The following is a 288,358-nucleotide window of genomic DNA, read 5'->3' as shown; positions in this document are numbered from 1 at the left end:
GAGAGTTAAACAGAACAAAAATTTAACAAACATGCACTCTCATGGTCTATATTTATTCTCTTTCTATACAACATGCGATGATTACAAGGGAGATTTCTTTTGCAGATTGTGTGGTTTGGTTCTCTAGCTGATAGTCATTCTAAAGCCCCAGTGGAGGCAAGAGCCTATCAGCTCTGCAAGGAGCTCCCAACAGGAAAGGGAGGGTCAAAAGTAGATGCTGCTGCTGCTGCTAAGTCGCTTCAGTCATGTCCGACTCTGGGCAACCCCATAGACCGCAGCCACCAGGCTCCCCCGTGCCTGGGATTCTCCAGGCAAGAACACTGGAGTGGGTTGCCATTTCCTTCTCCAATGCATGAAAGTGAAAAGTGAAAGTGAAGTCGCTCAGTCGTGCCCGACTCTTAGCAACCTCATGGACTGCAGCCTACCAGGTTCCTCCGTCCATGGGATTTTCCAGGCAAGAGTACTGGAGTGGGGTGCCATTGCCTTCTCCCAAAAGTAGATGAGCTCAAAGTAAAAAGAGGAATACTTAGCCAGAAGGTTTAGAATGAAAATGATCACAGAAAATAATCATAGTGGTGCTATGCATCTTTCATTTAACACTTGTTAATGCACTTATGTTTTATTAAAGTGAAAACAATTAGAAGAGTAAAAAATATTATTATTGAGAAATAGAAAATCTTAGAGTTGAAAACATCTTAAAAGAACATCTAGTTCAAATCCAACTCATCCTTGAACAAGGCAGGGATTAAGGGATTGACCTTCCACACAACTGTTGAAAATCCACATGTAACTATAGTCTGCCCTCTGTATTGATGGTTCCACATAAGTGAATTCAACCAACCTCAAATCGTGTGGTACTGTGGTATGTATTTAGTGAAGAAAATCCATATATAAGTGGACCTGCACAGGTCAAGCCTGTGCTGTTCAAGGGTCATCTGTAGTCATTTTGATGACCAATATCCAGGGAAAGGGAAATGGATGAAGGAGGTCAAAAAGTACAAACTTCTACTTAAAAGAGAAGTAAGTTCTGGGGATGTAACATACAACATGGTGACTACAGTTAACAATACTGCACTGCATATATGAAAGCTCCCAAGAGAGTAGGTCTTAAAAGTTCTCAACACACACACACAAATGTAACTACATGAGGTGATAGACATTAGCTAAGCTTGTTATGGTAACCACTTCTCTCTCTCTCTCTATATATATATATATAAATATATATATAAAATCATTATGTTGTACACCTTAACTTATACGCCTTTAACTACACAATGTTACATGTCAATTATAGCTCAATAAAACTGAAAGAAAGAAAATGACTAATATACTAATGTCCAACAGCCTTTGTTATATTCTCTATAGAGAAGCAGGGAAGCCATTAGAAACATCTCTCCCAGTGGCAAGCCTCTCCAACGGATCTGAACTCCTTGGAAAGGCCAGCCATTCCACGCTTTTCCATCTAACACACAAGGCCACGAGAAACCCCCAGTAGGGACAGGGCCACACTCTGTGGTCTTTGTGTTGCCGTGCTCAGTAAGTGCTACTTGCAGAGGCCAGGCACGTCGGGCATTCTGCAACATTTTAGTGAGCAGCTTCTGCACAGGGAAGCTGTGCCATGAGACTTTTGAAGGTTTGTTATCTCAGCCTAGCCCCTATGTCTGTTCTACATATGAACACGAAATATTTTTTAACATGGTTATACATGAAAGAATTTTCTAAGAAGGGAACTTCCATGTAAATTATAGGAAGATCACACTTCATTTACTTCAGGTTTTTACCAAGAGGAGTTCACTTCTGAAAACCACATCACTGAGACAAATGCTAATATATCTGACAGTCCACATTTGTAGCAGTCTGCATTCTAGATGATTCTATATGTTGGTAAAAGCTTTTGATTACTTTTTTTTGGCCATGCCACGAGGTTTGTGGGATATTAGTTCCCCAACCAGGGATAGAACCTGTGCCCTGGCAGTGAAACAGCCAAGTCCTAACCACTGAGCCACAAGGGAATTCCCCTGATTACTCCTTTATGCCTTCCAGTATGGTCATATCCAAACATTCACAAATGAGAATAAATTTTCACACTTTAAAATGTCTACTTTAAATTACTATTAAGTCTTTTGTGTGCACACATATGTGTTTGTTTTACAACTACATAGTAAGGTTATATTATCTTTTGACTTTAAATTCAGGACAGTACATTACAAAATATGTATTATTAAAAGAGAGAGATGAATCTGATGGAGTAGAAAATCCTTGGCCTAAAGTCTCCCAGTCTTTGTTCAGAACCTGTGCTGAAAACTCCTTGTTCTCATTTTTGGAGGCATACATGCCGTCTCTTTGCCAGCCTTCTAGAATCTGTCCTGGAATCAATATGGACAGTTGACAGAACTCCTTTTTTGGAAGATTGTTTTAATGTTTCCAGGCTCTTAACGTCCTTCTTAACAGTCCTCTAACAGTCAGTTCTGTTCAGTTCAGTCGCTCAGTCATGTCCGACTCTTTGCGACCGCATGAATCGCAGCACGCCAGGCCTCCCTGTCCATCACCAACTCCCGGAGTTCACTCAGACTCACGTCCATCGACTCAGTGATGCCATCCAGCCATCTCATTCTCTGTCGTCCCCTTCTCCTCCTGCCCCCAATGCCTCCCAGCATCAGAGTCCTTTCCAATGAGTCAGCTCTTCGCATGAGGTGGCCAAAGTACTGGAGCTTCAGTTTTAGCACCATTCCTTCCAAAGAAATCCCAGGGCTGATCTCCTTTAGAATGGACTGGTTGGATCTCCTTGCAGTCCAAGGGACTCTCAGGAGTCTTCTCCAACACCATAGTTCAAAAGCATCAATTCTTCTGCGCTCAGCTTTTTTCACAGTCCAACTCTCACATCCATACATGACCACTGGAAAAACCATAGCCTTGACTAGACGGACCTTTGTTGGCAAAGTAATGTCTCTGCTTTTGAATATGCTATCTAGGTTGGTCATAACTTTTCTTCCAAGGAGTAAGCGTCTTTTAATTTCATGGCTGCAGTCACCATCTGCAGTGATTTTGGAGCCCAGAAAAACAAAAGTCTGACACTGTTTCCACTGTTTCCCCATCTATTTCCCATGAAGTGATGGGACCGGATGCCATGATCTTCGTATTCTGAATGTTGAGCTTTAAGCCAACTTTTTCACTCTCCACTTTTCTTTCATCAAGAGACTTTTTAGTTCCTCTTCACTTTCTGCCATAAGAGTGGTGTCATCTGCATATCTGAGGTTATTGATATTTCTCCCAGCAATCTTGATTCCAGCTTGTGCTTCTTCCAGCCCAGCGTTTCTCATGACGTACTCTGCATAGAAGTTAAATAAGCAGGGTGACAATATACAGCCTTGACATACTCCTTTTCCTATTTGGAACCAGTCTGTTGTGCCATGTCCAGTTCTAACTGTTGCTTCCTGACCTGCATATAGGTTTCTCAAGAGGCAGGTCAGGTGGTCTGGTATTCCCATCTCTTTGTTCTCCATAACAACTCAAAAATCAGTATCTAAGGAATTACATCTCCAAATATTCTCAGGGCCCTTGTATGTACCTCCTTTTAGTCAGGAAACTAGAATTCATTTCGAGCAGCATTTCCTTAAATCCTCCCACCCAAATAGGGCAGGGGCTTCTTGTTAACTTTTTGTTTTGTTTTAAATGAAAAATTAAGCCACTCAGTTTAGTTTAATATAGAGTATTAAAATGATTATATAGGGCTTCCCAGGTGACATTAGTGGTAAAGAACCCATCTACCAATGCAAGTTAGATGTAAGAGACCTGGGTTCGATCTCGTGGTCAGGAAAATCCCCTTGGAGGGCATGGCAATCCTCTCCAGTATTCTTGGCTGGAGAATCCCATGGACAGAGAAGCCTGGCAGGCTGCAGTCCATAGGGTTGGACAGTTGAATACGACTGAAGCGTGATTATATACAATTATAAATGATTATATAGTCCAGACCAAGGAAACAAAACATTTCTCCTAAGAAAGCAAGCCTAAGATTTGCCAAAGGAAAACAGATAATATGATATCAACAGATGGTGAAAGGACCAATTTGCAAGTGCAAAACTAAGCTGGTCCTAGGTAAATTAGTGAAGTTAGCCAGCTCCAGCATTTGTGAGGGTTTTCTTTTCACTGCCACAAGCACTTGTCTCCTCCCTTCTTTGCCCTGATAGAAGATGGCTTTGGTAAGAAAAAATAGAGATAGAAACTGTGTTATAATACCAAAATACTGAGAAGAGTTTCCTATTAGTAAGACAAATGCAATCATCTCTATACCCACAGTTCACATGTTAGGTCCTTCCTCTGCCTTTCAGAGAAAAATGGAGAAGGAAAGAGCAACCCACTCCAGTATTCATGCCTGGAAAATCCCATGGACTGAGGAGCCTGGTGGGCTACAGTCCATGGGGTTGCAAAGAGTTGGACACAACTGAGTGAATTCTGTGTGTGTTCAGAGAAAAAAACAAACTCTGGCAGAGGTAACAATGTTAACCCATTGAGGTACTGATTTGATTCCTTAGTGGAAGGCACTGATTCCACTAAGATATACATTCCTCCTATCTCTTGTTACCTTCTTAGACATTTCACACTGTGGTCTTTCAACTTTATTTTTCCTATCATGATATTTATTTATCTGAAATGTAAATGTCAGAATCAGAAGAAGCTGGGTAGGGGTCTTCTTGGAGTTATGATGAGGAACTTTCCTGTGAATGTGAAGATAAATGGAAAAGTCTTCAAAACTTATCTGAGTACCCAATGTAGTAAATGGCAACATGAGATGGAGTTGCTCAGATTTGACTACCCTCAGGACAACTGCCCTTTGCCTTTAACCTGTGGCTTGGCTATCACCAGAAACCTGTTCTTGTGACTGGACTTTAGAGATGACCAGGATGAAAAGGACAAGGGCTTTCAAACTTTTGCTATCTCATAACTTAAAAAAATTTCACTTCAGATACCTGAAAGTAGAGAATCTGATGGCCCTTCCAATCAGTGCAGTAATTTAAAAGAGTTATCTGAACTGTATCTCAGCAAACACAAGGCTCACTCTTTTCATGAGTCATTAGACCAGGACCCTCTAGTAGCAAAAACACAACTCTGGCTAGGGAAGCACATACACAAAATGACTTAGAAGAGGCCACTAGGGTTTGTTTGTTTAAGTATTTTTTAACACCAAAAGTATTTTATATTGGGGTACAGCTGATTAACAACGGTGTGGTAGTTTCAGGTAAAAAGCCATATATAGACATCTATCCATTCTCCTCCAAAACCCTCTCCCCTGCAGGCTGCCACATAACATTGAGCAAAGCTCCATATGCTATACAATAGGTCTTTGTTGGTTATCCATTTTAAATACAACAGTGTGTACATGACCATCCCAAAGTCCCTAGCTATCCCTTCCCCCACAGCAACCATAAGTTCGTTTTCTAAGTCTGTGAGTGTGTTTTGTAAGTAAGTTCATTTGTATCATTTCTTTTTAGATTCCACACACAAGGGGTATCATATGATATTTCTCCTTCTCTGTCTGATTACTTCACTCAGTATGACACTCTCTAGGTCCATCCATGTTGCTACAAATGGCCTTATTTCATTCTTTTTAATGGCTGAGTAATATTCCATTGTATATATGTACCACATCTTCTTTATCCATTCCTCTGTTGATGGACATTTAGGTTGCTTCCATGTCTTAGCTATTGTAAAGAGTGCTGCAATGAATGGGCCATGTTTTTCTCTGGATATATGCCCAGGAGTGGGATTGCAGGGTCATGTGATAGCTCCATTTTTAGTTTTTTAAGGAACTTCCAAGTGGCTGCACCAATTTATATTCCCACCAACAGTGCAGTAGGGTCCCCTTCTCACCACACCCTCTACAGCATTTGTTGCTTGTGGACTTTTTGATGATACCATTCTGACTGGAGTGAGGAGTTTCATTGTAGTTTTAATTTGCATTTCTCTAATAACTAGCGATGTGGAACATCTGTTCATGTGTCTATTGGCCATCTCTATGTCCTCTTTGGAGAAAATCTATTCATGTCTTCTGCCCATTTTTTAAGTGGGTTATTTTGTTTTGATGCTGTTAAGCATCATAAGCTGTTCATAAATTTTAGAGACTAATCCCTTATTGGGAACATCATTTGCAAATATTTTCTCCCAATCTGTGGGTTGTCTACACATTTTATTATTTCCTTTGCTGTGCAAAAACTTTTGAGCTTAAGTAGGTCCTGTATGTTTATTTTTGCTCTCATTTCCATTATTCGGGGAGATGGATCAAAAATGATGTTGCTGTGATTTATGTCAGAGAGTGGTCTGCCTTATGTTTTCCTCTAGGATTAAACTGTCCAATCTCACATTTATGTTCTTAATCCATTTTGAACTTATTTTTGTGCATGGAGTTAGGGACTGATCTAACTTCATTTTTTTATATGGGGCTGTCCAGTTTACCCAGCACCATTTGTTGAAGAGACTGTCTTTCCAACATTGTATAGTCTTGCCTACTTTGTCAGAGATTAATTGACCATAGGAGCACAGGCTTATTTATGGGTTTTCTATCCTGTTCCATTGATCTATATTTCTATTTTTGTGCCAGTACCATACTGTTTTGATGACTGTAACTTTGTAGTGTAGCCTGAAGTCAAAGAGCCTGATTCCTCCAGCTCTATTTTTCAAGACTTGCTTTGGCTGTTCGGGGTCTTTTGTGTCTCCATACAAATTCTTAGATTTTTTTTGTTCTCTATGAAAAATGCCATTGGTCATTTGATAGGGATTGCACTGAATCTGTAAACTGCCTTGGGTACTATAGTCATTTAGACAATACTCATTCTTCCAATCCATGAACATGGTATATCTTTCCATCTGTTTATGTCCTCTTCGATTTCTTTCATCAGCATCTTATAGTTTTCAGAGTATAGGTCTTTTGTCTCCTTAGATAGGTTTATTCCTAAGTATTTTTCTTTTTGATGCAATGGTAAATGGAACTTCTTGAATTTCTCTTTCTGATCTTTCATTGTTAGTGTATAGACATGCAACTGATTTCTGTGTATTAATTTTGTAACCTTAAACTTTACCAAATTCATTGATGAGTTCTAGTAGGATGAGTTCTAGTAGTTTTCTGGTAGCATTTTTAGGATCTTCTAAGTATAGTATCATGTCATTTGCAAACAGTGACAGTTTAACTTCTTTTCCAATTTGGATTCCCTTTACTTCTTTTTCTTCTCTGATTGCTATAGCTAGGACTTCTAAAACTATGTTGAATAAAAGTGCTGAGAGTGGACATTCTTGTCTTGTTCCTGATCTTAGAGGGAATGCTTTCAGCTTTTCACCACCGATTATGAAACTAGCTGTAGGTTTGTCACATATGGCCTTTATTGTGTTGAGGTATGTACCCTCTATACCCACTTTCTGGAGAGGTTTTATCATACATGGGCACTGAATTTTGTCAAAACCTTTTCCTGCATCTATTGAGATGATCATATGGCTTTTATTCTTCAATTTGTTGATATGGCGTATCACACTGATTTTTTGATGCTGAAACATCCTTGCATCTGTGGGATGAATCCCACTTGATCATGGTGTATTATCTTTTTAATGTATTATTGGATACAGATGGCTAGTATTTTGTTGAGGATTTCTGCATATATGTTCATCAGTGATACTGGCCTGTAATTTCTTCCTTTTGTGGTATCCTTGTCTGGTTTTGGTATTGGGGTGATGGTGGCCAGGAGAGGCCACAGGGGGTTTTATTCAATTTAAATCTTACCAACTGATTAGCTCTAAAATGGGTACTAATATCCTTATTTTGCAGATGAATAAACTGAGACTCAAAGAAAGATGAAGGTAGGACTCAGATTCTAAATCTTTCTAAACCACTCTGGTTATTGTCTACTTGGACACAATTTACCTTGAAGGATTAACCAGGAAGCTATATGGCTTAAAGCCAGATGTTCTACAGATAACTTACAACCTTTTTCCCTCCTGTTACTTACACCTAGGTTTGGTATCAAAACCTTAAAAAAAAAAATCAATTCTTCCAAACTTACAATTAATGTGGCTATGCTCTTTTGTTGTTGTTTAGTTGCTAAGTCATGTCTGACTCTTTTGTGACCCCAGGGACTGTAGTCTACCAGGCTCCTCTGTCCATGGGATTTCCCAGGCAAGAATACTGGAGAGGGTTGCCATTTTAATCTTCAGATCTTTCCAACTCAGGGATGGGTTCACATCTCCTGCATTGGCAGGTGGATTCTTTATCACTGAGCCATCAGGAAAACCCTGTGGCTATGCTCTACAATGCAGGAATTTAGAAACCTTGACTACTCTTTGCAACATCTGTTGAAGCATCTCACCTCATGAGGCTTCACAACTTTCATGCATGCATGCTAAGTAGCTTCAGTTGTTTCCAACTCTTTGTGACCCTATGGACGGTGCCCTTCTCCAGGGGATCTTCCTGACCCAGGTATGGAACCTGAGTCTCTTGTGTCTCCTGCACTGGCAGGTGGGTTCTTTACCACTAGCTCCACCTGGGAGAGGTTAATTTCTAAGTCAACTATTAAAGCATATGGACCTGTATCTGACCAGACACAGCCTATCTGCTCTCCATAACACTTACCAAAATCTAATTTGAGAGAATATTTATAGAGACTGTTCAGTCCATCCACAATGAATTCTTTTTAGTGCTGGCCTAAGTAGTACCTCTTGCCTCCTGCCTGGCTTCCCTGATGGCTGCTGCATTCATATCCTACACCACCATCTGACAGACTTCTTAGCAATGTGGATCCTCATCTGTAGCAAAAATAAATGTAACACATTTAGAAAAACTCAGTGGTGGATCTGTGAAGATTCACAGGACACCACGGTGGCACCACACATTAACTGAGAGCCATAATTTTAGTCTCTAAAATGTATTACTCCATTGAGCTGCTCCTCAGAGCAGTGTACTGAACCATCCCTATGTTCATCCTAGCCATAACCATCACTGCATTCCTCGCCCCACTGCATATCTATGTGTGTGTGCTCAGTCATGTTCGACTCTTTGCAACCCCATGGACTGTAGCCTACCAGGCACCTCGGTCCATGGAGTTTCCCAGGCAAGAATACTTGAGTGAGTTGCCACTTTCTCCTCCAAGGGATCTTCCATACCCAAGGATTGAACCTGTGTCTCCTGTGTTTCCTGCATCGGCAGGCAGATTCTTTACCACTACGCCACCTGGGAAGCTCATATACTCTTTACCAAATATTTCATTGGTTCTGTGTGGTTATTAACAAGGAATTTTATATGAAACAGCTCTCTACAGTTGTCAAAATGATCATTCTCTATTCTGCATGGTATCCTCTAGGACTCATGAGAAAAATCTCTTTTTGGTCTTAGTATTAGAACAGTTGCTTCTTCCAATCAACTCAGTATTATAAGTATGAATATGAATCATATAATTGATTATGATCTTTACTTTGGCACTAGAAAGCTCAGAATGAAATCTGTGGCCCAACCCTCAGATTTCTCTCTGCTTGAATTCGTCACTTATTTTTATATAATAAGGTATGTTGTGAAAGCTACCTTAAAATCATTTTGGAAAAGGATGGGGTATAAATTATAAACCACCCTCTTTTAGGCGGACATTTCAGTTGTTTGCAACTTTTTACTACTACACTACTAAGATAAAAATTAAGCAGATTTTACCTTTTATTTATTTTTTATATTTACAGAGTTCCATCGTTTGTGAAACAGAGACTCTGTTTCTTTAAGACTGATCTCACAGAAAGCAGTAGAAGAGCAGTCACTTGGATGGCGAGGAGGTTAGTGGACCTGTGACTCTCAGGAACTTTCCTGCAGTGGCCACAGCTGGGGAAGGGGTGGTGTCTACCCGTTGGTTCTGTCTCCACCCTGCTCAAGGACCACCCTCTTGTGGTTCTGACCTCTCTGACCTTGCCCCTCGGGGGACCTCTTGACTTGGCTGTTGTCATTCCCAATTCATGGATCATGCCTCTTCCTAGAGGAACCTGAGAATTCCTCAGACTGGAAGCTTCAGATGTTCCAAGAGCAAACCAGTTAGTGCTTTGAATTCACATGTTAACAAACAAGTTATTTAGCATCACTCCAAAAGAGTACATGAATTACCTCTAACAGGTAGGAATATGGATGGATAGTTGTTGTTGTTTAGTGGCTAAGTCGTGTTCAACTCTTTTGCGACCCCATGGACTACTGCCATCCTCTGTCCATGGAATTTTCCAGGCAAGAATACTGCAGTGGGTTGCCATTTCCTTCTCCAGATTTTTACCTTTTATACTGTTAATTTTTCTAACCAGTTATTGCTATATTAGGAAAGCTTTTCATTTTTGTATCCTTATTATGTATTTACCTATTTTACTGAACTCACTGATTTTAACACATTTTTAGGAATTTTGGGGGGGTTCTATAATCTCAATGAGAGCCTCTTTCTTAAAATGGTAACTTATTTCTCTCATCTTCCTATATTAGCTAGAACTGCCAGAATTACATGAAATAATATTAGAGTTGTCAAGCTTCTGTTCCCATTAGAAAATGCCTCTAGTTTTTCATCCTTGAACATGATGCTGATTGTTAGACTGAAATATTATATGCTTTGGGGCTTCCCAGGTGGCACTAGTGGTAAGGAACCCACCTGCCAATGCAGGAGACATAAGAGACACAAGTCCAATCCCTAGGTGGGGAAGATCCCCTGGAGAAGGGTATGGCTATGCACTCCAGTATTCTTGCCTGGAGAATCCCATGGACAGAGGAGCCTGGCAAGCTATAGTCCACAGGGTCACAAACAGTCGGACATGACTGACGTGACTTAACACGTACATTATATGCTTTGAATTCTGATTGTCTCTATATATTGAGTTTTATTTTTCTTATTTGACAGATTAATGAGATATAACACATTTTACAATTTTAAGCCATCTTTTTATTCCTAATATAGGCTCTATTTGGTGGTAGAAAATTGTTCTTTAAATGTTTTTTAAACTCTACTAAATTTGATTGGTTATATTAATTTTAGATGAAATAATCATTGCACATGCATGTAATATTTACATGCCCTACGCTAAGCACTGGAGTAGAGATAAAAGTGAAATGGTTAAGTGGTAAAACTATTCTGTATGATACTGTAATAAATGGCATTACACATTTGTCAAAATCCACAGAATTGCACAAAGAGTAAACCTTAATGTAAACTATGGACTTCAGTTAATAATAATACATCAATATTGGTTTATCAATTATAATACATAAACCACACTTGTGCAAGATGTTAATAATGGGGAAACTATACAGAAGGGAGAGGATGTACATGGGAATTCTCTGATTCCCATTTCCCATCAAAAATTATTTGATCAATTTTTCTGTAAGCCTCAACTTGCTCTTAAAAAATAGTCCAATAACAATAATAAAAGTGGTAATAATAATAATAAAGAATGATTGGGGGACTTCCCTGGTGGTCCAGTGCTTAAGAATCAGCCTGCCAATGCAGGGCACACGTTTTCAATCCCTGGTCCAGGAAGATCCCTCATGACTTAGGGCAACTACTGAGCACTCTAGAGCCTGTAAGCCACAACACAAGAAGCCACCACAATGAGAAGCCCTCATACCACAACCAGAAAGTGGCCCCTGTTGCAGCAACTAAAGAAAGTTGTGTGCAGCAGCTAAGACCAAAAAAAGCAAATAATGACTGAGGAAAAAGTGATTGAAAACAAATTAGGACTGGAGATCAAATTGAAACAGAGTGGCAGATCCTTTAAAAAAAAAAAAAACTTACAAATTATAATATTTTGGGGGGAAACAGTGATGCCCAAACACCTCAGGCTTCTACAGGACTCTGGTTGCCACTGACATCTTTGTATGATCTTTCCTCTCTCTGGTTCCAACACTCCTGATTTTTTAAGACAAGTATTTCCTGCCTTAATACTTAATACAGAAAAAAACAATGACTTACCACATGAAAATGCAAATGGTCTCATTCAGGAAGACTGTCTCTTCAGCTCTGCCTAGGAAATAGCTATACTACCTGAACTCACTGCAAACACTGTCCAGGATATACAATACTTACAAACTACAAGTTCCTTATCCAAATGTGGCTTCTAAGAAGAGACCAGATCTAAGTATAAATCGGGCAACACAGATCATGGCTAAAGTGACCTACAGTTCAGGCAAGCAGTTTGGAGCCAGACAATATAGTATTATAAGATAGCAAGATAATAAAGATTTATAAGCAGATGACATATCAATTTTTATTACAAAGATTTTCATTACAAAATATTTTAGATAAAAGGATAAAGAAATAATGTAGTAGACACTCTTATATCCACCCCCTAGATTTAGCAAATCTAACATTTTGCCATGTTTGTGTCTCATTAGTGTACCTGACAAAACACGGTCCGCTAGAGAAGGGGAATGGCAAACCACTTCAGTGTTCTTGCCTTGTGATCCACAGAGGCAAAGGCTTTGGCGTAGTCAATAAAGCAGAAGTAGATGTTTTTTTGGAACTCTCTTGCTTTTCCGATGACCCAACAGATACTGGCAATTTAACCTCTAGTTCCTCTGCCTTTTCTACACACAGTTAGTTTTCCACAACAAACTGTGGAAAATTCTTAAAGAGATGGGAATACCAAACCACCTGACCTGCCTCCTGAGAAATCAATATGCAGGTTAAGAAGCAACAGTTAGAACTGAATATGGAACAACAGACTGGTTCCAAATTGGGAAAGGAGTACATCAAGGCTGTATACTGTCACCCTGCTTATTTAACTTATATGCAGAGTACATCATGAGAAATGATGGGCTGGATGAAGCACAAGCTGGAGTCAAGATTGCCGGGAGAAATATTAGTAACCTCAAATATGCAGATGACACCACTGTTATGGCAGAAAGCGAAGAAAAACTAAAGACCCTCTTGATGAAAGTGAAAGAGCAGAGTGAAAAAGCTGGCTTAAAACAACATTCAGAAAACTAAGATCATGGCATCTGGTCGCATCACTTCATGGCAAATAGATGGGGAAACACTGGAAACACTGAGAGGTTTTATTTTGGGGGGAGCTCCAAAATCACTGCAGATGGTGACTGCAGCCATGAAATTAAAAGACGCTTGCTCCTTGGAAGAAAAGTTATGACCAACCTAGACAGCATATTAAAAAGCAGAGACATTACTTTGCCAACAAAGATCCATATAGTCAAAGCTATGGTTTTTCCAGCAGTCATATATGGATATGAGAGTTGGACTATAAAGAAAGTTGAACACTGAAAAACTGATGCTTTTGAATTGTGGTGTTGGAGAAGACTCCCTTGAGTCCCTTCTAAGAGTCCCTTGGACTGCAAGGAGATCCAACCAGTCAATCCTAAAGGAAATCAGTGCTGAATATTCATTGGCAGGAGTGATGCTGAAGCTGAAACTCCAATACTTTGGCCACTTCATGTGAAGAACTGACTCACTGGAAAAGACCCTGATGCTGGGAAAGATTGAAGGCGGGAGGAGAAGGGGATGACAGAGGATGGGATGGTTGAATGGCATCACCAACTGTATGGACATGAGTTGGAGTAAGCTCCGGGAGTTGGTGATGGACAGGGAAGCCTGGCGTGCTGCCGTCCATGGGGTCACAAAGAGTCAGACACGACTGAGCAACTGAACTAAACTGATTCTTACCTTGAGAACCCCCAGAATAGTATGAAAGGCAAAAAGATATAAAGACTGGAAGATGAGACCCACCCCCCAACCTTGGCTTGGCAGATGTCCAATATGCTACTGGGGAAGAGTGGTGAAAGAGCTGCAGAAAGAATGAAGAGGCTGAGCCAAAGCGGAAACAATGCCCAGTTGGGGATGTGCCTGGTGGTGAAAGTCAAGTCCAATGCTGCAAAGAACAATATTACATAGGAACCTGGAATGTTAGGTCCATGAATCAACGTAAATTGGATGTGGCCAAACAGGAGATGCAAGAGTGAACATTGACATTTCAGGAATCAGTGAAGTAAAATGGACAGGAATGGGAGGATTTAATTCAGATGACCATTATATCTACTACTGTGGGCAAGAATCCCTTAGGAAGAATGGAACAGCCCTCACAGTTAACAAAAGAGTCCAAAATGCAGTACCTGGGTGCAATCTAAAGAAAAAAAAACCTGACAGAATGATATCAGTTCACTTCCAGGGCAAACTATTCAACATCAAAGTAATCCAAGTCTATGCCCCAATCACTAAGGCTGAAGAAGCTGAAGTCAAACAGATCTATGAAGATCTACAAGACCTCTTAGAACTAACACCAAAAAAAGATGTTAGAACTATCATCTTTAGAACTAACACCAAGAAAAGATCCTTTTCATCATAGGGAGTGAAGTGAGTGAAAATCGCTCAGTCGTGTCTAAGTCTTTGCAATCCTATGGACTGCAGCCTGCCAGGGTCCTCTGTCCATGGAATTCTCCAGGCAAGAATACTAGAGTGGGTTGTCATTTCCTTCTCCAGCATCATCATAGGGAACTGAAATGCAAAAACAGGAAGTTGAAAGATACCTGGGATAACCAGCAAGTTTGGCTTTGAAGTACAGAATGAAGCAGGGCAAAGGCTGGAGTGGGTAGCTTCTCCAAGGGATCTTCCCAACCCAGGGATTGAACCCAAGTCTCCCGTATTGTAGGGGGATTTTTTTTTATCAATTGAGCTGCCAGAGAAGCCCAAGAATACTGGGCCTGTATTTTCTCCAGAGGATCTTCCCAACCCAGTAATTGAACCGGGGTCTCCTGCATTGCAGGCAGATTGTTTACCAGCTGAGCTACCAGGGAAGCCCAATGGCATAAAGTGAAGAGAAAAAGAGTCTTCTCATGAGGATGAAAGAGGAGAGTGAAAATGCTGGCTTAAAACTCAACATTTGGGACTTCCCTGGTGTCCAATGGTTAAGACTCTGTGCTTTCAATGCCAGGGGCACGGGTTCGATTCTGGTCAGAGAACTAAGATCCCACATGCTGCATGGCACAGACACTAAATAAATAATTTAAAAATAAAAAACTCAACTTTCAAAAAACTAAGATTATGGCATCCAGTCCCATCACTTCATGGCAAATAGACAGGGATAAAATGGAAACGGAGACAGACTTCATTTTCTTGGGATCCAAAATCACTGGATGGTGGCTGCAGCCATGAAATTATGTTCCTTGGAAGATAAGCTATGACAAATCTAGACGTCATATTAAAAAGCAGAGATATCATTTTGCCAACAAAGGTTCATACAGTCAAAGCTATGGTTTTCCAGTAGTCATGTACGGGTGTGAGAGTTGGAGCATAAGAAGGCTGAGTGCTGAAGAACTGATGCTTTCAAACTCTGGTGCTGGTAGACTCTTTGAGAATCCCCTTGACAGCAAGGAGATCAAACCAGTCAACCTTAAAGGAAATCAACCCTGAATAATCAATGGAAGGACTGCTGCTAAAGATGAAACTCCGATACTTTGGCCACCTGAAGAGAAGACCCTGGTGCTGGGAAAGACTGCAGGCAGGAGAAGAAGAGGGTGACAGAGGATCAGATGGTTAGGCATCACCGACTCAATGGCATGAGTTTGAGTAAACTCCTGGAGATGGTGAAGGACAGGGAAGCCTGGCATGTTGCAGTCCATGAGGTTGCAAAGAGTTGGACATGACTTAGCAACTGAACTGAACTGAATGTACATTACTGATAATTTACAGTGTATTACCTTGCAACTTGCTTTTCTATTAAACGTTATTATTTTAAGTTTTTCCATGTTAAAATGTGTATATCTAGTCTGTTCATTTTAACTTCTTCATAGTATTCAATTGTACGACTAAAAACAGAGTTTATTTCTCCACTGACCTATTACTTATATTCAAATTTTTTTAACTATGAAAAAAAAATCTGCAATATTCTCTATAAGTCTTTTTGTGAGGGAAAAAAAGATAAAAGGGTCCTGTTCTCAAGTCTTGAAGCATTACAAAATTCCTCCCAACAGTGATTATGGAATACAAAGGTTTGTAACAGCTGGTAATACAAAGGTTTTTCACAGATGACATTCAAAGTACGGAAGGATGGTCTAATCAATGTTTGTCAATTTGTTTTAAAATCAAGTTATAGGCTGAAGAAAAGAAATATGAACTAAAAGAGCAGGTAATACAAAAATGCACATAGTGCATTATATCATGAGACTTGTTTCAGTTTTATACAAATAACTGTAATATATACTATGTTCAATATAAAACATCCTGTGGCTTTTGATGAAAAAGACTGAAAACACCTGCCAACAGTCAGGGAAGAACTCACAGGAGTAACGTCTGAACTAGAGACAACTAAGGCACGTGGCTAAACTCATGGGCAACTTTGAAGAACAGACACCATCTACTAGTGATAAATATTAAAAATGCAATATATGCTCGACCATAGAAGTCAAGAGACAAGAATAGGAACAAAATGGGAAGGGCACTAGGAGAAGGACAGTAAAAGTCAAGGCACAGGAACGGGACAGTGTGAGGCCAGCCAGGAAATGCTGAATATGCCACTTAGCTGGGGGAGGAAGGGCTGGGAAGGGCCCCGAATGTCATGCCAATGGGCTTTAGACTACTTTACATGGAGGGATGAGGCAATATTTTTCCAAACTGTAGATCGAGAATCAAGAACTCAAATTACTGAGCTATAATCAGCATTTTAAAAAATTAAGTAAAAAGAAAGAAGTCAGAATATATCATATATGAGGGTGATCAGTGTTTCGTGAAACTTTAGTTTCAGATATATGTACATATGAAATTATATCTATTCTGGGTTTTGATGAAAAATGTATTTCTTACTAAGTGGTGTAGTAAAAGGATTTGAAAGCTACTGTTCAGATGAAAGTCATAGAAACCTTATAACTAGGGAGAGAAATGACACTAAATGAAAAGTCATCCATTAACCTCCTAGATGACACTAGCAATTTCGAACCACTTAGAGGCAATTGACCCTTCACAGGATTTCCTTTCCTCTGGTTGATGTGTTTGCACTATCCTTTTTGTACTACATGAGGGCCTATCTTCGCAAATGGCTTTCTGATGATATCAAAGAATATCAAAGGACAAACTCAGAAATAAACTAGCTGTCTCAGTTTTTCCCTTGACATTTTGTTTTTTCTAAAAAGAAAGGATTCTTTAAGAGCATGAAGGAGAAAAATGAACTATGTATAAGATATTACTGAATAAATATCTCACAAGGATTTCAAAGCTACCTTCTAAGAAATATTCTTTTTTAAAATTTTAATTAAACTTTTTAACGTCATTATAAATCCATGTGCATGGTTAAGAAATAATACAAAGAGATGTCTCATAACTTTAACCAGTTTCCTCAATGATAACATCTTACATAGTTATAGTACAACATTACTACCAGGAATGAACAATGATACAATCCACTAATTTTACTCAGATTTCACCAGTTTGACAAGGACTCATTTGTGTTTGTCTGTAGATTAAGTTCTATGCAAGTTTATTCTTTGCACAGATCTATGTAATCACTTTTTGTGTACCAAAGTCAAGATACGGGATCATTTCATCACAAGGATTCCGTGTACTGTCTTTTTATTTTATAAATCCACAGAAGTCTTAAAGTTCCTCACCCAGATATAAGCCCTTTAACTGAAGATTCCAGTTTAATTCCACTATCCACGCTATTGTCACTCGGCTTATTTAACTTATATGCAGAGTACATCATGTAAAATGCCAGGCTGGGTGAAGCACAAGCTGAAATCAAGATTGCTGGGAGAAATAGCAATAACCTCAGATACGAAGATGATACCACCCTAATGGCAGAAAGTGAAGAGGAACTAAAGAGGCTCTTGATGAAGGTGAAAGAGAAGAGTGAAAAAGCTGGCTTAAAACTCAACATGCAAAAAACTAAGATCATGGCATGTGGTCCCATCACTTCATGGCAAATAGATGGGGAAGCAAGGAAAACAGTGAGAGACTTTATTTTCTTGGGCTCCAAAATCACTGCAGATGGTGATTACAGCCATGAAATTAAAAGACGCTTGCTCCTTGGAAGAAAAGCTATGACTAACCTAGACAGCATATTAAAAAGCAGAGGTATTACTTTGCCAAAAAGGTCCATATAGTCAAAGCTATGGTTTTTCCAGTAGTCATGTATAGATGTGAGAGTTGGACCATAAAGAAAGTTGAGCGCCAAACAAGTGATGCTTTTGAACTGTGGTGTTTGAGAAGACTCTTGAGAATCCCTTGGACAGAAAGGAGATCAAACCAGTCAATCCTAAAGGAAATCAGTCCTGAATATTCACTGAAAGGACTGATGCTAAAAGTGAAGCTCCAATACTTGGGCCACCTGATGCAAAAAGCTGACTCATTAGAAAAGACCCTGATGCTGGGAAAGATTAAAGGCAGGAAGAGAAGGGGACGACAGAGGATGGGATGGTTGAATGGCATCACCAACTCAATGGACATGAGTTTGAGTAAACTCCAGGAGATGGTGAAGAACAGGGAAGTCTGGTGTGCTGCAGTCCATGAGGTTGCGAAGAGTTGGACACGACTGAGCGACTGAACAACAACCCACACTGTAAGAAACAAACTTGAAACAAACCAACATGCTTATTCTTGGTGTACCTGTCACTTAAGTAATAACTATGACTAAGCAGAAAAGTTTTCCTTTTGTATGTTTAGAGTTTTAAGTTGATAAAATAATGGGGCTGGGTTCCTGGGGTCACAGGATGATATAAGAAAGAATAAGGCTACAGATACATGCTCAGAGTATTTCTCGCAGCTAATAGCTGATACAGAACTGGATGTCCAAATGGTGAGAGGCATTTCTTCTCTGCCTCCCTATACTCAGGGTGAGGAAGGGAATGTACGAGAACAGTACTGAAAAGAGATCCAGAGGGAGGGTGACCAACCATATGGTCTATTCAGAAAGTGGAATTTTCAGTGCTAAAAACAGGAAAGTCCCAAGCAAACCGGGACAAACTGGTCATCTTATCTCAAAGGTTTCTGTCTGTGTTTCCTTAAAGCAGCCAAGCAAATCTTTTTGTTGCTGAAGACTCAGAACCTAGCAATAGGGAAGTGTGGAGGGATAATTTAGAAGAGAATAAGGTGACCATGACACTTTGTGAACACCTGTACATCCGTCTTCCTTTGGCTTACAAAAAAGTTGCCATAGCTGAGTTATACAAACTGATTTTTGAGTTTCATGAAAATGTAATGGAAAGTAATTCTGGCAGATACACATATTTTAAAGACTAGGCTCAAACAGGTTACAGAATTTAAAAAAAGAAAAGACTACCTGTCAAATAAGAGAAAAGCATTTAGCCTCAAAGAGTGGGTGGAATACCAATGCACTGAGCAATTTTATAAATTGGGCACTTCAGCCTTTAAAGAAGTATAATACTTGTTATAATTTCTAAATTGAGTTACTCGTCCATCTAAGTAAAAAATCTGACTTGTGTTCATTTCTCTTATAGCTAGTTAAAATAAAAGACAGCTGCCTCAGGCACAGGAAGGCCAGAACACAGGTGTAAGTCCAAAAAAGCTTGCAACGTTATGTACTTGGAGCAATCTTCAAGAGCTTAATATGTGCACAAGGTACACTGCTAGGCACAAGCGGACACAGTTTTTACTCTTAAAAAATTTGTAGGATCAAAACAAGGCACAGATGGGCAAAGGGTTCTAATACCATTTACTTAGCACCTTAATAGCAGTGTCAGAAAACTTATGTGGGAACCCAGGTAAGGCAGCCAAGCTCTTCTTGTACAAATCTGACCCTAACTCTGTCCCTCCCCTCCAGGGCCTTATTCCATCTGTTCTTGCCTCTCTCTTGAATCTTAAACTTATCTCTGACTATTGGATCCTTTCCTCAATATGCAAATAACATTGAAGTCTCTTCTGCCTCCATCAACCACCTCAAAAGAATCCAGCCTTGTCCTTCTTAAGGTTATTAATTTAGCAAATAAAAAATTTAAATGTCGACTTAAATATGAAATTTGGATAAATTTGGATAAAAATGGATTTTTTTGGTTGATAATTTGTTTAGTATAAGAATGTTCCATGTACTACTTGGGACATACTTACATTAAAAAATTATTTATTGCACATTCAGCAAACTATGAATAAAATTTCCTCAATACAGTAAAGGGCATTTATGAAAAATCCAAGGGGTCTAATATTATACTCTATGGTGAAAGACTGAAAGCATCCCCTCTAAGATCTGGAATAAAACAAGGATGCCTGCTTTCACCACTACAATTTAATTTTGTACTAGAAGTTCTAATTAGAGCAGTTAGGGAGAAAATGAAATTAAAAGGTATCCAAAGTAGAAAGGAACAAGTAAAACTAAATACACAGATGACAAGATCCCATATATAGAAAATCATAGAGAATATACACACACCCACTTAAAAGAGTTAATAAAAGAATTAAGTAAAGATGCAGGGTAAGTCAGTTGTATTTCTATACACTAGCAATCAGCAATTCATACAGGAACATAAGAAAATTCCATTCAGTATAGCATCAAAAATAATACTTGGGAATAAATTTAACTGAGAAGGTACAAAACTTGTACACTGAAAACTATTAATATAAAGTGTTGTTGAAACAAATTAAAGACCCAAGTAAACAGAAAGACATCCTGTATTCATGGGCTAGACGATTTGACATCATGATTGAAAAGATACTAAACATTATGAGTCCCTCAGATCAGATCAGATCAGTCGCTCAGTCGTGTCCGACTCTTTTCGACCCCATGAATCGCAGCATGCCAGGCCTCCCTGTCCATCACCAACTCCCTAGGGAAATGCAAATCAAAACCACAATAAGATATTACTTCACATCCACTAGGATGGCTATTTTTTCAAATAGCAAAGATGCAGAGAAACCGGAACCCTAGTACATTCTGAGGTACTAGGAATGTAAAATGGTATAGCCACCATGGAAGTCTGGAGGTTCCTCAACAAGTTACACACAGAATTAATATATGACTCAGCAATTCATTTCTATATACTTAAAAACATTGAAAACAGGTATTCAAACAAAAATTTATATGTGAATATTCACAACAGCTGATAGAGTTGTCCATCAGCATATGTGACAGACAAAGTGCCTGAAGAACTATGGCCATTGTACAGGAGGCATTGATCAAAACCATCCTCAAGAAAAAGAAATGCAAAAAGGCAAAATGGTTGTCTGAGGAGGCCTTACAAATAGCTGAGAAAAGAAGAGAAGAGAAAGGCAAAGGAGAAAAGGAAAGGTATACACATCTGAATGCAGAGTTCCAAACAATAGCAAGGAGAAGGAAGTAAGCCTTCTTCAGTGATCAATGCAAAGAAATAGAGGAAAACAACAGAATGGGAAAGACTAGAGATCTCTTCAAGAAAATCAGAATACCAAGGATACATTTCATGCAAAGTGAAAAGTGAAAGCTGTTCAGTCGTGTCTGACTCTTTGTGACCCCATGGACTATATAGTCCATGGAATTCTCTAAGCCAGAATACTGGACTACATAGCCTTTCCCTTCTCCGGGGATCTTCCCAACCCAGGGATTGAACCCAGGTCTCCTACATTGCAGGCAGATTCTTTACCAGCTGAGTCAATGGGCACAATAAAGGACAGAAACAGTATGGACCTAACAGAAGCAGAAGATATTAAGAGGTGGCAAGAATACACAGAAAATGAAAGTTGTTCATCATGTCCGACTCTCTGTGACCCCGTGGACTATATAATCTGTGGAATTCTCCAGGCCAGAATACTGGAGTGGATAGCCTTTTCCTTCTCCAGGGAATCTTCCCAACCCAGGGATTGAACCCAGGTCTCCCACATTGCAGGCAGATTCTTTACCAGCTGAGCCACAAGGGAAGTCCAAGAATACTGGAGTGGGTAGCCTGTCCCTTCTCTAGCAGATCTTCTTGACTCAGGAATCTAACCAGAGTCTCCTCCACTGCAGGTGGATTCTTTATCAACTGATCTATCAGGGAAGCCCAATACACAGAACTATATAAAAAAGATCTTAATGACCCAGATAACCATGATGGTGTGATTATTCACCTAGACCCAGACATCCTGATATGTGAAGTCAAGTGGGCCTTAGGAGGCATCACTATGAACAAAGCTAGTTGGAGGTGATGGAATTCCAGCTGAACTATTTCAAATTCTAAAAGATGATGCTGTGAAAGTTCTGTACTCAAATATGCCAGCAAATTTGGAAAACTCAGCCGTGGCCACAAGACTGGAAAAGATCAGTTTTCATTCCAATCCCAAAGAAAGGCAATGCCAAAGAATGTTCAAACAATCACACAGGTGCACTCATTTCACATGTTAGCAAAGTAATGCTCAAAATTTCTCCAAGCAAGGCTTGTACGTGAACCAAGAACTTCTGGATGTTCAAGCTGGATTTAGAAAAGGCAGAGGAACCAGAGATCAAACTGCCAACATCCATTGGATCGTAGAAAAAGCAAGAGAGTTCCAGAAAAATATCTACTTCAGCTTTACGGACTATGCCAAAGCCTTTGACTGTGTGGATCACAGCAAACTGTGGAAAATTCTTAAAGAGATGGGAATACCACTTGACCTGCCTCTTGAGAAATCTGTATGCAGGTCAAGAAGCAACAGTTAGAACCAGACATGGAACAATGGATTGGTTCCAAATTGGGAAAGGAGTACGTCAAGGCTGTATATTGTCACTCTGCTTATTTAACTTATATACAGAGTACATCATGTAAAATGCCAGGCTGGGTGAAGCACAAGCTGAAATCAAGACTGCTGAGAGAAATAGCAATAAACCTCAGATATGCAGATGACACCACCCTTATGGCAGAAAGTGAAGACGAGCTAAAGAGGCTCTTGATGAAAGTAAAAGAGGAGAGTGAAAAAGTTGGCTTAAAACTCAACATGTGAAAAACTAAGACCTTGGCATACAGTCCCATCACTTCATGGCAAATAGATGGGGAAACAATGGAAACAGTGAGAGATTTTATTTTCTTGGGCTCCAAAATCACTGCAGATGGTGACTACAGCCATGAAATTAAAAGACACTTGCTCCTTGGAAGAAAAGCTATGACCAAACTAGACAGCATATTAAAAAGCAGAGATATTACTTTGCCAAAAAAGGTCCATATAGTCAAAGCTATGGTTTTTCCAGTAGTCATGTACAGATGTGAGAGTTGGACCATAAAGAAGGCTGAGCGCCAAACAACTGATGCTTTTGAACTGTGGTGTTTGAGAAGACTCTTGAGAATCCCTGGGACAGGAAGGAGATCAAACCAGTCCATCCTAAAAGAAATCAGTCCTGAATATTCACTGGAAGGACTGATGCTGAAACTGAAGCTCCAATACTTTGGCCACCTGATGCGAAAAGCTGACTCATTAGAAACCTGACGCTGGGAAAGATTAAAGGCAGGAGGAGAAGGGGATGACAGAGGAGGAGATGGTTGGACGGCATCACTGACTCAATGGACACGAGTTTGAGCAAGCCCCGGGAGTTGGTGATAGACAGGGAAGCCTGGTATGATGCAGTCCATGGGGCCGTGAAGCTTTGGACACGCCTGAGCGACTGAACTGAACTGAACGGAACTGAACTAATTTACAGCAGCACTACTCACAACAACTAAAAGGGGTAGAAAACCCAATCCATCAACTGATGAAGAGATAAATCAGATATTGTATATCCATGCAATACAATACTATTCAGCCACAAAAAGGAATGAAGTACTAGTACATGCTATAATAAGCTTCCCAGGTGGCTCAGTGGTAATGAATTCAAGTCAGTGCAGGAAGACACAGGTTCGATATCTGGGTCAGGAAGATCCCTTGTAGAGGAAATGGCAACCCACTCCAGTATTCTTGCTTGGGAAATACCATGGACAGAGGAGCCTGATGGGCTACAGTCCATGGGGTTGCAAAGAGTCAAGCATAGCTTAACGACTAAACAACAACAACATGCTATAGTATCAATGAACCCTGAAAATATTACGCTAAGTAGAAGAAGTCAGACACAGAAAGCTGCATATTCCATTTATACAAAATACCCACCACGTATGCAAATCCAGAGGCAAAGATTAGTGGCTGTCAGGGTCTGAGAAAGGGGGAAATGTGAAGCGATTGATAAAAGGGTACAGAGTTTCCTTTGGGGGTGAAGAAAATGCTCTGGCATTAGATAGTGATGACAGGCTACACAATACTATCAAGGTACTAAATATCACTGAACTGTACAGTTTAAAATGGCCAATTTTATGTGCATTTTAGAAAATGTTATTCGTTGTTTATCTGAAATTCAAATTTAACTGGGCATACTGTAATTTATCTGGCAATTCTAGTCCCATTGTAAATCCTGCTCAAGTTTCCCCATCCCTTCAAGGTTCTCAACGTATTGCCTCATATTTGTAATCCATTCCTTCAACAGGCGTGCAATCTGGCTTTTTCCATGACAATGTAACTCAAATTGCTATAGTTGGGCTTCCCTAGTGGCTCAGGAGACAAGGGTTCAATCTCTAATCTGGGAAGATCCCACGTGCTGCGGAGCAACTAAGCCCGTGCATCACAGCTATTGAGCCTGTGCTCTAGAGCCTGGGGGCCATAACTACTGAAGCCCGAGAGCTCCAGAGCCTGTGCTGCACAATAAGAGAAGCCACGGCAGTGAGAAGCCTGAGCACCGCAACTAGAGAGTAGCCCCTGACTGCCACAACTAGAGAAAAGCCTGAGCACAACAAAGACCTAGCACAGTCAAAATAAATAAATAAAACAAATTGCTATAGTTATGGTCATCACTGATGGCCAATTTGCTAAACTGAAGATTTTCTAGTTCTTGCCTTCATTTTCTCTTCCGAGGAACTGAGGATACATACGCTTTACCCTTGGTTTCTGTGCAGTGAAAGGTTAACTCAGTAGGTTTGGAGTATTCAAGTCTTTCACTTTGCAAAGAAATGTCCTGAGAGATAATCTCTATGCCTTTGGAATACAGTGCTTGATAAGACTGTCTTATATGCACCTAAGACCTTGGGCCTTGAGGGCCCTGGTGGCTCAGGCGGTGAAGTGTCTGCCTACAATGTGGGAGACCTGGGTTTGATCCCTGGGTAGGGAAGATCCCCTGGAGAAGGAAATGGCAACCCACTCCAGTACTCTGGCCTGGAAAATCCCATGGACGGAGGATCCTGGTAGGCTACAATCCATGGAGTCGCACTTCACTTTCACTTACGACCCTGGGCCACACCCAAGGTAAACACCAGGTAGTTTACACTAACAATGTAACTTATGGTGGAATAAGCTGAAAATGTCTTTTGTCTTCTGCTGTAATAAGGTGAATGTCTCCAGGGGCTGGGGACTGAGTAACTAAGGTAAACTGTGTGGGCACTCATTTCACGTCTACATGACTGACCTGCACAAGATCGGAGCTTCCCTGACTGGCAATATCTGTACGTGTTGGCAAACATCATTGCTGGGATTAACTAAGGGCTGTCTGTATGTCTCTAATGGAAAAGACAACTAAAAACTTGTGACGTGTCTCTCCTAGATACTATACTATGTCCCTTTTTCTTTCACCATTTTTAATCTGCATCCTTTCACTATAATAAACTGTAAGTTTTTTCTCTAGTGAGTGGTCTTGGAGAGACCAGACTTACTTCTATGCCCCTATTTTTCCTGATTATCTGTCTTTATCACTGGATCTCTTTGCTTTGACCTTCCTTTAAGTCCTGGTATTCTACTCTTGGTCATCTTTTCCCTCCCTACCTGCAATAACCTACTTTCCACCTGTCCTAGGCAATTTTACTCATGGTTTTTGCCATCTGACCTCATGCCCAGTTGAGACTCCAGCCTAAACCCTTCTGCCCAGAGGCCCACCTCAGCATGACCAGGGCAGTCTCGGCATTAACTCTTTACCCAAACATGTGTCCTGCTTTTGTCTCAGTTTTAGTCGACGACTCTCTATCAGTCTAGGCACTAAAATCTTCATTTTCATTCCCCAAACGAATTAATTAGCAAGTTGTGGTCTTTTCCCCCTCCCAAACATCTCTGAAATTTAAACTTTCCATTCTCATAATTTTGGCCTTCATCATTTCTCATATGAGCTCTTGCACACATTTGTGAAATATTCTCCTTATCTCACACATCCCCACCCCTCAATCCAGTTCTGTCCTGCTTTTCCCCTAACATTTCTAAAACATGGATCTGTCCAAATACTCCCTGACTTAGGACCCTTCAGAGGCACTCCAGCCCCTGTAAACCCAGGCTCTTTAGCAAGGTCATAGGCTTTTGTTACCCAGATATTCTTTTTCTCTCTCTAGCCCCACCCTCTCCCTTCCTTCTACACCCAACTCTCCAGCAACGACCAACCATTCTTAATTCCCTGATCACTCACTGAACATTATTATGTACCAGGACCCACTGTCCTAGGCACTGGAGATAAATTATAGACAAAGTTAACTCAAGGGCCTACTTTCCAACAGGGAAATCAACAAATAAAGAAAGAATAATTTGTTAATGCTGAATGCAATGGGGAAAACACCTGAAGGTGACAAGGCATGATCAAAGGCCAGTGGGGTAGTTTTAGCTAGCATGGATGGGGAAGTGACCTTTGAGGGGAAACCTAAGTAACAGTGGGAGGAGTCCATTTTAAAAGTTTTCACAGACCGCATTTATAAAAATTATTTGTATTAAGTTTCTCACATATATCCATTCTTCTTATGTCTGTGGCTCTAATACAAACCTCAATCTCCCTAGACTTCCTATTATGGGAGTAATACATTTCCTTCTTGTTGGAGCTGCTTGCCATGAAAAACATTCTTCTACCTGGTCATCAGATTTGGGAACCACTGGCCCAAAAGGCACTCATATAATTCTACTCTCCTAGGTCCAATTTTAGGAAGAAAATATCCCTCGGAAAGGGGTTAGGGAGAATTATGCAAGAGAAGTAGAAATGCAGAAGAGGGAGCTAAGGGGAAGATATTAAGCTAATTCTGAAGTGGCTCTTTAAAACAGGAACCAACCAAATCTAAAGGAAAATGAAAAGGACTTTAATTCTAGGGGGTGTGAAGAAAACATGCGTGGGGGAAAAACGATGATGTACAAGATAACCTGTAGAAGATTCTTACTTTAAAACAAAACATAAGAAAACCATTTTTTAAGAATTAGCTTTAGACAATGCCTGACTATACTTTTATCCTAAAAATTCAAAGCAATCATGAGATGAGGCTAGTAAACAGAAAGGAAAATAAGGAGTTTTTTGATTTTAAGATGTTTATTATTTACTTGTACAAATTAGCAACTTACACAACTGGACTAAGTTATAATTAATTCACAGTAATGTACACTAGCTTCTGTCTGCCACAGACAGGGTACAACTTAATCTCAACAGATGATTTTATTACCAAATCTACATTCTGGCTTTTGCAACTGTTTCACAATACCTGGTACAGTGCATGTCTACAGCATTAATGAGTAGAAATGACCCTGAAGGCTCTCAGAGAGCAGAGGTGAACACCTTCTCATGGAGAAATGCCAGTTTTTCTAAGCGAGTTCGTTTCAGTAGTGGGAGCCATTCCCAGTGAGATAACTCCACCACTCGGTACCCAAGTTGATTCAGCTGCCGCCTCTTCATATTATGCAGTCCGAGCAGATCCCTGGAACCATAGCAATACTGGTTCCTGTTTGTCAACTGAATAGCCAGCTTCACTTGTGGGGCCTGCAAGCAGGTCGCGGGGGATAGGTCAGCCATCTCTATGGCCCCCAATCTGTCTACCTTATTGCAAAGGGAACTTCCCACAGGTTTAGCCGTCTCCTCTAACTTCAAGGGCTGCTGCCCATTGTCTGACTCAATTTCCCCCTGGGAATGCCCTTTTGCTTTCCCTTTTAGTAGCTGATTCATCAAATCATCGGTAAGGCTGACTCCCACATGCTTAAGCCTTAACTTGGCTACATCTTCAACTGGTATGGCTTCTCTGTTAAATGGTAATGGCTTCATGTTAACATCAAGCTGAACCTCTAAATCTGAAGATCGGGTATGAGGCAAAATCATATGGTGTTTGACATACTGGGGCCCACCCAACATGGTCTCAAGTAAAAAGAGAGCTTCTAGGAATTCAGGTTTTGAGTTCATATCCTTCCTTGCTAAATTCCATAGCATTTCTGACCCCTCTTGCTGAAGCTGAGAACTAAGACGATTGCCTCTGTAATCTGGACATTCAATGCCAACTGTACCATCAAGAGTATACAGCTCCTTGGTGACCTCAAACTTACTTCTCTCCTGAGCTAACCTGACAAACCCTGGACTCAAAGCGAAATCTATGAGCTCTACTGGAAAGTACTCAGAAAATGCCAGGCCCAGCAAGCACGTGAGCAGGTGTTCTGGGTATCGATTGAACTCAAGCATCTTTCTGTGAATCTCATTTATCAGGCTAGAATAAAACTCTTCTGCATTGGGTGGCTTATAATTCAGAGTTCCAAATGACCACAGAATCTTGGCAACATCTTTACTTCGACAGTATGCTACCCTAGGAGGCAAAGAAGCAGCCACAGCATTCATTACCCTTTCATCCAGGAAGCGTAATGCCGAGCAGGCAAGAGTCAGGTGCATGACACCCTGAACTCCCAGGGAAGGAATTCGCTGAGGAGCAATCTGTCCAAATTGCTTCATGAAATTTACGTGATCCACATGAGTGAAACGGAACATTTTAAGAATATTCACTAAGGCATAACTACTCAGATGCTGCATGTCAGCACAAGCCAGATCTCCAAATTTCCGCATGACAAATTCAGAGAGACTACTACTCGACTTAAAAAACCCCAAACAGATTGTACCAATCTCTTCTAAATTGATCAAATCTATATACTTGAGGATCAATGATTCTAGTTTTTGCATTAGATCCTGGGGTGCCTGACGACTTTCACCTATAATATAAATTAAGTGAATCAGCTGGGACAAGGATAGATCTTTCCAGTGCAAATTAAGATAACTAAAAAAGATCTTTAAAAACCGAGGTACTCTGTGTCCCAAGTACCGCCAGAGGTCAGCCACCAAGAGAAGTTGATCCAGACTCATTTCCCATACCTTATGGCAAAAGTGTGTTTCAAACACATCTAGCATTGAATGGGAATGAGGAATTCCTAAACTGACAAAACCTTTCAAAATATTGATCAGATCTGGGGCATCAAAGAGATGTATGTTTTTCACACTCAGCTGGCAGAGCAGAGCAAAGCTGGTACTGGACAGCAAAACAGGATGTTGCTCTGCAGGCAAAGAACTCAGCTTACAGAAATAGTCAACAATAATTTGAGGCTGGAGATTATCTTGATAAACGGTGACTTTGTGCAAAATTAGTTCACCTTCTGAAACTGACAGAGGTTGACAAGTCTCAGATCTGTTATAGCTGTGAAGCTGATATTCTGGTCTTAGCTGGAGGAAAACTCGAGGGTCTTCAAGGGAATCAAAAGTTTCTATATCCTCTTCATCAATTTTCATGGCCCTGGGTGAGTGCAGGTTCAATGTGCTGGCCTTAGAGGCAGAAGCCCTGCTGAATTCCAAACCTGGGAGGGTACTGCCGGTTGTCAGAAGCCTCCAAGAAGCAGAGGTGTTACAAATGTTAACTTTTCTGGCAAGACAGCAGAGGCTGTTTTCTGGAGAGTCCTGTCCTTTGTGCCACATGTAGCTTCTCATATTCCACCATGCCATACTTTGGGTTGCACTGTAGGTAAAAGGACTGCAAAATGTCCAATATCTTATAGGTTTTAACAGCTGGAGAATGGCTGCCATTCTGGTGTCAGTACTGATCATTCTAGCAGTCAGAGCACAGTCCTCACATGTCTGACCAAGTAATTTCTTGTTTATATGGTTCTTGATTAGAGCTGGTTGGGAAGGTGTTCCACACAAAGTGCCTGGAAATCTTCGGCATATCACAAGAGCCATGGATCACAAATGACTGGGCCAGAATTGGTGCCAGATACTGAAAAAAGGGTAGATGAAGAATAAGTGGCTTCCACCTATCTTAATACTAAAATTTACACACTATAAGACATGGATTAAAACTATACCACTGTCCACTCAAGTAAGTTCAATGTTAGTGAATGCCCAAACCACAAGACAGCATACATCAAGGAAAAACCCCATGTACCCTGCATAAAGGCACAGGAGAACCCCAAACCTAGGGTACCACTGAGCAGTTCTTTGGACTGCTCCTCAGTTTAAATTTCCTCTGTCCTCTGGCCAGACTTTCTTTACAGTTAGAGGCAGCTGTTGCACTAAAATCCAACAGGAATGAGGAAAGCAGATTTCCAAAAAGAAAGCTAAGAACAGAAATAAGCAATCTATTCCACCTCTTTGATATCAGCACAATTATACCCACAATAACCCCCCACCCCATTCCTCCTTTTGATTACAGAATTCAGTTGTTTTAATGCTACTTCTGTACCTTGTAGAAGATGCCTAATCTCCTCTCAAGGCCTACAAGAGTCTGAATCACTATCGCAGAGCAGTCACTGACTTGGGAAGTAAACTTGAAAACTCACTCACAAGGAATGAAATAGTACCATTTATAGAGATGTGGATAGACCTAGAGACAGTCCAGGTGAAGTCAGAAACAGAAAAACAAATGTCATGTACTATCACTTATATGTGAAATCCAGAAAAATGGTACATACAGATGGGCTTATTTGCAAAGGAAAAACAGAGATACAGACGTAGAAAAATTTATGGATACCAAGGTGGGGGGAGTGGGAGATGGAAAGAATTGGGGGACTGGGAGTGAAATATATACAATATTATGTATAAAATAGATAACTAATGAAAATCTACTGTATAGCACAGGGAACTCTACTCAATGCTCTGTGGTGACCTAAATAGGAAGGAAAACTAAAAAAGAGGGGATATATGTATACTGATTCACTTTGCTGTACAGCAGAAACTAACACAACATTGTAAAGCAACTATACTCCAATAAAAATCAAAAAGAAAAATTCAGCTACTCCAAATACCCCCCCACCCCTAAAAAAAAAGCAACCCCGAAAAACTCAAGCACTTTGGTGGGGGAGGGTAGAAGGCCTAGGCCCTGCTCACCATCAATTCATGGGTGAGACACAAAGAGCATTTCCAAGCTGGGCTCAGGGAACACCAATTCATGCAACTGCCCTGCTGACAACAAGGGGAACAGCAGAGCTTTCCTCTGGAGGAGGCATATTAGCAATGCTTCCAGTGAGTCAGGTGTTGATTATTCTGCCTGAGAGCAGCACAAGTTCTACTTTTCTTCTACAGCAGAAACCATGACAGGCTATGAAAATGACTCTGCCATACTCTTGCTTTCAATGCTTACTGTCTCTCCTTCTGCTTGAGAAATGCCAAGGCCTCACAAGCAAAACTCAGGGAGCCCTAAGATGCCAAGATAGGGACCAGACACAGCTCATGATGCAGAAAATCCCATGAAGGTTCTGAAGGTGCCAGAATGATTTTTTGAAATGCCTAAGCAACTCCCCTGTCAGTCCCTTCCTTCCGGAGCCCATAGCATAAGAAACAGAGGACTGCAGGGCAGGTTAGAGGCTTTTTTCAAGTAGCCCAGCCACACAGGCTTCTCTGGATGGCAGGAAGGTATGCTCCTAATTTCTTTGTGAACCAAAATAGAATTCTTTCACACCAAATCTTTATACACTTAGTTCCATACTGTGGCCTGTGAACCATTCTCCCACCAAGTTTCAATCTGTGGGTCCAGATGCTATAGATCCAGTGTTAGCAAACTATGGCCCGGAGCCCAAATCCAGCCCTCATCTGTTTTTGTAAGTAAAGTTTTAACATTGCCAGGCTATTTGTTAAATGCTTTAAATGCTGTCTATGGAGGCATTCTCACTACAAGAGCAGAGTTGAGTAATTCTAGCAGAGAATATATGGCTTGCAAAGCATAAAATATTTACTATCTGGCCCTTTACAGAAAAAGTTTGCTATAGACCATTAGCTTACTCCTATGAATGCAAATGGCCAACTTTTTAAAAATTAGAAGACATCAGGAAAATAGTACTGAAGTGATTTTTTTTTCTTTAACATTTGATACTTAAAGATGATACTTTTTTTCTTTAACAGATGATACTTAAAGATTTATGCCTCAAAACGGAATCTCAATTAACACTGCACCTCAGGTATGGTGGGAACAAAGGAGAAACCAAGTAATGGAACTCTTTAGTTGACAGAACAAGGCTTTTAAGAGTACCTGTTTTGGAACCTGTTGTGGACACGACTGAGCAACTGAACTGAAGTGAACTGAACTGAAACTAAATTTAGGTCAGCGCAACGTCCAACCAAAGCAATTGTTCAAAGTCCTCCTTCTCATCTTGAGAACTAGATCTGAAGAAATAACTTTCATAAAAAGACAAATTTTTTTTTTATAATAACAAAAAAACTGAAAATCCATGTCTTTTCAGAAGGAGTAACCTGGTTTACAGAATAAGCGTGTGTCAGGCATCAACACATGGAAAGATTTATACAAACAGTCGGTGGAACAAACAGAACAAGTGACATCACTTAAAATACACCTATATAAAAGGAAAGTATATAGCTGTTAGGAGACTTTCTGCTACACCTTTGACAAATTAACTTTTTCTCCTTTTTAGTAGGATTAAAACTGTTAAATAGAAGAATACATAGATTAATTTAACAAATACTTTTATAACTAATACAACTTTAAAAGCACATTATTTAAGTAACTTCAATTAATATCATCTAAGATTACTTAATGAGATTAGTGTATGTGGTCCTGAAATGAAGAACCATTTCTTGCATCATCAATGCTTGACTGGTATAGATCCAGTGTTTTGAATTATGTGGCTCTTTCTGATTTGCAAAAATACAGGTTAAGGGACTTTCCTGGTGGTCCAATGATTAAGACCCCATGCTTCCAATGCAGGAGTTGCATGTTGGATCCCTGGTCTGGGAACTAGGATCCCACAAGAACAAGAGCCACAACTGTTTTAGGGTCTCCACTGTGCCAAGCCCTGAATAAGCAGTTTCATCTGCATCAGTTCCAATTCTTACCTTTTTGCAAGGTAGGTTTTTATATCTCCATATTGTTGATAAGGAAAAAGAGTCTTCACAAGATTAAGAAACCTGATGAAGATTACACAGCTAAGGGACAAAATGGGGTTTGACATCAAAGATTATCTGATTCCAAATCCCACATTGTTAGTGTATTGGAGAGACAAAATGGGAGGTCAGATTTCAGACAGGAGGGTGGGGGCAGGGGGAGCAAATAATGTATAGGGTTTCCAGGTGCCAGGAAGCTGGAGTGTTAGAACTGGAGGGTTAGGTAAGCTCAAAAGCCCCTCATACCTTTAACAGTCTAAGATCCTAGCTATCACTAGTAATTACTACTTATAAAAAGAACAAAAAGAAGACATCAAAGACAAAAATCTACATGAAGGAATGAGTTTACAAGATGCCCCAGTATCAAGGTAAGGAGAACTATCATAATTGAAGATGTGAAAGTTGGCAAGAGAGATATGGAATCCGGAATTTACAGTTCAACATAGAAGGGAAGTAAAGAGAAACCCCAGGAATAATCATAAAGATTCCAGGACTACAGCTGTGAACAGACACAAAGAGCAACTAGTTTATGCTAGAAGAGATGAATATTACACAGGAGAGGAGACTGACATTTCTGATGGATAATCTGAGGATAAACAAGTAATTTGTTTAGTCACTAAGTTGTTGTGTCCGACTCTTTTGCAACCCCATGGACTGTAGCCAGCCAGACTCCTCTGTCCATGGGATTTCCCAGCTAAGAACATGGGAGTGGGTTGCCATTTCCTTCTCCAGGGGATCTTCCCAACCCAGGGATCGAACCCACGGCTCCTACATTGGCAGATGACTTCTTTACTGCTGAGCCAATAAGTAATAGGTAGATGGAAAACGAAGCCAATAAGAGCAACAAAAATTATTAACTCCAAACAATACAAAAAAGTTGTACAAGAATTGTTATATTATACTCCTTGCTCAGCTGTAAATAATATTTACATAATCTTACTAACATAAACCTTGAATATCCGTTTAAACAAAAATTTTGAGCAAACTATACTGGGAGGTTAAAGGGAGGGGAAAAAGAGGGAAACTGAACAGTAATACAAGAGACCTAGAGCATCCAAGTCCATAACAAAGAAGTCAAAAGATTTTATGGACATAGAGATGTTCTAGAAATCAAGAAATAGAAATACAAATGTTATTTATTTAGAGTACACCAATGAATACCAAAAGAAACAAACAAATAGTTGAAAAGTGTCTCTGGAGAACAAAAATGGAGTTAATACTTAGTGTTATAAGATCTGTCAAACTATTTGCCTTTTTTTTTTTTTTGCCACGCCATGCAGCTTATGAAATCTTAGTTCCTGAACCAGGGATTGAACCTGCGGTGTGGGCAGTGAAAGCTCCAGGTCCTAACCACAGTGCCACCAAGGAATTTAACTATATAAGCCATGCACACATATAACTTTGAAAAAATTAAATTTACAAAAAGGATGTTCTAACAAGAAACTGTTCTTCAAGAAGACAACCAGTGAATAGATAAAGTAACCTAAATACTCAAGAAAAAGGTTGAAAAGTTATTTTCAGTACAAGCACTTCCTACTGTCTGTAGAACTTCTCTATGGATGCCCAGTAATGAACAATGACAAACTAATCTTAGAGCCATGCAGACACAAACTGCAAATGGCAAACAGTTAGCTACTCACTTTTCTGCCATGCAACTTTTAGCAGAGACACTATATCTGCTGCTGCTAAGTCGCTTCAGTCATGTCCGACTCTGTGAGACCCCATTGATGGCAGCTCACGAGGCGCCCCCCCCCCGTCCCTGGGATTCTCCAGACAAGAACACTGGAGTGGGTTGCCATTTCCTTCTCCAATGCAGGAAAGTGAAAAGTGAAAGTGAAGTCGCTCAGTCGTGTCAGACTTTGCGACCCCATGGACTGCAGCCTACCAGGCTCCTCCGTCCATGGGATTTTCTAGGCAAGAGTACTGGAGTGGGGTCCCATCGCCTTCTCCTACACTATATCTGCGTATACAGAAATGAAATACAACCACTTTAGAAGATGAGTAATGAGTAGTGTAGAGAAGAAAAGGGAAGAAACACAAGGAAGATATAGAATGAATAAAGCAGAAGAGTGGGGAGAAAAGGCACTACAAAGAAAAAGAGGCCAGGATGTTTTGCCTAGAGACAAACACAGAGGAGAGTTAGTTCCTCCTTATTTAAGGGTTCCCAAAGAATCCATAAGAAAGCTGGAAAGAGAACACTAAGAGATGCCCAATTGGTTAACTCCTCATGTCTCCTCTAAAGGTTCAAATTTATGTGACATCATTTCACAAAGTCCCTTTCCTAGCGTAAATGCCCCAAGGATACTCCCCTCCCCATCTCCTCTTTAGGGGTCCTAAAGAACCAGAGTGGAGCCTTAGACACCACTGGACCAACCATGGCTGTTCTGAAAGACACTGCCCAAACCACCCTGAATGATGTGATTTCACAAGAGCGAGAAATCTTACCTTTCCACCTTCCAGGTACAGGTCTGAGCAAGGCCGAATAGCTTCGTTTTAAACTACAGTCCAGAAGTTAGAGGAGGGGAGCCAGGCGGAGGAAGGCAGCCATGCTAACTGTAGATTAAGTATATGACACCCTCAGCATATTCAATTTACCAGATACCAGATCTCAATTCTGATTTGATTCTTTTGCTAGAAAAACTTAACCCACTTATGTCCTGATAAAATTCTAAAATTACCACAAATAAAGGGATACTTCAAACTCCACTTTCGTCTTATCAAATAATGTGTTGAGTAGTCCTGAGAATTAAAAAAACAAAAAACTGATTTTCTCTCGGCGCTGGAGTCTACGAGAGGATTAACAAAATCCCAACAGGTAAAGTATCTGCATCCACAATCATGTGAAAACATTTCCAAACAAACAGTTCAAGTACCTATCACTTTTAGGACAACCAAATATTTGATTTTATCGGTTTTCCTATATTTGCAAGACTGCATAGTATGGTATTTCAGAAAAGTGAAGGGGAAACATCAGAATTCTTTGGTATCAAAGTTGACTTATTTGCATGCCGAACGATAAGGCCTTACTGGGGACCTGAAAATATAAACTTATGAATGGGGAAGAAAACCATACTGACAAATTAAATTAGGCCTGTATAACAGCCAAATGCCTTGCTTTTTCAGTTGTATTATGTAGCATGGAGTTTTTCAATTTTATTCTGGTCTACCAGGCAGTAGCAAATTCATCCCAGAGCTTGCCTAAGGCCATTCAGAGCACTGAGTCACAAAATCTAGGCGACTCACAGAATGTGAGTAAAGCACAGAAAACATAAATTCAGATTCCAGCAGCAACAAATGACTAAAGCACAGAGGTTATAGTGCTCCAACTCCACAGGATGAAGAACCTCCAGGAGTCTGCTCTAAGTGGGTAATGAAGCATCACCTGAGGAGGCCCATGAATATAACTGGTATGGAGAGGCCCCAAAGCTCCCAGAGTTAGCAGAGAAGAGCTGTGTCATGGTTTGTACAGAAAGAAAAATGGCAATTATTTTTCTTATCCCCAGACATAAAAAAACGGAGGGAGATACCCATAATATCCTTAGGCTTGTGTAACCAGAAACTATCTGTTTAAAAAAAAAAGGCGGGGGGAGGGTATATATCTTGTATTGCTATTTACTGAAGACTCAACCTGTCCCAGGTACTAAGCAAATACCGCAGGGCCTTGCTACTAAAAGTGCAGCCTGTGGAGGAACAGCATCAACCTCACCTGGAAAATGGTGAGAAACGCAGAATCTCGGGTCCCACCCCAGACTTACAGACTCCAAATCTCCAAATTTCGAGGTGAATCGCATACATTGAAGTGGGATAAGAGGAGCGGCAAAATATTTCATTACGTTCTCACAAAAGCCCTGTGAAACAAGTACTGTTATTCGTCTCACAGAGGAAAAATCAAGGTATAAGTAAGAAGTGGTAGTGGTAGTCGTTTAGACCTGTCCGACTCTTTGCGACCCCATGGACTGTAGCCTGCTAGGCTCCTCTGTCTATGTAATTCTCTAGGCAAAAATACTGAAGTGGGTTCAATCTCTTCTCCAGGGGATCTTCCAGACCCAGGGATTGAACCCGGATCTCCTACATTGCAGGCAGATTCTTTACCATCTGATCCATAAGCCGCTTACCAAAGGCCACAGGACTCCAGGTATCCGAGGTTCTCCCTAGAGCTGGGCCTGGGGAGCTCAGGCCTGGAAGCGCGGCCCAACTCGGCAGGGAGCGCCGCCACGGCCTCCTCCCCGGCCGCCGTCACTCACCTGAGCTTGGCGAGTGCGGGCGACGCAACAGCACTCGCCACTTTCGCAGGCTGCGGAACCACGAAGACTCCTCCGGCTTCACCCTGGCCTCACAGCCCCCACTTCCGGTGAGCTGCCCGCTACTTCCGGTTGCTGATCGAGTGACGGGTGCGGCCGAGGCTCAAAAGACTCTGTCAGCGTTTTCCAAGGACGTTTTTCCACGGGAAGACGTCACTGCGGAGCCAGGACCTGCGGAGGGAAAACCCCGCAGTGGACGGATCGCTGTGGAAGTCACTGAACAGCCTAGATACAGGTTCGAATCTCAAACCGCTACTCAGGGTTCTATGGCCTTGGCGAAGTCCTGTAAATTCTCTAAGCCAGATTTCTCGTCTGCACAGAGTGCTCTCAGGAGGAGAGTTAGTGATGGATAGACGAACCTGTTAGAAGAAATGGATTTGAAGAGCTGGTTGAGGCGGCCAGAGCTTTGGCAGATGAGCCAGGGTGATCTTCCACCTCCTCAAGTAGCGGGGCTCCCACCTGAGTGAGTATGGGCAATTAGGCAGGGAAGAGACTCTCGGGACTTCCAGGAGGACTTGGCAGCAGACGGCCCTTACTTTGAGGCACTGGAGACTGCTGATCAGGGTGGTCACACCTCGTCGGTGCCTTAAAGGGCTGTGAGGGGGACCTGAGGAATGGTGCTCCCTCCAGGGCACCATCTTGACAGGTAAACAAAATCAATGTAAGGAGGACACTTCACTGCGAGTGGCAAGCCTGGCATCCCAACTCCTGAGCTCTGTGGAGCGCACTGTTTGCCTCAGGGTGCGCATTTGAGGCCCTAGACCACTGACACCCCTTCTCAGAGAATGTTCTCTCACTGAAGCCAGATCACTGAGTTGCTGATTATGACCATCCTTGCCAGCAGAAACGAGAACGAGCCTAGGAGATGAAATAAACCGTAATTTCTCCTCAGCAGCTGTGACAACCCGTTCCTCTTTGCCAAATACTCAACTTCTCAGCCTCCCTTGAAGTGGGAAGAGCATCCGATTCAGTTCCAGCCCACAAAATTTAAAGGGATGAAAAAAAAATTTTAAGGGAAGGATGGTGGGAAGTTTCTGGGAAAGCATTTACTTTTTTGATAAAGTGCTGCTGCCTCAGTCAATTCACAGAACTGTGACTGCAGCCTTGTGGCATGGAGAGAACAACATGCAAAGGATGGGAGGAGGATGAAAAGTCTAGGTCCTTGATGAACCCAACATCTCTGACACTTAGAGCATACTTATGTCCAGACTGTATCAGGTGAAGAAAAATAAACCACTCTTTGGGGTCCTGTAAATCAGGTTGTGTTACTTGTGGCAGAGTACATTCTTAATTGAGGAGCTTTGTGAGCCTAACCAAAGGAATTATAAACATGCTTGAAGCACTTGAAGCACACGTGGGTCCCTTCTGTCTTTTGGAGCCACACTACTAATTACAAACTGATTTTTAGCCTTCATATCTATATGTTCTGCCCTCACACGTAGGCTAATCAGGATGCTCCAGACTGTCCTGCATCACCTTCCTTCTGACCAACAGTCTAGTATCCAAGTTCTGAGCTGGAACTAGCTGGAAACCCTTTTGGCAACAGTCTGAACTGAAGAGAAAGCCCCTTCAGGCAGAAAAGTGGGAGCACTACTCTTCCTGGACAACATGGAGGAGATTGGTCTTTGATCCAACCTCCTGGCATGGCCCAGTGAGCACCTCCGGTCTCACGTCTCCTCTGGAGTGTTTATTCCAGCTTTGCCCTCCACACTCCCCTCACCCAGCCTCACCTCCCACACCTGCAGACACAAGCATGCCAAAAAAGTGCCACTCAAGAGGCTTTCTCCATTTTATTTCTTTGGGAAAAGAAAACGAAGTCTTTCCATCACATATGGTAGAGATATATATTTATATATATTTATATATAATTTCTTTTGTGGTTGGAAATCCCAAAGCTGAGTCTGTTCATTTTTTTCTACTTTTTAATTTTTTTTTTCATACTAATGCCTCCTCTTCCTCCTGCCCCTCTGGCCCAGGCCCAGGTTCTGGGGCCGGTGCAATGAAGGGTGAGTGGAATGGGCAGTGATTGCCAGGACAGCCCCCCACCCAGCTCAGAGAACTGGTAAGGGGCACCAGAAGGGGCTGTGCAGAACAGAGGCCACAAGGGCACTCCTGTTTGTGTGTGGGGTGCACAGCTCGTTAAACAGTCACCAGTCATGAGAGGAGGCTGGTCAGGGGTCGGGGGATTGCTCACAGTAGTTGCCAGCTCCCTCCAGCCTGCCCCACAAACCCAGTCTTGGGGGTGGGAAGGAGAGAGTTAAAAGAAAAATACAAGGGCCGAGGGCCAAACCTCCTCCGATTTTTATTGCTGGTGTGTTAGAAATTTGCCTTTCCCTTCTTACTTTGGGAGATGGACTCTAAGAGGGCCCCCAGAGGAGGAAGTGACTGGCTGCCCCAACCCCCACTAATGGCCATGCCAGGACTACCCTGGGCAAACACTGGGCTACCTCAGGCCTCTTGGACCCAGGGGTCAGTGATTCTCTCAGTTCAGCCATGCTCTTCAAGAGCAATCATAGTTACCCCCCCACCCCCCAAAACAAGGGCCTTGGGCTCAGGCTTGGGCCCAAAGGAGCTAGGAAGTGGGCAGTGCACCAAAGATCAAGCAGAGTTTTCTACTGGAAGAAAAGGTGAGGTTTAGGGGAAGAGGTGGCCTAGGACAATGATGTTCTGAGCATGAAAGCAGTAGGCTGAGCACGAAAGCAGAAGGTGGCTGAGGGAATCAAGTGGGAAGACATAGGAGGACATCACAGACACTCATAGGACCTCAGAAACTCGATGAGGGGAGTGCCTGAGAGGCAGGTGGCACTTAATAACTGTAGTTAGAGCTGGATAGTGGCCCTGGGTATGGGGTCAGCCAAGCAAATGGGGCTGTTGTCCTACAGGATCCTGGTCAGAGGGGTGAGGGTAGAGCTAAGAAGCCTCCAGGTGACCCTTTCCAAGAACAGGACAGCAGATCTTCCCTGGGTACCAAGCCTCCAGCCTCAGCCCTTACCTCCTCCAACATACACATATAGACACACACTCAGGACTAGCCCAGGCTGTAGACCTTGGCAGGGAGGGGCTAGGCAGGTAGCCCTCTCAACAGCAGGCAGGCCATCTGCTCCCACATGTCCTGCCAATCTGCCCAGGGAGGGAGAAGAGTGCAGGAAAGAGAGAGGCCAGGAGCCCAGTGTCAGCTTTGGCAGACCCCACACAGTCCCCCTCAGGCTACATGGCCTAGGAGATTGGTACAGAGAGCATCTCTGGACACAGGGTGGCCGACAGTAGCAGCCCAGACCCACCAAGGGGCTGGGCACCTCATGGCTCTGCAAGGCCTGCCACCTCTCCAACAAGGGAGCGCCAAGAAAAGGAGCCCAAGTTCCCCTGCTGCCTGGACCCTCAGCCCGTCACTCTGCCCTCCCCCTATTTCCTCCTTGGGAGGAGGGTTGAGTGGGCTACCTAGTGGGGCAGTGGTAGAGCTGGGAGGCACCCAGTGAGGGGAGGGGAGGGGCCTGGTCACAGCTGCTTTGAGAACCTCTTTGGTCTGGGGATTCAGGGGACATGGGGAAAAGAGATGGCAGGGAAGAGGATACTGGGGACTCTGGCCTTTGACTGGGTATTTGTCAAAAGGCCACATGCCCAGGTAGGGGACTATATTTCTGTGGACTCGATGCGCTCAAGGCGGGAAGGGGTCCAGGCTTTCTTCTCCTCCCCATGTTGGGGTGTAGGTGTGCTGGCACCTCCCGCAGCCCCTCGCTCTCGCAGCCGGCGCTCCAGCTGCTGGTTCCGCTGGTACATCTCCACATAACTCAGCTGCAGCTGCTTCTGGTACTCGATGACCTTCTCCTTCTCCTCCAGCCACACTCGGCGCTCCTCTGCAAAGCTGGCACCCTGGCGCTCCCGGGCTCGCCGCTCAGCTGCCAGCTCAGCCTGCAGCCGCCCCACCTCCCGCCGCAGGGCCCTCGTCCCACTCTCCCCACCAGCATCCGCCTCCCCATCCAAGGAAACCAAGGAAGCGGCAGCAGCCACCCCAGCCTGACGGCGCATCTTAGCCTCATCGCTCTCGCAGGTGGCCAGTGCATCCTGTGGCTCAGCCGGGTCCACTGGGGTCAGCGCCGGCTTGAGGCAGGCAGAGGGCAGCTCTCCCTCACCCAGCTCCAGGCTGGCCTGTTTGCTGCTGAAGGAGTCCCTCAGGCTGAGCAGCTGCTCCTCCTTCTCCCGCAGGGAGGCCCGGCCCTCCCGCAGCTGTGAGCGCAACCCAACAATCTCACTCAGCTTCTGGGACACATCCGCCTGCGAGTCCTTCAGCTGCTGCTTCAGAAGGGAAATCTCCCCAGCCTTCTGGCATACCTGGCAGGGGCAGATGAGAAGAGAAGTCAGGGGGAAAGCAGAACTCTGCTTACCCCTACTCTAGCCCCCATATCCAGCCCCAGGGCATCAAGCTGCCCCAGGGCTCAGGGTCAGCTCATCACGGCAGAAATGACAATGCAGGGTCCCCTCCTCAGACTCGGGATGACATGGCTAATCTCACAGGGCCTGGGACTGCTCTGGTCCTCACAGACACTGCCAACTGATGTGGCCGCAATCTTCACTCCCCTTGTGATAATTGTGGGCTGCTACTCTGGTTTTCTCCAGAGAGACAGAAGAAGGGGACACAGGGAGATGCCCACGCCCCAGTCTGCACCTCCCACTTAGTTTCCTCCATCCGGGGCAGGAAGTCGGCCTGTTCCTTCTGGCAGGCGGCAACCTTGTCCTCAAGCTCTTCCCGCTGCCGCATCAGCCGGGCTGCCTCCTCCTGTAGCTGCTTCTTGTCCTGCTGCAGCCGCAGCACCTGTAGCTGCAGGCCTTGCTGGGCACGCTGGGCGCGCCGGGCCACCTGCTGCAGCTTGCCACTGCAGCCCTGCCGCAGCTCAGCCAGCTCACGCTCCCAGGCCTTCTGACGCTCCTCCAGCACCTGAGCCACCGCCGCCTCGCTCTGCTCCAGGCTACGCCGCAGAGCTGCCACCTCCTGCTCCTTCTCCCACAGCCGCTCCTCTAGCTCCTGGATCAGAGCACTGGGCGAAGGTGGTGAGCAGGCCGTAAATGGCAGGCCTCCTCCTCCACCCTCCCCTGATCCCAGGTGACCTGGTCGCCCCATGGATGAGGATGACCCACTCTTGCTGGAGGCCCGCCCACTGTCGGACGTTGCCAGGTCCTGGTAGCCCGACCCACCACCACTGCTGCCACCACCACTGCCACTACCATAGCTGGCAGTGCCAATGCGGTTGATGTGGCTGGTGGAGGCACTGAGGGGTGCCAGGTGCTGGCTATAGCTGGAACTGTAGGTGGGCAGGCTTGTGAGTGAGTTCCGGCCTGAGTCTGAGAGGCCGCTCCCACCCCCGCCCGCTGGGGTCATGGTCCGAGACTTGTCCAGTCCACCCTTGAGGCCACCAGGGCCCTGTCGTCCCTCAGGGGTCCCGTTGGTCTGTGGGGGACACAAGTTCTGCATGGAGTGGAAGTTCTTGGGTACAACAGGCTTGAAGGCCGAAGGCCGAACTAGCGGCTCTGAGCACTGCACAAAAGCAAGGAAGAGGGAGTAGGCATCAGGATGGGGCCTTAGCCTTGGCCCCAGTCTTTCCCTCTGATCTAGACTTGTCCAGCCCCACCTCCACCCCCACTGGACCTCCATCCTGGGAGTCTCTCATGGCTGGAGTCTTACCTTATGTTCACCACCTGCCCCCCTCACAGCCAATTCTCCACCCAAGGCCCACCAGCTGGACTTGACCCCCAAGGCTCCCCAATCCACCTTCTATCTCAGTCCCTAAAGCTCAAAAACATCCAAGAAGGCCCGCTTCACCCTCTTCTCTGTGTTGCCACCTATCCCCAGAAAATGGCCGTGAGGACTGACCTGGTCTAGCTTGCCAGAGGCGGCCAGGAGCTTGGGCGGGTGGCTGGGCTCACGATATTGTGGTGGGGCCTTATCACTGCCGCCACTGCTGCTGCTGCCGCCGCTGCTGCCCACCACATTGCCGCAGACATCCGTGTGGTCGCTGCCCCGTAGCTCGCCATTGAGGTAGAGTGAATTGGCGAGAGCCTTGTCCTCTGAGGGGTAGCGGCCTGGCCTCTCCCTGCTGACCCCACTGCTACGGGGACCAGGGAAACTGCCCTGGTTGCCCCCACCCCCCGTGCGGGTGCCCACACTTTTCATGGCAAACTCCTGGGTGTGGGCCACTCCACTGCCCACACTGCCCATGGCCAGGCGAGGGTCTGGGGGTCCGAGCTCAGAGGGCCGAGGGGCGAAGGCCAGGAGAGGATCTCGCCCTGGGTCAGCACGCACAGGCAGTGTCTCCAGCTTCGCCATGACTAAGCCAGGGGGGCACTGTGGGCACAAGTAGGAAAGCAGAGAGAGATCAGTCCCACCCCCACTCCCACCACCCCATCCAAGCCTGACCCAGCACCAGCTGAACCTGCCTTTCAGTGTCTCCTTCCTTATAGTGGGCCCAGGAGTCCCCAAACAGTCAAGGTAAAGGAATGGGGCTGGGGAAATAAGGACAACTTGGTAATAGGGGCTGCCCGTTGTACACCTGACAAAGCCCAACCCCTAGGGACCATACACCTACCCTCCTCCCTTTGCTATCTATACTCAGTATTCCACTCTTCAACTCCCACCTCAGACCCAGCTTCATCGTGGGTCTGCCCCCCAGACTCAGTGACCCACCGACCTCCAATTCTTCACTGCAACCTCAGAACTCAGCTATCCTTTACTCTGGGTCTGGACTCCTATATCCCAATCTCATGGGCTGGGAAGGGGACAGCAGTACCTGCATTCAATAGGGGACCTCAGAACTTAAGGGAGGGAAACCCACCCCTATCCAAAAATTGTGGATGGGAGTCCTTCCCGGTCCCCTAACCTAGGGTGTTGCAGTCAAGGACAGAAGTGGAGGCTCACTACCGGCGCAGGATCCTCTCCTTGCCTCTCCAAGGGGGTGGGGGGCCGATGGGGCCTCAAGCCTGGGACCCTCCGAGGCCCGGTCTGCAGGGGCCATGTGCCTCACTCTCGCAGCTCGGCACGAACCAGCTACGCGACTTTGGACCGGCCGACTGAGCCATCCCGGACTGCAGTTTTCTCCTCTGCGAAATGGGAGGAATGGAGGACCTACCTCGCAGAGCTGCCGCGTGCCAGGAACCCCAGGGCAGCGGGAGCGGGACAGGACGGAGGTATTGGGGGTAGGGTGGGCGGTAGCTGCCTGGGCGGCGCGCATCTGGGCCACCTAGGACATGCACCACCCCTCGCGGACGGCCGGGGACCGCGGTTGCAGCGTGTAGCAGGGGGCCCTTCCAGAGGTCTTCCCAACTTGCACGCATGGGGGTCTGGCACGAGAGGTTCCCCTCCCCATGGTCAGTACCTCGGCAGAGGCCCCGGGGCTGGTTGAAGCCGGGGCAGAGGACGCAGCGCTGGCTGCGGAGGACGCCTGCCGTACCTCCCTCCTGGCCTGCGGTTCCCACAGGTGGGCGGGGGCAGGGGCGGAGCCTCGGCGCCCAACGGCGCCCAGGATTCCGCGCCTGCAGAACCCCTCCAAGAATTCACTGCCTTCGGGAAGACTTCCTGGATTACTCCCCTCCCCCGCTCCTTGTGGACCTTGACCCTGCTCAGTTCACCGAGAATTCCTCGGAGCCCTTCAGTGGGCGTGCGTCCCCCTCCCCCAAGGCTGGCCCACAGCAGAGCCTCGGGTTACCTGTACTCTGGAAGGCCCTGTTTCCTGGTTCCTTTGTCTCAAGTCCGTACCAAAGGAACACCTGCCCCAGAAAGCCTCATATTCAGCCGGACAGGGGCTGCAGGCAGTGCCGGCCGCGAGCAGACGCTCATACAAGTGCCAAAAATGGCAGGGGGCGCCCTTCAGTCCTTTAAACCCTGTCTTCCTTGTCTGCTAAGATGAAGGGGTACAGGTGGCAGTCCTGGGCCCCTTGAGTGCTGTTTCAAACTGTCTTCTACCCAGATGCCCACTTCTAATGCTGTGTTGAGGCTATCGGGTCCCAGACCAGGGGAACCAAACAAAACTCTTTGCCTTTCAGGTGTCTTCTGGCCACGCCTGGAATTACAGCCCGAAGTCGTTGGAAAACTCCCACAAACCAGTCAGCACCACTTTTGTAAAATTCCATTCTATCAGCATCTCTGCGCCCCCCCCCCGCCCCCCCCCCCACCAGGTGTGGAGAACTGGTAAAAAGGCATTTACCACCTTCTTTCCTTAAGCTAACCGGTTCCACACGTCCCACAAAGCTGAAACATAGAGTAAGGCAAGAGAGGGTCCAATTGAAGTGCAAGTGCAGGTGAAAGTGAGTGCCTACTTTCATCTGGTGCCCTAGGTGCTGCTGCCAAAATCTTGATGCTCTGCTCACCGATAATGAACAGAAATATGGAGATATAATATCCCCCTCCCAGCCTAAACATGACTCCCTTCTCTTGCCATCTCTGGAAGGAGCAGCTGGGGAGTCAAAAGGGTGAAGGCCGGGTGTTCTGAGGCTTAGAAACAGTGGGACGATCTGGTCAGGGAGGAAGAACTGACTAAACATCATACAGATGGGGTCCGGGGGTGGGGCAAGGGAGGTGTCTGGACTGGGACACCAGGATGGGTATGACACCCTTAACATGACAGGAGAATGTGTGGGGAAAGGGGTGCTTTTTTGTTTTTGAAAATGGGTGCTTTGAGGAAGACCAGAGAAAGATATCTCTCAGGTATCAGATAGAAAGAGAGACTTAGATCATGAGCGTTCAAGCGTGATGTGGGTGGGGTCCAGCATGGAGCTCCAGTGGCAGAGCCCCTGAAGCCTGGGTGGAGAAGTGAGAGCAGGAAGAAGACCAGAAGGCAGGCCCTGAAGACCAAGATGGAGTATGCTTCAAGAAGGTAAGGGCACTCCTGGAGTTAACAAAGGGGCTTATTCGTAAAATTGGGATTGGAGAGGGTGCCCTGAATTTGGCAGATGGAAACATCACTGGTGCCTATGAGAGAATGATTTTGGGAAAGTGGTGCAAAGCAGAACCAGACTGCAGGAGTGGGGGGAGGTGGGGGTCTGGAGGGAAAGAGTTCCCTTCTCTTTTGAGAAGGCAGTAATTTAAGGTGGTTTGGAATCCAAGGGCTCTTTTCTAATTTTAGAATTTAACATGGTAGAAACCTGAGTGTGGTTATATGCTAAAAGAAGGTGTCAATAGTGAGATGAGAAAACTAGGCAAGGGGGTTCCACCCGAAGCCTGGGTGTGGGCAGGAGCAAACCTCAGGTCATGAAAGTGAGAGGATAATGTTTAGGAAGGTGCTTTGCAAACTGTAAGGTGCAGTACAAATATGCAATACTACCTTCCCTGAGATCCAGGAAAGGAGACTCTGACCATAGATTGGGGCTGATCATATGCCACCCTGCCCTATGGTTTCCCTGGATTGTGTGTGGTCCCCTGAAGGCCTGGGTGCCCAGAGTCCCGGATGGATGGAAATGAGGTCCCAAAACTGTTTCCTGAGCCTCCTATCCTTGTGGTCTTTCTCTGGGAATCATTGACCACCAACCCACTGCAACCCTCCTTGGAGCCTCACTCCTTGAAGAGCTTATTATAATTCTAACCTATTACTGTCAACCCCATGCAAGTGTTCTCTGCCCCTTGCCTCTCCCAAGCTCAGACTGCTGCAACTTCTTTCTACAAACCTCCAGCAGGGACTGGCAAGACAAGGAAGGGCATATATCTCCCTGATAGGCAGAAACTGAGTCCAGAGGAAGGGTTTGAGTTTCATTTGTGGGTCAGGGTCCTAAACTAGCCCAGGTAGCTGAGTATGGTCTGCAAAGACAACCTCATGGCATTAGCTCAACAACCTGGGATGACAGCCTGTTGCCTGAGTCTGCCTCTGTTTCTGTCCTATCCACCCTCAGTGCCTGGGACATTACACAAAGAATTAGTGGTCACGAAGGGGGCAAATAGACTATACCTGGGAGTTAGATGGGCAGGTCCTTCCATCCTATAGTGACCACCCAGCCTCTCCACATGTGTGTCCCTCCCAAAGCTAGTAAACTATACCTTTCCCTTGGGGTCTCAGAGCCCCAAGCTCAGCCCATTCACCCCCTAAAGATCTTAACAGCCCCTCCTGCCAGCATCCTTGCTGGGGGCTTCTCACTGCTCTTTCTTGTTCTGCACTCCCTCTCCTGTGCAGCTACTAAGAGACTCTTTATAAAGGACAAAGCCAATCTTGTCCATGCTTTGCCCAAATTTTTTTGCACCAGGTGCAATATAGACACTTACGGAGGTATCAGCTCCAAGTGGAAATCCCAGTTCAACTGATTAGGGGTGGAATTGCATGCAGGTTATTCCACTTTGAGTTCTCACACCTACCTTACAGGAATCTTAAGAAGTGAATGTATTATGGGTAGATGCCTGGCATTCCTCTCAGCCCTCAGAACCACAGCTTGCAACAGGGCCCCCAAGGACTCTCCTGCTGTTCATCCTATTTCCCTTGACCTGAGTCCCTCTCCACACTACACAAAATCTCTTCACAGCTCTCTGTGCCCATTCTGCACCCTTTAAGAACCAACCCAAATACTGCCTCCCAGGACAGCATCCCTGATCTACCCAGGGGGAGGGCTCCTGGAGCACTTGGTTCAGGCCACTCCAGGGAAATTTCATTCTGGGGCTGGCCTGTGGGTGCCCCCAGGAGGGGAACAGGCCACAGAATCTTGGGGTCTCTGTGCACTGATTCAGAGGAGATGCAGAGAGAACGCATGTGGGAGAATGCTAGTTATAAGCAATGCAAAGAGGCAATGAATCCCTTTAGGAAAATCAGGATGGGCTTCCAGGAAGGATTGAGGGAGAAAATGTATCAGGGGCACTATGGGGCTTTGGGGGAGGGGGTGCAGAGGTCTCCAGAACTTCTTGGTTGGGATGTGTGAGGGGAGATTCATCTTCTCTTGGCGACAAAGGGGGAAGGGGCTGATCCCCTAGATCCTGGCTCTGATAAATCCCGTGTTTCAGGACTGAGGGGGCTGACAGCGCCCCCCCGACACACACACCCCGATCACACACGCGCGCACACACGAGCCTCCCACACGGGAGTGGGGGGTGGTGGTAGGGGGCGGGTGTTCGCCCCCACGGCCCGCAGCGCCAAAAGATAGAGACCCCAGTCACAGGCCATCCCGAAGAGGTGTCCGGGGGATCTCTGCGGTGGGAGAAATCCCTCCTGCACCTCCTGGAGCTCCTCACCAACGCATGTGGCCCGGGGGGGCGGGGCGCAGAGGGAAGAGGTGACATAATCCGGGCCGCACCCCCTCCGGCCGCCACCTTCCCCCAGGCCCTGCGAAGCATCCATGACATCATCGGCCTCATCTCCACTCCCTTCATCCCTGGGATCCCAGCAGTGGGACGCTCCCCCTCCCCAGCTCCGGGTCCGACCGAAAGAGCCTCGCGGTGTAGCGGGCAAGGCGAAAGGTCGGAGTCGAGAGGGGCGCCGCGGTGGGTCTGCCTCACTTACTCGCTGCCTCAGGGTCCGGCGCGGGGTCTTCGGCGCTGGCGCCGCCGGCCCGGCTCGCTGGCGCGGCCAGAAGCCCGCCCGGCGGGGCGCGAGGCGCGGGCCCGGCTGCGCTCCGCGCCCCTCCCGCTCCCCGCCCGGGCCCCGCCCACCCGCGGCTGCGGCAAACGCAGGTCCGCCCTCCAGCCACGCCCCCCAAGCTCGCCAATCCCTGGGCTGAGGCGGGGCCCAGTGCCTTAACCCCTTTATCGCTGCGCCCAGGCCCGCGCGTGGGACACCTCTAGTTCACCCACCCGCCTTCGGGGCGCTCTGAGCCGGCCCCGAGCCCTCTGCACACTCCGTGTTAACCCTCTATACTCTTGGGCTCAGCCCCCGTCTCTCCTCTTAAATCCAATAGGACAGACCCTTCTTGAACCCCACATCTTTGGCTACAAGGAGCAACTCCTCTGACTTGGGGAAGGGGCTCTAGATGCCGAGCTCCGCGCCCTATTCCTCTCTCGCTCCGGCTCTTCGGGTCGCGGCTTCCCAGCCGACACCTAGAGACCTTACTACTAGTCTGCAAGGTGGGGGCGGGGCGAGCCATCAGGGGTGGATACGACACCGCCCTTGGAAGACCGGCTCAGGCGCGGGGAGAAGTGGGCGGGCATTTGTAAGGTTTTGAGGGTCCTTGACTCCTTCCATCAGCAATCGGAGCCGGTTTGAAACTTGATTCTCACGGAGGATCACCGTCATAGAGGGAAGGGAGGGCGACCAGGTAAAAGACGTACATTACAACTGAGCAGGGTTTGACTGTTTCATCCTGTGGCCCGAACCTGGCAAGATGCTTTGGCCCTTCATAGTGAGAGGGAAAAAGGCGGTTGTGTCTGATATGGAATACCAGCTTCGCACACGGTTGCCAGGTCTGTGAGAGAGGTGCTCATTCCGCCCCAGGTGGCCCAGGAGGATTGCCGGGAAGAAGTCCGTCTGGAACAGAGGCCTTCACCTTGAATAGGATAGACAAGCAAGCCAGGCCTAGGGTTCAGCATTAGCAAAATCTTTGAGGCACAAAGGATCTGACTTAAAAACTGCAGTTTCTCTGCTCTGTTGGCATTTAATCCATAGTACCTCTACTGTTACAGAGGATTTGTTTGGTCAGCTGTCATTCTATTTAAATAGTTTTTATTTCTGGCTATTTCCTGTTTTCTGAATTTTTCCATATTTGCTTTTATCTCCCATAGTGATTTGTAATGCAGAAAGCCTGTTTTTAATTCTTCTGGTTGTTGCCATTAAGTTTATCAAATAAAAATGCAGTTTATTTTCACAAATTATTAAAGTCAATGACAGAGCATTCATTTTTGTTCCTCTTCTGTAATGAGAAATTTCCATCTCTTGGCCTGCTGCCCTCACACTACTTATATTTGTCCACTTAATCCAGGATGACAGACTCCGTTTTTATTTACACTTTTAAGACACAAAATCCTTTTTCAATCGTTTTGGCTTTTGCCAATGATTTAATTGGTAACATCACCGACAGTTTCTTATGCACTAATTTTTCTACTCCTCCTTCAGACCCATCTCCCAACTTGACTAGTGATTTCAAAGTGAACTCCAGGATGTTACATTTTTCTAAGTCTTTGCCCTAGGTGACCGAGAAGGCAATGGCACCCCACTCCAGTACTCTTGCCTCGAAAATCCCATGGATGGAGGAGCCTGGTAGGCTGCAGTCCTAAGAGTCAGACACGACTGAGCGACTTCACTTTGACTTTTTCACTTTCATGCATTGGAGAAGGAAATGGCAACCCACTCCAGTGTTTTTGCCTGGAGAATCCCAGGGACAGGGGAGCCCGGTGGGCTGCGGTCTATGGGGTCGCACAGAGTCGGACACGACTGAAGTGACTTAGCAGCAGCAGCAGCAGCCCTAGGTGAGAATGCCTTTCTGCTGTCCTCACACACAGGGTGGCTTAACTAGTTATAGAATTCTTGAATCTCAAACTTTCCCCCTCAAAATTCTCTTGTCCATATCCCATTGTCTTCGGCTCTTAAAATAGTAGCAAGTACATCTGAAACTAATATTATATGTCAATTATATTGTAGCTCCAAAAAAAGGTAGCAAACCTCGGTTGGTCTCTTTTAGGCGAGCAAATTGCCTGGTGCTTGTTGGGACTTTTCTCTACTCTCAAAAGTCAAACATTTTGCCAGTATAAATCTTAGTATAGGCATTTTTCTATTAAATTTTCAGAAAGTCTTCCTTTCAACTGAGAAAAGGTCTCTTCTATTATGTTCTTGTCCATTCTATGAACAGATTGTTTTGGACTTTTTTTCTCCTCTAAAATTATCACATTGGATTACCACTGTCAATTAAATCTCTTTGTCCCTTTTCTCTAAATCCTGGGGACAGTATCTCAAGTTTTGGTTTTCACCATCACTGATTTAATTTTCACAGTTAAGGGTATTCTATTTTCTCTAATAAAACATTTAATTCTGTTCATTTTAGTTTCCTTTCGTTTTTCCATCTACCTCTGTCTTGATCTCAACTTAGTATCTTTTTATAGTTCTCTGTTCTTATGTCATTAAGAATGTGGTTTTGCATCTTAGGAACACCAGAAAAGTAAGAGAATACCATATCTGACTCTGTTCTAATGCATATGGAAACTCTGATATTTAATAATGTGGACCCTTTTCTGGGAAATAAAATTACAAAAACAAGAAAGATGTTGAAAATACTATCCAAGGAAGATGTCCGAAGCAGGTTCGAGGCCCAGATGGTTTAATGGAAGAATTCTTTCAAACTTTCAGTGATCAGATAATCCTCACCTTGGAAATTTCTATCAGAGCCCAGAAAAGTAAAAATGGTATTTCATTTTATGAAGCCACCATTCCCTTTATACCAATTCCCAATAAAGGAAGGACAGAAAAAGAACCAGTCATACTGATCAGTTTGAGGTGGGGGGGATCCTAAATACAAATCAAGGAAATAAAATTAGATATTATTGTATAAGAACTTAATCCATGACTGTCTTAAATGAGAAAAAACAATCATCAAAATAGATGCCAAAAAGTCATTCAAAAGTAAAATAAGAACTCTCATAATTAACTAGGAAAGATTGACATTAAGATTCAATATTTTGTGCTACCTTGACATCTGGTAAAATCCAGAAGGCCTCCAATGGCCTAAACCAAAAGTGGCCCTAGTCAAACAATCCTCCTTATCAAATGGATGAGGTACAGATTATTTCTGAGTACTGTAGTGGGTCTCAGTTCTCTATCAGCCCTCAGATTTATTTTAAAAAGCCAAGCATATCCCCTGCAGGAACCAGGGGCACTCACCCTCTTGCTGCTACAAAGCTGGCCTCCCATAGTCTCTGGTTGTTCACTCTGTTCCTTAGTGCAACACCTCTGTGGCCCTGTGTAGCTTGTGGTGTTCTCTCCTGAGCTGTGAGTATATGTGTTGTCAGTCTCACCTGCTCAGTCCCAGGTACTGTGTTTGGCTATCCCCATAATCCTAAAGTGAGAATCTCTGCCTCACCAATAGGGTGAAGAGCAAGTGATCAAAACAAGAGTATATCAGACTAGCAGGAAAATTCCCTGGCGGTCCAGTGATTAGGACTCCATTTTCACTGCCAAGGACCTGGGTTCAATTCCTGGTTGGGGAATCCTGCAGACCATGAGGAAGGCCAAAAAAAAGAGAGGGTGTATCAGACTAACAAAAATTAAAACTCCATGTTGGTGAGGCTGTAGGAAAATAGGAACTCATAAAATATTTTTGAGAGTATAAACTGGTACAGTCTTTTGGGAGGACAATTGGGTGATTTATTAAAATGAGAAATGCATTATATCCTTGAACCCAACAATTCCATTTCTGGAAGAAATACCATACCATCACAAATTATATGATAGATGTAAGAAGCCAGTCATTGACATAATGGTTGTAATAGTAAAAAAAAAAAAAAAAGTTTTTCTATTAGTAGAAGATTGATCAATAACAATGCAACAATGCAATGCAAGTCCAAAAAAGCAAGTGGCAGAATACCATGTATACACACTATACTCTTAATTTTTCTATTATTTTTAAGAGTAAATACGTACACGCATAGAAAAGCCTGAACAGATACACACCAAACTAATAACAGTGGCTACCTTGAGATGGTGGGATTTCTGGGAGCATAGCAGAAGAGAGGACTCTAGGCACTTTGGTAATGTTTGCATTTTTACAACAAGCATGTGTTACTTTTGTTTAAAAAAAAAAAACAAACCTTTATTTTAAGGTAAAGAGGTTTGCTTGGAAGAATAAACAGGTGAGTAAACTCTGAAAATTTAGAAAAACTATTAAAATATTACACATTTGCTCAAAAATCCCTGCCCTAATGGAGTTTGCACTCAAGTAGGAAGAGACAATAAGTAAAATACACAGTGAATTAGAAAGTGGTAAGTACTAAAGAGAAGTTGAGATTGCAGGGGATCCCAATTCAGAATAAGGTAGAAGGCCTTGCTGAAGAGGTGCACTCAAGATACAGACCTGGAGGGTCGGGAGCAAGCCTGAAGTAAAAAAAGAGATTTCTAGGATGAAATCATTTTATCTATAATAAAATGAGCTTTTCTTTTTCAATGTTTTTCTTTTTCTTTTCAAGCTTTTTTTCAATGTACTAATTAAAGCTTCCAGATAGAAAAATGGTTATTTAAATACTATTTTGATTGTAGTTTTTAATAAGATCAATAACTACAAATTGCATTGTTATAGATCTACCTTTTGGGGTGGGGGGGTCCATGCCAAGTGTCATGTAGGAACTTAGTTCCTTGACCAGGGATCAAACCCATTCCTTCTGCAGTGGAAGTGCAGAACCACTGGACCACCAGGAAAGTCCCAAATATCTACTCTTTTAAATGGCACTAGCTCTAGACTTCGGAGAAGGCAATGGCACCCCACTCCAGTACTCCTGCCTGGAAAATCCCATGGACGGAGGAGCCTGGTAGGCTGCAGTCCATGAGGTCGCTAAGAGTCGGACAGGACTGAGCAACTTCACTTTCACTTTTCACTTTCATGCATTGGAGAAGGAAATGGCAACCCACTCCAGTGTTCTTGCCTGGAGAATCCCAGGGACAGGGGAAGCCTGGTAGGCTGCTGTCTATGGGGTTGCACAGAGTCGGACATGACAGCAGCAGCTCTAGACTGAGTTCTACCAACCTATATAACAGGTCATTCTAAATCACAGGAAAAGAAGGAAAGCTCTCTGTGGACCCAGAGATTATCACACTAAGCGCAGTAAGTCAGAGAGACATTTATATATGAAATCTAAAATGCGACATGCATGGATATATCTACGCAACAGAAACAGACTCATAGAGAACAGATCTGTGGTTGCCAAGGGGAGGGGGAGGTGAAGGAGGGAAGGACTGAGAGTTTGGGATTAGCAGATGCAAGTATTAAATACAGGATGAATAAACAAGGTCCTACTGTACATCAGAGGGAACTATATTCAATATCCTGTGATAAACCGTAATGGTCCAGCAATCCCACTCCAGGGAATATATCTGGAGAAAAACATGATCCTAAAGGATACATACACCCCAGTGTCCACTGCAGCACCGTTTATAAATAGTCAAGACATGCATGCAACCTAAATGACCATCAACAGAGCAATGGATAAAGATGTGGTACATATTACTCAGCCATTAAAAAAGAAAGAAGTAATGCCATTTACAGCAACATGGATAGACCTAGAGAGTGTCATGCTGAGAGAAGTAAGTCAGACAGAGGAGATATATCATATGACATCCTTTATATGTAGAATCTAAAAACAAATGATACAGATGAGCTTACTTACAAAACAGAAAGAGACTCACACACTTAGAAAACAAACTTATGGTTGCCAGGGAGAAGGAATAGTTAGGGAAGGTCATGTACACACTGCTATATTCAAAATGGATAACAAGGAACTACTGTACAGCACATGGAACTCTACTCAACATTATTTGTCAGCCTGGACGGGAGAGGGGTTTGGGGGAGAATGGACACATGTATCGGAGAAGGCAATGACATCCCACTCCAGTACTCTTGCCTGGAAAATCCCATGGACGGAGGAGCCTGGTGGGCTGCAGTCCGTGGGATCACTAAGAGTCGGACACGACTGAGTGACTTCACTTTCACTTTTCACTTTCACGCATTGGAGAAGGAAATGGCAACCCACTCCAGTGTTGTTGCCTGGAGAATCCCAGGGACGGGGAGCCTGGTGGGCTGCTGTCTATGGGGTCGCACAGAGTCGGACACAACTGAAGCGACTTAGCGGCAGCGGCAGCAGCAGCAGGACATATGTATATGTATGGCTGAGTCCCTTCACTGTTCACCTGAAACTACCACACCATTGTTAATCGGCTTTAAACTTTGAAAAAGAAAAAGAATATACATATCTATATATAGCTGAGTCACTTCGCTGTACAGCAGAAATTAACACATTGTAAATCAACTATAATAAAGAAAAAAGCTAATTTATTTTATAAAGGTACAATAGTCTTAATGCCAAAATCTGACAAATGAGATAAAAGAAGAAAATTATGTGATTGATAAACCACTTGTCTTCTCCACGTTTGTATTAATAGCATCTATGTAGACAGGATCCTTTATTTAAAATTCCATATTCCCATCTTGGGTTTCCCTAGTAGTTCAGCTGGTAAAGAATACGCCTGCAATGCAGGAGACCCTGGTTCAATTCTGGGTGAGGAAGATCCCCTGGAAAAGGGCTAGGCTACCCACTCCAGTATTTTTGGGCTTCCCTGGTATCTTAGATAGTAAAGAATCCTCCTGCAATGTGGGAGACCAGGGTTCAATCCCTGGGTTGGGAAGATCCCCTGGAAGAGGGCATGGCAACCCACTTCAGTATTCTGGCCTGGAGAATTCCCATGGACAGAGGAGCCTCGAGGGCTACAGTCCATGGGGTCACAAAGAGTGGGACATTCCCATCACACAGCACAGCATTCCCATCTTAACACTCTAGTAAGTAAAGATGTCCAAGTCCTAATTCCGAGGACCTGTGACTAACTTAGGTTACATGACAAAAGAGAATTTAGGTTGCAGATAGAATGAAGTTTTCTAATAACTTTAAAATCAGATTATCCAGGTGAGTTGTATGTAATCACAAGGGTCCTTAAAAGTAGAAGTAGTACGTGGGTGATGGCAGGGGAGATGTGACTATGGAAGTATGGTTTGAGGGATACAACATAGCTTGCTTTGCAGATAGAGGACGGAGGCTCTGGGAATGAGTGGCCTCTTAAAGATGGAAAAGAGCCTCCAGAAACAAACACAGCCCTACCTTGATTTTAGCTCAGTAAGACCTGTGTTGGATTTCTACATAACTATAAGATGATAAATTTGTATTATTTTACAACACTAAGTTGGTGGTAATTTGTTACAGCATCACTAGAAAACTAATGCAAGCATGTAACAGACATTCAACATTCATTTTTAAATGATGAATGAAGCCGCAAAATCCCTGGATCTCTAGAAAAATGGGTAAAGATAGAAATATATCATTGGAACTTCCCTGGTGATCTAGTGGTTAAGACGCCGCGCTCCCAAAGGAGGGGGCCCAGCTTCAGTCCTTGGTCAGGAAATAAGATCTTGCATGACACAACAAAAACCCAGCATATATTTTAAATATTTATATATATTATACACACACACACACACACACACACACACACATCATTCACAGAATACAAATGGCCAATAAGCAGTTGTAAACATCTTCAGCTGATATTGAAGATATGTAAATAAAAACCTACCAAATTAGCAGACGGTTGTGATCCTTTGGGATCACACCTACCCACCAAGTTATCCAGAAGGGAACTAGGGCTTCTTCTCTGGAATGACTGGGCAGTAACTCTAGATGCCAAACTGGGGAGCAGACAATCAAATCCATGCTAAAGTTTGGATGTTTGCATAAAGCTTTTTCTAGCTGTGCTTGCTTCATAAAAGAAATAAAAACCTCTGAATCTGTGCCAAAAATTCCTAGGAATGACCAGTAAAAGTCTTGGGGGTTATCTAGACCAATATAAAACTATAACTGAAATGTTGATGACCCAAGTATGATGGGTTTTTTTACAACCTGATGATGTTTACACACACACACACACTCTGGGCCCATGAAAATGGAAAGCGAAAGGAAAAATAAAAGAACATTATTAGACTGTATTCTCCTTTTTACTACTATTCTTTACTAATTGCACATTTTACCAAAGATAGAAGATGGCTTATGCTTTTATGTTCTCCAGGAATTTTTTTGGGTAATATTTTTCTTTTCTGTTTTTATATAATTGATATTTTGTTTATACTGACAGAGACTTATCTGTACCTATATGATATAAACCTCATTGCAAGTTATTTAGAAATAGGTAAAAAAGAATACAAGTCACCACCCCACCCACCATCTCAAGTGAGTTTTATGTACTCACATCTATTTGTGAAGCATGTTGGTCCTTCTTAAAGCCCCAAGCAAAATAGTATTTTAAATGATTATTGCATCATGGAAATTATGGTCATGTCCAAACTTGTAATCAGTTTTTATGGAAACCTGCAAACTCCAAAAGTGTTACCAGAATAAATTTTTGTAAAATCTGGGGTAAATTTGTCCAGCAGAAAGTCTTCTCTGTAAACTCTGTACATTAACATTGTAGATAGGTACAGGGGTGGTTAAAAATTTTTTTTATTACCTGCCTTCGGGGTCCACATTTCTCATATATCCAATATGCACAAACTAAAAAGGCATCAAGACAACTGTCAAGCTAGATATCAAGTATGTGTCCACATACCTACTATAGGGTTTAGCACAGCAAAAAGTGATTTGATTTACTTCACTGATGAGAAACAAAGAAAATAGAACGACAGAAGTATTTATCTCAGTTACTCAATTACGATACAGTTGGAACACTACTGGTTTTAGTTTGGGGATGATGATGATGGATTTGTTTTTTGTATCATTTTAGAAATTTAAGTCAAATTGTAAAATCATATAAGAAAGTTCCAATGACTACTTGGTCAAAGTAAATCTAGTAGGTTATATGCAAAGGGTTATATTTAAACAAGCTTAGCGTTATGGTATCAGTATTTGGTAGGTTCTATTACGAGGTTCCCTTTCACTTCACCTTTAATGAGTAGTAAAATACTGCATTAACCAGTCAAAAATTATGTATGACTAATCAAAAATTATATCAGGCTAAACCAAGGAAAATATTTTTTTTCATTATATCAGGCTAAACCAAGGAAAATATTTTTTTTCAATGTCCCCACTGTAGTTTACACCGTTTTTGTTACAACTCTGTGACTACTTTAAGTTATATGATGTGCTACTCTTCACTCAGATACTGCTCCTTGGCCCTGTCAATACATAAGGAACAGGCTCATTAGAACCCTGTTTTTCAAACTGTAGGTCGAGATCTGTGAATGAGCTATACAATCAATTTAGTCACCATCAGCAGTGAAACAGAATAGAGAAATAGGGAGTTCCCTGGTGGCCTAGGGGTTGGGAGTCCGGGATTTCTCTGCTATGGGCCAGAACAGGTGCGGGGTGGCCAAAAAAAAGAAAACAGAGAAACAAATATCAACATACATCAAACCATGATAAGCAAAGGGTTACTGTGAAACTTCAGCTTGCTCATCATCTGTACATATGCACACACACATGTACCAAGTCCTGAATGTAAAATGGTTTTCTTAGTAAGAGATACTGTCAAAAAAGTTTGAAAAACACAGCTTTGGTAGAATAGTCATCTCCAATCTTGGGGGCAGGACTTAGGACTGGAGGTGCCTGGAGCACACACTCGTGAAGGCTTGCTGCAGTACCCGCCAGCAGTACAATGGGGGTGTGGAGGGAGGAGGTGACAGAGTAATAAAGATTTGTGGGATACACAGATTGCAAAGGCTTAAGAAATGAGTTAGTGATTTAAAACACTAATTAAAATATAGCCCAAATGTCTGGGCTCAGCTCTTCCCTACTGGGACCCAAGCTCCCTTCGCACCTTCTCTCATCTTTGCCCCCAACATTCCCTTTTTTTCACCCAACGCTCCATGTCCCTCAGTGAACCATAAATCTACATTCTGTACACCTGGCTTCCCCTCAGCCCAGGCCTCCCCTTGTAGTATAGCCCACACACCTGTTGGCTGGATAACTGACCATCTCCCTGTTATACTAATAGCACTGCCCTGCCCCCACCTGTGGATGAGGCCATCTTTTATTTACTGTGGTTCGCTGGGGAACCTTGGAGAAGGCAATGGCACCCCACTCCAGTACTCTTGCCTGGAAAATCCCATGGACGGAGGAGCCTGGTGGGCTGCAGTCCGTGGGATCACTAAGAGTCGGACACGACTGAGCGACTTCACTTTCTTTTCACTTTCATGCATTGGAGAAGGAAATGGCAACCCACTCCAGTACTCTTGCCTGGAAAATCCCAAGGATAGAGGAGCCTAGTGGGCTGCCGTCTATGGGGCTGCACAGAGTCGGACATGACTAAAAGCAACTTAGCAGCAGCAACAGCAGCTGGGGAACCTACCTCATTCATACTCAGTATTTAATAGTTTTTTAACTTTTGATCAATTTTGTAAACAACTCCTTTGAAAAGATGAGTTTACTACATGGTTCTCCAACCACTGCTTTTCAATACACCTTGAAGGTGCATTAAAAAAGAAATGTTATGGAACTTCCCTGCTGGTCCAGTGGTTAAGAATCTGCACTTCCACTGCAGGGGACACAGGGTCCATCCCTGGTCAGGGATCTAAGACCCTATCTACTGCATGATGAGGCCCCAGAAAGAAAATCTGTGAAAGAACCAAACTACTGGGAGCAAAGTGCTTTCAAAACAGACCTGTTGGGCTGGGCTGTGAAGATGAGGCACCTGTAAGCACAACAAGCACTGTGTAATTTAGGGGTTACAAAACCCAAAACTTATCGGTTTGATTGAAGCCATCAGTCTAGAGTTCCTGACAGAAGAGGAAAAATCTATGAAAGAGGAGCCACAAAACATGTTGAGGACTCAGATGGGTCTCTGGTTCTGAATCACCATCCTCCGCCAGTTATTTATACCCTCCGCCAGTTGAAATAATCACCTTTGTGCTTCAGGATAAGTGAAAACTGTACCCTCAGGAAAAAATATAAGTACAAACAGAGCTAGTGAATAAGCAAATGTAAATCCACTGAACTGAAATGTTTATCATCAGTTTTAGCAATGCAGATACCGATCAGTAATGTAACCATGTGTGTCTGGTCAACTTTTTAAGGTATAAAAGTATTTAAAAATAATTTCATATACAGCTGGCCTTTGAACAAAATGGGTTTGAACTGTTTGAATCCACTCATGAGGTGATTTTTTTCAGCATAAATACTATGGTACAGCACAATCTGTGGTTGAGTGAACCTGCAGATGCAGAACCACAGATATGGAGGAACTTTGGATAGAGGACTGGCCGTAAGTTACACAGGCAGATATTTACCTGTGTTGAGGGCCAGTACACCCAACGCCCTGTTGTTGGTCAACTGTACTCACGTGGGGAGTTTAAATTCTTAGAAGTATTTAAGTAATAATTAATATGTGCATGAAAATTTGTCTAAGTGGTTAAACCTGAAAGTTTTCATGTATTAGTTGTTGAAACACTAATCACTTACTGTCTGGAAGAATATTCATTTAATAAATTTGTTAGACTAGTAGACTTATTACTAAATAGCACACAAAGGATTACAGGTTCTTCTCCACACTAAGCTGTTGGAACACAAAGAATCTTAGAAAGCTTCTGGGATAGGAGGGAGGGTTATGCCTTTTTCACACTCCTACCCTATGGGCAGTGTCCTGAGGATAGAATGCAGTGGCTGGGGCTGCCATAGCCATCTTATTATGTGGATGGCAGTGGCTGAGGGAAAGCATGGAAGCCCTCTCCACTATGGATTTTAATTACTTGCAACTTTTCGGCCTGCCTTTCCACCCCACCTCCACCTCCATCACCAGCTCTCAACCTTGGTTACTCATTGGAATCTCTTATTGATTCTCCCTGGACCCACCCTGAGAGATTCTGATTGAACTGGTCCAGGGTACAGCCTGGCATGAGATTGGGGTATGCTCCCCAGGTGATTTTAATGAGCAACCAGGGCTGAGAACCACTGCTCTAACTATAAGCCAGCTCCTCTTTTCCCTTTGGATTTTATCTCCCTCACACTGGGTTATCTGTGTCTAGTTCTTCTTCCTAGACTGAGCTCCCACTGGCCTTCCAAACAACGCAGGTAGCGCTTTTCAGCCCATTGCTGACTGAAATACCAGAGTCCCACCGTACTTGGAATATAGGTACAATAGTTTTTGCTTACAGAATCCAATGAGTCAAAATCACCCTTGATAATCCCTCAGGAAGGGTCTGTTCTGGGAGCCTGATGCCCCATCTCCCCATCACCATCTATGTAGGTAGTTTCTTCCTGGACTGGAACAGAAAGCTGCCTCTTCCTCCACCAGGCACCAGAGTTAAGTATGTGGTTGTGTTTAGGGGCCATGTTGCATAAAAAATACACATTTAAACACATGCCTCACCCTCAGCACAGCAGGAAGCTCATGCCTTGAACAGCCCACAGGAACCACTGACTGACCCTATGGGAGACACACATCTCCCATCTCACACCTACTCCTGAACATATGGTCCTTACATCCCCCAGTGGGTGGAATCGCCCACACCATTTAAACTTTTGTCAAGGATGTAGAACTGAATTCATGTGAAGTCCTATATGAAGCAAGGTCCCTCCACCGCACAATTCCATCCAGCTCAAGCAGGTCTTCCCCTTCTTTCTCCCTGTCCCACAAGCAGCTGGCTCAGCCTTTCTCCTCCCTGACCTCCCTTCCCTCCCACTTAAGGCTGATGTTTTCTAGGACTCTTTATCTGTGGCACCTCTCATTAACTCTTCTTCATAAGAGCTCTCATGGTGAGAACTCCTTCCTCAATTCGGGGAGATGTTGTCCCAAGAGGATTCCCTCTATGGCTCTGGTAAGGTGGGAGGGGTGGGAGTAAGACCTCATCCAGGCTTTGGGGACTGGGCATGCAGGCCACAAAGGAACAGAGTAAATGATCAGTGTTTTTTGAATGCATGCATTCATAACAATGGAACTTGCATCTGTTTCCAAAGGACCCCACCCCAATCCCCAAGATAAATTCCAAAATGAGATTTTCACCAGCTCATCTGGCACCCCAGGCCAGGCCTTCTGCCACACCAAACCACACCAAGCTCACGAGTACTGATTGGGCCTTTAATCTGTAACTGCCTGGCCACACTCCATCTGCCCCAAGATGGTAAAAAGGAACAAAGATGTATGGCCAGGTAGGCCATGCCAGCTCTCAGTCCAAGAGGGAAGTCCTAGGTCAGGCTGGGGCCTGAGCAGGGGTCTCCCGGCCCCAGGCGATGAGGGAGTTGCTGGCCTGGGCAAGCTCAGTGATGGATACCCGGCCCCGCTGCCGGATGAAGTTAGCCACCGCAGCCAGTTCCTCCGGGGTTATGTAGATGAACTTGCCCCGGTCGTCAATCACACCTGTGGGGACATGCAGGTCGTGGTGCTGAGCCCTCCCCACATGCCCAGCGACCCACCCACTCCTCCTGCCTGCCTGCTTGGCCTTTCCCAGCTGTATCCAACTTTGGTGAGTCACATCAGGCTTCCTTGCCTGTCCTGTCACCCAAAGCCATCACCAGGCCTTGGCATCCTCCTCATTGAACTGCATCCCCCTTCTCAGGGCCCCTCCTTGTACCCTGCTCCCCTACCCAGGGTGCTCATCCTAGCCTTGCAGCCCCACACGGCTAGATGCTCCCCAAGGCCAGGGCCCGCAGTGACACTGTCCTCCTCTCACCTGTAAGAGTCCCCTCAGCCAGCAGGTCCTGGATGCGGTTTATGGTGTCCTGTGAGGAGAACAGTTCTTAGAGTAGGGACAGGCACTGCTGCCCCCAGAAGGAGCACCTACAACCTTCCTCCCACCACAACCAAACCTCTCCTCTCCTTCTCATGGCCACCCTGAAATGTGACTCCACGTGTCTCCTTTGGAGGGTCCTAGAGGGAAGGGGCTCTGGTCCTGGAGTCTGGCAGGACCCCCCCACCCCCACCCCGAGAGAGACTCCCTTCCAACCAAAAGAGAAGTGGTGACATTTGGCTGAGGAGGCTGGTATGGCCTGTTGTAGGACAGCTGTCTAGGTAATTGGATTTGGGCTGCTGGAGTGATGGGGTTCAGACCTTTTTCTTTTTTTTCTTCCTGACTGCTTTCCAACTAGTTATAAAGGCAGGATGCCTGGGGTGACGAGAGATTCCTACAGTATACTCACTCTTGGTTGGGGGTAGGGGGGAAGGGGCATTGAGACTCTCCATCTTTAGGGCAGGCCCGTTCTGACAGCCACACACATTCCATGGCTGCACTCCACATACAGGCCACCCTGCAGGGCTTACCTGAGTACGTAGGCCCACCTGGGAAGCCAGGTCTTCCAAGAGCACGACCTTGGACTGCTACAAAGGGAGGAGAAGGTGCAAGGCTGAGCTTGGGCAAATCCTTTTCCATACTGGCACCCTCTGAAGTTGGTGTTCTGATCTGATCTGCTCTGGGTGGCTAGACACACACTGTGCAGATCCTACGGGAGAGCCTTGTTCCCCTCACACACTACTCACACACTCTCCCAATCACCCATACAGAGGACATACACGTTCATAAACTCTCCTGTTCCCCTGCTTGTGGGCAGCGATCTGCCTGCCAGGCCCTTGGACTGAGGACCACCCTGAGACAGAAACACACCTGCAGAACCAAGCACAGCTGCCGGCTTCTCCTCTGCAACCAAAGGTGTCTTTCTAATATATTGGACAGGCTGGAAGGGGAAACGCCACAGAGATGAAGGGGAGGAATGACAATCACCAAAAGCTATTTTAAAAAACCTTTTCTGGGACTTGTGTTCGCTGAGAACTTGCCAGGACCAGGCACTGAGAAGGTGTGGGAGAAGCAATGTTGAACAGGACATGGCCCACAGCCCCGCCAAGGAGAAGGTGAGAATGGGGAGAACAGAGCAGATAAACAGCCCCAGTAAGCCAGGACCTAGGCAGCTCGTCTTGCCTCACCTTTGCTCACTGCTCCCTAGCCCAAAGATCACGACAATGCTGACATGCCCATACTTCCTGTCACCATCCTCTTCACACTGTATGAGCCCTCAAGATAACTGTCAGTAACACCAGCCAGCACTTTTCACACACAGCCATATGCCCACAAGCTGCCTTCACACCCTCAGAAGAAACTTTAGTTCCCAGGGGGTGCAGCTGAGGGTCCACTGGTGGGCTCTACCTGCATCTGCCCCGTCTCCCTCAAAACAAAGAGCACATGACTTGTGAGAAGGCGATCGTCTGCATTTCCGTGAATCTTCCACAGCAAATGAGCTGGGGGAGGACTGACACGGTGACACCTCCCCAGCTGCAGATGGCGTGAGACTGTTCGAAATGCCAGACTGAATATGTAAGCAGGGAGGCAAGTGAATGGCAGTTGGGCCAGGGCGTGGGCAAGTACGAGGTGACCTGGCCAGCTGGCCTCTACCTACAAAGCAGGGAGTGGGTGCTGGGCTCCCAGCAACAGCTCAGAGTGTGATTATGGAGTCACCCCAGGTGGTCCCTGAAAACCTGGTCTGAGGGGTTGTTGGCACTAAAAGTATGTCTGGAAAAACTAATCAGTCAACCAACCCAACCCAACCAGAAGGGAGAGTGAACCAACAATATCAAATTACAGCCGAGCTTCATGTAACTGCTACGCACAGAAATGTCCCTCTAGTTCTGAAACCCTAGGATGAAAGGGCCCATCCCCTTAAGCCAAGAGGAAGGTGGGTAGGCTGAGTTTTGGAAGTTCTCCTTTTCCCTGCAACAGGAGCTCTGGGACAATCAGCTAGCATAAGCTGGAGAAACTTCTACTAAACTCCAAAAGAGCTTGGAAAACACCAGAAAATGGCCCCTCCGGAGAGCTGCTGAGAGCAAGGATAGGAACTTCCCTGGGGGTTCTCAGGTCTCTGCCTTGTGGGGGCGGAGACTGAAGCTGATGCAGGAGGGCTTCCTGGAGGAGAGACTCAGGGCTGTGTTGCTGCCCACTGAGTGGGTGGGGACAGTGAGCTCCAAATAGAGGAGAGTGTGACATATCCTGCCCAGGGTTGCAGCCCTCAATCAAGTGTGCCAGGGTGGAAAATGGACTCTATGAGAAAGGAATGGTCAGTCTGAGGGAGCCTTCTCCCTCTCAGGAACCCCCAGCCCCTAGGCTGTGAGCCTAGCCCCTTGCAGCTAGGAGGTGTATAAACCCTGCTCTCTTCTGGGAGAGGTGGGGGGGATTATGCAAGCCCTGGCTCCTTGGCACCCCTAGTACCACCCCCACCACCGCCTCCGCTCCCTCTGTACTCCTTCCCTCAGCCGCCTCTGCACCCTAAGCTGCACTTGAAAACCTCTCCCCTCATCGCATCCTTTGTGGGAGAGAAGTTGCTTAGCAGCAAAGCAGAGCAGGACATGCTTATGCAACCGGAGCAGTATTCAGGAGGCCCGCGCTGCAGCTGCAGACAGAAGGGGGCACACCTGCTACCCTGCCCTAGATTCCAAAGGAAACATCCTCCAGTATCCCGAGGAAGACCCAAGTTCCTGGTCAGGAACACGTGGCAGGGGATGTGGCTTCTCCTCAGTATGACAGCACTGGTAGAAAACACGTGTGAAGAAACTTGAAAACACAATGACTCACTAAGCGTGGGGTCTGAAGAGCAGGGAAACTGTCAAACCCTAAGCATGAGGAAGCTATCGGACCTCCCACACAGATCAGGTCCTTCCCCACCTTTGGGGTCAGAGGAGAAGGGGCTTTCCTGGCCAGGACCCTAGCAGGCCCACCTGCCCACTCCTGCACAAGCTTGAGTGACATGTGTGCAGACCCCGCTTGGGCCTACCCTCTCCAGGCCCTGAAGATGAACCCAACACACGTACAAGAAGCAAGCAGCTGACACCAGGTTCTGCTCTGCATTTCTTACCTTAATGTAGTTGATGAATTCGGCCAGGAAGCTATGGGACTAGAGAAGCAGAGAAATCAAGATGAGAGTCCCCTGGCAGGGGCCACAAGGCTCTATGCCTACCCACCTACCCAGCCGAGTGCCTGTCCAACCACCTGGGTGAGCAGCACAGCCTCCTGTGGGGAGGGGATCGAGGCACCACCTCTCCCAAAGACAAGGTCTCGGCCACTAGAGCCTGCTGATCCTGATGCCCACCCGCCTCTCACTGGAAGGCCAGGGAAGCAGGTGAGGAGCCGCAGGGTGTCTGAGATGGGGCTGTGCTGCCTTTCTGGGCTCAGGGAACATTTTCTAGGGCTGGTGGACCCACCTGCTCCTCAGTCATGGTCTCGCCCACACCCTCCTCCTCCACCACGAAGGTCTCCTTCAGTTTCAGATACTCTTCATGCTCCCGCTGGGCCTGCTCCTCCTGGGCCTTCCTCTCCTCCTCTTCCTGTGGACACAGAGGAGGCAAGAGTCAGATAGAGTGGCCATCCTACTCTGTTTTAGTCTTTGCTGCTCCCAGAGGCCAGAGACAGAGCTCAGGGACAGAGCTCCTTCAAGACCTTGATCCCTCTGGCCCCTAAGCTAAACTGCACGATCCCTCTTCTCAATCAGTTCTATCACTTCCCAGACGCTGCTCAGCATCCCTCTCCCTGAAAATCCTGCCATGAATGTCCTATAACATCCTCCAGCCACCCCCTCCCACATCCTGCCCTGTCATGTCCAAGCTTTTTGAACAAAACCCAGGTTCCATTTCCCATCAGTCAACTATCCCTCTAGCCCACTCCAATCTGGCTTCTGCACACTCAGCTCCACCAAAATAAGTCCTGCTATGGCCTCACCCATGTCCTCTACCCACCAAACCCAAGGGACAACCATCAGGCCTCATACCCCAGTCCTCTCAGTGGCCTTGGGGAGAGCCTACCATCCCCTCTTCCATCCCTCGGCTTTCAGACCCTACCCTCTCCTGGATCTCCTCCTGTTCTTTGGGTCATTCTTCCCACCTCCTCCATCACTCAGCCCAGTCCCTTCTCTCTCCTCTACTCTCTAGGCCACCTCACTATGCCCACAGCATCAATTATGCCCTAATGAAAAACGAATGAAATCCCAACAATGTGTTAAATTCACTAAATAATAACATATTATTACCAGCTATAAAAAATATACCACAGTAAGGTATGATGTTAATGGTAAGGGTATCTGAGTGCCAGTGACTGCTGCTGTTGTATCCCTCCACAAATTTCTCTTCCCAAACACACGACTGCCCATGTGGCACACCCACTGGGCCGTCTCACAGACACCTCAAATTGATGATGTCCCAGAAAGACCCTGTGATCTACCCCCCACACATCTGGACTCCTCCTGAATCCTTGGCTTAGCGAATCTCACAGCTATCTGGCCAGCTGCCCTGGTCAGAAATGAGGCTCCATCTACCACTTCTTTCTTTAACTTCTGGAAAACTGCTTGATCCATCCACCACCACCTAATGCAACAGTCTTGCCCCAAACCAACCCATTTTTCAGAATTCTCAGAAAGATCTATCTTAAACATGAAGATAAAGCTGTGACATGGAATATACAGGATGAGCCTGGAGCATTTTTCAGTGTCAAAAGTAAGAAAGTACTCAAAGAAGAAAAACAGTAAGGGTATGTCAAAGGTAAACAGGGGCCAACTAAAAGCACTCCCAGTAGCCAAAGCTAGAACAATCTAAGCAAAAAAGTAAATAAGATAGCATTGGATGGGACTGCACTGGTAGTCAGGTGGTTAGGACTCTGCATGTTCACTGCTGAAGGCCTGGGTTCAGTCCCTGGTTGAGCAACTAAGATTCCACAAGCCATGTGGCATGGCTAAAAAACAAAGATAGCACTTGGATTATGATACAAAGTGCAAAAGAGATATTCATAAGTCCATGTAGATACAAATAAACAATTGAATAAATAAAGAAAAGATAAATCTGTACAAATGAATTTCAAATACTTCATGTAAATACTCTCCTCTTAAGTAGATGGAGCATAACTCCCTACTTCTTAAGTGTGGGCTGTGCAGTAGCTTGTTTCCAAGAAACCATGGGAAATGGAGAAATCTGGCAAACATAATCTTGGCCAGGTGATCAAGGTTAACATACAAGTGATAAGCCAAGTCGATAACATGAAACCTTGATATGTTGTGTTGAGGATGGCACTCCACCTCTGGTCTTCCTCCCAGAAATCCATAACCCCCATTCTAACCTTGACAGTAACATAAGCCGAATGCAAATAGAGGGACATTTTATAAAACACTTTCCCAACAGTTCTCAAAACTGTCAAGGTCATCAAAAGCAAGGAAAGTCTGAGAAACTATCACAACTCAGAGGAACCTAAGGAGACATGACAACTAAGTGTAACGTGGCATCCTGGATGGGACCCTGGAAAAGAAAAAGGATATTTGGGCAAAACTAATGAAATCCCAATAATGTGTCAAATTCACTTAATAATAAATTATTAGTTGTAAGAAATATACCACAGTAAGGTGTAAGGTACGACGTTAATAGTAAGGGAAATGGGGTGTAGGGGAGAAGAGCCCCAGAATATTTTAGGTGCATTATTATAATCAATATTCAGAAAAGTGAACTCTGAGGCTGGGAAAGATGGAAGACAAAAGGAGAAGGTGGCGGCAGAGGATGAGATGGTTAGATGGCATCACTGACTTAGTGGACATGAATTTGAGCAAACTGTGGAGACAGTGGAGGACAGAGGAGCCTGGCATGCTGCACTCCACAGGATCGCAAAGAGTTGGACACGACTTAGTGACTGAAATCTTCTGCTGTGTTCCAGCGCATTTGTCACAGCATCCAGAACCAGGCTTTCCGGACATCCAGTGTCCCTGAATAACAAGGCCAGTCAGAGGCCAAAGGTACCAGGCTATGGGGTCTTCCCAGCTGGGCAGCCCAGGCTCTTACTCTATACACCCCACAACTTTATGGTGGTGCCCTTCCTGGGCACCTGATTCTCAAAAGGAAGGAAGCACCTGGCAAACAAAGGCTGATTCACCACACTTACTGCAGTGCTCTCCATTCTCCAAGCATCTTCTCTATGCCAGGCCCTGAACAGAACCTGCTATAGATATGATCCACCATCTCTTACAATGTTCTTTAGTGGCCCAAAGGGCCTCAGGATTCAGAGTCCCCCCGCCCCACCTCACCTCTCTGATCCCTTTCCTTCTTCCTTACCCTGCTCTAGCCACTCTGTCTCAGCGTTCTTCAAATGCTTCAGGTGTGTTCAATAAATTACATGCACAAAATTTCGGTTTCAGGCTCATTTTTCAGTAGCAGCTTTATAGAAGCTGTGCCCAGAACACAGAAAGCAAATAAATCAGGGCCTGCACCTGGCTCACAGCCCCTCTTCTAGGCTGCAGGTGCAGGGAAGCGGCATGGGAAGCAAGAGGGCTTCCCAGGTGGCGCTAGCGCTAAAGAATTCACCTGCTAATGCAAGAAATGCAAGAGACGTGGGTTTGATCCCTGGATCGGATGATTCCTTGGAGTAGGAAATGGCAACCTGCTCCAGCAGTCTTTCCTGGAGAATTCCAAGGACAGAGGAGCCTGATGGCCTATAGACCATGGGGTTACAAAGACTTGGACACCACACGCATGCACACACATACACACACGAAGTAAGGCTGCCTGGGCAGCAGATAGAAGTCAGCTTCTGGGTCAGCCTGGCTCACCTTCTGTTCCTCCTCCAGGCGAAGCCGTTCCTCCTCCTTCTTCCACTCTGCTTCACGCTGTGACTCAAGGCGTTTCCGTTCCTCACGCTCAGCCTCCTCTGCCTGGAGAAAGGCTTTCATAGTTGGGACATCTCCACCTCCAGCCAGAGCCTGCCCACCTCCCAAACAGGCCAGGTCAGGCCAAAGACCATGGTTACAGGAGATGGAGTTAGGCAAGCATCAAACACCCACCCAACATGAGGGGACGGTCTACTACATAGGAGACATGGAAGGCAGGGCCCTTTCCCACCTCTCAGAGCTGCACCCCATCCCTCCTGCTTGCCTCACGTTGGGCTTTTCGTGCTTGTTTCTCCTCCAGCTTCCGTAGTTTCTTGGCTCCAATTTTCCCTGACAAGTGAGTTTCCACTGGCTTCTCGATGTCTTCTTCCTCTTGGGCTGAGTATGGTCAGAGAAAGACACGTCAGGTCCTGGCCACAGAAGACGGATGATATTCACCTTCTCTCTTGTTGCTCTCCTTGAGGGGGATTTCCTTCCACTCACTTGCAAATACCACTAGCCCAGCTCTCCTCTTAAAGCCTCTGCCATGCAGAAATTTGTCTGGGATGTGTGTGTTAGGTTTGGGAGAGGGGTGAGTGAACCATGGGGCAAGAAAATAGATGATAACATTAGACGCTGCTGCTGCTGCTTAGTTGCTTCAGTCGTGTCCGACTCTGTGTGATCCCATAGACGGCAGCCCACTGGGCTCCACCGTCCCTGGGATTCTCCAGGCAAGAACACGGGAGTGGGTTGCCATTTCCTTCTCCAATGCATGAAAGTGAAAAAATAAAGTGAAGTCGCTCAGTTGTATCCGACTCCTAGCGACCCCATGGACTGCAGCCTACCAGGCTCCTCCATCCATGGGATTTTCCAGGCAGGAGTACTGGAGTGGGGTGCCATTGCCTTCTCCGACATTAGACGCTACATAGCCATAAAGAGGGCACTTGAGTCCTTGGGTGAAGCCCTCAGAGAATGAGTGTACCCCCACAAGGAAGAGTGCTGGGATAGAAGGAGTGGACTGAAGAATTCTCTAGGTCACTCTAAAGACTCCTGCCCTTCTGTTTGGACACTGAGAGCCTAAATGAAGGAAGAAGGGGTTGGCCCAATGGAATAGGGATCAGGGTCCAGAGCTGCCAGTCCCCAGGGAACAAAGGATGGGTCCTAAGTCTCCCCTAGGGGCTTCCCTGGTAGCTCAGTGGTAAAGAATCCACCTGCCAATGCAGAGACGTGGGTTTGATCTCTGGGTCGGCAAGATCCCCTGGAGGAGGAAATGGAAACCCACTCCAGTATTCTTGCCTGGGAAATCCCAGGACAGAGGACTCCATGGACTCACAAAAGAGTCAGACACGACTTAGCGACTAAACAACAACAAAGTGTCTCCTAACCACATCCGATGATTCCCAGACATTCCTCCCACACTATGGCTTCACACTGCATTCTTTTGCCCAGCTTTGGGGTCACCTCACCCTCTAACCCAGGCCCCTTCTCCACCAGGCTGGGCCCCTCTCACCTTGGATGATGGCCTCCTCCTCATTCTCATCGGCCCAGGCCACTCTCTGGGCTCGACGCTGGGCCTGCAAGCGGCTGCCCAGGTCTCTCCGGCGCCGGGGCCTGCCTGCAGCTCTCTGCTCCTCGGGCTCTAAGGGCTGAGGCCGAGCCACTCGGCCTGCTGCTGCGGGTACCTCTTCATTGTGCAAAGGCTCTTGGGCAGCTGTAGGGAAGAGAAGCACCATGATTCTCTCTGGCAGCCCAACTCACCTCTTGGCAGGGGGAACAGCATCCTGGAAGCCTCACTCTCCTCTGCTCAATTTCCTCCAAGCTCCTGCTGCCCACAACAAAGTCCTAATTTCTCAGCCTGACTGTGGAGTCTTTCATAACCCAAACCCTGACCTTGGTCCAGTGCAGCAAGAGCACTCCTTTCCTCCCACCTCTGTTGATACCCTTCTTTCCTCTTAAGGCCCCATCTTTCCAGCTGACCTGTCAGGAGACTACCACCCTGCAAAATGGAGCTGTTCTACCTCTTCCAGAAGCCCACCTTGACCTCTCCAGGCCTCATCTGAATGAATGCCCACAGCAGGACTGTATTAATCTTTTGCCTAACACCACCTGCCACGGTTTTATCCGGAACTCCAATTAGAGAGCGGACCTGAAGGTGAAGTCTCTCCTCCCAGGAAGACTTGTTGGCTATTTGCCTTACCTCAGCTTCTCTGTCCCCTGCCCCTGAAAGATGCTGCGAATAGCTTGTGGGCCCAAGGAAGGGGAGGGACATATACCCAAACTCATATGCCGATAAAGAAATGATGGAGAGGGGGCCAGGGTGGAGGATGACAGGTGTATCTGTTACGTGCCCTGGCAGCTGACACGGCCTTCCGGGAGGGATGCAAAACAGGGAGGAGGGTGCATGCACACATGGGTGTTCTTGAGGGGTAAGGAGAGAGCTTGCTGGAGCCACCTCATACTCTTTTCTGTTCACAGGTAGGTAGAAAATACTTAGTGGCCCCCTTCTCATCAGCGGCTCTGGAGCCGGCCTGGCAGGGATGGGAAACCCCTGTGGATCGCTCAACGGACACAGCGGCGGGGCTGAAGCATGGTAGTGTCTGCCAGGGCCTGGCCCTCAGGGAGGGCCAAGGGGCGAGGAGATGAGGGCACGCTCTCTTTGGGGGCCAGGAAAAAGTTGTTGCGACCCTGCCACTCGGTCCGCGAGCTGGCATCTGCACTGCAGCGAGCTGCTGGTCGCCGCCTTGCGCGCATGCTCAGGCGTGCTGCCTGCGGGAGGTGGAAGGAGCGGAGATCTGGTCAGCTGCGCCTGGCAAGTCCGCGCATGCGCGTGAGCCGCGGCTCCACGGCCTACACAGACTGAGGAGATAAGAGGACGCGTGGCCCCACCGGCCCTGGCGCGGCGGCATCTCCTACCTGCTGCCGCCCGGCCCCGGCCGCGAGTCAGGAACAGAATAAGCCCGACAAGCAGAGCCGCCACCACCAAGTACACCACGGGGGACACCATGATGTTGACTTCCAGGTGGAACCGGCGCGTTCACCCAGACACCCGGGCTCTCCCAGGCTCCGCCCAACGCCCATCTGGCCCCTCCTATTTCCTATCTAGACCCCGCCCACCTCTCGGCCCTGCCCTGGCCTCACTAAATGGAGGCCCTAGTTTTTTTTCTTAATCAATCTGCTGCACAGCACATTGACTCAGTTGTGTGTGTGTGTGTGTGTGTGTGTGTATATATATATATATATATATATATGTATACTTTCTGTTTTAGGATTTTTTTTTTTTCTGGTTTGGCTCACAGCTCGTGGGATTCTCAGTTCCCAGACTAGGGATTGAACCACTGTCTATTTTCAAAACAGTAAACAATACCAGAGGGATTTCCTCAGTGGGTAAGACTGGGCACTTCCAATGCAAGGGGCCAGGGTTCAATCCCTGGTCAGGGAACTAGTGCCCACTTCCTGCAACTAAAGATCCCATCTCCCACAACTGAAACTAAGACCTGGTGCAGCCAAATAAAAATATATGTTAAAAAAAAAAAGCATGCAGGCAACCATTCAAATACTAAAAAAATAAAAGGAACTATTTCAGAGGTAGAATTAATAGGATCTGACAATCTCCTTTGAAGGCAAGAATTGCCTTTTTTCACTTTAGTTTCCTCCACAATGAAGGAAGTGCAGTTCCAAAGAGATTATTCCATCATAATCCTAGCTAAAGAAATAAAAATTCACATTTTAATTCTAACAGTCTATTTAATGAACGAATAATGCAATCCCTTTCATTTCTGTTCAGAACAACAAAGAACCTATTTCTTTATATGTTGGATCATCAGTTAGGTAAAGCAATCAATATGTCTCTGTTCTGTCTTGTTGCCTAAGAGGATTTCTGTCACTTGCAACCAAGGATCCTGATTAAAGATCACACATACACAAACTTCCTCATACAATTTTTTGTATTCACATATCTTCTCCCTCCTCACCAAGTTCTTGGGCTCAAAGACCTTCAGGATGATTGACTGCTTGATTGGTTTGCAGGATCTTAGTTCCCAAATCCTCAACAATGAAAGCAGAGTCCTAACCATTAGGCCACCAGGGAATTCCCCAAGGCCATCAGATTTAGAGTGAGGTCCAGCTCACTCTAAGAGTGAATACCCACTTCCAGTACTCCTGCTTAATAACCTTTGTGGTCTCCCACATCTTGTTGAGGAGCCCTCAATCAACCTAGGTGGTTCTCTCAGCCTCCAGGGCTCTTGACTGTCTTTGTGCTGATCATACCACGTGGTTCTTATCTGTGGTACACCAGGTGCCTATACTCAGTCCCTGGAAAGCTCCTCCTAGCCTATCAGGAGGTCAGCTTTGCTGAGGTGAACCTCTTTTGTGAACCATCTTCACATGCATGAAGATTCACCATGACTTCATGAGGAAGACACTTGACATAGACCAAGGGCACCACTTCCTGATCTAACCCACTATTTCTCGTGTCAACTCCAAAGAGATTGGCAAATCACCCAGTAGAAAGGGATCATATGGTAGAATCACATGGTAGAATGGGAAATTCTAGGACCTGCGTTAAGACATAGTAATGCCTTTTGGCCTGTGCAATATTCCCACTATGGTAGTCATTGAGCAAAGGGTTTTTTTAAAAGATAAAATATGTTCCCCAAGGACAAATTCTGGCGTGTAAAAAAAAAAAAAAAAAGCTGATAATCGAGATGATCAGATGTCTTTAACAGTAAACAAAATCTAGGCATTGCCAGCTCTCCAGACTTCCGATGATACTCCTGACAGGAGCTGCCTCACCAGGAGTAGAGCTGGCCCTGAATCTGCCCCATGAAGGAGAGACACGGCTGAATTGCCCAGTAAGAGTGTCAGTAGTGGGTCAAGACCTATCGCAAGGTGGGTCTGCTGGGGCACTTTCTACTCTTTGCTGTGTTGGGGATGAAAATAATTGGCTGAGAAGGAAAGATGGATTTAAGGGACTGGAGGGATGTTGTAATAAAGGAGTTTAAATACTGAATTCCCAAGTCTGGGACATGGGTGAAAAGACGGGGCTAGATTAAGGCTATGCAAAGTTTAAAATCGCAGTCAGGTAGTTCAGAGCTGGCAGGCAAGGCGGAGCTAAGGAAGCCGAGCTGAAGATGAGGTCAGGATAAAGACCCAGGTTTGGGAGCCCTTGTCCTGAAGGAAACAGTTCTCAGAGACAACTTTAGAGGTCCCGGCAGTGAAGGCGAATCGTCCAGAGCCTAGGCAGTTCATCACAGGCCTCGAGGTAAGCACGGAGGGTTTCTTTGCTTCCTCGGTGCCCCTGTCCCAGAGATGGGTGAAAACAGGAGTGGGGCAGGTGGTTAGAATAGTCTCTTCTGGCTTTGGCGGGAGGGGCTGGTCTAGGCGCACGCAACCTCCAGTGTCCGTTGCTGCTGCTGCTGCTAAGTCGCTTCAGTCATGTCCGACTCTCTGCTACCCCATAGACCGCAGCCCATCAGGCTCCCCCGTCCCTGGGATTCTCCAGGCAAGAACACTGGAGTGGGTTGCCATTTCCTTCTCCAGTTCATGAAAGTGAAAAGTGAAGTCGCTCAGTCGTGTCCGGGAGTGGGTTGCCATTGCCTTCTCCGCCAGTGTCCGTTAGACCCCAGCAATTCCGATAAGGTGGCCAAGCCCTTCTCCTCCCTTCTAGCCGTCGGGGGCCCCAGGCTGCTCATCCAGAAAAGGGCGTCATGCTACTGGGGGTCTGAGCAAGGCTTCTGGATGCCCAGAGAGGCGTTCCTGCCCAAAGGTGCCCAGGCTGCCACTTTTGCCGCAGTCGCCGCCGCAGCCCCGGCCACCGCAACACAAACCACAGGACGCCTTCCTGGGACCACAGGTCGGAAATCGGATTATCCCCTTCCGCCGGTAGTCGGAAGTGCCTGCGACTCGAAGCAGAAGGACTTCCGGTGGGTCTGCGGGGTACCTGGGGATCACCATGGCGGCCTCCTTGGCCGGGAAGAAGATCGTGTTTGTCACGGGGAACGCCAAAAAGCTGGAGGAGGTGACGGAAGGGTGGCGGAGGCCGACTAGGAGGCGGTGAAAGGGTAGCGTGTGGCAAGGCTGGCTGGGGAGAAGGCGGAAGAGGCTTCCAGGCGGAGCGAAGCAAGCGGGTGGAGCAGCGGACGCGGAACGAAGAGTCGGACGGGGAGGGATGGGTGGGATCTGTAAGGGGGTAGTGCCGCGCGGAGTGGGACCCGAACGTTTGCGGAGTGGGAGCGACCCGGGGTTGTGCTCAATAAAATAAGGCCCTTGACAAATCCGGGCACAGGACTTGTGAGCTGAGGGGCTTCGGGAGCTAAGTGGTGAAGTCCTTAGCACTTGTCCCAAAGGTTACCTCTTAAGCTGGTTCCCAGACCAGGACTCCGACACCCCTCTGGAGTTGATCCAAATACCGCTACTGGCCTGGGGTTGTCAGGAACCGGACAGGGCGTGGAGCAAGGCATCCAAGCCGAGCCGTCCACGCCCCACTACAGTCCAGAAATGTGGTCCTCAGTCTCCCAGCCTCTTTCTGCCATCTTTGAAATGGGGATAATGCAAGAAGTTTGTTTGAAATGGGGATAATGCAAGAGAGGTGTGAGGGAGGCAGTGGATCAACGTTCTTGTCTACCGGGGCTTTGTGGCTAGCTGTAAGGATTCTGGGGGTCGATGGAACCTCTTTGGCGGCAAATAGTAAAGAGACACAGATAGCTTATGTAAACCACCAGGTGACTGTCATGGGAATCCAATAGTGTGCTGTTCCACAGGACTTAAGGAGTCTTTCTCAGGAGTCCCTCGAGAGGGGTTTATTTGTCCTTCTAGTTCTCTCTGGATGCTCATCGCTTTTCATTTTGAGGTCTTTCTGCATTTCGCCTCCTGATGGAGGAGGCAGTGAGGCTTCTGCCAGACATCAGCTCTGATTGGCCTTGCTTGGATCAAAGGTTTGTCCCTGCCCCTTCAGCCATGGCCAGGGAGATGGGTCATGTGTGGGGAATCAGGATGACATCCACTTGATATCTGAGGCAGACCAGTGGGGTGCAGTCATTAGGGGACCCTTCATTTATCTTCAGCACAAGGACTGATGGCACGTCTCTGCCATTTCAGAGTGGCCTTCTCAGAAGTCAGAGCCCTGGGCTGAGAAAAGGTTTGGGATCCTGAGGCCAGACCAGTCAGACAGGCAGTGCCACCCTGAACAGAGCCCCATGCAAGATGGTGGCTGCCAGCTCCCAAGCCCATCTCTACTTATGGTTGAGAATGTGTCTGCCTCCCACATTTAAAGAGGCAGGAGGGAATTCCCTGAGGGTCCAGTGGCTAGGATTCAAGCTTTCACTGCTGGGGTTCTGGTTAGATCCCCAGTGGGGTGGCTGAGATCCCACAAGCCACATGGCATGGCCAAAAAAAAAAAAAAAAAGAACAGGCTGGAGTGGCCAGAGGAGGCTCACTAGAGAAGATGTACTTGAAGTTGGCCTAAAGTAAGGGAGTTTTAACTTGTTATTCCATTGGCAGAATGATGATGCCTATGGAAGCTTTCTCAGGAAAATATTTTTCAGTTCAGTTCAGTCGCTCAGTCATGTCCGACTCTGTGACCCCATGAACTGCTATATGCCAGGCCTCCCTGTCCATCACCAACTCCCAGAGTCCACCCAAACCCTTGTCCATCGAGTCGATGATGCCATTCAACCATCTTATCCTCTGTCGTCCCCTTCTCCTGCCTCCAATCCCTCCCAGAATCAGGGTCTTTTCAAATGAGTCAGCTCTCTGCATCAGGTGCCCAAAGTATTTGAATTTTCAGCTTTAACATCAGTCCCTCCAATGAACACCCAGGACTGATCTCCTTTAGGATGGACTGGTTAGATCTCCTTGCAGTCCAAGGGACTCTCAAGAGTCTTCTCCAACATGACAGTTCAAAAGCATCAATTCTTCAGCACTCAGGCTTCTTTATAGTCCAACTCTCACATCCACACATGACTACTGGAAAAACCATAGCCTTGACTAGATGGAACTTTGTTGGCAAAGAAATGTCTCTGCTTTTTAATATGCTGTCTAGGTTGGTCATAACTTTCCTTCTAAGGAGTAAGTGTCTTTTAATTTCATGGCTGCAATCAACATCTGCAGTGATTTTAGAGCCCAGAAAAATAAAGTCAGCCACTGTTTCCACTGTTTCCTCATCCATTTGCCATAAAGTGATGGGACCGGATGCCATGATCTTAGTTTTCTGAATGTTGTTTTAAGCCAGCTTTTTCACTCTTCTCTTTCACCTTCATCAAGAGCCTCTTTAGTTCCTCTTCACTTTCTGCCATATGGTGGTGTCATCTGCATATTTGAGGTTATTGATATTTCTCCCGGCAATCTTGATTCCAGCTTCTGCTTCCTCCAGCCCAGCGTTTCTCATGATGTACTCTGCATATAAGTTAAATAAGCAGGGTGACAAGATACAGCCTTGATGTACTCCTTTTCGTATTTGGGACCAGTCTGTTGTTCCATGTCCTGTTATAACTGTTGCTTCATGACCTGCATATAGGTTTCTCAAGAGCCAGGTCAGGTGGTCTGGTATTCCCGTCTCTTTCAGAATTTTCCACAGTTTATTGTGATCCACACAGTCAAAGGCTTTGGCATAGTCAATAAAGCAGAAATAGATGTTTTTCTGGAACTCTCTTGCTTTTTGATGATCCAGCGGATGTTGGCAATTTGATCTCTGGTTCCACTCCCTTTGCTAAAACCAGCTTGAACATCTGGAAGTTCATGGTTCATGTATTGCTGAAGCCTGGCTTGGAGAATTTTGAGCATTACTTTACTAGTGTGTGAGATGAGTGCAATTGTGCAGTACTTTGAGCATTCTTTGGCATTGCCTTTCTTTGGGATTGGAATGAAAACTGACCTTTTCCAGTCCTGTGGCCACTGCTGAGTTTTCCAAATTTGCTGGCATATTGAGTGCAGCACTTTCACAGCATCATCTTTTAGGGTTTGAAATAGTGCAATTGGAATTCCATCACCTCCTCTAGCTTTGTTCGTAGTGATGCTTTCTAAGGCCCACCTGATTTCACATTCCAGGATATCCGGCTCTAGGCAAGTGTGAGTGATCACACCTTCATGATTATCTTGGTCGTGAAGATCTCTTTTGTACAGTTCTTCTGTGTATTCTTGCCACCTCTTCTTAATATCTTCTGCTTCTGTTAGTTCCATACCATTTTTGTCCTTTATTGAGCCCATCTTTGCATGAAATGTTCCCTTGGTATCTCTAATTTTCTTGAAAAGATCTCTAGTCTTTCCTATTCTATTGTTTTTCTCTATTTCTTTGCATTGATTGCTGAGGAAGGCTTTCATATCTCTCCTTGCTATTCTTTGGAACTCTGCATTCAAATGGGTATATCGTTCCTTTTCTCCTTTGCTTTTTGCTTTCCTTCTTTTTATAGCTATCTGTAAGGCCTCCTCAGACAGCCATTTTGCTTTTTTGCATTTCTTTTTCTTGGGGATGGTCTTGATCCCTGTCTCCTGTACAATGTCACGAACCTCATTCCATAGTTCATCAGGCACTCTGTCTATCAGATCTAGGCCCTTAAATCTATTTCTCACTTCCACTGTATAATCATAAGGGATTTGATTTAGGTCATACCTGAATGGTCTAGTGGTTTTCCCTACTTTCTTCAATTTAAGTCTGAATTTGGCAATAAGGAGTTCATGATCTGAGCCACACTCCACTCCCAGTCTTGTTTTTGCTGACTGTATAGAGCTTCTCCATTTTTGGCTGCAAAGGATATAATCAGTCTGATTTTGGTGTTGACCATCTGGTGATGTCCATGTGTAGAATCTTCTCGTGTTGTTGGAAGAGGGGGTTTGCTATGACCAGTGCATTTTCTTGGCAAAACTCTTATTAGTCTTTGCCCTGCTTCATTCCGTATTCCAAGGCCAAATTTGCCTGTTACTCCAGGTGTTTCTTGACTTCCTACTTTTGCATTCCAGTCCCCTATAATGAAAAGGACATCTTTTTTGGGTGTTAGTTCTAAAAGGTCTTATAGGTCTTCATAGAACCGTTCAGCTTCTTCAGTGTTACTGGTTGGGGCATAGACTTGGATTACCGTGATATTGAATGGTTTGCCTTGGAAACGAACAGATACATGGGATTACCAAGGAAATCGGGGGAATCCCTGGTGGCTCAGCGGTAAAGAATCCACCTGCAATCCAGTAGATGTGGGTTCAATCCCTGGGTTGGAAAGATCCCCTAGAGAAAAGGGGATTTTCTGGGAAATCCCACGGACAGAGGAGTCTGGCGGGCTGCAGTCCGTGGTGTTGCAAATAGACAGACGTGACTTAGTGACAATATCACCACCACAAAGGAAATCATTTCTATTGATTTACAATTCTCAAAATATAAATATCTGTGATCTAGTTACATATTTTTTGTTCATGCATTAAAGAATTCAGTCTATTGTTTTGTGTTATTATCATAATTTAAAAATAGTGAAGGCTGTAAATGGTATTTTGAGATTATCTGCTAGAACTATAAAGAGATATGACAACATCTTTGATTTTAATAGATTTAAATGTCACAGGAACTGCTGATGCTGTTTGTTTTCTATACTCAAAATTGAAAGAGATGCTAAATTTCAGCTCAGGGTTAATGAAAATAGAGAGGTATTTTTTTTCCTATCCAAGTTCTGGGTAGATCCTCCTGAATTCCGGGTAACCCCTGATAGAAAATTCCTGGCCTAAACAGTAGGTTCTGGGACCATTGAGAAGGGAAGAGGGTGTTCTAGATGGTGGTTAGCATGAACAGAGACCTGAAGTAGGAGGGAGGGATCAGAAAATGAGAAGATGAGGGAGTTGACCTGCTGGGGTGGGACCCTGAGGGCTACAGTTGAGCCTCGTGGACCTGACTTTGAACTTTAGAGAACTGACAGGAGAGTTACCTGATGAGAATGGTGGGTGACAGCTTGTGCAGTAATGGGGAATCATTAAATGCTGATAAATGTTCTTTCATTTTGGAACAGGTCATTCAGATTCTAGGAGATAAATTTCCGTGTACTTTGGTGGCGCAGAAAATTGACCGTATGTCTCCGTTTAGTTTTATTCTTAAAAGATGATTCAATTTCTCTAACTCCCCATGACCTGATTATGTGTCTGTTTCCCTCACAAGTGCCAGAGTACCAAGGAGAGCCTGATGAGATTTCCATTCGGAAGTGTCAGGAGGCAGCTCGCCAGGTGCTTGCTCCGTTCGCGTCTTGTCCTTGCTCCTCTTATTCTGATGGCTCCTGGGTGCCCTGAGAACTCAGAGGGGAGGTGGGGCCTGCTGGTGGGCCCGGGTCTCAGGGCTGTATGTCCTTGTGCTGCAGGTGCAGGGCCCTGTACTGGTGGAGGACACCTGTCTGTGCTTCAACGCCCTTGGAGGCCTCCCTGGCCCCTACATGTGAGTGATATCCCACCCCTTTGATTGGTTACTTGATACTGCAGGTCATTCACTGTCTTGGTGTCAACACCAGTATGTCAGATTGTTGAGGAAGGATTAGAGATAGGGGAGAGGCATGCCTTTCTTTTGTTAAGTGTGAGAATGTATGTAAGTTGAGATGGGCAAGGGCAACTCACCCATTGGAGAGGTAATTCTTGGGCAGGTCAGTTTCAGGAAAGAGGAAATAAGGAAGTTGAGATCTGCAAATGGATTTCCTTAAATCTCTCCAGTGTCCTGGACCCCCTCAGGCTTCCCAGGTGGTGCTAGTGGTAAAGAACCTCCCTGCCAATGCAGGAGACTCAAGAGATGTGGGTTTGATCCCTGGGTCAGGAAGATCCCCTGGAGAAGGAAATGCCTACCCACTCCAGGATTCTTGCCTGGAAAATTCATGGATAGAGGAGACTGGTGGGTGACAGTCCATGAGGTCCCAAAGAGTCAGACATGACTGAGTGAGGGCACACACACACAGGATACAAATACCCCGGTCTGTTGGGTCTTGGTTATGTATACAGTTGATCTGTGAACAACTTGGGATTAACCTACGTATAACTTAAGAGTTTGCCTTCCATATCCGTGGATTCAGCCATGTGTTAGTGTAGTATTGACTGTTGAACGGTATCCACATTATGAGTGAACTTCGGCAGTTCAAGGGTTAACTGTATCTTCAACTTTGGGACTGCTAATTTGTCTGCCAATGCAGTAGCACCCCTACACATGTTCCGTATTCTTACCAGCACTGTTTCATGACTTTTTAGTATTTTAGTGGGTGAGTAGGAAATGTTATCACATGCAATTTTAATTTGTATTTCCCTAATTAGCAGTGAAGTTGAGGCCTTCATTGGCTTATCGATTCTTCTGTGCCTTGCCTGTTTGTCTCCATCTCCTTTTTCCTGTTGGATTATTTCCCTTCATTTTGAGTTGAGACATTTTTTATCTTTTCTCCTTGACTTTCTCAGAGCTTTAATCCCTGGGGGATGCAGCCTGGAAAGAAGGTGGTAGGAACATCCATCCATTTGTGGTGTCTGTCTCACCTTTATTTCTCTTGCAGAAAGTGGTTTCTGGAGAAGTTAAAGCCTGAAGGTATTATCCCTGTTTGTCTCTTTGTTTTGATGTGTTTGGAATTAAGAAGTCTGTGGGTTCTGGGGGAGGAGCTCCAGCTAGTAATCAGGAGTCTCAGGTTCTGTCCCCTTCAAGGCCTCTCTTCACTTCAGTTTCCCCATCTATAATCAACGCTCACACTTTCCCTGTAAACCTAGCTCCAGGGAGCACTGAGATGTGGAGGAGTAGATGGGGGTGGCGGTTGTGGTGAAAGCTTTGAGATTGAGTGGCAAAGGGAGATTCTGGCCCTGAGAGGATTGGTCCCACCACTTGCTGTCGTTGTCAGCAGGAGATGGAAAGGGGGGGACACCTTGCTTCTCCTTCTGGTCCCAGCCCCCTGCCCTGGAATCCACAGTGGTAGAACCCTTATTCTACATCCCCATCACCCAGCTTCCTGGGTTATCAGCACAGGGCCTATTTGGTAAAGTGTATAACTCCCCTCCCCTAGCTGGGCCCCTTGGGTGGGGAGTTGGGCCTGAGGCTTGGCGGCAGAGTGTGCTGAGCCCTCACTGCACCTTCCCTCAGGTCTCCACCAGCTCCTGGAGGGGTTCCAAGACAAGTCTGCCTATGCACTCTGCACGTTCGCATTCAGCACTGGGGACCCGAATGAGCCCGTACGCCTCTTCAGGGGCCGGACAATGGTATGTACCCATGCTCGTTCCCCTGCGTGCCACCAGAGGGCGCTCTGACCACCCCCAGTGATGCTATCTGGTGGGATGGTCACACTCCTAGGTACCACAGCTGTCAGTCCTGAAACTTATTGCCTCCCTGAGTCTGATATTTGGAAACATACATGGCTCACAGCTTTTGGAGCCTGGTATACCCAGAGCTGTGCACTGTATGCTCTCCTGAGAAGATGTGGGAACTAAAGATAACAACTCCTAGGGCTACATCTGCAGTTCAAACTTCTCCAAGCTTGAATCTCCTTATCACACTGCTGTGCGACAGCTTCCCTTGAACATCTCACAGCCTTTCCAAGTTTTTATCTTCATATAGAATCTTCCTCTCCCCCCACCTCATTCCTTTCAGAGGTGCCCTTCAGTGTCTCCAGGCTTACCAATCAGACCATAGGTTCAGCTGCTTCTCTCAGTCCAAACCACCCTCTGTGCTGGGCTTCCCGCCCCGCCCCCGCCTCAGCCTATTCATTCCCTCCCTATGGCAGGGTTTACCTTCAGACACATCACTTCTCTGCTTTGTCCTCTCTGCTCAGGATAAAATCCAGTCTCACTGTAGCCCATATAGCCCTACACCAGTGGCTCCATCTAAGTTGTGTCTGATGCTTTTGCGACCCCGTAGACTGTAGCCCGTCAGGCTCTGTCCATGGGTTTCCTAGACAAGAATACTGGAGTGTGTTGCCATTTCCTCTTCCAGGGAATCTTCCCGACCCAGGGTTCAAACCCACATCTCCTGCATTGGCTTTACCACTAAGCCATCAGGGAAGCCTCTCTGATGAGATGTTCAGTTCTTATGGTAAAAAACAGGTTTCAGAAATTACCGTCTTCACCATTTTTAAGTGTATAGTAGTGTACACTATTGTGCAACAGATCTCTAGGAATTTCTCATCTTGCAAAATTGAAACTATGCCCATTGAATAACAGTCCACCTTCCTCTCTTCTGGGCTTCCCTGGTGGCTCAGACGGTAAAGAATCTGCCTGCAATGCAGGAGACCTGGCTTCAGTCCCTGGGTTGGGAAGATCCCTTGGAGAAGGGAACGGCAACCCACTCCAGTGTCTTGCTTGGAGAATCCCATGGACAGAGGAGCCTGGCAGACTACAGTCCATGTGGTCGCAAAGAGTTGGACATGACTGAGTGACTTTAACTTCATTTCACTGAACTTCACTTCCTCTCTTGTCCCCAGCACCTGGTAAGTGCTATTCCACCTTCTGTTTCTGAGTTCGGCCGCCTCAGGCACATCATATAAGTGGGGTCCTGCAGTGTCTGTGTTTGTGTGGCTGTCTTATTTCACTTAGCATAAAGTCTTCATTTCATCCATGTTGTAGCATGTGACAGGATCTCCTTTTTTAAGGCTGAATAACATTCCATTGTATGTATGTACCACTTTTATCTATTTACAGGCATATCTTGTTTTATTGAGCTTTGAAGATACTGTATTTACAAATTGAAAGTTTGTGGCAACCCTGCACTATCAGATGATGGCTAGCATTTTTTAGCAATAAAGTGTTTTTAAATTAAGATATTTATGTTTTTTGTTTTCCCTTCATGGATCACAGCCTTGTGGTGAAGGGGCTTGTGTAACCTAATGAATCTATGAGTCTGGGGCCGCCCAAGACAGACAGGTCATAGTGAAGAGTTCTGACCAATCGTGGTCCACTGGAGGAGGAAATGGCAATCCGCTTCAGTATTCTTGCTGTGAGAACCCTGTGAACAGTATGAAAAGGCAAAAAGATATTACACCAGAAGATGAGCCCCCCTCAGGTCAGAAAGTATCCAATGTGCTACTGGGATGAGAAAGTTAGATAACATCTCAGGCTCAATGGACATGAATTTGAGCAAATTCTGGGAGAATAGTGGAGGGCAGAGGAGACTGGTGTGCTGCAGTCCACAGGGTCGCAAAGAGTCAGACATGGCTTAGTGCCTGAACAACAACAACAAGCATTGTTTTTAAGACATAATGCTATTGCATACTTTTATATGCAGTAGGAAACCAAAACATTCATGCCACTTGGTTTATTGTGACAATTGCTTTATTACAGTGGTCTGGCACTGAACCCACGATATCTCTGAGGTTTGCCTGTATTTGTTGATGAACACTTGAATGGCTTCCACATTTTGGCTCATAATGCTGCTGTGAACATGGGCGTGCAAATATCTCTTCAGCATCCCATTTTCAGCTCTTTTGGATATATATCCACAGATAGGATTACTAGATTGTGTTGCCTGGTGACATTTTTAAAAGTTGATTATAGTGTCTGCTATTCTCACAGAAACATTCAGAAATCAAAAGTCTGACCAGCCACAGGCTCAGCTCCCTGCACTGTGACCGAGTAGCTGCTGTGCCGCTGGCTGGGCCTGACCACCACCGCCACCATGCCCTGCAGTCTCCCCGGCTTTGGCTTCGTTGTTTTTGTGCTTTGTTGTTTGCCGCCCTTACTTTAAATGAGGCAGCCTTGTTTCTACTTGTCCTTTTCTCAGCCATGCTCTCTAACCCCCAACCACATAGTCCTTTCAGCAGGTTGTGTGCTAGGCCCTTCTCCATCTCAGAACCTTGGCACAGCTCTGTCCTCCACCTAGAATGTTCCTGCCCCAGCCCTGTATGTGGTCAGAGTGTCCCATCTTCACCCAGGCCTTCCCTGAGCTCGCCGACCTGTGATTCTTGAGCCCAGCTCCCAGTTTGTGCCCTCTAATGATTCGGTGATCATTGATTTGTGTACTGGTGCAGTGCTCGTTTTGCTGAAGAGATCCATTCTGTGAAGGCAAGGCTAAGGCTTTCTTGGATCCCAGTGCTAAAAACACTACCTGCCTCGATAAGGTGTTCAAAAAACATTTGTCGCGTGGATGAAGTTCAGAGTGATTCAGTAACTGGCCTCGGTCACACAGCTCCCCATTAGCAAAAGCAGAATTTGCCTTTGGTCTAAAGGACTTAGAATTTATGTGGCTAATTCGCATCCTCTACTACTTCCCTTGTATTTTTTATGTTTTTTTTTTTTAATTCCCAAGGTAACCTGATATCTCATGATACTGGTTCTCTTTGTAAAATTTCCCTTTTGGAATTTGCCTATTACAGCCAGTATTTATTGAGCTATTTTTGAGTTGAACATTGTGCTATTTTGTTATTTGTTAGAGCCGTCTTTGTATTTTGATAAGTGTAGTAATAGTAGGAGATACGGGGTTTGTCGGCAAAGTTTAGGACCCTCAAACTTCCACTTAGGGGAAAATGTTTTCTGTTAGGTTTTCAAAATTGACTCTTCTTCAGTGAGGTCACAGTATGTCAAACCTCTAGAGAGGGAGGCTGGTCCCTGGGGTATCGGTGGCCTGATCAAGCATGTGGTTCCTCCCTGTCTGTGGAGAGCGAGCTCTCCTGCTCTGCATTTTATGTGTGTTCAGCAAACATTTGCTGGCACCATGGACCCCTTGAAATAATATGAGTAACTAGGGTTTAACTGAATTCATTAACTAAACTCAGACTAGCTACTGCCCTCCTCATAGTGCATCTCCTCCACGTCCAGTGACATAGTTCCGCCCCCTTTTCTTTGGCAGGGCCGGATTGTGGTGCCCCGTGGCTGCCGGGACTTTGGCTGGGACCCCTGCTTTCAGCCTGATGGATACGAGCAGACGTAAGGAGCCCTAGTTATTCCCAGGGGTGTGGGGGTCGGATGGCGTGGTCTGGGTCGGGTCAGCGCCCCACCCAGGTGCAGGCATGCGGATGCGGGTGGGGGCAGGCTCTGCGGTGCCTTTCCAGTTGAAGGCAGCTCTGCTGGGGGTGGATGCAAGGAATCTGAGTGACGCAGTCCACAGCTGGGAGGCAGCTGGGTGTAGCTGGAAGTCCTGGGCTCTCGGGTTCATCTCAGCACAGAGCAGCTGTGCAGCTTCCCCTCTCTGACTTGGGCTTGTCAGCTTCGTGATGGATGGATGATTATCTGACCCTCATCTAGTTTGGAAAAATGTTAACAGCTGGGCACCGCATTAACGCGTGTGCCACCCCCCACACACACACACACACAGTGCCAGGTGTTCTCCGTATCTCATGCTGCTGCTGCTGCTAAGTCGCTTCAGTCGTGTCGGACTCTGTGCGACCCCATAGACGGCAGCCCCCTGTCCCTGGATTCTCCAGGCAAGAACACTGGAGTGGGTTGCCATTTCCTTCTCCAATGCATGAAAGTGAAAAGTGAAAGTGAAGTTGCTCATTCGTGTCCGACTCCTAGCAACCCCATGGACTGCAGCCTTCCAGGCTCCTCCATCCATGGGATTTTCCAGGCAAGAGTACTGGAGTGGGGTGCCACTGCCTTCTCCAAGTATTTCATGCTAACCCCCACTTATTTACATGGGATATGTTGGCCATTATTGGGAATCGGGTTTGTCACGCTGGAGGGAGCCTTCAGGTGTGTGGCCTGAGGCCTTACAACAGCCGGGACAGGGCTGAGGACAACATGAAACATCGCTTCAATGACACAAATGTTCTGTAGCTGCACTGTGTGATCCAGTAGCTCTTAGCCACATGTGGCTGTAGAGCATTTGAAATGTGGTTAGAGCAACTGAGGAACAGAATTTATTTTATTCAATTGTAATTGGTTTGAATTTAAATGGCCACATACTGATGGCCACTGTATTGGGTGGCATAGATATGAAAGTAACAATTGGAGTATGGGATTCTCAGCTTAGTGGAATCCTGACATAGACAGCAGGTTATTTGCTCGCTGTTCAAGGCCCACTGCCCCGCCTGTCTGCCCACCCCACAGTGCACTGGAGGACATTGCTGTGTTTGCTCTGTTAGGCCCCACTGCTTCCTGTCAACAGATGACAAAGCTGCTCAAACATGCAGCTCATCCCCCTGTTCCCAGCTTCCTTTTAATGACTCTTGGACACTAGAATAAATTTAGTATCCTTCCACACAGTTAATATGGATTTCTACGTACAGAGGAATTTAAGACTCTTTGATTTTTAAAAAATTAACTCTGGCTGCCAGGAGCTGGTGGCCCTGCTACCTTTTACTAGGGACTCTTTGAGCTTTGGGCTGCAGGATGCGGTGAGGTGCACATACCCTCCCCGTATCTGGGCTCCCTCTTCTCTGAGCTGTTACTGTCGCCCTGTAGGTATGCAGAGATGCCCAAGGCTGAGAAGAACACCATTTCCCATCGCTTCCGGGCCCTGCTTGCGTTGCAAGAATATTTTAGCAGCCTGACTCCTGGGGTCGGTGATGACCACCCTAGCTGGGGATCCGGAGAGGGGTAGCCTGAAACCACTTCTATCAGGCAGGCACCTGTCCAAGTATTTCCTTCAGTATTACCACTTTCTGGCGGTGTTACCAGCTGTTGGGAGCAACTGGCTCTGTTTGGAGAGACTTTGGCCAAAGGACAACACCATCCTCTTGCCCTTGTGGATTCAGAGGTCTACGGCCTCCAGGCCTGGAATCCTGAAAGGACCTCGGGTGAAGTTAACCCTTCATAGGGTTAACAGTTTGGGGAAGAACCACACAAACAGCCTTAGATGTTTTTTAAATACAGCAAATAAAAATTCCAGAAGGTACTTGCTTCCATAATAAATTGCGTATAGCTGCTTTGAAACCTCCCCAGGCAGGCGTCTGCCTCCTGAGTCCCTTTAGGCAGAAGCAGGAAACCTCTCAGGATCGGGAAAGAGGGCTGAGGGGTGGGATGGCCAGATGCGGGCAGAGCTGTGCTGAGGCTGTTCGTGTACCATTGCTAGCTGGAATATTCTGTCTTCCCCTTTGGTCTTTCAAGTCTCAGATCACACGTTGAACTTTTCCATGCGAAATCCACTCCGCCACTCAGCTGGCCTCTATTGTGTTTGCCAACTGGGCTGTGGGGCAGGCAGTGTAGGGTGGTGAGTGCTTTTTCTTTATGCTGGTGTACATTAAAGCAGCTACAATGCTGGTTTATGATTGTAACTCCAGGTTTATTTTTGTGGCAGGGATGGGGGATGGAGTACTTGATTCCAGTTGGGTTGATATGTTGTAGTTCAGCCTGGGGGGCCAGCTAGGGGCCTGACTCAGCTGCCCCAGACCCTTACTGTGCCCTGGTGAACCCATTCCCTGAGGGGATTTCAGAGGGCCGGAGTGGCTCCCTTGCTTTTCTGCAGGTGTTACCCTGGTAAAGAGGAGCTGCCCAACCCCAAGGACAGTCAGAGAAGCCTGTTGTGTGCAGCAGCTTGGGGATGGGGTCCTCAGTGCTGTGTGTCACTCCCAGGCTTAGGTTGCGTCCCCTCCCATCACTCTTCCTCAGTCCTGGCAGCTTGGCCTGGGGCCTGGATTTAACGTTTGCTTCCCTAGACTGTGTCAACAGGTATGGGGGAGGACAGGACCTCATCCCTTTGCTCCTCTGCTGCCTGTGAAGCCTAGCTGGGTGTTTCCTCCGGAAGTGCCAGTGGCCATGCCCAGCCTCCTCTGGGTTGTCTCCTTGGAGTAGGTGGTATGTGGCTGGGACTCAGATGGGGGGTGCCTGCCTTCTTCTTACCTGGTGATCCCGGACATGGCCCTACCTGCAGGGAACACCCAGGCTACTGGGGAGGGGCCCCATAGAAGGGTCACCTGCTGTGTTATGTGAGTGGGTGGCTACGTGGTGCTTGGAGCAGGGCACCTCTCTCTATCTGGTCCCCAGCTGCTTCCTCATAGACTTCTGTCCTGGGTGCACAGTACACTTTCTGTCCCCGTCTTTAAACTTAGCTACACATCCTGCAGGCTTCCCTGGTGGCTCAGATGGTAAAGAATTTGCCTGCAACGCATGAGACCTGAGTTCGGTCCCTGGGTTGGAAAGATCCCCTGGGAGAGGAGAATGGCAACCCACTCCCATATTCTTGCCTGGAGAATTCCATGGACAGAGGACCCTGGCAGGCTACAGTCCATGGGGTTGCAAAGTCGGACAGTAGTAGTGACTACTACTTTTACTTTGACCCATCCTGCAAGCAGCAGGGTGACTGTGCCTGTCCCACCCCACCAGCCACCTCTTCACTGGCCTCAAGCCTTCTTCTTGGGGCCCTCGCACATGCTGTTCCTAGAACACTTTCCCTGCAGGTTCCTGGCAACATGGCATTACAAGGGCCTCCTGGATCTTCCACATTTCCCTGTTGGGGTGCTGTGTGGAATTGGAAGTAACAACCCTTAGGTAGCACTTAACAGTCAGTCCCTTTCATCCCTCTTCCCCTGGGAGGGTCTCTTCCTCCCTAGAGTCCTTGGGTGGCCTTCAGAGGCTGGGGCAGGGCAGCATGGATGGAGGTGGCATGTAGAAGCATAGAAATAGGAGCTTTATTCTCTAATGTGCATCCAGCAAGTTCCTTACACAATCAAGGAAATGGTTTCTCTTTCGGCCACCTGACACTCTTTATCAAAAGAAAATCCGTCCTGCTTGGGCAGAAGCTGCCCTGAACAGCATTCTGGACCCAAAGCAAAGGGTAGTGGGAAGAGGAGCAGACACATCCCTCAGAGCTCCCTCAGTGCCCAGGCACCCTCGGCCACTTGGGACAGCTGTGAGGGGGTGCAGCACAGAGCAGCATTCCCGGATGCCCACACACAGCTACACAGCCAGCCTGGCAAGACCTGGAGAAATGGGCGAATGGGGGTGGCCAGGACCTGCTAGTCAGGGCGTCAGTGTTCAGCATCCATGGCATCCAAGTACTTGGCTTCAATGATTTGGGGCAGCACGTTGTAGCTGCGGGGAGGAGGCCCAGGCAGGAAGATAAGCATTGGGGCAGGGAGGAGTAGGCAGAGAGCAGCCATTCCAGCCCACCCCTCCCACCCCGCTGAGTCCTTTCTGCCGCTGTCCGCCCTCCGTACCGAATGGGGATCATGGCAATCATGATGAGGGGAAAGACCATCTTCATGTAGAGCAGTGGGCTCATGCCAAAGGCACAGAGCAGCAGCAGCTGCAGGACCTGCAGGCCTGTGAAGTAGTGGATCTTCCTCTGGGGCACCCTCCGGATGTAGTGGGTGGGTGGGTATGACGTCTGTGGGTGGCAGGGACCAGGTGTGGGCATGTCTGGAGCCAGATCCCCCTCCCCTACCCCCACTCTCAGGGCCACTCACCTGGTCCTTGAGCAGCAGCACCATGCGCTGAAACAGCTGGTTGCCGTCGATGGAGGTGAGCGCGAGGTAGAGGAAGAGGCCGTAGAGCACAGGCTTGGGGATCCACTGTAGTGGGAAGGGCAGCAGCAGGAGGGAGAAGCCCACCAGGATGCTGGCACCCAGGGAGGTCAGCCGTGTCTCCTTCACGTTCACAATCCTATGAGGGTCCAGTGCATTGGGTCACTCTGGCCTGGTCCACGGGGCTGTGTCCATCCCAGGTCACATGTTTACCAGGCTCTGTCATTTCTGGGCCCTTGTCCCCCAAGCCAGTATCCCTCCTTAAGTCCCATGTGGCCCAGGGCTGCCCCCCACCTCAGGGCCCTCATGACACTGGCCTCACGTCTCGAGGGGCCCTCCTCACACTCACGTCTCGTAAATGTGCCCGTTCTCCACATGCTCCTCCACCAAAGCCAGTGCTCGCACGTGCAGCAGGGAGTGGGGGTAGGCAGCGTGGATCCAGGGCAGCCCAAACAGAGACAGCCCAGTATTGATGATGGCGATGAGCAGGAGGTCCCAGTGGTAGGCAGTGCCCTTCACCAGCCTGCAGCGGGCGGGGTCACATATGGCCAGAGCCCTCTTGGCCCCTGGAAGGTTGGGCACATGCTCAGCCCTCCATGCCCAGCCCTGCAAACCTGTTCTGTGGGGCGTTGGCCAAGGCAGCCACCAGGTTCTGCTCTATGAAGAAGAGCATGGAGAGGAGGAAGCCGAGGCCCATGGCGCTGCTGATGGCCACCAGGGATAGCGAGTGCATCTCGGCTATCTCGAACAGGCTGTTACTCGGGCTGTAGCGAAACTTGACCACTGCAGTAGGGTACAGGCCCCTGCTCAAGCTTGCATCCCCCACAGAGCAACCCACCCCATCCCACCCTACGGCTGGTCCTAACTTACTCTTAATCTCCTGGAAGCCGTAGGAAGAGATGAGAGAGAAGGTAAGCACCGAAATGGGCAAGGCGCAGTCTGACAGGAGCTCACGCACATAGGGGTTCAGGTAGGGGCTACGGAGGCAGGTGAGTGTCAGTGTGGCCTAGGGGCTTGTGTTCCCCTCACCCGAGAGGGCACCCCTCACCTCTTCTTCAACTGGTAGAGGGTGTAGCTCAGCCAGAGCGTGCCCAGCATGATAAGAAGGCTGAGCACAGCCGTATCCCGGGCCAGGGGCTCGGGGTCCTGGCTGCCCGTTGAAGTTAGCTCCGGTGGGCTGGTCAGAAAGCTGGTGTTGAGGGCAGTGTGGAGGCTACTGTTGAGGCCCAGCAGGCTCACCAAGGAGGGCTCATCTTTGAAGAGTGCAGTGTCATGGCCATAGTAGTACTTCTGGAAGACTATGGATACAGACCATCAGAATTCAGCCATCTGGGCTCTGGGAGCCTGGGCCTAGCAACTTCCTCCTGGATGTGGGCGGAAGGAGCCCTGAGGGGAGAAAGGGATTCTGGGTGGAAAAGGGGAGAGCTGGCCTTCTGTCAGCCAGGATTCCTCAACCTGCCTGTCTACCCACCACCCCACACCCTGCCCTTTGTCCATTTCTGGCAGCGAATCCTGCCTGGCCCAGAGCCTCTGATCCTGCCTAAGACAGCTCTGTCACCTGCTAATTGCTGCGCTTTGTCAATCATGACTCCCGTCGCACCCTGGACTGTGGAAGCAGCCTTAGCTTGCATGCTTCTTGGCTACCCTGCCACAGTCTATACCCCCATCTCAACTCAGCTTCCCCTGCAGCAGGTGGCCACTGGCTGCATAATACTCACTTTTGACTGTGCCCTTGATAGCATCTAGGACGAACGTGATAGAAATGAACAAGGCAATGATCTCCTCTGTTGACCTGCCAGCAGAAGGTATGTCTCATAAGATGGGGTGAACTGTAGAGGGTGGGTTTCCCCAAGCCTTGGCATGGCTCCTACCCTCCTGCATGAAGAGGGCCAGGGCCCCAGGCTAGGGCCCCAGGCTTTCCCCTTGGGGTAGTGATATGGTAGGGGCACTGCATCTTATCTAGGGTAACAGGGCCTTGGAGGGTGGCATGGAAGCTGACCCACGTCCCTGGCCTTGGTCTCCCTCCTGCTTGAAAGTCCCAGGAGCTTAGGGAAGGCTCTGTTACCTCTTGAAAAGACTCATGACCAGGCTGAGGTTGAAGAGGGCATAAAGCGTGAGGAAGAAACTGTTCCACAGGCCTGTCCACGCATAGAAGGTACTGAAGTCCAGATTATAGTCATCGCAGATGCCACGGATCACTGCGGGCAGCGGGACAGGAGTGAGCAGTCAGGGCCGGGTGGGGGCAGGGACCCCAGGACCCATCTCCCCGCTCTCGCCCCCGCTGCACCGTTGATGTAGAGGGCCAGGGGCGCGGTCGTCAGCAGCACCACCAGTGGCTGCCCAGAGAAGAGCGCGTACAGGAGGCCTCCGATGCCCTGCCCGGCCACGGTCTTCTGCACGTCTGAGGAAGTGAGGGTCAGGGGGCACCACGGCCCTAGGCCCCCCAGCACTCCCCGCTAGCCTCCGACCCCTCACCGATGGCTCCATTTGTGTTCTCATCATTGAGGGACCCAAAAGCAATCGTGGGCAGAAGGCAGGCGAAGTAGAGGAACAGGGTGGTGGTGATGTATTTGCCCACAGCCTTGTTTTTCCCGATGATGCCTAAGAAAGGGAGACGGGATGGAGTGTACTGGGGACGCAGGCCAGGCCGGGGGCCTGAGCTACAGGCCAAGCTCTGAGAGGTCATGGGACACTTACCGTCGGTGAAGTCCAGAGGGTACACGGGGAACCTGCGGGCGATGTCCTCCTGGATGCCCTTCCCCATGGGGAGGAAGTCCTTCTGCCTTGGGGGCTGGGAAGAGGACATGCCCATCAGCCCTGTGCCCTTGCCCCGGGCTACCCGCCCAGGCCCTGTCTGCCCTGCACCTGTGGGTGTCTGACGATGCAGATGGAGCTTGTGCTGTAGTCCATGCTGATACTCGGACAGTGGCTCATTACGGTGAGCAGCTGTCTCTGATGGACCAGGGCCTCTTTGAATTCCTCCTCTGTGCGGGTCTTCAGGAGCTTCTGGCGGAAAGTGATGTCTAACATCATGGTGGCAAATGTGCGCCCCACTTCAGTGGCGGTCTTGGTGCTTTTCTGGGGGTGGGGCGAGAGAGTCACATCTGTAGCCACTGCAGAGCAGAGGGCACCCTCCCCAGCCCTGGCCACTCTCTCTCCCCATGATCCAGGTGTAGTCCCCCAATATTCACACACAGTGGATCCTGCCACGGTTGCCACCAGGTCAGCAGATCACTAGACTACCACTGACCTAGTATTTTTCTTACAAACTCAGGTTAAATCTGCGTAATTGTGGATAATGAAATCCTGACGATGGAAAAAAAATGTTTGCTCAGCTACTTTTCACCTGGGGTGTTTGTACTGTTTGCTGCTTTATCTGATTTTCAGAGGGGTTCCAGGCCATCTAGCCTTCTCCCTCTTGCCTGGCCAAGGTCAGCCCTGTCTGTGAACTCCGTGTCCAGCCTCCACCACAGCAGCCTGTCTCACTTCGACAACTCTGGCCCCTAGGAGCGGCATCCTTCCCTCTGGGTTGCCCAAAGCTGCGTCCCAGGCCTGCACCTGCGGCGTGCCCACTGCTTTCTGGTAGCTTTAGAACAGGCCTGTTCTCCCGAGGCGGAGCCAGGTGTTGGGCTGGCTGGCGCGTCACAAGGTGCCAGTCTAGCCACTCAGCCCTAGGGATTCTGCTTTTTCCAACTGTTGGCCACCTGTCAGCTGTTACTCCTCTGACCCATGAGATGCCTGCTGCCCTCAATGCTCTTCCTCTGTTCCCAGCACAGTAACATCTAGAGAGATTCGCAGTGTGTCTATGATCCCATTAGCACCCCTATGCATAGAGAAAGCCTGGGGAGGGGCCATCTGAAGCCATCTGAGGCAAGGGCAGAATCATCAAAAAGCCAATGGAGGCTTAAGCATTAAGGCCCTTCCCAAGCCTGGAGAGAGGGACCCTTGCCATTTTCTACTCAAAATTTTTAAATCCTCTCCCATAAAAGAAGATTCCCCAAATTGTATGTCTCAGCCCCTACAAAAGTGAGATAACCTACCCCTGGCCAGGGGGTAAACAGCCCAGGAAAAAGTGGGACTCTGGTCAACAAATCACAGTCAGCTGATTAGAAGTCAGCGTCCTGCAGGCCAAAGAAAGGCCCCTGGTTTGAACAGTAATACTTTTAACGAGTATCTCTTTTCAGTCAGGAAGGAAATATCATCTTTTGGGCAACTTCTGGGGAAATCAGGGCTTGATGAGGACCTAGCAAGTATTCTTCAGATAAACCCAGGGATGAACAGATAGGGTGAGAATGTAGCCTTCGGAGGCCAATTCTGTAGGCCCCCTGCACTGGAAGAGATGCCCCCAGGGAGAGGGCAGGGTAACCTGGTACCCTTTCCCAGGAAACAGAGCCACCCGAAACCCCTCCTCACCATCTTGGGTGGGGCCAGCACCAGGATGACAAACCGCACCTCACAGGAATTCTCCCCCCAGTTCTGTGGGCGGTCCAGGCGGCTGATGCACACGTGTCGCCTCAGCAGGGCCTTGGAGGTACAGCTGGTGGGGCAGGGAGGGCACACGGCACATGGCTGCCATCCTTGGGAGCTGGGGCTCCACCCCTGCCACCCAGAACTCCCAACTATGACCTCAGTGACCTCTGTTGAGGAAAAAAGACCAGATGGGATGAATTCTTCACTCTCCCCCGAGACTGAGCAGGCCAGCCTCCACTACTGGATGCCTGTCTCTGAGGTGACGTGGGGAGGCCACCATGGTGGCCTGGCAACTCACAGGATGCAGATCCATGACTGCTGGTATTGTACCCCCGTTACTGTGGCAGTGACCCCTTGGATGGTGTCCGACAGCAGGTGAACTGCTAACAAAGTGCACAGTCAGATGGTCTGCCTCCCTGACCTGCCCAGGCCAAGAGACACGCCTTACCTTTGCCCTCCATGGGAGCCCCTGCGTCAGTGAAGAGCATGGCCGTGAGCAGGTCCAGGTTGCAGTCTGGCTCCGTGTTGTAGGGGTCTTGGGCTAAGCGGGACAGCATAGCCCGCAGCACGTCATCCAGGGAGGTGGCCGTTTCGTCCAGGATGATTCTGGCCCGTGCCAGGAAGCCATCTAAGTCCCGGTGTGCACGGATCTCTTCCTCAAAGTTCTTTAACTTCAGGTACTGTGGGGACCCCGTGCACAGAACCAGACAGGCCCATAAATAAGACCCTCTGTCCTTGCCTGGACCCCTCCATTGTGACAGACCCTGGCTGACACCCCCTTCCCAGAGAGAAGGCCAGTGTGGTCGGCCCCAGGCTAATATGAGCTCTCTCAGGGAAGCGACCACCTCCACCCCCAGCTAGCGGCCTGGAACCAAATGTCTCCCATCCAGCCAATGGGCCGCTCACCTTGCGGGAGGTGTGTAGGAGCCCATAGCCGCCAGGTGATTCACTCTCTGCTAGAGGAAAGCGGGAGGGCTCAGGGTGCTGCCCCAGCCCTTCAGGTCTCCTTGGTGAAGTGGGCCGTATCTCTTCAGTCCCCAGTCCCGTGCATGCCCCCCCCCAACCTGTCCCTGCCACAACCCCCATACCAGACTGGGTAGGCTGCACCTCGAGGTTGACGTTGACAAAAAAGCGGATGCTTTCGCCAGACACAATGGAGGAGTTGACCGTGTCGAAGGCCTCATCTCTCAGGCTCTCCTCACGGGTTTCAGAGGCATCATCTGTGTCACACTTGAGGTAGCCTGGAGCCCCAACCACCACCAAGAGAGACCCCCCCAAGAGGGCCTGGCTGTCAGTGCTACACATGGGGGAGAGGGACTCCAAGCCAAAGGAGCAGGGCCCCTGGGCTGTTCTACTGGGCGCAGTCTTGGTGAGTGGTGAGGGCGGCCTCTAGCGGCCGGGAAGGAAGCCTTGGCTCAGGTAGGCCCAATATCTGGTCCTGAGCATAGCAGCCCTGAGCATAGCAGCCAGCTGGCACCCCCTACCCAACAGTTTTCTCCAGCATTCTTCAGCTGTGGGAACCATGTATGGTTCTGTGCCATGCATATCCTTTAGCTAGAGAAAGACATGTCCGTTCCACAAACATTGGGCCAGGTACATGGTACAATGACACAGTTGAGACTGCCTGGCCACTGGCTTCCCAGAACCTCCAAGCTGTGGGACCTGGACCTGCCTGGCTCCCCAGGGAGGAGGGAGCTGTCTGGCTTCTGGGGAGGGTTGCTCCCTCCCCAGAAGCAACCCAACAAAAGCCAGAGCCCTGCAGTATACAGACCTCATTGGCACAGGAGGGTGTGGGGGGCAAAGCATTAAGGCTGAGAAGCCTTAGTCTGACATCAGACAAGGCCCAGGCAGCAGGACAGCCAGAGAAATAGAGCCAGGGACAGAGAGGGGACAGGACCCCAGAAGGAGGCCTCATCTCAGGCCTTGGGACCCCAGAGCACAGAGCCTGCTGCCCTTTCTTTTGGTCTGCCTCTCAGTTCCTGCAACTGCTCCCCAGCACAGGCTCCCTCCTATAGGAAGCCGCCTGGCTGACATGCTGCTCTGAGCCCTGCTGGGGCTTCTCACTGCCTCTGAGCCAGGCTTGCTGCTTCAGTCCAGATCCCTGGTCCCTCAGGCCCAGTCCCACCCCCACCTCAATCTCTTACTCCTCAGGCCAGGTGGCCAGCACCCCAGGCAGGCCAATTCCTGTCCTGCAAGCTGAGGGCTTCCCTCCCTGGAGGGGCTTCTTCAAGGCTCAACAGAACCTTCCTCCTCTGGCAAGTCCACTGAGGGCCCTCCCTGCCTTACTCTTGGCCTATCTGGCCCCTCTTCCTCACTATGTCCTGTGGGTCCCCTGTGGTCCACCACTTGTGATTCTCCTGGGGCCCTTGTAGGTCAGATCCCACAAACACCTAAAAACACCCATGGAGGGACAGGGAAGGGTCAGTAGCACGCCTCCACCTGCCAGGCAGTGACTCACCCTGACTCACTTCCACTCTAGTCTGCTGGTTTCCTCTTTACATCCCAGGCCCTGTTCCCCCAGTATCCTGTGCTCAGCCTGGGCTTTTTCTGGGTAGGAAGCACTAGGCCTCCCCTACCAACACCCTCATGGACTGGTGACCCCTAGGCTCCAGGTCTGCACTGCACGCAGAGCCCAGAGAAGAACTAAAGTCAAAAAACATCCTTCCCCTACGTGTCATGGAGCTCATGTCCATGAAAAACACTTTCCTCCCCAGTTCTAGACCTGCTCTGCTTAGATTGCTTGGTTTCCCAGCCCCAACCTGTCCCAGCCTCTACCACCCCCACCAGCACTGTCTATTCCCCAGAATGTCCCTCACACTGCCCCACTTCTCCCCTATCCTGAGCTCAACCTAGGTCCTACCCAATAGACACCACCAGTTCACTGCAAGGCTCCTGGGACTTGCCCACCAGCAGCCTGGCACATGCCGTCATCATGCCTTGGGAACTCTATGTAGAGCACATTGCCACTCTGTCCAGGCACTGTCTCACTAAACGATGGTCAGGCCGCTTCCTAAATCTGGGCACAGGAGCATGTAGCCACCCCAGACATATGGGGAAGGAGAGAGCTAGGCTGGTGCAAGCAGGGAAAATTGACATGCAGAGACTGCAATTTAGAGGGACAGTGGCAGCCCCTCCCTCACAGGGCTGGGCAGGATCTTAGGAATGTGAGCATATACAACATTTGGCCTAAAACTGGGTCAGATAACCAAAGCATTGTTAACAGCAAACCATGACATATCAGATGGTCCACATAGCCCAGGATGGGGAGCAGCTCGCTACCCCAGGACCCCCAGAGACCTGCCAGTGTCCAAGGCATTGTCAGCTGCCTCTCTGACCACACCACAACCTCCTGGAGGTAGAATCCAAAGGCATCCCAGCACCAGCAGAGGACCGTGATTACCCAGGTGGATGGACTAGGTCCCCTAAAGCCTTTTGACCAAGAAGCTCTCTACACACACCCACACCCGAAAGGCACACACCTGCATCCTCAAAGTATCCATTCTGCGACATGACAGAAGAGTTTTCTGTAAGGCAAACCAAAGAATTGTCAGCAGCTCCATGTGTCAGTTCTGGACAGCCTCTCCTCCGTATCTGCTGCCCACCCCTCACCAACCCCTGCTGAGTCTTTCTTACCCTTCCCAGAGCCCCTGGGAGAAAAAGGAGCAGGGGACAGCACTAGACAGGGGCCCCTTGAGGAGCTAGAGGAAGCCACTTCCTGTTATTCTTCAACCCATCTGCTAGGGGCTTGTCCAGGTGGGAAAGGAGGGAGGCGGGGAGATGTTCTCAGCATGTTTTCTCCAGGAATAATTAACAGTACCCCGTGAAGGAAGGAAGGATACGCTAGTTGTAGAAATCTGGAGGGAGGAGACCTGTCTGGCCACCTTCCCTGCAGAAGACAGCCTCCCTCTGTCAAGCCTTCGCTGCAAAGTCCAGAAACTGGGCTGAGGCTTTTCTTCCAGCACATCTCTTCGACTCTCATTGTCATGTCGGTCCCTGGGGCCATCAAGACCCATCACACGTGCAGTGGCCCCTAACCTCCCGCGCCCGGGGTCACACGGGGTGACCTGGGGCAACGGCCTCCTTCCCTCAGCACCACCCACTTTCCGGGCCTCCTGGGAGGCGGAGCCGTTGGTCCTCTTGGGAGATGGCGCGGGGGCGGGGGTGGGGTGGGGCGTGCGCGCTCTTTGCGCCGGGCCCCCGGATGGATGCTCCACGCTGTTTGTGTTGCTCTGTTCAAGGAAGGAAGCGACAGAAGCGGCCGCGTGCACGAGAGGAAAGAGCCTCAGACTCGGAGACCCTGGGGGTCGGGGGGAGGGGTCGTGCAGAATGCGGACGGTCTCCCGGGACAGGAGCCCGGGCGGCATGCAGAAGGGAGGCGCGGGGGCAGTAAACGTAGCAGCAGAGGCGCGGGATGGACACAGGAAGAGGGTGACGAAGCTATGGAACGGTGGGGATGGTGTACAGCCTACTCCCATGCCGCACGATTCAAGAGCACGTAAACAGTACCCCCCGTGCTGGCCCTCAGGTGTCAGAGCGGCGACCGAGAGACTGCCGTGGCCGCACAGGGGCACAGTCAGAGGCCCAGGGACCCCTAAGAGTGGGCAGGCTGCCGCGCAGCGCCGAAGGCGTCGGTAGAATGTAAAATGAGGCTTTCCGAGGGGGTGACGCCCGCCTGCGAAGACCCTGGAGCTCGAGGTGCTGGGGACCCCACAACTCCGCGCCGCTATCTGCAACACTTCCACCCTTCCCCCAGCTATCTCGTAGGTTCAAACACTGTTGTTTTAAAACGGCGTTAAGTCAAGCGCGCAGTGCCCACGAAGCCGTCCTGTGCTTCCCCAACCACCCGTGTACCCACCTGGACTTCCACTTCCTAGAGGCCGAACTCACCCCGGGCACCACCGCCCCGGCTGGAAAGCCCCCAAGACCCTCTCGCCCACTACGCCGGGGGCCGTGGAAGGCCGACGGGGGCCGTGGAAGGCCGACGGCGTCCGCGTTCCTCCCAGCGCCTCGACGGCTCCGCTTCCCAGCCCAGCACGGCTCTGCGACGGAGACTGGACGGCCTTCCCGCCCGGGGCACCGGCCTCATGGCTGGAGATGGAACCCGCACCTGGTGCCCGCGGCCACGGCCCAGCGGTCAGACGCAGAACCGCTGCACACCCGCGCGCACGTCCCGGGTCCTCACCCGGGGCTTCGGGACCCCTACCTCGCAGTCTCCTACAGGCCGGCGGCGGGAGCCGACGACACACCCCTGGGCCCCGCCTGGGTCCTAATGCCGCGCCGACGGTCCTCCCTGGAGCTGGAGGCCGTGCGGCGCGGACCAGGGTCCCGCCCGCCTGCCCCGCGCCCTCACCCGTACTCCTTTTCACCCCGGGCGGGTTGCTCCCGGGAGCCCGCGGCCACTTAGAACGCGTAGACTGGGCTTCTTCGGGCCCTTGCGCCCGCCCAGGTGTCGCCCGGTTAGGGGCTGAGCAGGGCTGCGAAGTTTCTGCGAAGAAGCACGGTGAGCTGAGAGCCCCTCGGAGTTGAGATGGTGCGGCGGGTCCCGGTGGGGCCTCCCTTGTCTTGACATTAAGTACTAGGCCAGTCCCCTCCTCTCGGCAGGGGGCCTCCGCTGGGCCCAGCCCACCCGGGCCCCGCCCCCTCCATTCACCCTGGCTTCTCAGGCAGCAAATCCTCTTACTCCTCCTCCAGGAAGCGCACCTCGACTTTCTACACCGGCCGGTGCGCGTTCTCTGGGCTCCGCCCTGGCCGGCGGAGCCCGCCGCCCTCCCGACTCGGCGGCGTCGGGTTTGCTGGCAGAGCCCTTCACGGTTTCGCTCCTGGTCTCGTTGAGTCCTCGGCTCTCTCTTTGGTCAAGGTCTTGACTTGCAGCTTTTTTCCTTCCCAAGATGGCCCCGCCGCCCGGTTTTCTTTCCCAGACACGAGGGAGCTCAGCCCTGGGACGCGCCTTCTCCGGCGCCTGGTCCTCCTTGAGTAGGTGGGGGAGGTAGGATGCGCGCGCGTGCTTGTGCAGGGAGGCGGTGGTGCGCGCGGCCAGGCAAATCCAACCCTTCCGATGAACTCTAGGTCTGACCTTCCGCGGCTTCTCATCAAATGATTCTATAGCTCTTGGGCCCCGGATTGACCCAGGAACTCTCCCCACAACGAAGTGCTAACCCCCATCCCCTCCACACTGGCTACCAGCCCGAGGAAGAGCCGCGATTTCCCCTTCTCACCTCCTGCTGGCACGGAGTTCAGCCTCTGTCCCCCAGACGTTGGAAGAGGGCTGGCGAAGCAAGCAGAAAGTGATCCCACCTCTACCAGGGGGCTTCCCTGTGGCCCCCAAGGGTTCCTGGTGCGTTGGAGAAGCGCCATGCATGGATTGGGTGAGGCTGACCTGGTGTCCCCTCCCAGCGAGGTAAGAGAGCATTAGGAGCAAAGCTATGAGGTTGCTCCCCTTGGCAGATGAAGGCCTGGGGGTCAGGATGGCCCTGAGCACCCTGCTGTCCACTACTGAAGAAGATGCTCAGACCGTGCCTGGCTCGGGGTTGGCCACGTGCTGCTCTGGTTGTGGTGAGCAGACTAGGCAGAGACTCGAGATCCTCTCTGCTCTGGGGTACCTTCTCCACACAGCCATGGGACTTTCTCTAGATGCCCTTTAGCTATACGCCAGCCCGCGGCACAGACTCCCCCAGCCCCAGGAGTAGGGGATGGAGATTTGAGGGGGGCTGACGACAGGCAGGCTGACTGTCAGGGAGGAGAGCTCCATGTGGGAGGTGCAGAGGCTGGACCCCTGAAAAGCCACTCGTTGTGCCCTCAACCCCTCTCACCTCAGAATGCCTGGGCTTCTACATCTACCTCTCCGTGTCACCAGCCTCTCCCAAACACCTGGACCTTCCAACCCAGCTGTTCCAGGAGGCAAACCTAGAATGTAGGGGCCACCTCTCATCCCCTCCTGCAGCCTCCTCCCTCATCTGAGGCCTCACCACTGAGATCACTGAGGAAACAGGAGCCCCCGGTCAATATCTCCCCCAGGGGCCTATGGACCAGACTCACAGAAACTGACACAGACCCCTTCTGACCCCTTCTCTACCACAGCCTCCTGTGCTCTGCCCTTGTGGTTTCCATTCCCCCGTTGTCCTGGAGAGAGCCGCTGGCTCCCCTACACTCCTGCTGCAGAGCAAGAAGCTGTTTCCTTTAGTCTTCCCAGCCGCCTCCTATCCACTGTGGATCAGAGGCTGAGATGCCTCAGGTCTCCCCCGTCTCCTCTCCCCTCACCTCCACACCTCTGTGCCCCACTGGGTCCTTACACAGGTAGTTTAGGGACTCAGACATAAGCACACACATTCCTTCTCATTCCCATCCTCAAGATCTCAGACTTTACTGGGCTGTGGACACAACCTTGAGTTCTGAGTTCCACAAGGCGCTTAATGGCTTTCTGAAGTATTTCAACTGAGTTTTCTCCTTTAGCCACTATAATTTTTTTTTAATTTATTTTTGGCTGCGCTGGGTCTTCCTTGCTGTGCGGGTTTTTCTCTAGTTGTAGAGAGTGGGGGCTACTCTCCAGCTGTGGTGCACAGGCTTCCCATTGTGGTGACTTCTCGTTGCGAAGCACAGGCTCTAGGGTGCGTGGGCTTCAGTAGTTGTGGCACTTGGGCTTACTTGCTCCGTGGCACGTGGGATCTTCTCAGATCAGAGATTGAACCCATGTCTCCTGCATTGGCAGGCAGATTCTTTACCACTGAGTAACTAGGTAATCCCTTCTCTCCTCACCTCCTCAGACCTAAGAGTGTTGGCCAGCTCTGGATCTTCCCCTGGATCCATGATGCCTGTTACCAAGCTCCTGGCTTGAACATGACATAGCCTACTTACCCTCTGTCCCCAACCTGGATGACAAATTGGGAATTCAAATGAAATTCAGGGAAAATAGAGCTTCTGAGTCCACTATTCACCACCATCTATCTGGCTGCCCTGGACCCAACTCATCCACAGATCCATGAGTAAGTTCTGTTAGGTTTACCTTCAAAATAGAGCTCAGTTCTGCGTTTGCACATCATCCTTCATCTGGCCCTCTGACTTGCCCCCACCCACCATCCATTCTCTGCCTCCAATGGCTTCTCATGGCATTTAGGAAATAAATAAAAGCAAACACTCTGCTATGGCCCAGGGGAACAGGGGTGTGGGTTAGGGAGTGCTGTACAAGCTGGCACCTGCCTGTTTCCTATCTCATCCCAGACTTCTGCTCTCAGTTCAGTTCAGTTCAGTCGCTCAGTCGTGTTTGACGACCCCATGGACTGCAGCACACCAGGCTTCCCTGTCCATGACCAACTCCCGGGGCTTGCTCAAACTCATGTCCGTCGAGTCAGTGATGCCATCCAACCATCTCATTCTCTGTCGTCCCCTTCTCCTCCTCTCAGGAGGGCACTGTTCCAGCCACGTGGCTGCCAACAATTCCTCCAACACAACTGGCCCCTACCTGCCTCCAGGCCTGGAGAGTCTGAGTGTCTGGAAGATGTGTCATGTCCACCGCTCTTATCATGGTTCAGTTCCTCCTTCAGCTCACATCATCTAAAGTTCATTCCTGTTTCCTTCCACCACAGATCCTTATGACCCCTAACTGTAGCACACGCTTCTTTATTCTTCTTACTTTGCTGCCTGGTCCATCTTCCAGGTTAGACTGTGATCTCCTTGAGAGCAGTTGTATGGTAATCTTTCATCAGCAAAACACTGGTGTAGTAGATGCTCAATAAATACATGACATATTGAACACATGACCAACACCTGGATCCATACACAGTTCCTGGAAATTTTCAAGCCGTGAAGCCCCCAGATGACCTCTTTAGCCTTCATCCTCTACTCCCACTCACATTTTCCAGCCAGATATTCCTGACTCCCTCTGCCTCCTTCCTGTAACTTGGACTCTTTAGATGTCACCAGGTCCTTGTTTTTCTACTTCCAGTCTGCCCTGTCCCACTGCCCTCACTTTCCTTGAACCCTTGGCAAGCATGGCTTCCCACATCTACAGCCTCAGGCTTTCCCTGGAGTCACAAGCCTCTTGGGGCTCCTTGCTGCCCACGGCAGGCAGCCTTGACCAGCATTCCCAGCCCCTCACAGCCCTTCTCTCAGCTGTGGCTGCAGCACCTCCTCACTGTTCCTGGGAGGAGAGACGCTGCTCCCACACTAAGCCTCCAGTGGTGCTGGAGGGGCTGAGGGAGAGACTAGGGCCTCCCTGCTCTCCTGGGGGACCTCTCCAGGCCCCTGGGTAGGTGAGAGGAAGACCCTTGGTGCTCAAATAACATAGCTTGATGCCTTTTTCCTCTACTGAGGGAGTTGCCATCTACCTCAGGAAGATCCAAGTTCCTATAAGGGCAGCCAGGAAGGCAAGGAGCTCTGTGGAGGGCCAGAAGAACCTGTTACCCTCAGGACAACATTCCTCTGTGCCCTTGCCATCCCGCCCCCCCATACTCGAGAGTCAGAATCTAGTGCCATTCAGCAGGCTGTTGAGCAGGAAGGTTCCAGAGCTGCCCCATTGCCTTCATGCCTTCTGACTTTGCTTCCAGTTCTGCAGCCCAGCTTCTCAGCCAAAAAACTCCTAGCAGACAGATACCACTTCTCCTCCTCCTTCTCCAGGGTATCCCTACAGGGGTCCAGGAATCTGTATTCCCAGCAGATCTGGGCCCCAAAATTCCTCACTCTCATCTACCCTCAGGCCCCACTTCATTTGGACCCTATCACCAGCCACCTAAATCCTTCCAGCTGGCCTGTCACCCTTCTGGCCATCACTGCCCTCCTTAGCCTTTATGTGTGCCCCACGTCCTCCTTATCCATGGTTCTCATTCTCTTTGACCCCCTGTGTCAAGAAGCTGCCCAATGTTCTGCTTCAAGCTCATCATTCAGGGCTGACACTGCCTGTGGCACCACTTCGGCTGCCTTTCAAGTGACCTACAGCTCCTGGTAGGAAGCGCCCCTAAGGAAGCTGGATGCGTAGAAAAGTGAGTGGGGAAGGCACAGGACAGAACCCTTGGGCAAGATGTCCAGCCTCTTTGTGTCTCTGACCCTTTTTACCTATAAAAGAGGTTGAAATTGAATCTTTTTAAAATTAATTTTTATTGGAGTATGGTTGACTTACAATGTTGTGTTAGTTTCTGCTGTACAGCAAAGTGAATCAGTTTTATGTATATATAGACCCACTGTGTTTCAGATTCTCTTCCTATTATAGGTCATTACAGAGTATTCGTGCTTAGTCATGTCCAACTCTCTGCAACCGCATGACTGAAGCCTGATGGGCTCCCCTCCATGACGTTTCCCAGGCAAGAATACTGGAGTGCATCTCCTTCTCTAGGGGAATCTTCCCTACCCAGGGAGCAAATCCATGTCTCCTGAATTGGCAGGCAGATACTTTACTACTGAGCCACCTTGGAAACCCAGATTTTTATTAGTTATCTAGAAACTGCATGTTTTTAGTAGAAAATTCCATGAATTTCTGGTTATCAAACCATCTTTTCTCTTCCTGTTGTCTTTATTTTGCTATTATTTGTACATTCACCCAGGCATGAAATTTCAGAGTAAAGATGTAAAGGTCTTAAAAATTTGAAGCTATGAAGGAAAAAAGTTAAACTTCTTTACTGGTATGGGAAAAACAGTAGTAATGGTAGGATGTAAACACAGTTAACTTTATTTGGTTAGCTTTTTTTTTCAGATTTATTATTATTTATCAGTTTGATGTAAAATTTGTTGACCTTGATACAATTTTTTAACCTAGTCATTTTGGCTCATTAGTTTAGCCATGTAAAGTCCTGGGCAAAACAGGAATAATTTGTGGATAAACAAATTTATTTTTTCTTCAGATTTTTGGAGAATGAAACAAAAAAGTTTTGGAGTTGTTTCAGAAAGTTGGGGTTTTTTCCACTTTGGCTTTTTCCACTTCTACCTTAAGATCATCCCCTTGGCTCTTGTCTCATTAGTCATCTCATCTGTCAACCGTTCCTTCAGAATCACTCTCTAATTGGTCTACTTCTTACCCCACCAATGAGTCGCATTACAGTCTAAATGATCTTTCTTTTTTTGGTCGAATCAGTTCCCTGGCCAGGAATTGAGCCTGGGCCATGGCGGTGGAAGTGCAGAATCCTGTCTTTTAATTAAGGGGAGAAAAAAAATGTTATCAAATAGGTTCCCATGGAATACTGATGTCCCTGGGTATCCAGAGGCAGTAGAGAGCTTTTCTCCATCTTCAGGGTCGGCAGGGGTAGGGGGCGGGCACGCAAATATCTTAGTGAATAGATGTTTTCAAATGTCTTTTAGTTTTAAAAAACGTTGTAAACGTCACTACTCTTAATCAAGATTATAAGTCACTACTACCAATCATCACCACAGCAACAAACAACTGTTTGCTATCACTGTACTGGAAAAGACTAGCAGAAAGCAAAACATTTTAAATCAAATAGATATCTGGTTTTAACAGAAAAGCTCAGAAATAGCCTCCAGCTGGATGTGCAGTGCTGATCCTACACTGCACATCCAAAGAAGGGGAGCAAACCCTTCTTTGGGGAATCCAGCTCCCAAATGATGTTGGGGGCCCTCATACATGTGCAGTGACCCTTGGCCAGGCCCATCAGTGACTCCTGACCACTGACTGATTCAGGGATGAGAATATGACCCCAGATTTTGGGGTTGCCTCTGGAGAGGGAGGCTGGGTCTTGCCTTAGGGTATTGAGCTTGTTAGTGGCATAGAGGAAGCTTACTGCCAGCAGAGAAATCACTAAAGATGGAAAGGACTCTGATGACATGAGACCAGCTGAACTTGAAGCTGGTACTACCCTGGACTCCTTATAGAGCAAGCAAGCCATTCCATCATGAACTGGCAGTAGGGTCATAGTGAGATTTTCTTTGGGCTGTTCCCTAGATTATATGATAGAAATGAACACATCAGCATTCCTCTGTGCTCCTCACAGTGATTTTTTAGCAGTTCCACCTTCTGCTCCAAACCACTTTCCACATGTCTGTCCCACCATGACGCCCTGATTCTGGGACTCTGGCTTGGTCAAGCATGCCCCTAGGGTTCAGTTCAGTAGCCATTTTCATCCCTGCTGTGGAGCCCTGGTGGGAAAGGCCCCCTTCCCCATCCTCGGACATCTGAGTCCTCCTGGTTCTCAGAAGATCATCCAGCCCTGGAGCTGTTCACCATTTACTGTCTGCCTCTCCTCCCTGACAGTTCTCTGCGGGTAATCCCCACACCCTGGTCGTTTCCGGGAAGTGCAAGCACAGGAGCTCCATCAAGTTTCACGCCCTGTAGGATGGGGCAAGGGGGAAAGAGGTGGGTGTGTTGAGAGGCTCTGGATAAGCAGGTTGTGAGGAGGGTGATAACCATACTGTGGCCAAGACCCCTCCCCCAATTCTCTTCGTCCCTTGCAGGCAGTTTTGCCTTTGGTTTGTACATGACTGATGGATCATGTCAAGCCTCCAAACCCAAGACCGCCTTCCCAACCTTAATTTGAGGGAGGCTGTGGTACTCCGCCCCTTGAGTCAGTGCCCAGATCCTCCCAATGGGACACTTCTTTGTCCAGAGGCCTCTGCGTTGAAGGTGGTATAGGAAGGAAGCAGGGTCTCTGTGGATATTGGTGGTGACCTCTCCAGTTAGCCTTTTTCCCCCCGAAATGACGGAAGCCCCTTATCCCAGCCTGGGTAGATAGATACAGAATGTGAGCGAGCCCCCAGGCCGCAGTGCACCACCTGCAGCGGGAAGCATGCTGTCGTCTTGCCTTTCCCTAAGAGCTCCAGGGGCTCTGCCAACCTCTCGCTTGGACCATGTGGTTCCAAGGCCCGCCTGACCGAGGGTGTGCCAGGAGGGGTGCTCAGATGTAACAGGGCAAGGGCAGTGAGTCTGCCCCCTGGGCCAACTACTGGACTCTTCGTGCCTTGCTCATTGCCCATTATTAAAGCGGGAATGTGTGGCCTCCTTGTGGGGCTATGGCCAGAATTAAACCGAGCTACCAGCCTGTGAGTTAGACAAGGCTGTGGTCCTAGTGTGATTAGATTGACTAGTTTTCTGTGAGTACGGTTTCAGTGTGTTTGCCCTCTGATGCCCTCTTGCAACACCTACCGTCTTGGGTTTCTCTTACCTTGGGCGTGGGGTATCTCTTCATGGCTGCTCCAGCAAAGCGCAGCCGCTGCTTCTTACCTTGGATGAGGGGGCCACCCAAGACTGGCGGGTCATGGTGGAGAGATCTGATAGAATGTGGTCCACTGGAGAAGGGAATGGCAAACCACTTCAGTATTCTTGCCTTGAGAACCCCATGAACAGTATGAAAAGGCAAAATGATAGGATACTGAAAGAGAAACTCCCCAGGTCAGTAGGTGCCCAATATGCTACTGGAGATCAGTGGAGAAATAACTCCAGAAAGAATGAAGGGATGGAGCCAAAGCAAAAAGAATACCCAGCTGGGGATGTGACTGGTGATAGAAGCAAGGTCTGATGCTGTAAAAAGCAATATTGCATAGGAACCTGGAATGTCAGGTCCATGAATCAAGGCATACTGGAAGTGGTCAAACAAGAGATGGCAAGAGTGAATGTCGACATTCTAGGAATCAGCGAACTGAAATGGACTGGAATGAGTGAATTTAACTCAGATGACCATTATATCTACTACTGCGGGCAGGAATCCCTCAGAAGAAATGGAGTGGCCATCATGGTCAACAAAAGAGTCCGAAATGCAGTACTTGGATGCAATCTCAAAAACGACAGAATGATCTCTGTTCGTTTCCAAGGCAAACCATTCAATATCACAGTAATCCAAGTCTATGCCCCAACCAGTAACGCTGAAGAAGCTGAAGTTGAACGGTTCTATGAAGACCTACAAGACCTTTTAGAACTAACACCCAAAAAAGATGTCCTTTTCATTATAGGGGACTGGAATGCAAAAGTAGGAAGTCAAGAAACACCTGGAGTAACAGGCAAATTTGGCCTTGGAATACGGAATGAAGCAGGGCAAAGACTAACAGAGTTTTGCCAAGAAAATGCACTGGTCATAACAAACACCCTCTTCCAACAACACAAGAGAAGACTCTACACATGGACATCACCAGATGGTCAACACCAAAACCAGATTGATTATATTCTTTGCAGCCAAAGATGGAGAAGCTCTATACAGTCAGCAAAAACAAGACCAGGAGCTGACTGTGGCTCAGACCATGAACTCCTTATTGCCAAATTCAGACTTAAATTGAAGAAAGTAGGGAAAACCACTAGACCATTCAGGTATGACCTAAATCAAATCCCTTATGATTATACAGTGGAAGTGAGAAATAGATTTAAGGGCCTAGATCTGATAGACAGAGTGCCTGATGAACTACGGAATGAGGTTCGTGACATTGTACAGGAGACAGGGATCAAGACCATTTCCGTGGAAAAGAAATGCAAAAAACCAAAATAGCTGTCTGGGGAGGCCTTACAAATAGCTGTGAAAAGAAGAGAAGTGAAAAGCAAAGGGGAAAAGGAAAGATATAAACATCTGAATGCAGAGTTCCAAAGAATAGCAAGGAGAGATAAGAAAGCCTTCTTCAGCGATCAATGCAAAGAAATAGAGGAAAACAACAGAATGGGAAAGACTAGGGATCTCTTCAAGAAAATTAGAGATACCAAGGGAACATTTCATGCAAAGATGGGCTTGATAAAGGACAGAAATGGTATGGACCTAACAGAAGCAAAAGATATTAAGAAGAGATGGCAAAAATACACAGAAGAACTGTACAAAAAGATCTTCATGATCCAGATAATCATGATGGTGTGATCACTGATCTAGAGCCAGACATCCTGGAATGTGAAGTCAAGTGGGCCTTAGAAAGCATCACTACGAACAAAGCTAGTGGAGGTGATGAAATTCCAGTTGATCTATTTCAAATCCTGAAAGATGATGCTGTGAAAGTGCTGCACTCAATATGCCAGCAAATCTGGAAAACTCAGCAGTGGCCATGGGACTGGAAAAGGTCAATTTTCATTCCAATCCCAAAGAAAGGCAATGCCAAAAAATGCTCAAACTACCGCACAATTGCACTCATCTCACACGCTAGTAAAGTAATGCTCAAAATTCTCCAAGCCAGGCTTCAGCAATACATGAACCATGAACTTCCTGATGTTCAAGCTGGAAGGCAGAGGAACCAGAGATCAAATTGCCAACATCCACTGGATCATGGAAAAACCAAGAGAGTTCCAGAAAAACATCTATTTCTGCTTTATTGACTATGCCAAAGCCTTTGACTGTGTGGATCACAATGAACTGTGGAAAATTCTGAAAGAGATGGGAATACCAGATCACCTGATCTGCCTCTTGAGAAATTTGTATGCAGGTCAGGAAGCAACAGTTAGAACTGGACATGGAACAACAGACTGATTCCAAATAGGAAAGGGAGTTCGTCAAGGCTGCATATTGTCACTCTGTTTATTTAACTTATATGCAGAGTACATCATGAGAAACGCTGGACTGGAAGAAGCAAAAGCTGGAATCAAGATTGCCGGGAGAAATATCAATAACCTCAGATATGCAGATGACACGACCCTTATGGCAGAAAGTGAAGAGGAGCTAAAAAGCCTCTTGATGAAAGTGAAAGTGGAGAGTGAAAAAGTTGGCTTAAAGCTCAACATTCAGAAAACGAAGATCATGGCATCCAGTCCCATCACTTCATGGGAAATAGATGGGGAAACAGTGGAAACAGTGTCAGACTTTATTTTTCTGGGCTCCAAAATCACTACAGATGGTGACTGCAGCCATGAAATTAAAAGACACTTACTCCTTGGAAGGAAGGTTATGACCAACCTAGACAGCATATTGAAAACCAGAGACATTACTTTGCCAACAAAGGTTCGTCTAGTCAAAGCTATGGTTTTTCCTGTGGTCGTATATGGATGTGAGAGTTGGACTGTGAAGAAGGCTGAGCGCCGAAGAATTGATGCTTTTGAACTGTGGTGTTGGAGAAGACTCTTGAGAGTCCCTTGGACTGCAAGGAGATCCAACCAGTCCATTCTGAAGGAGATCAGCCCTGGGATTTCTTTGGAGGGAATGATACTAAAGCTCAAACTCCAGTACTTTGGCCACCTCATGCGAAGAGTTGACTCATTGGAAAAGACTCTGATGCTGGGAGGGATTGGGGGCAGGAGGAGAAGGGGACGACAGAGGATGAGATGGCTGGATGGCATCACTGACTCGATGCACGTGAGTCTGAGTGAACTCCAGGAGTTGGTGATGGACAGGGAGGCCTGGCGTGCTGCGATTCAAGGGGTGGCAAAGAGTCGGACACGACTGAGCGACTGATCTGATCTGACCAGCCTGTGAAGCAATGGTTCTTAATGCAGCCTGGTGCAGGCCAGGTGCCCTGACAGTCAAGCCCGAAGGCAGCAGATGTAGTTTCTTAGGGTGAGGTGGGAGAACTTATTTCTGGGGCCCCAGGACCCCTGTACCCACAAGCTGGCTTCTCGAGGTCCTCCTTGGGATCTGGAACTCTCAGAGAGTACCCACCCCAGGCCAAAGTGGCCTCTTATGAATTGTATTCATGGCAGCAGTGGCTCAGAGCTCCGGGGAGGGGAGTCAAGTCCCCAGGACCCCTCCTGCAACAGCCCCAACAAAGAGGCGTTCCCAGGGAAGCTGCAGAGAGGTCCCCAATCCCAGGCCACCTCTTCAATCCCCAAGAACACTTTGGGACCATAGCAACAGGCAACTACTGGAGGCCCTGCTTGTTCAGTGACAGTTTATTGGTCCTTAGCATTACATCTCAAGTTAACAAGGTAAATTCACATACACAACTGCAAGTAAAAACATGAAAATAATATAAAAATAAATTGAAAGCTACTCTTATATATTTACTGAAGTAGTGTAATAAATACTATAATAAGCAAAAAGCTTCAATCACACAATTGTTTCACTGAAGTTACAGTAGTGTTTGTAAATAGTTTTAAAATTTAAGTTACAAATATTAAAGCACTGAAAAACTAGTATAAAAGTCAATTTTGGCACATAAGTGAGCTCTTCTGTCATTAGTATTTGACAACCTGGGACGATGAGGAAGCCATTTCTCACCTACTTTTTGAGGTACAACTATCCATCTAGGTCAGCAACATGGCTGGAATACTTAATAGCTTATAGTCTTTAACTTTTCCCTTTTGAGAAGCCTGAAGAGCAAACCCAGAGCTTATTACTGTGCAAAAGTTTTCAAAATCCTAATAGAATTTAGGAGGGTACTTTTTGTGACCCACAGGGCCTACTGTCTAGGCCTCAGGTCAGAGCCCCCAGGGCTCTGTGGGGCCAATGCCACTCCTTGCCAGTGGCCCCTTCCTAGGGTGATCCCTTTTCTCCAATATCTGCCTCCTCTTTCCAATCAAAAAAAAAAAGAAAAATCCCACATCAAAATGTAAAATAACCTATAACTTCAGCGACTTCAACATTATCACACTCACTCGGGGTGATATAAAACTGAAGCTGCTAATAGGAAAGTTGGCAAAAAGCATTAAGCTCCTGGAGAACTTTGCCTGTCCCTGGGAACCAATGTCTCTGCTGGATCCCTGGTATCCACTTCTAAGGTCAAAATGTCAAACACAGTGTCAAGACCCTTCCTCTAGAGACAGCCTAAGACACCACACCTCCACCTGGAGTGCCCAGAAGCATCAAGTGGATATTAAACTTCACATTAAAAACCCAGAGGCCCCAAAGGTTCCAGAAGGAGCAGTGTGGGGAGGAAGCACCCTTCCAGTCTCAGTTCTCAAGGAGCTCACACAGTGCACCACAGTGTGCCTATTTACCAGGGCACAGCCAGTGTGCCCCAAGGAATGCCCTTTCGCCAGTGTGCCCTTCATACTCCCAAGGAGGCTGAGGAGTATCTATGGAAGCCTCAGCCAGTTTTGCCTTTTTGGCTTTGAAACTTAACCTTTTGACTTTTTTCAATCACAGTTTCATATTCAAGTTGAGGTAATCACAGTTTCCCCTCTAACAGGAGAGGAATTGGGACAGTGGCGCAAGTTGGTGAGAGAGCATTTCTATGGACAATGGTCAGAAACCAAGACCACCAGGAGGTATAGCCCCACACAGTGTTTAAGACCCACTTTTATGGGTGGGCTTCCGACCTCTCTTTGAAAACTCTTTTGTGTAGCAGCCAGGAAATGGCTCAAGCTCCAAGAAAGAGAGCATTCATTTAAATGTTCACAGCAATCTACCTGAGGCAGATGGCCTGTTGTTCCCCCACCCCAAACCTCCCCACCCCGCTCCCCCCACCAGGCTGCTCAAGTTTGAGTTTTTAAAAAGAGCTCGGTAGAGCTAAAGGAAGCTACAGTAACTCATTGCTTATCTCATCAATTGCACTTAAGATCTTGGTTATTGATTCTGAAGCAGAGGAAGGCCTACTGTGGACCCCAGCCTCTGGCCAGCTAGAAGTGAAGGGCTCCTAGACTGGGGCTCCACATGTGGGCCTTTGTCACCAGCAGCTTTGGAGCTGGGACTGGAGCACATGGGTCTTTTCAGAAGCCTTTCTTCATGCAAGAGTTCTTATTAAATGGTATTTGGAGTATTGTTCATTTGGCTTCAAATGCAAATTTTTTTCTAACATTAAGTACATTTTACTAACAAGCCCTTAACAACTGCTTTACTACTTGCATGCAGGCCTCTGTGTGACAGATCACATGTGCTCCATCGTTTTTCTCTCTCTTCTGTGCCAGGGCCCTTTCTAAAAAACCCCTCTACGTTACTAAAAACTTTGCTGGTTTTGCCTATGTGCTCCTTTCTAAGGCATGCAAAAAAAAAAAGTGAAATTCAGAAATCATTTACAATCTAGGCAGCTGAGGCGCTGAAGTCCTAACAGACATCACATAAGTGACCTCTCTCTTCCCTGTACTAATTCTGGAAGTCAGGCATGGGATACACTTGAAATTCCCCTCTGCTTTTTAGTTCAGCTGGAAAAAAGCTACTAGAAGGAATTCTAACTTCGATATTGGAAGGCTCTGAAATTCCTGGTTCTCAGGAGCCAAACTAGTCCAAGGCCAGCAATGATGCCTGGGGACATGAGTTGCCTAAAGGTTGGGCTGAAAACCAGGCTTTCCCTGGCAAGACTGAGGGGAGGTATGGGTGCCAAAGACTGAATGCCCTTTAAGTGAAGATGTCCCATAAGCGATCAGAACCCTGGGCCTAAGACTATGCAGTTGAAGGACACTGCCCTTAACAGTGAGGCCAGACATTGCCAGCAAGGCCTGAGCAGCAGTTTTTCTCATCCCAGAATTATTAGGCAAACCAGACTGATGACATGAGCAGAGCTCAAAACCGATCCCAAGGCGGGCTGCTTGTGTCAATTCAAAAGCCACACTTTTGGAAAGCAACAAGTCTTTCTCCTCAGTTTAGTCCATAAGGGAAATCCCCTCATTTTAGAAGAAACTACTGATCTCAGTCCAAGCTGCTGGCTCTGATGCTTGGGATTGGCCAGGGCTTGTGCTGCGTCCTCCAGGACTGGGCACAGGGTCAACAGGGACCGAACCTTCAATGGAAGGGGCTGAACCAGGGAGGCAGGCATTCCACTGGGGAGAAAGGCTCTCCTGGGGCAGTGTCTGAAGCCTGAGGCCTGTGGTGGCCCAGGCCCCACAGCCATGACCACAGTTTGGACAGCCAGGATTCTTTGTGTATCAACAGCTACTCTGTGCAATCCAAATGCTTCTCCCCACCCTCACACAGTGCTGCAACAGCCCAAAGAAAATACTGTTATCAGAGACCCAGAGGTCCTGGACTGCCAGCTGCAAACGAAGGGAAGCGTCTGTCTGCTCATCCTCCATGAGGACCCCCCACCCTCACCCCGCTGCCAAGTATCAGTGGTGCAGGTGATGCTCTTCAGCGCTGTATAGAGAATAAAGACAACATGCACTCAAGCAGCACACAAAGGCCAAGGAGAACAAAGACAGCCCTCTAGGGAGAGGCCTTTGGAAGAGCTGAAGTTAAGACATCCCATTTTTCAATGTCCATCTCCAAGGTCTTCTTCCTCTAGGGCTTCTGCTCAAAGAGGTCGTGATACTCCTGCTGCTCCAGCTCACGGTTATACTTCTCAATTTCCCGGTTGGCTTCTTCCACGTAGTCATTCATGAACTGGTCCATGACTGGCACCTCATTAAGGAAGAAAGCTCTGAGCCTGGGGGCCAAGGGAGCTGCCCAGGCCAGAGGAATCTGTACAGGCTGAGTGAGTGCTCAGCCTGTACAGAAGGTACCTGACTGGCTTTTTTATATACTGGCAGCACCACAACTACAAAGAATGTGACAGTGTGACAGAGACTGACACAGGGCCCTTCCTAGCTCCTAGGAATGAGCCCTTCCACTTTCACCAAACACAGCAGCACCCCATCCACCTTTTTCACAGATTAACTACTATAATCAGACCCAGTCTCCAGCTTGTAAATTATGACTCCCTGATGACCACAGGATGTTACCACAGCTGCATTTAAACTACAACCCACAGAGTAACCTCAGCTATCACTGAATGAAGGAGAAATGTAATTTTAATGACTGTAAAAGGACAAAATGAAAAGTCAGTCTCTGTGGCTTGCTGTGTATTCCCGAACCCACCCTGCACCAAAGGCTGGGCTGTGATGGCTCTAGCAGACACCCTCTTTACAGCTGGGCTTTCACACCCCCGCAGCCTCTGTGCATCAGATTCCAAGGATACGTGGGTGAAAATCAGTCTTGTCACCAAAGAAGTTGACAAACTGGGTGCCATTATAAAAGTAGCCTGCAGGCAGGGGGTCCAGGTGGCGTTTCACCTGTAGGAAGAGAGTCTTGTTAGAATTAAGCTGACCATTTCCTATAATTCACTCATTCATTAAAAACAAAAACAGGGATTTCCCTGGTGGTCCAGTGGTTAAGACTCTGCGCTGCCACTGGGGGTATGGTTTGATCCCTGGTTGAGGAACGAAGATCCCACAAGCCACAGGGCAACTAAGCCCATACATCACAACGAGAAGCTTGTGCACCTCAACAAAAAGCCCATGAGACCCAGTGCAGCCAAAAAAAGATATGCCAGGGAATTAACACCATCACACCATCCCCAAGCAGCCATCAAACAATGAATGAAGGCTCTCCCACCTCTCAGGGAAGAACTCTGGAATTCCTAATGGAATTAAGCCCCAGATGCCCACAGTGGTACTGGTTTGACAATACACCCTTCTCTTCTCTCTCTTACTTTCCCACTTTCCTGTTGGTAGCTTACAGAATCACTTCCCAAATAAACTACCTTCACTCAAATCCATGTTTAAGGTCTACATCTGGGGAAGCAACACTGCCTGCCTTCTGAAGTGCCCTTGGTCTCCTCACCAGGAACATGCAGAGTTGCCCAGGCTTTGGAATTAAGAGATCTTTCTCAAGTCCACAGCAGGGGCTCCTGGAGGTCCAGAGTCCTGCCTGCCTGCCCATCACTGGGACTGGTGACACAGCTCATGCAGACACCTGGACTCTCTGGTCCTTTTGGCCTTTGCCCCCAAGCCCATCAGGAAAAGGCTTCAGTGCGGATGCAGACTAGGGCAGAGCCTGGGAGTCAGCCTGGAGTCTGAGCGGGTTCCTCAAGGAGCCTTTTGCTCTGGCCTCAGGATTCCACGACCTGCCCATGAGCAACTTCAGGATCTAGACAGTTTTTACCTGGGCACTTGCTGGTTTATATCTAGGACAGAGGAAAGGTAGGGGGAAAAGACTTCTGCACTGCTTGAACAGGATGATAAAACAGAGCTCCATGTCATCTGTTCCTCCCACAGGCACTGGGTTTTCCTCAATCTCATGACCACATCAACACCAGGGGTCACCTGTCCTTCTCGCTGAGGCTGCAAGGCCAGCTGAGCGGAGGTTTCTTTTACCCAGCTTCCCTCTGCAGACTGAGAGAAGCAGGACCTCCAGCATGTCCCAGTAACAGCCACCTCACTCAGGAATCCTAAAGGACAGAGCTGTGCAAGAACTGCCTTGGGGCACTGAGGGGACTTAGGCCTCCAAGATAGGGTACTCACATGAATGTTCCTGATCTCCTGCTGGGTCAGCATCCCCCTGGTCTTCAGGGCTTTCCTCTGAGGCTTCTGTGCAGAGAAGTAAAGGCGGGGTTAGGTCCCAACAGAACTGACGGAGTACATGGAAGGGTGAGGGTCAGAGCTGGGGGGCTGGTTACGTGACTTAGATGCCAGCAGAGGGGGAAGCACAAGCGCTGTCATGGCCTGGATGTAATACCCTGCCTGTCAGCCCCTGGAGAGCACCACTTTCCCCCCACAGAGTCCTACATGCCAGGGGGGAACAAGTGGCAGAATCAGACTGATGTTTTTGTAAATAGGTATGTTTCTGCCTCTTTGAAGATTCTCAATCCTAAATCATCCCACCAGTGACAGACATGTAGACAAAAGGACTGGAGGTCTTATAGTCCAATACCATGTAAGAGTTTTTCCCAGTGACTAGACAACAATAACAGCCACTGAGTCTGAGAAAGACACAGTCTGCAGGCAGCCTTCCCGCCTTAGTATAAAAGACAGGTCCCAACCTGGCATGTGCAGGAGACCTGGGCTGCAGCCAACTTTATTTCCAGAGTTCTAGGATAAGCTAAACCTCAGACCATGTGCAGAGGCTTAGCACCTGAAGCTTGTAGCATATTAGATGATTTTAACTCCAGTTCAGATTTTTTCCTTTGTAGTACCGAACTAATGATGCTTGTTCATATCTACAGGCAAGCCTCCTCTTCCCCATACCTCTCCCTGGGGCCTCTGCTGTCTATGCTTGGAGTCTTGGTTTGCAAAGGGCTCTAAGCATATCTTTTTGTATCTCCATTCTAGAGAGAGAACCAAAGTACAGGAGATGCTGGGCTCAGAACACAGGAGAGGCTATGAACTAGGTTCAGCTAAGAAGACATTTTGAGTTTAGTACACTAAGCTCATCCAGGGTCCATACAAAACAACTAGGTTTCACCTAGGTCCTGGTTAAGCCACCTAATAAGTAACTCCAGTCTGCCATGGGAAGTAGAAATGGGAAATGGCTTTCAGAAACCGGGCTCACAGGATAGTCAATGAAACAATTCTGCCTAGAGTTTGCCTCAGGGGCTCCCTCCCACTCTCAGAGTCCCTGAAAATGCTGGCTGAGCCTGTGACAGGTGAACCAGTGGTGAGAAAGCAGGGAGAGGGTTGGGAGCAGGGGTGACTTCTGCCTCAGAGCCAGTAGCAACCCCTAAGTGTCTGGTAATATTGGTACCAGATCTGTTTGGGCTTCGAAATTACCTGCTTAGCCGACTGCCGCAGCCAGTCCTTGACATTTTCTTCCTTCAGAGAGCAGCCTATGAACACGAGGTAGCATTCCTGCTGCCCGCTGCTGCTTTGAGGTGAGGTTCTGGAGTCAGGGGGTGGTGTGGGTCCCTCCAAAACTGGCACTATACTCAAGGAGTTGGCCAGAGTGTTGTGGCAGACCTCCATCATCCTCTCAGAGTCTGTAAGGAGAACACTTTAGTCCCTGAGACCCTGCCCCTAAAGGTTAAGGTCACAGTAAGACTGTGGTAGTGCAGCTGGGTTGGGGACAGATTCCCAAGACATGCTGGAGGGAAAACTGATGTGACTGGCAGCAAATTAGAAAGGATGAAGTAAGAAAGGGAGGAACTATGTAAGTTTCTAGCTCAGTTGCTTGGGTGATCAGGTGGACACCATTAACCCAGAAGGGGATTACAAGAGGAAGAAAAAGTTTGCAGGAGGGAGGAGAAGAGTCTGACTCTGCATCTGTGGCATTTGAAAGACTGTGGGACCCTGAATGGGAGAAACCTACATAGTCATTAGAAGAAGGGGATGGCTCAGGTCACTCCTATGGAAGAGATAGTTGAGGAGAAGCAAGGAAAGCCGCCTTGGTACAGGTAAAGAGGGTGGGTTTCAGTCAAGGCCTGAGAGGCCAAGGCAAGAGGGCATGCTCAACAGTACAAGTGCTAGAGGAGGGTCACATGGTGAAAGGAAAGAGGTGACTGGGTTTACAGGCCGAGGAGCTGGGGGCTAAGATTTACTGGAGACACGAGAAAAGGGTAATGGTCCCCAAAAAGGCATGATAAGAACTCTAAAACAAAGAGAGGTTTACACCTTGAACAAGAAAGGGGTCAACAGTTGGTCTAAATAAGGAAGAAAATGAGACGATGATAGGGCAGACGGAAGATGAAGGCATGAAGACCACTGAGGCAGGCTGGGGGCTGTCTGTTGAAGCCTGAGTGAATAGGGCTTGAGTAAGGGGCTTACAGAGAGGGGCCGAAGTTTCTGATTCAATAACATAAACTAAGCCAAAGGTTAAGGACCATGAGAGATTCTTTTATACAGACTCTGTCACCTAATTTTCCTATCTGAACTCAGATGATTCCATGCTTACAACTCTCAGTGGTTCCTGCTGCAGACATTCCTGGTTGCCTGCCCAGCATCCTCTTCCCCCAATATGAATTTCCCATGGTCAATGTCAACTTGATCTTGGCCAATGACAGAAGTGCTGAGGAACTGATAGAGCCACTCACAGGAATAGCCAGCCTCTTCCATCAGCTGGGTGTTCTGTCTGGATGTGATGCCTAGCCTCTAGCACTACCTGGCAACCGTGAGGGGTGGAAACCCGAGGAAAAGCTGACACTAAGAATGGAAGCACACAAAAGCCATGTATTACCTGGGTCTTTAGTGGTCCTGCTACACTGCCAGACCTCCTGACTTCTTGCTGTGTAGCTAACACCTGCTAGTTGAGCTGGAGTTTTCTGTTGAAACTACCAAAGACACTGTAACCAGACACACTCCCTTACATCCTCCCCTAGGCCCCAGCCACAGTAAACTCTTTTTGGTTCCTGAAATATGCCCTTTTTGCCTCAGATCCACAGCAAATGCTCCTTTTCTCTGGAGCATTCTCACCTTTTCCAATGTTGAGTTGACTAGCTCCTTGTTTTGACAACTTCCCTGAACCCCAGTCCAGGACTGACTGACTTCAGGTTGCAAGGGCTCCAGTGGTCAAAGGCTGTTAAACAGGTCTGCTGAAGGGGAGGAGAAGCAAAGTGGAGGGCTTGAAGACTCTACCAGAAACAGATCCAGAGCCAGAGAGCTCAGCATTGGGGTAGCTCCTGGTGACAGGGCTATGAGGAAGCCATGGATGGCTCAAGAGGAGTGCGGTGTTAAAGTCTCTAGAACAAGGAAGTCAAGGAGCTGTGAGGAGAGGCCCTGAGCAGGTGCATGCAGGGGCAGGAAAACAGATCTTCCACTGCAGAGCAGAAGGGCCTGAAGAAAGATTGGTATCCTGAATGAAAGGGAAGACTGGAGGAGCCTGATGGTGTAAGATCCAGAGGGGAGGGTTTTTTTTTTTTTTTTTGAGAGAGTCTAAGAGGCATCTTGATGGATCATTGCCTTGTCATGGCGATTGGGCTTGCATAACTCAGTGAAGCCTATAGCACATTGAATACCTATAGCACATTGAAGAATTAACACCAAAAAAAGATGTCCTTTTCATCACAAGGGATTGGAATGCAAAAGTAGGAAGTCAAGAGATACCTGGAATAACAGGGAAGTATGACCTTGGAGTAAAAAATGAAGCAGGGAAAAGGCTAATAGAGTTTTGTCAAGAGAACAAGCTGATCATAGCAAACTCCCTTTTCCAATAACCCCAGAGACGACTCTACACATGGACATAACCAGGCAGTCAACACTGAAATCAGACTGATATATTCTTTGCAGCCAAAGATGAAGAAGCTCTACAGAGTCAGCAAAAACAAGACCTGGAGCTGACTGTGGCTCAGATCATCAGCTCCTTATTGCAAAATTCAGGCTACATTGAAGAAAGTAGGGAGAAACCACTAGGCAATTTAGATATGACCTAAATCAAATCCCTTATGACTATACAGTGGAAGTGACAAATAGATTTAAGGGATTAGAACTGGTAGACAGAATGCCTGAAGAACTATGGATGCAGATTTGTTACAATGTACAGGAGGCAATGACCAAAACCACCCCAAAGAAAAAGAAATGCAAGAAGGCAGAGTGGTTGTCTGAGGAGGCTTTACAAATAACTGAGAAAACAAGAGAAGTGAAAGGCAAGAGAGAAAGGGAAAGATATACCCAACTGAACGCAGAGTTTCAGAGAATACCAGGGGAGATAAGGAGGCCTTCTTAAATGAACAATGCAAAGAAACAGAGGAAAACAACAGAATGGGAAAAATTAGAGATCTCTTCAAGAAAACTGGAGATATCAAGGGAACACTTCATGCAAGAATGGTCATGACAAAGGAAAGAAATGGTAAGGACCTGGAAAAAGCAGAAGAGATTAAGAAAAGGTGCCAAGAATACACAGAAGAACTATATAAAAAAATGACCTGGATAGCCATGATGGTGTGGTCACTCACCTAGAGTTGGATATCGTGGAGTATGAGGTCAAATGGGCTGTAGGAAGCATTACTACAAACAAAGCTAAAAAAGGAGACAGAATTCCAGCTGAGCTATTTAAAATTCTGAAAGATGATGCTTTTAAAGTACCGTAATCAATATGTCAGCAAATCTGGAAAACTTAGCTGTGGCCACAGGACTGGAAAAGGTCAGTTTTCATTCCAATATCAAAAAAGGGCAATGCCAAAGAATGTTCAAACTACCATACAACTGCTCTCATTTCACATGCTAGCAAGGTTATGCTCAAAATCTTTCAAGCTAGGCTTCAGCAGTATGTGAACCGAGAACATTCAGATGTACAAGCTGAGTTTCGAAGAGACAGCAACCAGAGCTCAAATTGCCAACACTTGTTGGCTCATGGAAAAGTAAGGGAGTTCTAGTAAAACGGACTTCTGCTTCACTGACTATGCTAAAGCTTCTGTGTGGTTCACAACAAACTGGAAAATTCTTACAGAGATGAAATACAGACCACCTTACCTGTATCCTGAGAAACCTGTATGTGGGTCAAGAAGCAACAGGTACCTCCAATTAAAATAAATAAATTAAAATTAAAAAAAAAAAAGAAGCAACAGGTAGAACCAGACATGAGACAACGGACTGGTTCACAATTGGGAAAGGAGTATGTCAAGGCTGTATATTGTCACCCTGCTTATTTATTTACTTTGCAGAATAAATCATGCAAAATGCCAGGCTGGATGAATCATAAGCTGGAAAGATTGCTAGGAGAAATATCAACAAGCTCAGATATGCAGATGATACCACTCTAATAGCAGAAAGTGAAGAGGAACTAAAGAGGCTCTTGATGAAGATGAAAGAACAGAGTGAAAAAGCTGGCTTGAAACTCAACATTAAAAAAACTAAGACCATAGCATCCAGTCCCATCACTTCATGGCAAATAGAAGGGGAAAAAAATGGAAGGAGTGATAGACTCTTTGAGAGTACCATAGATGGCAAGGAGATCAAACCAGTTAATCCTAAAGGAAATCAACCCTGAATATACACTGGAACGACTGATGCTGAAGCAGAAGCTCCAATACTTTGGCCACCTGACGTAAAGAGCTGACTCACTGGAAAAGACTCCGATGCTGGGAAAGATTGAAGGCAAAAGGAGAAGGAGTGGCAGAGGAAGAGATGGTTAGATAGTGTCATTAATTGAATGGACATGAATTTGAGCAAACTCCAGGAGATAATGGAGGACAGAGGAGCCTAGCAGGCTATGTAGTTCATGAAATCGAAAAGAGTCAGACACAATTCAGCAACTGAACAACAAGAGACATCAGTGGTCTGCTAAGCATCAGCGGAGGCTATGAAATCACATTATGAGATGTGATCATTCCACAGTGCAGAGCTCCCAAATTCAAACCCCCAGTTACCTGAGAACTTCACTTTGCCCAGGATGTGGTAGATGTTTCCAGAGAATGGACTCGGCTTGATGGAGGACTGAATTGCTAGTGGAGGAATAGGACAGGGCTGTTACTTATCTGGGGGCAGAGACCAAGGCCAGGGCAGCACAGCTGGGAGGGTTAGGCACTAGGAAAGGCGCCTCCTCTAGGGTTCACAGGTACTCACACCAGTTCCTCCCCCAGTGGCTCTGCCACTGTCCTCAGGGGATGGGATGCCTGGGTCCTCAAATTCCTCTGCCTCCTTTCAGACCCAAATGGTGAGAAGAGACAGCACACTGAATATCAAAATGGTGCCAGGAAGTGGGGACAACTCTGGGGCACTCTTTTACCAGTGCTGGGACATGTTCCAGTCAAGGCTTACCTTTACACTTGGCCACAAAGCGAGTCTTCTCCAAGGGACGACCAAACCATACACAGATCTGAACCATCAATGGAAAGACTGATCCAGCATCAAATTTACCTTCATACCTTAAAAGGTTTAAAAAATTATAAATATAAGTAATTGGGGCTTTGAGTGTTATTATATACTACATTCGATAGAACAATGTATTATCGTATTTGAATTCTCCCTTACTCATATGCCATTTTGTGTACAAAACACCTATTTGAAAGCATTTATGTCTCTTTCATTGTGAATTGGAAAGCATGTTTGCCCCTTCAGAGAAGGAAGAGCGGACTAGCAATTTCTTTGGACTAGCAATTTCTTCAAGTCAAAGACCTCTTCTACTTTTGAAGCTTTCAAGTATCCCAGCTGGGATTAGGGGTCCCTCCTCATACCCTTTGGCTCTTACTCAGGATCCCCTCCCACTTTCTTCCGGGCTCCCACTATGCCAATTCCAGTTGAGCTATTTCAAATCCTAAAGGATGATGCTATGAAAGTGTTGTACTCAATATGCCAGCAAATATGAAAAATTCAGCAGTGGCCACAGGACTAGAAAAGGTTAGTTTTCATCCCAATTCCGAAGAAGGGCAATGCCAAAGAATGCTCAAACTACCGCACAATTGCACTCATTTCACATGCTAGTAAAGTAATGCTCAAAATTCTCCAAGCGAGGCTTCAACAGTACATGAACTGAGAACTTCCAGATATTCAAGCTGGATTTAGAAAAGGCAGAGGAACCAGAAATCAAATAGCCAATATCCACTGGATCACAGAAAAAGCAAGAGAATTCCAGAAACACATCTACTTCTGCTTCATTGACTATGCTAAAGCTTTTGACTGTGTGAATTACAAAACTGTGGAAAATTCTTAGAGATGGGACTATCAGACCACCTTACCTGCCTCCTGCAAAACCTGTATGTAGGTCAAGAAGCAACAGTTACAGCCAGACATGGAACAACAGACTAGTTCAAAATTGGGAAAGAGTACATCAAGGCTGAATATTGTCACCCTGCTTATTTAACTTATATGCAGAGGACATCACGAGAGATGCACGCTGGATGAAGCACAAGCTGGAATCAAGATTGCCAGGAGAAATATCAATAACCTCAGATATGCATACGACACCACCCTTATGGCAGAAAGCAAAGAGGGACGAAAGAGCCTCTTGATGAAGGTGAAAGAGTAGGGTGAAAAAGCTGGCTTTAAACTCAACATTCAAAAAACTAATATCATGGCATCCAGTCTCATCACTTCAAGGCAAATAGATGGGTTAACAATGGAAACAGTGAGAGACCTTATTTTCTTGAGCTCTAAAATCACTGCAGATGGTGACTGCAGCTACAAAATTAAAAGACGCTTGCTCCTTGGAAGAAAAGCTATGATAAACCTAGACTGCGTATTAAAAAGCAGAGACATTACTTTGTCAACAAAGGTCCGTCTAGTCAAGCGATGGTTTTTCCAATAGTCATGTATGCATATGAGAGTTGGACCATAAAGAACACTGAGCATTGAAGAATTGATGGTTTTGAGCTGTGGTGTTGCAGAAGACTCTTGAGAGATCCTTGGACAGAAAGATCAAATCAGTCAATCCTAAAGGAAATAAATCCTGAATATTCATTATAAGGATTGATGCTGAAGCTGAAGTTTCAGTACTTTGGCCACCTGATGCGAAGAGCCAACTCATTGGAAAAGACCCTGATGCTGGGAAAGATTGAAGGCAGGACAGGAAGGGGATGACAGAGGATGAGATGGTTGGATGGCATCACTGACTCAATGGACAGGAGTTTGATCTAGCTCCAGGAGATAGTGAAGGACAGGGAAGCCTGGCATGCTGTAGTCCATGGGGTCGCAAAGAGTTGGACACGACTGAGTGACTGAACAATGACAACAACAACTGTTCTTTAAAATCTAAACAAGCCTCCCAAATACTATATTAACCTTTTGTCACATCTGATGCAAACACTTTCCTCTAGTCTACTGTATTTTCTGATTAGTCTTCTTTGTTTCAAAATTGCACTGCAGTTTTGAATTTTATACTGTTGAAAGTAGCTCACTTTTTGCTATTTCTTAAAAGCAAGGTGGTGGTATAACAGTTTTTGAAGACTGTTATCTGGAGACCATGGGCTTCTCAGGCTTCCATGTTCAGAGTTGCATCCTTAGGAGAATTTGGAGGGGCCAAGGGAACAGTACAAGGTTTCCTTCCAGACTAGGAACAAGCTGTTCTACCAGGGGAGGTAGGTGTGGGGTCAATGACAACAGAGGGCTGTGAGAGAGGAATGGCTGAGACTCTGCACATCACAAAGCTGAGTACATCCTACAGCTAATAAAGCCTGTTCACTCTGAGGTGATGGCCCTCATCCAAGGACAGAGGGGAGTTATGTATAGGGATGCACAGAAGTCTGATGATGGTGATCTTGATAAAAGAATAATTTATCTGAATGCTTGGAGAAGGGCATGGCAGCCCACTCCAGTGTTCTTGCTTGGAGAATTCCATGGACAGAGAAACCTGGTGGGTTACAGTCCACCAGGGGTTGCAAAGACTCGGACACGACTGACTAACGCGCGCACGCGCACACACACACACACACACACACACACACACACACAGAAAAGCGCGTGCACTTCCTGAGGCACCAAGAAGAGATGGCAGACGTCTCAGGACTAGGCCCAGAGGCCTAGTTTTGGCAGCACAAAGGTCAGCAGCTGCAGCCACTCTAGAGAAGTTTCACCCCAGAAGCTCTCTTTTTTTTTTTTTTTAGCTAAGATATTACTGTCTTGTTTTGGCATAAGGAATGATCTACTTACCCACTATTTAATTATGATGTGACTCAAACCAGAGGTTCCTTTTAAGAATAAGCATGAAAATCTTCAATTTTACATATCGACCTGTGTTTTAAAATAAAATAGTACTGACTGTACTATTTTAAAAAACAGTACTCATGGCTGAGGGGTAAGGATAATAAAGAGATGGCTGAGAGAAATGAGTAAGGATTATAGAGATGATTCAGACCAACATGAGGGATCGATTTTGGCTTGCCTTGAACCTTCAACACAGCAAAACTAGTTATCCTTTCCATACAGGGACAAGTACAACATGGCAGATAAGAGTACAGGCTCTGCTGTACAGCAGAAATTAACATAACTTTGTAAATCTATTACACTTAAACAAAAAAAAAAAGAGCACAGGCTCTGAAGCCACACAACCTGAATCTGAAACCCAACTCTTTGATCTACTAGCTGTGTGACTTTGGACACGACATTTAACTCCTGGCTGCCTCAGTTACCTTATCTCTAAAATGAAGAAACTAATGTAATCTACTTTGGGGCCTGGTTTGAGGATTAATGAGATAACACAGGCTGAACTCTTCAGAGTGGCACTGTGAACAGAACTTTCTGTGATGAAGGAAATGTACTGTCCCACAGTAGCTGCTAGTTATAGTTAAGCACATGAAAAGGATCTTGTGTGACTAAAGACTAAATTCTAAATTTTACCTAATTTTTATTAATATATATTTAATTTTATTAAGTAGTCACATGTGGCTAGTGGCTGCTTTACTGGAGAGCAAAGTCTTAGAACAATGTGTAGCACAGAGTAAGTGCTCAAGTGATGCTGGAAATATGACGACAGTACACTTCACACTCTCTTTTCTCCTCTGCTCCCCTGAATCGGGAGGACAGGTTTAGGCTGGGAGGCCACCTGCAGAGAAGAGAACATCCTCTGGGCCACAACAGCAGGCAACCTATCTGTCAGATGGGAACCCCAGAGGACTGACTATTCTCAGGAGTGACTCTTTCACTCAGGAGGGTTGTAACTCCTTGGTTCCATGCCAGCTGCCTCACTCTTACTAGAAGCTAGAGGAAACAAAGGACGTTGCTGTGCTTAGTGCTCACAAGATGACTCCTTAAGTCAGCAAGGGTCTCAATTTGAGACCAAGATGTGGATCACTGGGATTCTAACAAGGCCAGTAGCTACTGGGACTTCAGGCCATTGCAGCTGCCATCGTCACCCTCCCAGAGCACACCTGGTATTTTCACTTTTTCTTTTACTTTCCTGTAAATAAACAAATCATTTAGTTTACAAAGAAATCTTAGCTATTTTTCAATGATAATACTTGCCAGCCAGGGTACATTAAATATCGAGACCGTAGCATCTGAGGACTTGAAAAACTGTTCTCTGAGAGAATCAGTTCAATGTCTTCATTCCTTTAAAAACATACAGAAAACCCAGGTTAGTCAGAACTATCAAACTTAACCTGCACATTTTCCTTCCCTTCCACACCCCTGTATACACATACAAGTACATACATATACACTTTTTTTTGTTATTTCACCCTTATATACTTTAATATGCATCTCTAGAAACAAGCACATTCTCACCAATTCTCACCTAAGGAATTTAATATGGAGGACCAGCAGCCTTGGTATCTCCTGGGAGCTTGCTGGAAATGCAGGATATCTAGACTACTCCAGATCTACTAAATCAGGACCCTCATTTTAATAAGATCCCCAAGAGGTTCATATGCATGTTAAAGTTGGAAACTATTGATCTAATACTATACATCCATTTTCAAATTTCTCCCTTTAGTGGGGACAGGGCACTCAGGGTCCAATCAAGGATCGCTCATTGAATTTATAATTTTAATTTTCCTTCAATCTGGAAAAAATACCTCCAACTTTTTGTTTCTCAAGGAATTGACAATTTTGAAGAGCACACGGTCAGCTGTCTTGTGTCTCACAACCTGGATTTGTCTGGCTGATCCTCATGATTAGATTCAGTTAAACACTTACGGCAAGAGTAATGGCCGAGTGATGTGTTCCTCCCACAGTGTCATGTGAAGGAAGCACATGACTCACTTGGTTCCATTAGTGGTCTTGCTAAGTTTAATATTTTGGTCAATGTCATGTCTTCTAGATTAGACCTCTTCACTGAGAAGGTCTTTGGAAGCAGTAAATAAGTCTATGGAGTGACAAATACTTTCAGTCAAGTGAATATCCTTTTCCTCAACAATCTGTCATCCACTACTTTTAGCATCCACTGATAATTCTTGCCTAAATCAAGTTATTATATGAAAGGTTACAAAATGGTGTCTTTCCAGTTCTATAAATTCTTATTTGTTAGCTAACATTCTTCTATAGAGAAGAGCTTTACTGTTCTGTCCCCCTCCCTTTTTAATTTTTTTAATATCACCATAGACTCATTTTATTCCACGTGCTATATCCATTAGTATCACAGTTCTCTCATACCACAACTCAAGTTGTCCCAAACTTAAGTGGGAGCTTCTTAAGCTAGCTTCCGTATCCTTTTGAAATATCTCCACTAATTGTTGAATACTTCCCTGCCTTTCTGGCATAAAATGCACTAGGCTCACATTGTACTTTCACTGCCTAAACTGCAATCAACTAATTCTCCAAAGAGACCAGATACCTTTAGTAGGGATTGGTACTTAGAAATTAAGATCTAGAGGTAAAGGTAATGGCACCCCACTCCAGTACTCTTGCCTGGAAAATCCCATGGACGGAGGAGCCTGGTGGGCTGCAGTCCATGGGGTTGCTAAGAGTCGGGCATGACTGAGCAACTTCGCTTTCACTTTTCACTTTCATACATTGGAGAAAGAAATGGCAACCCACTCCAGTATTCTTGCCTGGAGAATCCCAAGGACAGAGGAGCCTGGTGGGCTGCCGTCTATGGGGTCGCACAGAGTTGGACACGACTGAAGCGACTTAGCAGCAGCAGCAGTAAAGGTATTAATTGCGACTGTGGTATTATTTTTGGTCCCTTTTAATGGAAAGAGGGAATACACATTTTTTTGAACTAATGAATTTATATTGAGTCTCCCTATTCAACTCCAATATCTGCAGGGTTTTTCCTTACCTTTCCATTTCATATTTATAATCTCCCTTCCCTAATGTTCAGTGATGTTGTTTGGAATTCGGGTTCCAACAGAGGATTATGTTCAAAACTTACTTGAATTATTTTGTTTGTGTATGGGTGTTATTACTTTGATATACAGATAGATTCACTTTTTGTATTTTTTCCTCCTTGTTGACCTAACTTTTGAATATGTAAAATATCTGCAATGCTCAAAGGTCGAAACTATATAAAAAGTATACAACTCTTAGTATCGTTACATAAAAAGTCACTAATTTTCTATTTTTAGGTTGTAACTAGAACCCAACTCTACAAATTAAAAGATATAATTTCCCTATGTTTTTATGCTACTTCTCTCATATCTTAACATAAAGAACACTGAGAGAGTCTTGACTTGAATCCTTTAATGAATGAGAATGAGAATGCATCAAAAACAAACCATCTCAAAACAGTACAGGATACTGACATGTGGGAATCCTCTTGGTGATTTCTATACAGCATCAAAAGCACTTGTTCAAGACCTGGCTTCTGTAAATGCTCAGGTCTTAGATACAGTGGAAAGAGCCAATGGGTCACAAACAGAATGCTGTATTTGAGAAAGTGGTTGGTCCTACAGAGGGAAGTGACTGTTAAGTTTACCTGGTGACAATCCCATTTTCTGCAAGAATGAAGGATGCAGAAGGATTAGCAGCTCGGATGAGGCTCTGCAGCTGAACAAGGAGAGGGTGCCTCTGCTCCATAGTGTGACTGGTGAATACCACATTGCTAACCAGGCCTGGGGGATAAAATCAAAAACAGTTCAGCCTTCAGAGTTCTGACTGGGGCTGAGGATTTGCACAAATGTGAGCCCTTGGCTCCCTCGCCTGATATCCCTTTTAGCAGCCCCTCATGTAGACACCCCTGCCCCTCAATACTGATACAACAGCCATCATTCCGTTCTTTCTGCAGCCTCTGGAAGTGAATGGCCTCAGCTCTGCAGCTGCCCCTCTTCCTAACCTCCTCTGTCTTCTTAGTTTCACTTTGATACCTGGAGCTTTTTCATCAAATGGCCCTTTCCATATCCCATGAACTTCCTTAGAACTGCTGCCAATGACTTTCACCAGTTCAGAACACAGACATTTACCAACACAAACCATATGTCAGGTGCTAATCATTCTTAAAGAGTGCACAGTCAAGAAGGCTCACCCATGGACTTACAATTACAAGGTAAGTTCTAACAAAGATATTTACAGAGTGACACAGTAAGGAAGGGTGGCCCATATAAAGAGATGCTGTGGAGTGGGCCACAATCACTCCCATACTTCTGTGAAAATACAGAAGTAAAATCCATGACACTATGACACTACTGATAATCTGGAAATCAGAGAATTTAATCACATCCCAGCATGCCAACACAATTATAATATCTCTTCGTATTTATTCTACATGGCTATGATCATTGTATACACACCACTTCTGCTATAATGTCACCTGCATTTGTATGATTCAACCATTTTTATTGACAATAATGTGAGCATTTCAAACATATACAAAAATAGAAAAAAAATAGTGTAATGAATGCCCATGTGCCCATCACCTGGCTTCAAGAATTACCAACATTTGTCTAATTGTATTTCTTCTATATCATACTCCCTCCCACCTTTTCGGCTTTCCTTGCCTTCCCCAGGGGATGATTTTGAGGCTAATAACAGACGTCCTATTATTGAATCCAAAATATTTCAGTATGTATTACCATAAGATAAGGACTCTTTAAAAAAATGAATGGGGCTTCCCTGGTGGTCCAGTGGCTGAGAGCCTGCCTGCCAGTGCAAGGGACACAGGTTCAATCCTTCCTCCAGGAAGATCCTCATGCTGCAGGGCAACAAAGGCCACACACCACAACTACTGAGCCTGTGTTCCAGAGCTCGCAAGCTGCAATTACTGAGCCCACTTGCTGCAACTACTAAACCAGCACACCTAGAGCCAGTGCTTTACAACAAGAGAAGCCACTGCAATGAGAAGCCCATCCACCACAATGAAGAGGAGCCCCTGCTCTATGCAACTAGAGAAAGCCCATGGGCAGCAACAGAGACCCAGCACAGCCATAAGTAAATACATAAATCTTGGGGAAAAAAAAAAAGAATGATTAAGCAATAAATTCTTAATATAAAATATCTAGTCCACATTAAAATTTTTCTGACTCAAGAATATTTTCTTAGAGTTAATTGTTTGGAATGAGGAACCAAAGCCCCTATATTATATTTCATTGATATATCACATAATTTGCTTTCAATCTATAGTTTCTTCTTATTTCTCTGTGATTTATTTGTTGAAGAACTGCTTCTTGTATATTTCTTGTAGTCTAGATTTTGCTAATAGAATCTCCATAGTGTTCTTTTATTTTTTTTCCATAGTGTTCTTTAGCAGGCTAGATACTGTTTTACAGCTTCAATTTTTTTTTAAAAAGTTCTTGTTCTTTTTCAAACTTAAGTTGAATGCTTAATTTGTTATTTTAAAAAGCCACAATAAGATAGCACCTTACACCTGTTAGAACGGCTATGTTTTTCAAAAAGACAAGAAATAACAAAAGTTGGTGAGGATGTGGAGAGAAGGGAAACTTGTGCCCTGTTGTCGGGAATGTAAACACTATAGTGGTACAGCTACTATGAAAAATAGGATGAAGAGTCCTCAAAAAATTAAAAATAAAACCACCACATGATCCAACAATTCCACTTCTGGGCTTATATCAGAAAGAAATGAAATCACTATCTTGAAGAGCTATTTGCACATCCATGTTCACTGCAGCATTATTCACAATAGCCAAGCTATAGAAACAACCAACAACCTAAGTGTCCATTAGTGGATGAAGAAGGTAAAAGCTATACTGTCACCTGTATATATATATTGTCAGCTGTATATTGTCACCCTGCTTATTTAACTTATATGCAGAGTAAATCATGCAAAATGAGGGGCTGGATGAAGCGCAAGCTGGAATCAAGATACCTGGAAGAAATATCAACAACCTCAAATATTCAGATTATACCACACTAATGGCAGAAGGCAAAGAGGAAGTAAGGAACTTCTTGATTAACGTGAAAGAAGAAAGTGAAAAAGCTGGCATAAGACTTCAACATACAAAAAACTAAGATTATGGCCTCCCTTAGAGGAGGGGTAGCCATGGAAGAGATAGATAGCATCACCAACTCAATGGACATGAACCTGAACAAACCCCAGGAGACAATAAAGGACAGGGGTGCCTAGTGTGCTGCAGCCCTTCGGGTAGCAAAGAGTCACACAAGACCTAGCAACTGAACAACAATAACAAATTCAACTCTGCTGTTATTAACATCACCTCTTTTTGTTTGCATTCGTCTGTCATATCTTTGCCCATTCTTTTATCACCATCCGTAGTTTTAGATGATCTTGTGTACAACATCATATAATTTAGATTTGATTTTTTGGTTTAACCTGAGATAATTTTTCTTTTGATAGGTGTTTAACCCACTTACAGAGAAGGAAATGGCAACCCACTCCAGTATTCTTGCCTGGAGAATTCCATGGACAGAGAGGAGCCTGGTGGGCCACGGTCCATGGGGTCACAAAAAGTTGGACATGACTGAGTGCACAGCACATCCCACTTAATATTTAATGGTACTTTGGTTCTATCACCTTGTTTATGTTGAATTCTGTTCAACATAAAAAACATTTTTTTAAACCTTTACCAGTATGATTCTACATCGTTTTCTGCGTTCCTTCTGATAAGTTTAGTCTGTTTTAAGTTCTTACGATAGCTATCCTGTCACCTTTAAACAATATCTTTTGAGTTTTCCTCATGAGACAGGGAAGTTCATATACCTTTAAATTCATCCCATTTCTCCACTATCACATTCTGGCTGGTTATATTAATAATTTTATAGTTTCTCCAAGTAGATATTTTTATACCTTTAAAGAGTATAAATACTCTTTATAACTTAACAGCTTTAAAATTTACTGATCTCCCACTTGAGAAAATGTACAGATAATCTCTTTCTCTCTTACTGCTTCCTAGTATTTTATTAAATATGAGTTCATTTATAGGTTTTTGAGATTTTCAACATTTATATTCTATTTTTTAATAGCATTCTCATAGATGTTGTAATTAGTCTTGTATCTAAAAAGATTTAACGCTCATCATTAATCTTTTCACTAACAGAGACTAGTTTTATAAATAATTAGTTCATAATGTCTCTAAGGAGAAGGCAGTGGCACCCCACTCCAGTACTCTTGCCTGGAAAATCCCATGGATGGAGGAGCCTGGTAGGCTGCAGTTCATGGGGTCGCTAAGAGTCGGACACAACTGAGCGACTTCACTTTCATTTTTCACTTCCATGCATTGGAGAAAGAAATGGCAACCCACTCCAGTATTCTTGCCTGGAGAATCCCGGGGACGGGGGAGCCTGGCGGGCTGCTGTCTATGAGGTCGCACAGAGTCAGACACGACTGAAGCGACGCAGCAGCAGCAATGTCTCTAAGTTGTAAGACTTCAGCTTTCCTAAATAACCGTGTAACTAGGACTCTGAATAATAAGATTCAGTACAGAGAACTCTTACTAATACTATTTACTTCAATAAAGTGTTTGGTTTTTTTTAAAAATTAGCTATACTTAGTTTCTGAGGGCAAAAGTCATAATGTATGGAAGAGTTCACAAGAGAAAACAAATTCCCTTTCTCCCCAGCTACCTACTACCTTTTCCTGAAGACAACCACATTTATCAGAGTCTTCTTCCAGATATATGCTGAATTATATAAGCAAATGTGTATATATACATTTCCCCCATGATTAGTGGCATATTATACTACTCTGTACTTTGTTCACTAGCCTACTTCTTCTTTAAGATCTTCTCTAATACCTTACCAGTCCAATCCACCCCTCATGCCACCCTGCTGTCTCCCTTTCTCTAAACTTAGGAGAGCTCCTTTGAATAACATGGGCAATGCTTAAAATATGATTTATATTTTTATTTATCTTCTTCTTATTTGTAAAAAAAGACAGTATAAAGATGAAAGCATGAGTTTTAGAGTCAAGAAAATCTGAGTTTGAATTCTGGGTTCTACTAATTATTCATAGGTAACATTAGGCAAGCTGCTCAACTTTCTCTCTGAGCCCTAAATCCTCCTCTGTTAGATGGGAACATGCACCTCCAGGTTAGCAGTGAAATGCTTATCACAGGCTACAGAAAGAAAGAACTCATTAAATGTAACCTGACACTACTACCAGCACCATCATCTACATCAAGGAGACTGGACTGATCCATTCCTCAGACGGCCAGGGATGGCTGCTGCATGTGGACCTTAGTTAGCCACAGCAACACACAGGAAGCTAAGTCACGTGACTCTCACCAGCCTAGATTACTGAGCCCATGGTTTAGATGAGTGGCTATCACTAGTTTGAAAGCAGCTTCCAGGACCCCTGGCCTTGGCCTTTGCCTCTGGTCTGGGGCAGAAGTCAGTGATACTTCCTCTCACCAATCATACTTAAAAAGTGTTCCCAAACTCTAAAGATTGACTCTAACCTCATAACCATATTCCATTCACAACCAGGGAGCAGGGGTTAGGAGATTCATGTCAATGGTCATGTGTTACGATGGGGACAAGGCATACACAAAGGGTATGCTGTCATTGTTCAGTTGCTAAATCATATCCATCTTTTTGTGACTCCATGGACTGCAGCATGCCAGGCTTTCCTGTCCATCACCATCTCCCAGAGTTTGCTCAAACTCATGTCCATTGAATTGATGATACCATGCAACCATCTCATCCTCTGTTGTCCCCTTCTGCTCTTGCCTTCAATCTTTCCCAGCATCATTGAGTTGACTCTTCACAGCAGGTGGCCAAAGTACTGGAGCTTCAGTTTCAGCATCAGTCCTTCCAATGAATATTCAGGGTCGATTTCCTTTAGGACTGACTGGGTTGGATGTCTTCGCAGTCCAACAGACTGTCAAGATCTTTTCCAGCACCACAATTAGAAAAACATCAATTCTTTGGCATTCAGCCTTCTGTATAGTCCAACTCTCACATCCATACATGACTGCTGGAAAAACCACAGCTTTGACTATATAGACCTTTGTTGGCAAAGTGATGTCTCTACTTTTTAAAACGTGATCTGGGTTTGTCATAGCTTTCTTTCCTAGGAGTAAGCATCTTTTAATTTCATGGCTGCAGTCACCATCCACAATGATTTTGAAAAATAAAAATTTTTCCCCAAAATAAAATCTGTCACTCTTTCCACTTTTTCTCTTTCTATTTGTCACAATCTTGATTTTTTTTCAACTGTTGAGTTTCAAGCCAGCTTTTTCATTCTCCTCTTTCACCCTTATCAAGAGGCTCTTTAGTTCCTCTTTATTTTCTGCCATTAAAATGGTATCATCTTCATAGCTGAGGTTGTTGATATTTTTCCCAGCAATCTTGATGCTAGTTTGTGATTCATCCAGCCCGGCATTTAGCATGATGTACACAAAAGGTATACAATATGTCTAAGATTGTAAATGTCAGGAAGTAAGGCTTGACTGCTGAGTACAGAATCTGCTTCCTGGGTGTTTAACAAGCTGTTTGGGAATCTATTGGCTTTTTGGTTCAGAGACATGAGTCCTGCTCTTCTCAAGTATCTGTTAGTGCTCCACAGCAAGTCAGTCAGCCTTAGGCAAATACAGCCCATCTGCCTCTGCAGAGTGCTTGAGAGACCTCTGAGGATTCAAAGGTGAGTTTTCTCGGTGGCTTCCCCTGACATTCAAGTGGTCACTTGGTAAGGGCACACTGACTGCTGAATTCCCCAAACCTGGGCCATAGTCCATCCTCCACTCTCAGTCCCTGCTACCATTTGCCTAGTTTAGACCACTGCTCTTTACTAGCTCTGTGCTCATTCTCTCCACTTCCAGGCTTCCTTTACTACAATTCATTCTTTCTCCTGTAGTCAAAGTAATCTTTCAAAAACATAAATCTGATCAAATCATTTCCCCACTTAACACATTTACAGCATCCCAATTACTTGTAGGCTGATATCTAAACTTTTTGGCCAGTCTGACCTACCCGCATGCTGCACTTCTTCAAGGCTCTAGTCACCATCAGGTCTTCTTTCCTGCTGTTTCTTCTGTCTAGAACTATCTTTTCCCTCCTTTCTTTTTTGAAGGACCAACTCCTACTTCAGGTTGTAGACAATTTAAACAGCATCCTTCCAGAAGACTTCCCTAATCCCTTAGGACTGGGTTAGAGAAGGTATAGGATAAAGATTTGCTGAACAGATGAATAAATGAACTAAGTATAATAAAAGGCATGTGCAACCTGACCTCTGAGGCAGCTGCCTAAACAACTAAGCTGTGGGTACCCACATGCCAAAAATTTTCCCACTTGCAAATCTGAGCAAGTATCATTCATCAGACAGCCATTTTAAAAGGTAGCTAAGATTAGATATACATATTTTGGTGCAAAATTCATTAAGGTATGAAAGGGTTCAGTATAAAGTTTCTTCTTCCCTTCTCTGGCACCCTGAACCTTACTTCTCCCCAGAGGCAACTACTAATAAGCGGATTTGGGGTATGTCTCCTCAGATGGTCTATGCATATACAAGTATACACGAATATACAAAACCATATTTTCTTAACAACTTCTTCCACACTTACAACTTCTATCTCCTAGGTTTTCATGTATGGCTTAGATATGGTAATAGCATAAGACTTAGAAATTCAAATGTAGAATATGTCTACTTTTTGTTTATTCAGTTTTAAAAAGGCTGCTCATATGGCTTCCTTGTCATAAGCTTTAACATTAAGATGGACCATCTGCAGTCAGAGTGTCAGAGAAGCCTCCTAAGAAAGGTGACACTGGCAGTGCCTGTGCTCCCATTCCCATTAAAAAGGTCACTTTGGAGGCTGCGGGCAGGCAATGAGGACAGTCTGGTGAGCTTACTGCCAGAACCCCATGTCCTGGTGCAGCTACAGGAAGTGGCTGGGGCCTCTGGAAACTAAGTAAGACAAGACTAGGCAGCCAGGCCCAGAATGTGGCACAGTGGGGAAGTAGGTAGGGTTCTAGAAGGGTCAGCACATTCCAGAGAGGGCAGTTATGAGAGCCAGCTCCTACAAGGGTCCATGAAAGTCCCAGGGTGAAGACAAGAATAGCTGTGGTGTATCTTGCAGTGAGGAGCCAGGAAAGGCCGAGAGATCTCTGCAAAGGCCCTTGGATTCTATTTAGTATCTTCTTGGGCAAAAGAAACTGAAGAGTCAGTCTACTGCAAACATGCCAACCTGAGCGGCATGCACCAGAATCACAAGCACAGGCTTGGCCTGCCTGAGAAAAAGTTAGGGTCTGAGTCTCTGACAGACACCTTCTCAAAGTCCTGTTTCCCCATTAGTATCATGTAGACAAACCCTGTGGGCTTTGGATTCTAGGTCAGGAATTGGACATAGAAAAGGGGCTTTGCTTTATGGAGAAACAAGCAAAAGGATTATCCCCAGCATTCCTTAGGCCAGCTATGCAAACTGCTACCTGCCAAGAGGAAATGCCATCATTAAGGCAAGGTACAGCAGTTATCTGGAGCACAAGGTGAAGAGGCCATTGTGGGCAGTTTCATCCTGCTTGGGCCATCCTCCTGCTATGTACAAAGGAATGGATACTCTGATTTAGCCAATGCCTCACAAGTCTGGGCTGTGAGTGAGCAGGCAGCCTGGCCTGGCCCATTCCCAAAAGGGGAGAAACATCTCTGAGGTCTGTTTGACCATCTCAGTCTGGCTAAAGGCTTCCAGCAGCCTAGAAGAAATCAAACCTCAAAAATCTATAGATATTTCTTTTTTGATAATTTTTTAATTATTAAATTGTAGTATAGAAGATTTACAATATTATACTAGTTTCACGTATACAGCACAGTGATTCAGTATTTTTACAGATTATACTCCATTGAATGTTATTATACAATAAAGGCTATAATTCTTTATCTGATACAATATAAACTTGTTGCTGTTTATACATAGGAGTTTTTAATTTCTTAATCCCATACACGTAATTTGTCCCACCACACTTTTGTCTCTCTTTTGGTAACCACCAGTTTGTCTTCTATATCTGTGTAGTTGCCAAGTTGTGCCCGACTCTTGGCGACCCCATGGACTGTAGCCAGCCAGGCTCCCCTGTCCTTGGGATTCTCCAGGCAAGAATACTGGAGTGGGTTGCCATTTCCTCCACCATATAGATACTTCTAAAAGCAGATCATGGGAGCAAAATGTCTGCTCTCTGCTTTAAAGCTAGCATTATAATGAGCTGTGCTGGTCGTTTAAGCACTGAGATTATTCCCTAATCCTTGGATTTCTGTAATACACATCATTTTGTGGTTGCAATACAGTGCTTTTCTCACTGTAAAATAATCCCTTGTTATAAAAGCAATGAATCAGAGCTTGACTTATGAACAGGAGCAAAGGAGGCAAATGCTCCCTGGGGACATGAAATGTTTGTCTACCGGTGGCAGATTCCACCTCTAAGAAAGGCACTAAATCTCCGAAGAGAAATACTTGCCCTTATCTCCTGTTTTCCCAGAAGGCCAGTGCTCATGGTGAACCAGGTCAGATTAGTCTATAGGGTCCTCTGTGCCCAGATGTAAGGGGAAGATGTTTACTAAGGCACTACCACTTAACCAGCCCCTTGCACTTCAGAAAACAGCATATATGGTCTCAAAGGCACCTGTCCACATCTGATCACATCCCTAGCTTTCTTTTAAGTTCCCTGACGAGGGACTGAATTTGGGCTGTGGTAGTGAAAGCACCAAGTCCTAACCACTGGGCCACCAGGGAATTCCCCCTAGCTTTCTTTATATAAGCACAGAATTGACATACATTGCCTTTGAACAATGAGTTGGAAGGCTCTTTTAATGAAATATGCCTACCAAATGCCAGAAAGAACTCATCCTGTCTTGGCTTTAAAAGGGCTATCCTCTTGTAATATTGGCCCAGGTTCATGGATGGTAAAGATAGAGCACTTCCCTAAGGTTCTTTGCCAAGGCAGCCTGATCGCTTTTCCCACATGCAAAAAAGGGAGAAGGCCACTGAAGGAGAAAGTGTCAAGAAGCCAAGTGGCACTAGGGTGGCAAACACCGTGTGATCAGGTGGTGGACATGGGGCAGACTATAGCCCACACCCTTGGCTTTGATGATGACTTCCAAGCATTTATCAAAGGACCAGACAGCTCTCCTTGGTTATCTCCTGGACCTATGTTTTTTCCTATGTAGTCTATTTCAAGGATATGTACCATCAACTTTCCCAATCTCCCAAGCTAGAAACCTAGAAGTCATTCCAGATATGTCTTGTTTCAATGTCCTCCATCCAGCCTGTTACCACATCCTATTGACCCAGCCCCTCAAAAATCTCTTTGATCTACCTTGGGTGGACACTGTGGTTAGACCCAGCTAACCTCCATTCAACTCTGCTTCTAGGGAGCAGTGCCTAAAAAGCAACAAGGGCCTCTAAAAAGCTGGACTTGAGACTCCTCAGTGCAGCAGCCAAACACGTAAATTCTTCTCTCCAGTGACCCAGTCTCCTGCTCTGCACAGCCTCCAGCTCAGCTCTTTCCCAAGACAACAGCTCTGCTAATGCTCTGTGGTCCCCATTCCCTGTAGACTGGCAATGGGATCAGCAGGGCAGAACTGTGCTGGGGACACTGAGTTATTTTCTTCCATCTGATTTCTACTTGCTGGGCTGCTTCAGGAAGCCCAGACCCCAGGTCTTCTGACAACAATAAGCATTTTATCACTACTGTAGGAAATTTAGAATTTACTCTGGGTTTCCAGCCACTAAAGCTAATCTGACTAAAAAGTGCTGCTTCCAGACTGCAAGATGGTACGACAATGCAAGGTTGAGTACAACCTAAAGATAGGTGGATTTTTCTATATATAAGCAGATGTGGAAAATCTCAGTGTATGCAGCAGAGGGTTAAAGGAGAAGGTTCTACTGGGCCATACTCTGCACTCATGGGACAGGAGAAATGCATCAAAATCTTGCTGATTCGCAGGCTAGGAATACTTATTCAGTCAACTGACATTAGTTGGAATGGAGGGCAGAGTTAAGCGCAGCTCAAAAGAGGTGTTGACATGGCAATTTATTATCATTGAGACAAACTCTTAGAAGAAATCCACCTCTCAAATAAGATAACAGCAAAAAATGCCCCAGTTATCCCTGGATCAGTTTTGTTTTAGATTTCAGAATGGTAGGTGGGAACATGAAGAAAAGTCTGTTGCATCTAAACAGACTTTGAAAGGCATGCAAGCAGGATGTAGAGCACATTGCTTACCTTGCGAACACTGGTCAAGAAATTTAGGAAACAGGAATCTATGGAGAGAAAACAAATATTTAAAACAATTAATCTCAATTTTCACTGATTTCTCGCAAAATTTTGACTATCACTAACATATAAAATGGCTTACTCAGTGGGGCAACTGGCAGGTAACACTGAACATTAAGGATAGCCATGGTTATACAAAAGGTATTCATAGTTTTGAACCAGAGTTCCCTAAGCCAGAAACCCTAAAAAAGTCCCAACATGGCCAACTCTTGGTGGAATGTTGAACAGGAGATCCCTGTTCAACTACCAAGACTATAGGAAATGGAGAAAGAGAGATTGGTCTTTTTCTTTTACCCTGGAGAGATACTGTCCTGTTAGTACAGGGAAACTTTCAAGGGAAAATGAGAAAAATTACACTTGCCTAATTCTGCCAAGGGCCTTCAACAACAAAGTTGCCATATTTCCTGTTATGTGCACAACTAAATCCAGGTTCCCCTTTCATCTTTTTTAAAAAGCATTTGTTTATTTATTTGGCTGTGTCTGGTGTTAGTTGTGTCAAGCGGGATCTTTCATTATGGCATGCAGACTCTCTAGCTGTGGCACACAGGCTTAGATGCCCCACAACATGTGGGATCTTAGTTCATGGGTCAGGGGTCAAACCTGCATTACAAGGAGGATTACATTACATTACAAGGAGGATTCTTAACCACCGGACCACCACAGAAGACCCCGCACCCTTTAACCTTATTCTAAGCTCGAATGGTGAATGAAATGTAGGAGACTGACTGAATAGATTGAGGATAGACTAATAGACTAATTCAAAGTATGAGTTAACAACTGTAGCTCTGTAGTAAGCTCCAGAGAAAAACTCAATATTCTTAGTGTTTTAAAACTTCTAAAACACCACAGTGCTCTTCTTGGTGAAGAAAGCCAATACTAATGAAAAGAGCTATCTTTCATCAAAGGCTTTGACTGGGCACTGGGCAAGCAGTTCACACATACAATTTTATTCTCACATCCACCCTGTGCCTTGGGTACTTAAAAGCTGCAAACAGTGGGTTCATGGTGGCTAAGCAAGCTAAGCACTTGGCCCAAGGTCCTACCTGCTGCTGCTGCTGCTAAGTCACGTCAGTCGTGTCTGACTCTGTGCGACCCCATAGACGGCAGCCCACCAGGCTTCCCCGTCCCTGGGATTCTCCAAGCAAGAACACTGGAGTGGGTTGCCATTTCCTTCTCCAATGCATGAAAGTGAAAAGTGAAAGTGAAGTCGCTCAGTCGTGTCCGACTCTAGCGACCCCATGGACTACAGCCTACCAGGCTCCTCCATCCATGGGATTTTCCAGGCAGAAGTACTGGAGTGGGGTGCCATTGCCTTCTCCGAAGGTCCTACCTGCAGCTAGGAAATGGGAGGGTTTACACAGGGGCCCAGGTTTGTTTAACACCACAAAGCTCCTGTGCTGTCTACCCCTGCAAGTAAGATGTTTGCTGAAGTCACCCTCTGAATTGTTGCTTGTCTAGTTGGCAGGTGTTAATGCTGTTCAAAACACTTAGGGGAGTTTTTCTCTTGCAATTTCCTTGGTGGTGGCAAATCTTCATTTTTTAATTTGATTTTTGACAATGCTCAGACACACACCATTTGGAACCAAATTTCGTGGATGAGTGAGCCACTTGGGTAAGTATAACTTTGGGCTGTGGATCTAGTTCACCTGCCTGATTCCTTCACGGTTTCTAAAGAATTCCACAGAGGAACCCCGATGTGCTCTGAATAAGGTTAGGAGCCCCAGAACAAAGAGAGAGAGATCCTCACTTGAGTCTCCCAAGAACAGAGCTCACTGACTTCACTGTACTCATAGTCCACTGAAGGGTCAGCTGCAGAGCAAATGTATTCTTTAAAAAAAGTATTTATTTTTGGCTGTGCTGGGTCTTCATTGCTATGCACAGGCTTTCTTTAGTTGTGGTGAGTAGAGGCTACTCTCTAGTTGCAGTGTGCTGGCTTCTCATTGCAGTGGCTTCTCTTGTTGCACAGCACGGGCTATAGGGCACTTGGGCTTCAGTAGCTGCAGTGCTCAGGCTTAGTTGCCCCACAGCATGTGGAAACTTTCCAGACCAGGGATTGAATCCATGTCCTCTGCACTGGCAGATTCTTAACCACTGGACCACCAGGAAAGTCCACAAATGCATTCTTAGAAAATGTCTGTCCCCTCAAGTAAGTGCCTGTAACTTTTTAAATTTATTTATAATTGGAGAATAACTGTTACAATGTTGTGTTGGTTCCTACCATGCATCAACATGAATCAGCCATTGGTATATATATGACCCCTCCCTCTTGAAACTCCCTCCCACCTCCCACCCCATCCCACCCCTCTAGGCTGTCACAGAGCACTGGCTTGAGCTTCCTGTGTCATGCAGCAAATTCTCACTGGCTATCTATTTTACATATGCTTCAGTGCTACTCTCTCAATTCACCTCCCTCTCTGCCTCCCTCACTGTGTCCACAAGTCTGTTCTTCATGTCTTTGTCTCTACTGCTGTCCTACAAACAGGTTCATCAAGACCATTTTTCTAGGTTTCCAATATAGGCGTTAATGTACGACATTTGTCTCTTTCTGACTTACTTAACTCTGTATAACAGGCTCTGGGTTCATTCACTTCACTAGGAACTGACTCAAATTCATTCCTTTTTATGGCTGAATAGTATTCCATTGTATATATGTACCACAACTGCTTTATCCATTCATCTATCAATGAACAGCTAGATTGCTTCCATGACCTGCCTTCTATAAACAGTACTGCAATGAACACTGGGGTACATGTGTCTTTTAGAATGGCTTTCTCAGGGTATATGCCCAGTAGTGGGATTGCTGGATGACATGGTAGGTTTTATCCCTAGTTTTTAAAAGAAATTTCCAAACTGTTCTCCATTGTGGCTGTGTCAATTTACATTCCCACCAACAGTGTAAGAGGGTTCCCTTTTCTCCACATCTTCTCCAGCATTTATTATTTGTAGGTTTTTCGATGATGTTCCTGTGACTTTACAGTATATGCCTTAAAAGCCCTTCTCAGTGTCCTGCTTGCTTTCCTGCAGCAGTGCACAGCAATTCATACCAGTAGCATCTGAGACGAAGTTGAGCAATGCTCCCTCTCCATGCATCTTATCCAGTTACAGGTTGGAAGCTCGTATTTTAAACCTCTGACAGGTTAGAGGGTCATTAAGTTACTCACTTTAAAGAGCTGCAAAGAAAATACTCAACACACGGACTTGCACATTTATGCAACTTCTCATTGAGATATCACTGTTTTTAACAATTCTTGTAAAATTACATGGGTTTTTTATTATAGTACTTCCCACCCCATATCACGACTGACTGTGTATATGCCATGGATGTGGCATTTGGGAAATTATTTAACTTTTCTGAGCATCAGCTTCCTCACGGTAAAACATGGTAATGATGCTTACCTTAAATGCCTCCCAAAATACTTAAAGGGATTTTGAGGACTGAAAGAGGTAAAGCATCACAGTGTCTAAAAAACAGCAGAAAACAAATGACAGCTCAATTCCTTTCCTTCTATACATATCATCCTCCTTCCTAAACTGTAATATATTTTTTTCCTCCTCTTTCTTTTGCATTACAAGGCAGATTCTTAACTGGACCACTAGGAAAGCCCCTAAAACTGTAATATCACTGAAGACAGACGTGGAGAAATGGGAACCCTCATATATTGCTGGTGAGGATGCAAATGGTGCAATGGCTTTGGATAACAGTTTGTAGTTCCTCCAAAAGTTAAATAGTTAGTATATGACCCAACAATTCTACCCAGGAGAACAGAAAAACATATGACCATATTAAAACTTAAACATAAACATTCATAGCAGTATATTTATGATAGCCAAATGTAAAAAACTCTAATGTCCATCAACTGATGAGTGGATAAAAAAGATGTGATATATCTATACAATGGCGTATTTGTCCATAAAAAGGAATGAAACACTGACACATGCCACAGCATGGATGAACCTTGAAAGAAGCCAGGCACAAAAGGCAACATATACGAACATATCCAGAATAAGCATATCCACAGAAACAGAAAGTAGACTAGTTGCCAGGGATTGGGAAAAAAAAGAAATGGGAAGTGACTGGAAGGGACATTTTAAAACAGTGAATTTTATGATATGTGTATTACATTTCAATAAAGCTGTTATATTAAAAGAAGCAATATACATGGTACTATAAAATATCAAATGTTTTACACATCATCTAACATCTGCCCCCAAGGAACTAACCATTTCCCAGAAGAAACCACTATTCACAGTTTGGGATGTATTGTTCCAGATATTTTCTATGTTTAGTCATATAGACATTTAAAGAATACATATTGTTTTGGTAATTTTCTTTTCTCACTTCACAAAGTATTATGGGCATTTTCCATATCAGTACATAAAATCTACCTAATTTAAAAAAATGCCTGCATAGTATTCCATTACACATGCTCATTCACTAAGTTGTGTCTGAATTTTTGTGACCCCATGGGCTATACCCTGCCAGGCTTCTCTGTCCATGGGATTTTCCAGGCAAGAATACTGGAGTGGGTTGCCATTTCTTTCTCCAGGGCATCTTCCCAACTCAGGGATCAAATCTGCATCTCTTGTGTCTCCTGCACTGGTAGGCAGATTCTTTACCACTGTGCCACCTGCTTCCATTATATGAATATCCTCAAATTGAACCAGTCACTTACTAATGAGCATTTGGGTTATTTCCATTTGATATTATTAACATTATTGTCTTGAACACCGTAGAGCACATCTATTATATTTCAGACTGCCCATACCTTCTAAACACTTTTCCCAGACTTGGATTGAGGAAGCCTGTCCTTCAAATAAATGGCAGAAAACTGCTTTTCTGGCCATTCCTGCCATCTGGTATAAGCATATGACCTAAGTTTTACCAATGAGACTCCAAGTGGCAAAGAACACAGTGAATGAGGGGATGTATTGGAAGCAGACTCCATTTTCTGGTGGAAGAAGTGACTGAGATAGCCTCAGACAGCCCGAGGGGGATCTCACTGGGGCAGTGCTACTGAAGTTTGAGTGTTCCACCTGGATGCCTCATCAATACAGTCTGACCCTCCCAGGGGCTTTTCAAGCTATTTTGTCCATTAGTAAATTCCTCCCCAACTAAACATGCTGGAGTGGGCTCTACAGTTCAGAATTAATAATTCTGCCTGAATTCCTCAGACCTGTGTCCTGGACTATAGTCCTCAGTTAAGACCCTGAATAAAATTTAAACTCACAACTTTAAAAAAATATATAAATAAAAAATAAAAATTCAGCCTGAAACAAATACTCCTATATAGACATATATATCTTTGCACATTTCTAAAAATATGACTGTATAATAAAATTCTAGCAATGGAATGGCCATATTTGACTCCAAAGAGATTAAATCATTTTACATTCCTATCAACAGTATGGGGGAAAAAAGTATATGAAAGTACCTATTTTCCTACACAAGTTGCAACATAGTAAATCACCCCAAAACTAAGTGGCTTAAAATAAGGATGATTTATTATTTCTCATGATTCTATAGGTTGAATGGGCAGTTGTTTCAGCCTGGGTATAGCTTAGGGGGGGTGATGACTCTTTAAGATGGTCTCACTCACAGGCCCAACAGTGGTCTTGGTCTAGATGGTAGGAATGGATGGCTGGGGCTCTCTATCTACATGGTCTTTCACCCTCCAACAGCCTCTTCAGATGGTGGTTCTTAACTCCCAGAAGCAAGAGAGGGCAAGCCCCAAAGTGTAAAATGCTTTTCAAGCCTTGGCTTGTTTCATGCTTCTTGAGGACCCATTGGCCAAAGCCAAGTCACAATGCCTGAGCCAAGATTCAAAGGGTGAAAAGTAGATTCAACTTAAGTCCTGATGGGAAGGGCTGCTTTTGCTATGCCCAGAATTTTTAATATAAATTTATTTATTTTAATTGGTGGCTAATTACAATATTGTATTGGTTCTGCCATACACTGACATGAATCCACCACAGGTGTACATGTGTTCCCCATCCTGAACCCCCCTCCCACCACCCACCCCAAACCATCCCTCTGGGTCATTCCAGTGCACCAGCCCCGAGCATCCTGTATCATGCATCAAACCTGGACTGGCGATTTGTTTCACATATGATAATATACACGTTTTAATGTATGGCCAGAATTTTAATCTACCACAGTTGGCCTTATAAGGATTTCTTTTCTTTCTTTTTTTGACCGTGACATGCAGCTGTTGGGATCTTAGTTCCCTGACCAGGGATCGAACCCAGGCCACAGGTTCGGCACTCTCACTGCCCGTTTCATTCTGTATAACAGGCTCTAGGTTCATCTACCTCACTAGAAGTGACTCAAATCCATTCCTTTTTATGGCTGAGTAATATTCCATTGTGTATATGTACCACAACTTCTTTATTCATTCATCCGTTGATGGACATCTAGGTTTCTTGGACTTCCAGGGAATTCCTGGACTTTTTACAAATGTACGGGCTTAACACTGGTCACTTAATCTTTTTACTACTTCTGTCATTTAATAATACTTTAATAAATACATATATGTATTGTGTATCCATTAGCATGTTTTGTTATATTTATTTTCTGAATGCACTAGGTCTTTGTGGCTTTTCGTGGACTTTCTCTAGCTGCGGTGAGTGGGGGTTACACACTTTGTCGTGGTGCGTGGCTTCTCACTGAGGTGGCTTCTCATTGAGGAGCCTTCTCTTGTGGATCATGGGCTCCAAGGCATACAAGACTCAGTAGTTGCAGCATGAAAGCTCAGCAGTTGCTGCTCGTGGGCTCTAGAGTGCAGGTTCAGTAGTTGTGGCACATAGGATTAGTCACTCTGTGGAATGTGGAATCTCCAGACCAGGGATTGAACAAGTGTTCTCTGTGTTGGCAGGTGGATTCTTATCCACTGCGCCACCAAGGAAGTCCATGTTATATTTACTTTAATAGTTCTATCTTTAAGTTTTATATCAGAAATTAAAGAAATTTACCAACTATTTTTAAAATTTTACAATTAGTAAAGTGTTCTATGTTTTTGTATATGACTACCTTTTTCAATTCATTTTAGACTTTCTTAAGTAAATGTGTTACTGCTTTTTTAATTTTTAATTGGAGGATAAATGCTTTACAATTTCTGCCATATGACGATTGTGAATCAGCCATAAGTATACATATTTCCCCTTCCTCTTGTCTCTTGAACCTCCCTCCCACCCTAATTCTTTTCTTAATGGAATGAGATTAACGTTATTTAATAACGTTCTAGTCTTTTTTTTTTTTTTTGCCACATCACAGGGCATGCAGGACCCTAGTTCCCCAACCACAGATTGAATCAGTAACCTCTGACTCGATGTGCAGTGAGCTTTTTTTTTTTTAATTTATATTTTGGCTGTGCTGGGTCTTTGTTGCTGTGCAGGCTTTTCCCTAGTTGCAATGAGCAGGCTTCTCTCTGCTCATTGCAACTAGGGAAAAGTTCCCCAACCACGGATTGAATCAGTAACCTCTAACTCGATGTGCAATGAGTTTTTTTTTTTTAATTTATATTTTGGCTGTGCTGGGTTTTTGTTGCTGTGTGGGCTTTTCCCTAGTTGCAATGAGCAGGCTTCTCTCTGCTCATTGCAACTAGGGAAAAGTTCCCCAACCACGGATTGAATCAGTAACCTCTGACTTGATGTGCAATGAGTTTTTTTTTTTTTAATTTATATTTTGGCTGTGCTGGGTCTTTGTTGCTGTGAGGGCTTTTCCCTAGTTGCAATGAGCAGGCTTCTCTCTGCTCATTGCAACTAGGGAAAAGTTGCTGTGGAGTACAGGCTCTAGAGCACATTGGCTTTAGCAGCTGCAGCATGTGGGCTCAGTGGTGTGACTCACTGCCTCCAGAGCACAGGCTTAGTTGCCCTGCGGCATATAAGATCTTCCTGGATCAGGGATTGAACCAATGTCTCTAGCACTGGCAAGTGGATTCCTTACCATTGAGCCATGGGAAAGTCCCTGATTGTTTCCAATTAACAGTTTTATTGAGATATAATCAGCATAGCACAAAATTCACTCATTTAAAGTGTATGATCCAATGTTTTGTGTTTTTTTTTTAGTAAATTTACAGAGCTGTGCAAACACTGCCACAATTTCATTTTAGAAACATTTTCATTACTACAGGAAGATCCCACCTTCCCATTTCCCCAGACCTTTAACACTTCTTCCTTGAACTCTTCCCACGCCACTCTATTAGTTTTTCTTCTTCTTAACTTTTTCTTGATGGTATAGAACAGTATTTGTCTAGTTCTTTGCTTATTACTATCTTTTCCTACCTTTCTATGTTAGTATCTCTGATAGTGTCCAGTCCCATGTTAGACCTCTTTCTGCTTGATTCATCTTTAACTAAACACTTGAGAAAAAGAAGAGGCATGGATGGTAGAAAAAGTGGCATATAAGAGTCCACACAGCATTCTCAAGTACAATGGTGATGCTCAGAATTCACTACAATAACCTACCTTGAGGTAGAAGGAAAAATAGCTTTTTTTTTTTTTTTAATGAGAAAGCAGAACCTAGAGAAAGCAGAGCTAATGAGAAGGGAGAATGGTAAAGACATTTCTTAGGATCACTTAAGACAATTAGGGTAGTAATTTTTAATGTAATTTCTATGAGAAGTGTAAAGATATCAACTTAGGACTCAAATAAGAAGGAAGCTTTTTCAGATGAAGATCTAAGGATAGATCAATCAGTTGCCAGGAGATGATTAATAATATATGGACTAATCAGAAAAACCACATGATAACATATCTTGGATACATTCTTAGAAATATTCTACTAAAGGCTACAGAGAAAGGAAACTTTGCAGCCTCTGTCCTTGGAATTCTAAAGGCAAGAATACTGGAGTAGGTAGCCAGTTCCTTCTCATTCTCTTCTCTAGAGGATCTTCTCCACCCAGGGACTGAACCCATGTCTCCCACACTGCAGGTAGATTCTTTACTGTCTGAGCCACCAGGGAAGCCCCAAACAAGTCTGTGATGTGTGTGCTGTGCTTAGTCACTCTGTCGTGTCCAACTCTGTGACCCCATGGACTGCAGCCTACCAGGCTCCTCTGTCCACAGGGATTCTCCAGGCAAGAACACTGGAGTGGGTTGCCATGCCCGCCTCCAGGGGATCTTCCCAACCCAGGGAACAAACCCAGGTCTCCCACACTGCAGGCAGATTTTATACCGACTGAGCTACCAGGGAAGCCCAAGAATACTAGAGTGGGTAGCCTATCCTTTCTCCAGGGGTTCTTCCTGACCCAGGAATTGAACTGGGGTCTCCTGCATTGCAGGTGGATTCTTCACCAGCTGAGCTAACAGGGGAGCCCTCCAAACAGCTCTACAAAGGGAAAATGTAATGTCTGAAACTTCTCAGTGGGGACTTCTCTGATGATGAAATAAATAATTCTAGATACCACTGAGGCAGTATAAACTATAAAACCCACTCAGAAAGCAATTTGGGAATGGGAATACAGAGTAATAAAATTGATCATCAGTTCAGTTCAGTCGCTCAGTCGTGTCGGACTCTTTGTGACCCCATGAACCGCAGCTGGGAAAGATTGAGGGCAGGATGAGGCAGATGGCATCATTGACTCAATGGACATGGGTTTGGGTGGACTCCAGGAGTTGGTGATGGACAGGGAGGCCTGGCGTGCTGAGGTTCATGGAGTCGCAAAGAGTTGGACATGACTGAGCGACTGAACTGACTGACTGATATATGTTCACTTACATAATATGTTTATATGTTAACCTAAGAAAGATATAAAGCTTTATGTACATCACAACTGTTAAAAAAAGTATGCATATAAAAGATAAAAAAGGACTTCACAAAAATTATAATATTACATTGAGTTAGTGAGATTATGGGTGAATTATTACCCAATTTTCTTTGTTGTTGTCATATTATTTCCAAAGTAGGAAAAAAAAGTTCATTTGTTAGTAGTGAGAATGAATGTCATTAACTGAGGTAAGATGCTTTAAGATGGCTTAACCACATGAAAAAGTATCTGTGAGGTACTCCAAGTGCCTTATTACAGAAGGCCCCTTCCCTGCAGTAAAGAAGAAAAGAAAAGCCTGCCATGGGTATTCTTCTCTTCTGGGAGAATTTATTTCAAGTCCCACTATCCTAGAAGGGTGACTTATTAGTGCACAAAGAAAAGTGGTGAGAAGATGCCAGTCCATACGGAGAGTAAAAAAGCTGGCTTGAAACTCAACATGCAAAACTAAGATCAAGGCATACAGTCCCACCACTTCATGGCAAATAGATGGGGAAAAAGTGGAAGCAGTGACATATTTTATTTTCTTGGACTCCAAAATCACTGCAAATAGCAACTCTGGTTATGAAATTAAAAGATGCTTGCTCCTTGCAAGGTAAGTTATAACAAACCTAGACAGTGTATTAAAAAACAGACGTCACTCTGCCAACCAAGGTCTGTATGATCAAAACTATGGTTTTTCCAGTAGTCATGTAGGGATGTGAGAGCTGGAATTTAAAGAAGGCTGAATGCCAAAGAACTGACGTTTTCAAATTGTGGTGCTGGAGAAGACCCTTGAGAATCTGTGGACTGCAAGGAGATCAAACCAGTCAATTCTATAGGAAATCAGCCCTGAATACTCATTGGAAGGACTGATGCTGAAGCTGAAGCTCTTAATATTCTGGCCACCTGATATGAAGAGCTGACTCATTGGAAAAGACCCTGATGCTGGGAAAGACTGAAGGGAAAAGGAGAAGGGGGTGGGAGAGGAAGAGATGGTTAGATAGCAACACTGATTCAATGGACATGAATCTGAGTAAATGGGAGACACTGGAGGACAGAGGAGCCTGACATGCTGCAGTCCACAGGGTTGCAGAGTCAGACATGACTTAGCAACTGAAAAACAGAAACACCACGAGGGTAAACTGATGCATTTCAAAAGACAAACACATAAAAATGCGTCGCCTACTGGTAGGTGGGAGGTAAATAGCTTTCTGTACATTTAAACACACCACATCCTGTGGGCTGGAGGTGGTCCTAAGTACGTACCTGTGCTCCATGTAGCAGCTCAGCGGCTCCACACACACTGTGATGGTACCAATGGTGAAGCAGGACTTGACATTTGAGTCTGGATGGGTCTGCAGAGCCTGGACAACATCAATAACATCTGTGTAGCTAGGGGGAAAAAAGGGAGTAGTTAAGTTTACTGGACTGGAGCTTCAGAGTGGGAGAAGAGGGGAATGCTTGCTGAGTGGCTAAGTGGAGCAAGGGTAGAAGGAAACCAAAAGAGGAGAGAGCAACAGGCCTCCTTGGGGTCAAGTCACCTCATGATTTAGAGCCCCTGCAGTTTACAGTGTTTCTGTACTTCCGAGTTCCACTAGTTCTAACTGTGCAAGAGTGAGTGGAAGGAAGAACTCTACTGCCCACCCACTTCAGAGAAGCCTGCAGGTGACCCTGGGGCTCTGGGGCAGGACTTGGTATTTTCTCATCAAGTTAAGAGCTCCTGCACTGGTCTGTTTTCTTTAATAAGTCTTTCATTTCAGGGAGCATAGTGATCCAGCTTCTGAGTCTGTACCTGGCCACTTTGGCTGAACTGCCCAAACTGCATGATGAATGCAAAAACCTAACTCTTCATGTTGCCTCTTTCTTGTCAGTATTTTCTTTATTTACAAACAAAAAAAGCCCAGCAGGACTTTACCTTTCTTCTAAAACAACAGATATTCCATACAAGTGTCTTTTGGGCTCTATTTCACATTTGTAATTTAAGCCTGCAATTTTGCCTCATTTTACATTAATTCAATTTTTGTTTTGAGAGATACTTTGTCTTAAATGTAGATAAAGAATGATTTTTATAATATTCTAGAGTATAAACTAACACAGTCCCTCAAATTCCTTAAAATTAACTTTTTAAGACTCAGATTTTTACAGTTCTACTTATTTGTGTATGTATTCAGTTCCATACAGTTCTGTCACCTGTGCAGGCTCCTCTACCATAGTAAAGATACTAAACAGTTTCACACCACAAAGCTCCCTCCGTGTTGCCCTTTTATAACCATACCTACCTCCCCCTCACTCTCCACTCCCATCCCCAGTTCCTGGCAGCCACTAATCTGTCCCCCATTTCTAAAATTTTATCATTTAAAAATACATTAATTCAATTTTTAAAACAACAACCTAATACTCCACTTGGTGTCAAAGCTCAACATCACTGCTTACCTGCAGCAGTAAGTAGAATGGGACCAGGCCACTATAGGGGCAAGAAAAAACTCTGCCTGATGGCACAGAATTCTATAAATCAAAATAAAGGCCGTATTCAAGAAATAAAATTCTCAACTTGAGAAGCCTCTGGGGTGTCCCCTCACCTCAATATTGAGCTTAAAGGTCCAGCTCCAAGGAGATGGATATGCTACACTGAGTCTGCCATGTGTTCCCTGCTGAGCCTCACGGGAATGGGCCCCATCTGTAAGAACACTGTCATACAGAGCAACACAGCAGGAAATCCATCGGATGTTCCTAGTGTACTGGGGCTGTGACTGGGCAACTGCTGGTTCTGAGAGTACAAGTGGGTTGGCCATACACTGTCACTGAAGTCCAGAGCAGCCAGGACAGCTGGCACTTATGCAGACTTGTACAGTCAGAGACGGGGAGTCAAAAATACTCTCTAAAGTAATAGAAGATGGAAATGACCTCAGCTATACGATGTCAAGGTACCAAATTTGACTCCAGGTCCATACCCCCACTGACATTCAACTCTGGAAAGGTGGCAGGAGGTGACGAAACTGGGCCAACCTATTTTTTCGATTATTAGAGATGATGGAAAACAAGTGGTTTCTAGCTTTCCTGCTCTGTGGCTTCCACAACCTAAGCCCACAAGTAGAGTCAACAGAAGGGAAGCCCAAAGCAGATATAAGAACAAGATCTAAATAAGAGAAAAGATGGCCTGGCAGGGGACACATTCCTGTTTGCCTCCTGCAGCACCACTGGCCTGGCTTTCCTCCAATTCTTACCATCACATCCAAGAGACCAAATAGGGCTTTGGAACTGGGCCTATTCTTTACTGGAAACAATTAGCCAGTGGCAAATACTAATTATTATGAGCACAAAACAAAACACCACAGCACAGCACAAAAGCACTTTGTGAGAACTGCCAAAAGCTTCTTTATTACCAACTATAATGACAGCAGTGAAGAGCACAGCCCATGTTTTCCTGATCTGGCATGTTCTCCTGCGGGCCCAGGGGACGACGCACCTGCTTCCTCCTTCCTAGCCACTTTGTGGATGGGGCTTGAGACTAGAGTGTGGGGACTGTCTGCAACTCCACAGGAGGAGGACTGAAAAAGCTGAAGCTTGCTTGCTTCGGTGGCAAACGAAAAGGCTTAGGGACCACTACTGTTAGAAGAATTATCAAAGAATCTTGCCCAGAAAACCTCCTCCCCAGTTCTTTGCCTTTTGAGGATATGTGACGTTGAAGCCAAACTTGAAACTTGTGTGTCATCTTCACCAGTCACTCTGGGCCACAGGATGGCCACAGCGGTTCCTGCTTGCTAAAGACACTAGACACTTCTCGTGCATATGTGGAGTTTATTCTGTACCCCAAGTCAACCACACATGAAATAATGGCAAGGTCACCACACTACCCCACTATTTCCAAAATACTTCCAGGGCTCACCCTTGTAATACCACCAGTAGTCTGGTCTTCTTGCGGACATAGGCTGACTGGCGGGCAGAGCGGTTCTGTTGGGCCTCCAGGGCACTGGAAAGGTATCTCTGGAAGTGGGCAGCATGAAAACATTCGGAGCTGTCCATGACTTGACGGTATACCATCCACCTGGAAATGGAAAGTATAATCTCAGCATGAGGGCCTGACCCATAGGTTCTGCCAGTGGATTCAAATGTAACTAGTACTCCACAGACTTGGTCTCGTGAACCCATACAGGAGAAAGCAATACTACCAGAAACAGGTAGAGGGAACTGGCTGGGTGTGGAGCCCTGTACCCCGAAATCACTTCTATTGGAGCTTTTGGCACAAAATGCTCTGTCATAGGGAGAAAGGTCAGATAAGCACATGATCAACAGGTTTCAGAGCTGAGAAAGACTCCTGAACAGGCAGTCAGTTTCTGAAGAGCCGTTCAGAAAAATAGTTTCAGTCCACTTTGCAGTAAAATTCTTGCCAAGAATAAGGAATGAAGGGGTGGGGGAAGTTTCCTGGTGGCCTAGTGGTTAGGATTTGGTACTGTCACTGTAGTGGCCCAGGTTCAATCCCTGGTTGGGGAACTGAGATCCCACAAACTGCATGGCACAGCCAAAAAATAAAAATAATAATGGGTAAGGAGAAGCATTCAGATTGTTTACAGAACATAAGCAATGGAAATGAGGAAGGAGCTAGTTAGCTATTGAGTACTTATGAAGGAGGTCTAATATTTCCCCATTATCTCTCTAAAACTCATCTTCCCAACCCCCACAATCTCCCACTCTCAAGTCCCAAACTCCTAGGTGATTTCAGTCTTCTCAGTTCTTCTATATGGTCTCCTGCAGGCTTACTTTGAGGAAGACTGACTAGATATTAAAAGCCTGGTTCAGTCAGCAAGGTTTGTTTAGCAATCTGTCAGCCAAATGGAAGACATGGGTGAATGATTTCTCCAATTTTATCTAAACCAGTATGTCCCAGTTCCACCTAAACTCATGCAGTCCCTCTGTGGCCATGGAAAGATCACATCCACCAGCTCTCAAGTTCTAACCAACCTGGTGACAATTCCCAGGCCTTTGCCCATGCCGGTCTTGCTGGAACAGGTCTCTTGCCCAGATATCCAGAGGTTCATCCCTTTATATTGTCAGGCCTTTGCTCAAATGTCACCTTTTCAGTGAGGTCTTCCCTGAGTGAGCGAATAAAGTGAAGTCGCTCAGTCATGTCTGACTCTCTGCAATCCCATGGACTGTAGCCTGCCAGGCTCCTCCATCCATGGGATTTTTCCAGGCAAGAATACTGGAGTGGGTTGCCAGTTCCTTCTCCAGGGGATCGTTCCAACCCAGGGATCGAACCCAGGTCTCCCACACTGCTGGCAGACTCTTTATCGTCTGAGCCACTTCCCTGAGTACCCAATTAAAACTGGAATCAGTCCCCCAGCTCAGCTCTCCTATAGCCTTCTCAGCTTTATTTTCTCCACAGCATTTTTCACTAGCTAATGTACTATTTTTCTTAACTGGTTAATTGCCTATCTTCCAAAACTAGAATACAAGCTCCATGAAGGCAGAGATACCACCTGTTTTCTAGTCTGTTTTGTACATTTGTCCCCTATACTTAGAACAGTGTCTCGCATACAGAAAGTACTCAGTATAAATGTGTTAAACAAATGGATAGATGATCACCGTGCCAATATCAATTACACCAAAGGTCAGTGGATGCTGAAGGTTTCCCAGTGCATAGGCAGCAAGCATAGAACCCCTTTCCCCAAAGCAAAGGCAGTAGCCATACTAACCTGCCATATTCCTTATGCAGAGTGACCAGAAAAGCACAGAGTTCACTGGCGTGACAGCCTGGGAGACCAGTTACAATGCTGATAATTACCTACATGAAAGAAAAGCCATATGGGTTTATGATTCAACTGGGAGGCAGCACTGTGTAACAGGTTAAGAGAACTGACTTCTTAAGCCAGGTTCTGTGGGTTTAAACCTCAGCACCAGCATTCACTAGCTATGTGACCTTGGGTTCACTATAGAACCTACCTTGCAGGGTGGCTGTGATGATTAACTGAGTTAATATATGTAAACAAGGTGCTTGGAACAGTGTCTGGCACACAGCAAACACCATATACGATGTAGTGTTACCATGATAATTTCCATGGAGCAGGTTGTGACTAGATCAGTTAAAAGTATAACGGAAAATACTGGGAGGAAAGGAGGTCTGGGACAAAAATGTCATAGGCTAAATTGGTGTGGTAAACTCAGTGAAAGAGGTGAGCGGCCTGTGCCTTTCAAGCCACATGGCCTGATGTAAAGAAACAAACTGGGTCAAGAAGCACTTCTCAGTCTTAATGGGGAAAATAGCCAGGTTGAACTTTCTTAACCTTGGCACATGACTACATGAAAACAGGGCTGTCTGTAGGGAGACATTCCAACTCAAGAAATCTACTGACAAAGAAGGTGTCAAGCAGAGGAGGAAGGGAACCATGTACTTGCTGAAGGATAACAATGTCAGTGACACAGCATGGCAAGGGCTCCTTTACATGTGTTTTATTTAACAATACACAAGATTCACTGGGACAGGCCTGGACTAAAATTCAGCTTGGTGGCACTCACCACTTGAACTAGTCACATCAGCACAGAGATGGCTATGGATTCCTCATCTTTTGTGGGAAATAGTTCTCCCACCTCCCCTCTGACCAGACCCTTGGTCTGATTCCCTTTCTGCACCTGTGGACAGTTCTCCCTGTAACTGACTTTCTGTTTATTTTCTCATCTTGGTTCCCATTTCTCGGCATCCAGGCCTCAGTCTCTCAAATCCCAGCAAACATGCTCACAGCCAGACACCTTCTTACTTCAAGGCCAGTTCTATAGCACTTTGTTAATATAAAATACATATATTAAAAATATTTAAAATATAAAATTTTTACTTTTACTCTTGCTTAAGGGAAAAAATGAAGCTTCTAACTACTTCAGTTCAGTTGTTCAGTCGTGTCCGACTCTTTGTGACCCCATAAATCGCAGCACGCCAGGCCTCCCTGCTAACTACTTAATGCTTCTCTTTCCTTTTGCAGCCAAGTGTCTTCTAGATTTGCACAGAAATAAATGCCCTCTTTGAGCATATTATGACATATAGTTCCAAAGAAATGGTGGGGGGTCAAGAGGAGAGCAGTATGAAGCAGGAGCAGATTAAAATCCACTCTTGTGAAGACAGTGTTTATAAACTGTCACGTTATCCTGGTGATGCTAGCAAGCTCTTACTAATAAGGCCCTTCCCCTTACTAAGCTCAGTGTGCCACGTAAGACCTTGTAACCAGAAAGAGCTGACAGCATGAGAGTACTGACAAAGAGTTTGGAAGACCTGGAGAAGCAAGAGGAGGGCACAGAAATATGGCAGGGTTTCATCACTGCCATGGGGCTCAGGTGGCATTAACGTAGATGCCAGTACACTGTCAGTGTATAGAAGGGGTTTCATGTGTATCATTACATCAGTATTCAAGGAGGTGGAGAGTCTTATAAAAGGGACTCTGCCTGAGCTCCTTTTTGTAAATGACACTGAATATTAAGGGTAGGTTATCAGGATCATCCTCCCATAAATTCTCAGCTTTTTTGGTGAGCTGCTATACCTTATCATTTTCTACTCTGTGAATAGGGTTGATTTCGGCTTGCTGCAGTAGGACAGGGAGATGGGTCCTCACCACGGGTTCCTGACTAATGCTGCTGACAGCAAAATGCTGGAGAAACCTAGAAAAACAAAGACAGTGCTATTATGTTACCATCACCAGCCTTTTCTGAATGTGCCCATTCACATGAGAAACTTATTTAATAGCTGAACAGAAACCTTAGTGATTATCTCTAGCGAATACAATTGTGTATGTTGTGTTTTTATAATTATCCTTAAGAAGCTATAAAGAAAGAAAATGGAGCTTAGAAAGCACCAACACCAAGAGTTCTGATATATTAAAAGAAACAGAAAAACAGAGCTCACCCGTTCAGCTCTGGGAGTTTAGCTGAGAGTAGCTTTAGAGGACTCTGTTTCTCCCCAGCAGAATGGCTCAGGACACTGAAGAGCTTCTGTGCCCTGGAGTGTCTGGAATATCAAAGGTTCACAGATTAGAACTCCATCTCCCAACAGCACACATACTTTACATAACTCGTTCTGATATTTTTAAGCCAAAGTCTTGTGACAGTCAACACTTTGAAAAGAAGCATCTCACTGACTTAAGCAAAATTCGGTGTTAATACAGGGTGACTGGTTTGCCCACATAGAAAGCTTAGCCTGAAACCTTTGTAATACTATGGTTTTCTGATTCTTGGTGGACTTCATCTGTCTTGACTTCTGTTCCCTAAGAGCACTGACTACCTGCAAACTGGCAGCACTGAAATGACTGTGTTGGCCCTTTCAGAAGCCAGGACTTCTGTGTTACATAATGCAAGTCATCCTGCAGAGACAGCAGACACACACAGCCTAGGGAAGCTAGCATAAACACTGAAGGCAGCCACTTACAATCTCTTTTGTTCCACAGATAATCCATCTTCCTGGATCACTTTTAAAGACAGCCCTGAGTTAGTCTGCTGTTGCCAGGGGGAGAAGACCTAAACAAAACAGAATTAGAGCAAAGAACACTTTAAACCCAACAACAGGATATGGAACCCACATGGGGATTTGATGGCTGCTGAAAATCTAGACTGTCAGTACAGAGAAAAACCATCATAACAAACAAGTTTGTTTCAAAAATAGAGGCCTGAAGCAATTCTGTTCTGTATTTTTACAAACTAGAATTTCTTTCTGAGTTCCTCTCCCAGGGATTCTGCTCCTTAAGAGAACAGGAAACAGAGAGGAGGGTATCACGTAATACTGTTCTGGCAGCAGGGACACGTTCTTCCCTGGTGACAGGGCCAGACAGGAGCAGTTCAAGCAACTCCTGCCTAGAGGCAGAGGAATGGCTGAAGAGAATCTCTAGGTTCCTAGACTGAAAAGACAAGTACAAGGAGGTAACAGATCAGCTGGCAGTAAGACAGAAACACAGACTGGCCCTAAAAGCCACTCTGGAGCCAAGGCTGGTTCTTGCCTCTTCCATGTTCTGTGTATCTGTCCTGAGGGAGGGACTATCCTCTCAAAAACTGCTGAGTCACACCTTTCCAAGCATCTCCACCAGAATGAGACTGACCATTTGTATGACTCTGGTTACTGCTTGGTCTCTAAGTAAGCTGTGTAGTTCTTGGTGAGCTCCCTCACTCATGCAATCTGTGCTGACAAGCTATAGTGTGCAGCCTGCCAGGTGGAACCACTCACAAGGGCAGGGCCTATGAACCATGGAGAAGGACATTTTGGGGTGGGGTAGGAAGCTCTGGAGGAGGGCATAGCAACCCAATCCAGTATTCTTGCCTGGAGAATCCCCACAGACAGAGGAGCCTGATGGGCTACAGCCCATGGGGTCGCGAAGAGTCAGACATGACTGAGCGACTAATCACAGCACAGCACAGCAAGCTCTGATCCAGTAGGTAGGGCCCAACAACTCAATAAAGTAGCTAACAGGGAAATAAGTCTAATTAGCAAAAAAGAAGATTTTTCTTAGAAGCTAAAAAGCCTTCTGTTCAGTTCCTTTAGGCTCTCATCTTTTAATGGCAAGAGCACTATTCTAGGACCCAAAGAGATTAGAAGCAGCTACACTCACAGCAGCCCTTCCCAACTCTCCCTCTCATCACCTCACTGTTAGCCCTAAGACACTGCCATACCAATTAAATTGCTAGGAAAAAGGGTAGTAATTGTGTTGCTGAATAATGATTGATGTTACCTCTGAGTAAAATGTTTGGTATATCTTGGATTTGGGGAAAAGGACAATCATCAGAAAATTGCTTGATCCATGGAAATGAACTGGAAGATGGGGAAGCAATGAACTTTTGAAGTCTATCAGAAGGGCAGCAACAACACTGGTGGAATCCTGAAGAGAAACAGAGGGAACATCACTGAGAAAAGCCATTTTGCAGGAATTTAGCCCTTACATCTAATGTCAGAACACATATGGTGAATGTCAGTCCAATTATTTTCACATTGTGTGGTTCACTGGGATTCAGTTACGGAAGTTCCTGCCAACACCCAGTTTTAGGAGATACGGGAAGTACACAGTCTTTTCTCCTGAACTGAAAATATTATCTCTCTTTCTAGGGTATTAGTCCCTTATCAGACAAATGATTTGCAAGTATTTTCTCCCATTCTGTGAGTTGCTTTTCACATTCTTGATAGTGACTTTTGATGTGGAGAAGTTTTAAACTGGACTTAATAAAGTCCAATTTATATATATTTTTCTTTTGTTGTCTCTGCTTTCGGTGTCAAATCCAAGAAACTGTTGCTTAATCCTGCCTGGAAAATTCCATGGACAGAGGAGTCTGGCAGGCTATAGTCCATAGGGTTGCAGAGAGTCAGACACAACTGAAGCAACTTAGCACCCAGGCATGCATCCAGTTTTCCCAGCACTGTTTGTTGAAAAGACTGTCTTTTTTAACTGAATGATCTTGGCACCTTTGTTGAAAACCTTTGACCATATATGCAAGACTTTCTTTGGGGGCTCTCTATTCTGTTCCACTGGTCTATACATCTGATCTTATGCCAATACCACAGGCTTTATGGCACTTAGGCTTCAGTAGTTGGAGTGAGAGGGCTCAGTAATTGCGATTCCTGGGCTCTAGAGCACAGGCTCAATAGTTGTGGTACAGGCTTAGTTGCTCCAAGGCATGTGGTATCTTCCTGGACCAGGGGTTGAACCCATGTCTCCGTCACTGGCAAGCAGATTTTTTACCACTGAACCACCAGGGAAGTCCTCAACTTTCTTCTTTTAAAGACTGCTTTGACTACTTGGGCAGGGGGTGGGCGTGGGGTTTTCCCTGAGATTCCATAAGAATTTCAGGATGGGATTTTTCATTTCTTCAAAAAATGCCATTGAGATTTCAATAGGAATCTATAGGTTGCTTTGGGTAGTACTGTTATTTAATAATATTAAGTCTTCCAATCCATGAACATAGGATGTCTTACCATTTACTTAGGTCTTCTTTCTTTCAGCAATGCATTGTGGGTTTTGGTGTTTAAATCTTTCAATTCCTCAGTTAAATTTATTGAAATTGTTTTCTTAAGAACCTTTTCAGATTATTCACAGTGGGGTATGGAAATGCAACCTTTTTTTAAACTGTTTATTTTCTATTCTGAAACGCTGGTAAATTTATTAATTCTAATAGTTTGTGTATGTAGTCTTAAGGAATTTCTACATATAAAGCATGTCATCCATGAAGAGAGCTAATTTCACTTCTTTTTTTGGCCAATTAAATGCCTCATCTCTTTTTCTTGCCTAACTTGTTCTCACTAGGACTTCCACCAATACCATGTTGAATAGACATGGCAAAAACAAGTATTTTTGTCTTGTTTCTGATATTAGGGGACAGAGTTTTTTAATATTTAAGTTTTGATAATGAAAGTCATATTCATTATGAAATAAAAATTTGAGAAAAATATAAAAATAAAATACAGAAAAAAGGTTTAAAATATTAATCCCAAGTCCCATCACTCAACTTCAACTACAGCTAACACTGTTAGCTTGTTTTCTTAAGAACCTTTTCAGATTATTCACAGTGGGGTATGGAAATGCAACCTTTTTTTAAACTGTTTTTTAAACAACCTTTTTGGTTGTTTAACCTTCTAGTCTTCTGTTCCTGTTCATTGACTCCCTTTTCTATGACTGGGAAGTCATACTTACTTTTACAGCTCCATATCTTGCTTTTAAAACTTAATTTACCATTAGTATCTACCATGTTGTTGTAAACTATCTGTCAGCATTTTCAAAGACTGCATCCCACTCCCCTCTCAGCCCACCACTATGACTGGACATTCCATATTATCAATCCCACCTCACCTTTTGTCTACTGTACCTTTTATCTATTCGTTATTAACTTACTGTTATACACGGTAGTGTAAGGCTGTATCTGTTGTGCTTCCACATATCTGTTAACTAACCTCAGGTCCTCTGAACACCCATGATTTGGCACTCAGTGCTTTCATGTTGGTAAAGACAGAGCTCATCACAGAAATGAAATATTAACTCATTTAAAAAAAAAATCACTAAAAATGGTTTTCCTGGTTTGTGCTTTTGCTTTGAATATTTTGTAGAGATTTAAATTATTAGTCTGATAAACTTTATGCTCTTATCTATACAATGGAATACTACTCATCAAAAAAGCAATAAAAAGGAAAAACTATTGATACACACAACACTGATGAACCTTAAAAACCATGCTGAGTGAAAAATGCTAGACTCAAAAGGGTTCAGAATGTATGATGTCCACTTATATAACATTTTAGAAAATGCAAACTAATCTACAATGACAGAAAGCTAGTAAGTGGTTGCCTGAAGCTAGAAGTTGGGGAGAAATATGATCTACAAAAAGGTATTAGAAAACTTCTGGGAGGGTTGGGCATGACAAAAATCTGTATCTTGACTATGCTAGTGGTTTCATGAGTATATACATCTGTCAAAACTTTAAATGGATACAGTTAATTGTATGTATATTTTATTTAATCTAACATATCTAAAGTATTATTTTAAATGTAATCAATATAAGAGTATTAGATCTTTCACATGCTTTTTTAAGATATAGTTGATGTACAATACTATATAAATTTTAGGTGTACAACATAGTGATTCACAATTTTTAAAGGTTATAATTCATTTATAGTTAATATAAAATATTGGCTACATTTCCTGCATTGTACACTAAGTCCTTGTAGCTAGTTAATTGCATTTAAAGTATACTTCAATAAACTATCAGCAAAAATTGAAAAAATCCTTAAGTAATCAAATCTAACAAACTTTTTCTTTAGAATTTCTTGAGTCATTTCTAAGCTTAAGATTAGAATGTCTTCCTGTCCCTAAAGATTTAATAAATATTCTTTTTTATATTCTTAACTGGACTTATTGTGGTGACCATTTAATAATATACATGTCTAAGAGAGTAGATCTTAAAAGTTATCAGAATCTGAAATAGATATATGCAGTATACAATTGAATCACTTTGCTATACAGCTGAAACTACTGTAAACTGTAAATCAACTATACACCAATATAAAACAAATATTAAATTTTAAAAAGCTCTCACCATAAGAAAATAATTAATAGCTATATTCTACTTATGAAATTTTAAAATATTTTACTTGTCTCAAAAGTACATTTTGACTTTTGATATGAGTTAAAACCCAGCCCTCACCCCAAAATGCAGTAATTTATTATACCAGCACTTAAGATTCATCCTTTCTTTCCTGATGTTGGAAGACTCTTTAACCTAATATTAAAGCCTTCACCTAACAGGACCATCTAATCTGTCTGGACGGTCTGCCTACATTTTTGAACAGCCTTAAGTTCTATGGAAGAAAGAACTCTTTCTAACTTGATAACAGAATTTATTTTCAGCACTATTTGACCAAACCACTTCACCTGGTCTCTTTCCCGGCTCTGAAACAAGCTGGTTTTGAGGCTGAGACCCTGCAGGGTGGACAGCCTGCCCTCTGCTCTGGGGTCGTACTACGATGAGCCATGCCCTGGCCAGAGAGTACAGGCTAGGGGAAAACTCACAGCTACCCACATCCCCACAAGGGAAGGGGGACTTGTTGTTGCAGACTATAGAATTAAAGGATGGTTCTGGGAGTAGAACTTTCATAGAGCTGGAGGTTAATTCTGAGTATGAGAGGGGGTGGAACTAAGCCTTCAAGGAGAAAATTAGTTATTTCTCTTCCTTTCAGGCTTTCTTATAATTCTTTCTCATGTTCAACAAGTGAGTGAAACCCCAAAAATGTCACAGGAAGCTGTTTCTTTCCAGTTCTTAAGTGGGTGAGTCTTTGTGTCTCTGGGTCGGAGGCTATCTGTGAAGGGTTACTGGAGGCCACCTTCAGCTGGTCTTCTTTGAGACAAGTTAATTGGGCATGGGTAGCTGCTGGCCCTCTTGACCAGGAAGTCATTTATACTTAACTCCTTTATAAAGTGGCAGGGTTGATGAGGCTGACAAGAGCTTCTCTCTCCATGACTTCCCTGCCTGCTGGCCTGCCTCAAGGGCAGTGCTGGTTCCTAAGCCATTGACTTGTAGTGACAGAGGGACAGGGAGTTATTTGATTTTACCCTCAGAAGTGTGAGTATCTTTCTGAACATCAAAACTTGGATTGTAAAACACCTACCCCATCATAGAACAAAATGGAATTCATGTGGTCCTTGGAAATGATGATATTTCCGTGATGACGATCAGAAAACAGAAGGCCATTAGAGAAGAAATGTACTTTTCCTGGAAGGAAAAGAGAGCTGGTCAGAGCTCCGAGGGCTGGATCCTAGTGGCCAGTATCACAGTGTTCTTCCTGCAGGTCCTAGGGCAAGCCAGAGTGGTAACTAGAGATCTTCTGCAGTGCTTAAGTTAAACAATCTTGAGCTTCTGGTTCAAGATGGTGGAGTAGAAGGACGTGTGCTCATCTCCTCCTGTGAGAGCACCAAAATTGCAACTAGCTGTTGAACAGCCATCAACAGGAGGACGCTGGAACCCACCAAAAAAAGATATCCCACATTCGAAGACAAAGAAGCCCAGCAGATGGCAGGAGGGGTGCAATCACGATAAAATCAAATCCCATACCTGCCAGGTTGGTGACTCACAGGCTGGAGAACAATAATACCAAAGAAGTTCTTGCACTATTGTGAAGGTTCTGAACCTCATGTCAGGCTTCCCAGCCTAGGGATCTGAAAAAGGGACCGGGAATCCCCAGGGAATCTGGCATTCAGGGCCAGAAGGATTTGATTACAGGCCTTCCACAGGACTGGGAGAAACAGACCCCCCAGTTGTGGAGGGCACAAACAAAATTTTGCACGCACCAAGACCCAGAGGAGAGGAGCAGTGACCCCATAGGAGACTGAAGCAAAACTACCTGTTAGTGCTGGAGGCCTTCTTGTGGAAGCGTGGGTCAGCAGGAGCTCGCCACAGGGACAGGGGCACTGGAAGGTCCCCCTTGGAGTAAACCCCCTTGGGGTTCACCATTAACCCCACCATAGAGGCTGTAGACCTCAGCGCTGTGTGGCCTCAGCCCAAACAGCCACCAGGGAGGGAGTGCAACCCCACCCATCAGCAGATAATTGGATTAAAGCTTTATTGGGCAAGGCCCTGCCCACCAGAGCAAGACAGTTTTTCTCATCACCAGTCCCTACCATCAAGAAGCTTACACAAGACTCTTAACCTCATCCATCAGAGGGCAGACAGAAGAAGCAAGAAGAAGCACAGTCTCACAGCAGCTATAACAAAAACATATTACAGAAAGTTAATCAAGATGAAAAAACAGAAAGTTATGTCCCAGATGAAGGGACAAGATAAAATCCCAGAAAAACAACTAAATGAAGTGGAGATAGGCAACCTTCCAGAAAAAGAATTCAGAAAAATGATAGTGAAGATGATCCAGGGTCTCAGGAAAAGAATGGAGGCAAAGATTAGAAGATGCAAGAAATGTTTACCAAAGACCTAGAAGAACTAAAGAACAAACAGATATGAATAATATGTAGAAGGAATCAATAGCAGAATAACTAAGAATGGATAAATGACCTAGAGGACAGAATGGTGGAAATTATTGCTACAGAACAGAATACAGAAAAAAGAGTGAAAAGAAATGAAGACAGCCTAAGAGAACTCTGGGCAACATTAAACACACCAACATTCACATTATAGAGGTCCTAGAAGGAGGAGAGAGAGAGAAAGAACCTGAGAAAGTATCTGCAGAGATAATCGCTGAAAACTTCCCAAACATGGGAAAGGAAACAGTCAACCAAGTCCAGGAAGCACAGAGAGTCCCAGGAAGGATAAACCCAAGGAGGAACACACCGAGACACACAATAATCAAAATGACAGAAACTAAAGACAGAGATGATATATTAAAAGCAACAAGGGAAAGATAACAAATAACATACAAGGGAACTCCCAGCAGGCTAATAGCTGATTTCTCAACAGAAACTCTACAAGCCAAAAGGGAATGGAATGACATATTTAAAGTGATGAAAGGGGAGAACCTACAACCAAGAATATTCTACCCAACAAGACTCTCCTTCAGATTTGACAGAGAGGAATCTAAAGCTTTCCAGACAAGCAAAACTTAAGAGAATTCAGCACCGCCAAACCAGCTTTACAACAAATGCTACAGGAACTTCTCTAGGCAGGAAACACAAGAGAAGGAAAAGACCTACAGAAAATAAACCCAAAACAATTAAAAAATGGTAATAGGACCATACATATCTATAATTACTTTAAATATAAGTGTATTAAATGCACCAACCAAAAGACATAGACTGGCTGACTGGCTGAAAAAGTGAAATGCATGCACTTACACTTACCACATCACTCTGCTTGACCCCCCAAATTGTATATAATTACTTTATATTGTTAAGTTAATCATGTTCCCATTATGGCTTGCAATTATATTTTATTTTTTGCCTGCCTATTGATTGTGAAAACTGATAAATGTCTTTTACTGTTGTGATTATATAACTATTACTCATTTAATACCATTGTATCATGATCGATCAACAGAAAAATAATAGAACTCTGTATCACCAAAACTAGGATCTAACAGAAAAACCTGTAATAACTTTTTAAAATCCAGATGCATATTAGAATTATCCTGAAATATTTTGAAGAATAAAATTGCTCTGGTATTGTTTTTTTTCTCCAGAGCTCCAGATATGTTTCTAATGAGCAGTCATGTTTAAAAACAACTGGACTGTAAAAACTTTTACTTTTATCTAGTTTGTTTCACTTTTTCTATTTCATATTCAGTGCTTCCGTTTCATTATTATTTTCTCCAACTGCTCCATCTTTTTTTTTCCTATCTTTTTTTTTATGTTCTTTCTCAAGCCTTTATCAAGTGTAGTAGAAAAGCTTTTGTATACATATATATAAATATGTATATTTTAGAAAACTGATGAGTTTTTGCCTAACTAAAAAAATTTTGACATTCTGATTCCACTTGTTTGAGTTAGTATGAATAGAATGCTAGATTTCTAATTAAAAAATAGATGTGCAGCAAGCAATAAAGGTTTACTGTACAGCATAGGGAACCATAGTCAATATCTTGTAATAACCTATGATGGAAAATAATTTCAAAAATAATTATGTGTATTTGTATAACTAAATCACCTTGCTGCACACCTGAAACAGTGTAAGTCATATATATTTCAGTAATATATATATTAAAAAAATAAAAACAATCTTTATGCTGAGCCCTCTGCTCTGAGAAAGCCATGTATCCTCTGAGGGCCTCAGAGAGAAATGAGGCATCAGATACAGTCTTTGCTGTATAAGAATCAGAAAAAACAAGTGAATAAGCTACCAGCTGATGAAGTGAAGCAAAATTCACATTCACATATGTGTGTCTTCCAGGAAAATATACTAAAAAAGACTTTGGGTATGTCTGCTCCATTACTAAGTTAACAGATGCTCCTTTCTTCTATTTTGGCAGAAGCTGGCTCAGCTCTGAAGAGACCACATCTCTCACTTAAGGCCCAAGAAAGAGCACTGTGGCCTCAGCTGTTGAGGACTGGTGAAGGGTGCTGAAGGGCCCCTTGCCAGCATAGGAACATGTGCGTTGGGCAACAAGTGTGTTCTACTGGAGGCTGCTGTTCTGTAATTCCCAAAAACAAGATGGGTGGGACATAGACACTGAGTGTGGGTTTCTTATGACAAGGATTCAGATTTAAGGAGAGCTGCTTGCTTCCTAGGCAGCCAAGGTTACAAAGCAGCTCAATACAGGCCCTACTGAGTAGATCACAGAATGATGGACAATGAAGGTAATAAGGATTAAGGCTGGGCCTGGGCTTGCTTTGGAGAACCAAATGACACAACCAGGGCACCCATAAGACTACTAGGTAAAGTTGTTCTCTGGAACTGGTCCAAGCTGGATACTTTCTGTTCCTGTAATAGCCTTTCTTTTCATGCTTTCACAGAGAAGAAATAGTGTTCCTTAGAGCTCAAGGCAAGGCTAAGGGAATACCACCAGTATGCTAAGGCAAAGTTGGTGGCTCAGAGAGTAAAGCATCTGCCTGCAATGTGGGAGACTTGGGTTTGATCTCTGGGTTGGGAAAATCCCCTGGAGAAGGAAAAGGCAACCCCCTGGAGAAGGAAAAGGCAACCCACTCCGGTACTCTTGCCTGGAAAATCCCATGGACAGAGAAGCCTCATAGGCTACAGTCCATGGGGTTGCAAAGAATTAGATACGACTGAGTGACTTCACTTTCCGGAGAAGGCGATGGCACCTCACTCCAGTACTCTTGCCTGGAAAATCCCATGGACAGAGAAGCCTCATAGGCTACAGTCCATGGGGTTGCAAAGAATTAGATACGACTGAGTGACTTCACTTTCCAGAGAAGGTGATGGCACCTCACTCCAGTACTCTTGCCTGGAAAATCCCACGGACGGAGGAGCCATGTGGACTGCAGTCCATGGGGTCGTGAAGAGCTGGACACGACTGAGCGACTTCCCTTTCACTTTTCACTTTCATGCATTGGAGAAGGAAATGGCAACCCATTCCAGTGTTCTTGTCTGGAGAATCCCAGGGACGGGGGAGCCTGGTGGGCTGCTGTCTATGGGGTCGCACAGAGTCGGACATGACTAAAGCGACTTAGCAGCAGCAGCAGCAGCAGCAGAGTAACTTCACTTTCACTTTTTTTTTCAAGGCAGAGGACATGAGACTAAGAAGAGGGATTGATTCCTTGAGTTGCAGTTCTAAAAAGTTAGCCCCAAAGCTCTGGAAGGCTATAATGATATGAAGAGCAAAGGCCAAGTTTTGAAGGTTTCCTGAGGAGGTGGGGTTTCAGGAGGCACAGAGGGGCCTAGTGAGTATGTGTGCTTGTGTGTGTGTATTAATGAGGTGTGGGGAGGAATGCGAGAGGTGGAGGCAGTTTTTAGGTACAAGAAGAAGGTTTGAAATCTGAATATCAACTGACGAACTAGATGAGTAGTCAGAGGGAACTAATGGCATTCTTACCAGCCAGCCCAGTTCAAAGCACTCAATGCTTCAAGTCCAATAAGGTTCCCACCCGCTAACAAGTAAAACCTAGCCTCACCTACACACAGTCTTGCCCTGTGACTCTCCTGAGTGGGGGTTCCTCATGCCCCAGCCTCACCATGCACTCACACCAAGGTTTGTCACTGCTGTTCCCAGACCATTCCCTCCCCCTCTGGCACAACACTTTCACTCCCTTAGAGACTCAAGCCTCTCCTTTCCTTCACTGCTCACATCTACTGCCCTCCTAATTATACCACAACACTTTAAATAGCTTCTGAATGTGCTCACAGTCTTCTTTTCCGAAGCCAATACTCCCTTTCCCTCTGAGATCTGGCCTTGCTGCTCCTCAATCCCAGCTCCACAGCAGTAAAGCAGCACCCAGAATGTCTTAACTTCTGAAATCTTCAGCTCCAGAACCTAATCTCTGACTACAGTATGGCATCATCCTTTTAACTATCTCACTCCCCAAACTTCATTCTGTGATGTCACTGAGCCTTCAAAGCCTTTGGTTACCTCATTTTCTCTTACTGCTCAAAAATTTGACTTTCCTCTCAACTATACCCAGGGCTGATCCACAGGGACAGGGATGGGAATAGATTTTACTCATAGCATGTCATATACATTATAGTTTTGCATCTTTGCAACTACCAGTGGGAGAGAATAGTATTCTTAGAGAATTGATGGGGAAACTCAAAGTTTAGCGAGATCTTCCCAAAAGTCACAGAACTACTTGTTAGTGGAGGCAAGTACAGAACACAGGTTTGTCTGATGCCAGAGCACTGTACACGCTGGCCACTTCAGTTCTCTTACATTTTTCCTTCACCTTTGCTCTCTCCACAGCCCATCTGCTGCTAACTGGATGAGGTACCTTCTCTGCTTCCTCAATCTCAAAAAGTCTTCAAGTGCTGCCTGGCAGTCCCACCATTGCTACCTCTGTCTACCAATTCCTCCAGGGCATGGCCAAAACCCTCAGCACTCTCCTAACACCACAACTTCATAAACTCCAGCTACAAGATGGCTTTACCTACTGTTACAGAGAGGGATCAACAGGTGTAATCAGGTAGAAACTGTTCCCTACCTACTGCTTCTGGGCTCTTCCATGTCCTGGGGTCACTGTCTACCTACGTATCTCTAATGTGAAGCTTCTTAAGAACAAGTACCAACTTAAAGACCTCCTAGACAAACCTCAAAATCACTCCAAAGCTTCCAGAAAAGAGCACAGATCTGAAAGTTGGCATATTCCACATAGTCACTGGGATGATGGGAAAAGAGGCACATCAGGGAGGTCATCTCCAGCACTTTTTCTCCCTCTAGATTCTGAAGCCTCAAAACAAAATGGAAAAGAGGAAGGGAGAAATTCACAAGTATGGAAAAGCACTCACTATGGGGCCTGATCCAGGGCAAGGACTCAGTACACAAGAGCTGATTATAGTACCAGTGCAGAGACTGATGTCACAGCTACCCATTAGTTTTGCTCTGGGAATAGTAACATGTGAGATAACTGAAGTCCATCACTGGGTGGTCTGGTGCCAGTGCCCTGGTCTCTCAGATCCCAATCCACTTGAAGTAGTAATGCTTTAGGTATCTGTTTTGGACTCATGACTGTCAAACTGTGGTCTGATGGGATATGCTTTTGTAGGGGCTTCTCAGTGACTGTGGGAGCCAAATCCTAAGGTCTTCTGAACCCTGTCTTCTTATCTAATCATTGGTGCCTTGCTTGACGGGCTCCGTCATTCCTTCTCTATTCTGTGAGTCTGAAAACTCAAGGTAAGAGGAAGTTCACACTCAGTACCCAAGGAGCAAGGGGACTACATCAGGACTACTATTGACTTCTACATCCCCAGAAGTCTAACAGGAGAGGAATGAGCCCTCAGGGAAAAATAAGACACCAAGCATTAATGATAAAAATTTGGCTTTTTCTCCTTCAGACAACAGGCTGTACAAATAAAAATCCTCCAATGGCCCAGCCTGTATAAATAGGGAACACTATCACTGCTGGGAAAATATGATGCAGTGGGTGGATACTCTTCATTCTGTATGTATGACAGTATGTGAAGTACACACATATGGTTTAAAGAAAAAAAATCAAAACAACCACCCCTGATGCCTAGACTGCACCACTCAGCCTAAGAAATCAAGTATTCCTCGTGCCTTTGAAGCCTCCTGAGTGTTCTTCCTCAAACATACTCTTCCACTGAAAGGGAACCAACATCCCAAATTCTATACAGTTTCACCATACTTCAATGTATCTATAAACTATATATGACTTAGTCTTGTCTGTTTTACTTTCATACGGATGGAATCTTAGCACACATTTATTTTGTGACTTGCTTACCTCTTTCAACATCCTATTCCTGAGAGTCATCTACACCATAGGTAACATGCAACTACGGGTATTATGTATGTTGTAGGTATATGCTGTCTAATTCATTCATGGTCAGTACTATAGAGAAGTTTCTTTTAAAGTGTCCTTCAACAGTTCATATGGGCCCAAGGGAACACATGAGAGGGTACATAATCAAACAGATGGCCACTGTCTGGGCCTTCCCATCACAGGAAAGTGAAAGCTTGGTCACCAGAATTCTCAGACTTTATGCGTCAATGGTATTAGCATCTCTGCTCCTCATTGCTAAATAATCTCTGTCTGATGGAAAAAATACTCTGAATCTGTAAATTGCTACAGGAATAATGAAAGCGCTGCCTGAGTGTCAACCATTCACTAGGCTTGTAGAAGATAGTAGATATATAGTCAACTGATATTCAACAAAGGTACAAAGACAATTTAAAGTAAAAGGAGAGTCTTTTCAACAAATGATGCTAGAAAAAAATGGATATGCCCATGTAAAATAATGAATATCAATTCATACCTTGCACTGTTCTGCCCATTCCTACCAGCCACAGTGGAAAACCTCATGCTTTATAGGGATGGCAGCTAGAGATCTCAGAAGGATTTTGACTCAGTACTGGGGTAAAATTAGTTCTAAACTAAATGCTACTCTGCCTCCTGCCTGACAAAACTTAAAAAGAAAGGCCGAGATAAGACTAGAAGAGAAATATAACAATTATTATAATTGTATCACATAAGTTCAAGGCTAGAGGAAAGACAGAACTATGCTAACTTGAGACGTGAAAGATGTAAAAAGGATCTAAACAGAACTTCTAGAGATGAAAAATACATTTCCTGAGAAGAAAAAAAAAATACTGAGACTAATGACATGAGACAATTCTTGAGAGGTTAGCTATTCCATGGTACTGCTGCCTCAGATTTCATTTAGTATGGCCACGTGGCCTGCACAGGCCTTAAACTGACACTATGGGCTCTTCATGCAAGCACATGTCCTAGACAACAGCCTGCAGAGTCACAAGCAAATGTAAGTTCCTAATAAGACTTTCCCAGCAGCCCTTGTCATCAAAAGTCTTCCCCGAATCCTTAGTGTCTTCCCCTTGTGTGCCCCTTATATAGTCAAATTGACTTCATCACCCCATGGAGCTTACCAAAACCTCCACTCTCTTTGGTTTGAATGGGCCAGTTTGGCCTTAGCCTGGGAAAACTCAAAGCACTCCACCCACAGACTTTAATTAAGGCACATACCCCAGGTCTAGCCCGAACCTTGCTTTGACCCCTCTCCCCTGTTTGTCTGTGTGACCCATCAGCGCATCCCATATACTTCCTCCTGGATTTGTGAATAATACGCTTCTCTATTTCAATTTCTTTAGTGGTCTTTTGTTGGACCTGGCTCACCATCCAGCACCTTCTGTTCCAATTAACAAATGATAATTTAAAAAACTTGTAACAACAATGCAAAACAAAAGATTAGTAAATTAAAATATGCAGAAAATATGCAAAATAAAACACAAAGAGAAAAAAGACTAAAAATAATTGTACAGAGAATCAGGGAGTGGTGAGACAACTTTAGGCAGCCAATTGTATGTAATTGGAATCCTTGAAGCAAAGGGAAAAAACTGAAGAAATAATGAGCAAAAAATTTTCAAGTCTGAGGAAAACTCTAAATCCATTGATTCAAGAAGCTAAATAAATCCCAAGGATAAGCAACAAACCACAGCAGTCACATAAAGATCAAACTGCTTAATATCTATGATAAAAAGAAAAAATCTTCAAAGCAGCTGGAGTTATATAGAAAGGAACAGAGATAAGAATGACAGTAGATTTCTGCTCAGAAACAATGTAAGCAAGAAGACAGTGGAGTACAGCTACATCTGTAAAGCCCAGAAAGGAATGGTCAACCTACAGTTCTTTACCAAGTGAAAATATCTTTTCAGAAGTCCTGGGGTTTGGAACTTCTGAAATGGCTGTGAGGAGTCTGGAAAATTCTCTCCCCAGGAAACAGCCATAAAACTGGACTGACTGTCAAAAACAAAAAGTTAAGGACTCTGGTAACAGACCAAAGTTATACAACAAAACTGAGATGCATTCAAGGAATTCTACTGAAACTTGGTAAAAATAGTAGAAATTGGAATATTTTAGCTTGAGGCTATTCACATTACCTCTCTTCCAGCTCCATGGTGCAGAAGTCTTATGAGGGAGTGAGGCAGGCTTGTCAGAGTGGCTGACTTTATTTGGGGGCAAAGCACAGAAAATTCCACACAAAGAGATATCAAAACTTGAAGCAATCATAGTGGCAAACATTAAGGGAGGACCAACATACCAGAGATCTCAGTGCTGTTGATACAACCAGCCAGAAATGTAGCAGGGAAGTCAGAGGACTGAGATAAAATAGACGGCAATTACGTCTTTAGATACAGCAAGAAAGACGTGTTGCAAGGCACTATCTAGTGCCAGGTGCACCAAGGGACATATATGAAAATGCTCACAACAGCACTGTCTACAACAGCGAAAAACTATAAAGAACCCAATGTCCACCAAGAGTCAAAAGGATAAACAGCATATCTTCACACAAAGCACTCCTATGGAATCATGAAAATGAATCAACTATATGACTACACAAAACAATCTGGATGAATCTGAGGATCAGAATACTGAGTAAAAAAGGCAAATCCCAGAAGAATACGACAGAGTATGATTCTAATTTATATTTAATTAAAAAATAAGACATTGTTTAGGGATATAGGTGTATGTGGTAAACTCTAAAGCAGGCTCCTGGGATTCCCAGGAGCTCAGTGGTAAAGAAGCTGCCTGCCAATGCAGGAGACACAGTTCGATCGCTGGTCCGGGAAGATCCCACATGCTGCAGGGCAACTAAGCCAGTGCACTACTACTACTAAGCCTGTGCTCTAGAGGCCATGAGTCGCAACTACTGAGCCCAAGTGCTGCAATTACTGAAGCCGGCAATTACTGAAGCTCTGCAGCCTAGCCTACAGAGCCTGTGCTCCACAACAAGAGAAGCCATCATAATGAGAAGCCTGCACATTGCAACTAGAGAGTAGCCCCCACTCACCACAACTAAAGAAAAGCCTGTGCAGCAAGGAAGATCCAGCACAGCCAAAAATAATTAAAAAAAAAAAATGACCCTTGATAAGGTCATCATTTAATAAACAAATAAATAAAGCAGGCTCCAGAGGATTAGGTATTTGGCAGCCAGCCTGACCAAGGTCAGCAGGGTGGGGAAGAGAAGGGCATATAAAGGAAATGAATGAACAGAAAGCTGCATAACAAAAAGCCTTGTGATAGCAGAAGTCACTAACTGAGGAAGAAAAAATTTAAACAGAACTGGAAACATTTCAAGGTAAAGGAAGTACTATTCTTTTTCACTGAGCCTTCCCTAGACTGAAAAGTAAAAGACCTGGACCACCCTCCAGATGTTATCACTAACTTGTACTAGAACCTCAGGCAACTTTTTCACCTTCTATGGGGCTCAACGTATGAAGATCAATCAAAATAAGCACAATGGTGACTTTTAAAAATGTTTTCAGAGGTAAATCTGCAACAGGCAGATTTACCTAGATCCAAAGGATATTTAAACTTCAGGACCCCTCATCACCTGCTTAAGCCCCCTTCCAAGGCCCAGGAAGAGACTTATTTTATGTGTTACTTTCCTTACAAGAGCCCCAAAGAATTATAAACTTCAAGTCCTATAAAACTGACCTGAGCCCTACAGTGGTAAAATGCTTAACACACTTCTATTTAAATTCTCTGCTCCTACTGAAACTTCTGGCCTCAGAAAACCATCTCCTGATTCAAACTACATTTTCCTCAGAAACTAAGAAAGTGTGAAATCTAAGCTCTCAGGTGTGTGACAAGGTTCGAGAAATTCCTGGTTTGTGTGCTTTATTCTTGTGTAGACGCTTGTTCCTTGGAAGGAAAGCTATGACAAAACTAGTTGTTGCTGTTGTTCAGTTGCTAAGTTGTGTTCGACTCTTTGCTCCCCTATATACTACAGCATGCCAGGCTTCCCTGTCCTGCACTATTTTCCGGAATTTGCTCAAATTCATGTCCATTGAGTCGGTGATGCCATCCAAACACCTTACCTTTTGTCACCCTCTTCTCCTCCTACCCTCAATCTTTCCCAGCATCAAGGTCTTTTCCAATGAGTCAGCTCTTCACATCAAGTGGCCAAAGAACTGAATTTTCAATTTCCGCATCAGTTCTTCCAATGAATATTAAGCGTTAATTTTCTTTAGGATTGACTAGTTTGATTTGTTTACTGTCCAAGGGACTCTCAAGCGTCTTCTCCAACACTACAGTTAAAAAGCACCAATTCTTTGGCGCTCAGCTTTCTTTACAGTCCAACTATCACATATACACATAACTGCTGGAAAACCATACCTTTGATTATACAGACCTTCATTGGTAAAGTGATGTTTCTGCTTTTTAATATGCTGTCTAGGTTGGTCATAGCTTTTCTTCCAAGGAGCAAGCGTCTTTTAATGTCAAGGCTGCAGTCACCATCTGCAGTGATTCTGGAGCCCAAGAAAATAAAGTCTCTCACTGTTTCCACTGTTTCGCCATTTATTTGCCATGAAGTGATGGGACTAGATGCCATGATCTTAGTTTTTTTGCATGTTGAGTTTTAAGTCAGCTTTTTCACTCTCCTGTTTCACTTTCATCAAGAGGCTATTTAGTTCCTCTTCGCTTTCTGCCATAAGGATGGGGTCATTTGCCTATCTGAGTTTATTGATATTTCTTCTGGCCATCTTGATTCCAGCTGTGCTTCATCCAGCCTGGTATTTCACATGATATACTCAGCATATAAGTTAGAAAAGCAAGGTGACAATATACAGGCGTGACGTACTCCTTTCCCAATTTGGAACCAGTCCGTTATTCCATGTCCGGTTCTAACAGTTGCTTCCTGACCTACAAACAGGTTTCTCAGGAGGCAGGTAAGTTGGTCTGGTATTCCCATCTCTTGAATTTTCCACAGTTTTTTAGTGATCCACAAATTCACCTTGATTTGTGGACCTAACATTCCAGGTTCCTATGCAATATTGTTCTTTACAGCAATTGGACTTGACTTCCATCACCAGTCACGTCGACAACTGGGCACTGTTTTCACTTTGGCTCCATCTTTTCATTCTTTCTTAAGTTATTTCTCCACTTTTCTCCAGTAGCATACTGGGCACCTACCAACCTGGGGAGCTTGTTTTTCAGTATCCTATCTTTTTGCCTTTTCGTACTGTTCATGGGGTTCTCAAGGCAAGAATACTGAAGTGGTTTGCCATTTCCTTCTCCAGTGGACCACTGGAGAGTTTTATCAGAACTCTCCACCATGACCCATCCATTTTGGGTGGCCCTACATGGCAATGGCTCATAGTTTCACAGAGTTAGACAAGGCTGTAACTCATGTGATCGGTTTGGTTAGTTTTGTATGACTGGTTTTCATTCTGGTTTGCCCTCTGATGGATAAGGATAAGAGGCTAGTGGAAGCTTCCTGAATGGAGAGACTGATGTGGGGGAATCTGGGTCTTGTTCTGATGGGTGGGCCCATGCTCAGTAAATCTTCAATCCAATTTTCTACTGATCGGTGGGGCTGTGTTCCCTCCTTGTTGTTTGGTTGAGGCCAAACTATGGTAGGGGTAATGGTGGTAATGGCGACCTCCTTCCAAAAGACTTTTGCCTACACTGTTGTATTCAGTGCCCCTGACCCCGCAGCATGCCACTGTGTTAACCCACGCCTCCACCAGAGACTCCTGGACACTCAAAGGCAAGTCTGGCTCAGTCTCTTGTGGGGACACTGCTCCTTTCTCCTGCGTCTTGGTGCACACACAGTTTTGCGTGTGCCCTCCAAGAGTCTGTTTTCCCCAGTCCTGTGGAAGTTCTGTAATTAAATTCCACTGGCCCCCAAAGTCAAATTCCCTGGGGATTCTCAGCTCCTTTGCCAGATCCCCAGGTTGGGATATCTGTTGTGGGTCCTAGAATTTTTTAACATTGCGAGAATTTCTTTGGTATAATAGTACTGCAGTTTGTGGGTCGTCTGCTCAGTGGCTCTATGGTGGGGCTAATGGTAACCCCCTCTAAAAGGGCTTAGGCCACATACCACATGTCCCAGGTCTGCTGCAGCCAGAGTCCCTGTCCCTGTGGTAGGCCACTGCTGACCCATGCCTTGACAGGAGACACTCAAACACTGAAAGGCAGGTCTGGCTCAGTCTCTGTGGGGCCTTTGGGTCCTGGTGCACACAAAGTTTTGTTTGAGCCCTCCGAGCATCTCTGGCAGTTATTGGGTTTGATTCTAAATGTGGTTTTGCCCCTCCTACCATCTTGTTGGATCTTCTCCTTTGCCCTTTGACATGTGGTATCTTTTTTTGGTGGTATCCAACATTCTCCTGTTGATGGTAGTTCAGCAGTGAGTTGCAATTTTGGAGTTCTCGCAGAAGATGAGCACATGTCCTGCTCTGCCATTTTTAAATTACTTGTAAGTGAGCATGTGATTTCCACCTGATTTAATTTTCTTTAGTCCCAAGGGTTCAAAGCCAGAGAAAAGGCACTGGTCTGGGCTGCTGGCATGTTCATTCTTCAGAATCAACTGGGAATCAGTTCAAAGGCAAATCAACAAAAGTCCTGTATAGTCAAAGCTATGGTTTTTCCAGTAGTCATGTATGGAAGTGAGAGCTGCACCATAAAGAAGGCTGCTGCTGCTGCTTAGTCACTCAGTCGTGCCCAACTCTTTGTGACTCCATGAACTGTAGCCTGCCAGGCTCCTCTGTCCATGGGATTCTCCAGGCAAGAATACTGGAGTGGATTGCCATCCCCTTCTCCAATAAAGAAGGCGGAGTGCCGAAGAATTGATGCTCTTGAACAGTGGTGCTGGAGAAGACTCTTGAGAGTCCCTTGGACTACAAGGAAATCAAACCAGTCAATCCTAAAGAAAATTCACCCTGAATGTTCATTGGGAAGACTGACGCTGAAGTTGAAGCTCCAATACTTTTGTCTATCTGATGCAAAAAGCAGACTCATTGGAAAAGATCCTGATGCTGGGAAAGATTGAAGGTAAAAGAAGAAGGCAGCAGAGGAAGAAATAGTATCACTGACTCAATGGACATGAATTTGAGCAAACTCCAGGAGACAGTGGAGGACAGGGGAGCCTGGCATGCTGTAGTCCATAGGGTGGCAAAGAGTCGGACATGATTTAGTGACTGAACAACAACAGAGATCTCAGGATAGACTGAATCTTGCTGGATAACTCAATACAGTGTAAGATTATTTTTTTAACAAGGCCTTTTGCTAAGAAGGTGAAAACTGATTTTGGCAAATATCCTTGCTAAATATTATAACTGGCTCAACTATGACAGAGTATAACTGTCTCTGTGTTGTGTCTACAAGCTGATTTTAAAACATTATGCAATTCTGCCTCAAGGCTGGGAGTACTGTCACACACACTCTTGTTTTCAGCAAATGTTCCTAACTTCCTGGTCTTCTGCACCAGGATCTGGAGAGGCAGGAATGCAGGGGCCACAGCACAGTCATGATAGTGAACGCTACCTGGCATTTTGTGGATCGAAAACCAGAACTCCTTGTGTTTTGTCTTCTGTGACAATGGAGAAGCTAAAGTTTAACCAGTGATCTGAGAACATGGAGAGCAACTTGCCACTGGAGAGAATTTTCAAGAAGAACAAATTATCCAGAGAGAGAATCTGCTTAGTAAAGGATGAGGCATTTGTGGAACAAAAAAGGCTTATCTAACATGGAAAGAATAGGACTCATAAGAATACGTTATTTTGAGGAGACCAAAAGGAGTATGGAATGAATCCCAGGAAATCCATGCAAGACCCACAGAGTCCTTGAGAACTTTAAATCAGCAGAAATACTGCCAGTTTGGATTGAAGGGGATAGAGAGAATAGAAAATGAAAGGAGCCTGTTGGACCCCCCAAATTCTAGAGGCAAGAAGCAGGCTGAAAAACTAATAAGCTACAAAGTGCCACCTTCACGAAAAGGAAGGATGACACAGGTATAGTCACAAACTAAGAGGGTAGAGTCATGAACCCAGGAGGCAGAACTAAGAGTTTAACAAGTAGAACAAAGAACCCAGAGGGCAGAGCTAAGGGTCTTGGAGGGCTATTCCCAGGCCTTGAAACCTAATCCAGGAGCTGGAGTTTGCCTAGCTTAATTTCAAAGTTGTCTTGGGCTTGGGACTCCTTTTTAATATAAATGTCTATACCCTATACCACTCCTACCTTGTACATTGGGAGGGCTAGGGAAGATAAAGAGCCTCTAATTTCACAGGTCCACAGATGGAAAGGAATCTTGTTCAGGAGCTGTACTTTATGAATTACAAGCCAGCGCCTCACCTACAGCTGATTTAGATAATCTTGATGATGAGATTTTTGGATTTTTCAGCTGGTCAGAGTTAAGACTTTGAATTGCTGCCATAATGGAATGAGGCTCTTGGATGGGGGTTGATTATATCTTTCATGTGAGAACTGTTGGGGTCAGAGGGCATACTATGGTAGGCAGAAATTTAAGACAGCCCCCATGACCTTCAGCCTCTTAGGTTACTCCAGTGTTTGTGTAACATCATATAGCAAAAAGGAGATTATGTGATTGGGTCTCCTCCAATCACATGAGCCCTTTATAAGCAGAGTTTTCTCTGGGTGGTAGAAGAGGAGTTCAGAGAGATTAACAGTGTCAGAGATTCAACACGATGCAGGTTCTTTGTTGCTGAGATGGGAGAGGGTCACAGGGCAAGGACCTCTGGAAGTAGGAGCTAAGACTGCTTCCAGCTGATAGCCAGCAACAAAAAAAAGAACCTTAGTTCTCCAGTCTGAAGGAAATGGACTCTGCAAACAACCTGGATGAGCCTGGGAGCAGGTTCTTTCTCAGAGACTCCAGAGATAAGCCCGCTGATGCCTTGACTTCAGTATTATGAAACCCTACACAGAAATCTAGCAAAATTTGCCTGGACTTCTGACCCACAGAACTGTGAGATAATAAATGCATGTTGTTTTAAGCTATGAAATTTGTGGTGATTTGTTACACAGATATAAAAAACTAATCCAGATTTTGTTTTGGCCCAACAGAACCTATTTCTGGACATGCTGCTGCTCTAGCCCATCCTGAGAGCAATCCTCAGGCAGCAACAAGAGGACCAGTGCAGTTGGCGGCAGTCCTTTCTAGCACAAGTCTCCTCATCTGGAAAATGGACAGATCAAAAGAGAAAAGCTGTGGGAAAACACTTCTACACTCAAAAGTTTTTTCAAATATCCCATGTATCATTAATTACAACATTCATGTCAAAACCTGTGAAAGAGGGACCCAGACAGAGTAAAAAACAGAAAAGTCAGAGCTGCTCACCTTCTTCAGGCAAAGATTGTGAATTACTAGAATAAAGGTATGCTCCTTCTCCTCTAGTTAGAAAAGTACCCAGGAAACACTCATCTCCCTTGAAAAAACAAACACAAAGAGCAGGTGATTTACAGCATAAACACTGACAGAATCAAAACTTCTGTCCACGTTTGTATGTCTACAAAAGCTGCTAAGTCAGCCTCAGATATACTCAACTTCTCTTCCAGTTCTTGGCACTTCTTGGCTCTTTGCCATATTACTGGCACCTGTGACTTATGCTGAGAAGAAAAATGTTAAGGTCCTCTCAGTCTAGGCACCATGGTCTGCAATGCTTGTCCATATTCCAGTAAATTCATATCCTCTGATAACAGAGGTGGCTTCTCCTTGGCCTAAAGCCTTGACCTTCAGTTCTATATGTCTCAATTTGAGAACTGCTTCTAAAAGTACTGAGAGATTTTGAAAAAACACGGAAAGGTTTAAATGGCAGTAAGAATCCCGCTTGTGTACTCCATACGTGGTTATTTCTAGAGCTCTGCTCTGAAGGGGAAGAATACAACAGGAATTGAGACAAGGAGGTATAGAACCCTTAGATTAGCAGTAAGATGAAATATGTTAAATTGTTTTTATAAATTGTTTACATTTCATCTTGACAACATTAAGAATAAGAAGTCTGCTTACCAGAACTGACTGCTGGGTTTTCTCAGACAATTTTACTTCAATATCTTCTACCTGTGTCCAAAAGGAGTACAGATTTTCAATTCACTGCTTCAAGGGCATAAACTCTGCTAGGTCTCCCCCTGTGTTCACATATTTCTAAGAGAGCAGTCTCTCTGTCAAATCCAGGGTTCTCAGGCCCTGATGGCTGGCAGACCTGGTTGCTGGATACCAGATGCAGAGCACAGGCCATGGTAGGCTCCCTTACAGGGACATGAAGTCCAGCTAAATGAGCCTACATTATGTGGAGAGAGTATGTTAGTCTCCACTTACATTTCATTTTGGAGAAAACGAATTTTAGGGATGAAGGAAAGAGAACATACTAAAATATTTTGAATGTGTTCTCATTTAAACATGTTCACATTAGAGGATGACTTTTGCTTGTCTTTATTCAGTTCAGAATTGTAGAAACAGAATATAAACAAATTCTGAAATAGGTACTTAGACCATTACTAGTACTTTGTGTCCCAAGGCACCAGAGATTCAGACCGAGTCCCACAGATGAAGATGGGACCTTTCCACATGTAGAGACATGGTTGTAAAAACTCAGCAGCAACTATTCTGACAGAAAAGGGAGCACACGATCCACTTTTCACTTCCTGTGTGACCCTGGACAGGTTGGGAGATTTCTAAACCTCAGGCTCCTCATCTGTAAAATGAGGATATTAACTTCTTCCCTTGACAATTTAACAGGGACCCAGATAATTTACTTTCTTTTGGAACTTTCCCCAGATTACACGTTAATGAAATTAGATTCATTTGTATAGAGAAGAAGAGCAGAGATAAAAACTTCTATCTGAACAGTGGTTAGGTCAGGATCTGACATGCCACCAGAGACTCGTCCTTAAATTTTCTCCCCAGTTTCTCCACGTTTATCTCCGTTTTCACCTGATGAATGATACTAACCAGCCAGGAGCAGAATCTGGGTATGGCAGCTGTCAGGATTATAAAGCTGGTTTCTGTGATAACAGTGCCATCTGCAGGAAGACCACAGACATGTCGGTTACTGCCCACCACCAGAGCCCACCTTGCAGGCCCCTGACTGCTTCCCATCCTCAAGAGTGAGAGCTCCTCTTACTAGGATACAAAGTCTGATGCCTTCAGAAAATGAATTCCTCATATGGGGACAAGAACCTAATGAGGGGATGGAGAAAGGCTTCCTCATGTGATTATTCTTTTTAAGACAAATAGAAATACATATTTAAATACAGAGTCCTTTTCAATCCATGCTTTTAATTTTTGCCAAGGTAGTACAGGTGTTTGCATTAAAAAACCAAACAAAAATTATCAAGGTCATCAAGCTCTGGATATTATCATTCTATAGAATTTTTTGCTACCATAATGGATAAAAAAACTGATCTAACTATTGCTTCAAATTGTTTTTCCTGACTACTAGTAAGGCTGTACATATTCATATTCATACACACACAGTGGACCCTTGAACAATGTGGGGGCTAGTGGTGCTGACCTTCTACACACTTGAAAATCCATGAGTAACTTTACAGTCAGCACTCCATATCCACAGTTCCACATCCATGAATTCAACCAACCATGGAATATGTACTTCTGTAGTATATACTTATTGAAAAAAATCTGTGTAGTTTAAACCTGTGTTCAGGGATCACTTATGTACATGTGTGTGTGTATAAACATTAAAAATATATATATTATTTTCAAACACTCTGGTGAACTGCCTGCTCATATTTTTTGCCCATTTACCATTGGGTAGCTTGTTTCTTTCATATCAATTTATAAAAGCTCTTCATAAATTAGGAAATACACCCTTTGTTTATTGCAAGTATTCTAATATTTTCACCAGTTTATTCCTGGTCTTTTGATTTAGACTATGGTTTGCCAAATATTACATATACATATATATATACACATACACACACACACACATACATATATATACACACACATATAAAAGGAAGTTCAAGTTTTGCTTTCCAAAGATGACATACACCTACCTTTTTCTTTAACCAAAATCTGAGATGTCAAAAATGATTCTGAGAACACCACAGATCCTAAGCACCCCCTTCCTCCCAGCAAGTCAGGAATGTCATAGATGGCCATACAAGCCTGTATCAAATGAGAAACCAGAGTTAGACCAGTTGTCAGTCCTAAACATTCAGGGAAAGATCCACAAGAAATAGACCACAAAATACTAAGCCACATGGCAAAAAAATACTTGAGAATTTCTAAGGAAAACTCAAGTTATCTTGAAATGCAACTCAAACTGGGAGATGACTTCAGGATCACCTAGGCTTCCTTACAATTGCTCCTAGGTCAGAGGCACACTTGGGCTAGAAGAAGAATATCTTTATGTTTCTGTGCTATGCTATGCTAAGTCACTTCAGTCGTGTCCGACTCTGTGCGACCCCATAGACCGCAGCCCATCAGGCTCCCCCATCCCTGGGATTCTCCAGGCAAGAACACTGGAGTGGGCTGCCATTTCCTTCTCCAATGCATGAAAGTGAAAAGTGAAAGTGAAGTCGCTCAGTCGTGTCCGACTCTTAGGGACCCCATGGATTGCAGCCTACCAGGCTCCTCCGTCCATGGGATTTTCCAAGCAAGAGTACTGGAGTGGGGTGCCATTGCCTTCTCCATATGTTTCTATAAATTCCCTCAAATTGCTTCTCCTGCCTGAAAAGCAATGTAACAGCCTTTCTTAACTGTGACCACTGCTACATTCTACTATGTCCACATGGTCATACATTCCTTCTTTGGTTTGGGCTCAAGTTCTGAACAAATCTGGAAAGTAAGATACAGGTTTTCACAGATATTTTTGGCTATATGTCAAAACATACAAACACTCCTTTCAGGACCAAAAAATTAAAAGAAAGCTGTTCAAGCTTTTATGGCCAAGACAAATAAAAATAAGAGTCTTACATAGGTCAGGAGAAAAAAAAAAACTGGAGCAACTCAGAGAAAGCTCCTGAATGGCTGGTAAGAAGGTTCTAATTTAGTTAAAAACTAGTGAAAATAAAATAATTCTGAGGACAACCTAGCAGAGGAAATGCAGAAAATGGTATAAACCAGAGTTGGAGTCTGAGATGACTGTGAAAATCTGGTGAGGGATACGAAGTAAGTTGCATGATAAGCCCTCCCAGGTTCCTGCCCCTCCTGGCCTGACACTGCTGAATGACCAGGTACAGAGCTCCTGAAACTAGAGTTCATTTTCATATCTTGATGTCCTTGTGTGGGACCCTGCTCTACCCTTAGGACAGAGACAAAAGACCTTGGCCTACAGAAGAGACTGAGAGATTCTAAAAAAAAAAAGGTGGCAGAAGAGTTGAAAGGAAAAAAAAAAAAAACCATAAAGTCCTTTCATCCATGTTGTCATGATAAAGAAATGCATAAAACGATAGGCTTTATATTTTTGTTAACTTTCTTATTAGGCTGAACAACTAGAAGTGAGGTGAAGTTGCTCAGTCATGTCTGACTCTTTGTGACCCCATGGACTACAGCCTACCAGGCTCCTCTGTCCATGGAATTTTCCAGGCAAGAGTACTGGAGTGGGTTGCCATTTTCTTCTCCAGAGGATCTTCCCAACTCAGGGATTGAACCTGGGTCTCTCGCATTGCAGGCAGATGTTTTACCGTCTGAGCCAAGGTTTATTTATATTTGTTTCAAAGAATTTTGAGTATCTGAAGACACAGAACCATCCTGGGCTACATGGTTCCTCTTATATGACAATGATCAATTCAGTTCCCAAGTCAATTAGAAAGACAAATCCTGTAGCTCCTAATCCCCACTTTCTTATTTGGCCTCTGGTGTTCAGGAAGGGGAGAGAGGACATTAAAAAGAATATATGTAGTATTTTTTAGGCACTTGCTACATACTTCCCATATGTGGCAAGGGGACAGAAAAAATATGAAACATGGTTCCTATCCTCAGGAAACCTATAAAGTAAAGTTGGAGAGATAAGAGCATTCCTACACATAAGTCAACATGTGACACACTATAGAATTACTCCCTAATTTATGTAGTATAACCTTCGAGTACTCTAAGAACACAGTACTTGTAGGGAGAAGTCAGTAGGGCAGGCTTAAACGAAGAGGCAGAACTTCATCTCTGCCTGGAAGGGAGGACAGGATTTGGACAGAAAGCACCAACATCCTATTTTTTCTTTCCTATTTCATTAGCTGCTGCTGAATGGGTACTTAACACAGTACTGAACTCCTAATCACCAACTCCAGTGCAAAACACCTTCCAGAGCATTGCATAAGAGTCTAAGAAGAGAAGTAAAGGAATCTAAAGTCTAGCAAGGAGACAAAGTAGTATCTACCTAAGCATCAGAAAGTATTCATTTTCCAGTCTTAATAATGTTACAAAAAAGGCTCAATTAGTTCTAAAAGAACAACACAAAATGCTGACACAGACAGGGAGCAGGTACATTATAAAAACATACTCATAACCTTAAAAAATTACTCATGTTATCCTACTCTCTGTAGATAACACTACTGCTTGTCCACTGATGATGGCAATGAGCATGCATTTTCTCCAAGTCATCCACCCCTGTGCACCCAGTTCCCCATGATCAAAATCTCACTGAAATTAAGTTCAGGCAGGAGTCACAGAATGGACATAGGATGTATCTTGTACCCACATACACTACAACCAGAATCTTGGCTGGATATCCACCATCCTCTTATGCACTGCTTGCCAATTTTCTTTGTATCAGGATGCACTGGGGCAGGATGCACAGAGGATTCGGATGTGACTGGGAGCAGCTAGTCTAGAAACTCTGGCTGCTGAAGACCACCCCAGGGACCAATATTTCTGTATCTCTAAACCCATTCCCCTGGCCCATTAGTAGAAAGGTCAGAAAGCTCTGCTCTGACTACCCCATTTCACCTGTATTTTTTTTTTTAATGTTAGGTTGTTTTTATTTCCACAAGCTCCTCTTAAATAAGGGCATCAACACAGGGCTTGGAACATAGAGAAGCCAGTGAAAACCTGGTCTGTGTTGAGGCAGGCTTGTCCTCAGCTCCCATTTCCACGTGAGGTCAGAGAAATCTCAGCCACTTGAAAGAAGCCTTCTGAACCTCAGGAAGATATATTTACCATCCCCCGGTGCCCCCTCCCCCTCCCCTCCAGCTAAGATTACACCGAGGGGTGCCTAGACACAGACATGTGGATGTGGTGAGCCTGGTACAGCTAGCTGCCTGGCACCCTCAGAAAGCACAGATTCACCACTGCTGCAGCTGGAAGAGTAGTGAAGACAACTAGCTTTCTCTAGTGGGCTACCTAAGACCCTCACCTACTCCTACCTCACCCCTTGTAGATGTCCTTTATAGGCCATTCCTTGCCACTTGACCTTTAACAGCTCTGCTTACCGTCTTCACAAAGTATAAGCTATCTTCACTGTCCAGAGGCACGATTCTAGAAAAGGAAATTGATGGGAAAGACATGTATTAGATTTACAATGTTCTTTATTTTTCAACTTGCAAGCAATTCACACACTTAGATCTCTTTGGAGCTTTTTCAAAACACTGGGTTGCATGTATGCAAAATTCCACTCAGACGGAATCAGATCCACCCCCGACCCTACTCTAGTCTTTCCATGGGAAGCAGTCAGGATACAGCGGTCTCAGCTGAGCACACCCAGCTTTGAGCCCAGCCCTGGAGTGATGCCACTGCCAGGTGTGGAAGGGTGAAAAGATCATCCACGATAGCAGTTACACGGTAGCCTCTCTTAGTTTGCTCTTAAAACTTGCCCCAAATGAGGACACAGCATAAACACATACTTACCTTCCCTGATTATTCACAGCATGTATATGAAAAGCCATCTTGGAGCTGTAGACCCAAAACAAAATAAAACAAAAGTCAGTCTGCTTTTGCGACCACTGTATGGCAAGCTCTTTAAACACCTGCCACTGCAATGCACCTGTGCTGGGCCCTCAGAGCCCCAGTGAGATATGGCATGTCGCTACATGCCCTAGGGTTTCATGCCATCAGCAAATGCGGGGCTAGTGTCTGACTCCAGTCATGGCCCTGCCTCTGTGCAGATTCTCAGGACTATCTTGACTCTTGAACAGAGCAGGAGAGAACTACGTGACTACTGCCCACGACAGACTGAGAGAACCTCTACGTGCCCCAGGCCTCTGGCCCACGGCCCTGACATATTCTCCTGATCCTCTTCCTCTCTTCAACACCTGTGCAGTCAAGCTGCCATCCCTGACTAGAGCCAGACTGCTACCCACAATCAACTGCTGCTGTATAATCAAGACAGGACTTCAGAACTGAGGAATAACCAGATAAACCTTTTGGCATCAACTCCTTTTGTAAAAGAAAGTTTCTAAATTGAATTGTTTATCTTTTCGCTGTAACAAATGCTGGTCAGTCATATGCTAACTGCCTTTGTTCCTCTTGGGAGAATTTGCTAATCTGATGCAGTTTAAGAGAAGCAACCATGTGGAGAGAAAAGTGGAGTTCTAGAGTGGAGAACTGGCTCGCGAAGATTCTTCCTATCGCCTGGGTGTTCTCCTCTTGTTCTTTTCTCTAGCCAGGGTGGGACACTGCCTCCCCACCCCAGCCCCATGTAGGAGGCCACGGGATTGAGAGGTGGCTTGCCCCAGAAAGGCAGAGTGTTCTAGGCAAGGTGCCAAGGACAGGAGGAATGGATGACTCTGTCAGCCATGCCAATGGTAACAGAAGAGAACTCACTGAGACAGCAGCTATCATTCACTTTTCCAATCACTCTACAGGGCAGGAGTATGATCAAACAGATGCACAGAGAGCTCCCTATCTTGCCCAAGTCACCCAGTTGGAAGGCAAAGAAGCTTCCTTAAACTCAAGTCTGTCAGGAACAGATAGTACGGGTCAGCACACAGCCTTAAGAAACCAAACTTCCTCTAGCCTTCTCTTATGGCCAGAGATATGAGCCACAAGACCCAGAAAAAAGGACAAGAAATCTTAAGCAAGCCTAAAGCTTTGTATCAAAGAGTTATGGCTCATTACCACTCACTCCTGGAGCTGTAGCCAAAGAATTCTTGTTAGTTTATTAACTTAGTTTTCTAAATGTTCCTTCTCACTACCTAGGGCTGTAGACATAAGAAAATGTGGGGCATGGAGCCAAGGTATCACAGTGCACATCCCAGAAATGTTATTTATTTATTTATTAAAAATATTTATTTGCTTGGCTGTACTTAGTTGCAGCACATGGAATCTTCCATCTTTGTTGCAGCATGTGGAATCTAGTTCCTTGACCAGGCATAGAACCTGGGCCCCTTGAATTAAGTCCCTCCAGAAGTATTTTATTTTTATCTATTAGCTATTTTATTTTTGGCTGTTCTGGATCTTCATTGCTTCATGGGATTTTTTTTCTAGCTGTGGTGTGCAGGCTTCTCATTGCAGGGGCTTCTCTTGTGGCGAACAGGCTCTAGGGCACCTGGGCTTCAGTAATTGTGGCTCTTGGGCTCTAGAAGCAAAGGCTCAGTAGTTGTGGCACACAGACTTAACTGCTCTAAGGTATGTGGGATCATCCCAGACCAAGAATCATACCTATGTCTCCTGTGCTAGCAGGCAGATTAATTTACCTCTGAGCCACCATGAAGCCACCTTTCCCCTCCACAACCCAGAAATATTCTTAAAGAAACTTTCTAATATTGGTGTCTTTGGTCTCCTTTGCAAAAAAGTACACCAAATGGTCCTAATATGGGACAGAAGGTTGAGTGGACTAGGTTCCTGAAGGTTTAGCTATGGACAAAGACTACACAGAGATCCACTGTGACATGCCAGGTGAGTGATGGCAAGACTGCCAGGAAGCCAAATTCCTAGATCATCTAGACGCTGAGACATGGCCAGGCTCAGGGGTTTCTACCATCTGAGAGGCAGATAAGGCCTAGGACAACTCTCTTCTAAGCAGTGACCATTTTCATGTGCCCAAGGCCCCTCATCATCACCACTAACAAACCTCACCATTCATGTCCCCAGCTTCATCTTTTAAACCTTGGAATCCACATCTGTCTGTTTTAGCACTGATATGTCTCCCATTCCAGCCTAATCAGCGTGTCTAATTCTGAAACAGTTCCTCCATCCTTGGCTTCTCAAATAAAGCCCCGATCATGAAAGACTCTCCTTCATATACTAATGATTTACCAGAACATTCCTCAAAGGAGAGACAGAATATCAAATACACGGGAGAAAGTTTTAAAAATACAAACATTAAATAAAAGTTTTTATTGATAATATAGGCCACTGCTTACCGTAAAGTTGCCTTAAACTGCATCAACTCAACGGAATTTAACCCAGATCCCAGGGTCTGCTCAGCTACCTCCTTGGCCTGTAAAACCAATAATAAAACAGAGACAATTAGCTTTCACAGCAGGAAAGAGTACATTTAGCTGTGAGGAAAGGGCCCTTTTTACATTTGGTTGGTTCAGGCTGGGTTCACATGTTGTTCAGTTGCTAAGTAGTGTCTGACTCTTTGTGGCCCCAGGATTGCAGCATGCCAGGCTCCCCTGTCCTTCACTATTTCCTGAAGATTGCTCAAATTCATGTCCATTGAGTCGGTGATGTTATCTAATCATCTCATCCTCTGCCATTCCCTTCTCTTGTGCCTTCAATCTTTCCCAGCATCAAGGTCTTTTCCAATGAATGGGCTCTTTGCATCAAGAGCCAAAGTACTGGAGATTCAGCATCAGTTCTTCCAATGAATATTCAGCATTCATTTCCTTTAGGATTGACTCATTTGATCTCCTTGCTCTCCAAGGGACTCTAAAGAGTCTTCTCCAGCACCACAATTTGAAAACATCAATACTGTGGTGCTCAGCCTTCTTTATGGTCCAACTCTCACATCGGTACAGGACTACTGGAAAAACCACAGCTTTGACTAGATGGACCTTAGTCAGCAAAGTGATATCTTTGCTTTTTAATACACTCTCTAGGTCTGCCATAGTCTTCCTTCCAAACAGCAAGCGTCTTCTAATTTCATGGCTGCAGTCACCATCTGCAGTGATTCTGGAGCCCAAGAAAATAAAATCTGTCACTGCTTCCACTTTTTCCCCTTCTATTTAGCATAAAGTGATGAGACTGGATGCTGTTATCTCAGTTTTTTTGATCTTGAGCTTTAAGCCAGCTTCACTCTCTTCTTTAACCCTCATCAAGAGGCTCTTTAGTTCCTCTTTACTTTCTGCAATTAGAGTGGCATCATCTGCACATCTGAGGCTGTTGGATCTTTCTCCCAGCAATCTTGATTCCAGCTTGTGATTTATCCAGCCCAGCATTTTGCATGATGTACTCTGCTTGGAAGTAAAATAAGCAGGAGGACACTATACAGCCTTGTCATAATCCTTTCCCAATTTTGAGGCAGTCAGTTGTTCATGCCTGGTTCTAACTGTTGCTTTTTGACATGCATACAGGTTTCTCAGGAGACAGGTAAGGTGGTCTGGTATTTCTATTTCTTTAAGAATTTCCAGTCTGCTCTGATCCACACAGTCAAAGGCTTTAGCATGGTCAATGAAGCAGAAGTAGACATTTTACTGGAATTCACTTGCTTTCTCTATGATCCAATGAATGTTGGCAGTTTGATTTCTGGTTCCTCTGCCTCTTTGAAACCCAGCTTGTACATCTGGAAGTTCTTGGTTCATATACTGCTGAAGACTGGCTTGAAGGATTTTTGAGCATAATCTTACTAGCATGCGAAATGAACTCAACAGTATGGTAGTTTGAACATTCTTTGGCATTGCCCTTCTTTGGGACTGGAATGAAAACTGACCTTTTCCAGTCCTGTGGCCACTGCTGAGTTTTCCAAACTTGCTGGCATATTGAGTGCGGCACTTTCACAGCATCATCTTTTAGGATTTGAAATACCTCCGCTGGAATTCCATCACCTACACTAGCTTTGTTTGTAGTAAAGCTTCCAATGTCCCTTTGACTTCACACTCCAGGATGTCTGGTGATAGGTAAGTGACCATTACCACCATAGTTGTCCAGGTCATTAAGATCTTTTTTTTTATAGTTCTTCTGTGTATTCTTGACACATCTTCTAATCTCTTAGAAGAGATCTAAGAGATTAGGAGAGATTAGACATCTCTTCTAAACTCTTCTACTTCTGTAAGGTCCTTACTATTCACATGGAAACACTTCATTCAGGCAGGTTGGCACTGGAACCTGATCTGGTGAACTGTAATCGGCTGGGATGGTGCCATTATGAGGCCTGGAAAAATGCTTTCTCCTACCCTCTCCCTAGCTCTTGGGGAGGGACCACTGCCCTCAGTATTTCTTGCCCAGATGCTATCAACATGCAAATAAATAAAGTTAAAAAATCAGTTAAAAAACAAAGGTGCAGAATTGATATCAAAGAATAACCTGTTGTTTTGCATAAGCTTTCAGTCCAAGGGCTGAGAAATCCCAAGTCCTGGGGGGATTCAAGTTCAGTGAGGAGGGAAGATGGCAAGGAACTGGTGACTAGGCTACAGTCTCTTTGATATCTACAACACAACCTTTCCAATGTCAAATGATTTGCTTCAGGAGAGGTCCTATTGGCAATAGGAGGAATCAAGCCAACTCGTCTCATCTGTTACTGGGTTAGATACAGAATCCAACTCAGCACGGCAGGTTAACCACAAACAGCAAAAAAGAAAATGGTCAGAAAAAGAGAACATACATGCCTATCAAGGAGAGGCAAGTTAGCTTTTCTAGTCTTTAGTTAATTTTTTAGAAGAAAGAATTATAGGAAATCAATTTATGTAGCTCAAAACAAACTGATCTAACTTTATTAAAAGTCATAGCAGAATAATCTCTATTTCTTTAATTTTTTTAACTTTTGAAATCATTTTAAACTACTAAATAAAACAATATACGATAGTTTGATTTTTTTTTTAACACAATCAGATATCTACAAAGAACTGCTAATCAGCTGTCATCCATAAGACAACAGCAGGTCCCAGGCATCACAAGCTTAGTACTCTTAAGGCATCTCTTTATCTGGTGCCCAAGCTCACACACAAAATTAAGTATAAAAAGGTGTCCAAAGGTAAAACAAATGGATAAGAAGTTTCACATTAAAATAACCAAGGAAAGAGAAATGTGGTATTGAAATTACCTTTATGAGACTGGAAGTTTTAGCATAACATGCAATGGCAGCCAAAACAGCCTCAATAACAGTAGCATATACCTGTGACAAGAGCCTACTTTAAAAACAGAAAATAAGGGTTACCTATAGCATCACAAGGTTTCATCAAAAGCTGCATGCACAAAAATGACATTCTCCAAGAAACTGATTTTGAAACACAGAAAAGTATAAAAACAGAATTTGTTGATTTCTAGACCTTTTAAAAGCTGTGTGCCCCATTCCAACTTTTACTTTGCTCTTGTTAAACCATGATAAGAATCAGCTTTTTAAAAAAAATTATTTTTAATTGAAGGATAATTGGTTTACAACACTGTGTTGGTTTCTGCCATACATCAACATGAATTAGCCATAGGTATACCTATGTCCGGGAGAAGGCAATGGCACCCCACTCCAATACTCTCGCCTGGAAAATCCCAAGGACAGAGGAGCCTGGTGGGCTGCAGTCCATGGGGTCGCTAAGAGTTGGACACGACTGAGTGACTTCACTTTCACTTTTCACTTTCATGCATTGGAGAAGGAAATGGCAACCCACTCCCGTGTTCTTGCCTGGAGAATCCCAGGGACGGGGAGCCTGGTGGGCTGCAGTCTAGGGGGTCGCACAGAGTCGGACACGACTGAAGCGACTTAGCAGCAGCAGCAGCAGCATACCTATGTCCTGCAGAGGAAATGGCAACCCACTCCTGTATTCTTGCCTGGAGAATCCCATTGACAGAGGAGTCTGGCAGGCTACAGTCCATGGAGTCTCAAGAGTTGGACATGACTTAGCAACTAAACCATCACCACCATACCTATGTCCCCTTTCTCTTGAACCTCCCTACCACCTCCCAACCCATCCCACCCCTCTAGGTTGTTACAGAGCCCCGGTATGAATTCCCTGAATCATACAGCAAATTCCCATTGGCTATCTATTTTACATATGGTAGTGTATATGTTTCTATGTTATTGTCTCCATTCCTCCCACCCTCTACTTCCTCCCTACTGCCCACCCCCATCCCGCCCCGTGTCCTTAAGTCTGTTCTGTATGTCTATGTCTCCCGTGCTGCCCTGAAAATAGGTTCATCACTATCATTTTTCTAAATTTCATATACGAGTTAATATACGATGTTTGTTTTCCTCTTTCTGACTTACTTCACTCTGAGAATCAGCTTGTTTTAATTCTGCTCAAAAGACCAATTCTCCCTGTTTGTGATTTAACAGAAGAAAATGTCAACTACAAATTGCCAAGGGCAAATGCCATCTGTCTCTGAACCCTGTGCTGCTGCAGCTGTTACCTTTGACATGCCCTGAAGGCAGTCCAGGGTGGAGGTGAGACACTCTGCTCCAAGGAAATTGGTGGAACAGATCTTTAGATAGTTTGGTATTTTCAGGAATTGATCCCAATGCTTGTATCTCCTCACATCTAGAAAAGTACTAAATCCCTTCATGGTGACATCAGCTCCTGGTGACTAGCAGAAAATCTTTTGTAAAGTTAGATTGACTGCACTGAACTCATCCTTCACAAAAATTATATACATTGACCTTCCCCCACTGGCAATGTGCAGCAGTCTCTCAGAACTATCTGAGCTGCTGTCTCCTGGGCTGCAGTCCTCATTTTGCCTCAAATAAAACTTAACTCACAATTCTCACGTTGTGCCTCTCTTTTTAGTTGACAAAAACTGTATGAGTACTCTGATCCTCAAAGAGGACCTGAAAGGCGTCAAGACACAGAATTGCTGCTTCTCCAGGAACCAACCACACCACAACTTCAAGTAGTCTCCTCCCCTGCTAAGGGCTGGTTGCTACTGGAACCTCAGAGTAGGAGCCCTCAGGGGACAAAAGAGATTATCTGACTGCAAAGACAGCCTCCATTTAAATGCAAATTAACAGGTTGGTGGCATCTCTGACTCAATGGACATAGTGTTTTAGCAAACTCCAGGAGATGATGATGGACAGGGAAGCCTGGCGTGCTGCCATCCACTGGGTTGAAAACAATCGGACATGACTTAGTGACTGAAAAACAACAGCCGTAAACCACTTTCTAAATATCAGATTTAGAGAACAGAGAATGCTTCTGAGGGTGTTAGGTAAAGAGTCCAAAATGGAGATTAAAAAGTGGCACTAAAAGGCAGATAAAGAAATTAAAAAGCCCACAAAAAAACAGAATTGAAAAAGCCCGTGAAAAATAGAACAAAGGGAAAATCTATACCAAGGAGCTTTGGTGGGAAAAACATGCCCAACACGCCCCCTTCCCTAGTTGGTCCTGGATACAAGCCCTGACTGACATGAGGCAAAACAAATCAGACTCCAAGCCCTGCTTGGGGGCAGGGAACAAGGACATAAAAAGAGAAACCTAAAATGGGGTGGGACCCACTCCTTTGGGGTAGGTCAGCTCTCACATCTTGGGGAGTATATTTTTCATGTCATGTGTTTAATAAATCCTGCCTACTGAGCTTTATAGTCTATTGTTTTACTTCTTTTACTGTGACAAGACAAGGACCAAGGGAAGAACCACACCTGACAAGGGGAAGGACCCCCTGGCCCTGCCTAATCTTGCTCTTCTTATCTGACTTTGCACTTCCCAAAGCCATTAGAAGAAGGGTGTTTTCTTTGCCATATGGGGAATGCCATGAAGATCTCTAGAAAATCCCAATCTGGTTCCCTATTGGGTAGAGTTATTCAATCTGCATTTTGGGCCAGCTAATTCTTTGTTGGTGAAGATAGTCAAGTCCACAGGGTCACAAAGAGTTGGACAAAACTTATCAACGGAACAACAACAATTCTTTGTTGGGAGGTCTGCCCTGTGTATTATAGGATATTCAGAAGCATTCCTGGCCTCTCAGTAATACCCCCAGTTGTGACAACCAAAAATGTTTCCAGACATTGCCAAATATCCCTGGGGGTGGGGGCTGGGAAGGGACTAGTGGGAGTGGTGCAGTAAAACTGCCCTTGGTTGAGAACCATTGCCTCAGGAGACCCAGGGTCTTATTAGGATAATTTACAGAGAGAAGGGGGCTTCCCTCGTGGCTCAGTACTGTCTGCAATGCAGGAGACCCAAGTTTGATCCCCGGGTCAGGAAGATCTCCTGGAGAAAGAAAACAGCAACCCACTCTAGTATTTTTGCCTGGGAAATCCATGGACAGAGGAGCCTGGCAGGCTACAGTCCATGGGGTCCCAAGAGTCAGATACAACTTAGTGACTAAACCCGCACCACTACCTGCAGAGAAAAGGGGCTCATTCACAAGGCCTTAAAATGTAAGGGAGGTATCTGGCAAGTAACTGTTTAATCTAAGAATATGCCTATGTTTAAGCCTGAGAATCCTGTAACAGGTAAAGGAAGGCAAAAGGAGGGAGTTTGATAGCAGGAAGGATCAGAGAAATGATTTGGTCATTCTCATCTTATAAACAAAAAAAGTAGGGCCTATAGCAGTGCAATAAGTTGTCCAAAGCCATAGAAAATGACACAGTTGAACTCAGGTCTGCTCTTAGCCTTGTGCTTTTCCATTGTGTCACACCACACTGCCAATTTCCTTCTTGGCTTCCACACCACACCTTTTTATGGCAGATAAGAGACTGGAGTTGGGTAGAAGAAAATGAGAAACAACACATAACAAAATGACAGCTCCAAGGTTCAACATATCCTGAAGACTGTTGACTAGGCTACAGCAGAGGGGTATGTCCTGGTAAGGAAGGTGTCCAGCAGGGACACTGTCCACGAGCTTGGTCACTTTCAGACATGACAAGAAGCCTTCACATCTCAACTCTAAGGGCAAAGATTTATAGAGGCCAAAAATATATAGATACCCTTCCTCTCTTCCTCACCCAGCTGAATTCAAATATCACTTAGTACCATTAGTCAGGCTGACACCCTGCCTGGCTTTCTCCTATACAGACTCTCAGGCAAGAGTTCAATACAAAGCTTCCTGACTTCTGACTCATAGAAAGGGCTGGACAGGAGTCCAAAGACCCATGATTAGGGAAGTGCCTGCTCTATGCCTGGATAGTGCTGCTACTGCCTTCACTAGGACTCCATTAGGCCGCAGTTCCACTAGCCCTGTGACTTAACAAATCATCTGATGTGGGCCCAAGCACCACTTAACATCCGTCTCTGAAGTATAGTACCAATGGATTTGGTTTAGGCAAAATGTCTAAGGGTCCAGAATGAGGATCCAGGGCAATGGTTAAGCACAGCTGGCATGGAAGTACAAGCAGGTACAAAGCAAGATAATACATATCCATCAACATATGAGAATGTGGTTGACTTGCTGCTAAAATAAAGAAAACCCTGACAATAATCTATACATACTGTAACTGCAGCTACACAAAACCTGTATGTATAATTAAAAAACAACAAAAAGGTATATATTAAGATACTAATAGGCAGTGTCAAAGAGGAGGAATTACAGCTAATCTTATTTTTTTCCCTTTATTTTCAAATTTTCTAGTGTGACTATATTACTTTATATGTTTTGGACAGAGTCATATGGGTCCTACTCTAGAAAGTCTGATTTAGTGGTTTTGAGAAATACCATAGCCTGGGAAACATATCTTTTTAAAAAGATCCTTAAATGATTTTCTGTGGTCTGTCTCCTACCTTTGGGAAGCACAGACCTAAAGAGTTTATGCCAGGATATCTAATTAGGTAATAACAGAACTCTATTTAATGTTCATATTTCTGAATGAAAATCCCTTTATAGAATTCAGAGATTCCTGAATTATTATGGACTGATTATGTCCTTCCAAAATCCACAGAGATACCAAGGGAACATTTCATGCAAAGATGGGCTGGATAAAGGACAGAAATGGTATGGACCTAACAGAAGCAGAAGATATTAAGAAGAGGTGGCAAGAATACAGAAAAACTGTACAAAAAAGATCTTCACAACCCAGATAATCATGATGGTGTGATCACTGACCTAGAGCCAGACATCCTGGAATGTGAAGTCAAGTGGGCCTTAGGAAGCATCACTACGAACAAAGCTAGTGGAGGTGTTGGCATTCCAGTTGATCTATTTCAAATCCTGAAAGATGATGCTGTGAAAGTGCTGCACTCAATATGCCAGCAAATTTGGAAAACTCAGCAGTAGCCACAGGACTGGAAAAGGTCCGTTTTCATTCCAATCCCAAAGAAAGGCAATGCCAAAGAATGCTCAAACTACTGCACAATTGCACTCATCTCACATGCTAGTAAAGTAATGCTCAAAATTCTCCAAGCCAGGCTTCAGCAATATGTGAACCATGAACTTCCTGATGTTCAAGCTGGTTTTAGAAAAGGCAGAGGAACCAGAGATCAGACTGTCAACATCCGATGGATCATGGAAAAAGCAAGAAGAGTTCCAGAAAAGCATCTATTTCTGCTTTATTGACTATGCCAAAGCCTTTGACTGTGTGGATCACAATAAACTGTGGAAGATTCTGAAAGAGATGGGAATCCCAGACCACCTGACCTGCCTCTTGAGAAACCTATATGCAGGTCAGGAAGCAACAGTTAGAATTGGATATGGAACAACAGACTGGTTCCAAATAAGAAAAGGAGTACGTCAAGGCTGTATATTGTCATCCTGCTTATTTAACTTCTATGCGGAGTACATCATGAGAAACGCTGAGCTGGAAGAAACACAAGCTGGAATCAAGATTGCCGGGAGAAATATCAATAACCTCAGATATGCAGATGACACCACCCTTATGGCAGAAAGTGAAGAGGAACTAAAAAGCCTCTTGATGAAAGTGAAAGAGGAGAGTGAAAAAGTTGGCTTAAAGCTCAACATTCAGAAAACGAAGATCATGGCATCTGGTCCCATCACTTCATGGCAAACAGATGGGGAAACAGTGGAAACAGTGTCAGACTTTATTTTTGGGGCTCCAAAATCACTGCAGATGGTGACTGCAGCCATGAAATTAAAAGACACTTACTCCTTGGAAGGAAAGTTATGACCAACCTAGACAGCATATTCAAAAGCAGAGACATTACTTTGCCAACAAAGGTCCGTCTAGTCAAAGGCTATGGTTTTTCCAGCGGTCATGTATGGATGTGAGAGTTGTACCGTGAAGAAAGCTGAGCGCCGAAGAATTGATGCTTTTGAACTGTGGTGTTGGAGAAGACTCTTGAGAGTCCCTTGGACTGCAAGGAGATCCAACCAGTCCATTCTAAAGGAGATCAGTCCTGGGTGTTCTTTGGAAGGAATGATGCTAAAGCTGAAACTCCAGTACTTTGGCCACCTCATGTGAAGAGTTGACTCATTGGAAAAGACTCTGATGCTGGGAGGGATTGTGGGCAGGAGGAGAAGGGGACGACAGAGGATGAGATGGCTGGATGGCATCACGGACTCGATGGACATGAGTTTGGGTGAACTCCGGGAGTTGGTGATGGACAGGGAGGCCTGGCGTGCTGCAATTCATGGGGTCGCAAAGACACGACTGAGCGACTGAACTGAACTGAAAATCCACATGGAAGCCTTAACCCTCAATGTTTGGAGGTACAGTTGGGCCTTTAAAAGGTAAAGTTAAAGGCAGTCCTAAGGGTGGGGCCCTAATCCAATAGGATTCGTGTGAGCCCATGAGCTGCAACTAATGAAGCCCATGCGCCGTACAGCCCAAGCTCTGCAACAAGAGAAGCTACAACAATGAGAAGCCCACACAATGCAGGAGTAACTTTCCCGCTCTCCACAACTACAGAAAGCTCATTCTTTGTAGGGACAGAGACCCAGTGCAGCCAAAAAAAAAAAAAGAAATAAGGAAGCCTGGTTCTTCATTTTAAAAAAAGAAAAAAAGAAGAGTTATGGTATTTAAATGCATGGATGTGCAGGTAGGAAGTCTCTGAGTTCTGGAGAAGGAACAGATGGCAAACCTGGCAGAGTCTCTAGCCTAGACTCCAAGATGAGAGACAGGGTTGAGACATCTTGGGAGACCACACAGCTCTGCTCAGTCTTAAACCAAATGCCCTACCCAATGTCAATCTCAAAAGGAGGTAGATGTGATGGTCTCAACTTCTGAGTAACTTAACTCTGAGAAATAAAAAGTGTAATAGAAATGAAGACTTACATTTGTTCAGTTTTCTTGGGCAGTTTGTTGTCATCTCCTGTAAAAGAGGACCATTTATTACTAATGTGAGATTACAGGAAATGCAAACACTTTACAAGGAGACTAGAATTTCCTATTTTGAAGGAGATGTTAAGGACTGTATTTTTGTTTCTTTTGAGTTAAATAGTGTACACGTACAAGTAATAGTGAAACCTAGCTTCTGTGAATATCCTCTTAGACCTTTATCCTGGACAATGATCTTGACAACACACTCAGCATCACCACTAAATACCAAAGAGGACATGTGGAATCTTCAGCTTCAGAAAGTTTCTGCCTCTATATTTAATTTTTTTAAAAAGAAGGTATAAGTAAACAGGCTCAGTTCTACCTCTTTTTTTCATCTCAATTCAACTCAAGTCATGTTATGTTCAGAATTTCTCAGCTTACATAATAACTCTCAGGAGAAAACCTGGTTTCTGATGTACTCTCCTCTGTGGAACAGTGCTGGGATCCTCATTTATTCTTCTCTATGTCTCTTTGGAAGTCTGTAGCTTCTGGTTAGCCCAGCAAAGAGGACAGCTTCAGTCAGCCTGGCCTTTCAAGAGCATTGACACTTGCTCCTGTCAATGTTCCCAGCTTATAGGTACCCTTCTACTGTGGCTCTTCCTCACTTTTCTCATAAGACTAATAGGCACTTGGCTGAGTCATCCAAGCTCCCACTGCAGCCCGTATCTCCTCCCACTATCTGCAACTGCAGCTGACTCATCTTTGCCTTCCCTCTGATACCAATTACATGGTCTTACATATGATTAGAACTAATATATACTGAGCTGATAATTATTCCTCCTGAAATACACTCTGTGTGAAATGTGTTAGGCACAACTCTCCACTTGGAACCAGAGAGGGAATTAGAGGCTATAAAATGTGCTTCTGAGGAAAGGAGTAAATCCTGAGTCCATCTCTAGTTCATGGGAGAATAGGCAAGCTGATGAGACAACTTACATGGACTTACCCAAGTAAGGAACATGAGTAGCTCCAAAAAAGTATGTTCTTGAACAAGCCAAGGGTCCCTTTGGTGAAACACATTGTACTACCTGGATGTCAGGAAAAAAAGTAAAAAAGGAGGAGGGACTTTACAAAGTGTGTAATTAATGGAAATGCATTTTATTTTACCAATAGCTGATTTATTAATTTTTAAAGGCATCCGACGCAATGGACCTGAGTTTGAGTAGGCTCCGGGAGTTGGTGATTGACAGGGAAGCCTGGTGTGCTGCAGTCCATGGGGTCGCAAAGAGTTGGACATGACTGAGTGACTGAACTGAACTGAAAAGGCATAGGGGAAAAGGTCACCTTTAACTGTTGTTTTCCCAAAGATATCTTTTGTGTGTTAACTTCGGCTATTTTGTGAGGTTGCTGTTGGGTCAGCCCAGGATGCTAAAGAATTAACAATTTAGAAGGAAAAGAAGACAAAATGTGCTTAGGTTTTGACTGTCATTAATATTTAGTCCAGATCTTTCACAGTGAGGACCTTGGTTGACATGATATGTAGATGTGGAGGGGCAGCTACAAACTCAGGAAAGGAGGTGATACCCAGGCCCCTCTCTTCATCTGTATTTCATCTTTGTACACAGGCCTTCCAGGAGAGAAAATAAGTTCTCTAGATTTTTTAATTCTTATTTTTCTTCCCTGCTTAGTTGTTCATTTATACAGATGGAAATGGATGTCCTTTTCTCCTTTGAAAATCCAACATCTCATCAGGGTTCCTAGGATAGTAGGTTCAAAATGCAAAAATGCTACCACAAGAACTAAAGGAAAGGAAATTAGTACAGTATATTAAAAATAGCTAAATATAACACAAATATCCATTCCTTCTATTTCACTCCATTGTTTAAGTCACAAGAGAAAATAATGGCATTTTTCTGTAACCCAAGTTATAGACTTGAAATGAAGATTTAATTCTGACTAATCTAAATCATACCATAGTGAATATGATCAACATAGTCATGAATCTAAATGAAAAATCATGTACATAATTCTAATTGTTGGTTAATAGGCTTATTTCCAACATGTTCCTTGGATTTCCAAATTTTCCCTAACTAAAGGCTTTTTTTCAAGGTGCCATGTATTTCAAATATGCTTCCTTAGATGATGTCAGAAATTTATGTAAGCATATATTAACCTAAAATTTATTTAAATGCAACTGACAAGGGATTAATCTCCAAAATATACAAACAGCTCATACAGATCAATATCAAAAAAAACAAACAACTCAATGAAAAAATGGGCAGAAGATTTTAAATAATGAAAAAATTTCTTCAAAGAAGACATACAGATGGTCAAAGGCACGTGAAAAGATGCTAAACATGTTTAATTAGAGAAATGCAAATCAAAACTACAATGAGGTATCGCCTCACATTGATCAGAATGGCTATCATCAAAAGTCTACAAATAATAAATGCTGGAGAGGCTATGGAGAAAATGGAACCCTGCTACATCACTGGTTGGAATATAAACTGGTGCAGCCACTATGGAGAATAGTATCGAGGCTCCTCAAAAAACTACAAATAGAGCTACCACATGATCCTGTACTCCTGGGCACATATCCAGAGAAAATCCTAACTGGAAAAGATACATGCACCCCAGTGTTCACTGCAGGATTCTTTACAATAGCTAAGACATTGAAACAACATAAATGTCTATCAACAGATGATTAGATAAAGACGTGGTACATATATACATAATGGGCTATTACTCAGCCAAAAAAGGATGAAATAATGCCATTTGCAGCAACATGGATGGACCTAGAGATTATAACAGTAAGTGAAGTAAGCCAGAGAAAGATAAATACCATATATTATCGCTTATATGTGGAACCAAAAAAAGAAAAAAATACAAATAAACTTACTTTGCAAACGGTAAGAGACCAACAGGCACAGAAAACAAATGCATGGTCACCAAAGGGGAAACGGGGATGGGAGGAGGAACAAATTAGGAGGTTGGGATGAACATATACCCATTACTATATATAGAATAGATAACAAGGACCTACTGTATAGCATAGCCAATATTACAAAATATAATAACCTATAAGGGAAGAGAATCTGAAGGATATATATATGTGTGTGTATGTATAACTGAATCACTGTGCTGTACACCTGAAACTAACACTATTGTAAATTGACTATACTTCAAAAAATTTTTATTGATGTTTACACTAAAAAGGAAATTGGTACAATAGGATCTGCATGTATAATGTAAAACTGCTCAGATAATCTGAATGTGCAGATTTAATATCACCTATTTAATTTGTAAATTATTCACAAATAGCACAGAAATGGAAAAGTTAAGTATATTACCTTGGAACAGAGCTGAATGAAGATGAAAGTTCATAACTAGGGCCCCCACTGCCCCAGGACCAGCTCTCAAGTGAGTTCCTTAACTTCATTATGTTTTCATATTTGTATAATAAAGCACTCTGATTATTATTAAAAGTTGTGTAAATAATCTGCTAAATGTTTGTTTTAATAGACTATTTTTAGAGCAGTTTCAGGTTTAAAGAAAGACTGATCCAGGAGTATAAAGAATTCCCATATTACCTCCTCTCCTTCCCCCTGTCTCCACAATTTCCCCTATTATTTGTCTTATAATATTATATTTGTTTTAACTGATGAACTAATGTTGATAAATTATTATTTTTAAATATTTATTTTTATTTATCATCTGGCTGTTCTGGATCTTAGTTGTCACACATGGGATCTTTAGTTGTGGCATGTGGAGTCCAGTTCCCTGACTAGGGAACTGGGCCCCCTGGATTGGTAGCATGGTGTGTCTCAGCCACTGGACCACCAGGGAAGTCCTGATAAATTATTATTAACTAGAGTCTACCGTTTATATTAGGGTTCATTCTTAGTACTGTACTTTCTATGGATTTTGACAAATGTATAATGACGTGCTCATCATTTTAGTATCATACAGAATAATTTCACTTTCCTAAAAATCCCCTGTGATCCATCCATTCTCCTTTCCTCCCAAACCCCAGGCAATGACTGATCTTTTACTATCTCCACTGGTATTTTTTTTTTTGGCTGTACCACATGGCCTGTGGGATCTTAGTTTCCTGTCCAGGTACTGAACCCGGGCCCTTGGCAGTGACAGTGAACGTCCTAACCAATGGACCACCAGGGAATTTCCTTTACTGTACTGTCTCCATTGTTCTACCTTTTCCAGAATGTCACACAGTAGAAATCATACACTATGTAGCCTTTGCAGATTAGCTTAACATTTTAAAATATATATATTTATTTGTTTATTTGGCTGCATCAGGTCTTAGTTGCATCATTCAGGCTTTCTAGCAATGGTACACAAGCTCCAGAATGTGCAGGCTCAGTAGTTGTGGCACAGTACGTGGGATCTTAGTTCCCAGACCACGGATCAAACTGGCATTCCCTGAATTGCAAGGCAGATTCTTAACCACTAGACCACCAGGCAAGTCCCTGGCTCTTCAGCTTAGCAGTATGCATTTTAGGTCCCTGCATGTCTTTTTGTGGGGCTTCCCTAATCTGGGTTCAATCCCTGGGTCGGGAAGATACCCTGGAGGAGGGCATGGCAATACCCTCTAGTACTGTTGTCTAGAGAATCCCATGGACAAAGGAGCCTGGCAGGCTGCAGTCCTTGGGGTCACACAGAGCAGGACACAAGTGAAGCGACTAAGCAGCAGCAGCAGCAACAGCATGTCTTTTTGTGGCTTGATAGCCCTTTTTAATCACTGGAACACAGTCTACTATATAGATTTACCACAGTTTTATTTATCCATTCACCTACTAAAGGACAACTTGGTTGCTTCCAAGTTTTGGCAATTATAAAAAGTGATGTTATAAATAAATTCCTTGTGTAGCTGCTTTTTGTGTGGACATAAATTTTCAACTCTCTTGGTAAATACTAAGGAGCATAACTGACGCTAAAACGATGTTTAGTTTTGTAAGAAACTGTCAAACTGTCTTCCAAAGTGGCTGCACTATTTTGCATTCTCACCAGTAATGAATGAGAGTTTCGGAAGCTCCATTCTCTCCAGCATTTGGTGGTGTCAGTGTTTCAGCCATTCTAAGGTGTATAATGGATGGCTAAATTATCACTCCAAACATTTTAGAGCACAATCCTCACTGACTCTTCTAGTAGTCTGTGAGATCCTCCAAGGCAAAGACCATAAATATTTTCCTCAACCTAGCATAGTGACTGGAACATAGTCAAAAAGGATTACTGAATTAATGAGTCAAAGCCCTTTGGCTTTGGAGTCATAAAGACCTAAAAACAGAAACTGGTTGTATCATCCATAACGTGAGTGTGACTGGGGCTGGTTTCTTTTTTTGTAACTTTTTGAGATAAAAATTCACTGTTTTAAAGTATACAAAAAAATGTACTGGTTTCATCATTGTATTCTTTCATCCTCCTTATTGTTCTAAGAGTCCTTCCTTTTTAAATCATTTCTTCATTTCACCCAAACTTCCTTTAGTCATTCTTTTTTATTAATACTTATTTTTATGTATTTATTTGGCTGCTCTGGATCTTAGTTGCAACATGTGGCCTGTGAACTCTCAGTTGCAGAATCCAAACTCAGAGTTTCAGCACGTGGGATCTAATTCCCCGACCAGGAATTGAACCCGAGCACTCTGCATTGGGAGCGTGGAGTCTTAGCCACTGGGCCACCAGGGAAGTCCCCCTTTAATCATTCTTTTAAGGTAGGTCTGCTGGTAACAAATTCTCTTAAGTTTTCTTTCATCTGGGCATGTCTTGATTACCTCATTACTAAACGGGATTTTCACTGGATATAGATTTCTAGGTGATAGTTCTCTCTCAGCACTTGAAATGTAACAGTCAAGACATAAACTTAGGCTTGGAATGACTATTTTCAAGTTAATTTAAAATTCTTATTCTACTATTGATACTAATTGGCTATCTTAAAGTTTGGCTTGTATTTTTTTATCCTTTTCCTTTCAAATATTTTAAAATTAAATATGCTTTCAAATCATACCTAGTACTTTTATATAAAAACAGTTTTTAATCACTTTTTACACCAAAACAACTTCAAGTTTAAGGTTAAATCAATTCACCAATTCGAAAAGTTCCATTTATCCAGCTCCCCTCCTCCCCAATTGATAATAAAACCAATTAAGCACCAGGAAGTCAAGTCACTCACCATGTGTCTGGCAAAGCTCCCACTGGGACCAGTGCTGCGTACTAGGTGCCCTTCAGAAGGGAAGTTAAAGTTGCCAGCATTGAGGTTTTCTCGTGTGGAGTGATTACCAAAGAGAACGAATGGCTGCCTATTAGGGCTAGAGTGGCAAATCAAAAACATGATTAGTGAAGAGATTCCTGGCCAAGGAAACTTCTAAATGAGGACATTCTTGGGCTTCTCTGAGTGGCATCCTGCAGTTTGAGCAAGGTGATCAGTACAGTCCACCTAACGCTCCCTGTTAGTTGAGAAGAGAAGACATAACTAAACCGAAGTCACATTTATATTTTCAACTTCTCTTGCTGCTTAAGGAGAAAGTTCTTTAAGTTTGCTATTCATGATGCAGAGACAGAGCAAAATCTCAATTTTATACAGCAGCATTTTGATAGAAATATACATTTTCAAGAATGATAGCAGTTGTGATACACTGAAGACAGACAACAGAGCTGTTAACCATTCCTGTATAGCTTTTAGGAGGGAATGAGGAAAGCCCAGCTGCAAACTTTCTCATACCTGCCCATTCCTGCAACCATCCCCCCTTTACCCTCTTTCCTCTTGGCTGCAATGCTTCCTTGTAGTTTCTGTGCTTTCTACTCTGCCCTCTACAATCCATTCTCCACATGGCAGAGAAGACAATCTTTTAAACACACAAAACCTTTACTTTTAGAAGGGCTGAAATTTTCACATGGCCAACAGGGACTTACATGGTCTGGCCTAGACAATTTCCTTAGCTCCATGAAAGGCCACTCTCTCCCAACTCCCCCTTTCAGGCAAACTCAAATTTATTTTCCTTCACACACATTTCTTTTATGTTTCTGATATTTTCATCTCAGGACCACTGCTTTTCTCCCTTAATATTCTTACTTATCATTCACATCTACCCCCAGAGGTCAGCTCTGGGGTATGGTCTTCACAGTAACCATGTTCTTTTCTCCTTCAAGGAATCAGAGTTTTGCAATTACATATTTTTTTTGTGAGGATGCTTGATTAATGCCTTATTTCTCCACCATGCTATACACTCTATGAGGGAAGAGACTGTGTCTGGTTTATTTTTTAATCATGTATCTGTTGTTTAGTATGTCATGCCTTCTCAACAAATAGTCAATGACTATAGGGTATTTTAAAAAGATATTTTCTGCTACAGATTGAATGTTGTGTCCGTCCAAAATTCAACTTGCTAAAATCCAAACCACCGAAGTGATGGTATTAGGAGAGAGAGATTTGGGCCTTCATTGAGCCTTCATGAACAGGATTATAAAACAGACTTATAAAAAGCGGTTCCAGAGAGAGTCCCTTGCCCCTCCTGCCACATGAAGTTATAGTGAAATGACAGCCATCTATGAAAAAGTAGGCCCTCACCAGACACCAAATCTACCAGTGCCATGATCTTGGACTTCCCAGTCTCCAGAACTGTAATGGAGAAATAAATGTTGTTTATAAGCTACCCAGTCTATGATATTTTTGTCACAGCAGCTAAAACAGACTAAGCCAGCTTTCTTTATCACATATCCTTTCCTGAAAGTGTCCTTATGAAAGCGGCAAAGTAAAGGGACAAAGCAGGTGATTAAATAGTTAATCCCACTAGGAGACTATAAGTAGAAAGAACATGGTAGACCCCTGTAAGTTTATGATTATTCAAGAAAGTAGGTTTGCTACTTTTGTGGTTACCACAAAACCATGCAACAGGAGCACAAAACACGCCCCAAAACATTAAAACAATGGTGACATGAGACCCACATCTTGCCCAGTGAGCTCAGTAAGCTAGGACATGCTCTCTGCACCCAACAAAAAAACAATAATTTGTGGACCTAGTTTGACCATGTAGGGACAAGAAAACTCTCCTGCTCAATCTAGAGGAGTAGCTGATGATGGAAGCATGACTTCTACTCCAGAAAGACAAAGATTTCCCCCTCCCCACTTTCTATGATTATAAAATTGTAGCCCAGAAGGTTCTTGGAGATGTAGTGTCTGTCAACTGCCCCCTTGTAAGCCTCAAAAGCATCCTATTCTAATAAATCACTTCTTACCTATTACTTTGCCTCTTGCTGAATTCTCTTCTGTGCTGAGACATAAAGGACTACGGTACTACAGCTCTCTGGAGCCCCCAAAATGACACGTTTCACTTAAGAGTATGTCATGCGGAAAATCCTTTGCATTTCTTTTCACTGTTCTTAAGCATCAAACTGTGGTTTTTGAAAGTAAACATGACTCTGATTCTATTCTGATGCTTAATTTAAGCTAAGTGACACACTGAGCAGAAAAAGATGACTCTGAATCCTAGTCAGGTAGTTTGTCTCCTTATCAGATTGGACTGGAATTAGGGAAGAAAAGAAAGGAAAGATCTACTCTCATTTATAAGCCTCTTATCCTTCTCCATCAGAGGCCAGACAGACTATAAACCACCATCACAGAAAACTATACAATCTAATCACATGGACCACAGCCTTGTCTAACTCAATGAAACTATGAGCCATGCTGTGTATGGCCACCCAAGATGGACAGGTCATGGTGGAGACTTCTGACAAAACGTGGTCCACTGGAGAAGGGAATGTCAAACCATTTCAGTATTATGCCTTGAGAACCCCATGAACAGTATGAAAAGGCAAAAAGATGGGCACTGAAAGATGAACTCCCCAGGTTGGAGGGTGCCAAATATGCTACTGGAGATCAGTGGAGAAATAACTCCAGAAAGATTGAAGAGACGGGGCCAAAGCAAAAACAATACCCAGTTTGTGGATGTGACTGGTGATGGAAGTAAAGTCTGATGCTGTAAAGAGCAATACTGCATAGGAACCTGGAATGTTAGGTCCATGAATCAAGGCAAATTGGAAGTGGTCATACAGGAGATGACAAGAGTCAACATCGACATTTTAAGAATCAGCAAACTAAAATGGACTGGAATGAGTGAATTTAACTCAGGTGACCATTATATCTACTACTATCAGCAAGAATTCCTTAGAAGATATGGAGTAGCCATCACAGTCAATGAAAGAGTCCGAAATGCAGTACTTGGATGCAGTCTCAAAAACGACAGAATGATCCCTGTTCTTTTCCAAGGCAAGCCATTCAGTATCACGGTAATACAAGTCTATGCCCCGACCAACAGTGCTGAAGAAGCTGAAGATGAATGGTTCTATGAAGACCTATAAGACCTTCTAGAACTAACATCCAAAGATGTCCTCTTCATTATAGGGGGCTGGAATGCAAAGTAGAAAGTCAAGAAATACCTGGAGTAACCGGCAAATTTGGCCTTGGAGTACAGAATGAATCAGGGCAAAGGCTAATAGAGAACACACTGGTCATAACAAACACCCTCTTCCAACAACGTAAGAGAAGACTCTAACACATGGACATTACCAGATTGTCAATACCGAAATCAGATTGATTATATTCTTTGCAGCCAAAGGTGGAGAAGCTCTATACAGCCAGCAAAAACAAGACTGGGAGCTGACTGTAGCTCAGATCATGAACTCCTTATTGCCAAATTCAGACTTAAATTGAAGAAAGTAGGGAAAACCACCAGACCATTCAGGTATGACCTAAATCAAATCCCTTATGGCTGTACAGTGGAAGTGACAAATAGATTCAAGGGATTAGATCTGATAGATAAGAGTGCCTGAAGAACTATGGATGGAGGTTCATGACATTGTACAGGAGACAGGGATCAAGATCATCCTCAAGAAAAAGAAATGCAAAAAGGCAAAATGGTTGCCTGAGGAGGCCTTACAAATAGGTGAGAAAAGAAGAGAAGTGAAAGGCAAAGGAGAAAAGGAAAGATATACACATTTGAATGCAGAGTTCCAAAGAATATCAAGGAGAGATAAGAAAGCCTTCCTCAGTGATCAATGCAAAGGAATAGAGGAAAACAATAGAATGGGAAAGACTAGAGATCTCTTCAAGAAAATTAGAGATACCAGGGGAACTGTTCATGCAAAGATGGGCACAATAAGGACAGAAATGGTATGGACCTAACAGAAGCAGAAGATATTAAGAAGAGGTGGCAAGAATACACAGAAGAACTATAAAAAAAGATCTTCATGACCCAGATAACCACGATGGTGTGATCACTCACCTAGAGCCAGACATTCTGGAATGCAAAGTCGAGTGGGCCTTAGGAAGCATCACTACGAACAAAGATAGTGGAAGTGATGAAATTCCAGTTGAGCTATTTTAAATCCTAACAGATAATGCTGTGAAAGTGCTGCACTCAATATGCCAGCAAATTTGGAAAACTCAGCAGTGGCCACAGGACTGGAAAAGTTTTCAGTTTTCATTCCAGTCCCAAAGAAAGGCAATGCCAAAGAATGCTCAAAGTACAGCACAATTGCACTCATCTCACACGCTAGTGAAGTAATGCTCAAAATTCTCCAAGCCAGGCTTCAGCAATACATGAACCGTGAACTTCCATATGTTCAAGTTGGTTTTAGAAAAGGCAGAGGAACCAGAGATCAAATTGCCAACATCCATTGGATCATCGAAAAAGCAAGAGAGTTCCAGAAAAACATCTATTTCTGCTTTATTGACTATGCCAAAGCCTTTCACTGTGTGGATCACAACAAACTATAGAAAATTCTGAAAGAGATGGGAATACCAGACCACCTGACCTGCCTCCTGAGAAATCTGTATGCAGGTCAAGAAGCAACAGTTAGAACTGGACATGGAACAACAGACTGGTGCCAAATTGGGAAAGGAGTACGTCAAGGCTGTGTATTGTCACCCTGCTTATTTAACTTATATGCAGAGTACATCATGAGAAACGCTGGGCTGGATGAAGCAGAAGGCAGAATCAAGATTGCCAGGAGAAATATCAATAACTTCAGATGTGCAGATGACACCACCCTTATGGCAGAAAGCGAAGAACTACTAAAGGACCTCCTGATGAAAGTGAAAGAGAGTGAAAAAGTTGGCTTAAAACTCAACATTCAGAAAACTAAGATCATGGCATCTGGTCCCATCACTTCCTGACAAATAGATGCAGAAACAAGTGTCAGACTTTTTTGGGGGGCTCCAAAATCACTTCAGATGGTGACTGCAGCCATGAAATTACAAGACACTTGCTCCTTGGAAGAAAAGTTATGACCAACCTAGACAGCTTATTAAAAAGTAGAGATATTACTTTGCCAACAAAGGTTCATCTAGTCAAAGCTATGGTTTTTCCAGTAGTCATGTATGGATGTGAGAGTTGGACTATAAAGAGAGTGAGTGCCGAAGAACTGATGCTTTTGAACTGTGGTGTTGGAGAAGACTCTTGAGAGTCCCTTGGATAGCAAGGAGATCCAACCAGTCCATCCTAAAGGAAATCAACCTTGAATATTCATTGGAAGGACTGATGCTGAAACTCCTATACTTTGGCCACCTGATACGAAGAACTGACTCAATGGAAAAGACCCTGATGATGGAAAAGATTGAAGGCGGGAGGAGAAGGGGATGACAGAGGATGAGACAGAGGTTGGATGGCATCACCACATCAATGGACATGAGTCTGTGTAAACTCCAGGAGTTGGTGATGGACAGGGAGGTCTGGCGTGCTGCAGTCCATGGGGTCGCAAAGAGTTGGATGCAACTGAGTGACTGAACTGAACTGAACTGAACTCTCATTTATTGATCAGAGGAACTATCCCCAGCTTGGCCCTCCTGATTATCATGGGTGCTGAGGAAACACTACAAGAAAACAAGCACAGCAGCCCTCATGCTCCCATGTCTTCCTGGGGCTGGACCTTTATGCTGGATCCCGTTTACTCCCTAAAAGCCACAGTTGATGCCTGCCAAGCCCTTAGACACCCTGCTTCCTCTAGTTTTGCTAGGCTAGGGATGGAATAAAAAAAATTCCTTTCTTTAGATTTTAGCAAGTTACAATGTTTTAAAAACCAGTTTAATATAAAACTTTTTAATACATAAATACAGAAGGAGTGAAAGGATTTTATAGAGTATGGATTTCTTACTCTGTAAGAAAATCAACTCGTACTTTCTTGATCCAGCTTCTAGACTAAGATTCTACCCCCATTTCCACTCCCTTATCAACCCCATTTTCTCTATTACCATTCACCTTTCTTTCCCAAGAATCTTACCTATTTTCAGTTATATGACTGGAGATCATTCCATGACTAAAGTAACTTCTGAATGGCTAAAAAAGAAGCCAACATTATATATATTAAGATCACAATTTTATAAAACAATCACAAACCCCTGATATATGCATGCAGGTATATAAATAAAGTGTGTCAAAGAGACAGAGAATGAGAAAAAGAGGGAGAGATATGTTTGCAGGTTTTTACAAGAACACAAGAGGACAACACGAATTTTGGGGATAGCAAACAAAAATTAGCAAAGGAAAAAGGCAAATGGCTGCAAAAGAAAAAGAAAGGAAATGGAAGGTGAAGGAAAGACATTCTTGTCAAATTTTTAGTTTTTAACTACTGAAAGGAAGTTGGAAGAACCACCATCAGTGTTCTAAGTTACTAACCATAAAGGAGTATTTTTCTTCTATTAAAATTTTTCTACATTTTCAATAATAGAAGTATGTTACTTCTATAAATTACAATATTTATTAATTCTAATAATACTAATTTAACATCAGCAATGAGGAAGAATCCAAGGGATAGAAGTACTGACAGAAGTTTCTCAGGAAACCACAGACGTATGTCTCAGCTTTGACGTGCATAGTGCTAAACATTAATCAAACATTAATATGCAGGATCTATGTCAAGAGTTCAAAACTTCAAAAGGCAATTTGAATCTCCTTAAATAATACTGACTGTTTCCCCTTCAATTTAAATACGTAATATATGCTTATTTTAGAACACAATAAAAACACCTACAATCTCTAAGAACTGTTAACATTCTGGTACATTTTCTTCAAGTCTTTTTTTTATGGTATAGTCATAGAATATATACAGATTGTACCAAAGTTTATTAAAAGTCCTTTATTCTTGGAAATTTATATTGCTACTAACTTTCTTATATCATGAATAATACTACAATGAATTTATCATAAATTTTATCTACATTTCTGATTATGTCCTTAAGGCAAATGAAATTATAGGGTAAAAAGGCAGAACTATATTGCTAAATTGGTTTCAAAAAAGTTTGATTAATGTACACTTCCACTTACAATATCTGAGTGTGCCTATCTCAAGGTAAGCACTGTCCATTAAATGTCCTTTTAAAAATATGGTGACAAATGAAAAATGGTACCTCATTGTTGATTTATTTTACTTTGATTTTTAATGAAGCAGAATATTTCAGATATGTTCAGTGGCCATTTGGACTTCCCTTTGGTCATTAACTGCTTATTTACATCCTCTGTATGTTTATTAGTTGGAGTTTGTCTTACTGATTTGTAAAAACTCTTTAAAAGTAATCAGTTAAAGTTTATTGAGGATTTACCATGTGAACTATGGTAAGTATTTAAATATATTATCTCAAATACAGTTGATCCTTGAACAACATAGGTTTGAACTGGACAGTTCCGCTTATATGTGGATCTTTTAAAATAGTAAATACCACAATAATATATGATCTACAATTGGTTGAATCTGTGAATGTGGAACTGCAGATGCCAAGGAAACACAGATATGGAATGATTGAGTATAGGAGGAGTTGTGTACACAAAAGGCTGACTGTAAGTTACATGCAGAATGTTGACTGTACACAAAAGGCTGTACACAAAAGGCTGTTGTGTACACAAAAGGCTGACAATAAGTTACATGCAGAATGCTGACTGTTACATGCAGAATGTGGAGGGTCTGGGTCCCTAAAACCAGTGCTGTTCAATGGTCAACTGTAATCCTATGTGGTTCAGTCTATCATGATACCCTCTCCACAGATGAGCTGGCTAATTTACATGTGTCCCAGGTCACAGAGCTAGTGAGCAACATAGTCAGGATTCTAACTGGATTTGGGGACAAGAGATAAAATTAGATTCATATCTCACATCATATACACAAGAAGATTTCAAGTAAATTAGGGATCTAAATTTAAAAAATTAAACCATATAAGTACTAAATGAGTAAACTCCTCTTTAACCTTAATAAGCCTTTCTGTATATACGATTTAAAATCCATAGGCAATATAAGAAAATATTAATAAATTTATATAAAAAGTTTGCATGGCAAGAAACCACAATAAACAAAGCAACTGATAAAAAGGAAGAAATATTTTGAATATATATCATAGACAAAAAGTTAATAGCCTAAATATATATAAAGAACTCAAAAAAACAATGGACAAAAGACCTAAAACCTGTACTCTATAGCTCCAGTTAATAATACTGTGCCAATATTAAAATGGGAAAAAGACATGAAAATAAAATATAAAATGGCCTTCAAACATATGAAAAAGTGTTCAAGCTTAGTAATAATTAGAAAAACACAAACTAAAATAATTCCAAGATATCAGTTCTCATCTATGAGACTGTCAAAACTTAAAAAGTATGACAACACATTCTACTGGGGAAGCTATGGCGAAACAGGCACTCTCATATGTTGCTAGTGGGAATGCAAATCGGTACAATCTTTCTGAAGGGAAATTTGGCAATAGCTAACACAACTACAAATGCACTTACCTTGTGACCCAGCAATCCCATTACTAGGTATACAAACCTCCAACAATATGAAAATACATAAGCACAGAGTTATTTACTATGGCACTGTTTGCAATGGCATAATATTGAAAATAACCTAAATACACATACCTAAGAGAGTGGCTGAGTAAATTAAGATAAATCCACACAATGGAGTACAGCTGAACACATGGGTTAATCTGTGTATAACTTACAGTTAGCCCTCTGCATTCGGAGCTTCTCCACATCCAATCATGAATTCAACCAATCGTGAATTGCAGTACTGTAGTATTTACTACTGAAAAATATCCATGTATCAGTGGACCCAGGTAGTTCAAGTCTGCATTGTTCAAGGGTCAACTGTACTATGAATTATAACAAAGAATGAGGAAGCTCTCAATGAACTGACCTAGAGAGAGTTCTAGGATACACTGAGCATAGTGTTAAAAGAGCAAAGTAGAAATGACTACATATAGTATGCTACTCTTCAATGAAAGAAAGAAGAGTTTATAAGAAAACAGCAATGTATCTGATCATTTGTGCAAAAGAGACAGAAAAGAGTTTATCAGAGATTTGTTACCTATTAGTAACAGAATGGGTGAAAGAGAATGGGAAGAAAGTGGAAATGAGAACAAGGTACCAAGAAACCAGGAGTGACACTTGCCTGAGCAAATCTTTGTGAATATTTTTCACTCTTAGAATCAGTAATGAGAGAAGAAAAAAAAAAAGAATTAAAAAAACAAAAAGGAAATGGGCATCAGTAAGAGGTGGGCCAACTTCAAGTCGCCTAATATAGAGGTAACTGGAGTCTCTGAAGGGAAAGAGGACAGAAAAAACAATAGCCAAAAACTTCCCAAACTTGATACAATTATAAATCCACAGATCCAAAAAGTTCAACAAAACCCAAGCATAAGAAGTATGATCAAAATTACAGTCAGACAGGACTTTCCTGGTGGTCCAGTGGTTAAGAATGCCAACACAGGGGACACAGATTCGATCCCTGGTCCAGGAAGATTCCACATGCTGCAAGGAAACTAAGCCCGTGTGCCACAACTACTGAAGCCTGCACATCTGAAAGCCCACACACCACAACTACTGAGCCCACAACCTGCAGCTACTGAAGCCCAATGCCTTGAGCCTGTGCCCTGAAACAAGAGAAACCGCTGCAATGAGAAGTCTGTACGCCACAACTGGAGAGTAGCTCCGGCTTATAGCAACTAGAGAAAGCAATGAAGTCTTCCCTGCAATGAAGACACAGGGCAGCCAAAAATAAAAATAAATGATTTAAAAAAATGAACAGTTAAAAAATTACAGTTAGACATATGGTAATCAAATTACTCAAAACCAGTAATGAAAGAGAAAATCTTCAAAGCTACCAGAGGGGAAAAAAGACTAGTTATATGCAGGAGAACAAAGAAAAAGATAAAATACATCATTAGAAACAACGCAAGTGAGAAAAGAGTGAAACAACATCTTTCAAGTACTGAAAGGAAAAAACTGTCAACCTAGGATTCCATACACCACAAAAATACTTTTAAAAATGAAAGTGAAAAAAATATTTTCAGACATACAAAAGCTGGAAGAATTTTCTTCTGAATCATCAGAAGATTCACACTATAAAAAATGTTAAAGGATATCCTTCAGGGAGAAGGGAATTATATCATATGAACATCTGTGTCTAACACAAAGAAATGAACAGCACCAGAAATTTCAACTGCATGGGCAGATATGTAAGATTTTTAAATTACTTAAAATCTTTAATAAGTATTTTTAAAGATAAAAAGATAATTGACTAAACAAGAATAATACCAATATACTGTGGGGTTTATAGCATAAGGTAAAAAAGGTAAAAGTAAAGTGCATGGCAACAAAGATCAGCTCCAGTTCTAAAGATCAGGAGTAGGGCTTATACTGGGTCACAGTGAAACACAGGAGACTGAAGACTGGCAGTCCAAACCCAAAGTAAGCTCAAATGCAAGCTCAAGATCTCTTTGATTCTGCCTGTTGACTAGTTTTGGGAACAGTTCTGTACCTTAGTTCTTGATTTACATACCTCAGTTTACTCATGGAATGGTTCCTAGCCTGAACCTAGCAACTTCACGTTGTTTGCTTAGAAAGAAAGCTTGTCATCACCTAGAGGTTCAACTGACAAAGGTGTGCTATTCATATGTGAAGAATTATTCCTAGGCTTACTAACTGGTGCCCAGCAGAATTCCTGACTGACAAGGACACCACCTCTAAGAAATGAGTATCTTTATTATAAAGAAACTGGCACAGAAAAACCAAAAAGAATATATAAGAACATATATATATTCTTATATATATATTATATATTCATATATATACATTCTTATATATATATATAGGGGGTGGCACAGAAACTAAAAATTTCTTTACATCATGCAACAAAGTTTAAGGAAATGATAACCAAATTAGGATTGGTAGTGTTGTAGTCTGAAAAATTTTTTAATAAAAATTAAAAAAATTAGCCAATTTTTTCTTTCTTTTTGACCCTTCCTTTACATACCTCACCAGCCTGAGATTCGGACAATTCTAGCAAGAAGGGAATTTCTGTGTCAAAATTAGCGAAGAAGCTAGTCCACTGATATTCAAAAGCCACCAAATCCTAGAAAGAAAATGAAAAAGATAATGCGTTTGGTCATTTAAGGAGATACTTTAGAAAACCAGACTCATGAAACCACATCTGATCTCAAAATACCAGACTATTTAAATACATTGTTTAAAAGGTAGTAGCCAACTATTGATACCTGTTATCACATGGATGGACCTTAAAAACATTATGCCCAGTGAAAGACACCAGATATGAGAGACTACAATATATGAAACACTCAGAAAAGACAAATCTAGAGAGACAGCAAGTAGACTAGTGGTTTGCTTAGGGCTGGGAGTGGGAATGGAAACTGACTACATGTCAGCATGTACCGAATCTCAAGGCCTTGTGCCTGACACAGTGAGGCCTGTCAATACTAAAACGCAGAGTTTGGAACAGACAAAGGTTTATTACAGATTGATACAAGGAGATGGGTGGCTCATGCTCTAAGAACCCCAAAGTTACTGAAAGCTTTCAGCAAGCTCCTTTAAAAGCAAAAGGTGAGGGATGGGCGCAGTTAGTTGTTGCAGACTTCTCAGTGTCAGATCCTTTGTTCTTGAGGTGAGGTCATACATAGTCAGCTAATGATGTTCCTGTAAATCTCTACCAGATTTTAATGTTAAGTCTCTGTCCTGACAAGAAAGGGCAAAGCCCTAAGGTACAACTTTCACCCTCCAAGGTCCCAGTCCTGGATAAGAGAAGACAGATCTCAGTCGGCACCTCTTTCAGGGCCTGGTTCTCACATCCTGCCCAGCTATCATCCCTGAGGGAGCCAGGCCCCCAACCTAACTGGCCCTCCGTCTCCTCAGGTCGCTCAAATAAGGGAGACCAGATCTCACAGACTGTGACGAGACAGACATCCACTGTTGGTAGGATGGACAGACAGGGAAGGGGGAAGAGATTCACTACTCCTCAAGGCCTGGGCCACAGCTAGTGGAAGACCTTAGTGAGGGCTCTGGAGCCCTCTAGAATGGGTGAGCTGGAAGGCCTCCAGAAGGCCTGAATCTGCTTCTTAACTCACTCTCCACCTGGTGACTACCACACCACTGACCATTGACTGAATCACTTCCCTAAGGGTCACTCGACAGCTGATTGCTGAGGGGTTGGGGGGAGGAACAGGGCAGCACTGAGGCACCAACCAAATGGCTGAGCAAGACCATTTGCCTAGTTACAGGGTGTGGAGTAAAGAGGCACAGCAATGGCTGCCTGTTAAGGGGTGTGCTCAACCCGCTCTGTTGCAAGCACAAAGGAACTCTCTGGGTTGATGACAAGTTGTAAAATTCAAAGTGTGGTGATAATTGCATCGTTCTGTAAACTTACTAAAAATCATCGAATTGTATACTTAAAATGGGTAAATTTTATGGCATATAAATTATATTTCAGTAAAGCTTTTTTTTAAAAAAAGGACAGTAATTTCCTTTAAAAGCTATTTTTAAAAAGGACAATCGGCAGTCCTTGTTGAGAGGGAGTTATTTATGAGGCAATGTAAAGCTATTTATGAGACACTGTACCTAGTAAGTACCAAAAGGGTTACAACAGTGAAGTCTGTTCAAGGACAAATTAGTTGACTTTAGTTAGAAGTTAAGTGGGGTCAGAAGTGACCCTGATCCCCTTTCTCCCTCATCCCCTCCTCCTAGGGGGAATGCAAATATGTACCTTACCTGCTGATTCTCCTCCAAATACAGCCTGCCTCCTTCCCCCATCCCAGTTGGTTTTAAGCATCCTCTCTGAATTCATTCCTGTAACCAACCACTACACATTGCTTTTTTGGCTTTTCTTTAAGGCATCATCAGCTAATCCAAAATATCAGCTATGACTTGCTTGATCTTTGGCCTTATTTTGAAGTGACATCTTTGGCCCTATTTTGAAGTCACTGTTAATTTGTACTCAAATTGGATAGGAGTTTTCTTATTTTTAATAAACCAACCCTGCCCTTATATTTCTTTTGGTTGTGCACTTTCTTCACTGCTGCTCACAGTGATTCTCTAGTTGCAGCAAGTGGAGGCTACATTGCGGTGAATGCTGAGGAGCACAGGCTCTAGGCGCAGAGGCTTCAGCAGTTGCAACACATAGCCTCAGTAGTTGTGGCACATGGGCTTAGTTGGTCCTCAGCATGTGGAATCCTCCTGGACCAGGGATCAAACCTGTCTCCCCTGCATTGGCAGGTAGAATCTTATTCACTGTATCACCAGGGAAGTCCCTGGAGAGTAGTTTTCACTGGCCGTCTCACACTGTGTAAGTGTACATGACAAGCACTCACCTTGCTTACAGCAGGCATTCTGTTTGCTGCACTAAAACTGACTGTCTGGATCTATGCTCTTTCCTAGTCATCTCTTTAAGGATACACAAGTACTCAGATCTATGAACTGTGTTAACCATGCAACGACTATACACCTGGCCTCAGGCCTAAGGCACAATTAACCTCTGCAGAGAATACTTAGTGTAAACAATATTCTCAAGTGTCTTCACTATTTTGATGCCTAGATGATCTATATTTTATTTATAATATATATATAACATTACATGTAATAAATATTATTTATACTTATTATTTATATTTATCAATATTTATATTATTTATATTTACTATTATTATAGTCAGCAAAAACAAGACCGGGAGCTGACTGTGGCTCAGATCATGAACTCCTTATTGCCAAATTCAGACTTAAATTGAAGAAAGTAGGGAAAACCACTAGACCATTCAGGTATGACCTAAATCAAATCCCTTACCATTATACAGTGGAAGTGAGAAATAGATTTAAGGAACTAGATCTGATAGAGTGCCTGATGAACTATGGACAGAGGTTCGTGACATTGTACAGGAGACAGGGATCAAGACCATCCCCAAGAAAAACAAATGCAAAAAAAGCAAAATGGCTGTCTGAAGAAGCCTTACAAATAGCTGTAAGAAGAGAAGAGAAGCCAAAAGCAAAGGAGAAAAGGAAAGATATACACATTTGAATGCAGAGTTCCAAAGAATATCAAGGAGAGATAAGAAAGCCTTCCTCAGTGATCAGTGCAAAGAAATAGAGGAAAACAATAGAATGGGAAAGACTAGAGATCTCTTCAAGAAAATCAGATACCAAGGAAACATTTCATGCAAAGACAGGCTCAATAAGGGACAGAAATGGTATGGACCTCACAGAAGAAGATGTTAAAAAGAGGTGGCAAGAATACACAGAAGAACTATAAAAAAAAAGATCTTCACGTCCCAGATAATCACAATGGTGTGATCACTCAACTAGAGCCAGACATTCTGGAATGTGAAGTCAAGTTGGCCTTAGGAAGCATCACTACGAACAAAGCTAATGGAGGTGACGGAATTCCAGTTGAGCTATTTCAAATCCTAACAGATAATGCTGTGAAAGTGCTGCACTCAATATGCCAGCAAATTTGGAAAACTCAGCAGTAGCCACAGGACTGGAAAAGTTTTCAGTTTTCATTCCAGTCCCAAAGAAAGGCAACGCCAAAGAATGCTCAAAGTACAGCACAATTGCACTCATCTCACACGCTAGTGAAGTAATGCTCAAAATTCTCCAAGCCAGGCTTCAGCAATACATGAACCGTGAACTTCCAGATGTTCAAGCTGGTTTTAGAAAAGGCAGAGGAACCAGAGATCAAATTGCCAACATCCATTGGGTCATCTAAAAAGCAAGAGAGTTCCAGAAAAACATCTATTTCTGCCTTATTGACTATGCCAAAGCCTTTGATTGTGTGGATCAGAACAAACTGGAAAATTCTGAAAGAGATGGGAATACCAGACCACTTGACCTGCCTCCTGAGAAATCTGTATGCAGGTCAAGAAGCAACAGTTAGAACTGGACATGGAACAACAGACTGGTGCCAAACTGGGAAAGGAGTACGTCAAGCCTGTATATTGTCACCCTGCTTATTTAACTTATATGCAGAGTACATCATGAGAAATGCTGGACTGGATGAAGCAGAAGCTGGAATCAAGACTGCCAGGAGAAATATCAATAACCTCAGATATGCAGATGACACCACCCTTATGACAGAAAGCGAAGTACTACTAAAGGACCTCCTGATGAAAGTGAAAGAGAGTGAAAAAGTTGGCTTAAAACTCAACATTCAGAAAACTAAGATCATGGCATCTGGTCCCATCACTTCATGACAAATAGATGCAGAAACAGTGTCAGACCTTTTTGGGGGGGCTCCAAAATCACTTCAGATGGTGATCACAGCCATGAAATTACAAGACACTTGCTCCTTAGAAGAAAAGTTATGACCAACCTAGACAGCTTATTAAAAAGTAGAGATATTACTTTGCCAACAAAGGTTCATCTAGTCAAAGCTATGGTTTTTCCAGTAGTCATGTATGGATGTGAGAGTTGGACTATAAAGAAAGCTGAGCACCAAAGAATTGATGCTTTTGAACTGTGGTGTTGGAGAAGACTCTTGAGAGTCCCTTGGACAGCGAGGGGATCCAACCAGTCCATCCTAAAGGAAATCAACCTTGAATATTCATTGGAAGGACTGATGCTGAAACTCCTATACTTTGGCCACCTGATACGAAGAACTGACTCAATGGAAAAGACCCTGATGCTGGGAAAGATTGAAGGCGGGAGGAGAAGGGGATGACAGAGGATGAGATGGTTGGATGGCATCACCAACTGAATGGACACGAGTTTGGGTGAACTCCAGGAGTTGGTGATGGACAGGGAGGTCTGGCGTGCTACAGTCCATGGGGTCGCAAAGAGTTGGACTCGACTGAACTGATAAATATTATATACATATATCAATATATGTCTAAAATTATTTTCAGTAATATGTAGGAGACAGTGCTGATATTTCTGAATATGTTTTATATATAATGTAGGATAAAAAATCAGATATATATATATACACACACACACACACATTTAGGGAGAGACGAGGTTGGGGACAGGAAGAGAGAGAAGAAAATTTCCTAGTGCTGTCCACTGAAGAGACCTAGAAACAATGAAGTAATTTTCCCTCTAAAAATCAATCCTGAAACTGATAAAACCTCTAGAATCAATTACTAACATCAGGAGATTCAAGACAGGAAAACTGTTAAACTACATCATGGAAATGCAATCAATAAAATCCCATAAGGGCAAATATAAGACAAATGATCTGGTTTTTTCAACTGACAGTTAGCAAGGGATGGGTGGGAATAAAGAGAAGGAGGGGGACCCTAAACATTAGAAGAAACCTGCAACACACAGAAGCAGGCAAAGCTAAACTATGTGTTTACAGAAGCACATCTAGATGATACACTGCAAAGAAAAGGAAATGATTACCACAGAATTCACGACAGTGTTATTCTTCAGAGAGGAAGGTGACAGATTCGGCAGAAAGCACTCAGATTGCCTCTGGAGTAGCCAGCAAGGTTCTATTGCTTTGCCGTATGATAATTATTAGGTTATACATTAATTTTCTGCTGCTTTCTGAATCTGTGCTACTTTAATAAAAAGTCTTTAAAAACAAAACTCAGAAAAAAATAGAATAAAATCATTAATGTTTTTTAAGATATTCTCTCCTAATTTTACATAGGTAGTTTACAGAGTAAACAAATATATACTAGTAACTGGTAGTCTACAACTGATTAGGTCAGGCTGCCTTGCCATACTACCTCTGCCCTTTGTTCCAGTAAAACAGACCTTCGGAGTTTCAGATCTTGACCCATTGCTATTAGGTTCAATCAGTGGCCCTGATTCTAGGACAGTCTTCCCACTTTGGCACTGGTTTTACCCCACATGGACTGTGAACAGAACTGCACTCTCCACTCGTCCAACTACCACACTAATCACAAATCTTCAATGTCTGTCCAACTCTTCTTCTCAGATCCAGTCCCCATTTCCAGCTAGCTACCACCACATCTTGGAACTGAAAGTACAATTAGATTCAGAAAGACTTGTGCCAGAACCTTTGCTTTGCCTCTTACTGGCTGTGTGACCTTGGGTAAGGAAACTAACCTTTCTGAGACACAAATGCCTTATGTGTATAATGGAAGGATTATTATATTTACCTTACAGATACATTACAGGAATTACATGAAATAACCTATAGAAAGTGCTTATTACCAGGTCTTACATACTAGATCCCTGCAATACTTGTCAATTTCTCTGCCTCTACTATCAGCTTAGCTGGAGTTGGCTAAGAATGTCTGAGCCTCTCCCTAGATTTCCTGACATTTCTCTGCTCTGTCTCTCAGACACCCATAATGTGTATCACTGGCCTCAGGAAAGTCACATCTGAGGCTGTGCACCCCAGTGTGGGTCTGTACCTCATCTGCTCAGCTCTGTCCAATCCCTTGGTCTATGCCAGAATGCTTTACTTTGTGAAGCTTAGGAAAACAAAAAAGAACCAATACAGCTATAGTACAGAATACACTTTGTTCTGTTTTACAATTCTATTTAGAAACAAACTCAGAGGTATGCTTCTATTTTAATAGCCTGTATGGTGATACTCACCTTGGTGTGGATCTATGGTAAGAAAGTGAAGTTATATAGTTTGGTAGCAGTCATTCTCTGGTTATCTTCTAGGCGAAAAACATTCCATGCTTTGTGGAGTACACAGAAGATAGGCACTTTGCTCCCAAAAAACTTCCCTGAGGTAGGTGGCTATGTCACTACTAATTATAGAATAAGGTGAAATGAACCATTAAATATTTCTTTCAACTCCATGCTATGACTAAGAGCACTAAATCCTTACCACTAGACCACCAGGAATCCACACTATGACTGAAATGGAAGATACAATAAATTGTCATACCAAAAATAACTACCACTATACATGAAATGTTCATATATATATAAATATATGTATCTATATAAATATCGATATATTTAAGACTTACTAATACCCTTGTGAAAAAGCAAGAGAGTTCCAGAAAAACATCTGTTTTTGCTTTATTGACTATGCCAAAGCCTTTGACTGTGTGGATCACAATAAACTGGAAAATTCTGAAAGAGATGGGAATACCAGACTACCTGACCTGCCTCTTGAGAAACCTGTATGCAGGTCAGGAAGCAACAGTCAGAACTGGACATGGAACAACAGACTGGTTCCAAATAGGAAAAGGAGTACGTCAAGGCTGTATATTGTCACCCTACTTATTTAACTTATATGCAGGATACATCATGAGAAATGCTGGGCTGGAGGAACCACAAGCTGGAATCAAGATTGCTGGGAGAAATATCAATCACCTCAGATATGCAGATGACACCACCCTTATGGCAGAAAGCGAAGAAGAACTAAAGAGCCTCTTGATGAAACTCAAAGAGGAGAGTGAAAAAGTTGGCTTTAAAGCTTAACATTCAGAAAACTAAGATCATGGCATCTGGTCCCATCACTTCATGGCAAATAGATGGGGAAACAGTGGAAATAGTGGCTGACTTTATTTCTGGGGCTCTAAAATCACTGCAGATGGTGATTGCAGCCATGAAATTAAAAGACACTTACTCCTTGGAAGGAAAGTTATGACCAACCTAGACAGCATATTCAAAAGCAGAGGCATTACTTTGCCAACAAAGGTCCATCTAGTGAAGGCCACGGTTTTTCCAGTGGTCATGTATGGATGTGAGAATTGGACTATAAAGAAAGCTGAGTGCCGAAGAATTGATGCTTTTGAACTGTGGTGTTAGAGAAGACTGTTGAGAGCCCCTTGGACTGCAAGGAGATTCAACCAGTCCATCCTAAAGGAGATCGGTCCTGGGTGTTCATTGGAAGGACTGATGTTGAAGCTGAAACTCCAATACTTTGGCCACCTGATGCGAAGAGCTGACTCATTGGAAAAGACCCTGATGCTGGGAGACACTGAGGGCAGGAGGAGAAGGGGACGACAGGACGAGATGGTTGGATGGCATCACCGACTCAATGGACATGGGTTTGGGTGGACTCTGGGAGTTGGTGATAGACAGGGAGGCCTGGCATGCTGCAGTTCATGGGGTTGCAAAGAGTCGGATACAACTGAGCAACTCAACTGAACTGAATACCCTTGTGTACTTCTCTATGCTCATTTTATATATGAGGAGACTGAGGTACTGAACAGTAAAGTTACCCGAGGATGCAATACTAATAACCAGCAAAAGTGAAAATATATCTATGTGAGAGATACCTAGAGCCTGTATGGTTTCCACCAGACACATCATTCTCAAAATTTTTCCACTTGCATTTGTGGAAATGGATTCTGTGTATGGAGGTAGAATTGGTTTGTTAGATCTGATGATGAAGGGAGGGTCTATCTGCTCAGACTCAAGGCCAAATTCAGAAGACAGGCCCAGACAGATATCAAGGTCAGATAAGCAGCAAAAGTCTGCAAAATTCAAGAAACATGTCAGTGTGCCTTCACCCTTGCCCATTACGGAAGGACCCTGAACTTCAGACAGGACTCCTGGCCCTAGGCTGGCATACAGCAGTGTCTGCTCTCAAATGACTTAAAGGGTGAAAAGAAGTTTAATTTCAGTATTTAAAAGTATTTTTAAGAATTACATTATATAATAAATGTAAGAAAACAAAAATAAGTAAAATAATAATATTTTTTAAATATATAACCAGTACAAAAATAATAACCAGTAAGACTACCATCTGAAATTTCTAAGATACACAAATACAAATTATTTTACAAAGATGGAAATATACTCTACTTTTTTACTTTTCCCACCAAAGATATTTTGAACATCTTTCTAAATAAAATCTCAGAGCAGTCTGCATTTTCTCTTTGCAGGATCTGACCAAGAAGCATGTAGCTGTAGGCAGTCTGGCCATCAAATAGCTGCCAGCAAAGACTGGCCAGTGAGATTTAAGGCCTAGATGCTAATTCTGACTATAAGGTTATCAGTCTTAGCAAAGAGAAAACACATGTGAACAGCAAACGTATTTGGACAGTGAAGAGAAAAAGGGTTTTTAAAGACAACTTTGGAGACTATGGAGCAGCTGAGCAAGAAAAGAGAGAAGGAAAAAAAAAGTAGATTTTTTTATAGGGACTTCTCTGGTGGTCCACTGGTTAGGAATCCACCTGCCAATGTAGGCGACACAGACTGATTGCTGGTCTGGGAGGATCCCACATACTCTAGGACAACCACAGCTGAGCCCATGTACAACTGCTGAGCCTGCTCTAGAGCCCACAAGCTGCAGCTGCTAAGCCTGCATGCTCCAACTACTAAACCCGTGCTCCGCAATGAGAAGCCACCACAATAAGCCTGTGCACTGCAACTGGAGAGTAATTGCTTGTAGCAATTAGAGAAAGCCTGCAAATAGCAACAAAGACCCAGTACAGCCAAAAATAGATAAATTTAAAAAACAAAGAGGTAATATGGGTATGGATTGGCTCCCTTCTTCAATAATTTTTTATCAGCACAAGTCAGGACTGAAATTGCATTTTAACTTCTTTTGGTTGTTGGATTTGAATCTTATTAAAACATGTAGATTCACCTCAGAGATCCCTTTACAAATTTATAGTCATTTTCGTACATATTTATTTTATTGTATTTAGGGTTTATGAAAGCTCCTGAATTTGTGGATTGATGTATTTCATCAATTTAGAAAGTTTTTGGATATTATCAACTTAAATTTATTGCCCCATTTTCTCTCTACTCTCCCTTCTGGGACTCCAACTATACTTGGACTCCAATGATTTACTATGTAGATCATTTGACACTGTTTGGCAGATACTGGATACTGTGCTCTGCCCTTTTTGTTCATTTTCTCTCTGTCTTTCAGTTTAGAAACTTTCTATTGACTTATCTTCAAGTTCATTGAACTTTTCTTCATTGGAGTCTAATTTAATAAATTAGCCAATTTAATAAATTCTCCATTTTTATAGCCCATATTTTTCATTTCTAGCATTTTCATTTGGTTCTTTTTATAGCTGTCAGGTCTCTGTTAAAATTCCTCATCTCTTCACATATGTTGTCCCATTTTCTTCCAGATTCTTTAGCACTTTCATCATTTAAACTCTCCATTGGTCAATTCTAACATCTGGGCCTACTTCTATTGACTGTTTCCTTTCTTGACCACATATCAAATTTTCTTGCTTCTTCTTATTTTATAATTAAAAAAAAAATATGCCAGATGTTTCATATAAAACAGTAAAAACTGACATAAATACCACTCACCTCTAAGAAAGGGCCACTAGATCCCTCTCTTTCATTAGACCACTAAAGCAGGGAACTAAGTTAATCTGATCTGTAATTGATCAGGGTCTGGATCTTGTAACATTTGTAGTTTGGTTTAAATTCAAATTCAAATATTTTAAGGGTAGGCTGTGAACTTTAGTGATTTTGCTCTGACAATTTTCTGGAAATCTCTTTTCATTTCACAGCTAAGCTATCAGCTTTAGGAATTACGGACAATCTCTCCCTGCTTTACAAGCTGGCTATCAGCTTTTTGGGTGGCTAAGAAGTTCTCTTTGCTCTCCATCTCCAGTCCCTTGGTTCTGTGTATGTAAAGAGATCTTAGTCTTGCTGCCTGTCCCTAGCCTTAAAAGGGTAGCTGCTTATACCTTGTGAAGACCTGAAATGCTGCCAAAGGGTTGCTCTCAGCTCTCATCTCTAATCCAGGTTATAGTTGAGTATCAAGTGCTTCAGGCAAGATGGGTAGATTAACCTGAACACTTGTGAAGACCTATGGTATCGAGTTGAGGGGTAAGTGTTGACTCACTCACATACAGCCATTAAAAGGTCTTTAAAAGGTCAACTGATTTTTACTGATCCTTGTGTATGATAGATTTCTCTTCCTCATGCTGTTCCATTAAAAATGAGAACAGCATCCTATGAAGGGCCCTATTTTTCAGAAACAGAGTTCTTTGCAGTTTCTTTGCATCTTCAGCTCTCTAATTGATTTTAAACTACTATTTTGCTGCATATTCAGATTGTTTGGTTGTTAGGATGAGAAGAATGGTCTCCTTTGATTTTCTATATCCCTAACTTGGAGGAAAAAAATCATGGTCATTTTTATTTATTTTGTGAACAGCCAATTCTAGTTGTCTTCCAGTTCCACACCATTGTATTTTTCTTACCAATTGGTAAGAGCTCTCCATAATGTAGTAGGTATAAATGCACTCAATCATATTTTGGTATAAGAAATACCATCTTACTTTATTCTTTGTAAATAAAACTAAATCTGGCTCTGAGCCCTCACTTTTCCTCTTAGATGGGAAGTCCAACCTCAGACATTAAAAGGGTTTCCTTTCACTTTTTCAAGATACCATCTAAGCATATGAAGCTCACTGGAAATTAGAGAACCATGAAAGGGTTTGGTCTACAACTCGTGATGATTACCGCTGTTGCTTGATGTTGCATGATGTCACTGCTGCTCTAGGTATAATTAAAGATGTTCTCTGGGTGGTCCTATTCCACTGACTATGGAGATGATTGCAGTGTTCTCAAAACTACAATGCTATGTCTAGTCTCCATGTGTGACCTGCAGCTCCCTATTTAGGGCACTGCACACAAGTGGGGTGTGGCTCCCAGATACTTTGCAGAAATTCCTATATTACTTATCACTCTTAGTTGTCAGTATTTAAATTTTCTTTATCATTCTTAGTCTTTTTTTCCCTTCCTTTTTTTTTGGCTCGTGGGATCTATTTCCATGACCAAGAACTGAACTCGGGCCCCCAGTAGTAGAAGTCCTAATCACTGGACGACTAGGTAAATCCCATCATTCTTACACTTTTAATGTTATACATTTTTTCACTTTCACTTTTTCCCATAATTAGCCACACCATGGACTGATGATGACGATTAGGTCTTTTTAGAGAACAAAAAGTTCAGGTTTTATTTTTCTCTTATATTCCTGTGTTATTAGAAATGTTTAAACAGAATGGATGTTCAATTTTATCTAATGTCTTTTTGGTGTCTATGGAATCATCATAAATGGTTCCAAGGAGAAAAATTAGTACAGTGATTACATTAACAGATTTTCTGGTATTAAACTAAATATTAAACGCTTAATATACCCTAATTCATCATAGAATGTTCTTTTAGTATGATACTATTTGCTGACATTTTACTTAAAATATAGGCATTGATATTTGTAAGTGAAACTGATGTGTAGTTTTCATTTTTGGAATTGTTTTTGTCTTTGGAATTATTTGGGGTCTTACTTTGACAGTTAATATCATTAGAAGGCTACATATAAGCTGTTCTTTTTCCATGGATATCCATCCATGACTGCTGAGAGATACTACTGAGCTGTTTAAACAAAGTACCTATATCTTAGTTTTGTTTGTTGCTCCTTGTTACAAACTGTTCTGCCCATTGTGAATTTTTTTCTTCAAAGTTCAGATGAAAAATTAATACCTGATCCTTTAATCTAGGAGTCAGCAAATTACAGCCTGTTGGAAGGCCATTTATTTTTGTAAGTAAAGTTTCCCTGGAATATAGACATAACCATTCATTAAAGCATTGCCTACAATGGTATTGTCGAATAGTTCAAAGACACAGGGCTCACAAGGTCTAAAATGCTATTATCCACCTCTTAACCGAAAAACATTGCCAACCCCTAATACTTAATTCCTTTAAGACATATCCTAATTTCTTAATCTTTTCATTAGATCTTTTCATTCAGAGAAGGCATCCTCTGGACTGTTTTTCTAAAGTCCAGCCCAACAGAAAGAATGTCTTTAGGTGAAAACCTAAACCTTGGACAAGGCAGGGAGCCTTGGTTTCATCTTAGGTGGTTTCTCAGAGTGAAAGAGGCAGTATCTCTTTTCCAGGTCCTCTTTCACTCCAAAGGAGTTCAAGATAACAATCAAGGAAGAAACTGCTCAATTCTTTAACTAAATGCAAACTAAAATATATCCTGCATTTCTACAAGTTAAATATCATTAGTAGATTACTGAGCTGGTTATATTTATATGTTAAATACAGTGTGGCTCTTTACCTCGGAAAGCAAACTCTCCAGGGACACAGGATCCATCTTGCTGTAGACATTCCATAGATTCAAACTCACATCTTGCAACTGTAATACAAGGGGGAAAACACTGAAATAACTGAGTCGGTATCATTAGGACAATCAGAATTATTTTCTGACATTTAGAAATGGTTATCTTGGTGAATAATATATCAAAACTTTGTCAATTATCAGAACCTATACATACTTGATAAATGTGTCCCACTGAAGGAAACTATCTTTTCAGATTCAGAGACTTTAGTATATCTTCTGAATATCATCTTTGATGGGCATATACAAATTTATACACATATACACACAAATATATTGTGAATTCATTTAAAATAAAATTTTAATTAGAATATATTCTTACAGTTTAAAAAAATCAAATACTAGTACTAAAGGCCTGTAATGAAAAAAATTTAATCCCTACTTCAATCTTTCATAAACTGCCCCTTGTCTCAATCCTCAGAGGCAACCACTTTGAAGTCTTTTAATGTTTTCTTTTTGGTAATTACCTCCATATTTTGATATAAGCATCTACCACTATTTCTTCATTTATCAATTCAGAAATTAAATACTGACTTATGACAAAGATGTAGCTCTGCTATACTTATCCCCATTCTCACTTTTTCTCATACACATACCTAATACCATGATATGACTTTTTTGGCTATACTGCTGCTGCTAAGTCGCTTCAGTCGTGTCCGACTCTGTATGATCCCATGGATGGCAGCCCACGAGGCTTCCCCGTCCCTGGGATTCTCGAGGCAAGAACACTGGAGTGAGTTGCCATTTCCTTCTCCAATACATGAAAGTGAAAAGTGAAAGTGAAGTCGCTGAATCTTGTCTGACTCTTAGCGACCCCATGGACTGCAGCCCACCAGGCTCCTCCATCCATGGGATTTTCCAGGCAAGAGTGCTGGAGTGGGGTGCCACTGCCTTCTCCGTTGGCTATACTAGTAGTTATTATTTACAATATTAAAGATATATATGTAATATATAAAATTTACTGCACGCCTAGTACATACCATACTATTTACTTTCTTAAACAAATTTCGTTTTTCCAAAAGCTACCAACAGCTTTTTTTTTTTACTTGTATTATATATATATATTAAAAAAAAATCAATCCTAAATTTTTTTCTACCTTTCCCACTTAATTTGCTCACAGTTAATCTCCTTACACTAGAGTTTCTCAATAGAAACACTACTGTGATTTGAGGGCCAGTTATTTCTTTGATGTGAGGGGATGCCCTTGCATTGTTTTGTGCAACATCCTTGGTCTCTTACTCACTGGATGCCTATAACAATGACCCTCCCTGTCTAGGCAAATCAAAAGCATGTCCAAATATTGGGGGGAGGAGAGGGATGAGACAGCAAAATCATTCCAATTGAGAACCACTGGTTTAAAGATATCAGATAATCTCTCTCTTTCTTCCAGCTTCATTCTGAAGCTTTCACATGATGGATTTGATCCCGTGGCTTAATTTGTCTCCTCTTCCTTGGCTGACTTCCTTGTTTGTTAGAGCACATCCTTCAATAGCTTTCTAAGAAAAGATTAATGGAAGGAAAAAATTTTTTTAAGTTTAAAAATGTCTTTATTCTGTCCTATGACTGATTTGGCAATCACTGATGCTCTTTCCAGTCAGCAAAAACAAGACCAAGAGCTGACTGTGGCTCAGATCGTAAACTCCTTATTGCCAAATTCAGACTTAAATTGAAGAAAGTGGGGAAAACCACTAGACCATTCAGGTATGTGGAAAGAAGAGAAGCAAAAAGCAAAGGAGAAAAGGAAAGATACACCCATTTGAATGCAGAGTTCCAAAGAATAGCAAGGAGAGATAAGAAAGCCTTCCTCAGCGATCAATGCAAAGAAACAGAGGAAAACAATAGAATGGGAAAGACTAGAGATCTCTTCAAGAAAATTAGAGATACCAACGGGACATTTCATGCAAAGATGGGCTCAATAAAGGACAGAAATGGTATGAACCTAACAGAAGCAGAAGATATTAAGAAGAGGTGGCAAGAATATACAGAAGTAGTACACAAAAAAGATCATGACCCAGATAACCAAGTTCAGTTCAGTTCAGTTCAGTCGCTCAGTCGTGTCCAACAGTTTGGATTAACTCCAGGAGTTGGTGATCGACAGGGAGGCCTGGCATGCTCGGTTCATGGGGTCGCAAAGAGTCGGACATAACTGAGCCACTGAACTGAACTGATGCTCTTTCCATTCTTTTGGATTCTTTAGTCTCTCTGTGCTTCATTCACCTTGGATGGTTTCTACTGCTATGGCTTAAAAATCATTAATCTTCTTTGGCAGGATCTAAGTTAATGTTACTGCCATCTAGTATATTTTTCATCTTAGATATTGCAATGTTCACTTCTAGAAGTTCTATCTGGGTCCTTTTTATATTTTCTATTTGTTTAACCCATTCAATCTTTCCTCTAGCTTCTAGAGCATATGGAATACAATGAGAATAACTGTTTTATGTCCTTGTTTGCTAATTCTAATGTTTCTGTCCATTTCAGGTCAATTTTGACTGATTACCTTATTATCAGTCATATATTCCCACTTACCTGTAAAGTGATAATCTTTGGATGCCAGACACTGTGAATTTTACCTTGTTGGATACCAGGTATTTTCATATTCCTATAAATATTCTTGTGCTTTATTCTGGAATGCAGTTACTTGGAAACTGTTTGATCCTTTCAGGTCTTACTTTTGTAAATTGTTAGGAGGGTCCAGAGCAGTGCTCATACTAGGGCTCATTATTCCCCACTACTGAGACAAAACCCTCCTGAAGACTTTATCCAATGCCCCTTATGAATTATGTTCCCACCTAATTGGTGGGAACAGGCACTATTCCCAGCTCTAAGCATGCATCAGGAACTGTTCTGGAATAATTTCACCTGTGTTTTTCTTCCTCCAACTTCAGTGGTTAAGTCACACAAAAGCACATATAGCAAAACTCTGTTGAATACTTGGGATGCCAGAGGAGGAGGAAAGGAATCTTCGCAGACCTTGGGAGTTCTGTTTTGGGGGAAATCTTTCCTCTTTAGTGCTCTAGATGCTTTGGTCTCATCAGAATCTTAGCAGCATCTACTCAGCTCAGGAAGTACATTGGGATCTACCTGGGTACCCCCTTCCTGTGCCACGGCCTGGGAATTTTCTCAAAGTACAGTTGATCCTTGAGTGACATGGGTGTTAATGCTAACATGGGAGAATCGATGCTCTCTGCAGATGAAAAGCCATGAATAAAGCTTACAGTCAGCCCTCTGTAAAAGCAATTCTGCATTCATGGTTCTGTGCCTGTGGATTCACCCCACTGTGGATCATATAGTACTATAGTATTTACCACTGAAAAAAAAATCTCTGTGTAAGTGAACCTATGCAGTTCAAACTCCTATTTTTTTGAAGGTCAACTGTAGTAAGCTAGGACAATCCTGGGGTTCATCTTGTCTATTTCTCTCTCTCAAGGGAATTACCTCCTTGCCGGATGTCTAGTGTCTTAAAAACCATTTTTATCATGTTTAATGTTAGTTTAATGTTTGTTTGTTTTGGTTGGGGAAGGAGAGAAATCAAACTTCTGTTGTCTTATTGTACAAGACTTATTTTTTCTGCCTGGAAGCTTTTTATGATATTCTTTAATTCTTATTGTTTAAAAAAGCACAGACAGATTTAAGCTTTTTTAAAAATCTCACTGATGCTTGCTAAGCAATTTAATTTAAAAGCTTTTATTTATCATTATCACTGGAAATGTTTACTTCTATTTTTAAGTTTCCTCCCTTCTGGTATCTCTGTTCTATCCTTCTAGACCTCCTACTTAAAGGATATCAAACACCATAGATAAGTTCTCTAAGATTTTAAAGTTTTTTCTCATATTTCCTTTTATTTCTAAAGTTTTTAATTTTGAGATTTTCCTAACTTTACCCTCCCAATTGCTCTGTTAATTTTATCACTTATAACTTCCCAGAGCTCATATTTTCCTTATATTCATTTATCACAAAATAACTCTTGTTCTATGGTCATCAAATCTTACATTTCTCCAGGCATCCTAAATAGAGTTTTATATCTTAACTTTCCCCCTATATCTTAAATTATCTTTGTGTCACATTCAGAATTTTTTTAAAATCTTGACTTTTTCTTTCAAATTACAGGTGATTTAATCCAATGTGTGGTGAGCTTTCACTGCCTGTTTATATTTTCAAAAAAATGTTGATGGGAAGCTTTCTGTTCTTAGCAGAGCTTGTCAAGTACCAGTAAGTTTTGTAGCAGAGTAGTCATGTAAGAGGCAGCTATAGGATCTCTACTCCCTCATATTCTAAATACCAAAATGTAGAGAGCTTTACTACACTACCCAAAGCGTTACCTTTGTTTTCAAGTTTCCACAGAGAAACTCCACCCACTCACTTTGTTCCTTGTTTTTCCTACTAAGGAGGTGGCAGTTGGTAAATGTCTGGTTGCTTGTCACTCTGTGTCACACTCCGTGACACATAAACACACACTATTACATAACCTTCACTTTTGATATCACCATTTTCCATTCTCTATCCTCCATTTTATTATCTTTTTCCTCACTGATTTAACCTATTTGGCTCCTTTCTCTGTAACGTGCAACAGTTTTACAAGTGTGCCAACTGATGAGATTTTTGAGGTACTGAACTTGATGTCCATTTTTTTAATTTATTTGATATTGAAGTACAGTTGATTTTCAAAATTATATAACTTACAGGTATATAACACAGTGATTCACAACTTTAAAGGTTATACTACATTTATAGTTATAAAATACTGGCTATATTCCCCGTGTTGTACAATTAAGCTCTGTAGCTTATCTTCAACATAATAGTTTGTACATCTCATTTCCCTACCCCTATCCTGCCTTCCCCTACTTCCCTGTTCCCACTGGTAACCACTAGTTAGTTCTCTGTATCTGTGGGTCTGTTTCTTTTCCATTTTATTCATAGTAGTGTTGTATTTTTCAGATTGCACATGTAAGTGATATCATAAGTGCCTGTCTTTGACTTACCTCACTTAGTATAATACCCTCCCAAGTGCACCCATGTTGTTCCAAGTTTTCGTTTTATGGTTAAGCAGTATTCCACTATATATATACACACATACGTATATATACCATATCTTCTTTCCATTCATCTATTTATCAACATTTAGGTGGCTTCTGTATATTGACAATGGGCTTCCCAGGTGGCACTAGTGGTAAAGAACCTGCTTCCCAGTGGAGGAGACATAAGAGCTGCAGGTTCTATCTCTGGGTCGGGAAGATCCCCTGGAGGAGGGCATGGCAACCCACTCTAGTATTCTTGCCTGGAGAATCCCCATGGACAGAGGAGCCTGGTGGGCTACTGTCCATAGGGTCACAAAGAATCAGACACGACTGAAGTGACTTAGCACACGTATATTGACAACTGTAAATAATGCTGCTATGAACATTGGGGTGCATGTATTGAGTTAGTGGTTTTGGGTTTACAACTGTAAATAATGTTGCTATGAACACTGGGGTGCATGTATTGAGTTAGTGGTTTTGGGTTTACATATATGTAAACATATATATGTATACATATATACATACATACATACATATATACATATATATATATATAAAACCCAGTAGTTCCCTAGGAGTGGAACTGCTGGGTTATATGGTAGTTATATTTTTAGCTTTTTGAGGAACCTCCATACTGTTTTCCACAGTGACTGCGCCAATTTATATTCCTACCAACAGTGTATGATGTGTTCCCATTTCTCTACATCCTCACCAACATTTGTGTTCTTTTTGATGTCATGCTGACAAATAAGAGGTGAAATCTCATTATGGTTTTGATTTGCATTTCCCTGGTGACTAGTGATGTTGAGCACCTTTTCACATGCTTGTTGGCCATCTGTATGTCTTCTTTGGTTAAATGTCTCTTTAGCTCTTCTACCCATTTTTGGATTTTTTCTTTTATGTGTAGTTCTATGAGCTGTTTACATATTTTGGATATTAACCCTTATCAATCATATCATCTGCAAGTATCTTCTCCTATTCACAAGGCTGTCTTTATTTTGTTGATGGTTTAAGATTAATTAGGCCCAATTTGTCTATTCTTGCTTTTATTTTCCTCGCTTTAGGAGGCAGATCCAAAAACCTATTGCCACAATTAATGTCAGAGTGTTCTGCCTAGGTTTTCTTCTGGTTTTATTGTTTCCAGTCTCACACTTAGGTCTTTAATCCACTTTATTTTTGTATATGGTGTCAGAGAATGTTCTAATTTCATTCTTTTACACACAACTGTCCAGTTTTCCTATTATGTACTTAAGAGACTGTCCTTTCTCCATTGTATATTCTTGCTTCTTTTGTTGTAGATTAACTGACCTTAAGTGCATGGATTTATTTATTTATTTATTTATTTTTAAGTGCATGGATTTAATGCTGAGCTCTCTATTCTGTTTCATTGATCTATGTGTATCTGTGTGTCAGTATTAAGACATACTGCTATTATTACTGTAGTAGTGTAGTACAGTCTTTAGTCAGGGACTGTTATCCTTCCAGCTCTCTTTCTCAAGACCATTTTGGCTATTTGGGGTATTTTGTATTTTCATACAAATTTTAGACTTGTTCTACTTCTGTGAAAGACCCTGGTATTCTGACAAGGATTACACTGAATCTGTATATTGCCTTGGATAAGTATAGTCATTTTAACAATATTAATTCTTCCAATCCAAGAACATAGTGTATTTTTCCATTTGTGTTGTATTTAATTTGCTTCACCAATGTCTGTTTCCTGAGTTCTTTTATCTCCTGACGTACATTTATTCCTAAGTATTTTATTCTTTTTGATGAGATGGTAAATGGGATTGTTTCCTTAATTTCTTTGTGATAGTTAACCGTTAGTGTATGGAAAAGCAACAGATTTCTGTATATTAACTTTGTATCCTGCAACTTCACCAGCTTCACTGATGAGCTCTAGTAGATTTCTGGTAGCATCTGCAGGATTTTCTATGTAGAGAACTATGTCATCTGCAAACAGTGACAGCTTTACTTCTTCCTTTCCAATCTTAATTCCTTTTTTTTGGTTATGTATGGCCTTTATTATGCTGAGGTATGCTCCCTTAGTGTGCACTTTCTGGAGGTTTTTTTAAAATCATAAACAGATGTTGAATTTTGTTAAAAGCCTTTTCTGCATCTACTGAGATAACCACTTTTTTTTTTTTAGTTTTCACATTGTTAATGTGATGTATCACACTGATTGATTTAGGGATACTGAAAATTTCCAATGATAGGTCCTATGTGGTCATGATGTAGGATCCTTTAAATGTGCTTTGCAATCAACTGAAGATTTTGTTGACAATTTCCACACCTATGTTCATCACTAATATTGGCTTGTTATTTTCTTCTTCTGTGATATCTTAGTCTAGTTTTGCTATCAGGTGATGCTGGCCTCACAGAATGATTCTGGAAGTGTTCTTTCTCTGCCATCTTTGGAATAGCTTCAGAAGGATAGGTGTTAACTCTTCAAATGTTTGGTAGAACTTACCTGTGAAGACATCTGGTCCTCTTCTAATGTTTTCTGGAAGGTGTTTGTGTGTGGTTTTTTATTTTTTATTTTTGAACTGATTAAATACTAATACTGGTAACTGGTCTGTTCATATTTTTTATTTCTTGGGAGATTGTACCATTCTAAGAATTGGTCGATTTCTTCTAGTTTGTTCACTTTACTGGTATGTAGTTGTTGTAGTGGTCTCTCATGATCCTCTGTATTTCTGTGGTGTTGGTTGTTACTTCTTTTTCACTTCTCACATTACTGATCTGGACCCTCTCCTTTTTTCTTGATGCATCTGGTTAAAGACGCAACAATTTTATCTTTTCAAAGAGCCAGCTTTTAGTTTAACTGATCTTTCCTATTTTTACTTAGTCTCTATTTCATTTAGTTCTGCTGTCTCTATGTTTTTTTTCTTTCTACTTACTCTGGGATTTGTTTGTTGTTCTTTCTATAGTTCCTTTAGGTGTAAGGTGGGCTTCCCTGGTAGCCCAGACAGTAAAGCATCTGCCTGCAATGCGGGAGACCTGGGTTCTATCCCTGGGTCGGGAAGATCCCTAGAGAAGGAAATGGCAACCCACTCCAGTACTCTTGCCTGGAAAATTCCATGGATGGAGGAGCCTGGTAGGCTACAGTTCATGGGATCACAAAGAGTAGGACACGACTGAGCAATTTCACTCACACTGGTAGGTTGTTTGAGATTTATCTTTTTCCTGAAGTAAGCTTGTTTCGGTACAAACTTCCCTCTTAGAACTGTTTTTGCTGTGTCCCACAGATATTGATGGCTCAGACAGTAAAGAATTTTCCTTGCAAGGCAGGAAACCCAGGTTTGATCCCTGAGTCAGGAAGATCCCTGGAGAAGGAAATGACTACCCACTCCAGAATTCTTGCCTAGAAAATTCCACAGACAAAGAAGCCTGGCAAGCTACAGTCCATGGGGTTGCAAAGAGTCAGACATGACTGAGCGACTAACACTTTCACTATAGGTATTGAGGAGGCTTCCCAGGTGGCGCTAGTGGTAAAGAACCTGTCTGCCAGTGGAGGAGACAAGAGAGGCACTGGAGGAAAGCACCGGCAACCCATTCCACTATTCTTGCTCAGAGAATCCCACGGACAGAGGAGCCTGGTGGGCTACAGGCCATAGGGCCACAGAGTCAGACATGACTGAAGTGACTTAGCACACTTAGCATACACAAAGGTATTGAATTGTCATGTTTTCATTTTCATTAGTCTCTAGGTAACTTCTGATTTCCTCTTTGATTTCTTCAGTGATCCATTTGTTGTTAAGTAACATATTGTTTACCCTCCATGTGTTTTGAGGGTTTTACCATTTTTCTCCCCCATTGCAGTTGGTTTCTAGTCAGTATTGTGGCTGGAAAAGATGCTTGATATGATTTCAATTTTCTTCACCAAGACTTGTTTTGTAGCCTAGTATGTAGCCTATCCTCCAGAATGTTTCACGTAGACTTGAAAAGAATGTGTATTCTGCTGCTTTCGGATGGAATACTCTTACCAAATAAGTCCCTTTGGTCCAATGTGTCATTTAAGGGCAGTGCTTCCTTATTGATTTTCTGTCCAGATGATCTGTCCATTGATGTAACTGAGGTGTTCAAATTCTCTATTATTGTGTTACTGTCAATTTCTCCCTTTCTGTCCATTAATATCTGATATATGTATTTCAGGCAGTTTAGTCACTCAATCGTGTCCAACTCTTTGCAACCCCATGAACCGCAGCATACCAGGCCTCCCTGTCTATCACCAACTTCCGGAACTTACCCAAACTCATGTCCATTGAGTCTGTGACGCCCTCCAACCATCTCATCCTGTCGTCCCCTTTTCCTCCTGCCCTCACTCTTTCCCAGAATCAGGGTCTTTTCCAATGAGTCAGTTCTTCGCATCAGGTGGCCAAAGTATCTCAGTTTCAGCTTCAACATCAGACATTCCAAAGAACATCCAGGACTGATCTCCTTTAGGATGGACTGGCTGGGTCTTCTTGCACTCCAAGGGACTCTCAAGAGTTTTCTCCAACACCACAGTTCAAAAGCATCAATTCTTCAGTGCTCAGCTTTCTTTATAGTCCAATTCTCTATTTAGTTGCTCCTATATTCGGTGCAGATATATTTATAATTGTTATATCTTAGTGCATTGATCCCTTGATTATCATGTGGTATCCTTCTTCATCTCTTACAACAGCGTTTATTTTAGGGCTTATTATTGTCTAAGTATTGCAACCCTGGCTTTGATTTTTATTTGCATGGAATATCTTTTTCCATCCTCTTACTTTCAGTCTGTCTATAAACCTGAAGTGATCTCTTCTAGGCAGTACACACACACACACACACACACACACACACGTCTTGTTTTTGTATCCACTCAGCTATTCTGTGTCTTTTGATTGGAGCATTCAGTCCATTTACATTTAAGGTAATTATTGATATGTATGTTCTTATTGCCACTTTGTTATCTGTTTTGGGGTTACTTTTGTAGGCCTTTTACCCCTTCCTTCTTCCTTAATTCTGTTGTGATTTAGTGACTATTTTTAGTATTGTATTTGGATTTTTATTTTTTGTGTATATCTATTACAGATTTTTGGTTTGTGGCTATCATGAGGTTTTCAATATAACGTTCTATGTATATACTTAACTGTTTTTAAGTTGTTGATCTCTTAATTTCAAATGCATCTTAATCCCACAGCGTATACTCTCCTCCCCTCTCAATTACTATTTTCAGTATCGTATTTTACATCTAATTGTTTTGTGTACCCTTTAACTGCTTATTGTGGGTGTTTGTAGATACTGTGGATTTCACTATTTTTGTCTTTAAACCTTCCTACGAGGTTCATGCATGGATGATTTCCTATCTTTATTGTATGTTTTCCTTTACCTTTTTCATTTCAGAATTTTCATGTTTTTAGAGTAATAGCCTTTTCTTTTTCACCTAGAGAAGTTCTTTTAACACTTGTAAAATTGGTTTGGTGAACTCTTTTAGCTTTTGCTTGTCTACAAAGCTTTTACTCTCTCCAATAAATATGAATGAGAGCACTACTGTGTAGCATACTCATGCTCATAGGTATTTTCCTTTCATCACTTTAAACTTACAGCACTTCCCTCTGGCCTGCAGGGCTTCTGCTTAACAGTCAGATGACAGCCTTATGGGAGTTCCCTTTTATGTTATTTGTTCCTTCTGTCTTGTTACTTTTAATATTCTCTCTTTAAATTTTACATTTTGATTACAGTGTGTCTTGGTGTGTTCTTTTTGGGTTAATCCTATATGAGACTCTCTGCACTTCCTGGTCTTGAAGGACTGTTTATGGCTCTTAAGTATTCAGGGATTTTCTTAGCACCTTTCTTTCTAAGACTTCTAAAATGCAAATATTAGTGTGCTTGATGTTGTCCCAGAGGTCTCTTATATGTCATTTCATTCTTTTTTCTGTTTAGCATCAGTGATTTCCACTACTTTGTCTTCCAGCTCACTGATCCATTCTATATCATTTAAACTGATGATTCCTTCTAATGTATTTTTCATTTTAATTGTATTCTTCATCTACAGCTGTTCTTTATATTTTCTCATTGTTAAAAACTTACAGTTTTTTGCTCTGTGCATCTATTCTTCTCTCACATTTTTTGATCATTTTTACAATCACTACCTTCACTCTTTCTTGGGAAAACTAAGCTTTTCACTTGTCTTCTGGGTTTTTTTTCTTACTCCTTTGACTGGAACATGTCTCTCTGTCATTTCATTTTGCCTAAGCTGCTGTATGTATTACTTATCTGGTGGGTTAGTTATGTTTCCTGACTTTAGAGAAGAGGCCTTCTGTAGGAGACATTCTATGCATCTCAACAGTGTACACCCCTCTCATCACCCAAGCTATATGTTCCAGGGGTTTCCCCATGTTGGCTGCATGGGTCCCTCTTTTGTGGAGGGCTATTTGGGTGATGTGGTAAGACTTTGCTGGCACCTGGTCCAGGTGGTTACCAGGCCCTGCCTTGTGCAGAGACTGCTGGCTGCAGGTTGGTGGGCTGGAGAACCTCAGGGAGCCCCAGGACTCATGCTGGTTCATTGGTAGGAAGAGTCAGGATCCATAAGACTCTAAGACTGTTAGTGGGTGAAGCCAGGTCCTGGGGTTAGTACCAGACTACTAACAGGTAGATCTGGGTCCTGGAGTCTGGTTTCTGGGCCCAGGTATCTCAGAGCTGGTGTCAGATTACTGGGAGAGGGGAGTGACAGTTGCGTTTGTGGTTCAGGATATCCTAAAGCTTGTATTTGCCTCTTAGTGTGGGCAGGGCCAGGGTCAACGTGGTCTTAAGTCAGGGCCTGCTTTGTGCAGGCTGGATTCACAGCCTGTGGAAGTCTGGTTTTTCTGCATTTGGTGTCTGACTCCTGATTGGTGAGGCTGGTCCAGAGGCCACAGCAGGCTTCCTGGAGGGCAGGGTCAGGGATCAGGAGATCCTGGGACTGGTGCCTTCTCACTGGTGGGTGGAGCTGGGTCTTGGCCTCTGGTGGGCAGGGGTAAGTCTAAAGGTGGTTGAGAGCTCAGGAAATCTTTAGGTTGCCTGCCTGCTTATGGATGGGGCTGTTCCTCCTGGATGGGGCTGTTCCTCCCCCCAATTAGTTTCACCTGGGGTGTCCCAGCACTGGCTCCTACATGTTTATTGGCCAGGTCTTGGTTCTAATGAGTGAAAGGGAGGATTCTACAACAGCGCCCATTACCACCAGTGTCCACATGGCAGAAGGGCACACCCAAGGAATGGCTGCCATCAGCATCTATATCCCCAGGGTGAGCTGCAATTGCCTCTTGCTTCTCTGGGACACTCCCCAACACCAGCAGATAAGTCTGGTCCAGGGTTCTATCAAATGATTGCTTTTGTCTTGAGTCCTGGAGTATGTGATACTTTGTGTATACCCTGTAAGAAAGAAATCTCTATTTCCCTCAGTCCTGTGGGACTCCTGAAATTAAGCCCTGCTGGCCTTCCAAGTCAAATGCTCTGGCAGCTCATCTTCCCAGTGCAGGGCTGCCAGGCTGCAGAGGCCACCATGGAGTGCAGAACTCTTACTGCTCTATGAGAACCTCTGCAATGTAATTATTCTCCAGCTGTGGGTCACCTACCTGGGGGAAGGGACTTGAGTACATCAGAAGTCCATCCTTCCTGTCTTTTGGTTCATTCCTTATGACTTTAGCTGTAGCAAGTCCTTCCTGGTAGGTTATGGTCTTTTTTTCATCAATGGTTGTTCTGCAAATAATTGTGATTTTGGTGTGCTTGGGAGAGGGGATGAGCTCAGGGTCCTTATACTCCCCATTTGGCCAATCTCCCTGATTTCTATTTTGAAATTCAAATCTTAATTCTACTAGTGAATTTTGAGGCTTAGAACAATATTTTCTCATATGCCATCCACTTCTCTTTTAAATTCTGCTTGCTCTAAATACCACATCTTGCCTCTATTTCTAAAAACTGCATGCTTGTAAAGTATAAATGATATTTTTCTCAATTTTTATTTCCTGGAGAAAATATTTTTTAAAATCATGCTGATCCATCCCTGCATCTAATATGCTATGGTCTCCTTCTTATCTTCTGAATTTTTTCATAGGGTTTATTCTACTTTTCAGTACAAAAATTTTTATGTTTGTCCATTAGCAGGTGAATGAATGCTTGCTCTGTAGTTATTACTCAGAAGTTTGCTTTTAGAATTCTCCCTTGAAGAGTTGGTTAATGTAAATTTATATTACCAGATCACACAGTTCTAATAGCTGGAGAGTAAGAAGGAAGTTGGAGATGGGGAAAGCCCTAGCAGAAGAACTACCCTGTACTGCTTCCAGGAAGAAAGAGTTCTCTGTATCCATAACTTAGTCTGGCCCAGCCTAAATATCAAATAAATGCTCTAAGGGTCTGGTTTCCTTTCTCATGCTGGCACCTACCACAACAGGGACAAAACATCCTCTAAGTTAAGGATTTTCCTCTGGGTATAAGCATGCAATAAAAGAGAAGTTTAAAAACTTAAGTTATATCTGTAGTTCTCCTCCTAGCTTTCAAAGGAGGCAGGAACTTTTCTGGCTCAGGCAGTTATCAGGCCTCTAATATGTCAATCAGAGAGAAGCAGACAGTATAATGGCAGAGTTGATCACTAGGCCAAACTGCTGCATACCTTAAAGGACAAGGAAGGACAGGGTAAGGAAGAGAAGAGAGGTCGGGGAAAATGAGATGGGGACAAAGAAAAGTATTTGAGAGAATGAAAATTAGTGGCTAAAAAGAAGGGCAGGATCTAAAGAAAGGGATTCTGAAAGAAGAGTTAGAGTAACTTTTACTATATGATGTATGCTGTTTCCTCCTCACTGCCCCTAAAAACACCACCCTCCAGGAAAAATCTACATTACCTTGTAAAAGTTTTTCTGAAAAAGAATTTTGTTCCTTTGGGATCTGACTTCATGGTTTGATGCACCTCAAGGCAGGAGCCAGAGGCCTGCCCCATTTGAGCTGCATGAATTGTCCAGCTTCCAAGCACACTGCTTTTCAAGTACCTAGTGGTAGCCCAGGGGTTAGAAGCATAGGGTCAGAAGCCTGACTTTCTGGACTGGGCTTTAGCCCTGCCACTCACTGGCTACTAGTTCTGTGACCTGGGAAATTCATTTAAACTTTCTGTAAAATAGGGATGGTAACAGACCTACTTCAGAGGGTTATTGTAGGAATTAAAGTTAATTCATGGGCTTCCCTGGTGGCTCAGCTGGTAAAGAATCTGCCTGCAGTGCGGGAGACCTGGATTCAATCCCTGGGCTGGGAACATCTCCTGGAGAAGGGAACGGCTACCCACTCCAGTACTCTGGCCTGGAGAATTCCTGGACTGTATAGTCCATGGGGTTGCAAAGAGTCAGACAGGACTGACTTTCACTTTCTTTCCAAATTAATTTATACAAAATGCTGAGAACAGTGCCTGGCATCTACAAGACAGTATAAATGCATAGTTTATACAATTAACTAAAAATAAACATTACCATTATCACTAAAAATTTTAAGGTTCTTCTCTATGTCCTATGGCATGCCTCCTTTCAAGTCCCTATTCTCCTAAACTGTGTGCGCTCAGTTGCGTCCAACTCTGCAACTCCATGACTGTAGCCCCCCAGGCTACTCTGTCCATGGAGTTTTCCAGGCAAGAATACTAGAGCAGGTTGCCATTTCCTGCTTCAGGGGATCTTCCTGACCCAGGGATAGAATCCATGTATCTTGTGTCTCCTGCATTGGCAGGCAGGCTCTTTACCACCTGTGAAGCCCCCCTTCTTCCAAATTTTAGGGTGTTAACTGCTGTCAGGGGCAGCTGCCACAGCCTTGTGGATGTTCTACTGCTTTATTGTAATAAATGTGAGAAAACTGGTTTGGGGCAAGAAGAATGGGGCTGATGTGGTGTGTGTCTTCTTCATCCCTACAGCCCATGTTCCTCTACATTACAGGATTTGCCAGGTGAACCTCCAATCATTTCTCAGGGACACTGCTACTTCTCAGAAGGAGGCAAAAGAATCAGTCCTGGACCTTGCTTCCAAAGATCCCACTTACTCTATCCCTAAGAGTATGGCCCCATTTCCAGCACGTCTGGTTTCCTGAACTGGGAGCAGATCATTTCAGTGGGGATCCTATGGAGGCATATGGATACTAAGTCATCCTTCCTAATGCATACCCTAGATGATCCCCTCTTCCAGTTCTCATTCATTAATTCACTTAACAATACTTAACTGGTCATCTTCTAGATGCAGAACACTGAAAAAAAAGATACTGTTCTTACCATAAAAGCTAATCTTTTTATTCCTTTAGTTGTTGTTTAGTTGTTAAGTAGTGTCTGAGTCTTTTCTGATCCCATGGACTATAGCCTGCCAGGCTCCTCTGTCCATGGAATTCTCCAGGTAAGAATACTGGAGTGGGTTACCATGCCCTCCTCCAGGGGATCTTCCCAACCCAGGGATTGAACCTGCATCTCCTGCATTGGAAGGTGGGTTCTTTACCACTAGCACCACCTGGGAAGCCCCTAGTACACAGTACTTATACAAAATTCTGCACTTTCCCTTTCATTGCCCTTAAATAGTTAAATTATACAAACTTCTGAGATACAAACAACAATAAGAATGCTTTTGTTCTCCAGAAACTTCCAATCCAGAGGCCAGGGGTGGGTGAGTGGGTAAGTGGGTATGACAGATATAAGTGACATAGGACAGTAAAAGTTATGAGGAGTCAGCCTGGGGTGCTATAGGTAACTCAGAATGGAGAAAAAAAGGAGGACAGAGAGAAGCTTTACGAATAAAGGCCATAGGAGCTCACTTTGCAGACTAGCCTTAAACAGCAATAATTTTCCATTTCAAATACTTTAAACTGTCCCATACCCTTTGGAGTCACTCCCAGCTTTCTAGAGTGTTATAATGAACACCCACACTGTGGGCCTTCATAAAAACAGCTTAGTGGCAGAAAAACCAAACATGCTGCTTTTCATACATACCTCATATTTCATGGTAAAAAATCCATCCCCTCCAATGCCCTCAAGAGCAAAGGCCTGTACAACAGGCCACTTCTCCACTACAAACATATCAAATATCTGCAAGTGACCTAGAGGAATCAAGTACAACATGTATCAAATTTCATCCTGAATACAGCAGTCTAAACCTGATCTAATGTGCTCAGAAAGGCATCATTTCTTACAAGTTCACCACAGCCTCATCTAGCAAAAAAAATACCAAAAACTGAAACAGATAAAATGGTTAGATATTAACACTAGAAATACAAAATGAAAGTCAAGGAAAAAACAAAATACAAACAAGTTACAAAAATTCAAGTTTCTCCATATTTTCACATTCTGGTTTCCAGGGAAAGTAAGAAAACAAATAGTGGCCTATTATATCTGACTTGTATCCCTAAGTGGATATATTTATTAACAGACCAAAACTTGACTCCTTTCCCTTAAAAAACACATAGCTAACCAACTTCCTCAAGGGAAAAGTATGAAATCAAAATATTTCCTTCCCTATTATTATAAGGAAGGAAACATTAAATGTACAAGTTTTTTTTTTTTTTTTCCTTTTAGTAGATAAAGACAGAAGCACTGCTAAACTTGCTGATCTTTTCTCTCTGTTTTTACACTTGTTTTTTTGGCCATGCCCCACAGCATATGGGACGTTAGTTTCCCAACCAGGGATTCAACCCACACCCCCTGTAATGGAAGCACGAAGTCTTAATAAGCACTGGATCACCAGGAAAATCCCCTATACATTATTTTTGAGCATCACCGTCAGCATATTTTTAACAGCTACCCAAATTACTATTTCTTATTGGCAAGAGGCGCCACAACTATATTTCATCTTTAATAAGTGGTACAGACTAGATCCTCATGAGTCCTTCAATCTGATTGCTGGTAGCATGCTGTGATGCTGCAGAAACTTCAGTTATGAACAAAAACTTGCATAGCAAAGTCCTAAGATTTCATTCTGCCCGATCCTCTCTGCCTTTACTGAAAACAGATCAATGGGTTTTCCAGATGAATGTCTCCACTGAAAGGAGAAGTAAGGACTTTCGACTCATACGCCAGCCCAGCAAGGTTCTAAAATGGATGACTGTCAGATACACACCTTGGGAGCTATAAGGAATGCCAATTCTACTGCAGTCTCGAACCATGTCCACAAAGCTGGCAATTTTAAATTCTTCTGCAGCTTCCTCATCTTCATACTAAAGAAGGAAATTAAAGGAATCAGGCTCTAATGAGACATCATATAAAATTCCATATTTCCTCTGCATTTTTATTAGTTGTCCCAAATGTCCCATGAGGGGTTTTTTTTTTTGGTAGCCATGCTGTTCAGTTTGAAGGATCTTAATCCTATGACCAGGGAATGAACGCATGTCCTTGGCAGTGAAAGAACAGAGCTCTAACCACTGGACCACCAAGGAATTCCCTTCAAGAGGGTATTTTTAAAGCCAGCTTTTTGTGTCTGTTGATCAAAAACACATCATTCTCTTACCTTACACCACACACAAAAATCAACTCAAAATGGATCAGAGACCTAAATTCAAGAGATAAAACTTATCCTCAAAAATCTCCCAAATGGGGGACTTCCTTGGTGATCCAATGGTTAAGACTCAGAGCTCCCAATGCAGGGGGCATGGGTTGGATCCCTGGTTAAGGAGCTAAGGTACAGCATGCCACACGGCACAGCCAAAAACAAATTCCCCGAATGCTCATATGGAAAAAGGGTTCTAAACTTACACTGGGTCCCAACTTCCATGAAATTCTAAATCTTAAGCCCCAATTTGATTTCTATCCAAACTCTTAGAAAGGGTCCAAAGGGAAAAAGAAACAAATACCAAGAAATCCAAACATGGGAATGTCACAGAACGGCTCCTGGGGCCATTCCTAGGCCTGAGCAAATGGGCCCAAGTTGGGGATGAAGAAGCAGGGCAGGAAGGTAGGTTCATAAGCCTACTATTAGGTCACAATTTTAACAGTTCTTTTCGCCTTTTTCAGGCATGTAATTTATTGCTGGGGTAGCTTCATAATGAAATATGAAAAGTTCCACTAAAACAACTTTTTTGTGAAACCACATTTCACAATTTGATTTGGGGTGGGGACGGAGTCATGCCACATGGCATGCAGGATCTTACTTCCTTAACCAGGGACTGAACCGTGCCCCCTGCAGTGGAAGTTCGGAGTCCTAATCACTCGACTGCCAGGGAAGGCCCCAATTTAATTTTTTTAAGGACTTTCTGTTCCATGTCTCTTTTTTCCTGAAGTATCCTTAGAGTGTCTCTACGTTTTTATTTTATATTTTCTCCTCACCTCATTTTCAGTCATGCAGTGGAAATGCAGATTTCTCCAATGGGCCACATAGGGTAACAGATAGCGATAATTTACAGGATTACAGTACAGATGGACACTATCTGATTTAATCAATATAATCACATCTGTAAGAAAACAAAATTAAAACACAAGATGGTCAGAGGATTTCCTTTAGACACCTTCTGCCCACATAATCTGTGAAACCATTAAAACTACCTCAGAAACAACGTAACAAAACTCTAAACTGAAAAATTTTAAATTAGGCAACATGCTTCAAAGTGACTGTAGAACACTCAAGTGTGGACAGCAAAGATTTCCTCATCCCCACACAACACTTCATCCATTGTAGCGCTCTGGTTATGGTAGAATAAGTCAAAAGAACAGCCTTCAGTGCATTTCATAAAGTTCAACAAAGCAAAGTCTGCTGTACCAAACTCAGCTGTGTTCTTCACTGTGGAAATAAATAGTAAATGGCAACTCTGCAGCTAAAAGTCACTGAGGCAGGAAAACAGCACAGAATATGGCCAGTGACCGGTTCTCCTGCATACATCAGTGTCTAAAGCTCTTAGTTTGGGTCAAGGCAAATTGTGGGCCTGAGGACATCACTTTCCTTGTGACCTGGGAAAGGTTACTATATACAAGGGTGAACTCTGTACACAGGAGAGGCTGAAAGGAAGGAAGGAAAGGCAAGTGGACAAGGCTTCTATAAATAGATCAACAGCTCACAGATACAAGGAATAACAATCAGTGTTGCTGGGTCAAATAAACAAAGCAATCCCAAAGGTGCAAATAAAACCAAGTAAACTAACAAACGGGGGCTTCCCTGATGGCTCAGATGGTAAAGAACCTGCCTGCAATGTGGGAGACCCAGGTTTGATTCCTGGGTTAGGAAGACCCCTGGACAAGGGAATGGCAACCTACTCCAGCACTGTTGCCTGGAGAATGCCATGGACAGAGAAGCCTGGCAGGCTAGAGTCCATGGGGTCACAAAGAGTTGGACACGACGGAGCAACTAACACACACTAACAAATGAGCCAAGGAATAGGGCAGGAATATTAAAACAGTTTAAACACTAAGAAAGTGTCACACTTTCAGAAGAAAAGCAGAGGCTTCATTCTATGGCTCCTCAGATACCAGAGCCATTAGGCCTCTTTCTAACAACACAATATTTGGGAAAGGGCTGGAGGAGATGGCTGGAAATGAGAAAGGAGCATGGGAGCGGAGAGCAACTGAGGCACCAGGCTTAGGGCAATGCTAACATGTAACACAGTGTGACAGATAATAATCTACAAAAACATAAAGCCCAGTGAATACTGATGTCAGCTGACTACACAGCTGGGTGGCCTCATGAAATAAAGCTCTATGATTATGACCTATAAAATCACTCTAAGCTCCACACTCAGTCAGATCCAAGGTGTTCAAGGGATCACAGAATGGAGCAGCCTCTTCACTGCTGACTCTCAGCTAAGTGCTGGACTTAAAAGGCACCATGGGATGGGAAAGAGTCCGCCCTCTCATCCTTCTGGGAGACTTACTCTGAATCACTTGTAGCTGACCTGCTTAACAGTGAGAGTTTGACATCACTGAGAGCTTCCTGTGTCGACTGTACTCTATACTGATGTACAACATACTGCAAAGAATTAGGATCCAGTAAAAGAAATCATGCAACAGCCACTAAACCGAATGAAGCATGCTTGGATCTCACAGGACTAAGGTTATCACCACAAGTAAATTTTAACAGAGTACACAGGCAGGTAAAAGAAGAAAGCGTAAGAGAACTGGATGAACATATAAACTATTTTAAAAGTTTTTTTTTAATAAATTCTTTGTATTTGCCTCTTTTTCTTTCAGATAATTAGGGATTGTAATGCAGAAGATAAATCTGGTAAACTCACCTTTCTAGCTATTTGGATTTAAAAAATGAATTAATTTGGAAGAAAATGCTCATTACAAGCCTTCACTGTGCTAGGCAACAGGATAAAGACAGAGATAAGCAGAAAAGAGGACTTTTGAGGACTTAAACTATTTCTTTTATTTCAATATTGTAGTGTCCTTAGCAACCTTGACTACAGTGAATGAAATGTGTGGCTGCACAAGCATCTGCCTTTTTATAATTCTCAATGAGCTGCCAAAATGAATTATTTCCAAACCAGTAGATGTTATACAGTGTAAGAAAGCAATTTTTAACATCAGAATCTGAAACTAAATTTGAGTTAAAAAAAATTACTAGAAGGGATAATTTCAGCCTGCTCTTTCCACACTAATAAAAAGAAAAACTTTAACAAATCTCTACTGATAGATACTACTAAGGACTTTACTAAGAAATTAGAAGAATTTTCATATACACTAGGCCAGGGTTCTTCAACTTCAGCACTACTGACATTTAGACCAGAACATTTTTTGTTGTGAGGAGCTGGCCTATGTATGCATCATAGGATGCTTAGCAGCATCTCTGGCTCTACCCACTCTGCCCAGCTGTTACAATCAAAAATGTCTTCAGCCAAATGTCCCTTGGGGGATAAAACCCTCTAGTTGAGAATCACTGCATTAGATTCACAGCAAGATTATTTCAACATCAGATTTTGCATCCCCCAGCTGCTTCACAAGAGCTGTCTCTTGTCCATTTTGATTTGTCTATTCCCGTGTCTTCTGATCCATCTGGCAGACAAGTCATGATGCTAAGTATGTGATATCAGAGATAGCTCTTGGGCATCACCCCCATAGCAGCACAACCACAGGGTGAGTGTCTCAAAGCGAGAAAAGGGGAATGTTAGCAGAAAGACTGCATTGTAATCACAGGCACCATCATAAATTACAGTCACATAGAAAACAATGCCCAAAGACAGGGCAGGACAAAGAGCCTTTGTTCCTAAACTGAAGATCTACATGAAATCTTCCTTGTAGGAGAACCTTGCAGGCTCGTCCTTGACTTACAGTTGAAAGTGCTATCATAGGACAACAGCATATAACATGAGCCTTCCAGCATGTAGAGGCAGTAGGAAATTTACAGGAAAACTAGTACCTTGCCAAGAAGATATAATGTCAAATACTGATGTTTACCATTTCCTCTAAAACTGATTTATCCAATAAACATACTCTGAAAACTACTTGTCACTCAGTTCAGTTCAGTTGTTCAGTCCTGTATGACTCTTTGCGACCCCAAGGACTGCAGCATGCCAGGCTTCCTTGTCCATCACCAACTCCCGGAGGCTACTCAAACTCATGTCCATCATGTCGGTGATGCCATCCAACCATCTCATCCCTGTCGTCCCCTTCTCCTCCCGCCTTCAAACTTCCCAGCATCAGGGTCTTTTCCAATGAGTTGGTTCTTCACATCAGGTGGCCAAAGTACTGGAGTTTCAGCTTCAGCATCAGTCCTTCCAATGAATACTCAGGACTGATCTCCTTTAGGATGGACTGGTTGGATCTCCTTGCAGTCCAAGGGACTCTCATGAGTCTTCTCCAACACCACAGTTCAAAAGCATCAATTCTTCAGTGCTCAGCTTTCTGTACAGTCCAACTCTCACATCCATACATGACTACTGAAAAAACCATAGCTTTGACTAGATGGACCTTTGTTGGTCAAGTAATGTCTCTGCTTTTTAATATGCTATCTAGGTGAGTTATAGCTTTTCTTCCAAGGAACAAGCATCTTTTAATTTCATGGCTGCAGTCACCATCTGCAGTGATTTGGGAGCCCAAGAAAATAAGATCTGTCACTGTTTCCATTGTTTCCCCATCTGTTTGCCATGAAGTGATGGGACCGGATGCCATGATCTTCGTTTTCTGAATGTTGAGCTTTAAGCCAACTTTTTCACTCTCCTCTTTCACTTTCATCAAGAGGCTCTGTAGTTCTTTGCTTTCTGCCATAAGGGTGGTATCATCAGCATATCTGAGGTTATTGATATTTCTCCCAGCAATCTTGATTCCAGCTTGCGGCTTCATTCAGCCTGGCATTTCGCATGATGTACTCTGCGTATAAGTTAAAAAAGCAGGGTGACAATATACAGGCTTGACTTGACGTACTCCTTTCCCAATTTGGAACCAGTCTGTTGTTCCAGGTCTAGTTCTAACTGTTGCTTCTTGATCTGCATACAGATTTCTCAGGAGGCATGTCAGCTGGTCTGGTATTCCCATCTATTTCAGAATTTTCCAGTTTGTTGTGATCCACACAGTCAAAGGCTTTGCCAGTCAATAAAGAAGAAATAGATGTTTTTCTGGAACTCTTGCTTTTTCGATGATCCAACGGATGTTAGCAATTTGATCTCTGGTTCTTCTGCCTTTTCTAAATTCAACTAGAACATCTGGAAGTTCATGGTTCATGTACTTGTCACTAGTCTATTATCTAGTAGGTGACCAAAAGCATATTACTTAACATATCAGCAAAGAAGAAATGTTTTTCATTAATAAAAGAGCAAAAATTTATGGGAGCGCAGGCTATTTTAAATTTTCCATAAAAGGGCATTGAAATAAGCATTCAAAGGAATAAATTATGTAACTTCTCTCTCACACAGAGTCTACCAATATATACTTACCATCTAAAACTTCTTCAGAAAACCCTGTTTTCTCAAAATCACTGGCATTTTGATTGTACAAACCAAGCAGAAGATAATTTGCCAGCTCTCTGCAGCCTTCATTGTACCTGCTATCGATTCCTGCAAGACAAAGAAGGTTCTGATCAGCTGTACTGTACTATGGGAGAAAATGAGTCCCAATAGTTTGTCCCTGCTCAGCAAAACTGTGATGGTTAAGTTAAAGGTAGCACCTCGGACCAGTTTCGTGCCAGAAACCAAACTAAACAACTCTCTGTGAAAGAAGTAGCCTCAGCATCAAGTATTCTTACATGGATTCAATATCTGAATACCTGAGATGGTGAAACAGCACAGAATACAGAAGTTATTAATTTAATCAAATGAAATTTTTGAGGATAGAAGTTACCAGAAAATACAGTCCACACCCTGTCAGAGGTGGTTAAAGATTTTGTAATACTTCCAGTTGGAATAGGACTAGGCATCAGAAAAAGTATTTTCTTCTCAAAACGACCTTTATCAAAACAATGAAATCAAATAGAGGAGAATTAAGGTGGTTTGAGAAGAACTCAAAGAAGTGAAAAGAGGACAAGTGAATGAAACCACAGACATCCATCTTCTCACAAATATTTATCAGGCCTAAAGCCGTGCACTGTGCTGGATGCTGAAGCATGCAAACATGCCTACAAATGGTCCTCATGAAGCTTACAGTCTAATGGGGCTGGGTCAGAGACTAATGAAAAGGAAATTAAAATACTGCCTTCATAACTGCCTTTCAATGCCAAAGGCACATATACTATTTGGTTCCTGTCTATGTGTAAAAGCCCAGAGCCGTAGCTCTGGGACATGTCAAGGGCAGGGAGCAGTCTATGTAAGATTGAAGGGAAGGGGCTGTGGCAGAAGGAGCTCAAAGAATGTAAATACAGCTGGAGCTTGGGAAACAGGACTGCCAATGGTTTTTCAGAGCAGTGAAAAGTGAAAAGTAGTGGGCATTCAGGCCAGTAGGGCTGAGAGAGGACTTCTGTGGGAAGACTACTTTCTCAGCTAGATCAAAGCAGCACAGTCCTCTTCTATCCCAACCAACACTTCAGTGAAGAAAGGGATAAAAAAAAAAATCAAAAGTGCTAGAGTTAAAAATAACCAGTGGGGAACTTCCTTGGTGGTCCAGTGGTTAAGAATCCACCTTCTAATGCAGGGGATGTGGGTTCAATTCTTTGTTGGGGAACTAAGATCCCACATGCCAAGGGGCAACTAAACCTGTGCGCTGCAACTACTGAACCCGAGTGCTTCAGCTAGAGCTTCCTCAGCTGGAAGGATCTAAAAGCAATGACATCCCTGTAGCATACACAGTACGTAGATCTTGGTTTCTAATACAATTCTCCAATAACAGAAATCAGGGCTCCTTAAGAGCATGGGTGTTTTGAGGACTGAAGCAGGTAATAGACAAAATAAGACTGGAGAATCTTATACTGTCAGAAAATACAGAAGTGCTAAACAGACTAAAACTTCGATGAGGATATATCAAAGGGAGGGACATAGGAGTCAACCAAAAAAGCTCCAAATGGTCAAGCTGATACAATTTGAAGTAGCAACGGAATATAACCTAAAGCATAAATGAAATAATACTAGATTTTAACTCAAAGTATAAAATAAATATTCATGAATTGATACTGATACAAACAAATGACTGAAATAAATGAGGGAGAAAAGACAAATATCCCATGAAGAAGAATTTCAAATAATTTATGTAATTACTATCCTCTGCTCAAGGCAATGGGGTATGAACCCTACTCCTTAGTGTGTAAGCTGCATAGTGACTTCCTCCCAGAGGACAGTATGGACGGAGGGGTGGGGAAAAAAATTTATAGTACAGAATGTCACAAATACTATCTCAGACAAATGATGAAAGTCAATATTCACTGAAAAGTCTTGTTGTTAATATGTACTCTCACTATCATGTGAAGAAAATGGCATGTTACTTCACTGATCTTCCACTCCAAAGTCCACAACTCCAGTCTAATTATGAGAAAAACAAAAGAAAAATCCTAATAGAGGGATTTTTCTAGTACTAGTACTTCATTATTACTCCTCAAAACTGTCATTAAGGTCATCAAAAACAAGGAAAGTCTGAGAAACTGTTATGGTCAAAAGAAGCCTAAGAAGACAACTAAATTTCACATGGGATCCTAGAACAGAAAAAGGACATTAGGTAAAATTTAAGGAAATGTGAAGCAACTGTGGACTTCAGATAATAATAATATATTAATACTCATTAATTGGGCTTCTCTGGGCTCAGCTGGTAAAGAATCCACCTGCAATGCAGCAGACTTGGGTTTGATCCCTGGGTTGGGAAGATCTCCTGGAGGAGGGCATGACAACCCACTCCAGTATTCTTACCTGGAGAATCCCATGTACAGAGGAGCCTGATGGGTTACAGTGCATACGGGCACAGAGTCGGACACAACTGAAGCAACACAGCATGGACACACAATAGGGGAAACTGGATGAAGCACACATGGGAACGCTGTACTACTCTCTTTGCAATTTTTCTGTAAACCTAAAAATTGTAAAAAAATCTAAAATTGGGCTAAAAAATTATTTTTTTTAAATGGAACTCTCAAGAACTGCTGGTAAAAATATAATACAGTAGAACCACTCTGTATGCAAATGTTACAGTAGTTTTATTTGTAGGTCCTAACTGGTATGTACATACAATAAAACAATAATTACCAATAAAAAGAGACATATTCATGATAGATGCTACTGTAAGGATGAATCTCAAAATAATTATCCTAAGTGAAAGAAGTCAGACAAAAAAATATATACTGTATGATTCGATTTATATAAAACTCTGAGAAATGCAAACTAATGTATAATGACAGGAAGCATATTAGTAATTGCCTAAGAGTGGAGAAGAGACAGAATGGAGACCCTACAAAAGGACACAAGGGAACCTAGAGTTAGTAATAGCTACGTACATTATCTTGACTGTAGTGGTACTCTCACATGTATACACATACGTCACCCCTTAACCGAAGTAAAGTTCAATGCTGTAAAGAAATATACTGCATAGGAACCTGGAATGTTAGGTCTATGAATCAAGATAAATTGAACGTGGTCAAGCAAGATGGCAAGAATGAACATGAATCACTGAACTAAAACGGAAGGGAATGGATGACCACTGTACCTATTACTGTAGGAAAGAATCTCTTAGAAGAAATGGAGTAGCCCTTATAGTCAATAAAAGAGTCCAAAATGCAGTAATTAGGTGCCATCTCAAAAACAAAAGAATGATCTAAGTTCGTTTTCAAGGCAGACCATTAAACATCACAGTAATCCAAGCCTATGTCCCAACTACTAAAGCCAAAGAAGCTGAAGGAGAACGGTTCTCTGAGATCCATAAGACCTTATACAAACTAACATCAAAAATAAGATATACTTTTCATCACAGGATTGGAATGCAAAAGGAGGAAATCAAGAGATACGTGGAGTAACAGGCAAGCTTGGCCTTGGGATACAAAATGAAGCAGGGCAAAGGCTAACAGTTTTGTCAAGAGAACACGTCATAGCAAACACCCTCTGCCAATGACACAGGAGACAACTCTACACATGGAGAACACCAGATGGTCAACACTGAAATCAGACTGATTATATTCTTTGCAGCTGAAGATGGAGAAGCCCTATACAGTCAGCAAAAATAAGACCTGGACCTGACTGTGGCTCAGATTAAGAACTCTTTATTGCAAAGTTCAGCTTAAACTGAAGGAAAGTAGGGAAAATCACTAGATCATTCAGGTAGGACCTAAATCAAATCCCTTATGATCATGCAGTGGAGGTGATGAAATAGACTCAAGAGAATCTATTCCTTATATATTATATATTATGTAATCTATTCCTTATATATTATTATAGAACCTGACAGACACAGTACCTTAAGAACTATAAACGAGGTTTGTAACACTGTACAGGAGGCGGTAACCAAAACCATCCCAAAGGAAATGCAAGAAGGCAAAGTGGTCGCCTGAGGAGGCTTTACAAACAACAGAGAAAAAGAAGAGAAGCATAAGGCAAGGGAGAAAGGGAAAGATACACCCAACTGAACACAGAATTCCGAGACTAGCAGGGAGAGATAAGAAAGCCTTCTTGAGTGAACAATGCAAAGAAATTGAGGAAATCTAGAAAGGGAAAGATTAGAGATCTCTTCAAGAAAACGAGATGTCAAGGTAACATTTCATGTGAGGATGAGCATGGTAAGAGACAGAAACACTAAAAACCTAACAGAAGCAGAAGAAATTAAGAAGAGGCGGCAAGAATACAAAGAAGAATTACACAAAAAAGATCTTAATAACCTGGATAACCATGATGGTGTGGTCAGTTACCTAGGGACAGACATTCTGAAATGTGAAGTCAAGTGGGCCTTCAGTTCCGTTCAGTCACTCAGTCATGTCCGACTCTGTGACCCCATGGACTGCAGCATGCCAGGTTTCCCTGCCCGTCACCAACTCCCAAGCTTACTCAAACTCATGTCCATTGAGTTGGTGATGCCATTCAACCATCACATCCTCTGTCGTCCCCTTCTCCTTCTGTCTTCAATCTTCCCCAGTATCAGGGTCTTTTCCAGTGAGTCAGTTCTTCCCATCAGGTGGCCAAAGTATTGGGAGTTTCAGCTTCAGCATCAGTTCTTTCAATGAATATTCAGGACTGATTTCCTTTAGGATGGACTGGTTGGATCTCCTTGCAGTCCAAGGGACTCTCAAGAGTCTTCTCCAGCACCACAGTCCAAAAGCATCAACTCTTCAGTGCTCAACTTTCTGTATAGTCCAACTCTCACATCCATACATGACTACTAGAAAAACTACAGGTTTGACTAGACGGACCATTTTGGGGAAAGTAATGTCTCTGCTTTTTAGTATGGCTGGTCATAGCTTTTCTTCCAAGGAGCAAGCATCTTTGTGTGTGTATGTGTAATAAAGTTTTATTAAAGTATAAAAGAGAAAGCTTCTGACATAGACATCAGAAGGGGGCAGAAAGAGTGCCCCCCTGCTAGTCTTTAGCTGGATGTTACAGAGCTACCAGCAGGCTGCTAATTACAGAAAGGGAATGTCTCAAAACCCACAGCCTGGAACCAAGCCCCTCACCCACAACATGCATTTTGAGATAACTCCGGCATAAGGTGAGTCATCCCAGGCCGTAAAATGATTGCCATGAATCTTGAAGAAAGGCAGGTTTCCAAGTAAATATATAGTTTCACTAACATAGATTAGGAGAACAATGTATGAGTAAAACAGTGGTTTGTTCTGAGTCTTAAGCAGAACCAACTTGAAGAAAGAGTCTAGGGTAAATACATAGTTCATTAACATAGCTTAAGAAAAACATTTCTATAAGAAAAACACATAGGTTAGCTCAAGAAAAGTTAAGTTCAGGTGGAACCAGGTGTCATCTTGGCAACACAGACTTTTAAGAGAAACTTCCTTTTAAATTTGTGTAGAGAAGGGAAAAAAATCTGACACTTGTAGTTTGTTTCCTCCTGCCACTTAAGAGAGAGATAAAAAACGTCTGACACTTGCAGCCAATTTCCTCCGTTTGGAGACCCCTAGCCTTCCTGCCTGTTAACCTCTCATTCCCCACTTTTCTTTTAGGAGAATTATGTTTCCTAGGGAAAGGGGGGCATCGTTCTCATTCAGTATTGCTTCCAAGCGGATAAGGGGCATTGTGCCTAAATTGGTGAGGCAACATATGCTCCTAACCCTCATATAGAGGGTCTCTGATTCAGGGGGCCCAAGTAATAGTTGGAGGGAGGACCTAAATCAAATCCCTTATGATTGTACACCGGAAGTGACAAATAAATTCAAGGGATTAGATCTGTCAGACAGAGTGCCTGAAGAACTATGGACAGAGGTTCATGACACTGTACAGGAGGCAGGGATCAAGACCATCCCCAAGTGGGCCTTGGGAAACATTACTACAAACAAAGCTAGTAGAGGTGATGGAATTCCAGCTGAACTATAGCAAATCCTAAAAGATGATGCTCTTAAAGTGCTGCACTCAATATGCCAACAAATTTGGAAAACTCAGCCATGGCCACATGATTGGAAAAGGCCAATTTTCATTCCAATGCCAAAGAAGGGCAATGCCAAAAAATGTTCAAACTACCATACAATTGCACTTATTTCACATGCTATCAAGGTAATGCTCAAAATCCCTCAAGTTAGGCGTCAGCAGTATGTGAACAGAGAACTTTCAGATGTACATGCTGAATTCAAAAAAGCAGAAGAACCAGAGATCAAATTGCCAACATTTGTTGGATCATAGAGAAAGCAAGGGAATTCCAGAAAAACATCTACTTCTGCTTTGTTGAGTATGCTAAAGCCTTTGACTGTGTAGATCACAACAAACTGTGGAAATTCTTCAAGAGATAGGAATACCAGACCACCTTACCTGTCTCCTGAGAAATCTGTATACAGCTCAAGAAGCAACAGTTAGAACTGGACATGGAACAATGGACTGGATCAAAATTGGGAAAGGAGTACGAAAAGGCTGCATATTGTCACTTGGCTTATTTAATGTATATGTGGAGTACATCATATGAAATGCCAGACTGGATGAATCACAAGCTAGAATCAAGATTGATTCATACAGAGCAACAAAGGAGACACAGATGTAAAGAACAGACTTCTAGATTCAGTGGGAGAAGGAGAGGATGGGATGATTTGAGAGGATAGCACTGAAACATGTACATTACTGTATGCAGAATGGATGACCAGTGCAAGTTCCATGCATGAAGCAGGGCAACCAGGGCTGGTGCTCTGTGACAACCTGGGGGGAGGGGGTGGGGAGGAAGGTGGTGGAGAGGGGGCTGGGGAGGAAGATGGTGGCGGGGGCGTTCAGGACGGGGGGACACATGTATGTCTATGGCCAATTCATGTTGATGTATAGCAAAAGTCACCACAATATTGTAAAGTAATTATCCTCCAATTAAAATAAATAAGTAAATAAAAAAGATTGCTGGGAGAAATATCAACAACCTCAGATATACAGATGATACCACTCTAACAGCAGAAAGCAAAAAGGAGCCTCTTGATGAGGGTGAAAGGGGAGAGTGAAAAAGCTGACTTGAAACTCAGCATTTCAAAAAACTAAAATCATGGTATCCAGTCCCATCACTTCATGGTAAACAGAAGGGGGAAAAGTGGAAACAGTGACAAATTTTATTTTCTTGGGATCCAAAATCACTGTGGACAGCGATTCTAGCTATGAAATTAAAAGATGGTTGCTCCTTGGAAGAAAAGCTATGGCCAATCTAGACAGTGTATTAAAAAGCAGAGACATCACTTTGTCAACAAAGGTCTGTATAGTCAAAGCTACGGTTTTTCCAGTAGTCATGTAAGGATGTGAGAGTTGGACCATAAAGAAAGCTGAGCACCAAAGAATTGATGCTTTTGAATTGTGGTGCTGAAGAAGACTCTTGAGAGTCCCCTGGACTGCAAGAAGATCAAGCCAGTCAATTCTAAAGGAAATCAACCATGAATATTCATTAGAAGGACTAATGTTAAAGCTGCAGCTCCAATACTTGGGGCACCTGATGCGAAGAGCCGACTCACTGGAAAAAACCCCAATGCTGGAAAAGACTGAGGGCAGGAGACGTGGGTGATAGAGGATGAGATGGCTGGATAGCATCACACTGACTCAATGGACATGAATTTGAGCAAACTCTGGGAGATAGCGAAGGACAGGGAAGCCTGCCCAGCTGCAGTTCACGGGGTCACAAAGAGTCAGAAATGACTTAGCGACTAAACAGCAACAACATACATATGTCAAAACTTATCACATTGTACCCTTTAAATATATGCAGTTTACTATACATGAATTAATACCACCATAAAACTGTTTTTTTTACAAAGGTTAGCAGAAAATCAGTGAAAACATTTCCTATATCATAAGAACTAAATAGCAAATGCCAAAGTGGAGGGAGTCAGAGTTGCTAGGAAGGATACTGCAGGGGTTAGAAGGCTAAATTAAACCAACCAACTGATCACGAGATGCTATGATAACTCTAATTACCCCCCAAAGTAGAATTCACTAAACTCCTGAAGTTGTTTAAAAACATACAAGTGCCTCATTGACTTCTGGCTTCACAGCTCTTTGTCCTAGAGGTTTATTAACTTTTTACCTTAAACTTCACATACCCACCTTCAAACATCAATTTCTGCAAGATTTGTGTTTTCATTTTACATATATATATATATATATATATATATATATATATATATATATATATGTATCTGGTCTCATGGTATTCTTTAGGTTGACCCTTTTTTCAATCCTTTAGTATTTGTATTCAAGTTGCCCACGTGATCGATTTTATGCTGCCTATTTTTACTAGGTTGAGCCTTAACTAACAGAAATAATAGCATAAGTACAGTAACAAATAGGTGGTTTTATTCAAAAGTAACTTCATGGCAGAGAGAACCCCCACCCCCTTTATTGGCTGCAGCTGGAAAGAGAATCCAGTGATTGTTGTTTCAGCATTTGAAACCAATGACTGGAATTCTAGGCCCACTGTAAACTATGTCTCTTGAGTAAGTGAGTGATGGAGTCAAAATTCAAACCCAAAACCTGCTTGGCTCCAGAGTGCGTATTTCAAACTCCAGTGTGCACTCTGCACACTGACTCTCATAAGTTTAAATGAAAGTGCTAGTAAGTGAAAAAATAAAATTATGCATAGACTATCTAAAGGACAAAAAAGAAAGTGGTTCACTTCTGGTGGGAAGGAAATTAGAAGGCTGACAGATAAACAACCTGATCCAAGCAAGTTTTATGACTCAATACTGTGAATGTAAATGAAAATGAAATAAAGAAGGAGACTGATCTGACATAGAAAAATCTCCAAGATACACTTATCAAGTGAAAATTTTTTCAGTTAGGTTAGCAACAATATACATAAAATGTTCCCTTTTGTGTTAAAAAAAAATACAGTTGATGTTATCTCTTGGGGAGTGGAACTGGTATCTGGGATGATTAGAAAACTTCATTACTGTGTACTGTCTTAATTTTTCTTTCATAGTAAAAGAAAGTGATAAAGAATAAACACCCAATTCTGTCACTCTATGGCCCTAGGCAAGTCTGTTTTGTCTCCCAGAGTCTCAATTTCGCCCCCTTACAAGGATCACTGTGAGGAGAAATAACATAAACAAAGTGCCTACTCTGTGGTACAGGCTCCCTATTTCACTGATACGTCAGTGGACTTCATTAAAACAGCAACAGATTTAAGGGGAACAAGGGCTGGGAGAAGAATACTAACTCACAGCTTGTCTCACAGTGATGACACTATTATTAATATCTTCCTGTGAACAGAAGCAAGTTGCCCCAGCCCTGAGTCCCAGCTTGTGAAAAACACTGACCTAGGATGCAGAGGATCCCGTCGGGTCGAGACTTGCTGCTCTGGGTCAAGATGCGCTGAACCTGGCGGAGTCGACTGCAGCTGCAATAAGAAAAGAAATCAGCTCCCTGAGTGCCAGCACATGAAGGCATGAGAAAGAAAATGACAGCAAGTGATGGAAACTGTTCTCTGTCTGACTTTGACGTCAGAATCATAAAAATAAATTACGTATTCTTTTTTCTAATATTTTGTGGAAGAGATTATGCAGAATTGGTCTGTAGACTAAGTCTGAACTGCTGATTATAAACTGTATGGTCAGTGGCTCTCTCATTCAACAAAGAATGGAACCAAAGGCCCTGTCATAATCAATGCTAGACAGGACTAGAACCCAGCAGCTGACCAGAAGAACCTCCAATGTCTTAATTTTGAATATTATCAAAGAAGAGTTTCTACACTAATTTGTCCTAACTGTGGTCCTTATTGATCTGTTAAAAACAAAAAACAAGCAGATAAAAATCAAACTAAGGACCAGTGAGTGTCATCACAACTACCCCCATAAGTGTGTCAGTACATGGTATTTCTTGCTGTATCATCCTGCCAACTACGCCAACTGTCTTGCTGTTCACACTGTTCACTGAACCCAGGGTAGGCAAGGGGTGCGTGGGCAAGCTGGAAGAAGACTCAAGGAGCTGTAGGAACTGCAGTCGTGTTTAATTCTCTCTGGGCTGGCATAGCAGCCATACGGCAGCCATGCTGCATTCTCTCTTGGTTGACCCAGTGGATGCAGCCATAACACAGCCTCAAGGGCTTATCAAGTGGAAATTATACAGGTTTACAAAATTAAAATGGACCAAGTGAGTACACTGTGATGTGTGTGCACAGTGCTGTAAATCATCTCAGCTGTTACATAACCATATATTTACAAAAGGTGGGGGTGAGACAGCCTGACCACTGCCATCTTGGCTAATTCGATCTTTCTCTACAGAACTGCTCCATTTCTGTGCAAATCTCTGATTCCACTGATGTTAGAGACATACTCTTCCTTCCAAACAAAGCATAAGGAGAGGTACTTCCGGACACTGATATCACTTCTAAGGACCCCATGCTTTCCGTATCAATCCCTTCTCCCTCCCAGATTCTGAGAGTGGTTCACTTTCCTGCTTGAGACTGATCCTTCCATAGGGTCTGTCCATATCACCTTCTGGTCCAAGATCTGTCTCCACTATTCACCCCTTAAGGCTCTTATATTAATTTTCCCCCCCTACAGTCAACATATTCCCAATCGTTGTTGTTTGGTCACCCAGTCGTGTCTGACTCTTTACAACCCATGGATGCAGCACACCAGGCCTCCCTGTCCCTCACCATCTCCTGGAGTTTGCCCAAGTTTATGTTCATTGCTTCAGTGATGCCATCCAGCCATCTCATCCTCTGACTCTCTCTTCTCCTTCTGCCCTCAATCTTTTCCAGCATCAGGGACTTTTCCAGTGAGTCAGCTGTCCACATCAGGTGACTAAAATACTGGAGCTTCAGCATCAGTCCTTCCAGTGAGTATTCAGGGTTGATTTCCCTTAAGATTGACTGGTTTGATCTCCTTGCTGTCCAAGGGAGATAAAACAAGACGATTGCTTCTTGGCAGGAAAGCTATGACAAACCTAGACAGTGTGTTGAAAAGCACTGGAAGAGTATGTCTCTAACAGCAGTGGAATCAGAGATTTGCACAGAAATGGAGCAATTCTGTAGAAAAGTGAATTAGCCAAGATGGCGGTGGCCAGGCTGTCTCACCCCCACCTTTTGTAAATATACGGTTATGTAACAGCTGAGAGGATTTACAGTTTGTCTCAGGAGTCTTCTCCAGCACCACAGTTTGAAGGCATCAATGCCTTGGTGCTCTCCCTTCTTTACAATCCAGCTCTCACAACCGTACATGACCACTGGGAAGACCACAACCTTGACCATACAGACCTTGGTCAGCAGAGTAATGTCTCTGCTTTTCAACACACTGTCTAGGTTTGTCATAGCTTTCCTGCCAAGAAGCAACTGTCTTCTGATTTCATGGTTGTAGTCACCATCCACAATGATTTTAGAGCCCAAGAAGAAATCTGTCACGACTACCATCTTTTCCCCTTCTATTTGTCATGAAGAAATGGGACCGGATACAATAATCTTAGTTTTTTTAATACTTAGTTTTAAGCTGGCTCTTTCACTATCCTCATTCACCCCATCAAGAGGCTCTTTAGTTCCTCTTCACTACCTAGAAGCCCCACCACATCCTCATTATCTAAGATTCTCCATAAACCTACTACAATAACTGTTCCATCCATAACAGTCAGACTCCATCCTCACTCCTCTGTTCTAGTACACTTGTCCTATACTCATCCAAGCAATAGTATTTCCAGCTAAATAACACCATTTCCATGTCTTGAATTCCCTTTTCCCCCTGTTCTTTCTGACGTTCCCACACACCAAGTCCATGACTTAGTGGTCCTTATCACTACCTTCCCTCAAGACGTTCACCATCTTCTACCTAATACCAAAACCAGACAAAGACAGCACCAAAAATATAGAAACATACAAATAAATATCTACCATGAATATAGATACAGAAATCCTCAATAAAATATTAGTAAATGTAAGTCAACAACATATAAAAAGAATTACACACTACGGCCAAGAGGGATGAAAGTCTGGAAATCAATAAATATAATCCCTAATCTAACAGGCTAAAGAAGGAAAAAAAAAATCATATGACCACATAATTGATGCAGAAAAATCTGAAAAAATTCAACACCAATTCATAATTTAAAAAACTTAGAAAACTACAAATAGATGAGTTTCCTCAACTTGATAAAATCAATTTTGGTTTTGATACCAAAAAAAACAAACAAAAAAACCCTCCAAAGCAAATTCTGGGATATACTTAATGGTAAAAAAAAAGAAAAGAAAAAAAACACGGAACAAGAAAAAGATCTATGCTCTCATTAACCCATTCAACATAATACTGGAAGTTCAAGCCAATGCAATCAGGCAAAAAAAGGAAATAAAAGGTATACAGATAGAAAAGGAAGATATTAAATTATTTGCATAGATGACACAATGGCCTATATAGGGAATCTCACAGAATCTATAAAAAATCTTAGAATAAGTGAGTTCAACAAAGTCATAATATCAACATATAAAAACCAACTGTATACATGAACACAGAAATTAAAAATATAGTATCATTTAAATATAAACTGAACAAAACATGAACAGTACTTACATCCTAAAAAATACAAAACATTGATAAAGGAAACCGAAAAAGATCTAAGTAAGTGGAGACACTCAACATAATATATATGTCAATTCTTCTCAAATTGATTTATAGGTTTAACACAATTCCTATTAAAATCCTAGCAAGATTTTTTTACAGACATAGACAAGATCACTCTAAAACTTAGAGGGAAAAATAAAGGAACATTCAAGGACAGTGAGAACTGTTTAGAAAATGAATAAAGTGGGAGGAATCACTATGTCTGATCTTAAGACATATTATATAGCTAAAGTAATCACGACTGTGGTTCTGGCTAAAAGACAGATACATAGACCAATGGAATGGAACAGGAACAACAGAAATAGACCCAAAAATATAGCCAAGTAATATTTGAGAAAGCATGGAAAGTAACCCAAGAGAGGAAAAATAGTCTCTTCAATAAATGGCGTTGGAACAACTGGATATCCATAGACAAAAACATGAACCTTAACCAAAACCTTATAACTGGCACAAAAATTAACTCAAAAGAGATCATGGATTTAAAGATTTATATATAAAATCTTTAAAAGAAGAGAAGAAAATATTCAGGATATAGGATTCAATGAAATTCTTAGACTTGACACCAAAAGTATGATCCATTAAAAATTGATACATTAGACTTCACCAAAATTTTAAACTTCTGCTTTGTGAAAGACTATTGAGAGAATGAAAAGGCAAACTACAAAATGGGAGAAAATATTTGCAAATCACTTATTTGAAAAAGCACAATACAAAAAAACTCAAAACTCAACAGCAAAAAAAACACTCCAATTAGAAAATAGGTCAAGGTATAAAGAAAATTTTCTCAAAGTGGATAGAGAAATGTCACATAAACACATGAAAACAGATTCAACATCATTATCCATTGTTGTTGTTGTTGTTCAGTAGTTAAGTCGTGTCTGACCATTTGCAACCCCATGGACTACAGCACCTCAGGCTTCCCTGTCCTTCACTATCTCCCAGAGTTTGCTCTAATTCATGTCCATTGAGTTGATGATACTATTTAACCATCTCATCCGCTGCTGCCCCCTTCTTTTTCCTTCAGTCTTTCAGGGTCTTTTCTAATGAGTTGGCTCTTTGCATCAGGTGGCCAAAATATTGGAGCTTCAGCTTTGGCATCAGTCCTTATGAATATTCATAGTTGATTCCCTTTAGGATTGACTGGTTTGATCTCCTTGCTGTCCAAGAGACTCTTAAGGGTCTTCCCCGGCACCACAATTCAAAAACATCAGTTCCTGGGCACTCAGCCTTCTTTATGCTCCAACTCTCACAACCGTACATGACTACTGGAAAAACCACAGCTTTGACTATATGTACCTTTGTTGACAATGTGATGTCTCTGCTTTTTAATGTCGTCTAGGTTTATCATAACTTTCCTTCCAAGCAGCAAGAGTCTTTTAATTTCATGGCTGCAGTTACTGTCAGAAGTGATCTCTGGAGCCCAAGAAAATAAAATCTGTCATTGCCTCCACTTTTTCTCTATTTGCCATGAAGTCTATGGCTATATCACCCTGAACGCACCTGATTTCACCTATTTGCCATGAAGTGATGGGACCTGATGCCATGATTTTAGTTTTTTTAAAAAATGTTGAGTTTCAAGCCAGCCTTTTCACTCTCCTCTTTCACACCCATCGAGAGGTTCTTTAGTTCCTCTTCACTTTCTGCAATTAGAATTGTATTATCTGCATATCTGAGGTTGTTGATATTTCTCCCAGCAATCTTGATTCCAGCTTGTCATTCATCCAGTTCAACATTTCACGTGATGTGCTCTGCACAGAAGTTAAATAAACAGGGTGACAATATACAGCATTGTCATACTCCTTTCCTAATTTTGAACCAGTCAGCTGTTCCATGTTAGGTTCTGATTGTTGCTTTTTGACCCACAAACAAGTTTCTCAGGAGACAGGTAAGGTGGTCTGGCATTCTTATTTCTTGAAGAATGTTCCACAGTTTGTTGTGATCCACACAGTCAAAGGCTTTAGCATACTCAATAAAGCAGAAGTAGATGTTTTTCTGGAATCCCCTTGCTTCCTCTGTGGTCCAATGAATGTTGGCAATTTGATCTCATAGATTAGAGAAATGCAAATTAAAACCACAGTGAGACACTACTATACATCTACTACTAAAATAACAAACAGTGATGATATCAAATGCTGGTGATGATTCAGAGAAACTGAATCACTTGCAGATTTCTGAAGTAAATTAAAGAAGACATCAATAACAGAAATACATTCATATTCCTACATTGGAACTTAATATATAATATTATATATTTAATGCCAGACTCCTCTGTCCAGGGGATTATCCAGGCAAGAATACTGGAGTGGGTTGCTATCCCTTTTTCAGGGGATCTTCCCAACCTAGGGATTGAATCCATGTCTCTCATGTCTCCTGCACAGGCAGGCAGGCTTCTTACCACTAGTGCCACCTGATAAACTGTGGTCTATACACACAATGGAATATCATTCAATCTTAAAAAGGACAGAAATTCTGACACATGATAATACATGAAATAAGCCGTAAGGACCTTACAATAAGTGAAATAAGCCAGTCCCGAAAGGACAAATATTGTATGATTCCACTTTTATGAGGTACTTACAACAGACAAATTTACAAAGACAGAAAGTAGAATGGTGGTTGCCAGGGGACGAGGGGATGAGGTGGAGGAAGGAGTGGGGAGTTATTGTTTAACAGGTACCAGAGTTTCAGTTCTGCAAGATGAAGAGTTCTGTGGATGGATACTGGTGAATGTAGCACAATAAGGTAAAAATCCTTAATGCCACTAAACTGTACAGTTTAGATGGTAAATTTTATGTATATTCTGCCATAGTTTAAAAAATTTTAAGTTTAAAGAAGCCAATGTCATGTAAAACAGAAAAAACAGAGAGGGAGAACTCTTGTAATAAAGAATAGTAAGTCAGTGCAACTTATTAACCTTAATTTGATTTAAACAAAACCAACCAACCAACCAACCCAAGGGAAACATCTATAAGACATCTGACAAAAATTTGAGTATGCCTCTATTACATATTAATAGAATATTATCTATTATCCAGGGCATATTCAAATTTACTATCAATTTTCTTAGCTGAGATAATATTATGGTGGTTACATAGTAGAACGTCCTTTTTCAGTGAAGTGCCATGATGTCTACAAAGTGCCATGATGTCTACTACTATGTCAACATAAAGAGTTTAACAGAAAAAAGAATGAAAAAAAAGAAAAACTAAAGACAATGCACACAGGCAAAGAGTCAAAACTGGTAAATCTAAGTGATGGGTATATTCTTGTACTATTCTTTCATTTTTTCTGTATTGTTTGAACATCTTCATAATAAAAATCTGGGGCTAGACATAAGGCGGAAAGGCAATGGCACCCCACTCCAGTACTCTTGCCTGGAAAATCCCATGGACGGAGGAGCCTGGTAGGCTGCAATCCATGGGGTCGCTAAGAGTCAGACACGACTGAGCGACTTCACTTTCACTTTTCACTTTCATGCATTGGAGAAGGAAATGGCAACCCACTCCAGTGTTCTTGCCTGGAGAATCCCAGGGACGGGGGAGCCTGGTGGGCTGATGTCTATGGGGTTGCACAGAGTCGGACATGACTGAAGTGACTTAGCAGCAGAGATAAGGGGGAACATGTGGAGTAACTCAGGGTTTTGGAAGCAGCAGAATTTAAACTGCAACATGATTAAGATTAAAGTAAGAAAACTCTATCCCTGGGAAATGGTTGCCTATCCATCCCCACTTTCTCATGTTTAATATAAGATTCATCTTGCAATCATTCTCTGCACTAGAAAGATTTCGTTAAGTTGGTCCTTTGGTCCATTTCCCAATCCTGGCTGACTACCAAGTTACCAAGAGCTCGAGTTTTCAAGCTCAGAACCAGCCAGTGCCAAAAAGCTTTAACAGGTCATGTGACCAGGAAAAGCCAGTTCCCCAACTACTGCTATGGGAAGCCAAGACAGGAGCAAAAGAGGGTTTTTTTGGCCAAAGCAAGTAGAAGCAAATAAAATGTAGGAAGATCTTTCTCTTCCCAGAGTAAAACATTAATAACATTTTCTTGTAAAATGGCTAGATCTAAATTTAGATCTTTTTTTCCTTTGAACGTTTTCTTGCTTCCCAATTTTTGACTAGAACATAGCCTATCACTGAACCATTAAACTTTTCATTTACTGAAATATTTATCTATTTAAAAATCACCTATTAAGTATAAAGAAAACCAAAATATTCATATTCCAAGCACTCAGAATTAACCTACATTAGTGCTTTTTTCAGTTATGTGAAGTATTAATTATCCTTTTTTATTTAAAAATCAGAACACTACATACGAAACTTAAGTCTTCACTATTCCCCACCCTCAGAGGTGACCATTATGAGTTTTCTTTGTATCCATCCAGTCTTTTTTCCTTTTCAGTAGAAACTTTCAGTTCAGTTCAGTCGCTCAAAAACACACACCAAACCCAGCACTAGCACTGCCCTGTAGCTTTCAGGTCTACCTGAACAAAAGCTAGCACATCTCGAGTAGAAGGCCTGTGGTCACCTGCAACGCTACAAAGTTTCTCCTTTAGAGTATCTGCAGAGGGTCAAAAGCAGACTAAACAACGACAGTGAACGCTCAGCACAGCCAGAAATACAGTTTTTATCAAATAAGCTGCTTGAATACTATACTTCTCACTTTCGTTGGATTCAGCCTCAAAATCTAGACATGACAAGTGATACGGCAAAAACAAGACCTAAACAGAAGCAGTCTGCCCAGATCACAAGGCTGAGTAAAGATTAACAGCATCAGAACCTGAGTGACCAAATATCCTGGCTCTGAACTTTACTTTCTGATGTACCTCACTGATTTCCTGACAACAAAGTTAGCCTCAGACACAGTATTTCTGAATTCTTAACAATCACCTCTGTTCTCCCCACTGTCCATTTTATACTTATTAGTTAGTTCACTGCTCATTGCTGTTATAACAATTACTATATACATAGCTAAGTATATTTTGTTTGTGTTTTATTATCATGGTTCCCTGGAAATGGGAGAAATTTTGCAATTTTTATTTTTGTCTGTTTTTCTTCATAATTTACGCTTTTTGATTTTTAAAATCAAACTATTAAAACATGAATATATTCTCCTTATATGCTTTGTGGTTTGGATGTTTTACAAAGTGAATTCTCATACCAATCTGAATCACTTCATCCTATAAAACTGCTGTGAACAATCTGATATAATATAGTTAATACACAGTTTGGGTGAGTTTTTTGGGGAGAGAGTTGTTTTTCATTTCACTGTTTTTACATAAAATCAAAATAATGAGATATGTAACTGCTCTGTAACGTGCTTTTTTTTTTACTTAACATTGTACCTCAAGATCTTTCCAAGATAGTAAATACAACACAACCTCATTTTTAAAACTGTTGTACTATATCCTTTTGCTTTTACTTAACAAGACACTATGATTGAACATTCATGATTTTTATTATTTTTGCAAACAGCAAACAATGTTTCAATGAACAACCTTATAAAGCCATCTTTGGCACAAGTCTAAAAAAAAAGCTGGCTTAAAACTCAAAACTCAGAAAACTACAATCATGGCATCAGATCTCATCACTTCGTGGCAAATAGATGGGGCAAAAGGAGAAACAGTGACAGATTTTATTTTCTTGGGCTCCAAAATCACTGCAGACTGTGACTGCAGCCACAGAATTAAAAGATGCTTGCTCCTTGAAAGAAAAGCTACGACAAACCTAGACAGTGTATTAAAAAGCAGATACATCACTCTGCTGACAAAGGGCTGTATAGTCAAAGCTATGGTTTTTCCAGCAGTCATGTACCGATGTGAGAGTTGGACCATAAAGAAGACTGAGCACCAAAGAACTGATGCTTTTGAACTGTGGTGCTGGAGAAGACTCTAGCGAGTCCCTTGGACTGCAAGGAGATCAAATCAGTCAATTCTAAAGGAAATCAACCCTGAATATTCATTGGAAAGACTGATGCTGAAGCCAAAGCTCCAATACTCTGGCCACCTGATGCAAAGAGTCGACTCACTGGAAACGACCCTGACACTGGTAAAGACTGAGGGCAGGAGGAGAAGGAGGAGAAGGAGGATGAGATGGTTGGATGGCATCATCAACACAGTGGACATGAGTTTGAGTAAACTCCAGGAGATAGTGAAGGACAGGGAAGCCTTGCGTGCTGCAGTCCATAGGGTGGAAAACAGTCGGACAAGACTTACCTACTGAACACGAATAGCAACAAATTTTCTGCAAGGCAGAGACTAGCATTGCCAGGTTAAGAGGTATCTGCATTTAAAAATTTGAGAAATTTTGCTAAATTGTTTTCTTGAAACATTCATCTACAATATACCAGAATACCTGTTTCCCCATAACTTCTAAACCATGTATTACCACTCTTGAACTATTAATGTAATAGTCAGAAGTCTCCTTGTCAGACAGTTGTCCCTTGGTATCCATGAAGGATTGATTCCAGGAACCCCTCAGATAGTAAATCTGCAGATGTTCAAGTCCCTTACATAAAATGGCATAGTATTTACATTATAACCTATGCACATTATCTGGTACATTTTTTAATAATTTTTCTTATTTGCTAATTTTTGGCTATGCTAGGTCTCCACTGCTGCATGGGAGCTAGTCTTCATTGCAGTGTGCCAGCTTCTCACTGCAGTGGCTTCTTCTGTTGTGGAGCACAAACTCTAGGGCATGTGGGCTTCAGCAGTTGCAGCACATCAGTTCAATAGTTGCAGTTCCCAGGCTCTAGAGTACAGGCTCAATAGCTGTGGTCCATGGGCTCAGCTGCTCTGTGGCATGTGAGATCTTCCTGGATCAGTGAGTGAACCCGTGTCTCCTGAATTGATGGGCAGATCCATCATCACTGAGCCACCAAGGAAACTCCCCAGTATATTTTATATCATCTCTAGATTACTTAACCTAATATGAATGCTATGTGAACGGTTGTAAATACAATGTAAATGGTACGTAAATAGTTGCTTGTGGATGGCAAACTCAAGTTTTGCTTTTTGGAACTTTCCTAAATTAAAAAATATATTTTTGATTTGAGTGGTTGAATCCATGGATGCAGAACCTGTGGATCTGAAGGGCTGACTGTACCAGTACTTCATTTAGGATTTTTGCAGTTGTTATTTTCCTTTGTAATCTCTCTGTCAAACACCAGAATCATGCTCGCATCCAAGAACAAGTGGGAAAGCTTTCTGAGGTATATAATTCATTCGGCATGCTTTCCATTTTTATCTTCCTTAGTAACATACACTATGCCTCTTCTCTACGACAGCATCCAATCATGAGTCACCCAGCAGCAAGCCAGCCCAGCTGGAGTCCTTTCCAGGGACTTTCTGTTTCAGATGTAGAAGAGAAATGGCCTCTAGGGTCACAGTCCAGGAAGAAAGTGGATTTGAGGCTATATGGATAGAGACAACTATTTTGATAGCAGAGTCCCAGTTCCTGAGGCCCTACTTCTTACAATTCTTCCTATCTTGTCTCAGTTCAGTTTAGTCGCTCAGTCGTGTCCGACTCTTTGTGACCCATGGACTGCAGCATGCCAGGCCTCCCTGTCCATCACCAACTCCCAGTTCAGTCCAGTTCAGTCGCTCAATCGTGTCTGACTCTTTGCGACCCCATGAATCGCAGCACGCCAGGCTTCCCTGTCCATCACCAACTTCAGGAGTTCACCCAGACCCACGTCCATCGAGTCAATGATGCCATCCAGCCATCTCATCCTCTGTCGTCCCCTTCTCCTCCTGCCCCCAATCCCTCCCAGCATCAGAGTCTTCTCCAATGAGTCAACTCTTCGCATGAGGTGGCCAAAGTACTGGAGTTTCAGCTTTAGCATCATTCCTTCCAAAGAACACCCAGGACTGATCTCCTTCAGAATGGACTGGTTGGATCTCCTTGCACTCCAAGGGACTCTCAAGAGTCTTCTCCAACACCACAGTTCAAAAGTATCAATTATTCGGCGCTCAGCCTTCTTCACAGTCCAATTCTCACATCTATACATGACCACTGGAAAAACCATAGCCTTGACTAGACGAACCTTTGTTGGCAAAGTAACGTCTCTGCTTTTGAATATGCTATCTAGGTTGGTCATAACTTTCCTTCCAAGGGGTAAGTGTCTTTTAATTTCATGGCTGCAGTCACCATCTGTAGTGATTTTGGAGCCCCAAAGAATAAAGTCTGACACTGTTTCCACTGTTTCGCCATCTATTTCCCATGAAGTGATGGGACCAGATGCCATGATCTTTGTTTTCTGAATGTTGAGCTTTAAGCCGACTTTTTCACTCTCCACTTTCACTTTCATCAAGAGGCTTTTTAGTTCCTCTTCACTTTCTGCCATAAGGGTAGTGTCATCTGCATAGCTGAGGTTATTGATATTTCTCCCAGAAATCTTGATTCCAGCTTGTGTTTCTTCCAGTCCAGCGTTTCTCATGATGTACTCTGCATAGAAGTTAAATAAGCAGGGTGACAATATACAGCCTTGACGTACTCCTTTTCCTATTTGGAACCAGTCTGTTGTTCCATGTTCAGTTCTAACTGTTGCTTCCTGACCTGCGTACAGATTTCTCAAGAGGCAGGTCAGGTGGTCTGGTATTTCCATCTCTTTCAGAATTTTCCACAGTTTATTGTGATCCACACAGTCAAAGGCTTTGGCATAGTCAATAAAGCAGAAATAGATGTTTTTCTGGAACTCTCTTGCTTTTTCCATGATCCAGCAGATGTTGGCAATTTGATCTCTGGTTCCTCTGCCTTTTCTAAAACCAGCTTGAACATCAGGAAGTTCACGGTTCACATATTGCTGAAGCCTGGCTTGGAGAATTTTGAGTATTACTTCACTAGCGTGTGAGATGAGTGCAATTGTGCGGTAGTTTGAGCATTCTTTGGCATTGCCTTTCTTTGGGATTGGGATGAAAACTGACCTTTTCCAGTCCTGTGGCCACTGCTGAGTTTTCCAAATTTGCTGGCATATTGAGTGCAGCACTTTCAAAGAATCATCTTTCAGGATCTGAAATAGCTCAACTGGAATTCCATCACCTCCACTAGCTTTGTTCATAGTGATGCTACTCAAACTCATGTCCATTGAGTCAGTGATGCCATCCAATCATCTTCTGTCATCCCCTTCTCCTCCCGCCTTCAATCTTTCCCAGCATCAGGGTCTTTTCAAATGAGTCAGTTCTTCCCATCAAGTGGCCAAAGTATTGGCGTTTCAGCTTCAGCATCAGTCCTTCCAATGAATATTCAGGACTGATTTCCTTTAGGATGGACTGATTGGATCTACTTGCTATCCAGGGGACTCTCAGGAGTCTTCTCCAACACCACAGTTCAAAAGCATCAATTCTTCAGTGCTTAGCTTTCTTTATAGTCCAACTCTCACATCCACACATGACTACTGGAAAAACCAAAGCTTTGATTAGATGGACCTTTGCTGGCAAAGTAATGTCTCTGCTTTTTAATATGCTGTCTAGGTTGGTCATACCTTTTCTTTCAAAGAGCAAGCATCTTTTAATTTCATGGCTGTAGTCATCATCTGCTTGTCTATCTCCCCACTATTCCTTCCAGTCAAGTATCCAATACATTTATTTCCTTTTTTACTTTACTCTTTTGAGTTGGGTTTCTGTCACTTGAAACAGAAAGCATTCTTCTTATTACAAAATCATACCTCTTGATTAGACGGACCATCAGGAAATGTTCAGGATTAAACCACACCAATGTCTATGACTTACTTTGAAAAGCATTAAAATATAGGATGAATTGATGGGTGAATATCAGGATGACTATAAGGCAAACAGAGCAAATATATTAAGCAGAGAATCTAGGTATGAATATACATGAATGTCCACTGAAAAATTCTTTCAACTTATTTGCATTTATGAACAGTTTTCATGATAAAATATTGGGGGGGAAATCAACAACACGAGTTAACACAAGTTATATCAGCATTAATTCGGACTTCAGGCAATGATTACAACGAGCTACTGTAGGACTAGTAAGAAAAGGGTTTAAGGTTTAAGAAAGCTGGCTCTGCAATAAAGTGGCAATTATTTATTCTCTCTGTGAAACAGACTTGGAAGAAAGGCAAAAAGGCAGGATGTGTCTCAAGTCAATAAATGTCCTTTCCCACTGAATTCCTTTCTGGAGCAACTTGCAATGGAACACACAAAGCCAACATTACTGCTGTCATGACCAATACATGGTTAAACAGTGACCAAAAAGTGACTCAAACTGAAGGAACACATACACACATACATGTGAGCATGCACGACTGAGAGATGTGTTGGCATCACCTGACTATTCAGTGACTTGAATTTTCTCCCAGCATTTTTTCATATAGTTCACCAGACCCATTAGTAATTCTAAGCAATATAACTTTCATTCCACATAGCTATTAATACCTCCCTGTGATAGAGACAGTTTCCTAGTCCATATGCATTTTCTCCTTCTTTTTTTACTAATAGTATTCTGATTTGGAGCAACAATAGGCACAGCTTCTCTACTTCTAGAGCTGACCAATGAGACACGCAAAAGCCATCAGGTTGAGGCCGCTGGGAAAGCTTTCTGAAGAGAAGGAACTGACGCATCTAGGAAAGCTGCCTTCTTTCCTCAAAGATCTGATAGCTGGAGTTCCTTCCTGCAGTCATTCTGTGACCCTGGAGCTATAGAAAAAATGGAATCCATTTGCTAAATACAGACACAGAAGAGGCTGGTTCCCTGATGACTTCATACTAGGAGTAGCCTGCCCTCCTCTAGACAGACATCTTTTGCAAGACAGACTAAACCTCAAAGTTGTCATTATTGTTAACTATCTTTTACCAGCTGCCAAATAGTTCCTAATAGGTCCCAATAGGATTGATGCTTTTGAACTCTGGTGTTGGAGAAGAGTCTTGAGAGTCCCTTGGACTGCAAGGAGATCAAACCAGTCAATCCTCAAGGAAATCAGTCCTGAGTATTCATTGGAAGGACTGATGCTGAAGCTGAAGCTCTAATACTTGGGCCACCTGATGCAAAGAGCCAACTCACTGGAAAAGGCCCTGATGCTGAGAAAGATAGAAGGCGAGAGGAGAAGGGGATGACAGAGGACGAGATGGTTGCATGGCATCACTGACTCAATGGACATGAGTTTAAGCAAACTCTGGGAGATGGTGAAGGACAGGGAAGCCTGGCGTGCTTCAGTCCATGAAATCACAAAGAGTCAGACACGACTGAGTGAGTGAACAACAACAGATAGGTCACCTTATCTAAAATGGTTAAAACTTGCACCCAACTGCAATTCATGTCTAGACCCATTTCACAAATTGGGGTATGTAAGACTCTCTACAAACTAAATATAAGAACTTCAGAAAATGCTACCCAACTTCAGAAAATGGAAAAATGGTATCTCAAAGTCTATCACTACACTTCACTGAAAGAATATATTGTTTTCCATTGTTTTTCCTTTTCTCCAGCCTTCTCTGAACATTTCCACAATCTGCTCTTTGGAAAGTCAGTTCACAGGTCTTCATTCAGAAGGCATCCACAATTACTTTCCTGCATTTCTTTGACTATTAAAAGCATGCCAAAATATAAATGCAATGTTGAGTCCTGACATGAATCTTGGACTAGAAAAAAGACATTAGTGGAAAAACTGGGCAAATCCAAATGAAGTTTGGAGTAATAAACTCCAAGTAAACAAAAATTTACTTAGTAAACTAATATGAAATACAAATATTAATTTCTTAGCTTTGATAAATGCACCATGTCAACATTAGAGGAAGCAGGGTAAAGGTCATATAGAAACACTATATACCATATTTGCAACTCACCTACAAATATTATTTCAAATAAGAAGCTTAAAACAAAAAACAGGCCAAATTAGCTAACTTTCCCTCAAACCAGGGTTCAAAATCACAGATGTTGTTTAGTCACTAAGTCATGTCTAACTCTTTTGTGATCCCAGGGACTGTAGCCTGCCAGGCTCCTCCTCTGTCCATGGGATTTTTCCAGGCAAGAATACTGAAGTGGGTTGCCATTTCCTTCTCCAGGGGATTTTCCTGATCCAGGGATCAAACCCACATATCCTGTGCTGGCAGGCAGATTCTTTACCACTGAGCCACCAGTGAAGCCCCAAATTACAGATAACAGTTTTAAATACCCAAGTCACAAACTGCTTTTTCTTTTCTTCTTAATTTCAGGGCAAAACAACAGTATGTAAGCTGTAGAGGGCATCTGCATCTCATTTACTCCCCATCTCCAAAAATCAGAACATCACAGAAGAGCCCAAGAGCTAGGAAACACTGTTAAAATACTGTGCCCTATTGATGCAACAACACAGTCATCCCAAATATATGTGAAAATAAGCAGGCAGAGGCTTGCTTTTCAAAATGTCGTTTTTACAAAAGACCTACCCGTTTTCAGTAACTGAAAGAAATTAGAAGAAGGTTTTTGCTTTTATGAAAAAAAGATGAAAAACAAAGATAGCCACCATCTGTTTTACAGTGGAGCAATGAGTGGCACTGCCAAGCTCATTCCTGGTAACTACACTCAGCATCTCAGCAACAGCTTTGAACCGTGTCTGTGAGCATCTCTGCTTTCGCCTGATTTACTTTGTGCCTCTGTTAGCAAGATGTGTTTTGAAGTAACTGTTTCTTCACTTATGCCATTTCAGTTTACAAAAGTTTTCCTGGAAGGCCCTACTTTCTAAGAGCTGGGTGAAATCCATAAATAGTCCTCCACCCCTGGTTCAGAAATAAGGTCATAAAAAAATAAGTAAGCAAACCCTTTTTACTTCTATAAGCACCAAACCAAGCCTCCCTGGCCAGCATCCCAGTAAGTATCCTGAAGGTGAAACTTCACATCTTCATACATACAAGGTCATATCTTGCTCTGCATATTGAGTTCTCCTAAGGCAGGGACCATGAAAAATTTTATTTTCTTGGGCTCCAAAATCACTGAGGATGGTGACTGCAGCCATGAAATTAAAAGATGCTTGCTCCCTGGAAGAAAAGCTATGACAAACCTAGTCAGCATAGTAAAAAGCAGAAACATTACTTTGCCGACAAAGGTTGGTATAGTCAAAGCTATGGTTTTTCCAGTAGTCATGTACACATGTCAGAATTGGACCATAAAGGATGAACATCAAAGAACTGATCCTTTCAAACTGCAGTGTTGGAGAAAACTCTTTGAGAGTCCGTTGGGCTGCAAGGAGATCAAATCAGTTAATCCTAAAGGAAATCAATCCTGAATATCCACTGGAAGGACTGAGCTGAAGCTGAAGCTCCAATACTTGGCCACCTGATGCAAAGAGCCGACTTACTGGAAAAGACTCCGATGCTGAGAAAGATAAGGCAGGAGGAGAAGGAGACGATAGAGGATGAGATGGTTGGATGGCATCACTGACTCAATGGATATAAGTCTGAGCAAGTTCTGGGAGATGGTGAAGGCTGGTGTGTTGCGGTCCGTGAGGTTGCAAAAAGTCGGATCCAACTGAGCGACTGAACAACAACAACAAAGGCAGGGACAATTACTATTTCTGTAGATCTGTAAACCAAAAAGAGAACCATGGGTACTGGCCAGTAAACATCACCTGAAGAGATAATCTGCCTCTGTGAGGCTTTACTTAAGCCCTCTCAGTAGAACATCACTATGATTAACCACTTTCCCACCATTTAGCTTACAAATGTGAGTCTTCATTCTCTGAACACCCAGAGCCCACAGTTTCACCTATAATTATTGTCTATTCATTCAACAAATAATTAGTGCAAGCAGTGTTTCACAATAGCTAACAACAGTGGTCACATTTACTGAGTACTGACTATGTGCCAGACACTGACCTAAGCACTAGGGCAAGCAATGTGGGAAATGACAACCAAAAAATGGTCCCAACTCTTTGGTAATTTCCAGGTGCCAACGAAGAAGGCCCTTTCTTATGAGCCCTTTAACAAGGAAGAAATCTCACCTATACATGTTATAGAACTCCAGCACAGGAGCTCCTCAGTCAGACTTTTTGCTAAAGCACACCCCATTCAGTGACTCATAAAGGGTGCATGGAAAGTCAAACTATGAGATCTTGCATGTGTGAAATGTTTTTATCCCTCCCTCACCTGCCTGAGAATTTGGTTGGATAAAGGATTCTGAGTGGGAATCCATTTTCTTTTAGTAAGCACTATTTGCTCCATTATCCTCTAGCGTCCAATCTTATGATTCCTGACTTTATTTTATTTGTAGATATCCTTTTCTCTTTATAGTGCTCAAAAATGTCATGATGCTATGCCACACATGCATATTTTTAAATTAATTGTGCTGGATTTTTGGAGGGTTGTTTTAATCTGGAAACAGAGACTTTTTGAGAAACTGTATTTTATATTGGATGATTTCTTCATCCCAACAAATAATAACCACTCACTATCCCTTCTTGTTACAGACATCTACAATAGGTCACTCAGTCCTCCACATTCCCTCAAGATTTTGGCTTCTGGATCATTGTCTCTTTGCTATTACTACTCCGAACTTAATTCATGATGATCTCAATACGCACTGACCTTCTACTATCCTTACCTCCCAGTTCCTTTACTCCTATCTTCCAATGATGTCCTCTATCCCAGGGGTCCCCAACCCCTGGGTGACAACCAGTACTGGTCTATGGCTTGTTAGGAACCAGGCTGCACAGCAAGAGATGAGTCGTGAGCAAGTGAAGCCTCATGTGTATTAATAGCCACTCTCCACTGCTGGCATTACTGGAGCTCGAAACCTACTGCACTTATATCATTTCAAAACCATTCTCCCCACCCCCAACTCTGGTCTTCTATGAAATCAGTCTCTGGTGCCAAAAAGATTGGAGACCACTGCTCTATCCTACCTCTGCCACTCCCTCCCCCACTGCCCACATCCAAGGAGCTTAATACATCTTAAGGTAAAACATTCAACATGGTAACTGGGTCTCATCTTAAATTCAACCAAATGGGCACCTGGTGCTATCTGGCAATCCAAAAATATTTCCTTATTCATCTCATTTTCCCTCACTCTCCTGGATGAATTTCACACCTGCTTTCTCCTCAAACTTCCAACACCTCTCTCACTTTTCATTTTTAGCTGAAGACCTTCCTTCTTATTTAACTGAGCATATGAAGTAATAAGAAGAGAACTTTCACTCTGTCCCACTACCAAGCTAACAATGCCCCAGTACTTGGGTTAGTTTAATCACCACAGATGAACTGTTGTCCACGTCCCTATCTAGCTTGAGGCCAACATATCCATATTGTCCCTTCTCTCTCTTAATCATCAATTTGTTTCTCTGTACTCCAACATCCTGTTAACTTACAAACATGCTATCTGCCCACCTAAAGACAAAAAGAACTTTAGCATTTCATGCTCCTCCAGCCACAGCCCTATTACTCTGCTCTCCCTTATAACAATCCTTGAAATAACATCACTATAACTCTTTATACTCACTGTCTCCAATTTCTCTCTTAGATTCTCCTGAATCCACTACACCAAAACTGTTTTGTCAAGGCCATCAACGACCTCCGTATTACTAAATCTAATTGTCTATGCTAACATTTATCATTAGACCATAACTGTCCTTGATTCTTCCCTTATTTCAGGAGGTAGAAATCCATTTTCCCTCAAAATCTGGAAGACATTGGTACACTGTCTTTTCTACACAGGAAATCCCAGAGTTTGGATGCCGGTCCTCTTCTCTATCTACATTTACTCCCTGGGTTTCTATCCAGTCAAGTTTAAAAAAAACAAACAAACTTGGAGTCATCAGTAATATGAGTGGTATTTCCAGTTCCAATCTCTCTCCTGAACTCCAGTCTAATATATCCAACTGCTAACGCAGTATCTCCACTTTGACATCAATTAGGAAACTCAAAATGAACAAGGCCAAAATTGAACCCTTTTTCCACAAGCCTACTCTTATTCCAGTGTTTCCAATATGAGTAACTGGCAACTCCATTCTTCCAACTGCTGAGTCTCAAAACTGCCTATGCCTTCTAACATTATTGTTCCTTCAGCCCTATTTCATCCCCAAGACTTATTTCTCACCATTCCGTATTATGATTTTTTACTGTTTTTATCTCTCTCCCCTTACAAAGAAGCTCTTGGAGGGCAGACGTCTGTCTTATCTGTCTGAATTCACAGCATCCAGCACAGTATATATTGGAATTTGCATAAAGAGGCAGTGAAATTTAAACTATTAAACAAGTCCAAAGCAGGATCAGATTCCTCTGCAGGAAAAGATCTTAAGTAGGAAAGCATATTTCAACTATTTCCATTGGTTCCTTAGTACAAACAAAGATAGTTATTTTGTTGGTAAAGAGTCCGCCTGCATGCAGGAGACCCACGGTCCATTCCTGGGTCGGTAAGATTTGCTGGAAAAGGGATAGACTACCCACTCCAGTATTCTTGGGCTTCCCTTGTGGTTCAGCTGGTAAAGAATCCACCTCCAATGCAAGAAACCTGGATTTGATCCCTCTGTTGGGAAGATACCCTGGAGAAGGGAAAGGCTACCTACTCCAGTATTCTGGTCTGGAGAATTCCACGGACTGTATAGTCAAACATGACTGAGTGACTTTCACTTCAGTTATTTTAATAACTCCAAAATCTCAGTGGCTTGAAAACAGGCTTATTTCTTGCTCAGTCTACATGTCAAAGATAGGTCATCTGGAAGCTAGTTCTGGTTCCCAGATTAAGACTAGTCACCATCTGGAGCACACAATCACCAAAACAGAGGGAAAGAGAGTGGCAAGTTACACACCAGAAGCTTTTACCATGAAGGGATACACATCATTCCTGTGCACATTTCACTAACCAAAAGCAACTAACAAGGCCATACTCAACTTCAAGGGGGCAAGCAAGTACAACTGTACCATGTGCCCAGGAGACAGAAACCCAAGATATTTGATGGACAGCACTGATGAGTGGCTTCCAGATCTAAGTAACAATATTTTAACTCGTGATCTCTATACCTAGTCTGTGAAGATTAACCCCATTGCTAGAATAGTGCCACTCACTTGCAAAGTACCATCTATGGGTCTTTAGGAATGTAACTTCACCAGTTAGGCCTGCCTCTTTAATCACTCAGGAGTCGGAGTGTAGCAAAGAAGCCCAAATATGGGTGATAGCAAAGTACTGAGAACAAACCTGGTAGGAACATTCAGCGTCATAATCAGGGAAAGGCTTGACTGAATGAGCAAAAAAAGTATGTTCAGTTAAAAACGGAAGGGAAAGGAAATTCGTCAAATTTCTTTTACCAAAGGTATACAAACACCAGGCCTTGAGGTACCTGGTACTATCCCTGTCCGACGACTAACAAGTTTCACTCAAACCACATGGCGGAAAATTCGAAATTTGAATATGATTAGTAAAGTTAGTAAACGTTAATGTTTTTAACAAAACAAAACAAAAAAATACTTACCAAAAAAAAAAAAAAAAAGCATGCTGCCATGCTACTAGAAGCAAGGAAGGAAGCAGTTATTTTAGAGATGGATTTTACTGGGAAGCTTTTTTTTCCTTAAAAGACTCCAGACATCAAAGCTCAAGATGATAGGGACAAATCTCAAGTCTACAAAGGCCTTGAATTTAAAGGGTGGCTGCCCAAGTTCTAAGTACCCAGAGCAGTTTCTATTGTATTCAACAAATACTTTGTAACAGTGAAACTGGCTGCCAGAAACGTTAAAACAGCCTGGAGATGGTTACCACAAGCAGCTAAACAATTGGAACCTTAAAGCCCAATGGAATTCCACTGCAGAGCAGAAGAGGAATCCAACTATGTCACCTGTCACCAGCCAAATCAGAAGCAACTAAGACTCCCAAATGAAACCAAGGGTATCTAGTCCCACCTCCTCTATCCTTTATTCAACAAACATGCGTTAGTAGCTGGCGTGGAAGAAGGAATGTCAATAAGTATGAGAAGGACATGATTCTAAGATTTAGCTCTTATTCGTCACGAATCTGGTGGAGTTCAAACAAGATAAAAACATAACAAAGCGATAAAAAACATTTTCGAGCAAAAATTTTAAAATACAATGCCTTAAATACCGTAACAAAGATATAGGAAAGACTGTTTTCACAGGTAAGTTGAGAACCTTCTTTCATAGGAACACTGTATTTACTTTGCTAAAGAGCTAGAATCGAGAAAAAGCGAACAAAACAAACAAAAATCCTCTTCTGGCTTAATGACAATTTAGCAGAACCAAAGCCCATTTCTCTCTCTTCCTCCATTCCTCTCAACGGTCTCTGCCACAACCCCTCCATTATTTCATCATCCGCACTTCGCTGACGGCCCCAACCCAGTTCCATCACAAACGATACCAAGACTATTAAGGTCAGTCCCAAAGGCACAGAGAGTAGAAATAAATCTTCATATACAGAAAAGCAGTGGGGACTCTCCCTGTACTGAGGCACCCCGGGGCCTTTATCTCTAGGTTCTGTGGCCTGGGGTCCGCAGCTTTCGGGGATTCTGGCCCCCCTTCCCTACGCAGTTTTTGCCTCCTGCGCCCCTAACGACCTCCACCTCTCCTCAATCTGAGCTCCTCATCATGGAGTGAGGGAGCGACTCAGGACAGGGCAGTGGGGAAGTGCGGAAACGCGCAGTATGGAAGATGCGGTCCGGGTGGGTGTTTGTGTAGGGGGAGCGAGGGGGCAGACGCAATGCAGAGGAAAGGTTCTAAACGAGACCTGCTCCTTCAGGGGAGCAAGGCAGGTCAGCCATTTCTAGGTAAACCAATATGGGGTTCTATACAGGGGAGCTATTGTGAGGGGACGTCTTCAATGATGGCCATTTCTGGGAGAAATATTCTACGGGGAAGGCAAGTGAGTTAATCAGCCACTGTGCAGGTCCTCGATAAGAGAATCTTTTCATGGTGAAATGTTCTGTGGGGGTGGGGATGTCATAGCACGGGGGTCTTCACAGGGGATCCGTTGTGGGGTTGTCGACAAGGAAGCCATTGTGGGAGCCTCGGCACCAGGCGCCGTTCCTCGGGAAACGTTCCTCAGGAAACTGTTCAGGGAAAAACCGTCCGCTAGGAAGCCATATCGGACCACGCCCTTCGGCGAGCGGCGTCGCCAGACCCCAACAGCCCGCAACCCCTCGCCCGCCCCTTTGAGGCCTCGTCCCCCTGTACCTGACGGAGGGCGACCCTCGGCCAAGGCCGCCGAGGGAGCGCGCCCGGGTCAGCCCCACCCGGTGCGGGGGATATGCGTCCATTGCAGTCGACAGCGGAGGAGGACCGAGCCGCTGCGAGGGTCGCTCAAGCCTGAGGGGCGGCTTCAGGCCCACTTCTGCCAGGCGGGGCGGCTGGGCGTGCCGGGTGGGCGGGGGGCGCAGCGTGCAGGAGCACGGCGGGGGCGGAGCCCGACGGGCGCAAAGGGCGCGGATGTGGGCGTCTGCAGTGGGTAGGGGGCGGGCACAGAGCCGCAGGGCCGAGTCCTCCTTAAGCTTCGAGGCGGTTGCGTCGGATGCTGCGAGCGTGGTTGCCCAGAATTAAGGCTACCACGCCGCTGCTCTGCCCTGTCTTCAGGCTCCCTATCGTGGAGTCGGATTCTGCGGCGCTGCCAGCCACGCACACAGGCGCTCCCAGGGGCGGGGCCTCGTTCCGCCCCGCCCCTCTCAGCCGCCCTCGGCCTCCTGCAGAACCTTCAGAAGCTGCTGCACCTCGCCGGCGCGGGGGCAGACTCGAATGCCGCTTGGGTGCTCGGATCGCGTACCCCGGTCTCCCCGGAGGGTACCTTGCTGCAGTTTCTACACCCGCTGCTAATCAACTACGCATCCTCCCTTCAAACATTCAGCCGATTTCTAGCCGACCTCGGGTTAGCAATGCGCGCCTAACCTTGCACAGACGTTAGGGGCTCACAGGGGCCCAGAGGATCCCTGCCTTTTACAGTTCAGATTCTAAGTCCACCCGTTTCCAACCACAGGGCAATGTGTAAGAAAGCAAAAGAGCTTCAGTCTTATGTATAATTCACAGAGTTTCCAGGCATTATATATATATATATGGGATATATTTAATGATTTTGTTCTGCGTCATATACTGACTTTGTCAGGATGCCCTAAATGTCCTATATTCGTCTTTTTACAGTCAATTGGGCTTCCCTGGTGGTTCAGGCGGTAAAGAATCTGCCTGCAACGTGGGAGACCCGGGTTCCATTCCTGAGTTGGGAAGATACCCTCGAGAAGGAAATGGCAACCCACTCCAGTATTCTTGCCTGGAGAATCCCTTGGTGAGAGGAGCCCGGCGGGCTATAGCCCATGGGGTCTCAAAGAGTCTGACAAGGACGAGCGACTAACACTTTCACTCTTTAACACTTCTTTCTGCCACAGTATTTTGTTCTTAAATTACTAGCTGAAAGTCCTTTCTCTACAAATAAAAGATTTGGTCAATCTCTATGGTTTCTCCAATGAGTTTGGCTGAGGGAACACCAAAAGAAGGAACTAGAAATTAAAAGTACTTGTTTTTCATATTCAAGAAAGGAAAAGATTTTCTGGCTCAAGTTCCAAGTCCTGAACAAGAAATCACTTCACATCAGTACACTGGCTCTGCAAACCATCCAATCAGCAACAGCCTCACTCCAGTGGCTTCTGAAAATCAGCCATTCAACAACAGTTTCACTCCAGTACCTAGGCTTCTGAAAGTTGCTAAATCAAAGTCAGCCTAAATCAATGTCAGCCTCAGCCAATCATTGACAGCTCCATGCTTCTAGGCGACAACCAATCAGCAAGTGCCTCACTGCGGGGACCAGGCTTCTAAAGGTTTAGTAGACCCTCAGCAGCGTTACTCTAATAACCGTGCGGAGGAAGCTGGAACTCAGTCGGTGTACGCTCACGCTTCTGAAATACCGCCAATCCCTAAAAGCAAGCTTCCCAAAACATTGTGTAAGATCCGTTATGACTTTGTTAAGCGAAACTGTTCCTTACAAGTGCAGTTCTTCTTTGTAGGCAGACCGTTCACCTTTGAGTTCAATTTGCTTTTCTTAAATTCAAGTTCCCAACCCTTTCGTGACTCAATTCCCACGTACGAGTTTGGACTTTGTGACAGATGCAATGATGCAGACATTAGATGTATTAAATACTTTTTCAATTTTTGTATTGGTCACTAGTATCAATGTTTTTTGTTTTACAATGCAATCGGTTTATTCACAAAGCTGTGCAATCATTTTAGCTGTACCACGATCATTTTAGAACATTTCCAGCTCTCCAAAAAGAAACCATTTAGTCGTCACTCCCCCCATTTCTTCCCAACTATCCCAATACTGCTGCTGCTGCTGCTGCTGCTGCTGCTAAGTCGCTTCAGTCGTGTCCGACTCCGTGCGACCCCATAGACGGCAGCCCACCAGGCTTCCCCGTCCCTGGGATTCTCAAGGCAAGAACACTGGAGTGGGTTGCCATTTCCTTCTCCAATGCATGAGAGTGAAAAGTGAAAGTCAAGTCGCTCAGTCGTGTCCGACTCTTAGCGACCCCATGGACTGTAGTCCACCAGGCTCCTCCATCCATGGGATTTTCCAGACAAGAGTACTGGAGTGGGGTGCCATTGCCTTCTCCGATCCCAACACTAGGCAACCACTAATTTCTCTGTCTCTGGCTTTGCCTATTTTGAACGTTTCACATAAATGAAATCATATAGTATGTAGTCCTTTGTGTCCAACTCTTCATTTAGCATAGTGTTTGCAAGGCTCATTCGTGTTGTAGTATTGTACAAAGGTTTCATTTCTATGGTTGAATAATACTCTTATTACATGGATATCACATCTTTCTTATCCATTTATCAGTTGATGGACATTTGGGTTCTTTTCATTTTTTAACTTTTTTTTTTTAGTGAATGCTGCTGTGAACATTCATGTACAAGTTTTTTGGTGGGTATATGATTCAAGTCTCTTGGGAATAAAACTTAGGAGTGGAATTGCTGGGTAATTTTATTTACCTTTGGAAGAATTTTCAAACTGTTTTCCAAAGCAGTTGTACCACTTACAGCCCTACTCTGGTAGCTCAGATGGTTAAGAATCTGCCTGCAATGTGGGAGATTTGGGTTCTGTCCCTGGGTTGGGAAGATTTCCTGTAGGAGGGCACGGCAACCCACTCCAGTATTCTTGCCTTGGAGAATCAGCATGAACAGAGGAGCCTGGCGGGCCACAGTCCATGGGGTTGCAAAGAGTGGGACACAACTGAGTGACTAAGCATAGAACACAATTCTTTATTTATCCTAAATACAAGTCCCTTATTAGATCTACAATTTGCAAAAATTTTCTCACTCTGTGGGTTGTCTTTTCACATCTCTGATGGTGTCCTGTGAACCACATAATTTTTAATTTTGTTGATATCGAATTTATCTATTTTGTCTTTTTTGCTTGTGCCTTTGGTGTCATATCTAAGAAACCATTGCCTAACCCAGGGATTTAATCCCTGACATTTTCTTCTGATTTAGTAGCTTTGGCTCTTATATATAGGTATTTGATCCATTTGATATGGAAATTTTGTATTTGATGTGAGGTAGAGGTTCAGCTTCATTCTTTTGCTTGTGGCTATCTAGTTGTCTCAGAACCATTTCTTTTCCCATTAAGTTGTCTTCTCACCCTTGTTGAAAATAAATTGAATTACCTCTCTTTTTATTTGCTGTATTAAACTTCTAAATGCCAAAATGCAAGTGTGAATTTCATGATAAATCTTCTGAACAGTGGACATTATCAAATGAGGAAAAAGTCTTC

The 288,358-nt window shown here is 43.5% G+C and overlaps 7 protein-coding genes and 1 long non-coding RNA gene across 39 annotated transcripts in view; 2 read left to right on the top strand and 6 right to left on the bottom strand.

Annotated features, from left to right (window-relative positions):
- Positions 1–37,347, bottom strand: part of UBOX5 (U-box domain containing 5) — a 46,497-nt gene extending 9,150 nt beyond the window's left edge. For 3 of the 6 annotated variants that reach the window (XM_061436709.1, XM_061436715.1, XM_061436714.1), the window contains exon 1: positions 35,461–35,549. The gene's annotated coding sequence lies outside the window, so the exon portion shown is untranslated. Of the gene's footprint in view, positions 1–8,611; positions 8,785–35,460; positions 35,552–37,259 lie in introns of those variants that run through there. The other 3 variants (XM_061436712.1, XM_061436710.1, XM_061436713.1) reach the window with 3 other exon arrangements.
- Positions 9,670–35,551, bottom strand: FASTKD5 (FAST kinase domains 5). The gene is made up of 2 exons (XM_061436702.1): positions 35,461–35,551; positions 9,670–29,899 (listed from the first exon to the last, which is right to left on the bottom strand). Exon 2 carries the CDS (start codon positions 29,860–29,862, stop codon positions 27,421–27,423), a length of 2,442 nt encoding a protein of 813 aa, XP_061292686.1. The 5' UTR covers positions 29,863–29,899; positions 35,461–35,551; the 3' UTR covers positions 9,670–27,420.
- Positions 37,348–39,081: 1,734 nt separating the features above from the next.
- LZTS3 (leucine zipper tumor suppressor family member 3) lies at positions 39,082–48,899 on the bottom strand. 6 transcript variants are annotated; one of them, XM_061436703.1, is made up of 5 exons: positions 48,776–48,899; positions 44,249–44,405; positions 43,183–43,653; positions 41,980–42,846; positions 39,082–41,645 (listed from the first exon to the last, which is right to left on the bottom strand). In XM_061436703.1, exons 2-5 carry the CDS (start codon positions 44,318–44,320, stop codon positions 40,947–40,949), a joined length of 2,109 nt encoding a protein of 702 aa, XP_061292687.1. In that variant the 5' UTR covers positions 44,321–44,405; positions 48,776–48,899; the 3' UTR covers positions 39,082–40,946. The 6 variants fall into 6 exon arrangements, with proteins under 6 accessions (XP_061292687.1, XP_061292689.1, XP_061292692.1 ...); XM_061436705.1 differs by having other exon boundaries at positions 44,186–44,405; positions 48,776–48,898; XM_061436708.1 differs by having other exon boundaries at positions 44,224–44,405; positions 48,776–48,898.
- A 13,094-nt stretch (positions 48,900–61,993) lies between these two features.
- Positions 61,994–72,623, bottom strand: DDRGK1 (DDRGK domain containing 1). The gene is made up of 9 exons (XM_061436716.1): positions 72,439–72,623; positions 71,036–71,236; positions 69,812–69,924; positions 69,490–69,591; positions 66,116–66,238; positions 65,770–65,808; positions 63,194–63,250; positions 62,607–62,655; positions 61,994–62,293 (listed from the first exon to the last, which is right to left on the bottom strand). The coding sequence occupies exons 1-9, from the start codon at positions 72,527–72,529 to the stop codon at positions 62,127–62,129; spliced, it is 942 nt and encodes a 313-aa protein (XP_061292700.1). The 5' UTR covers positions 72,530–72,623; the 3' UTR covers positions 61,994–62,126.
- A 1,270-nt stretch (positions 72,624–73,893) lies between these two features.
- ITPA (inosine triphosphatase) lies at positions 73,894–88,261 on the top strand. 3 transcript variants are annotated; one of them, XM_061436719.1, is made up of 10 exons: positions 75,416–75,541; positions 80,505–80,562; positions 80,651–80,715; positions 80,847–80,920; positions 82,008–82,039; positions 82,583–82,724; positions 83,089–83,098; positions 84,617–84,624; positions 86,276–86,352; positions 87,829–88,261. In XM_061436719.1, exons 1-10 carry the CDS (start codon positions 75,476–75,478, stop codon positions 87,915–87,917), a joined length of 621 nt encoding a protein of 206 aa, XP_061292703.1. In that variant the 5' UTR covers positions 75,416–75,475; the 3' UTR covers positions 87,918–88,261. The 3 variants fall into 3 exon arrangements, with proteins under 3 accessions (XP_061292701.1, XP_061292703.1, XP_061292702.1); XM_061436718.1 differs by lacking the exons at positions 83,089–83,098; positions 84,617–84,624 and having other exon boundaries at positions 75,420–75,541; positions 82,583–82,698; XM_061436717.1 differs by lacking the exons at positions 80,505–80,562; positions 80,651–80,715; positions 80,847–80,920; ... (3 more) ...; positions 86,276–86,352; positions 87,829–88,261 and adding an exon at positions 84,133–84,252 and having other exon boundaries at positions 73,894–75,541; positions 82,583–82,698.
- A 1,710-nt stretch (positions 88,262–89,971) lies between these two features.
- On the bottom strand, positions 89,972–100,911 carry SLC4A11 (solute carrier family 4 member 11). Of its 18 annotated transcripts, none has more exons than XM_061436691.1 (20): positions 100,648–100,910; positions 98,777–98,821; positions 96,386–96,538; positions 96,204–96,253; positions 95,746–95,977; positions 95,596–95,680; positions 95,241–95,364; positions 93,693–93,905; positions 93,525–93,618; positions 93,303–93,428; positions 93,115–93,228; positions 92,893–93,025; positions 92,546–92,619; positions 91,876–92,125; positions 91,698–91,804; positions 91,442–91,610; positions 91,177–91,350; positions 90,771–90,966; positions 90,522–90,691; positions 89,972–90,396 (listed from the first exon to the last, which is right to left on the bottom strand). In XM_061436691.1, exons 2-20 carry the CDS (start codon positions 98,805–98,807, stop codon positions 90,333–90,335), a joined length of 2,559 nt encoding a protein of 852 aa, XP_061292675.1. In that variant the 5' UTR covers positions 98,808–98,821; positions 100,648–100,910; the 3' UTR covers positions 89,972–90,332. The 18 variants fall into 18 exon arrangements, with proteins under 18 accessions (XP_061292675.1, XP_061292681.1, XP_061292678.1 ...); XM_061436697.1 differs by having other exon boundaries at positions 96,386–96,517; XM_061436694.1 differs by having other exon boundaries at positions 96,204–96,250; positions 100,648–100,909.
- Positions 100,912–111,998: 11,087 nt separating this feature from the next.
- On the bottom strand, positions 111,999–285,197 carry DNAAF9 (dynein axonemal assembly factor 9). 3 transcript variants are annotated; one of them, XM_061436679.1, is made up of 37 exons: positions 284,785–285,197; positions 262,392–262,471; positions 252,997–253,116; positions 248,462–248,586; positions 247,260–247,356; positions 246,137–246,243; positions 230,116–230,193; positions 217,165–217,263; positions 212,146–212,201; positions 206,042–206,177; positions 200,861–200,942; positions 199,870–199,906; positions 192,823–192,910; positions 189,983–190,059; positions 187,527–187,571; positions 187,112–187,157; positions 183,740–183,851; positions 182,676–182,746; positions 181,734–181,784; positions 181,065–181,152; positions 164,512–164,615; positions 160,097–160,243; positions 158,806–158,894; positions 158,287–158,388; positions 157,925–158,042; positions 156,095–156,183; positions 154,288–154,446; positions 151,668–151,793; positions 140,608–140,645; positions 129,968–130,103; positions 127,576–127,662; positions 123,439–123,545; positions 123,048–123,122; positions 118,522–118,727; positions 117,277–117,342; positions 115,953–116,046; positions 111,999–115,389 (listed from the first exon to the last, which is right to left on the bottom strand). In XM_061436679.1, the coding sequence occupies exons 1-37, from the start codon at positions 284,865–284,867 to the stop codon at positions 115,277–115,279; spliced, it is 3,534 nt and encodes a 1,177-aa protein (XP_061292663.1). In that variant the 5' UTR covers positions 284,868–285,197; the 3' UTR covers positions 111,999–115,276. The 3 variants fall into 3 exon arrangements, with proteins under 3 accessions (XP_061292663.1, XP_061292664.1, XP_061292665.1); XM_061436680.1 differs by having other exon boundaries at positions 192,823–192,907; XM_061436681.1 differs by lacking the exon at positions 217,165–217,263.
- A 117-nt stretch (positions 285,198–285,314) lies between these two features.
- On the top strand, positions 285,315–286,044 carry LOC133259339 (uncharacterized). The gene is made up of 2 exons (XR_009740372.1): positions 285,315–285,469; positions 285,739–286,044. It is a non-coding gene; the product is annotated as an uncharacterized LOC133259339 (long non-coding RNA).
- Positions 286,045–288,358: the final 2,314 nt, after the last annotated feature.

The sequence above is a fragment of the Bos javanicus genome, chromosome 13 (assembly GCF_032452875.1).
Source record: "Bos javanicus breed banteng chromosome 13, ARS-OSU_banteng_1.0, whole genome shotgun sequence".
NCBI classification, from domain to species: domain Eukaryota; kingdom Metazoa; phylum Chordata; class Mammalia; order Artiodactyla; family Bovidae; genus Bos; species Bos javanicus.
Note: the sequence above shows the minus strand (reverse complement) of the source record. Positions and strands in the feature narration are given on the sequence as shown.

What these genes read in the sequence shown, in the direction of transcription:
- FASTKD5 (XM_061436702.1), bottom strand. Translation starts at nt 29,862, where the DNA reads ATGGCTCTTGTGATATGCCGAAGATTTCCAGGCACTTTGTGTGGAACA.
- LZTS3 (XM_061436703.1), bottom strand. Translation starts at nt 44,320, where the DNA reads ATGGCCCCTGCAGACCGGGCCTCGGAGGGTCCCAGGCTTGAGGCCCCA. An exon ending in CCCCCCACCCCCTTGGAGAG is followed by an intron (nt 43,654 to 44,248) that starts GCAAGGAGAGGA and finishes TTGTGCCCACAG; the next exon opens with TGCCCCCCTGGCTTAGTCAT. An exon ending in TGGAGGAAACTAAGTGGGAG is followed by an intron (nt 41,646 to 41,979) that starts GTGCAGACTGGG and finishes TGCCCCTGCCAG; the next exon opens with GTATGCCAGAAGGCTGGGGA.
- DDRGK1 (XM_061436716.1), bottom strand. Translation starts at nt 72,529, where the DNA reads ATGGTGTCCCCCGTGGTGTACTTGGTGGTGGCGGCTCTGCTTGTCGGG. An exon ending in GCCTGGAGGAGGAACAGAAG is followed by an intron (nt 66,239 to 69,489) that starts GTGAGCCAGGCT and finishes CTGTGTCCACAG; the next exon opens with GAAGAGGAGGAGAGGAAGGC. An exon ending in GGCTGAGGGGACTCTTACAG is followed by an intron (nt 62,294 to 62,606) that starts GTGAGAGGAGGA and finishes ATGTCCCCACAG; the next exon opens with GTGTGATTGACGACCGGGGC.
- ITPA (XM_061436717.1), top strand. Translation starts at nt 74,959, where the DNA reads ATGTCCGACTCTCTGCTACCCCATAGACCGCAGCCCATCAGGCTCCCC. An exon ending in ACGCCAAAAAGCTGGAGGAG is followed by an intron (nt 75,542 to 82,582) that starts GTGACGGAAGGG and finishes ACCTTCCCTCAG; the next exon opens with GTCTCCACCAGCTCCTGGAG. An exon ending in TCTTCAGGGGCCGGACAATG is followed by an intron (nt 82,699 to 84,132) that starts GTATGTACCCAT and finishes ATCTATTTACAG; the next exon opens with GCATATCTTGTTTTATTGAG.
- SLC4A11 (XM_061436683.1), bottom strand. Translation starts at nt 99,772, where the DNA reads ATGGGAGTAGGCTGTACACCATCCCCACCGTTCCATAGCTTCGTCACC. An exon ending in GGCTCCCATGGAGGGCAAAG is followed by an intron (nt 95,681 to 95,745) that starts GTAAGGCGTGTC and finishes GCACTTTGTTAG; the next exon opens with CAGTTCACCTGCTGTCGGAC. An exon ending in CCTGGCCCTCTACATCAACG is followed by an intron (nt 93,026 to 93,114) that starts GTGCAGCGGGGG and finishes CGCTGCCCGCAG; the next exon opens with TGATCCGTGGCATCTGCGAT.
- DNAAF9 (XM_061436679.1), bottom strand. Translation starts at nt 284,867, where the DNA reads ATGGACGCATATCCCCCGCACCGGGTGGGGCTGACCCGGGCGCGCTCC. An exon ending in TACTCATGTTCCTTACTTGG is followed by an intron (nt 199,907 to 200,860) that starts GTAAGTCCATGT and finishes CCTCTTTTACAG; the next exon opens with GAGATGACAACAAACTGCCC. An exon ending in AAACCCAGCAGTCAGTTCTG is followed by an intron (nt 181,153 to 181,733) that starts GTAAGCAGACTT and finishes TGTTTTTTCAAG; the next exon opens with GGAGATGAGTGTTTCCTGGG.